Source organism: Talpa europaea (genome assembly GCF_964194135.1).
Source record: "Talpa europaea genome assembly, chromosome: 10".
In the NCBI taxonomy this organism is placed as follows: Eukaryota; Metazoa; Chordata; class Mammalia; order Eulipotyphla; family Talpidae; genus Talpa; species Talpa europaea.
The window spans coordinates 117955504-118223229 of record NC_140077.1 but is presented as its reverse complement, the minus strand read 5'-3'; the positions used below and the strand labels follow the sequence as shown (position 1 = coordinate 118223229).

Below are 267726 nucleotides of genomic sequence, written 5' to 3'. Positions count from 1 at the left end.
GGTACCACCTGCCCCGCCCCCAGCCCCGCCCCGGGGTCCAGCCCGCCCCGCCCCCGCCCCGCCCCGCCCCGCCCCCGCCCCAACCCTCCCCGCGGCCCGGCCCGCCCCCCGGCCTCCACCGCGCCCCCGCCCCCGCCCCGGCTCCCCGCCCCGCGCGCCGCCCGAACCCACCTGGACGTAGTCCGCGCGGTGCAGGCTCAGGTCCATGACGGCCGCAGTGCGCCTCAGCCCCGCGCCGCGCCCGGTGAGCAGCGCCGGCACCCGCGGCCTGCGCGCCCGGCGGCGGCCCGTTCTCGCGAGAGCGCCGAGGCCCCGCCCCCGCCGGCCGCCAATCGCCGCGGGGAGGGCGGGCGGCGCCGCCGGTTTCCGGGGCGACCGGGGACGCCGCGCCCGGCGCGAGCGGGGAGCCGGTGCCCCGGCCGCTGACGGGGAGGCCGCAGCGAGCGTCCCCCCGGCTCGCACCCCGGCCCCGCCGGCGCGCCGGCCGCGCCAGGCACCCCCGCCCTGGCTGCGCGCGGCGTCCCCGGCCCGGGCGTCCCGGCGAGCGCCCGCGGCCCCCGCGCCCCGCGCCCGCGTCCGACCGCCGGCCGGCAGGGGGCGCCCGCGTCCGCGCCCGCCCGTGGGAGCCGCGCCCGGGTCCCCCCGCGCCGGCCCAGAGCGCGGGCGCGCCCGCGGGGCCAGGGAGAGACGGCGCCGGGCCCGCGGCCCTCGCCCCGCGCAGGGGACGCGCGCTCTGCAGGCGGGGCCCGCGCGAGCCGGGCTGGCTGGGCCGCCGCCGTCGCCGGGCGCGGGGAGGTCGATGCTGGCGGCGGCCTCCGCGCTGCCCACCCGGGGCGGGCGGGGGCGGGCGGGGGCGGGCGGGCCGGGGCAGCAGGCAGGAGCGGGACGAGGACGCTACGGCGCCCCCTGCCGGGCTGCGGGACCCCAGCGCCTCCGAACGCCCCCAACGGCCAACGGGCCAGAACCAAAACCAAGGGCTGGAGTCCAGCAAAGGACAGTGCCCGAGGCGAGGACCGGGCAGCCCCCGGGTCTCGCCCGCACGCGCCATTGCAGGGGACCCTGGGCTCCAGGAACAACCTCTGGGGTTTACTCTACAAACAGGGGAGACAAAGCGCTCACGGTGGCCGAGCGTGGCGGCTGCCTCGCCCAGAGAACGTCAGTCATGGAAACTCCGTGTCTTTGTTATTCGTATCAAGTGCAGTAGCAGAGCCAAGGAATCCAGTACTTCAGTCAGGTCTGAGGTAGAACATGAAATATATAAAGTGAGAAAAACGTCTGAGACAAAACACCAGTAGCATAGCAGTTAGTGAATCGACAACGGCAGCAAAAGTGTATAAAGTTCTTTTAATTCAACTCCCAAAAGCAGGAGTAAATAAATAATATCTAAAGAGCTTTACGTAGTCCCCTGTAAGGTCCGCTTTGTCTCCATGTCTAGAAAACCTTCCTGGAGTCAGCCTCGAGCACTCAAGCACCACGCAGAGATAGGAATTTAGAGCCTGTGACAGGGCCTTTGAGCTCTGATCACCACTCGCGTGCCTGCAAGACTTGACAGAAACACGACGGAGAGAGCTGAGATGTGAACAGGCCCCTAAGAGTGGCTTAGCCCTAGCTGGATACAAAAAAAATACTTGGGGATAAAAACCCCCAAATGTCCTAGGGCCTGTGAGAACAAGCATAGGCATGGCCTTTGCCCGGCGCAGTCTTAGCTCGGTTCCACAATAAGCCCTTGTAGACACATCACCTATGCTGGGCAGGAACAGAGCTGAGATGCCTTCCTGAGAAAGTGGGTGCCAGGGGCCTCCCTGGTGGCCCAGCGGTTAGTCTCGGAGCTATCAAGCTATCAGCAGCCTCTGTAGCACGAGTTCAGTCCCTGACCAGGGAGCTGACCCACAGGGCGCAGCAGACCTCTCCTGTCTCCCCGCTGCTCCCCTCGGCAGTGAATTTCAGTGGATCCGCCTGTTCTGCTCCCCACTCTGTCTTTGGGGAATCAGTCGTGGTAGGTGATGAAGGCCAGGGGCCCCCACATCCTCAGGGGCTCTGCCCTCTTCCCAGTCTCCCACATGGCACCCTCCAAATCTCAGAATGAGGCTCCTGCAGATTAGGGACTCAGTGGTCAGAAATTGGGCCCACGCAAGACAGCAACACTGGAAAAGCCCAGCTTGGAAACTCTCACCACGCTGCTGACTGATTCACACAACTGAAAGCAAAGAAGGTCACGACAGACGAGCGAGAACACACACTTTAGGGCAATCTTTAATGTGTTGTTTTGAGCAATCCCATAAACTTGACTATGTAGTGCGGTTATATTTCCTAGTAGCCGTTTCAGTATTGAATTCTTCACTCGGAGTTCCATGGTTCTAGGGTTATCAGTGACGCTACAAATTCTAAGAAAACCTCACCCAGCCATAGCTGGTTGTAAAATTTCTTCAGTTATTTTGTTAAAGAAAAACCCCAGCACTGCTTGTGGGGGAGCGCTACAGGGAGGCCGGCCAGGCCCTCCGGTGGTGGTTGTAACGACGTGGGTGGAGCACCTGCGGGCAGCAGGGGTCGCTCTGGGCTCTGGAGACACAGGTGGGCAGACGCGGTCTGTCCGCAAGGAGCGCGCGGCCTCCTGCAGGCCAAGGCCCTCACTCTAACCTGACAAACGCTCCGGTAAGCGGGGCCCTCAGACCAAAGGTGAGTCATCTACAAGGTCAAGGCAGATAAAACAGACCGTTTTTATGTGATAAGACCGTAAACTCGTCAAGACCTGACTGTGGGAGGGCCACACGATAGACGGTTGACGCTAACACGGACACCGGGTTTTCAAGTAGTTCACAGGTGGGACATTATTGCCGCGTGTGCCACAGCCAGGCCCGGCCCACCCCGCTCAGCGGGCGGGGAGCAGCTTCTCGCTGAGCTTGTGGACCAGGACGGCCAGCTCCTCGGTGGCCTGGCTCTTGTCCTCCAGCAGCTCGTAGCGGAGGCTGGAGATGTCTTGCTTGATTTCCTTCAATTCACCTGCGGGGGTGCAGACAGGACAGAGGTGACGTCAGACACACGGACGCGTCTGCTTCCCAGCCTCTCCAAGGGAGTCATTTCAGATTTTTCCTGTACATTTTTTCGGACACATCCATCTCCAGCAACGTGCCGGCCCGGATCTGACCACGGGCTCAGCCCCCGGGCACAGGCGGGGTGTCCCCAGTGCCCACCCGCGGGGCGGCCCCTCGGCCCGGCGCCCCAGGCCCGGCGGGTTGGGGGGATCTCAGGCGAGGAGACGGGACAGGCCCCGGGGCTCGAGATCCTCACGGGGAGAGAACACTCCAAGTCAAGTACGAAGTGGGGGGCGGGAGGCGGACTTGGGGTGCTCCTGGGGAGGGCGGGGCGCACGGCGCGGGGCGCGCGGGTGGGGGAGGCGCGCGGAGGTGCGGGGAGCGGGTGGGGGGCCCTGGGGCGCCCTGTGACCCCGCGGGAGGCGACATCCGAGCCCCGCAGGTCGCAGGTGACACCGGCGTCTCGCGGGGACCGGGCTGGGGGCGGCGGGCGGGAGGGGGGAGGCGCGGGGCGCGGCACCCCGCGCGGCTGTGGCGGGTGACGTCCGCGATCGTCCCCCGCGGTCAGAGGGTCCCGCTCCCCGGAATCCTCGTCCCCCAGACCCCGCGCAAAGCTTTGCCTTCGTGGTTCCGAAAAGGAAAAGCTCTTCTCCCGGGTTCGGGGGTTCGGGCGGGAGCCTCTGGTGGGGCCCGTGGGGGCGGGGCCGCCCGCTTGGAGTGGGGGCGCTTAGGGGGTGGAGCTGCCGGGATCCGGGGTCCGTGGGGGGCATCTCGGTTGGGGGGCTGGGGAGGGGCGTCCGCGTGGCTCCGGGGGGTTGGGGAGGGGGGTCCGCGCGGCTCCGGGGGGCTGGGGAGGGGGGTCCGCGCGGCTCCGGGGGGCTGGGGAGGGGGGTCCGCGCGGTTCCGGGCCGGCTTGGGGCCGCACCCCCTGCTGGACTCGGCCGGGACGCGGCGGGAAGCGACACCCCTGGGCTCGGGCTGTCCCGCGCCCCAGATCTGACCCGCGCGGCCGGGGCTGGGGGCTGGCGGTGTCCAGGGCCCCCCAGCGCGGCCCGTGGGCGCTCCGGAGGCCGCGCCCGCCCGCCCGGCCGCCCCGGCCGCTGCCGCCCGCGGAGCCGGCCCGGCCCGCTCGTCTCTCCGGGTCGGTTCCGTCCCGCTGCGGCCCCTGCGGCGGGCTCCGGCCGGGGGAGACGCAGGCCCGCGCACCCCCGGCCCCCCCGCCCCCCCCCGTGTCCCCCGTGCCCCCCGCCCCCACACCCCCAGCCCCCCGCCCCCCTTGGCCCGAGGGCGGCGCCCACCTTCGTTGACCTCGTCGTTCTCCTTGTCCACCTGCGCCTTCAGCACGTAGCGCTTGATGAGGCGCTTCATGATCTGCTGCGGGGAGAGGCGCGTCCGTCAGCCGAGGCCTCGGGGCGCGACGCGGAGACGCTGCCCGGACAGCCCGGGGTCCCCGCACGCCCGAGGCCCCCGAGGCCCCCCGCCTCCGCGAGACCCCCGCGCCCCGGGCTGGTCACGCTCCGGCGTGGGAGGTTAAGTCGGGGCCTCCCTGGGGCGCGAGGGCTGAGCCGCAGCAGGACGCGCCCGCAGCCTCTGCGCGAGTTCGAGCCCCGGCCAGGGAGCTCCCCACGGGGCGCGGCAGACCCCCCCCCCCCGCCGCCCCCCAGCAGTGGCTCCAGCCAGTCTGCCTGTTCTGCTCCCCTCTGTCTCCGGAGAATCTTCTCACACACACCCCCATCTCTGGCCCGCACCCCAGCTCTTGTTTGCATAAATAAATACATCTTTAGAAATAAAATAAAAAGTTAAGCTGGAAGATTTCAATTCCCGGCTCTTTAACTGCTAACGTGTCTTGTCAGGGGACACGGACGCGTCCTCACCTGCGGCCCCACCTTACCTCTCACCGCAAAAAATGTGAATATACGATCACCACAGACAATTTTGGAAAACACCGAGGAAAACAAAAGAAACAAACAAAAACCCTCCTTTATCCCACTATTCAAATCGCTCACTGTTGCTATTTTGGCCTATGTCTTTCCAAGGTCTTCTCCTTGAATTTTGTCTGCATGTTAGTGACCGTGTGTGTCGTGTTTCATGCTCTCTAAATGCCACACACTCCACGGTGTTTCCTGCCTCCCTCTTGGAGCAGCAGGTGTGTGATTAGGTTTCAGTTGAAATAAATGTACTTAGGATCATTGTTTATCCACATGGGGAAAATTAAATAGGAGCCCCAGTTCATGCCTTGCACACAAAAATCAATCCCACATGCATCTAAACTGAGAAACAAGGAATTCAAATACTTTAAAGAAAGTATAGGAGAATATATTTATAAATTCAGGGGACAGTTGGATACTTTTTAGATAAGATAAAAATTCTTATCATAATACAAAAGATTAATAAATTCCCCTTCATTACAATTTAAAACTTCTGTTTCGAATAAAACTTCTGATACCATAAAGAAAGGGAAAAGCCAAGTCACAAACTGGGAGAAAATATTGGCAATAGTTATAATTGATGAAGAATTTGGGTCTAAAATATCTGAAGAACTTCAATTAAGAAAAACTCAACTAATGCAACAGAAAAAATGGAAAAAAAGACCAACAGGCATTTCACAGAAAAGGAGACATGAGCCGTCAAACACATAAAACAGACTCAAACTCTCCGTAGGGAAATATAAATTGTAATTAAAAGGAGATACAGTTTTATATTTAAAAAGGGGAAAAACAGTTAAGTCTTATAATGCCAACAGCAAAGGGCCCGGGCCAGCACTTGTGACCACTTTGAAAGCCATTTGGGGTGGCCCCTGGCAGAACATCGCCACGGCCGAGAGCGCGGAGAAGCTTCGACGTGTGGCCGGAGAGACATAAACACTGTTTACAGCGGCCTTGTCCAAAACAGCAAAATAACTGGAACGATCTAACAAATATTAATAAGACTAGACAGAAAGACCAGGGTTTGTTGTAGAATGCAATGTCATTGTTTTATAAATAACGAAACTATTGAGATTAATGAACCACCGACACACACAAGAGTGCAAATGAATCTCAGAAGCATAAACATTCAATGAAAATCCAAACTGCAGACTTCACAAAGTATGAATTATTCTTACAAAGCTCAATAACAAGTAAACCTGCACAATGCATTTGTGAACATCTATATCTGCAGCAAGCCTAGGTTGTAAAAGAAAAACAAGACGAAAGGACAAGAAACCCAAACTGGAGGTCAGTGACCACCTCTTAGTGGGGGTGGGGACCCCTCAGCAGATGCCCCCCTGGGGGGCGTGCCAGCAGCCCGGCTTCGTCATTTCCTGTCACAGACTCCTGTGCACACAGCGACCATCAGAGGAAAAGGCGACGTGAAGGGGGAGGTCTGCGCTAAGCATAGGTGACGTGGGGTGGGAGACACATCTCGGCTTTCAGTAGAAATTATGGATGGAAGGGACCCAGTGGACCTCGTGGTCAAGTTGAAGGGGGTCCAGGACAGGACAATCCAAAATGTCGGTCTCAGTAAATAACCACAAACCAAGAGGGGCCCGTGACCGGGAGAGAAAGCCGATTTTACCAACCACGGTCAAATGTAAACCCTCCTGAGCCCCGTGGGACGCAGAGCCAGGCTCACAGGCCTTGGCTCTTGGCCCGGACGGGTCCTCTCCCCCACGAGAGGTCACCAGTCAGGCTGGGGGGAGCTGGGGACAGGCCAGCGCCTGTGGCCCCAGACTCGTCAGCCGCAGAGTGAGTCTGTGGGGCAGCGAAGGCAGCTCCCATGGGGAGAAGACAGAGAAGCTGCACCAGCTCCAAGCAGCTGGAAAGGCAGCGGCACAGCCGGCAGGAAAGAAAAGCGAACCCGCCGCGAGTCCTGAGGCGTCCTAGGGGAAGTCAACACCGGCGTCCACCTGGTGCCGCTGGAGAAAACAGGCCAACGGGATGAAGACTCAAAAATGAAAAGCAAAACTTTGAAGGGAGTAGTTAAATATTTCTTGAAAAAGTTCAAAGAAACGACAAGCCCTAAAGACGGACAAACCTGATGAGGGTCAGACAACCTACACCTGCTACTCCGGCCAGGCTCCCGAGGGCACGGCACCTAGTGTCAGAGGGGATTTTGCTGTTTTCCTGGAATCGCAGACAAAGGTGCCACGTCCCTCATGGCTCGGCTCTCAAAGGCAAGGCGCCGCCTGAAAATCAGCCTCCACCCCTCAGTTCCGTGGAGCCACCGCTGCCGGGAGACGGTGCAGGGAGCGTGCCCAGGCCGGGCTGCCGTGCACAGGGGCTGGCTGCGAGGACGAGGGGCCGGCGTGCTCCGTGGCCGCCGTCTCACAGCGAGCGGCTGGAGCCTCGGGCCTGGTGGGGGACGGAGGCGGCACCCTCTGGCAGAGTCAGGACAGGTAAGTGCCATATGAGCCACCTCATTCATAGGACTAGCACCCTCCCCCCATCAGTTAGCTTCGGCAAAGCAAAGGATCCATCGGTCTCAGTGACGACGGCACTGCAGGCAAGAACTGTCCGCCGCACGGACGGGCCAGCCCGAGTGACGCCCCGCCCCGCCGCCTGTGACCTCGCGCTAGAAGTCAAAGGACCCGAGCATCGATGATGACCAGGCAGATGGGAGATAAGAGACCGCACTCCCGAGGTGGAGACCGGTGCTCGCAGTCGCAGCCAGCATAACACCGCAACGAGGCTCAGGCAAGACTGAGCAAAGGGAGGGCCCAAGGGCCTGCCTGCAAGCGTGTCGCTGGAAGGAAGCCACGGCACGCGACGAGGCTTCACGCTGAGAGCACTGCTGTCCTGACCCCCATGTCCCCGCTTCCCCCCGAGGCGCACGCACCTGCGTGCCGGGACAGCCCCGGCAGCCATGTTTTCAGCCCCACAGAACACCTCTCGCTCCTTGACTGAGAACAAAACGGAGGGCTCGAGCTGATTCTAAAACCCTCCTGAACTGGGCCGCCCCGGTGGCGCGGCGGGTTGAGCACAGCACTGTGGGGCTGTCCGCAGCCTCTGCGTTACGGGTTTGATCCCCCACATGGCACGGCAGACCTCTCCTGTCTCGCCCGCTGTGCCCCTCAGCAGTGTTTTCAGTCTGCCTGTTCTGTTCCCCGCTCTGTCTTTGGTGAATCCTCTCACCCTCCCGCGCCTCTGGTCTGTACCCCAGTTCTTGTATAAAAATAAATAAATCTTTAAAAAATAAAAAAATAAAGCCCTCCCGAACTAAGATGCCAGTTTCTCCAGCCAACCCTCATGGTGCAGAAGAAGGACAAGTCTCTGCACACAGCACACGCAGCACATGCAGCACACGCAGCACATGCACAGGAGCACATGCAACACACACATAGGAACACACACACATGTAACACCCACGCAGCACACGCTCAGGAGCACACACACAGGAGCATGGAGATGGACACGAGCCACATGCAGACAAGGGTGGGCCCAGACCTGCTTACCTGGTAGCGTGTCGGCTGAGTGAGGATACTGTTAAAACTGTGTGATTCAAAAACTCTTGAGTTAGACTGAGTGAAGAGGTTTAACTAGGAAAAAATACAACAATCTAGTAAATTAGAATCCAGCCATTTGGAAACCAAAAGCACAGCCCACTCCATTCCGCGAGCATCCCAGGAGAGAGCACGTCTGGGACGAGCTTGTGGCAGTTGAGTTTCACGGGTGACTTACTGGGTTTCCAAAGTTAAAAACATCCCTGCACAACAGGCTCACGGTCACCCGACGTGGCGAGACATGCAGGGGCAGGGCGGCCCGCGTCTCCTGTCCACGGGCCGTGCCAGGCCCCCCACCCCACAGTGGGGCCCCGAGCCCTGGGACCCTACACAGCTGCCCGGTCACTCATTCCCCAGCATCCAGGCCTTACACTGAGGAAAACATTCACACTTCGGAGGAGAATTGGGTTTAAATGTTAGCTTTCCTTTCTTTTTCTTTTGAAGGCTTAACTTCTGTCAGAACAGGAGCAGCGCAGGGCCGGACCCCTGCGCGCGCGTCAGGCCCAGAGGGCCCCTCAGGCCATGCCTGGACTTGGTGCCCGGCGGGGGTCTGGCCCAGCCCCCACGTGAGCCAGGGCCACCAGAAAAGGCAACTTCGGGTGACTTTCTTAAAAGAAAGACAGAATTTCTCCAAGTTTTACTACATTCGGGACACAGAAAATATCTGTGAATATGAATAAGATTAGAGAGATTTAAAACCCCTCCAGGGGCAATTGAAAATAACCCCCAAGGCAGTTTGTGGGGGGGGGCGCTGGCTACTCCCCTCCTCTGTGGCCAGGGTGGGCTTGGGTGGGGCCATTGGTTGCTGCCCCAGGGGCCTGTGGAGGAAGCTGTGAGGTCAGAGGGCACCGTGAGGCTGTGGTGGGCAGCAGCTCCTCCAGCCAGTATGTGTCCACTGAACCCCGCGCCCTGATGAGCTCCCGAGAGGTACAGCAGCCTCCCAGCTGTACCTCCCAGCAGCCTCCCGAGGGTGGCGCCCAGGTCTCTGGGACACCAGTTGCCCCAGGCAGCCTGCCTCGCCCGGCCGCCTGGGGCTGCGGAGTCTGATGGGCAAAGTGGAAGAGGAGTCACACCTACCTCGCAGCGTTGCAAGAGGCCCCAGTGCACAGCAAAGCACTCTGTAAACTGCAGGTGAGGAAGGCACTCGTGTTTGCAGAGGCTGGAGCTTTCCGCGCTTCGCATCAAACTCACAGTTTCCCTCTCAGATGGGGGGATCGTGGGGGGCTTGGTCGGGCAACGCCTCCCCAGCACAGAGGACCAGGTGGGGGGCACGGCCAAGCCCAGTTCGCGACCCGACAGCCTCAGGGGCCACAGCAGGTCAAAGGCTGGTCTCCATGGAATGCTCACTGTCCACCTGCCTCCTCCACAGGCCCGGAGGCCCCACGGCCTGGCCGCCTGCACTGGTTGTGTTAAAAATCCACCCCATGGTAACAGTGCTCTCGGGCAGCTGGGCGGGCAGCCCCAGCGCGTCCCCCCAAGTCCCCACAGGCGGACGCTGGCCTGTGGCTGGAGGGGCCTGTACGGCTCCACCCGAGGAGGCTCTCAGGCCACATGGGGTCGCGGCAGCAGTGGAAACGTAAAGGGTTTCCACAAGCAAGAAGAATGTGCAGGGAGCCCTACGCCAGCGGAGGAGGGTGCGGCTGAAACCGAGCAGGATAAGGCCGACAAGTCAGGGATACGGAGAAACAGGGGGTCTTCACACCGCAGCTTTGCTGTTTGCTTTAACACAGCAGTTGCTCTCAACATCTCCCAAGGTCACACAGATTTTTGAACAAACGCAAAAGACAAGGAGGAAGAGACAAACCCCGTGGTGAGGTCGAGCGGGTCCCGGGCACTCACCCTGGACTTGGAGCCGCCTGGGCCCATCTCCACGTCCCTCTGCAGCCGCCCCCGCCGGCACCTGCAGAAGCTGCTGAGCCGCAGGATCAAGTAGACAAATGACTTCGGGCTGGGAACGAGACTGAAGGGTGGAGGTAAGGTTTTCCCGTCATCAAAATAAGATAACCAGAGTTTTGAACGCGCAAACTTCCACTCCACATCACTGTCGTCCTGCGTCACAGAAACACAAAAGAAAGAACTCGCTTAAAAGCCGAACAGTCTAGCGATTGCCCTGGTGATTCGGATCATCGGAGGGCAAGGCCTGCGGAACAGACGCGACTTGGCGCACTTGTCTGCCCGTTACCCTACCGGTCTACGTGATAGCTGGAGCTTTTTTCTTCCACATGCCTCCGTTTGTGACTACAAAAATGTAACCAGAATTTCCCGTCCCCACCCAAAACCAAAGAAAGCACAAGGAAAATCCACGCCAGGGAAGGCTGAGAGATGAGCCCTTTCTCCCCTCAGGTTCTGCTGATGTAACGGCTGACCCCCCGGGTCGCCTATCTGGGCGGGCCACGGGTGCAGGCGAGGCCGGGCCGGCCGCACACCCCGAGGTGTGCTCGGAGCTCCCCGCGGGCGGGGTGCGGCTCTCTCTGCCACGGGAGCTCGGTCCCGGGCCACCCGCGGGGTTCTGAAGTGCAGACTCCGCGGCTGACAACCAAGCACCGGGGGAGACTGAGGCCCTGCTGGAGGCAGCCACACGAGGGTGAAGGAAGAAGCCGTGGTGCACCCAACGCAACGCTGAGCACAGCGGCTTCGAAGACACAAGGACACGGCGGCTCTGCCTGCCCCGAGCCTCTGGCGCACCCCGCCCGGCCCCGGAGCGCCCACCTCGATCTCCTGGTAGGAGCTGTTGATCATGGCAATCAGCATGTTGAGCAGCACGACCACCATGGTGACGTTGTAGATGCCGTACAGCACGTAGCCAATGTTCTCGATGAACTTGTGGTCGTACTTGAGCACGACGGACGTCACTTCAGACAGCCCGAATATGGACCAGAACAAAGTCTTGAAGCTCTCTTCCACGCTGTCGAGAGAATGGGACACACGGCAGAGACGTTGGCTGCTCTCGGCTTTGAAAAGCAGAAACTCGAAGCAAGTGAGGTGTAATTAGCAGCCGGCCAGCAGGCTGTTCCCCTGCGCCATGGCGGGGACCCTGCCCGGCCTCAGAGCCCGTGCGCCGGGGCCGGACTCGGCCGAGCGACCATCAGGAGCGCCTGGCCACTGCCCCCACCTGCTCGCGACTTTGCCCTAGAAGGACGGAAGCCTGGGGTTTGATTGTGTATGTGGTTTAGAAGCTTAAATTGGGTTTTCTGCAGTGGAACAAAGTTCAGAAAAACGACATGGCCACTTCGAAAAGCAGTTCATAGAGACTCTCCTCTTCGTGCTGTGGTGAGGCGCCTCGAGCACCCGGCTCCTGGCCCTGTGCTCTGCGTCTGCTGAGCCGCCCGCGCCCTGCGCCTCCCACCCACGCCCTCCCCGCGGCCTACTCACGTGGTGAAGGCGGCGTTCACCTTGGCCCCCAGGTAGTAGGAGTAGAGGATGAACATGCCGATCATGAAGGCCAGGAACACCATGATGAAGAGGACCATGAACTTGAAGATGTCCTTGACCGTCCTACCCAGCGAGATCTGCAGGGGCCCGAAGCTCTCGTTGGCCGGGAGGATGTAGGCCACGCGGGAGAAGCTGAGCACCACGGCGATGGCGTACAGCCCCTCAGAGATGAGCTGCGGGTCCGACGGCAGCCACTTGTCTCTGGCTGGAAAACAGGGGGTGACGCATGCTGCCCAGCCTGCCTGGGCACAGAGCGGGCATGGGGGGCGGAGGCTGGGCACACCCGCCTCTTTATCGAGGCTGACTTGACCTGGGGCAGAAACAGAACAAAACCCCCAGGACAGGGTGTGGCGGGCACCACTGCTGCCGTCACCTTCTAACAGACGCAGAACCCAAGAGTGGACCGTCTGGAAGCTTGCTCGGGGCCACACGCGTGATAAACACGCAGCGAATTCACAAACTTCCCTCCTGGTGGCAGTTTCTGACTACGCTGGAATAAATCTAAATAAACAGGTCACTGAGACAGTCAAGATACACATCAGGCAAGACACACCCTGATGAAGTACTGGGAGTGGACCAGTGGCACCGGTTTTGGGGTCCAGCGCAGCCCCCCGGCTGCTGAGGCCGAAGCCCTGAGGGGCGGCCCCGCCCCGTCTCACCGGCCAAGCTGCGAAGGCTGCCCCACAGCCGAGCCCAGACAAGCTCTGCTCTGTGCCACGAAAGCCAGACAGTAACTTCCAGATTCTTTTCCAAATTTAGTGTCTGCAAGTAAATGAAAACCCGCAGAGGCAGCCTCCGTCCGGCCCAGGGAGGGAGGCTGGCGCCTCCTGCGGGGGTGCTGCTGAGGCTGCAGCTGCTCCCCAGGAGAGGATCCGTGAGCTGCGACCCGGCCACCCCCCCCCCCCACCAGGCACTGAAGCCTCATTCTCATCACCTCAACCGCCCAGCCCTCGGGCTCTCAGCTTCCACCTCTGGCAGTTTTCAAGCTCTTTCCCCCTAATGAGGATGGTTTCACGCCCTACGCAGGCGTAAGAGCCACTGTGGTCAGACTTAGAGGTGATCTGAGCCTGCATCGCCTCCTTGGTGCCCACGGGAAGACGGAGGCAGAGAACACTGGACAGTCACACACGGGGGCTCCAGCCTGACGCGCGTTCTCCCACAGGCCCTGACGCCGCTGCCACTGAACCTCCCTTTCCTGGCCTTTCTTCCAGGGGGGCCCAGCACCCCAGACACAGGCCCTGCTGCTCACTCACCGTACGTGAAGTACCGGACCTCCGGCGGGAGGGCGGCCTGGCTCAGGTCGCTCTCCTGCACGTGGCTGTCCACATACTGCTGTGCCCTCGTGGCCTGCAGGAAAGCCAGGAACCTGGCGGTGAAGGCGGCGATGAAGATGGAGAGCATCCCAAAGTCCAGCACGTTCCACAGCTGCAGGACATACTCACGTGGCCCCTCCAGCCAGAGCTCCTTGCACTCGGACCACATCATCCCTGCGCACGGCAGGGGTGTCAGCTGGCAGGGAACTACCACCCCATCCCGGCTCCGACACCCCGTCCTGGCCCCGACACCACGCGGGTCTAGGTCAGTGGCCGACGGGGCTGGTTGTGCCTATCTCCCCATGCTGCGCTGTCCAGCACAGCCACTCGAGGGGCTGCGGTGGGCAGGTAACAAACCGAGCATGGAAAGTGCCTAGAGCCTTGAACCACACGCGACTCTCTAGTCGCCAGTCACAGCACGGTGCCACCAAGTGCGGCCGACAGGACGGAGCCCACCGTGTGGAGGCCACACTTGCAGCCCGAGCTCTTGGGCTCATGACTCACTGGGCCAAGGGCGGCCTTTGGGGAGACCAGGCAGCCCAGTCATCCCCCATCTGTCACTGCCTGCCCGGCAATGGCAACGTGGACACCCAGCACATTCGGGGGGACAGAGACTGGATGGAGACACCACTCTGGGCGGAAGCCGGCGGTTCGGGGAGGCTGAGGACTCACCGAGGACCCAGACCATGATGAGCATCTCGGTCCACGTGAAGCGGGTGGTCTTCACCCTGAAGACCTGCCTGGGGTGGTCGGTCACGGTGACATTGGGCAGCGTGCTGACGCCTTCAAACCTGTCGGAGGCATTGAACACCAGGAGGCCCAGGAAGATGATGAAGGAGGCGGCGTGGGCCACAAACTTCATGAAGGGGCTCCGCAGGGTCCTCCCCAGCTGCACGGAGACAGACGGACGGACAGACAGGCGGGGCGCCCTGGCATGAGCGCTCAGCGGAACGCGGCAGCGCTGCCTGTGTGGGACGCCTGTGCCCTGCGGCGGAGGGGCCACTGGGGCCACCGCACAGATGTGCTTCCGGGGCTCGCGGGGGCGCTGGTCACCACCACGTGTCCATGAGAGGCTGTGAATGGTGTGGGGCCCCCAGCCCCCTTGTTCTCAGGGTTCTGCTTGGTACCCAAAGTTTCTGCTGGTCAAGCTAAATGTAGGGGCAGCAGGGGCCTTTCACCAGGACGAAAGTCTGGTATGAGGACATCTGCTGAAAACAGCAGGCAGACATCGTGGCCAAGTTAGCGTGACCAGCGAGACCACCCTGGCAGGACATCACGTGTAAACAGAGACTAGAGACGGGGTGTTTGATCAGCAGCAGCAAGGGCGCCCCCCAGGCAACAGCCCTACGCACTCCCCTGAGCCTGTGCCACACATGTATGCACCCCCATCCTCATCCCACCATGCACACCCTCCTCACATCCCTCCACGGCCTCACCCACCTCCCCGGAACCTGACCCCCAATAACTGAGGCTGGGGGGTGCTGTATCGCCACAAGTGTGAGCCCCTCAAGGTCTCTTTACTTGGGCTTTGAATTGTCTTTCCTCCCGGCCATGTCGCTCCCAACGCTGCCACCCCAGCAGGGGAAAGAACAGCAAGAATTTTAGGGTTCAGGAGTAGACTGAAATTTGTGGCTGTCACTTTATAATGAGAATGCCATCATGCTTCTGCAGCACGAACTAATTTGAAGTCGCCCCTGACTTTAGAAAATCATGTACTAGTAAAGACCACTTCCAAAGCTCAGCCTATACTATTTCAAGGTAAGTCTTTAAAGTCCCCCCTGACAGGGCGCTCTTCGGGGCCCGTGGCCTAGAAATAGCAAACAAGGCCCTGTGCAGGGGCGTCCAGGCCCCGCAGGCTGCTCTGGGGCTCAGCGGTCTCTGGGCAGCTCTGGGGGGAGCTGCCCCCGACAAGCCCTCTGCCCCACAGGCCAGGCCCCTAGCAGTGGCCGAGACCGTGCACTGCTGGGCTGTCATGGTGCGCGTCCCTCCCCTGTGGGACATAGCAAAATGGCCACGTCTGCCTGCAACTGGGCTGCCCTATGGCTGCCAGGCCTCACCCACCCTTCCCCACCCACGAGTCGCCAGCGCAGGGCTCCTCCAGATGCTCGCCCCTTGCCTGGCCTGGTGGGTCATGCCGCCCAAAGGGAAACTGGCCAGGCTGCCCTCTGGCTGGCTCCCGGGAGGGACGTCCTGGGCAGATGGATCCTGCCCCGGTGCCCCTCACGGCTCTGGTCTGCAGCGCTGGCCTTTGGGGAATCCTCAGGTGCTTTCCATGACGCGTCACAAAGGAACGGGGTCAGTCACCAAAACTGATCGAAGTGACGACTCTCTGCCTCAAGCCCAGAGGTGCCTGCGGCCGGCCTGAGTGGGCCCCACGTGGCAGGGCCCTGGGGAGCCGAGCCAGGATGGCGAATTTCAGGGTCATCTGTAAGGGCCCAGCCTCATGTCCCCAAAACTGCCCGTGATCCCAGCAAAGTCAGAGCTGGAACCCAGAAGTGGCCGGGAGTGCAGGCCAGCAGCCCCTGGGTAGAGAGAGCGGATGGACCAGCAATAGCCCTTAAGCTGGAAGAAATCCCCTGCCGCCCTCTGGGGTCTCGCCAGCCCCTCCCGTCCTGGGCCTCTCCTGCACCTGCGGCTGCATCTACTCAGCCATCAAGACTTCTTTGCGGGGCAGCCGCCTCCTGCCTCCCGAGGTGTTATCCTAAGAAGCCAGTGTCACATGAGCTCCACAGCCCCGAGGCCCTCCTCACCCCTCCTCACCCCTCACTTGAATCGATGTAGTCATCAAAAGGCAGGGTTCCTGTTCCTGAGTCAAGGAGCATTCAGGGTGAAGTGGCTAAAAGCCCCCCTGGGGCGGGGCGGGGGGAGGGTGCCAAGATGCTTACCCGGCTGCAGGGCGCGATCCAGTAGCCTATGGCCAGGAACGGGAGGCCCAGGGCCACCACCAGCACCACCAGACACTTGACGGCCACCGTCTGCTCCCGCAGGCCCGAGAGGTTCTCGTACCAGATGGTCAGGAGCTGCTGCTGGCAGTTGGGGTGAGCCACGAACTGCGGGCAGAGAGAGAGTGGGTGCTGGGCAGCCCGTGTCGGCCTGATGACTAAGGACCCGACTCCTGGGGTCGCCACCACCAGGACGAGCTTCCAGACGGAGCTGATAAGCAGCCCCTGTCCAGCAGCCGGCTCGCTGGGTTACGCAGATGCCTGGCGCCCCCACGGCCTGCCCCACGGGGTTCTGGGGATGGTGCCTGCAGATGTGGACAGAGGGAGGGCCGCCCTGAAAGGACCGGAAGGCTGCGCCTCTTTGCACCGCCGTGTTACTGCTGCTTCTTCCCCCTCGCAAACCTTGGGCCACGGGAGAGCAGCGGTCCTGGCCCTGTCCAGACCCGGCCGCCAGCCCCGGGGAAGCCAGGATAGAGCCTGGCAGTGGGCTGCGGGGCCGCCCTCCTCGTCCAGGCCAAGCTGCGGGGGAGGCCAGCGAGCAGACCAGCTGGCCCGCGAGACAGGGCCGTTCCGCCGCCCGTCACTGCTCTGTGGCAGCTGAGACCCGTCACAGCGACCGTCATCGCGGGCCTGCGAGCAGCGAGTCCCCGCACGTGCATGTCTGCAGGGGCGTCTCCACGGGGACAGCGAGAGGCAGCTGTTTCCACCTCCGGCAGCCGCGTGATCTGCTCTGTAACCTGAGACTTAAACTCCGCTGGCTTAGGGGCCCCAGTTTCTTTGTAAACCCGAACTCTCACCCTTCACCCCATGTCGCCGGGGACATGGACACCAACGCAGGCTTGTTTCAAGGGTCACTTGAGAGTCTATGTACAAAAGTGGATGCGTTTCTAGTAACGATTACGACGAGTAAACAACTTACAACGTTCTTTTCCGCAACCTAATGCATCGCCATCCCACCACAGCCCCAGGCAAGGGACACTTGCCCCACTTTCGTGTCACAGATCTGAGATTTAAGACTCAGCCGAGCCTCGGCCCACGGAGGGGAGAGGAGGGGCCGGGGGCTGGGCCTGTGGCCCCAGCTTCCCCTCGCTTCTCCTTCCCACGAAAGGAAACCTCTCACTAACGGCTTCGCCCGTTGTTCTAGTGATGCCCGGGGTCCGGCGCGCGCGATGCCCGTCTGCACACCCAGCATGTCTCGGGGAGGGGGCACCCACCTTCTTCACCTCGTACTTGATGGCCAGCTTGACGCGGCTCAGCGAGGCCTTGCGCCTGTGCAGCTCCGGAGGGGTGGGCTCTGCTGCCTCCAGGTCCCCGTTGAGAATGGCGTCCACCTCCTCCGAGTCCCGGCATAGGTCCAGCACGCCCACCACAAAGTCCTTGCACTGCATGGAGAGCTTCCGGTAGTCGTTCTGAGAACAGAAGGAGTTTCCCACAGGGAGTCTGCTTCGGTTCAAGGCTGCGTAACTAGGGCAGGCTTGCCGGGCTACGCAGACGCCTCGCACCCCCATGGCCCGCCCCACGGGGCTCTGGGAATTGTGCCACAGATGTGGACAGAGGGAGGGCTGCCCTGAAAGGACCGGAAGGCTGCGCCTCTTTGCACCAACAAGTAATAGTTCTCCTGAGTCAAAGCAATACTTTCCATGAGGAAAATTTTCCTCAAATGGTAATTCTTTTAAGGTGGCAATTTGAGCTGGGGGGTCAAGGACAGGTGGACACCACCGGTCCAGGGCATGCACCTGGCCTTGCTGGACTCACTGCTGCCCTAGCCAGATCCAGCACCTGCCGTGCCAGAAAGGCATGGCTGGACCCCAGCTCGGGCCGGGTGGGGCACCCCAGCAGGGCTGCTGCTTGAGTTGAGTTTGAGAACGGCTGTTTGCAGGGAAAGTGGACAGTGCCCGCAGGGACTCTCCCGCCCAGAGCGACTCTGGTCAGAGTCACTGAACCCTCAGGGGTGCAGGACATCATGCTTGAGAGAAGAGCTTCAGGTCATTGGAGGTAACACCCTGCTGAGAATAATCTGCATCTCCCTTCACTAGCACAGAGCCTGCAGGGGGCAGTCAGCCAGTCGCAGGCCCCACCCAGCTGGGGCTGCAGTCCTGCCCACGAGAGCCTCCTGGGGTCTCGCTTCCAGAAACCCCAGCTCCGCTCGAGGACTCTTGCCGAATCCTAGCCCCCTAAGCAAGTTAACCAGGTGACACTCTAATTCGGTGCTGGAAGCACACGGATTCCTCACTGCAGCGTGTCCCCAGACGCTGCGTGGATACGGTCAGTGACACTCGGGGCAGCGGGACTTCCGGACTTTCAAAATCACACACAAAAAAGGACACGAGTAATCTCAGCTTTCCCCATAAATAATTTACATGATGGGCAAAATCCCAGAACCAGCCAAAATAAGAGGAGAGATTTAAGACTACCCCAAGCAGGGCCGAGTCCATTTCAGAGACAGGCGTCCAGGCAAGAGCCACTAGTTAGCCCTGCCCCGCGCCAGCAGACAGAATGAACAAAAGCTTCAGTCTTCGGTTTCCACGCAGAATGCCGACCACACATCCATCTGCCCTCCGTTCCTGGGAGACCCCGGAGAGCTTCATCACAACACCCAGAAAGACCATCCAAGCCGTGTCTGATTCCACGTGAAGCTCCGGTGAAACGGCCTCAAGGTTCTCAGCGCAACCTGTTCTGTAAGCTGGTGGCGGGGGCGGGGGGGGGGCATTTCTCCAGAGCAGATAGGGGAGGCTGGTCTCCACCCTCAGCCTCAGCAGCCACTTACCAGCAACCCTGGACAACCCTGACTTTAAAGACTGACTGTCCCATCCTAAAGGCATCTGGCCACTGGCCTTTCCACAGCCACAGAAAGCCAGGCAGGGAGCAGGACGGAAAACCAGCCCAGACAGGCTAACGTGCTGCTTTTACCACTCTCAGCCCTCGCAGCTGGAGGGAGCGCAGCCGGGAGGAAGCACTGTGCTGAGGTGGCAGCTCTGGCGGGCGGCGCGGCCCTCGCTGCACCACAGGCTGCCCGCACCCTTCACCGCTGCCCGGCCTGACAGGCTGCCCTGCCCCACCCTTCACTGCCATCTGGGCTGTGCGCTGACCAGCGTCTGCTCCTTCAGCTCTGCCGACTGCTGTGTGTTCCCTGCCTGGCCTCACAGGCTTCCCGAGCAAGAACCCCGGCCGGTGCCGCATCACCGCGCAGCACCACTGCCCCATATGCTCGCGTGTGGATGAGGCCATGACCTGAGGCTGTTTCTCAGACGGGCCCAGAGCACTGGCAGGTCCAATGGGCATCGAGGGGCTGCACCTAGCCGTGCCGCAGACCTTCCCCGAGCCTGCGCTGGGTCTTCAGCCCAGGGTCATGACCTTCAGCCCGAGGGGGACCATGGAGAGGACCTGCTGGCCTTGCTGGCCACCCTCTGGGCTCAGCCGCAAACATCACCACTGGCAGCAAACGGCTGACTCGGCCCTGGGGATGTCCCTCTGTCTAGAGTCTCCTTTAGAGACCTCGATGGAGGACAAGTAAAACGCCGAGTCAAGGTTTGAATGACATTTAAAATAGCGGCAAGTGAACCTGCTCAGAATTAATTCTTCCATTATCATGTCCAAGTAAAGAAGTGACGTTTGCAGCTGTTTCCCGCGATCGCTCTGCCTCTCTCTGCCCTTTAATATTTCACATTGGGCTCAAGGAAAGAAGCCTTTCCGGACACCACACAACGCACCTCTGCAGAGGGTGAGGGAGAAAGTAACGTCCACTTTGTTCTTTACACGCACTCACATTTTCCAAAAAAAAAAATTCAAGAAATACAATTTTTACGGCAGAACAAATACAGTTATACTAAGTCTGTGTTTCTGCCCGGACAAGATGCTGGCCGTGGACTCTCCACGGAACTGGGTGTGCGGAGGGGGCAAAGCCACGGAATGTTCCACCGCTTCTCGTGGCAGCCCCTGGCCTGGGCTCGCCGCTGGCAGCATCTGAATGCTCGCTCGTTGCTCTGACCCCACGGCGCTGAGCCGAGACCAGCCCGGCATCAAGAGGGGCTGTGGGGCTGGCCTTGGGGGAGCCGGAGGGGAGACCAGAGCCACAGGGAGCCTGACCCAGGGGGCCCCAAAGCCTGCCCAGACCGAGGGGTCGCACGCCAGGCACAGGGGGTGTATTGTGTATTCATGGAAATACCGTCTCACCAGAGATGATGTCTGAAAAGCGGGCATCAGAACAAGCCCCTCAGGGGGCCGCCTGCCCCCTCACGCTGAGCTCCCGGGTATGGGCTTGGGAGGAGCCACTTGTCACATCAGCCCCGCGGCTTTAGAAATCCGCCATGCGGCCTTTGATGTCCACGTGATGGGCGAGAAACGTGTGCCCAACACACAGCCCTTCACAGCCAAGGCGGGGTGCCCTCGGGAGGCGCGGGGGAGGCCCTCAAGCTCACACCACAGCACCCCTAACCAAAGCGCTGCCACATCTGCTAGTGGTCACCAGAGTGGGCGCCGGGTGGCATGGGGTCCCTGCAGCAGCCCCGCACGGCACCCGGGGCCGGGGGCTGCCCACCACCCTCCTGGCTCCCGTGGCCAAACCCACGCCGGGGCGCCGGGCCTGCCGTGGGCGCCGGGCCTGCCGTGGGCGCCGGGCCTGCCGTGGGCACGCGGCCGCCGCGCAGGGCCTACCTTGAACTCCTTCTCGATGTTGGCCAGCTTGGCCAGCTCGTTGCTGAGCTCCAGGGCGGTGAGCACGGGGTCCTCGCTGGACAGCGACAGGTAGGCCGGGCTGGCCAGGCCCTTGTAGGCGTTGATCCTGGAGCGCGAGTGGCTGAAGGAGTCGAGGCGCTGCCGGTCGCCGCAGTCGGCGCAGCGGCAGAAGTAGTCGTGCGGCCGCTCGATGCGCGCGCCCTTGAGCAGCAGCATGTGCACCACCTCGTACTTCTGGCAGTGCGCGGCCAGGATGATGGGCGTGATGTCGGGCGAGAAGCGCGTGCCGTCCTCGTCGTAGGCGTAGAAGTCGTCGTCCTGCAGCTCCTGCTCGCAGGGGCTCAGCGTCAGGCGCCCGCTGGCCGCGAAGCCGGGGTGGTTGAGGATGGCCTCCACGATGCGCACGTAGCCCTTGCTGATGGCCAGCAGCAGCGCGTCGCCGATGCGCGCCAGGTTCTCCCGCTTGAGCAGCAGCTCGGTGACCTCCAGGTGCTCGTTGCCCACGGCCAGCTGCAGCGCGTTCTGGCCCATGTAGTCCACGCAGTTGACGTTCAGCGAGCGCGACTCCTCCAGCATCTTGCGCACCACCGGGATGTTGCCGTACTCGGCGGCGTCGAGGAAGCGCTCCTCCTCGGCCGTCAGGCTGCAGCCGCGCGCCGTGAACATGAAGGCCGGGCCGCGCACCGCCTGCCGCCGGCCCTTCTCGCGCGCCCCCGCCGCGCGCCCCCGCGGGCCCGGGCTGCCCTCCATGGACCTGCGGGGAGAGGAGGGCGGTGGGTGGCCGCGGGCCCTGGCCCGAGCCCGGACGCGCCCCGCGGAGCTGGAGACCCGGCCCCGGGGCAAGGCCGGGCGGCGGGGCGCTGGGCGGGGCGCCGGCTCCGCAGGCCAAGGACGGGATCCCCCAGGACGGGGCCAGAACCGTCCCCGTCACCGCGCGTTTCAACCCAGTGAAACCCCTGACCGGGTGAGGCCAGCGTGGGGCCACGCGCCGTCCTCCAGGCCTCACCTCTGCCTTTCAGGGTGTCTCTGCACCCCCGCGCCCCGCCCCCCGCCTGCACCCAACCTCACGGAGCCTCCGCCGGGGACGGCCGGGCCGCGCGGGGTGGGGGGGACCGCGGGGAGCGGCCTCGGGAGCCGTGACCTCCGCAGCGCCAGGCGGTGCCGCCTCCCCCGAAAGCTCGCGGCGCGGCGCGGGCTCGACGGTCAGGGCGCCCGAGGCCCCGCAGCCCCGCCCCGGCCTCCGCCCGCGCGTGGAAACGCGCTCAGCTCCCGGTTCCCTCGCGAGTCCAGAGGCGCCCAGGAGACAGTGTCCACGCCGGACCTGTCAGCCTCGCAAGCCCCGCACTGTGCCGCCCTGACGTCTCCCGGGCGAAACCCTCAGTCACGTCCTTTGTCAGTGTCCGGTGTTCGCTGGTGCCACGCGCGGCACGAAGGCGGCAGGGAAAGGCCGCGCCGCGCTCCGTTCAAAGCCACTCAGAGTGACAAGCTCGTGCGAGCTCCGGGAAACGCTCCTCTCCCTGCGCGCTGCAGGCGCCTCCGGCACTGACGGCGGGGTTCCCGGGGCAGTGGGCCCGGCGAGCACCCCGGAGACCCCCGAGGCGAGCAGCCCCACTTTCTCCTCAGCTGCGAGGCCCAGGCTCCAGGCGAGGGGTCCCCAGATGGAGACCAGGAGCCGCCAGGTCACGGCCGAGAGGCCCAGGGGAGCTTGCTGAGCTGCCCGAGGGCAGACGGCCTGGCCGCCCCCTTCCAGCTGACAGGTGTCAGCTGATCTGCTTCCAAAGGTCAAAGGTGCATTATGTACACACACGTGCGCACACTTATGTGCTGCACCCCCCCCTGCAGTGACCCTCAGGGCTAATGGCTGTTGCCATGGTCCCTGAGGTCCGGCGTGGGCAAGGAACCATGCGCGCAGGGGGAGAACAGCAAACTCCCTAAGATGCAGAGAAGCCGAATGCCTGCCAATAAATAATGACCACCAGAAGCTGCCACAAAGATGATTAAAAGAAATGCTGACCACCTGGAACCTTATCTCGCTTTCTCAAGGCCCACAAACTTTATTCTGCTACAACTGTCTTTCTAAAATCTTTCCTTTTTCTGGTCATTGATTGCTAATTAAAAAAACATACATAATTTAATAATTAGGCTAATGCAAATGAAACATTACTAAACACTGTGTTATAATAGAATTGTTAGTTTAATAATCTTTCTATTATGTGCTTAACTTTAGTACCTTTGATATTAACTGCATTATAAAATAAATTCACCCATGACAATTAATTATGAGTAAAAATGATAGTTAGTGCAACTAGAAAATAATTATATAAAACAGTAGAAAGAATTTATAGCCTGTCCAATTAGGAATGAGGCTAGGTCCAGATGTAACTTCGGACATAAATCACTGCCCTGTCAATTAAGCTAAGCCTATGAGCAAACTGATCTCTTTGATGTTCACTGTTCCTATGCTTTTAGAAAAACATATATATACTGACCACTAGCTTAATAAAGACGCACTCAGATTTTCACTCTCTTGAAGTGTGTCTGTGTGTCATTTATTCATCGAATCCCTGACCACCCTGCGCAGTCTCTCAACCCTGAGACGGCCTCATCGTCCATCGCTGTGCTGGTCCGCGGCAGGTGGCGCCCAAACGTGGGGCCCGACCTTCATTTCATTGTTTTCACCCAAAGGAGAGGTAAGTAACGAAGAGGTTGCGTTGGGTAAGCTATCTCCTTCTTGTGTGAGTGTGTGAGTGAATTTCTCCTAAAATACCCTTCTTTTTTAGACAGTCAGGGATAGAATCCTCACTGGGGCGTCCGGAGCTCGCTGATAAAGGGTGATCAGTTTGAGACAGTGAGAAGTTTTTCTAAACTTGAAAACATACTCGTGGTGCTGAGTGTGTGTGGGAGTGCATGAATACGGCTCCACGGCCTTAGGGCTACGGAGTCTGAGTGGGCTGCACCCGCGGTTCCCGTGGAGGACGTCATAAGGCATAACGGTCATCTGCTCCTTGGAGCAGCCTGGTCCGGGGTTTATACGGACAGACCTTAGCTAAGACGCCTCCGCAAGTTCCCGCGAGGGACACGGGCCGGACAGCACAGTTGAAATAAAGATCTTGTGTGAGTGAACAAAGCACCACGAGGTCATGGGTCAACAACAGACCAAAAACAGAGATCTTTTCCTTTCTATACTGAAAAATATGATTGAAACACGTGGTATTAAAGTAAATAAAAAAGCTTTGTTGCAACTTTATGAATTTATAATATGGGTATGCCCATGGTTTCCAGAAGAAGACAGTTTATCACTAGAAACCTGGAAAAAAGTAGGAAAAGAAGTACAAGAATTCTATGCCCTTCATGGCCCATTACTAATTCCTCATCTACTTTAATTGGTTTAGGCATGGCAGACAATGTAGCTCAAAGCTCTCAGCTTTTACATTGGCAAATGAATGAGCATTCTGGTTTCTTTCAGCCATATGTGATTCCTTCCTCACCCTTTTCGTTATGGGGGCGTGATGTGATGGAATCTATGGGGTTAACTCTCACCGCTCCTGATTTAATTGATGAACAGGCTTTTTCTTAGGGGCCATTGCGGAAAATTTATTTGCTGATAAAATTGCTTGGAAAAACAATGATCCTGTCTGGATACCTCAATGGCCCCTTACATCTGACAAAATCCAGGTTATACATGACATTGTCTCTGACCAATTACAAAAAGGGCATTTAGAGCCCTCTAACAGTCCGTGGAATACTCCTGTCTTTGTAATTAAAAAGAAGTCAGAAAAATGGAGGCTACTTCAGGACCTCCGCTCAATTAATGACACTATGCATGACATGGGAGCCCTTCAACCAGGCCTCCCCTCCCCTGTAGCTGTTCCAAAACAAAATCATATTGTAATTATTGATCTGCAGGACTGTTTTTTCACTATTAAACTTCACCCTGATGATTCTCCTCGGTTTGCCTTCAGTGTTCCCTCTGCAAATTTTCACCAATCCTGGCAACGCTTTCAATGGAAAGTCCTGCCTCAAGGCATGAAAAATTCTCCTACCTTATGTCAAAAATTTGTTGATCAGGCTTTACAAGCTACCAGACATAAATTTCCTGATGCATATATCATTCATTACATGGATGACATTCTCCTGAGCCACTCCTCTAAGGAAGGTGTGGAAACGCTTTTACAATGTTTAATTACTGACCTAACCTCCTTTGGTCTTGTCATTGCTCCTGACAAAATTCAGTGTGAGAGACCACTTAACTATCTGGGAAAAACCATTCATGATGATTTCATCATGACTCAAAATCTTCAAATCCGCCTTGATAAACTTTCCACATTAAATGATTTTCAGAAATTGCTTGGAAACATTAATTGGATTCGTCCTTATCTTAAAATTACTACAGGTGATTTACACCCTCTTTTCCAGATTTTACAAGGAGATCCTAACCCTAAATCACCTCGGTCCTTGACGCCCGAGGCCATTTCAAAACTGCATTTGGTTGAACAAAAACTTTCTGAAGCTAGAGTTTCTCAAATTGATTATTCATCACCATGGGAATTACTTATTTGGCACACAATCAAACAAAAATGGTCACATCTTATACATCTATGTGTGCATTTCTCATAATGAAAGGGCTGACATGTTCTAAAGAATTGTTTGCCAGGCTTCCTGCCACTATTACTGTCCCATATACTAAAACACAGTTTGAATTTCTGCTTCAAAATGACGATGACTGGGGCATAGCCTTGCTCAATTTTCCTGGTCAGGTCAAATTCCACCTGCCACAGCACCCTATTTTAAAATTTGCGACGGAAACTGCTTTTACTTTTCCAAGAATTATTTCCTCACAGCCTCTGCATGGAGCTGCCGTTGTTTTTACTGACGGTTCCTCCTCTGGAATTTCGGCAATATATCATCCTGATCAACCTTCTATACAGCGTTTCTCTAAAGGAATTTCTGCTCTCCCGCCCAGCCACCACTCTTTTCCCAGTCGTTACTAAACCTACAACTGCATCACATAAAAATCTTGTTCATGAAAGTTCCCTTAAATGCTTCCCCCGTGGCACTAGATCAAGGGTCTGAATTAGAGAAAATAAATAAAAAACTCAAAAACTTATGGCTGTCTGTATCCCTAAATAACATCAAAGAGGACTCAGCTGACAGCCCCATATTAATAAAACAATTGCCTGAACAAATAGGTCGTTTTTGCCTGGCTGGAGGCAAAAATGAAACATGCAAAACAAAAGGTAAAAGAAAAAATAGCCTGCAGTATTAGAAAAAGTGATCAGGATTATTGGGATAGTGAAACTGTTTTTCAAAAGCCAAAAGTTAATTCTAGAGCCAATACTGACCTCTTTGCAGAGGCATCGGCTCCCAATTATGAGACCATTCCAAAATCCAGCCCAAATTTCCAGCTCAAACTTGGCTAAAATTGTTGAAATAAAAATAAAAACTCAAAAACAAATAAGAAATAATGTGTCATAATCTTAAATAAAACAAACAAACAAACAAACAAAAAAATGCTCCAATCTTTTCCTGTTAATTATTTGGGGAGGAGGCTAGGTTCCCCCTGGTGGAGTTTTGCCATTTGTTTCTTTAAAAATAAATAAATAGATAAATAAGGCATTTATAAATTCAAAGTTCATTCACAATTGTTAAAGTGATAAAAAATGGTTAAATATGAGTGTATGAGACTATATGACTATAATATGAATAAAAAGTTTTTATTAAAATAGTATAAACCCACTGCAGTGGGCTGGTGGGGGCTGCCCTTGATCTCAACAAGCAGCTGCCTGGACTTTTTCTCCAGTGTTGGGATCACTGACAGGTCTCTACTACCTTCCTGCTGTGGAGGACTGAACTTTTCTATTATCCACCTTAAATAACTATTTTGGTTCATTCTACCAGAAAGTTCCATTTCCCTGTGTTTCTCTGATTTTAAAATCTACATTGTCTTAGGCAAAAACTGCTGAGTTACTTTTGACCTGCTAACAAGCTATACAGAATGCTTATTGGTTGAATAAAAGCTTTTAATTTTACTTATGGGACCTGTAAAACATTAAGTTTCTTGTTAAAACAAACTAACCTGGTAAAACATAAAGTAATAATACAAACATTTTTGAGCTAAATTCTAAACCTCAAATTTTACAGGCAGACTGTAAAAATTTACCTCTTCTGTTATCAAAATTAGTGTTCTTTTATGTTTTAATATATGGCCGTTCCCAGTGACATAAATGTGTTAACAACCTAAAGCCAAAAAATCATTTCTTAAAAATGTAAACTCCAAAAATATTTTCTTATCAAAAAAGTTAGTAAAAACTGCCATGACTGCTGTGGTCTCGAGCCCAAGGTCTTTGGTAATAATTAAGATTAGACACTTATTCTGTGTACAGATTTTAGCTGTTAACTCATTAAAAACCTCAGTATCTTCACACATATTGATAAAATAACTATGTTTCAAAATATATGCACATGGCCAAAATTTTAAATGTATATCAAGAGATCTCTGTTTCTGTTTGTCTTTCTTTGTGTTTGTTTTGTTTTTTACCTCCGGAGGACTAATTATAGATGGCGCCTTTATAAATTATCACAAAACAAATCTTGACATCTTGATCAAACAATTTTTTAATAAACAAAAACTAGTTTAAATTTTATAATATAATTCAAAGCATATATGCCTTACAGTTATGTTAAGTATTAATACTTTGTTTAAATGTGTTTATTTCAAAAGAAATTTCTGGTATAAAAGGTACTTTTGTCTTTCCTACTGAGTCACATGTATGTGAAAAATGTACATAGTATCTATATGGTGCTCTGATTTTTTTTGTTTTTATTGATTTGCCTAATTGCTTCTTTATTAGCCAGCCTGTAAAAACCTAGGTATGTGCCGTTATGTTATTAACAGCCATGCAAAATGGAATTCCAGTCATAACAGAAACTAAAACTACAACTAAACTTTCAGGTTTACTTTTTGCACCTATTTGTAAAAGCTAAAAATTCTAATGTCATATTACCTTGTGTGTTCACATTTAAGTCATCTAGTTCAAAGAGATGACAGTATTATATTATAATGCCTTACTGCTAATGAAAGATGTGACAATCCTAAATCAATGTAATGTGAAATGTGTGTTTAAAAAAAAAAAACATGTATTAAAAATAGATATTTTAATGGTCTTAAAAGTAAAGTGATAAGTGTTAAAACAAATATTAAAAGGTCTAAAGGAATTAAAAGTAACAAAGCTAAGTAAAGTGTTGAACATCTGAAAAAGGAATTTTAGGAAAACAAATTTTGTATACTCAAATGATTTATATTATTTTAGTGTTTTGGGAACACATTAGCTGAAATAATTTTTGGTTAATAGTAACTGAGTTATAATCTAATGGGTTGTTTCAAAACATGTACTTATACACTAGCATTGGGTATAATCTTGGCCCTTGTCTAGGTTAATAATGTTGGGTACATAATGTCTTTTAGTGTCTAAAGAACTAAGGTTTTTGAGATGACAATTAAAGGTTATGATTTAATTGTCAATATTATCACTTAGGGCTAGAATTTTTATAGAGATTAAATATGGTTGTTTTTGCTGTTTTCTAGTATTTATGACACAGCTTCCCAAACATTTAATTAAAGTAAAATTTGGTAGCCTGTCATTTAATCAATTAAAGGAAATTTTGTGGAACCTCAGCAAAGCTTTAGAGACACTCCACAAACTTTCTCCCTTTCCTCCTGGGAAGGACATTAGATAAATTTATCCTATCTGGTTTACCTGGTAAAGTTACACTACAAGGAAAGCACTGTTACTTGGGAAAATGGAAAAACTCTAATATGTACAAAAATGTTAACATTGGTTTTCTTAAACAAAATCTTTCAATACCTGATATGTATGTAAATTGTCAATGATTATTGTTGCCTTGCAATATTATATACTTCAATGGTTTAATGTCTGCAGGACTTGTTTCTACACACACACACACACACACACACACACACACACAAAAGGCCTCAATTGATTCAAAATGATAAACTTTTGAGAGTAAAAATCTTTCTACAAAGGACTGTATAGACTGTTGGAAATACACCTGATTTTTACTGTTTTGTTTGGCATAACATTGAAAATGTTTTTTTACATTTTTCCTTGATTCAACAAAGTTTTCTTGTTTTGACTGACCAGACTCTACAACAATGTTATAGATATATATTTTTTTTTTCTTTTTCTAGCAGAGCTAACCTTTTGTGTGGCTTTGAGTACAATTCTTCCAGGAAGTTGACATAGAGCTAAACTAAAATGTGGAGAAACTGCTGCTTTGTTCGTAGGGTTCCAGAAATCTCTGAAAATGATGAGAAAGCTTGCCTCCATTGACAGGACTGAATAACCCGGTTCCCTGAACAGAAAGCTCTGTCATAAAGCCTAAACTTTTTCGTCTTTTCACTGCCATTAATGATGTACACTTCAAACAACCTGGACAGGACACCGATAAGATCCCAGTGCGTGCCTACGTTGGATACCCCTTCGTTATACTTCTGGGGAACGCCTCAGCTACACGCATTCAATTGCGTGGGACTTCTTACTCCATTCATTGTTCTGGCTGCATTGTTACTAATTGTATTATCCCCTCTCTTGTTCGTTTGTATCCTGTTGTAGTCTTACTTAAAAGACCCCCCTATTTTATGTTACCTGTTGATTTACATGATATGCCTTGGTATGATAATACTGCCATGCAAGTTTTAGATGAAGTACATGTTCTTCTCCGTCCTAAATGTTTTATTGCCACCCTTATTCTAGGAATTGCTGCTCTAATTTCCCTGGTTACCTCCTTAGCTACTTCCTCTGTTGCTTTAATTCAGGAAGCTAAGACAGCTTCTTTTGTAAATGACCTTACCAAAAATGTGACCATGGCACTCTCTGTGCAGCGGGACATTGACTACAAGTTAGAAAGAAAGATAAATGCCCTGAAAGAAATTGTTATTGCCATTGGAGATGAAGTTCAGCTGCTTAAGCAGCAATTATCCACTCGCTGCCACGTTCAGTTTCGTTTCATTTGTGTTACACCTTTGCGTTATAATTCCTCTCTACATTGCAATCTTACTAAACATCACCTATTGGGCATCTGGCATGACAATGACCTCTCTCATGACCTTGCATCTCTTCAGTCTGAAACCTCTGCTGTCAGTAAATCTCACCTAGATACTTCAGTCTCTTCCTTTGCCCATTCTCTGGCTTCCACTCTCCAATCTTTAACTCCTACTCACTGGTATCATCTTGTTCTCTCCTTCCTTGTTCTTTCCCTACTTGTCCTGCTTCTCTGTTTGTTTATTCCCTTCTGTGTCCGTTCACTTCACAGGTCCATCTACCGCATCCAGTGTGACATGTATTCTTACCAACTTCGTTCTAAAAAGAAAGGGGGACCTGCTGCACCCCCCCCTGCAGTGACCCTCAGGGCTAATGGCTGTTGCCATGGTCCCTGAGGTCCGGCGTGGGCAAGGAACCATGCGCGCAGGGGGAGAACAGCAAACTCCCTAAGATGCAGAGAAGCCGAATGCCTGCCAATAAATAATGACCACCAGAAGCTGCCACAAAGATGATTAAAAGAAATGCTGACCACCTGGAACCTTATCTCGCTTTCTCAAGGCCCACAAACTTTATTCTGCTACAACTGTCTTTCTAAAATCTTTCCTTTTTCTGGTCATTGATTGCTAATTAAAAAAACATACATAATTTAATAATTAGGCTAATGCAAATGAAACATTACTAAACACTGTGTTATAATAGAATTGTTAGTTTAATAATCTTTCTATTATGTGCTTAACTTTAGTACCTTTGATATTAACTGCATTATAAAATAAATTCACCCATGACAATTAATTATGAGTAAAAATGATAGTTAGTGCAACTAGAAAATAATTATATAAAACAGTAGAAAGAATTTATAGCCTGTCCAATTAGGAATGAGGCTAGGTCCAGATGTAACTTCGGACATAAATCACTGCCCTGTCAATTAAGCTAAGCCTATGAGCAAACTGATCTCTTTGATGTTCACTGTTCCTATGCTTTTAGAAAAACATATATATACTGACCACTAGCTTAATAAAGACGCACTCAGATTTTCACTCTCTTGAAGTGTGTCTGTGTGTCATTTATTCATCGAATCCCTGACCACCCTGCGCAGTCTCTCAACCCTGAGACGGCCTCATCGTCCATCGCTGTGCTGGTCCGCGGCACTTATGCACACACATCATTTGTGCTCACACATATTCTTGCAGCAAAGTCCAGGAGCAAGGCGCGCTGTCACTGTGCCGGGCATCAGCTCTGGAGAGGGGGGCCGTGCGGGGGCCGCGCAGGGGGGCCGCTGAGCGCTGCTTGCCGGCGACTCCCCCTGCATATCCCGAATACTTTCAAGTATTTTGAGTGTTTTATTAAGATTTATGTTTTGAACTGCTTTGCTTTTTATCCCTTCGTGGCGCCCACTAGCCGCCACTGCGAGGGTGTGCGCTGGCACGACGACGATTTCTAGGGGGACAAGACCGGAAAGAGACGGCGCCCCGAGCTGCACAGACGAGGCCCCGGCTTCCAGACCGAGCTGCGAGACGACGGCTTCGGGGAGCCCGAGGGCGCGGCCATGGCTCAACTGTGCTGCCCCTGCAGCGGCGGAGCCGCCCACCCGGCGTTTCTCTAAGGCCCACGCGGGCGCTTCCCGTGGCCTGCAGCTCTCTGGGCGCCAGGGGAGGCCAGTGTCAGCGGCGGGTGTCCATGTTCTCTGACGGCAGGGGTGGGGCGGGCGGGGCGGGGGACACCGGGGCGGGGCCCAGGTCTCTGCAATCCCAGCCGGGGGCTCCGCGCACCGAGGACAGTCACCTCTCGGGAAGGGCTTTTCAGCCAACGGTCACAACCTGCACAGAAAACCACTTAGGAAAACCTTTTCTCCCAAAAGAGCCATTTGACAATATCAAGAAATAATTCTTTCATGCATTTTCTTTGAATTTTTTAGCATTTTGAGGTTCTTCCTTGGTGTTTCCTCTTCGGGACGTGGAGCGCGCGCCTGAGCTCAGGCGAGGCTGACACCCCGGAGACCGACACCCCGGGAGGCCGACCCCCTGCCGCGATTCCGACCCCCCAGGAGGCTGACGCCCTGGCAAGGCCGACACCCCGGCACCCGCGGGTCTTCCGGCGCTGGAGGCGCCCGGGTCAGATCCACCCCGCGGCCCCGGCCCCCGGCACTGACCCCGGCCCTGCCGCCCGCCCGGGAAGCGTGTCCCCTGACCCGCGGGGCGCTGGTTGTGCGCCCGGCGGAGGAGGGGTCCGCGCTGGGCTCCCCACCCCTGCGGGCCGGGGCTGGAAGGACCCGCGGAGCTGCGCGGCTCCCGTGGCCTGGGCCAGCCCCTCGGGGTGCTGGGCGCGGGGTCCGGCTGCCAGCGCTGTGGCCCCCCGCGCGGCGGGAGCTGGAGCTGGGGCTCCGCGGGGTGACGGGGCAGGTGGGCCTCGTGGGGACCCCCTCCCTCCCTCGCTGCCGGCGCCCCCCGTGGGACAGCCTGGCGGCCCGCCCGGCGCTCAAGATGGGGCGCGGGGACAGGCCACGGGCCGAGGGCCTCACCCTGGGCCCAGGCGCCCTTCACCAGACAAGCGCCGCCCGCGCTCGAGGGCGTTCTGGGCCGGGCCCAGACCCGCGGCCTTTCTCCACGGTCGGTCGGTCGGGGTGAGGGCGCCTGCTCGGGGCTCTTGGGGCGTCCCCTGGCCCCGCCGGAGGAGCCCCGCAGCAGCTGGCGGGCCTGGAACGTGCCTGAACGGCCCGCGGCCCAGGGGCGCTGCCCGTGCTGAGCCCACCGCCTGCTCTCCGGGCTGCCCTCGCTCGCCTGGGTCCGCCGCGCCGCCCTGAGAGCTGCCGCCTCGCCCAGCGCCCGGAGGCGGAGGGCCACGCCCGCAACCACCGACTCCACGCCGGGGGTTTGCTCCAGAAAGGAGGCGTGACCGCCACGGCCTCTGCCTCGCCACCGCGTCTTCCCGCCACAGTGAGGCTCACGCTGCCTGGAAGCTGCTTCCCGCCGGGGTTCGTTTTAATCCTGTTTGTGCAGTGGGGGGCCCCGCTGGGGGACCCCCAGGGAGCCGGCTTTGGCTGGTGTCCACTCATCAGAGGTCCCTCCCACAGGACCCGGCATCACAAGCACAACTTCGCCCTCAGGTCACTCAAACGGGCCCAAGCACCTCCTCCCCAGACCAGCTCTCCCCCGAAACACCCACACCTGGGGCCAGCCACGCAGATGGGGCGACTGCGGGTTACCTGGGCCTCCCGGTGGACCTGCCGCAGTTCTGACCTTCTCCTGCGGCCTATCACAGCCCCCACCCGGGGACACCACCATGCAGCTGCCCAGCAGCTTGGGGCCTCACATCCCCTCCTGGCACCCCCTCCTCGCCCTGCGATGGCGCACTCACTGAGGCAAGGTGGTGGGGGCGGGTCACGGGGGTCTGGTCACAGGGCACACTGAGGGCAGGGCCCTTCCTGACACCTTCCAGAAGCTTCTGAAGGGAAGGACGGACATTTTAAGCCACATGCAAAAGAAATCCAGGAGGGTGCCTTCCGGAAGAGCTTCCATGAGGCGGCAGGGGTGGGGCACGGGAGGTCCCAAGAGCAAGGGGTTGGCGGGGCGCGGGGGTGTCCTGGGTGGTGGGTGCTGGGTGCTGCTCCGACAGTTTGCAAACATAATGAACCCCACGAAAATGACGGTCAGCGCCGCACAGGGAAGCCGCTCCCCGGGGCAGCTAATAATAGAAAGCTTCCGACTGCTGACTTCTGGTGTCCCTGCTGTTCCGGACCTGGCCTGGAGCAGGACGGCTGCCCAGCAACGCCACCAGCCTGTTCCTGGCGTGGCCCAACGGAGGTCTCGCTTCGCCTTTCGCGCCCGTGGGTAGAGAACCTTCTTCCACTGAGGCTTTATCTTTTGATTTTCGGATTAAAGCCACATGCTTAAGGGCCACATGTGATGAGGTGCCACGGAGAAGAAGCCAGTCGGGCGGCCCCTGGCTTGGTCCCACAGCTGAAGTCTGTCCTCTCAGCGCAGAGCGACCAGGTGGGGCAGCTCGGGACAGCCTTGCTCCTGCAGGACGGGCAGAGAGGCCAGGGGTGGGAGGGCCTATAATGGGAGGGCCTGGGGGCACCACGGGCCAGACTGGCCAGATGGAAAAGCGAGCAGGACCTGCGCCAGGCTGACCTGGTGGAGAGCAGGGAGGAGGCTGGGGCAGGGAGGTGAGGGCAGAGGTGGCCTGGCGTGGACAGGCCACGGGTCCAGAGGGCCCTGGAGGCCGCAGGGCAGCAGCAGGTCAGACGCTCCGGCCTGGGTTTATCGAGTGACTTAGAGAGTGACTGCACATCACCATTTCCTCACCTGCCAACTCCCCCTCAGGAGACGTGCACCCACGGTGGGGTCCCAGCCAGCCTGAGGGACGGCGTGGTTGCCTGCGGCCCAGGCAGCAACCACGCTTCGTCCTCATTCATTTGGGCCACGTTTCCTTGGAAGAAAAACTAAATGGAACTCTCTTTCCTGGACGTGTCTCTGCTAAGGATAAGCGGCTGCGGGAGCCGGGCGCCCCCCCCAGGAGGAGGCCCAGGTGTCCCTGCTGACTGACTGGCTGCGGCCAGCGCCCCTGCTCAGGGAAGACTTGCTGGGCGCCTGCTCCAGCACCGGCCCTCCCTGCCGGCTCCCTCCGCCTGCTCTCTAAACAGAGCCGCTCTCCCGGGGAGCAGCCCGCAGGCTCCAGGCTCCTTCTTTGGGTAACAGGCGCACTCCCCACTTGCCGTCCGCCAGTCAGCTGACTGTGGGGCTCTCCCCAGCTGAAACCGCCTTCCCATCTCCTGCTGGACGCCCCATCAGAATCATCTGAAAGGCCAGAGCCTCCTCTTGTCGGATTCTTTCCAACCACCTCAAAATGACCAAGTCATCTCTGGCCCGACTTTCTCTTTAAAACCCTCCTTGGCAATTAGCTGCCAAACCCCAGATGTTCCTGTCTTCTCTCTTCCAGCCTCTCTACTCCACTCCGGCCGGTGGGCGAGGCTCGGCCTGCTGCCTACACCCTGCGCTGTGGGACAAGGCCTTCCCCCCCGCGGCTCTGATCCACCCCGCGGCTCTGATCCACCCCGCGGCTCTGATCCACCCCACACCGCCCTGAAGCAAACTCTGCTCCCTGCTGCCTCCTCCTGCACACGCGGCCCTCCAGCAGGACGCTCCCAAACAGCACACCCAGCAAAGCACCCCTGGTGCCACCCAGATGTGTGTACCCGGAAGGGAGTGGCAGGCCTGGTGGGGTGGGGCGCCAGTCACCCACTCTGCCCCTGCCTCTTTCTGTCTGTATTTCCAGGCCCATTAGGTTGGTGCCTCTGCAACCGTTCGTGGTCTGTCTCCACGTTGCGCTCGGCCCGCGGTAGCTCCAGCGCCAGGTGGTTTGTGGTTTCCATTTCTCTAATTTACAGCGTGACTGCCACGTCCAGTTTATGTCCAAGTCCTCATGAGATTTTAGATCCCGAGTGCAGGAAGATGGCCGACTCGCCGAGGCGCTCGCAGTGTGCACAGGAAGGTGCTTAAGAAATGTCTCCAGGGCCTCCCCGGTGGCGCAGCGGTTGAGCGCTGGGTTGCGAGGCTGCCCGCGGCCCCTGCGGCGCCGGTTCGATCCCCAGCTGCTCCCCGGCCACCGGAGGAGGGTCCCACATGGCGTGCAGACCTCTCCTGCCGCCCGCTGCTCCCCTCAGCAGTGTACTTCGGTCCTTCTGCCTGCTCTGCTCCCCACTCTGGCTCTGGTGAATTCTCTCACCCTCCCGCGCTTCTGACTGTACCCAGTGCATATATAAACAAAACAAACAAACAAGCAGACAAATAAATAAATGGAACATGCCTCTATTAAAAAAAAAAAAAATAAAATAAAAAAAAAAAAAAAAAAAAAAAAGAAATGTCTCCAGATGGAGATGCCCGAGAACCACCTTCACGGGCCCTTGGAGCTCATCAGATGTAACAACCAGAAGCCCCAAGAACGAGGCAGCCCCACAACTGGCACAAAGAACATCTTGGTTTGCATCAGCGCTGAGAGTTTTGTGAAAGGACAGTCTCATCATGGAGACAGCAGATGACGCTCTTCCTTCCGCGTCAGTCTAGTCCCAAACGGAATCCTAGGAACCGGAGCAGGGTCCCCAGCAACGGGGCCACCTGAGGAGCCTGCCTGCTGCCCGGGACTCCAGCCTCAGCACCCCGGCCTTTCTCCACGGCTGCTGAGAGGGACCCGGCTGGGACCCACCTGCCCAGAGCCCCGGCTCCACCCAGGGGGGAGCTGCTCCCTCTGAGCTGCTGGACAGTGGCCGAGTCCACCAGGCAGTGAGGACCCAGGCTCTGCTGCCCACCGGCCCACCCAGCGCCCCACCCGGCGCCCCGCCGCCCCTCCCGCCCCTGGCGCCTCCCAGAGCCCTACTCCAGCCGGCCGGCCGGGCCTCGCAAACAAGCAGGGAAGGCGCAGTCAGCCGCCGAGGGAAGGCCCGGCCGCCGCCGCAGGGCGCAGTGGGGTCTGCCCCAGGCTCTGGCGCCCGCCCCAGACTTCAAAGGCAGGAGGAGCCCCCGCCCGCCCTACTTTCTGCCACAGGAGTGCTCTGGTGTCCCAGTTAATTGGGTTTAAGGTAATAGAAAAAAACGCAAGAATCAAGGCACGGAGCTGGGTTATAAAAAGCATCTGGAAGAGCAGAAATGGACAACGTGTCAAAGCCCCAGGGAGGGAGGCGCGCCGGCGGCTGAAGCCCGAGGGGAAGCGCCTCGTCGCGCCCCGCCGGCTCCTCTCCGGCCGCAGCGCCAGACCCGCGCGGGACCGGCCCGCGCCCGCAGCGACCCCGCCGGGGCGGGGCCGGGGCCAGGGCCGGCGGGGCGGGGGCGCGGGGTCCGGCCCGGCCCGGGACGCCTGCACCCCGCCCCGGCGCCCCTCGGAGCGGCCTCCCCCCGCGCCCGCGCGCCGGGAGCCGGCGGACGGAAAGTTGCTGGTCCTGCTCCCGCGCCCCCGGGTCCCCCCCGCGGGGCGCGCGGCTCCGGCCCCAGCCGCGAAGGGCCCCGGCAGCGGCGCCTCGCCCCGCGCCCCGCGCCCGCCCGTCCCGCGCCCCGCGCCCGCCCGTCCCGCGCCCCGCGCCCCGCGCCCGCCCGTCCCGCGCCCCGCGCCCGCCCGTCCCGCGCCCGCCCCGCGCCCCGCGCCCCGCGCCCGCCCGTCCCGCGCCCGCCCCGCCGGCCCGCAGCGTCGAGGGCGCCGGGCGCGCAGGGGGCGCCGAGCCCGAGCCGGGCCCTGGGCTCGCGCGTGGCCGGGCCCGGGCGCCGCCCTCCTCGGCCCGCCCCAGCCGCGGCGCCGGGTCCGTCTTCCGAGGGGACCCGCGCCTGGGCCGGCGCGTCCTGGGCCGGGGAGCAGCGCCCGGCGCCCGCCCGCGGGGAGGCGCGTCCCGCGCCGGGTGGGGGGGCGGGGGGCCCGGGGGGCCGGACCCCGCGGCGGGCGGCGCCCCCAGCCCCTCCGCGCCGGACCGCACCGCGGGGCGCGCCCCCCGCGGCCGCCCGTGCCCACCCCGCGCCGCGCGGCTACTCACAGGCCGGGCTCCGGGGCGCGGGGCGGCGGGCCCGGGGCGGGCGCGGGCCGCTGCGGGGGCGCCGGGCGCGGCTCCAGACCCCCGTTGACGCCCCTCCAGCCCCGCCGGCCGCGCCGCGCCTCCGCGCCCCCGTCCTCGTCCGCGCCCCGCGGCTCCTCCTCCGGCGCCGGGAAGGTCACCCCCGCCCGCTCCGCGCCCCTCCTGCCCTTGGTGGACATCGCGCCGGGCCCGGCCGGGTGGGGTGCTGGCCCGGCAGCGCCCGGCTCCCCCGCGGCCCTTCCCGGGCGGCGGCTCGCGCGGCTCGGCTCCGGCTCCACAGCCCGCGCGCCCGCGCCGGGACGGCCGCGCTGACCGCGGGCGGGTGGGGGCGTCCGCCGGGCGCGGGCGCGGGCGCGGGGGCGGGCCCGGGAGGGAGGGAGCCGCGCCGCTCCCCAGGCCGCCCCGCCCCACCGCCGTCCCGCGCCCTCCGTCTGGAGCGGGGCGCGGGGCGCGCAGGGCGCGCGGCTGCCCGGAGGGGCCTCCGCAGACCCGGGGCCCGCGATTCACCAGAAGCAGCACTTTCCAGTCAAGGGCAGCCGTCCTGGGAGGGGCCTGGAGACGCGGACTCGAGGGGTCCCGGGATTTGCCCCTCGCCGCAGCCCTAAGGACAGCCGGGAAGCCGCGCTGCAGGCCGCCGGGCAGCTGCCCCCGCCGGGCCGAGCCCGAACCCCGAGCCCCGAGCCCCGAGCCCCAGGCAGGCTGCCGGGCAGGGGCGCCTCGCAGCCGACTGTCCGCGTGCGCCGTGCTCCTCGGGAGCAGCGCTCCAAGACTTAAACAGAAGACGAGAAGTTAATTAGTGAAAAGCAAATGAACCTGGGAGTCGCGCGTGGGTAACAAGCTGCACGTGCGGGGGGCGTGAGCCTGGCCCAGCCGCCCCCACCCGCCCCCCGCAGGCCTCCCCGGCCCAGGACACGGTCAGATCCACTCACCCAGCCCAGGCGGTCAGTCTCTGGCTCGGCCTCCCCTGCGCACCTCAGAGGCACGGCTCCGCCCCCCTTGGGAGGCCCCTCCCGCTGGCTCCTGGCTCCTTCACCTGCCACCCTTGCCCCTGCAGGCCTCGCCAGACACCTGCCTCCAAGGGCCTCTGCGGCCTGTTCTCATCCCGGCTGGCATCCCAGGCACATCCGTGCCCTACACCCGCGCCCCTTGGCACAGAGAATCCTCACGGCCAGGTCTTGCCTGCAGCGCTGGGGCTCGGCTGTCCGGCGTCTGGGCCTGTCATGCAGGGAGCTTTGCGGCGTGGCCGACCGGCTGGGGAAGGCACAAACCCTGGCGCGTGCACACAGCCGGGCTGGCCCGAGGCTCTGCGCAGACGCTCAGGGCAGGCTGGCCAGGGGTTGGGGGGGGCTCTAGAGGCCAGCGGCCAAGGCCGGGGTCAGCGGGCTTGCTCTCCCTCAAGCCTATTTCCTGGGCGTGTGCTGGCCCCGGGACTGGGGGGCACCCAGAGAAGACGGCAAAATAAGTGCCTCTCCAGTCTCCACCCCTTCGCCCTGACTTGCAGTCCTGCCACCTCCCAGGCTGAGCCCACGTCCCCTGCCTCCCCTGCCCGAAGTCTCATGTCTTGATACCCCGTGATCTGCGCAGCAGGCACCCTCTCGCCCACTGAAGGGCGTCTGAAAAATCCCAACTTTCCGCAACCATGAATAAAACTGTAGGGGACGCCCCTGGCCCCTGTGCTGCGCTTCCCGCTCCGCTGGGCGGGCACCATGGCACACTCTAGACCTGGCCCCTGGGGGCAGGGGTGGTCCTCGGGCTTCCCTGCTGACACCACAGGGCCTCTTTTCACAGGTGCTGGCCTGCACAGCCTCACCGGCCAGGCATGGGTGGGGTGACAGCCCCTTTCACTGCGCTGTTTTCCTGGCGTCTGGGGGAGGTCCCGGCCAGGGTGCTCTCTGCAGACACCTCCCCAGTCTGCTGCTGGCGTCCCGCGCTCTGGATTCCTGGTTTTCTGCGCTGTCCTCTTCCAAGCGGCACAGCGGGCAGGGCAGGTGCTGCGGGTCAGCGGGCGGACCTGGGGGGTGGAGACCCAGCAGCCAGACCGTTTTGGGCCGGGCCTGCCGCCGCCGTGGGCGAGATTCACCCTGGTCCCTGTGCTGCCGCCTGCCCCTTCCAAGACCTATTTAAGGCACGTTCCTCACAGTTATATTTGTCCTTCCGGGAGGGAGGACGCACAGCACTCACGCGTGGGAACCGCCGGGCGTGCCTGTACGCGCCCCTCAGACGGGAGTTTGCAGACACAGGGCGGGTCCATCCAGCCATGTTTCACCTGCAGAGAATGAGCTAAAATCGCTGCTTCTTTACCCTGTTTCTGCGCAGGCAGCATTCGGGGGCCACAAGCACAGCAGTGGGGCCAGCTCTCGTGTCTCTCAGAAGGCCCCTGGCAGCTGGCATGCGGGCGCCAGGCCTCAGGGCCACCCACGCTCAGCCAGACGCTTCGGGCAAAGTCGTGTCTTGGCACCCCCAGGTGCCAGGGGCGTTGCCCACTCTGGGGCCCTGGGGACACAGGCCCTCGGCTGTCCCTGCACACCAGGTCCTTCTCCTGCGGCAGTGACCGAGGGAGGGGTGTACAGAGCAAGCGCAGGGAGAGAGCTTGAGGAGAAGGGAGCGCCTTGGGAGCGCCTCTTCTCCCTGTGTCCACCTGGAATAAACAATCTTGAAAATGTCTGAAATGTCCACTAAGCGCAAGGCCCAGGGGTCTCATTTCAATGCAAAATTTGATTAAGAATAGAAATCACAAAATATTACCCAGCCATATCACTCACGAGTAGGTATGATATAAGATAAGCGCTGCCTCTGGAAGGACTTGAGGCTCCGCCTGCCCACAGGACAGGAGCCATCGGGCTGAACCGGCCGAGGGGGAAAGAAGGCAGGTCGTAGATTTTGATCACAACCGATTGAGGTTTAACGACAAAGCTGGAGAAGGGTTGTGATGAGATCTGAAAGCAGAAGCCTCAGTCTTGGCATCCGCTCGTCTCCCAGAGGGCTCCTGCGGGGCGCCTGCTGCAGGGCCTGGGCACGGCGAGAGCGGCCCCCCCAACGCATTTCTCAGACGCTGCACGCTGGTCTTAGACACCGAGCAACTGAAAGGAGGCAGCTTTTCAACGCTTTGTGTGTTTCTTGAGAACCTATCCCCCCATCCGACTATTTAGCCAGAGGCTTAAGACTCTGAAATCCCAAAGGGAGAGAGGAAGATGGTCAGCTCCCACAGCGTGGATGGTTTCCATCTTTACGTAAAGTCAGCCCAGTGTATCCCAGGTAGAGCCTTACCAAAAATGCATGGGGAGGGGAGGGGAGGGGAGGGGAGGCGTGCCACCAACAATACTTTCTTTTAAAATAATCAGTTCGTTCTTGGCTAGAAATACGGTGTGTACTGTAGCCAAATACATCAGAACGTCAGCAGCGACCCCTCTGCAGATAATTCAGCAAAGCCCGGTGTCCACAAAGGAAGGTTTCAGGAGGAATAACAATCTCGGAAGGCGCAGGAGAGCAGGCTGAGGATCTACACCTCAGTGCAGTGCTGTTGGGGGAACAGCCTGAGCAGAGTGACTTTTGGGGAGACATAGAAGATCTTATTCTGCATTTAGAGCAGCTTTCAGAACCTATTTTTATATAAATGTAAAACAGAATTGAGTACAAAGCAGGAAAAAAGCCACTAGTACCTAAGGAAGTTAAAAACCCCAGGACATCAGCGTGGCCATGATGGCCATGAATGAAGTGACCTTAACTACAGGCACTGGGTGGAGCAGCGCACCCGTGCCCCGGGGCCAAGTCGTCACGGCTGTCCCTGCCACCCTTTCCTACTCATCCTCACGGCCTCGTTGGCCTGAGCCTCTGCAGGATGATGCTCTGGGAAATCCACTAGACCCAGATACACGGGATGGTGAGGTCTCCCCTCTTGGAGCCTGTCAAAGTCTCTTCACTGCCGCCAGATGATGTCCTTTACTCAACATGGACGACCTCTGGTGATCTGGCCCCTGCCTACCCTCTGGCCCCAACTCCTGTCCCTGTGAGACTTTGTCCAGGTGTCCCTCCACCTCCCACGGACCTGCTCTCCCTGCCTCTCCCGCAGGGCCTGTGCGACCTGCTGCCCCAACACAGACTCACCAGGGCCGAGGGGCGCAGGCCGACAGGTAAGGCGTAGAGGCAGCAGGGGGACGAACTGGGAGAGCAGGCCTCCGCTGGGGAAGGACGCGCCCCTCAGGTTCCCGGCCAACTCCTCATGGCCTGCTTTCCCGCCAACACATTGCTGGGACAGGCATGAGGGCACGCTTGCTAGGGCTTGGGCACCCACCGGTCTCGGTGATGGTGTGGCCCATGCGGGCTGCCACAGGGAGGGAGGCGCCGCCGGGCGGGCGGGCACTGGAGTCCAGACCTGCCCTCTGCACGGCGACGGGGCAGCCTCCAGGCTGGATGCAGAGCTGAGTGTGGCGGCGGGTCCTCAGAGCACGAGTCCCGGATCCCCGAGGGCCTCTCTGTCCCACGGGCCCTGCCCCCTGCCGCTGGCTGTGGTCGCTTCCGATGTTGGGCGTGTCGGCAGCGCCGGGTGACTCTGGGCAGAGGGCTCTGATTGGGCAGGAGTGCTCCTTTCCTCAAAAACGAGTTTATTAGTCTGATGTTTTATGCCTCTGAACATTTTTGGATTTAAAAACAAAACAAACAAAAAGCTTGCTAGTTGCCAGGATACCTAGCTAACGAGAGAAAGGCAGGAATCAGCAGCCGGCTTTAAACGGCCCAGTCTGGGGTATTTTTGTGACTTTCCACCCCTGGTGCTGGCGGGTTACCACGAGATTTTGGCCCGTGGCGGTGGGCTCGGGCTCGCCCTTTGCGCACTCGAGTCTCAGAACTACAGGCTTCCTGGGCCACGTGGATGTCCACGAGCGACGCAGCCAGGCCGCCTCTGCAGGGACCTGTGTCCGGGCACCAAACCTTTGCTTGGTTTCTCGAGAGCCGCCCGTCTTCAGACTTTCCTGATTTAGCACGAATTCCTCCCCACGCTGCCCTGAGTGACTAGATAAACGCGCAGCCTTTTGCTTGCTCTGTTGGTCAATGAGTCAAGACTTTATAACTATTTTACATTAAAAAAAGAAGTTGCTTCTTCAAGGCATCATTTTTTTTTTTAATTTTTTTTTAATTTTTTTTTTTTATAGAGGCATGTTATTTATTTATTTGTTTGTTTGTTTATACAAGCACTGGGTACAGTCAGAAGCGCGGGAGGGTGAGAGAATTCACCAGAGCCAGAGCGGGGAGCAGAGCAGGCAGAAGGACCGAAGGACACTGCTGAGGGGAGCAGCGGGCGGCAGGAGAGGTCTGCGCGCCATGTGGGACCCTCCTGCGGTGGCCGGGGAGCAGCCGGGGATCGAACCGGCACCGCAGAGATCGCGGGCAGCTTCGCAACCCAGCGCTCAACTGCTGCGCCACCGGGGAGGCCCTTCAAGGCATCATTTTTTCTGTAAAATCTTAGTATCATTTTTAGCCACACTTCAGAACTTAAGCGATTAGTAATTTTTTCTATGTGAAAATGTAAAATAAGCCAATACCTGTTTTCATAAACACATTTATCACCATTCTCTTGGTAGTCAGGCACCTTCCCTTATCAGAGCTCAATTATTTGATTACTTATCCATTGCTCTGTGACTTCGGTAGGCTAGGAACGAGGATATTCATGACAAAATAATTTTTAGGGCAAAGAGAAACAAGAGAACCTGGTGGAACAACTGTGGCCAGAGTCCGGGGGGCAGGAGCGGCCGGTGAGCCGCGTAGAAGCTGCGGCTGCGGGCTCCTGCCTGGCTTCCTGCCGCAGTCCCCACAACTAACCAAGCGAAAACACCATGAAGAGGATGTATTTCTGAAGACAGAGGAGAGTGGAGAAAGGTTTTTAGGATTTGTGTTGACTTTACCAGTTTCCCAGCTTTTCTATGTTATTTTCCATTTCCTCCACTGACCGTGTATTGCTTAAGTAAAGAGAAAAAAAATCCAGCCTTATTGCTCCAATTAGAAACACTTTGTTTAATCACATTATCCAAATCGAGCAATATTTGTCGAGCACTAACCGAATGCAGGTATAATAGGAAGATATTTTTAAAAGTCACTTTTTCCTGCAGTCAAGGAGCTTCCAGCCATGTTTTGGAAGAATTAGATGTGAAAATAGAAAATGCTAAAATTGACTGAGGTCTAAATAACAGGTCAAGCCAAGAATAGAAAGGTGAGGGCCTGTGTCGGCGGCTGGGTGCGGGGGGCCTCCATCCGGGCTGGGCTGGGAAGCCCCGCAGGTGCGTTGGTTCATTTCCTTGGGCTTAGCTGGGTTGGGGGGAGCCTGGGGCCCTCCAGCTCCCTGGCCAGAGCCCCCAGAGGCACTAAGGGCCTCTGAAAATGGCTGTCCCTCCAGTCTCTGCTCTTGTCCATCTCAGTGTTGAAAACCCAATTCCCGAGTTGCACTAGGAGCTGGCGGAGAGCAAAAGGAGATGCCGACGCCCCTCAGCGCGGGCGGGAGAGGCCAGCAGTGGGGGCGTCTCTCCGAAGTGAGGTGAGAGGGCCGGGCTCAGCCCCCAGAGTCACGCAAGACCCCCAGTGGCTGCCTTTCCCTGTTTCCATGTAAATCCTTCCCGTGGGAAAGACTGGGAAGGAAGTGCGACAGCAGAGGGTGATTCCGCTGCCCGTGCCGGGCGGAGCGGCTGCGGGCCAGGCCCTGGCGTCCGAGTCACAGGGTGCGGGTTTTCCCAGGTTTCCCTCCAGAGCCATTTTTAAGCCCCGGTTTGAGCATGTGAGTTGCTCCCACGGGAACCAGAGCCCGGAGCTGTCACCAGCCGGGCAGTGATGGGGTGACATTTCTTCCTAGTGACAAGGACGCAGGGACAAATGTCTCCCCATCACACTTGTGCACCGTGTGTGTCTAGTGAGCGTGCCAGTGCCGGCCCCCCAGGGCTGACGCCCAGCTCCCCCCAGGACTGATCGCCCAGTCCCCCTCATTGCTCCTGCCCGTCGGATCCACCAGCTGCTCCCAGCCAGCGCCTGGGCAAGGTCCATGCCTGAACTGCCTGGATGTCCTGGCAGTCCCCCAACTCTGGGCTCCCCCAGACACTCTGTCCGGCCATGAACTGTCCTGTGCCCCGCGGGCCTGGCCTGGGCTCCACGCTAGCCAGGAGGGCTTCAGAGCTAGACGGGTGGTCTCCTCACAACCTGTAAGGCCTGCATGACAGCTCACAGCGCCTGCAGCAGGATGTACAATCCCTGGTGCAGGGCGGTGCCTCGCGGGCATCACCCCAGGGCTCAGCTTCGCCCGGCCCAGCCCCCACCCCTCACACACAGCGGCCAGGGTGGGGGGCTGGGCAGGAGCCCCTTGGGAGCCGAATCTGGGCTGCTTGGGGCAGAGGCTCTGAGAACCAACCACCTGAGGGGCTGAAGGGGGCAGCTGTGTGAGTCCCTGGAGCCCTCCCGCCGGCCCGACCCTCTGCGCTGTCCACCCCACACAGTGGCCGCAGGGCCTGCAGCTCGTGAGGCCCAGTTCCCAGGCCCTGGGCTCGGGTCCCCTGGCCAGTGTGTCCATTTTCTAAGCAGGAGAACCGAACCTGGAACTTGCACACAAGGCACGGCCCTCTTTGTGGGCAGCGGGGGACCTGGCCTGCACAGCCGGCCTCCTGACCGCCTCCCGGCACATGCCTTTCGAAGCCGCATTTGGAAGCATAACATCCTCCCTGTCACGAGGGAGCCATGGACCCCATCCCAGGGCCTGCTCACGGCCACATCAGTGCCCCACACGTGCCCTGGGGCAGGCAGGAGGACCCTGCGACAGGGGCCCTGGCTGGGAGGAGCCGTCACACCAGCAGCCGGAGGAGACGCATTGCCCAGGGCAGGCGTCACAGGGGAGTCTGCGCCAGGGCTGCTCGGTCCGCGGGCTCGGCTGCGCGCGAGAGGAAGGCTTGAGGGGACTGTCCACCCTGGAGAGTCCAGCTTTTGGGTCACTCAGCCCTTTGGGCCTTGCTGTGTTCGAGGGCGTCCTCCCGGACAGGGGCAGGGCTGACGTGTCCAGCAGGCAGTTTATCCACCCGGATTTTCTCCACGTAAGCCGAGCGAGGGGTCCGACGTTCACGGCGCGCTAGAACTAGCCAAAGCCCAGAGAACAGCCCGGACCGCGTCCTCTTTTACTCTACAGCAAACGTGCACGGCACCAGCAGGGGGACGGCGGGGAGAAGCGCACGGAGCACGGCAATTAGTCACGTGTGGGAAAGGCCCGGAGAGGCACGAAGGGGGGACGAGAATGCGCCCCACTCCACCGCCCGGCACATTATCTGCTGGAAATCCTCCAAAAGGAAATGGAGGCTTGAGGATCCCATTTCAGTAGCTGGGTAAGGGGAGCCGTCCAAAGAGCCTGCTGCAGGCAGATGGACGTGGGCCCGAAAGATGGAGGCTGCCGTGCCCCGGAAGGTCCGGGCCTCCACTCTGGCTTAAGTGCTGCAGCTAATGGGGGCGCCCAGCAAGCCAATAAGCTTAGCAGCCATCACGCCCTGTATTTCAAGAGGGTGGTGAGGATAAAAGGCATGAGCCTAAATTCCCACCTAAACCGATGGTCCCCGAATGCGCCGGGACACCCGGATGTGAGGAGGCCGCAGGGCCGCTGCCCGCCCCGAGCTGGCCTGGGCAGGGAGGCCGCCATGGGGCAAGCTCTGTCCCCGGCTCCCGTTGTCCTGTTCAGGGTGTAAAAGCGCCAGGCGGGAGGCGCAGGCTCTGCTGCCCCGGGGAGACCCCGACCGCAGGCCCCGCTTGGGGCACAGCCGTGCTTTGCGGGCTCGATTCCGAGGTCCCGGAGCAGGGGCGGCAGCCCCGAGGCCCTGTCGGGCAGTGTCCCCGCATGGGGGTTAGCTGCAGCGTGAGGACTGACGCGGGGTGCGGTGGGAACACCCTGCCGCCCGGTGGGCTCTGTCGTGACACCTGAACTCATGACCGGGGCTGACGGGCCTGGAGTCTGGTGCAGCGGAGCCGTCACACAGGCACCTGCCCGGCCCCTGGGGAGCCCCTTTGCCTTGAGAGGCCTGCCCGGTGGCCACTGGCCCGGCTGAGTGCCAAGGACGCAAGGCTCGCGTGGAGACGGGGCAGACGCAGGCGCCTCCTTACTGTCGTGCGGTGAACTCAAGGGGCAATTTCAAGCTTTTTAATAGCGGGTGCGGAGGCGCTGAGCGCCTGGCCGCGGGGGGCTCTCCGGAAAGGCCCGGGTCACACTTGCACGGCCCGAGCGCGAGCCGGAGCCGCCCTGTCAGGGCCAGCGCTCAGGAGCCGCGTGGGCAGCGGCGCTGGGCCCGGAATAGCAAGACATCCGTCACTGCGAGTGGAGGTAACTTGAACACGTCTCGGTGACTTATGGGCGCAGCGGACGGGGAAGACATGTTTTTCCAAGGGTAAAGAAAAATGAGTCACGTCAGAGGTGGCTGATCTGAGTCACACTCACGGCACCGCTCTGGGGAGCTCGCTGCCTCGCAGACCCAGCTCCTTTCAAGTCACCGCCCGTGCAGGGCCTGGGCCGGGGTCTGCCCAGCAGGCCAAGGGGCCCAGGTATCCAGCACCCCCTCTCTGTCTCGTGAGTGGCAGCAGCCTCTGGGGCGATGTGCAGCCACCCGCTTGCCAGAGGCGCATGTCCAGGAGGCGGAGGGCACATGGCTGCTCCCCTGGCAAGGAGGGGGTGGCAGGAAAACACCCGGCTCCGTGGAGGCCAGGCCTGGGGTGGGCGCCCACTGGGGCTGGGGGCGGGGGTAGCAGGACACAGCCACGCCTTGTCCCTCAGCTGGAATTTGGGGAGCGGCCTGAGCCCCCACCCGGGGTCCTGCGGCCTCCCTGGGACCAGAGCTGAGCAGAGCAGAGCCAGGGCCACAGGGGCAGGCGGAGAGGGGGGGCAGCGGCTGGGGGCCTCTGCACCCCGGGGCTGGCCTCACCACCTCCCTCTTCGGGCAGAGCCTCGGCCGGAGGGTTTCCCGGCGGGTCCCAGCGGGAACAGACGCTGAGCAGAGCCGGCCCAGGACGCCCCTCCCCCTCCCCCCTTCCAGGGCCCCGCCTCGCAGCCCCCCGCCCCCCCAGTCCCCCACCGCGCAGGCTGAGCGCGAAGACACCCCGGCCTCGTTGGGGGGCACACACCGCCCCCAGCCGCGAGGGGGGTCAGGGACGCCCGGCGCGGTAACGGCCACGTCCAGACCGCGGCGAGGAGGGCGGCGCGCGGCCCCGGCGGGCTCGGGCTCCGCTCACCCGGCCTCCGAGAGACGCGAGGGACACGGACCCGCCCGGGCCGCGGGGCGAGGCCGACGTGCGCCGGCCCAGGCCGTGGACCAACAGGGCGGCTGCCGCCTCCCCTGCCCCGGGCCGGCAGAGGCAAGGAGGGGACCCGGCCGGCAGCCCCGCCCCGCCCCGCCCCTCACACCCCCGCGGCCCCCACGGCCCCCCGCGGCCCCCCGCGTCCCCCCGCGGCCCTCACGGCCCCTCACGGCCCCCCGCGGCCCCCCGCGGCCCTCACGGCCCCTCACGGCCCCCCACGGCCCCCCGCGGCCCCCCGCGTCCCCCCGCGGCCCCCACGGCCCCCACGGCCCCCCGCGGCCGCCACGGCCCCCCACGGCCCCTCACGGCCCCTCACGGCCCCTCACGGCCCCCCGCGGCCCTCACGGCCCCCATGGCCCCCCGCGGCCCCTCACGGCCCCTCACGGCCCCCCGCGGCCCCCACGGCCCCTCACGGCCCCCCGCGGCCCCCCGCGGCCCTCACGGCCCCTCACGGCCCCTCACAGCCCCCCGCGGCCCCCACGGCCCCTCACGGCCCCTCACGGCCCCCCGCGGCCCTCACGGCCCCTCACGGCCCCTCACGGCCCCCCGCGACCCTCACGGCCCCTCACGGCCCCTCACGGCCCCCCGCGGCCCTCACGGCCCCTCACGGCCCCTCACAGCCCCCCGCGGCCCCCACGGCCCCTCACGGCCCCCGCGGCCCCCCGCGGCCCCCCGCGGCCCCTCACGACCCTCACGGCTCCTCACGGCCCCTCACGGGCCCCCACAGCTCTCATGGCCCCCCACGGCCCTCACGGCCCCTCACGGCCCCCCGCGGCCCCTCACGACCCCTCATGGCTCTCACGGCCCCTCACGACCCCCCGAGGCCCCCCACGGCCCTCACGGCCCCTCACGGCCCCCACGGCCCCTCACGACCCTCATGGCCCCTCACGGCTCTCACGGCCCCTCACGGCTCCCCACGGCCCTCACGGCCCCGCACGACCCCCGCGGCCCCTCACGGCCCCCCGCGGCCCCCCACGGCCCCCCACGGCCCCCACGGCCCCCCACGGCCCCCCACGGCCCTCACGGCCCCTCATGTCCCGTCACGGCCCCCGCGGCCCCCACGGCCCGGCACCCCCCCACCCCCCCAGGGCGAGTCTGGGGCTCCTCTGACTGACGCCTGCGCGGGCCTCGGAGACGCCCCACGTGGGGCCGCCACGCTCCGTCCCCCGCGCGACCCCCGCGCTCCGCTCCCGGCCCTCCGGGCCGCAGCCCCGGGCCCGCCCGGCGGGTCAGGCCGCGAGGGCCGAGGCCGCAGGGACGCCCCACCCGCCGCGGCGTCCTCCTGTCCTGCCGGGCCGCCCCCTCCCCGAGCCGGCCCCAGCGCGGCCCCGCGCGGCCTGTGCTGCCGGCCGCAGGCCTCGCCCGCGGGCTGTGGGGGCGTCGGCCGCGCCAGCGCCCGCTCCCAGGGCGCCGCCCCCCGACCCGGCCGCCCCCCCCGCCCCCCCCCGCGTCCACGCTGCGCCCCGCAGCACCGGGTTTCAGAGGACCCGCCCGTTCTGCTCCCCACTCTGTCTCTGGGGCGTCCTCTCCCCCACCTCTGGCCTGCACCCCGGTTCTTGCATGCATAAGTAAATAAAAATAGATTAAAAATAGATAAAATATAAGCCGTGTCCCCCCTTTTCGGGCTCCCCCTCCTCCGCAGAGCAGTGCGCCAAGGGGCCGCCTGCCCCCAGCCTCTGCTCCAGCCCACTGAGGTCTCCCCAGGGCCCTGGAGGGGGGAGCGCGCTGGGCCGCAGGCCCTCAGGAGGGGCGCAGCCCAGGCGACCTCCAGCTCCCCAGCTCCTGCTGTTGTGCCACAGCCCGCGGTGAGCCTCTCCTCAGGACTCAGCGCGTCCCAGCAGCGCCCTGGCCATGGCCAGTGCGCGCCCAGGACTCTCACTGTCTTCTGGGGAGGTGCTGTTCAGCCCACAATGCCCCCAGGAGATGAGGGCCCCAGCCCGAGCCGCCACACTCCAGTGCCGGAAGAGTGGAGCCGCAGGGCCCGGCCGGAGGGAGGCTGGCCTGGAGGGAGGCTGGGCCGCAGGGAGGGAGGCTGGCCTGGAGGGAGGCTGGCCGCAGGGAGGGAGGCTGGGCCGCAGGGAGGGAGGCTGGCCGCAGGGAGGGAGGGCTGCCTCACAGGCCACCAGCTGTCAGATGGCCGCAGGGAGGGAGGGCTGCCTCACAGGCCACCAGCTGTCAGAGCCGGGGTCTCCCAGTGGGCGGGGCTGCAGCTCCCGGAGTACGGACCGGGTGGCATGGCCTGAAGTGACACCCAGGTCTGGCCACCTGCTCAGCCTCCGGACGAACCGCCCCCAGGACGAGCAGCCGCCCGCTTCCAGGTACCACCCGCCTCCTGTTACCCCTCGTTTCAGGAGCTCCAGAAGCAAGGGCGTGAGGGTGTTTCATAGGGTTTGCTATCGTCATCCTGTTACCCTTGTTCCTGGACGTCTCCTTGGCGCCCAGCGGGTCAGGCTGCAGTTTTGCCGGCGTCCCCTCTTCCGGGCAAAAGTGGGGCCGGCGCTGGCGGGCAGCAGCGGGGCTGGCTCCCCAGCACCGAGGCCGGGGCCAGCCAGCACGCGCCTTTGCAAAATGAGGTCAGCACTGGAGTCCAAGGTGGAGCGTGGCATCTCTCGTCGTGGCGTGTCTCAGCTTCCAGAGCAGCGAGACCACGTGTGTCGCCGGCGGCAGTCGCTGTCTCTGTGAGAGGCTTCCTGAAACCTATTTTAGGAAAAACAGTTGATGCTATTTTGGTTTTCAGAATCCAGAGGTTTTGGTTGTAGACCTTGCAGGTGACTGAGACCCCCAGGACCAGTAACCCCGAGGGCCCGGTAGCCCCGAGGGCCCAGTGACCCCAGGGCCCAGTGACCCCGGGGCCTGGAGACCCCGAGGGCCCTGCCTGAGACCCAGCACTGTGGGTGGACATACCAGCCGATCATGATTTACTGGAATGCACTTCTGGGCCTCGAGTCCTTGATATTTTGATGTTTATAACATTACCTCACGGGGAGAGGGAAAGCAATTAGCCATCAGAGTAATTTCAAATCACAGCATTTAAAATTCAGCATAACAAAACAAGGCAAAGTGGTGTCGTTAATGAGCCGCTCTCGTGAGGGAAACAGCAGGCTCCGTGGTCACCATGTCTGTGCAGTGCCTGCTGTTTGCCCACTGCCGAGGCGAAGGGGTCGGAGGACAGGCCCAGCCCCAGCAGGCTGCGGGTGCCCAGGTGGCCCATCCGCCGGGGTGTGTGTCAAGCAGGCGATGCTGGGAGCAGCACCCCAGACACGAGTCTGCCCCCTCCTGGGCGTGGATCCATCATGCCCCGTCCTAGCCAGCACCCCACAGCGTCAGACACCCCAGGATGCCTTGGGGGGTGAGGGAGGGGCTCGGGCATTGGCCCCATACCCCACGGCCTCTCTTTTTGCAGAACCCCCTGAGCAGATGCTTGTCCAATAATAGAAACAAAGGGCTACACTTTTTTCTTAAAGACATGATCAGAGCTGCAGCCAGCAAGGCAAAGTGGGGCCAAGCTGGGGGCCCCCACCCGGCAGCCTCGGCCCCCCATCTGGCTGCCTCCTTCCGCAGATCGGAGAACGGCAGTGAGATGGCTGAGTTTTAAAAAGCTGAGAGGGAAAGGGAATTATGTGAGCAAAGGCAGAAGCAGGCTGCTCACACCTGGGGGGCCGTGGCGGCTGGCTCTGGGGCGCCTGGGGGGCTGGTAGGGGTCCTGAGAATAGTCTGGTCACACTTCTTACACAGCGCCAAAGTGAGCAGCCTCTCCCTTCTCAGAATTACAATTCATTTGTCAGTCTTTAAATTTTTCTATTTGTAGAGGAAGTTATGAACATCAGTCAAAATGAGGGTTGGGGGGGTGCTGGCCTATGAGCCGGGTCGGAGCCGGGGTGCCAGGGAGCCGCGCCACCCATGCTTGCCGGCTGGTGCTCCCCACTGTGTGCGGCCCCTCCTGCTCACAGGGCAGACCTGCATCTGGAGTCCTCTGAGGTGAGACAGTAACCACGGCAAGCTGGGCCTGGAGTTGCTGAAAAGAGGCAGGGAGCCGCCCGAGCCTGACTGACCGGGCCTCGCAGTAGAGTAGCCCCTGGAAGGGGCAGCAGTAGCTCCCCAGGGGTGCCCTCCACACGTGCTGATGCCCCTCAGAAGACAGGAAAACAGCAGTGAAGCTTCAGAAGCAGGACTTCCGGGCCTGAGCAGAGCCTATGGCAGGCTAGGGACCTATGCTGAGATAGAGGCTTAGGGGTCCCCAGGATCTCCAGGAGCCTTGCGGGTAACAAATCCACACTCAGAAACCACCCCTGGCCATGGAGCCCGCAGACCTGAGCTCCAGCCTCAGCCTGGGCTGTGGAGGAAGTCTCAGGCTGCCTGGGGTTCCCAGGGGGCAGCCCCCCAAAATAAACCAGGAGCACAGAGGAGGCTCTTGTCCTCTTACTCTCTGACCAGGGACTCCTGTGCCCCTCCCCCTGCTGCCCCCTTCACAGAGGCACAGCAAGGCCCAGCGTCCCGGGGCTGACGTGTTCCTCGGTCACCTCCACAGGGTTTAGACCCAGAGTCGTTCAAGTGGCTCCTGTGCTTTCCTCTGAACTTCCATCTTTGTCTGACTTTCTGGCACCTGCGTTTCATAGCATAATGGAACATATCTTTCAGGACAATTTTGGACTGAGTGTCTAAATATATCTTCCAGAAATGTGGTTTTTAGTGCAGAATTCCAGATGTGGCCCAGCCGGCCACATGACAGCACCAGCCTCCTGAGTGCAAAAGCAGCACTCCTGTCCCTACCCCCCAGAGCTCCCCAGCTCCCTCGGGGGCTCGGCCCCTGATCCCAGGCCCTTCAGCCTCCCTGCCCCTCCTGTCTTTGGGGCTCTAGGCCGCTGAGCCCTGGCCACAGCCCCGAGGCCTCCAAGAGCCCCAACTCTGAGGTGAGCTGGGCAGCACCAGTGCCACCAGAGACCTGGGTCAGCCCCTCTGCCCCACAGTGCCCCTGATCAGGGCATCCAGCTGCCCCCGGGGGCAGATGGGGCAGAGCCGGAGAGTCCTGGGGGTACCAGCTGCCGTGTTCTCCTGGAGCCGGGTCCATCCGAGCTCCACCAGTCCACTGATCACCAGCAAGTCCACACGGAGCGTGGATTTTTAAGATGAGAAAGTAGCATCAAAAAATCAAAAAAAAAAAAAAAAAGGTTTTCAGAACTTTCCAATTAGCTGCTTTATAGAGGGCGAGTTTGGGACCAGAGTCCTAGAAAGGCCTGGGCAGAGAGTCTGACCACCTGCACTCAAGACCCGCAGCCCCACAGCACCTGCCTCCTGCAGCCACTGACTGAAGGTGCCTGCAGCAAACGTGGGCGCAGAGCCGCTGGTTGCCCGGTGGGGGCCACCCTGCCATTGTCTTTCCTGTTTTCAGGAAACTGTCAACCTTTGCTGGTTTCTCATCTCGGAGCCACCTTCAGGCTGTGGTGGGACGTAGTCCTGAGTCAGCCACAGATTTCTACCTCACCCCCTTTAAGTTCCCACCTAATAGCCACGGCCTTTCTCCGAAAGAACAGAGAGGGGCCTCCCTGGGCCACAGGCCTGAGCAGCTCACACAAGTCTCCTTGTGGGTTCGGAGTCAGACAAAAGCAAGAAACACCTCCCATTTCTCAGACGTTTCAGGCAAGGATGAATTTTCAGATTCCAAATGCATGTGCCCGCGAAGTGAGGAGGCCGGTCTCTCTGAGTGTGATTTACCGAAAAGCTTTTCATAGACACAGTTCAGTACGCCTTTACTGTTCACCATGAACAAACCGCACAGTCGTCGAGGGTCCTCATCCTAATAACGGTTTTTAGGCTTTGTTAGATTTCTAAATCACCCTGAAAGCCACACGAGCAGCTTCTGGAAAGGGCCACGCTCCCTGCACAGCATGCAGGTCAGCATCCCTGGGCTTGGTCTTCCCGCCTTCTCTTGTTCACTCGACGGCAACAAGAACACCCGCAGGAGCTCTGTCCCCTACTACCTCATCTGCGGGGACTGCCCCGGTAGCACGGCAGCCCTCGCAGCTGCCTCTGCTGGGGGCTCCTGGCCTTTGGCGGTGTCAGATGCTCCCGCCACAGCAGCTGCACACAGAACACTGAGAAGAGTGGACTCTGCGGCCTGGGGCGTGGGGCTGGCACGAGTCCCAGTGTCCTTGCTCGCCCACCGTGGGGCTGAGGAAATTCGGGAGACACCGCTCATGAAGACAGATCCGCCCTCAGGTACCGTGAGGGTGAAATCTCATTACTCGCTGTCGGGACGCTGTTAATGTCATTACAGCAACACAGGCCCCAGGGGCTCAGACCAGTCGCCCAGCGCTGGCTCCTGGCAGCCCCGCCGACCACCTCCATCAGCCGCCCGCCCAGGCATAGTCTGCTCCCCTCCAGTCGAGGCGGCACTTGAAGTTCATCAAGTTAAAGAGGAAATTTGCTCTTTTGCTCATTTGGGTTCAGATGGCAGCGAGGTGGCGTCCGCCCTTGGTGCAGGAAGAGTGCTGGGGACGCAGACGGCGGCACCAGCGGGCGGACGGCGCAGCCAGGTCTGTCTGTGAGGTGCTCACCGGCTCTGAAGCTGGCAGTTGTTTCAAGGGTAACGTCTGTCTTCTAAAGCTCAGTCCCTACGTCCTGAAGGGCGCACAGCAGACACGCTGTGTGTCCTCACTCAGCGTTGAAAGAGGGGTGGACAGGGCTGCAAGGCAGGAGGCCAGATGGCGGACAGAACGGCCGCCCACCTGCCCAGGCTCCGAGACCAGAGCCTCCAAAAAGTCCCCAAAGGCCGAAAGGCCAAAAACCAAAACCGAGGGCTGCAGCTGTGCAGACCCCACAGCTCTCTGAGCCGCCAGGCCCGGCCTCTGGGGCTCCCTTCAGGGGATGGAGGGACAGGATGGGGGCCCGGGACTGCAAAGGCTCAGCTTCTCTCCCTCCTTGGAGGGCGGCTGCTGGATGTGCTTTTCCGCTTTCTTGGGAGGCTGGAACTGTCTTCTTTCTGGCAGGGGCTGGGGTTTCTTCTCCCGTCGGTTTCCTCAGGGCCGGCGGGTTCCCTCTCAGCGCCCCGCAGACCCCGGCTTATAGCCGGTTTCAAAGTGCCCCGCCCACGCGTCTGATTGGACCATTTTCAATCCTGTGGCTGAGTGGACCATTTAGCACCAATCAGCTCATAGCTCACACCTGATTGGTCCATTCCACAATGCGGGAAGTTACATGAAACGGCCTGTTACGTACACTGGCTCTAAGAGCAACGGCCACAACTGGCTTGTGTGGAGCCGCGGGAAAGACCCGGTGCTGCCGCTGCCGCTCCCCCCACGCAGGCGGCGGTTCCCTAACAGCGTGAGATGTCGAGGGGCGCGGGTGACGGAGGGGCCAGCGGCTTGAGCACACGCTCCTCGCCTTTGGAAACGGTCATTACGATTTTGCTGTATTTGTTTCCTAAATGTAAAGTACCAAACCAATAAGTGATGGACTCCATGGCATTTCAGCCCTAAACACTCCAGTGAGCGTCCCTGAAACACCAGAATATTTTCCGAAAATCCACAATTTCACTCGTACACCTTGCAAAAGGAACAGTCGTTTCATGGAAACATTTAGTCCCCAGGTGAAACCAAACCGCCCTCCCTGTCTCACAGTGGTTGCAGCGGTTTGTCCAAACTGGGATGCAGCTCGAGTCTTCCTTTTGCTTAGGTACGTCCCTGGTGTCCCTGCCAGTGTCCAGGGCGCTCACAACCCTGGGTCTACACAGACTGGGCCAGAGAAAGAATCATCTCGTTATGCTCCAGGCACTCTCACTGGCTTTATCAAATGCACCTGGTGTAACCCAAACCCTCTTGTTTTGAAACAGGGGTAGAGAGGGCCTTCCAGTAATAGCTTTACTTTCCAGAGGCCACTTAAAGCCCCAGCAGGCAGGAGTGGACTGGGCCAGTGGGCGGCCATGAGGAGGCTGGCTTGGCTCCGCTCTGCTGACCGTGGGCCTGGGGCCAGCACGGTGGGCAGTCGCAGGAGGATGGAGCATTTAGCCAGAATCCAACCATGTTTTGCTTCAGTCAGACTTACCTTTATAGGGACTAGGGTACCAATGGCAGGTGACTGTCTATTTATGACAAAACTTCAACTTTCTTAGTACAGAGGTTTAATTTAAAGTAAAATGACTCAGGAAAAGTCATTTACTCAGGAACAAGTGTTGTGCCAAGGTCAGCGTAGGGGCCTGGCATGGAGCTATGGTGAAGATACATCTGGGCGCAGAGGGCTAGGCCCCTGGGCTCACGGGTGGCGTCCAGGAAAGACATTTGCTGGGATCGCACATATTTCACCTCAGATGGACCTTCCAAGACGAACCAGTTCTGTGCGGCCTCCCCAAGGAGCCCACTGGCTTCCCGCCATATCCTGGTCTCACTGGACACCTGCTCCCGGGTTTTGGTGTCCTTTTGCTGGGCTTGACCTGTCTTTCCTGCCCCATCCCTCTGCCCACAGCCTGTGTGTCAATCCCAGGTCTTTATCAACCCCCACCCCCTTCAGCGGCCAGCGCAGGGGCCAGGTTCTTTGTGAAAATGCTCCAATCTCACAGCAGAGGACAAGCCTCCTCACCCGCTGTCCTCCCCTCACCGGCTGGTCTCAGGCTCCAGCCCAGCACAGGTGTTGGGGGGGCAGTACTCTTTGAGAAGTGGGGTTTGTCTCCACCCCCTTCAGCTTCTTGGCAAATATTGATACCCTAAGTAGTCTATTAAATGTCATTGATCCAGAATCAAATAAATCATAGATTTAAAACAGTTTGAAACTATCTTGTAATTATTTTTATTTTAGAATTCTATTTTGTCATTTTTGCAATAATACATACTTTCCAGCTTTTGTCCTCTCCAAAAATAGGTCAAAGGATTTTAGCTGTCTAAGGAGTCTTGGAGCGTATGTCACGATGAAAGGCCGTCGCTCTAACTAGCAAGGGCAGACTGGCCCCATTTTGGAAGATACCCTGCAAATGCACGTCCTCTCCCAGAGAGGCCCCCTCCAATGTTGAGTCTTTCACTTGCAGGAAGCTTTTCCTCATGTTGAACCTAAAAACTGCAACTTCCGCTTCACCCGCGCCCCACTGTCCTAGTCTCCACAGGAAGCAGCTGGTCGCCTCACCACGATCAGATGCCAGTGTGTCTGAGAGCCTTCGGGAGCCAGTGCGCCCTCCACCCCTTGGTGGGCTGGGGGTGGGGTGGGCGGTGAGTCTTAAAGCTTCCTTTCATGGTGAGCGAGGCAGGCTCCTTAGACACAGAGAAGACGTGTCTGAGGGGAGATTCATCGAGTTAGTTTGTAGCAAAAGAACGAGGGAAATCAAGGAGTTCAAAGGGACATTCATAGGAACCCAATGCCTGGTAACGCAGAGTGTGGACACGATTGAACCAAGAGGGAGGCTGGGGTCAGGCCTGTGTCCCCCGCAACCACCCACCCCCCTGCCCGCATTGCCTGCTGCCTGGGCACACCCTCCTGGAGAGAGCGCGGGGCAGAAGGTGGCTGGTCAGTCAGCAAGGCCACGCGCAGGATGAGAGGCGATGAGGACCCAGCATCCATCCACAGTCGTGAAGCTGAACGTACTTTGTGGACTCGGCCTCCTGACTTGCTCCAGATTTTACCCCAACTTTGTAGGTAAGTAGTTCCCCTGCCAGGGCCTCTTGTTTGCACATTTAGGTGGGACGCCAGCACTCCCAGGCCCACTGGTGGGGACGTTGGCGGCTTGATCTTAGGCAGCGTCCCCAGGGGCCCTGGGGGGCAAGTGCCTCCCTCAGGCTGCACCGCCAGTGGGTGGGCGTTGTGTGAGCGGGCCTGGCCCTGCTCCTGCTCCTGGTGGGTGCTGTCTACACTGGGTGAGCATTTAAAGGAGTTCATTTAAAAAGAAACTGTTTCGAGACTATACAGGTAGGAAAAAATCAAAGCACGTGCTGCGGGTATAATCCTCAGCCACAAGACCTTTGTGTTTACTGTCAGTTCATCAGCTCACCCCATCTTTACTCTGAACTCCCCTAGGATCGTCCATTACCCTGGTCAGGGGCTGTTCCTCCACAGTCCTCACAGCGGGGTGTCTGCGGGGGCTTCACCCGCTCCACTTGAGAAGGCCCAGACAGCAGTCGCGTGCTTTCGGGCGGGAGTGGCAGCAGCTGGGGCTCCAGAATGCAGCCGCCTCCCCTGCTGTGCTGCCCCGGCTGCCCCTCTGACCTCCTGGCCTCATCCGGCCCAGGCCTCGCGGGGACCCTGGGCTCTGCCCAGGAGCCGGAAGGTGTTTGGCCAGTGTCTATTCCGCGGCCTCCCAGCCCCTCCCACCCCCATACCTCACACTCTGGTAAAGGGAGACTATCTCAAAGGGCAACTCTCCCGTGACTGGGGTGCGCCCGTGCGGTGCCACCGCTGCAGGGTTCTCGTGAGCGGAATGCTTCTGAGCAGGCGCAGGCGGCAATCGGGGCGTGCAACCGGAACACGAAGACACTCAGTGGACAGCACCCCGGCACCCGCCCTCTGCCTCTCAGAAACACCTGGAGAGGCTCATCCCGAGGACCTGAATGTCCCCGAAGAACCAGCGTCAAGGACGTTTCGAAACAGCAAGGCTCCAGAACAAAGCGAAAAATCCCCGCCCACCCATAAACAACTCTCCAACAAAAACAAGACAAAGCGCAGAAATGTGAATATTGACAAATGTGAATATTAACGGGAGGCAGGAGAGGATGCCCTAGGAGGCGAGCCCTCTGCCGTGGCCTCCTCCACGCCCTGGCGCCGGGCCTTCTTGGGGCCAGGAAGGCCTTCACGGGATTCTGAACATCCAAACGCAGAAGCAGAATCGTTCTAAAAATGGCCTCTCCCCAGAGAAAGGCGCCTCGGGGCTCTTTTTAGGCGCTCCAGCCTCATCCCACAAAAGCCAACTCAGGTGCCCGCGGGAGGCAGGGCTGGGCTCCGGAGCCATGCCAGAGCCTGACCCACTTTCTTCTGGGCCCCCCCCCAAAGGCTTGTGGGCTCTGCACTCCTGCCGCCACGCGCCACCAACCCAGCAAGCACCCCACTGGCTCAGGGCCCCGCTGGCCCGCCAGGGTCCACCTGACAGTCTGGGGTGTGTCCCGCCGGCTCAGGGCCATGCTGGCCCACTGGGGCCCACCGGACAGTCCGGGGTGCACCACATGGGTGCAGAAGGCTGCGGGCCTGCCAGTGGCAGCCAGGGGCTCAGTTCCTTCCATCCACCAGTGCTGCAGGCTCACTAGGGCAGCTGTGGGGGTGCCCCTGTGGGCAGCGCCAGCACCGGGTGCCGGGCAGTGAGCATGTGAGCGGGGCTGTCCTGGGTCTCTCCCCTTGGGAATAACTCCCCACCCTCTTGGTTCTTCAATACTGGATTCTTGGAGGAGTCCAGGCCGACTTTACGGGAAATTGTGCCACTTTCTAGATACTTCTACTTCTTTACCAAACTTTCCTGGTCCCCAGACATCCCGCTGGGGGGTCCTGCTGGCCGTACTTTTCTTTACAAAGACACATTTTTCCCTTGGCAACCAGTGAGCAGTTTGTTGGGTGAGCGTTTGCGGTCACGTCAACAGCAGCCTCGGTGAAATCTGTGCCCCAAGGCTCCCTGGCCCTTGGTAACCCGTGATGCAGTATCACCCGGCGGTTCTCTGCTCCTGTCATCCCTCTGCCTGGACTAGCTGTCACCTGCTGCGGGGAGGCCTCCATGTCATGTACATCCGTATCCTGATGTGCCACTTTCTTTTCCAGGCCCAGGCTCGCTCGGGGGCACTTGGTCCTGGCCCCCAGCCCTTTGACGTGGCTCTCCGTCCGTCTGTATGGGATGTCACATCCTGGCGCCAGGAGCCCCGGCCACACCTGGTTCTAGTTCTTTCCCTGCCTCATTCCTTCTGTTTCTTCGAGGAGGCTTGATTGCTTTTAATGGGAATTAGAAGTCAGGTGTGGACTATGGGCACAATCGCAGCAGGATATGTTCTAGGCTCTTACGTTGAAAACGAATCACACATCCTGAAGCGATACCTCCGTGGTGACACGTGCGATGGGAATCAGCACGACCGTGTTCTCATCCTTTATCCTCCTCCGTGTGTCCCCTTTTCGTGGAAATCAGCCGAGGTTTACCCGGCGTTGAGTGTTCACACGTCAGCCCCAACACACAGGCGCACCAGTGCCAGAAGCAGCCCTGGTAGAGGCATGATGGCAGAGCTAGTGCGTGAAACTGCAGCTATTGCAGTGCTCTGAGATGTCCCACAGAGGCACTAGAAAGTTACTTGAATTCCTTTTCTTCTGGATGGTTGTGTTATTTCACATACCGCTGAAATCATTTGTTTCTCATCATCTTCCACGGTAGAGCGAGTCGAAGCTGTAGAAAGTACGGCCTCTCACCACATCTCTGCAAGCTGCTCTCCCCAGGTAGCTGGCAGGCGCTGGGTGGGTGGGTGGGCAGCGGGCTGGACTTAGACGGTGTGTGGGGACCTGCGCCGGGGACAGTGGGCGGGCATGGTGGGGAGAGCCGATCGTAGGGAAACAGTCTCGCGTGCCCTCGACTCACCTTCTCTCTCGCACAAGATCTAACACGTCATGCACAGTATCTTGTCTCTTGCTTTTTTCACTTAATATTATGTCCTGGAAATGATCCCATAGCAGTTATAAACATCCTTTTCATTCTTTTCATAGTTACCACCACTCCATTATTCATCTAATCAGTCTTCCATGGATGCACGTTTAGACTGTCACAATATTTTGCTGATGTAAATAGCAGTGCGAGGAATAAACCACTGCATGTATTGCTTTGGTTTTGTGCAGGTTATAGGCCTCGGAGCAGAGGCCACAGCAGACAGATCTCCAGATGTGGCCCGACTCTCCTTCCCAGGGTTAGAACATCTGTGTTCCACTGCCGGAAGAGGCTTTTTCTCCCTCGCGACTGGCCTCTGGGGTGTGGTGGCAACTCGCCAATCTTGCAAGTCAGAAGATAAATGTGAATGTTTGAGACTCAGCTGTGTAATCGTGAACAAGTCACCCAGCCCCTGAGCTTTAGCTTCCAGTTAAGATGAAAACGCCCAAGTTAAAAGACTGAGGTGACAGAATGGACAGCTCAGCTTATGGGTAGTTGTGGATCTATGACTCGTCACACAAATGCCACGTATGTGGCATTTATTACTGATATTCTTTTGTGTTTACAAGGGACACATTTCAAATAACTTACTTATCTTAACAACCGGAGAGTTTAACCTTTTTAAATATATAATTAAATGTATTTCTTTCTTTTCTTACATTGCTGTTCATTTTTGGACAGTTTTGGCTTCTCCCCCAGGTGCAGTCCCTGCAGCTCTCCCGTGACCACAGCCTGTGACCACCACCACCACTGTCCCTGTGCATGTCGCTCCCCTCTCTTGCACCCCCTGCACCCCACCCTGACCCCGCTGCGGCCTCAAACTTAAAGGCAAATAACTTTGCCCTTAAGTTTGAGGCCTGCGGTGGACTTCCCGGAACTAACAACAACAATCACCAGGCGGGGGAAGCTTGTGGTGATGACGAGTTACGCCCCAGCCCTCGCTGCCAGGCTCTCACCTCTGCAGCACGGCCCTAAAGCTGCCTCCTCAGAGCAAGGGTCTGACAGGAGCCTCTCCAGGTCCTCAAGACACGTGCCAGGGTGGAAGCCCCTCCTTCTTCTTGGGTGGGGGCAGGGCAGTGGCCAGAGCCGAGTCCCCCTGGTGGGACCTCGGCTGCCTGTGGAGACCAGGCCAGAGGGGCGGCCAGGGGCCGAGCTGGACCAGAGGGGCCACTGAGCAGGAGTCCAGGCCAGAGGCAGGTGCCTGGCTGGGGGGGGAGCAGCCTCACCAGGCCTGAGCTTGGCCTCCTTGGAGGTGGGCGGGGTCACCTGGAGTCAGGTGGGAACCGCGGGAGAGAAGGACAGGCAGCTTCCTGCCAGGCAGGCTGACCGGCCTCTGGAAGGCAGGTGGGAGCTGCTTTCCAGAGAGGGTGCCCTGGAGTAAGGAAAAGTTAATTTATAGTCCATAGACTTGATCATAAAAGGCCGAACAAACAGGTGACATCGTTACAGAAAATTCACCTTTAGAAAACATTTAAGACACCAAGCGAGAAGGAACGCTCTGGCGTCCTCGACAGTTTGTCCTTGTGTGGAGCCTCCCTCAGAAAGCAGAATGAAGGTGCTTTCACTTCCCAGAGCCGAGGACACGGTGCGGGGAGACACGGGTTTAGCACCGGAGGCCTCCCGAGGACGAGCTCCGCCCGGAGGGGGACCCGGAGCAGGGGATGGCTCTCAGGCCTGCAGGGACTAGAGCCGGGAGGGGAGCTGGGCTTCAGTGGCATCTTGCAGGGAGCGGGGTGTGTGTGTGTTGCATGGAGTACGTGTGGTGTGTGTGGTGTTAGTGGTGTGCGTGTGGTGTGGTGTTTATGCTGTGTGGTGTCTGTGTGGCGTGGCATGGTCTGGTGTGTGGTGTTTGCGGTGTGTGGTGTGTGGTGTGCACGAGTCGTGTGTGTGTTGTGAAGGGGGCAAGAGCAGACAGGAGCCCTTAGGGCCGCTTTCCCGCCTGCCTGCGCTGAGGCCTGAGGCCGCCTCTCCAGGGTGCCTGTGGGGCTTGGGCCTGCGCCTCCCGGGCGACTGTCCAGACGCTGGTAACGGCGGCTCCTCACCTCCAGGGAGGCGGCGGGAGGAAGGGGGTTCGGCGAACAGCCCCGCCCGCCTGTCATGACACCTCAGGGGAGGCGCAGGACAACCCGCCCGGGCTTCACCTTCTGGACCGTTTCGTGCCCCTCGCCAAGCCGCGCCGGGCGGCTGAGGCAGAAGCGAGGCCTCGGGCACAGCCCCCGGCCAGCGCCCCCTCGAGCCGAGACACCCGCTCCGCTGGGCCGGCCTGCGAGGACCCGGTCGAGCGCCCTGGGGACCGGGTGGAGCAGCCCGCGGGGCGCCCCCCTCCCCGGCCGGGCCCTGCCGCGCCGGGAGCGCCCAGGCCGCGACGGGAGCTCGGGAAGGAGGCCCCGCGGGTGCCCCGCGAGCAGGTGCCGCCCTGGCGCCCCGGGAAGCCCCCGGGAGGCGGGCGCAGCCCCCGAAACCCGCGCGTCACCAGGCTCCGAGGCGTCGGGTGCGGCCGACTCGCCCCGCATCCCAGCAGGGCCTGGACCTGGAGCCGCAGCCCTGACCGCGGCCCCGCCGCCCGCCAGGCGCCCGCCCAGGGCGCTGTGAAGACGCCGCCGCCCCAGCTCGGCCCCGCCGCCCGCCAGGCGCCCGCCCAGGCGCCCCGAGCCGACGCGCGCACGGCCTGAGCCGGGCACAGAGTGCGCGCGCGCACGCCACACCCCGCACACACCACACACACCACACACACCCCCACACACACACACCACACACCGCACACACCCCCCCACCCACACACCACACACACACACACCCCCCCACCCACCACACACACATACACACCCCCACACACACACCACACACACACACACACCCCCACACACACACCGCACACACCCCCCACACACACTCCCACCCCCCCCCCACACACCACCCACACACACCACACACACCACGCACACACCCCCACACACACACACCACACACACACACACACACACACCGCACACACCCCCACACACACCACACACACACACCCACCCACACACACCGCACACACCCCCACACACACACACCACACACACACCACACACACACACACCCCCACACACACACCGCACACACCCCCACACACACCACACACACACACCCACCCACACACACCACACACACCACGCACACACACCCCCACACACACACCACACACACACACACACCCACACACACCACACACACCCCCACACACACCACACACACCACGCACACACCCCACCCACACACACCACACACACCCCCACCCCCCACACACACACCACACACACCACGCACACCACACACACCACACACACCCCCACCCCCCACACACACCACACACACCACACACACCCCCACACACACACCCCCACCCACACACACCACACACACATACACCCCCACACACACACCCACCCCCACACCCCCACCCTCACCCCCCCACCCACACACACCACACACACACACACCCCCACACACACCCCCACCCCCCCACACACACCACACACACCGCACACACATACACCCCCACCCCCACACATACACCCCTCATCCCCACACACACCCCCACACATACACCCCTCATCCCCACACACACCACACACACACCCCCATCCCCCCACCCACACACACCACACACACATACACCCCAACACCCCCACACCCCCCCACACCGCACACACATACACCCCCATACACACCCCCACACATACACCCCTCATCCTCACACACACCACACATACACCCCATCCCCCCCCCACACAGAGCACACATCCCCCCACACACCCCCATCCCCCCACCCACACACACCACACACACATACACCCCCACACACACCCCCACACATACACCCCCCACACCCCCCCACATACACCCCTCATCCCCACACACACCACACATACACCCCCACTCCCCCACCCTCTCACACCCCCATGTACACCCACACACCACACATAGTCCCCCACCCCCCACACCCCACACACACACCCACAGCACACATACACCCCAACCCCCATCCCCCCACACACCACACATACACCACACATACTCCCCCACCCCCCACACCCTTCCCACCACACATACCCTCCCACTCCCCACCCCCTACACACCACACACACCACATACACCCCCCCACCACACACACACCCCCATACACCACACATAACACACACAACACATACACCCCAGACAACACATATACCCCCCACCCTCCCCACATCACACGCACCATACCCCCCGTGCACACACACCCCACAATATCCCCCCACCACACACACCCCACACATCACACACCCCCACACCACACCCCCCCCACACACCCCACACACCCCCCACGCACGCCACACCCCCCCCACACACACACACTGATATTTACAGAAGTGGGTGGGATTAAGTGATTTGTTTCCTCAGAGATTGACTGTGACATCCTAGGAACGCTGTTTGCATTCCTGCCCATCACAAAGTGTAGGTGTTTCCGCACCAGGACCTCTAAACGCCCCTGGCCAGGCCTCCTACAAGACAACAGCTGTGGCCACGTCACGCCTGAGTTAGGACGAGGCACTGGCGCTGATTCATGTGCTCCCTTTATGGGGCTGCGAACATTCCTGGGAAGCACGCGGGGATGCGAAAACTTCCAGAATGTAAATTCTGAGTTCGTAGTAATAAAAGTCGCTCTGAGCAGGAAGGCACAGCTGGAGGGTGTGCCCGCAGGTGGCATAGTGCAGGGTGCCCTCGCCCCATCCCGGGACGGGGGCCTGTCAGGCTCCCTGCAGAGGGGACTGGAGCCACAGATATGGGCAAGGACCCTGGTGGCCGGGGCCCGATGTGACCACAGGGCCCTGATGGGTGGCTGCAGAGTGGAAACCGGGAGGTACACACCAGGAGGGCTTGGGGATGGAGGGGCCAGGTGCCCAGCATGCAGGAGCCTCTGGAGGCCAGCAGGGGCCAGGATTCCCCCTGGAGCCCCGGGGGAACGAGCCACACCCCCTTCTGCTGGGCTGAGCTGTTTGTGAGCACAGGGGCAGCTGGAGACACCTGGCAAAGGTGGGGTCGGCCTTTTTTCTGGGAGGGCCCTAGGGAGGGCTCCGGAGGTGCTCCAGGCCCTCCTCTCCCATCACTGGCAGAAACTCCTCCTTCAGGACCAGCTGAGGGTCAAGTTGGACTGAGGGTGAGAGGAGCTGCAGGGGTGGCCAGGGGCAGGCTCGAGGCGCCAGAGCTCTGAGAGTCGCTGGGTTCTAAAGAGGGAGGACTGGCTTTTCTGCACCATTTCACTCTGCTTGAAAGGCCTGGATTTTCCACACTAAATTCTGAGTTTGGCGTGTAATTCCTCGACCTCGGGCAGAATCGCAACCTCGAGCAGGCAGGGTGGAAGCGGGGTGGAAGCGGCACAAGGTTATGCCGCTGGGATGGCCCTGCCCCACGTGCCTCTGCTGTGATGGAGGGAGGCAGGACTTCCTGCCGTGTCCCCTCCCAGCTGTGCGCCCATGGGGGGGGGTAGCGGGGGGCTGCCTTTGACCCCCAAATACCCCGATTACTTTCCCCTTCCCTGACTGCCTATCAGACAGAAGGAAAAGGTGTCTTTTGGGAAAAACCTAAATGTTGCTTTGACTAATATCATTCTCATGCTAATAATACTGACGATTCTCCCTCAGGGTCTTAAATCTAAAACACTGTAACACTTCCAGGGAACAGTCAGGATTGAAAAAATTATCTACCAGGAAAAGCGAATTTCTGCATGAGACTGAATTGTAGCGCACAAGCCCCAGGCCTGGCCTCCCTCCCCTCCTGGTGACTCATTCTCCACTGTCAGCCCTTCACACCATTACCCCCTCCCTGCGCAGCGATTGGCGGAGTGTCCCGAGTCTTCCTTCTGGTCTTTGTCAGGGTGAGGTGAGACTGGCCGTCTCCGATGTGCTGGCTAATACCGTAAAGCCTGAGTTAATTAAGTTCTCTAATTTTATTCCCCCCCCACCGTGTGAAACTATTATTATATCAGAGATTGACCTTGATGGATAAGCGCATACTAATGAGAGAAGGAGGCAGAGAGCTGGTTTTCTGATCTTAACTACTAGAATATTTCTTTTCCCAAAGAAATTAGGAATTTTTGGTTTTCACATACACATAACACATTTCAGTAGAATATAAATCATCACCGAAGACGCCACGACACTGCGTGTGAACAGCAGCTCTCAGGCCCGCGCCAGACCCTTGGGCCCTCCCCCGTCTTACGCCAGGAAGGCCTCGGCCACTTTTTCCTGTTCTGAAGATGACAGCCACGTTGGGAGAAATCAGTTTCCTACCAGCCATTTCCCAGGATGCTGGAATATTACCCAGGAAATAAACGTGATTGAGTCTGTTTCCTACAACCATGAGAAAAATGTGAACTGCTGGGACGTTGCACCCAGGGGAGCAGGCGCAGGCCGAGGTCACTGTGCTGTGAACGTGTCCAGCTCCTTTTCCCAAAGCCCTTCCCTCCCAGGCGGGAAGCCTGCAGCCTCCTGGCCAGGCCCGCGGCTCCTGCTTGCGGTGCCCAGCTCCGCCTGGGCCTGCGGTCAGCCGCCTGCAGGGCGCGGATCTGAGAGCTGAGGCATCAGTTAGTCTCAGACGCCTCCACCGAACCAAAGTTCCAGGCCAGATGTCCCCTCCGGCCCCGGGCCAGCTCCTCCCGCCCACCCGTGTGAGCCTGAGCCGGCCAGGCCTCTGAGTCCAGCGAGGCCCTGGTCAGCAGAGCGGGGAGGGCGCGGCCTGCCGCGCACAGCGTGGGGGCGCCGGGCGTCTGAGGGGTGTCCGGGAGCCCTGCAGGCCGGCGGGGTCGCGGCGCAGGGATGCGTCTGCAGAAAGAGCCCCTCGACCGGAGGTGGCGGCCCGGGGGAGCCTGCGGGGGGCTGGGCGCCGAGGCCGCAGCGGCCCCCCCCCCACGCGGCGGCCCGCGCAGGGCACGGGGTTGGGGCCGCAACGCGGACGCCCCCGCCCCGGCGTCGGCGGGTCGCTCGGCGGCGAGCGGGAGCCTGGACGTGAGGGGCCGGCACGGGCGGAGGCCGGGCGGGCGGCGCGGACCCGCTGCCCGTCTTCGTCCGGCGGGCGGGACCAGCTGGACGGCCCCGTCCGCGGCCCCGGCCAGGGTCAGCGGCCCGCGCGCCGGGCCCAGGCTCAGGGCGGGCGCCCCGCACCTGTCACGCGACCTGCGGGAAAACGCCCCGGGGGGCGGCGCTGCTCCGGGCGGCCGCGGGCTTCTGACCTCCAAGCCCCGGGGGCGGGGCTGTCCGGGGCGGGGCTGTCCGGGGCGGGGCAGGCCGGGGCGGGGCTGGCCAGGGGCGGGGCTGTCCGGGGGCGGGGCTGTCCGGGGCGGGGCTGTCCGGGGCGGGGCTGTCCGGGGGCGGGGCTGTCCGGGGCGGGGCTGTCCGGGGGCGGGGCTGTCCGGGGCGGGGCTGTCCGGGGCGGGGCTGTCCGGGGCGGGGCTGTCCGGGGCGGGGCTGTCCGGGGCGGGGCTGTCCGGGGTGGGGCTGTCCGGGGCGGGGCTGTCCGGGGCGGGGCTGTCCGGGACGGGGCTGTTCGGGGGCGGGGCTGTCCGGGGCGGGGCTGTCCGGGGCGGGGCTGTCCGGGGGCGGGGCTGTCCGGGGCGGGGCTGTCCGGGGGCGGGGCTGGCCAGGGGCGGGGCTGTCCGGGGCGGGGCTGTCCGGGGCGGGGCTGTCCGGGGCGGGGCTGTCCGGGGCGGGGCAGGCCGGGGCGGGGCTGGCCAGGGGCGGGGCTGTCCGGGGCGGGGCTGGCCAGGGGCGGGGCTGTCCGGGGCGGGGCTGTCCGGGGCGGGGCTGTCCGGGGCGGGGCTGTCCGGGGCGGGGCTGTCCGGGGCGGGGCTGTCCGGGACGGGGCTGTCCGGGGCGGGGCTGTCCGGGGCGGGGCTGTCCGGGACGGGGCTGTCCGGGGGCGGGGCTGTCCGGGGCGGGGCTGTCCGGGGCGGGGCTGTCCGGGGCGGGGCTGGCCAGGGGCGGGGCTGCCCGGGGCGGGGCTGGCCAGGGGCGGGGCTGTCCGGGGCGGGGCTGTCCGGGGGCGGGGCTGTCCGGGGCGGGGCTGTCCGGGGCGGGGCTGTCTGGGGCGGGGCTGTCCGGGGGCGGGGCTGGCCAGGGGCGGGGCTGTCCGGGGCGGGGCTGTCCGGGGCGGGGCTGTCCGGGCGGGGCTGTCCGGGCGGGGTGGCCGGGGACGCTGCTGACCGCGGGTGGGGCTGGCCAGGGCGGGGCTGGCCGGGGCAGGCAGAAGGCGGAAGGGCGGGGCGGCCCGCGGGGGCTCTCGGGTCCCTGCTGAGCCCACCTAGACCAAGCGAGTGGCGCGGAGCCAGTGGGCTGGGCCTCCGGGTCCGGGGAGCCCCGGTTCCGAGCGCGGGTCACGGTCCGCTGCCGCGCGGCCCGCCGTCCCGGGCCAGCTCACGCCCGCGGTGCCCTGGGCCGCGCGTCCAGGCGCCGCGGAGACCCTGAAGGGCCGGCCGAGGACGCCGGGCCCGTCCGGACCCGGACCCGCGCCTGGAGCAGCTCGGAGCGCCGGCCGCGCCCGGGCGGCCCAGGAGGGCGCGACCCGGCAGCCGCTGGAGTTCTGAAACCGCGAGTCCGTGGCTCTTCGCAAACCAGTGACAGCTCAGCATGCAGACAGGACGGGGCGGGTCCTCGGGCTCCGGTGCAGGAGAGCGGCTGAAAGTGGAGCCCACAGCCGGGGACGTGGCCTGGGCACTCCCGCCAGTCCGTGTCCCGCCGCTCGGTCTCCCGCCCCTCGGTCTCCCGCTGGGCAGCCACGTGGACGCCGCCCCGGCCACCGGCACCTTCCTGCTGGGACGCACCCAGCGGGGCTGCGACAGTCAGCGCACCTTGGGGGTCCTTTTCCTCTGGGCCCACTGGCTGCACAGGGAGCACAGGCTGAGGTGGGGGTGCCCAGCCCATGGCAGAGGGGCTGACCAGCAGCGGGGGGCCTTCCTGTGACACAGAGACCCTGGAGGGGCCTGTCCCCAGGCCTGAGGGCAGCCAGGCACCCAGCGAGAAGGCCCAGGCCCAGTGGGGGGTCGGTTTAATGGGATCGAGGTGAGCCTCAGCACCAAGGACGGGGGAGATGGACCCCAAGATAGTGCAGGTGGGCTGCAGTGAAAAGCCAGAGCCAGGGACAGCCCTGGTGGGCACCATGACCGCTGACTGGGCTGTGCCAGTGGGGCCAGGAAGGGGCGACCCTGGGGCTCGAGGGCAGGGCCAGAGGGAGGCCGCCCAAGCCTTGAGTCCAGCCCTCCGCCCAGCTGCTTGGCTCTGCCTGTGGCCACCTCTTGCAACATCCAGGAAGGTATGAGAACGTAAAACAAGAGCAATAAAATGTGTTGTTTTTCCTCACCACAAACAAGCCACAATTGGGATAAAGAGTTGTTTTCAGGATGGGGGGAAAAAGATTCATCACTTTTGTCATGTGCATTAGCTACTGTTTTAGCCAAGTGGTTCTTGCTGTCTAGAGTGTCTGACGTTAAGAAATGCATTTTGATTTCACTCAGAAAAAGCTTCCGGCTGGATTGTGCCTTCTTAAGCCGCTGTTTTCTCCCCAGAGCGCAGCAGTGTCCTGCAGGCGGTAACTCATAGGAGGAGAGCAGGCCCGTAGGGTGCGGGGCCGACTTGGTGGTCCTGGCCAGTGCTTAAGGCGGGGAACCCCCTCAGCCCCAACTACAGGGTTACACAGCATGACTTGCAAATGGGCTAATTTACAAGTCAGATTTGGAAATCACTTTCAAAATGGAATGCAAGGCATCTCCTCTGTGCTTTGCTCTCAGCCCTGGAGCTGTTGAAGCTTCTGAGTTTCATGGGAGAGGAGCTGACTTTCTAGACAGGAGCTAGGGCTGTGCCTGAGCCTGCCTCTCACAGCAGCTGTCTGTTGTGCAGTGAATTGTGTCCCCCCCAAATTCATGTCTCCATCCCAGCCCCAAAATGAACCTCAGCAGAGGCTTCAGAGAGGTAATGAGGGCTAAGGAGGTCACCCTGGTGAATCCAAATCCGGGTGGCTGGTTGGAGACGTGGTCAGTTCCCGAAGGCAGGGGTGGGGCAGCTGGCGTCCTGGAGAGAGGGGCCAGGACCTGCAGGCGGCACAGCCCACAGGGGCTGGGGGCCTCTGGCCCCCACAGAGGAGTCTGTGGCTGTGCCCGTTTATCTGAGTGGGCCGCCACGGGCAGAGTGGTGGGGTCACTTCAGGGCTCAGGGAGCCGTGTGTGCCCTCCTGTGCCCTCTTAGCTCCTGGCACGAAAGACACCACAGGACGGACCTCACCTGTGTGTGTGTCTGGCTAAGACGTGGGCGCCAGAGGCCATCGGCGTGGCAGGGCCTCTCCTGCTCCTGAAAGTCAGGATCCTGAGTTTGGCCCCCTAGCTGGTGGCTCCTCCACCCCTGCTGCTCCGGCCTCCCCAGCTGCCAGCGCGGCTCCCACCGAGCCAGCGCCTTGGAAGACCCAAGGAAGCTCCCCTGAGGGCGGCAGGCAGGCCCCGGGAGGCGCTGGCTGGGCTCAAGCCCGCTGGCCGCGCCCTTCCCTGTCTATCGGCAACCACGGCTCTCAGGGTCCCCGGCAGGCACCGGCCTGCTGTCCCGACGCCGCCCTTCTCCGCTCGCGGCGAATCCCACTTCGCTTCTACTGCTTTGCATTGCTTTTCACATTAGCAATCGGTGGGTTTTCAATACTGAAAATATCTTTTCTTCCTCAGTCACGTGTCTACTAATGTCACCTGTGGTGTCTTATTTACCTTGAAAAGAAATTGTTAGTTAGAAAAAATCTGACATAGTCAACTTCCATTTTCATCTGACTTTTTTGCTTTAGACCCATGTTGGGAGCCTGGCCCGGGCCGTGTGACAGGATCGTTTTCTTCCAGGCCCGCCGAGGTTCCATGCTCTTCTCTCTGCGGGTGAGGGCGCAGGTCAGGCCCAGGTGTGCAGTCCAGGCCCCGCGAAACTCAAGCCTCACGAGCACACCGTCTCCCCACTCACTCCAGCCTTGCATATGCCCCCGAGAGTTCTGTTCATGAAGGATTGTGCATTAAAGACTACTTCTCACTGATGTTGTTCATGGTGCCCTGTTTCCTATTGTATTGCTAGTTGGAATTGGTTAGTAAAGTATACTGTAGTATTTATACACTGTAAAAACCAATACCGCCAGTCTTTTTTTTTTTTTTTATAGAGGCATGTTTCATTTATTTGTTTGTTTGTTTGTTTGTTTTGTTTATACAAGCACTGGGTACAGTCAGAAGCGCGGGAGGCTGAGAGAATTCACCAGAGCCAGAGCGGGGAGCAGAGCAGGCAGAGGGACCGAAGGACACTGCTGAGGGGAGCAGCGGGCGGGCGGCAGGAGAGGTCTGCGCGCCATGTGGGACCCTCCTCCGGTGGCCGGGGAGCAGCCGGGGATCGAACCGGCGCCGCAGAGGCCGCGGGCAGCCTCGCAACCCAGCGCCCAACCGCTGCGCCACCGGGGAGGCCCAATACCGCCAGTCTTGAAAGGAATCTCATTTCTGTAGGTGTTCACGTCTGTAAAATGAAGGCATGTTACACCACTGTGTATGTGTGTGTGTGGGGGGGTGTCCTCCTGTGGGAAACCCTACACCCAGTTGCATGTCTGTTTAGGGTCGCCGCTCAGCTTTCCTCTCTTCAGTATTAAAAACTTGCCATTTAACTAAACAAGAAGAACACCAAGTCTGCTATGATCCCCATACTTCCGGACATTTAACATTTTTCTTTCATTCAGATTCTTCTCAAATTCTTCTCAGACATTTCTTAGCCCAAAAGGGAGACTTTGAAAGTGTTTTCAGACCCAAAAGCATTCAACCCGACTTCAGTATCTGCCAACATCCTAGGGAGACAATTAGTTTATATAAGTTGAGCTGAATCACATTGTAATTTGTTGGTTTTTAAAAGAATTACCTTAATAGTTTAGGGAAAGTGACAGTGGGCTGTTTTTGATAGCTATGTGGATGGGGCAATAATCCAGTTACTCGTTATTGAAATGGAAGTTTGTGGAAGAGAAAACACGATTAGAGTTTAATAGATGTGTACATTAGAGAGTTATATCCTTGATGTACAGTAACAAATAAAAAAATTACGATATTTTGTTCTAACGAAAATGCTGACACTGTGATTTGTGACCCTGACAGTGCTTAGAATGAGCCATAAAAGTTGCTATTCAAAATTGCAGCTATTGCTGGAAGTTTTAGTAACTTCAGAACAATAATTCAACGGCAGGATGACCAATATTTACACTTGATTGAAACAGAGAAAAAATTGAATTCCAGAATAATAAAATTACCTATATGTGCACTAACTGAAATTTATTTGTCCTGCGCTGTTTATAAAGTGAAGCTTTATAGCCAGGAACCTTTTGCTGTTACTCAGAATTTAGATTCCACCAAAGAGAAAGGATACACAACTTGCCGAGTTTAGGGAGTTTGTAATTTTAGTTTGCATATTATTAACCTATCAAAACAGAATCAATGCAATACGCTTTCTGTTTAGGTAAACTTTCTCTTAGTTCTGTCTCTGAAACGCGCGTCTTCCCGTTATCTCACACTCTCTCACCAGTAAATCCTACTCGAGTGTCTCCTGCCGCAGATTGTTCAGATGGAAAAGTTCATTTTCCAGCCGTTCCTGCATCTCTAGTGCGTGGACCGTCTTCCTCCGGAGCCACCAGCTCTTCCAGGCCCCTCCCCGACTCTCAGGCCGCTCCCTGGCGGCCCGCTGCCCCGGGCTGCCCCTTGCCCGGCGCCACGGGAGCTGCCCCGACGCCCGCCCTGCGCCCGGGCCCGGCCGCGCCCCCGTCCCCGCGGGCCGCCCGCGCCTCGGCCCCTCGCGCCCCGCCACGACGCTGCTGCGAGGACTGCGGTGTCCCCGGTGAGCGGCGCAGCGTCGTCTCTGCACGTGCAGGCGGACGAGGACACAAACCCGCTTCTGGGGGAGTCCGCGGGGGAGGGGGGGGGCGGCGGGCGGGCGGCGAGCCCCGAGGCTGCGGAGGGCGGAGGAGCCCGTCCTGCCCCGCCTCTGCGGGTCGGGGGACCCTGCCAATGCTCAAAACTCACTGTTTGAAAATCGCTTCACTGCGATGCAAACTGGGGTGCGTGTGCGCGACCACCCACGCATCCCACAACCATGTCGGGGTTTTTTTGTTTTTTTGGGTTTTTTTGGTGGGACCCTCGCCGGCGGCCGGGATCGAACCGGCGCTGCAGAGGCCGCGGGCAGCCCCGCCACCCAGCGCCCCACCGCTGCGCCCCGGGAGGCCTCGTGTCGTTTTTTAAAAACACCAGCGCACGCGGAAAGGCACCCAGGGCGGGGGGGGGACGGGGAGCCGGCGGCCGCGGTCTGCGCCTGGACCGGGAGGGACCGGGACGTCGGGCCCGGGGCTGGGAGGCCTGGCCCGGGGCTCTCGCCGCCGCCCGCCCCGCACGCGAGGCCCGAGCGCCCTGCCGGCCCGCGGCCGTTTCCCGCGTCCCCCGCCCGCCCGCCCGCGCGACGGCTGCGCGGGGCCCGCGTGCGCCTCGCTGGCGCCCAGGCCTGGGGCGGGGCCCGACGGCCGCGACGCGCCGGCTCAGGGACAGCGCTCGGCCCGCCCGGCCGCCCCGGCCCCGCCCCGCCCCGCCCGCCTGGCCCGGCCCCGCCACGCCACGCCCACCTGGCCCGGCCCCGCCCACCTGGCCCGGCCCCGGCCCGGCCCGGCCCCAAATCCCGCCCCGCCCTCATCCCGGATCCCGCCCCCCGCGTCTCGGCTCTGGCCCCGCCCCTCGTCACTGGTCAGGCTCCGCCCCGCGTCCCGGCTCCGGCCCCGCCCCGCCCCGGCCCCGCCCCGCGTCTCGGCTCCGCCCCCGCCCCGCGTCGCGGGCCGGGACCGGAAGGGGCGGGGCCGGGGACGTGCCCGCGGCGCCGCGCCGGGGGGGGCGCGTTGGCGCAGCCGCAGAGCCGCCCGCCGCCGCCCCTCGCCCGTCAGCTCGCCGGGCGGACGCGGGGCGCGGGCGAGGTCCGGGCCCCCGCGCAGTCGTGCGGCGTCACCGCGCGCCCCGGGCTCGGCCGGACGGTTGGGCCGCCGCGGCGCCTGCCGGCAGGTGAGGCCGTCGCCCCTCGCGCCGCCCCGGTGCGGCCGGCCGGGCGGGTTCTGCGGGCGGCGGGCGCCCCGGCCTGGGTTCGGGGGGGCCTGGGCCGGCCGGGCGGGTCGGGGTGCGCGGAGCGTTCTGGGCCGGGGGTCGGCCCGCCGTCGGGAGGGGCCTGGGCCGGGCCGGGCCGGGCCGGGCGGGGTGCGGGGAGGGGCCTGGGCCGGGCCGGGCCGGGTCGGGGTGCGGGCAGGGGCCTGGGCCGGGCCGGGCCGGGTCGGGGTGCGGGCAGGGGCCGGGCCGGGCCGGGCCGGGCGGGGTGCGGGGTCGTGCGCGCCCCCCGGACGGGCCCCCGCCCGCGCCCGTCTCCCGCGTGGGTCGCGGACGGCGGGTTCCACGGCCTCCCGTGGGCGGGGGAGGTGCGGGCAGCGGGGGCTCCGCGGGGCGGGGCGGCGCGGGGCGGGCCGCGGGGAGGCCGGGACCTCGGGAGGCCTGTCCAGTCGCCTCGGGGCCGCGGTTGTCGCCGCGTTTGCGGCCGCCCGGCCGGCGCTGCAGCCGGCGTCCCGCGCGGCCGGGGCCTGGCGCGGAGTCGGAGCCGGAGCCCTCGCGGGACGCGCGTCTGGGCGAGGCCGGGCGCGGTGGAGACGCCGTCGGCTCAGAGCTGCGGGGGAGCCACGGCCGGGCTGGCGCCGCGCACCCTCCGCCGCCCGCGCCCGTAGTTTGCGGGCGACGCCCCGTTGCTGGCAGGCCCGGGTGCCGGGCCAGGAAGGAAGACAGGCAGCAGCAGTTGGGGAGAACGACTTTCTCAAGACCATGTTTGCGTATTTTGCAGGTGGGTTCGCCGTCTGGAGCCCTCCGGCCGCCAGAATCTCGCGTTTCCATAAGTGCAGCGGTTTCGAGGCCTGGGAAGGGCGCAGGAGCCGAGGCCGAACTCCGGGCCTGGCTCGCCCGCCCGCGCTGGGGAGGGGCGCGCGCTGGAGGCTCCCTGCCCACATCCACGCCCGACCGGCCAGCTGGGGCGGGGGGCTGCTGCCGGTGACAGCTTGGGTAACGGGTTCCACCGCTGTGCTTCTCAGGTCCGTTAAGACGGAACACTCGGAACAGGCCTTGTGAAGACAAGAAGGAAAGAGAACATTGCACACTCAGGAAAAAAGTGGGTATATATTTTGTCTGAATTAAAAAAAATCTGATTACCACTGGATATTCAGATAAGGAAATCTGCTTCGCTTGTGGTTTGATCTGCTGTGGTGGTAAAGGAACGGGTGTGAGCGGTGGTGGCACGCACCGTGACCGTGTTGCCTGCCTGACCGCTGAGCCGTAGCTGTCTGAGGTTGTGTGTTGTCAGGAGAAAGCCGAGGGAAGCTCTTACTTGATTGTCTATCACGCGTCAACATTCTTTTCTCTTTTTCCCTTGCTCATTAAGCTGCCTGTATTATAAAGTGTTTTAAAATGAATTTTGGTGACATTTAAATTAGCTCCTAAGCTAGAGGTTAGAGCTGGCAGGAAAACTCGTCTTTTGCAGTGAACGGAGGACTGATTTCTGTGACCACAGAGGCCAGGAGAAGCCCTGGGGCGGACTCCAAAGCCAGTGGAGGTCCTGGCCCGCCTGGCACGTCCTGCCTTGTCATGTCAACAGTGGGTTCTGGGGTGGCCGTTATAGGAGCCGACAGCTCTGTAGGGGCCAAGCTTGGGCCGCCAGCCTGGTTGTGCTCGGCTACTCTTTATGCTTATGGAGAGATTTCTGGTCCATTCCATGCCCATGTAAAGGCCCTGGCAGATGTCTAGGATCGTGTGGGTCATGTCCCCATGGAACTCCCTGAAGCTGAACTTCTGTGTAAGCCACTGTCCGCAGCTTGCGACCTGGCTGTGGAGATCCACTCTGCAGCCCGGTGCTGACGCCCTCTGTGGGCACCCCCGCACTGCAGTCCCGTCATGCCGGACTTGCTCCTTTGACTGTCACCCACTTCCTCCGTGGCCCACCCCTATATCCTACCGCCACCGGTCTGTTAGATGTGTGAGCATTTTACTCGCCTCCAGGGTGAGGGTTCATAAAGGCATTTAAACTTTTGCTCTGCAACCTCACCCTTCGGCTTCCCGGTCACTGTTTATGGTTAGCCTTTGCCAGTAAGCTCTCCCTGCTTTAGAGCAGCCTGCTGCGGTCACAGCGCATTCAGCATTGCGGGGGTGTGGACGTGGCCACTGCTGTGGAGGCCGTGGGCAGTGTGTCCTCACCCCGTTTTTAAACTAGTGATCTCTGAACATAGGCCTTGTGGTTAATAAACAGAGAACATTTTAGGAAGTTGACAAATCAAGTGAATTTCCTCGCATACTGTTCCTGTTTTTAAATCTGCTTTTCTAGTTTTTTTTCAAAATGTTGCCTCTGCCATTTGGCCTCGAAGGGCTTCTTCCCCACCTCCGTCCCTTGTGTCCCCAACGCCCTCCCTTCCCTGGCTTGCCTCAAGTCCTTGGGAGGCTTAGTGACGGCCCAGGTCTTTTGGAAAGTGTCTTACGTTCTTAAAAGTATTTTATCTTTATGTCTACATGTAAATACCCAGTATTTGTTTTTATTCTGACTTTGCTGAACACGATTCTTTCACTCTCCCTCCCTTTTGCTGGAAGTGGCCGCCCTGCATCCTTTCTCATGGCCGCACGGTACCCCGAAGTGTGGGCGCCCTGCCTCTCGATCAGGGCCTCTGATGGGCATTGCGTCCCTCCGCGTCCTGGCTGTTGTGAGCGATAGGGCTCACGCTCACTGGAGAGATGCCCGAGCTGGGCTGTGTGTTTCCACTTTCAGTTGTTAAGGTAAGTTGAGGTTGCTTCCTGCTGAGGTGGCCCTGGAGCGTGACCAGCCCCTCTTTCCCCACAGCCTCTCCGGCAAGGGTCTTGGGGCCCGCTCGGTAGGCACCCTTCTCACAGGTGCGCGGTGCCGTCTCCTGTGCTCTCAACTGGCCTCTGTCCCTGGGCGCGACACAGCTCTTCTCCCCGTGTCTGTGGCTTCTGGGCAGCCTCTTGGGTGGGTCATCTGTTCCTATCTGCCGCCCATTTACTAAGAGGTGATTTGTTTTTTAATTGTTGAATTGTATGAGTTTCTGTCTGTTTTTATGTTGGCCCCTTGTCAGTTATGTTCTTTGCAGCTGTCTTGCCCCATTCAGCCGGGATCTGCCTGACTTGTGTTTTCTTTTGCTGCTTGGAAGCTGTCTAACTTGAGGGCATCCCAGTTGTTTATTCTTGTTTTTAATTCCCTTGCTAGAGGGGTCCAGTCACCCAGATCTCTCCACTGTTGACGTCACACATTGCATCACCAGCTTTCGTCTATGCATTTTATTGTTGCAGGTTTTACATCTAAATTTTTAATCAATTTGGAGTTTGTTTTTGTGTATGGGGCGAGTGAGTGATCTGACTTCATTCTCTCATGTGTTGTCTTGAATGATTATTAACTGTATAGCTCTTTTTATGAAGGGTAATTTTCCTTTTTCTCATTTGCCACAGATAGTTGTGTTATAGGGACTTTATGTTAATACCGTATAATCAAGCATGACTTTCTTGTTTCTTAGATCATAAAATAAGAACTTTCATTCCTCACCTTTTACTCATTCTCAGTGCATCTGAGTATTCACACTCGTGCTAACACACACACCTCACACAGTGCATTGTGGTGTAGCCAAGCATCTGGTAGCAGGAGATCTGCCTGCCCTAGGGAGGTGCTTCCCCAGGGCACACGAGGAGGACACCCTGATGGAGGCGAGGAGGCTTGCTGGGACGCGACACGCACACACTGCCGGTGGCCGCTCTGGGTTATCTGTGAATTTATGTAACTACGTGGTTAATGCTCCCTTCTCATTGTGGGGTAAACGTGTGAACAGATCTAAGGACAGTCACGCCCCTGTCACGTTGAGCCAGAGCACAGTAGCTGAGCCCGAGTGTCTGCTGGGGTGGTGAAGTCAGGACATTGGAAATAGGATACGTTGTCTTACATTTTGCTTGTTTTTCTTTTTGTCATGGGGGAGAATGGGTATAGACTGGGGGTGCGGGGTGTGAAAGAATTCACCAGAGACAGAGCAGAAAAGGTGGATCCACTGAGATCCATTGCTGAGGGGAGCAGCCGGGAGACAGGAGAGGCCTGCTGCTCCTGTCTTACATTTTATGTGGAGATATGGAAATGTCCTGTCGTTGTGATGCTGAGTTCTCATCAGTGAAGGAGCAGGATGTGATTTAATGCACTTTCATGTGTATTCGACCCCCCCCCCGCCCCGCCCACATGATTTCCCTCACAGTTTAGTCTTCTACACATTTGCATTCTTTCAGGCCTTTTGGGGCGGTTCAGGAAAAACGTCTGTAATGGATCAAAGGAAGAATGAGAGCATCGTCCCCAGTTTGACTCAGCTGGAGGATTTCCTCACGGAACACAATTCCAACGTTGTGTGGCTCCTCGTCGGTGAGTGGCTTGTCTCCTTGTACTTGGTTGTTTTTGGTTGATGGACCAGCGGCTGCCAGGCTTCAAGCAGTGGTGGTTGGAGCCGAGTGTTTACAGCCCCGTTTATTTATTTTCTGCCAGGGAGGGAGACTGGAACCCCTGTTTCTGTGACAGTTGGCTCTGGAAGCTTTATCTTTATCTTTTTTTTTTTTTTAAAGATTTATTTATGCATACAAGAACTGGGGTACAGGCCAGAGATGTGGGGGGGCGAGAGGATTCACCAGAGACAGAGCGGGGATCAGAATAGGCAGACCGAGTACACTGCTGAGGGGAGCAGCACGGAGACAGGAAAGGTCTGCCCCATCATGTGGGTCACCTCCCTGGCAGGCCGGGGAATCAAACTCATGCTGCAGTGGCTGCAGACAGCTTCATAGGTTAGGTCTTCACCCCTTGCACCACCAGGGAGACCCCCCTGGAAGCTTTTTCTTAGGCTGCTCCTGCTCTTACTGGGGCCTGGGTGGGGGAGGTGGGTGCAGAGAGACTCGGCCCTTCGCTGTCTCTGCTGCTGCAGGTCCCCTCTTCACCCCACCTGACACAGACATGAACGTCCTTATGACAAACATAGTAAAGTCCTCTGGGTAAATATGTCTTTGCTAATCAGTTTTCTCGTCTCTCCTCACTCTGTATGGCTATGGAATTTGCCAATAATAACTTTTTTGTCTAATATTCCAGAAGCTTTCTAGGTTTATAGAAATCATAAACAGTATACCATTAAATGGCAGAGAGAGGGAGGGCGTGTGAGTGACTGGAGTGAACAGATGCCAGGGGCAGTTACAGAATGTGGCGGAGCCGGGGAGGAGGGCTGTAGGCTCCTGGTGCCCTGGGCGGGCCGCACTCGGTTTGCACAGGGATCTGGGTAGGGGGAAGCCAGGGCCAGCCTGAGTGGGTGTTTACTGACCGCCTTCCAGTGCTGTGTGGACAGGCAGCCTACGTTGACTCCTATCAAGTTTTGAATCATTTGGTTTATATTATAAGTTTGTATTTTACAAGAGAGTCAACTATAAACAAACAGCAGCTATAGCAATTTAGGATTATTTGCTTGATTGTAAACTTGTCAGACAATGAAATAACTAACACCAGTGGTCCTCCAGGGGCGGGGAGTGTGGGGAAGCTGCCTGGGGCCGTGGCCTGGGCCGCCACTGACCCTGCCTGTGCCGCCTCCAGGATCTCTGCCAGCTGCCTCTTGAGAGCAGGAGAAAGTGGGTAAAGGTGGCTATAGTGAGAAAATCATTAGTGATTGTTAAATCCCGCTGTTTTACGAGTGATCTTATCACAGAAACGGGTGGGGGCTTGATGTGGTGAAAACACTGCAGTCTGGGCGTCACTGCCAGGCCCAGACTTTCCCAGCAATCCTGTTGTGTCTCTGAAGCACCCCAGCAGCCTGCTGCTGACAGAGCTTCTGTGATAAAAGTCCATACGCAATACACGAGACGTAAAACATAAAGGCTTCTAGTCAGAAAGTCTCAATAGAATCGTGGAAATAATTTCCATGGAGAATTCATAGCACTTGCTTGTAGAGCTGCGGGGTGGCCTGCCTTCCCTGCTGTGCTGTAGTCAGACTCTAGGACTTAGTTTTATCTCTATTAAATAATTAAATGCATTGAGAAGTTAATATTGCTAGATGCTCACACATGTTAATTTGCTTAACATTTTTGTCCTAATTTAGGAAATAGTTATACTTTTAAGTGGATAAGTAAAAGAAAATTTATTGTCAAAATGCTTTCTTTTGTTTTGATTTTTGCGTATTCATGAACTAGGTTATTTGCGGACTACCATGTTTTATGCATGATTAACTTTTCATATGAAATGGTCAAATGTCAGGCCTCCCCGGTGGCGCAGTGGTTGAACGCTGGGTTGCAAAGCTGCCCGCAGCCTCTGCAGCGCCGGTTCGATCCCCGGCTGCTCCCCGGCCACCGGAGGAGGGTCCCACATGGCACGCAGACCTCTTCTGCCACGCCCGCTGCTCCCCTCAGCAGTGTACTTCGTCAGTCTGCCTGCTCTGCTCTCCCCTGTGGCTCTGGTGAATTCTCTCACCCTCCCGCGCTTCTGACTGTACCCAGTGCATGTACAAATAAATCTTTAAAAAAAAAAAAAAAAAACTGTGCTGAAGGATATTTAAAAAAAAAGAAAGAAAGAAATGGTCAAATGTCAAATAACATTTACTATAGCATATTCGGTGGCATTCTTTAAGAGTAGGTTGTTGTTCTACCAGTTACAGCAAGCCAGTGTAAGTGCACTGCCTTTCATAGACCTGCCTTAAGCGTGCTAAAATTCCTACTCATTTCCATTAATTTTTAAAAAGCAATTTAAAGTTACTTTTCTCTGAATTAATAACTCATCAGTTTTCTTATTTTTGAAGTGATTGTGTCCTTGAGGCATAGATTGAGATGAGCTTTTAGCCTAGTAAGGGGGATTGTTTTCCAGAATATTCAGAATATGGACTTTCTCTTCCCAGGATGTCTTTACACGCGTATAATCACTAAAACAGTAGAAAGCATTGAGAAAAGAAGTAGAAAGAAAGGGAAGCGGTGTTCTTGAAACATCTCTTTTAATTCACTGATTGGAATCTCTGCATTTCTAGCTAGTGACTAAGGAGAATGAGGAAGTAGAATCAACTTCTGGTTTTCAGTTTCAAATATTAAATTATAAGATGATATTCTATCAAGGGAATGAATCCTGAATGTTATGTGTGATCACCTTACTACCATTTTTATTAAAATATTGTGATGATCAAAAGAAAACTTAATGTGAGATCCTTTTGAATTTTCCTTCTCCCAACAGCTACCATTTTGTCCTGCGGGTGGATTATTTATCTCACCTACTATAATTCTCGGAATGTTGGCTTGATCCTGACGCTAGTTCTGAACAGATTGCACAAGCGCGGCTACATCCACATCGGTGAGTTGGAGCCCACCCTGCTGTGGTGCCTGCTGGGTGGGCAGGCCGCAGCCCCGCCCAGCGGTCGTCTTCAGGTGTTCCTGGGGCAGCTGGTAGATTCTGTCGCTGCTTGTGAAAGATGCTCATTAAAATAATTAGAAAAATCTAGACATAAAATAGGGAGGTAGAAATTTCTCAAGAATTCACCATCCAAAGAAAATGTCTAATGCTGGGTGAAAACTTTGCTGTTTTTATTTCAAAGTAATTTTTATATGCTTAGAAATCTCTAAGTCGCTATCGCCTTGTGTATTTTATCTTGATGTGCCGCATTTGCTTCATCTCCGATGTGCTCCAGCAGAGGCCTTGCAGACAGACGGGGGTGTCTCAGAGGCCCCATGCTTTGGGAAGTCCTCACCTGGCTGCGGCTGTGAGGGGTTCTGAGCAGAGCACTCGACCTTCCTGAGAGTTGACTCCCTCTTAGTGCATGTACATAACACTTCTCCCAGACGTAACTCTTCTCCGTTGATTAGAGACAGTGACTGGTCCCAAGTCACCCACGCCAATGGAGAAGGATATTGAATTAGTTGCTGCTTTGGTTTACTTAGTAGTGGTGCATAAGGGAGGGGATTATCCCCAGGAAGCAGCCTTTTAAACTGTCCTCATGGCTGTTTGCTAACTCAGTCCTTACTGATGACACCTGTGTTGTTTTTTGTTCTGGCTGAGGCAAGGTGATGGGAAACGCCTGGGTCTGTAGGCACGGGGCAGGGAGGCGAGAGCCTGCAGCCGTTGGGTGCCGTTTGTGCTGAGGTGGTTTCAGACTTTCAGGGCTCTGTTCTCTGTCACAGCGATTATATTCATCAGTTGGTTTTTTTTCCCATTTCAGGCTCTTTCTCTTTTTCGGTTCTTTCTGGAAAAGTCATGGTCCGTGAAATCTATTACATTACGGAAGACATGTCTATTAGGTAAGAAATAATACAAAGAAGAGCGCATTAGACAAGCTGGAAATGTTAAAACTTTTTGATTGTGACACTTTATTTAGTATCACTTGCTTTTCCATGTAAAACCTACATCAAAAATCATTTACTCGGGCCTCCCCGGTGGCGCAGCGGCTGAGCGCTGGGTTGCGAAGCTGCCCGCGGCCTCTGCGGCGCCAGTTCGTCCCCGGCTGCTCCCCGGCCACCGGAGGAGGGTCCCACATGGCGCGCAGACCTCTCCTGCCGCCCGCTGCTCCCCTCAGCAGTGTCCTTCGGTCCTTCTGCCTGCTCTGCTCCCCGCTCTGGCTCTGGTGAATTCTCTCACCCTCCCTCGCTTCTGACTGTACCCAGTGCTTGTATAAACAAACAAACGAACAAACAAATAAATAAATAAAAAAAACATGCCTCTATAAAAAAAAAATTAAAAAAAAAATCATTTACTCAGTAAATCCTTTTTGGTGTATTGATGTAAAATGTTTCAGTGGATTTATTTAGTTTGACAGAAAGTTGATTTAGCAACTTATAGAAATGAATCATTTCATTCCTAGATGAAAAATCGAGTTATTAAAATCTCTGAATATTTTTGTTGTAGAATTTGTGATGGTCATATGTTATATAAAATAAGGACCAAGAGTGTTAATAACTCATCCATTGGATCCTTATTATAGGTAGTAAGTTTTTAGAATTGTTTAGCACCTGCTGTAGCTCTAATTTTACTCTAAAAAGGAAATGCAAATCTGAATGATAGTAGATGATAATTAAAATTATGAGATAGTCTTTCTCATGTAAGCCTGGAAAGAAAAGCTTTATTTTTGTTATTTCCTTAAAATGTATCACTTAAATAGAACTTGATCAGTTTGAATTATTTGGGAGGTGCTCTTTGGCATCACCCATATCTCACTTAATTCAGAGGCAACTTCTTTGTGAGTCTAAAATAATTTCCAAATTAAAAGTAAAAGGTAGCAAGGGAAGAGGCTGTGAATACACACTCTGGCGCCTGAGGGAACCCATCATTACAGACTTTCCAAGTCTCCCCTCAGTGTGCTGACACCCCTTTTAACAGCTGACCTAATTTCTACAACATTTAGAAAAGAAAACATTTTGTTACACTTAGGTTTACTGTTCAGTGTAATCTGGTATATTTTACCAAAATCGAGAAATCTAATTGAGAACTTGGCAAGTCCTCTTTTCCTTTTATCACTGGAATATTAGGGAACAATTAGGGATGCCAGTGTCTTGTTGAAAATTTTCTGTATTTCCTCATTTTTTATTTATTGCTTGTATTTTATAAAATCTAATGAAGAAATGAGTTACGTAAATCGTTACATTTTTATCTTTAACTTTTTCTTGTGTAGAATTCAAGATGGATTTGTAATCTTTCGGTGGTGGAAAATGTATAACCCAAAGCAGAAACAGCACGGTGAGTTTCCATGTACTTGAAATCTGCAGTCGTATCCTTAGAGTTTTCATTTATAAATATTGAAATGTTTTGCATTTTATAATAGATTAAAATATTTTTATAAAGCTTTGACGTTTACAAATTGATTTTTTTACCCCTGGGCTAAAAACCCTCCGTTGGCTTTCTGCTTGTGTGGTTGATTTGTGCCTTTAGCCGATTGATTATTCATTCAGCTCGTCCTCAACACGGGCTGCCGTTCCCAGCCCACTTGGCTGTGGGGGCCGCAGCGCTCCCTCTTTAATCCTCCCCTATGCCGCTTTCCTACTCTTGTCATCCTCCTGGCACTGCCCAAGTTCTCATTTACCTCCCAGGGTGAGGAGGAGCTTTTATCCCCAGATTCTCTGCCCTCCCGGCTCAGCAGGTGCTGTCTGTGCCTCCTGGGCCCACAGTTGCCCGCACCAGTGACACCCCCGGGAGGGGCTTCATGCGCCAGGGCTGGGCGCTCGGGGCGCTCCTCTCAGACACCCTTTCCAGTGTTCTAGGTTGTCGGCCCCAGAGAGATTTTGATTATCCAAGTTACATCATTTATGTTTACTGTATTTAAAATTAAGCTTGGTATTATATAAACATTTAATTAAAACATTTCTAATAAATCTATTACATAATGGGCAAATACCATGCCCTTTGAAAAATAACTTTTCCAGGTGAAACATGCAGTGATAAGAGGGACACTGTCAGAACAGCAGTGAGCTGCTGGAGCCATGGCCGCATCTAGGGTGTGAGGGAAGGAGCAGCTCACGGGTGGATCTGCCGTGGATATGACAGGGCTCCGGAGTGGCTCTGTGGGAAGAGGGTGTGCAGCTGAGAGGCCTGCTGACCTGGGAGGGGGCATGGGTAATGACTAAAGAAAGACAAACCTAATGTGAGCCTCATTGCCATCAAATTCTAGGCACCTCAAGTGTGCTTTTATTTTAAGAATTTAACCCACAGCAAGAAGAGAAGTGAAATATCTGCTATACTAGTGGAGGGGGTTGTCAAGAGCTGTTAAAAAATTCCAGAAAAGTTACAACTCCTAAATATTAGTTTCTTGGTGAAGGATTATTGGGTTTATCTTTTTTTTCCCAACTATCTTAGGAACTACTGAGGAAAAGAACCTAGACTGGAATAGAACTATGAGTATTACTGTGTGAAAGAAAAATTTGTGTTTTTCTTTTTTTAAAGATTTATTTATTCATGCATATAAGAATCGGGGTATAGGCCAGAAAGATGTGCAGGAGGGTGAGAGGATTCACCAGAGACAGAGTGGGGAGCAGAACTGGCAGACTGACGAAGTACACTGCTGAGGGGCGCAGCAGGCAAGACAGGAGAGTCTGCTGTGCCCTGTGGGTATCTCCGGCCGGGATCAAACCCACGCTGCAGAGGCTGCAGACAACTTCACAGCGCTGTGCTCAACTGCCTGTGCCACTAGGGAGGCCCAAAAATTTTGTTTTTGCTAATAACTAGAGAAGAAATTAATGTTGAAATTGTATATGCCTCACTAATTCACAGCTAAAGCCACTAATATTAAAGTTAATACCAATTCTCTTTGCCCATTAAAAAAAATAAACTCTTTTTAATTGATCAGATATAATTGAATTTGCTTAGGGATAAAAATACATAACGGTCAAAAAAGGTCTCAAAAAGACAGGTCTGGGCCTCCCTGGTGGCGCAGGCGGTTGAGCGCTGGGCTGTGAAGCTGCCTGCAGCCTCTGCAGCGCCGGTTCGATCCCCAGCCACTGGCAAGGGTCCCACATGGCGCGAGGGACCCACATGGCGCGCAGACCTCTCCTGCCGCCCGCTGCTCCCCTCAGCTGTGTGTTTCGTCAGTCTGCCTGTTCTGCTCCCCGCTCTGGCTTTGGCGGATCCTCTCACCCTCCCATGCTTTTGACTGTACCCAGTGCTTGTATAAATAAATTAATTAATTAAAAAAAAAAGACCGGTCTAATTCCTTCCCTGTAAAGAGCAGGCCGCCCCTTTGCCACTTCAGTGTGGGCTTACTAAGTTCGAAGTCCAGCGCTCATGGAATCTTTAGTATCGTGTAGCTTTAAAACACAGATGAGTTATTCACGGAAAGCCCTACCTAGTCTGTGATGCAAAGATTCAAATAATGGTGTGCCTTTTAAATACTTTGTACTTTGAGTACTTTGCTATTTATAATTTAGTACAAATTCGTGACTATCTTAGGGTAAAGTTTTATTTTTACTCTGTAAATGTGAGTTTGCTGTGATTAGCATAAATTCTGTAAATTTTGTTGTTCAATAATTGGATACAGAAATATAGGGTGTTTTAGCATACTAAATTAAAGTATTGTAAGAACATCAGCTTTTTTTTCTTTTGCCAATGTTTTATATATTTTTAAAATATGCTTTTTATTTTATTATAGAATTCTAAAAGAAATCATTTGAATTAGTTAACTGTGAACGAAGATTTGGCTAAAATATTTAAAGTTTTAAAAAGTTGACTAAAATGTTTTTTTTGTAATTGATGTCTTTAGATCCAAAGGCAGAAACCAGGTTATATATCACAGTCAATGACTTTGAATTCCATGTTTATAATCGTTCGGATCTTTATGGACGTCTTCAGGAATTGTTTGGTTTGGAGCCCACTATAATACCGCCCAAGAAGGAGGATGATAAAACCCAGGATGATGGAAGAACTAGAACCCAGTCCAAAATTGAAAGGTTCATTTCACACTTGAATTTTATTGATAGCCAACATTTGGACATTCGCTTTTATTAGATATTATTGTTGCTTTTCACCCAAACAAAACCTGTATTTCTTTGTAGATTAACTCAACTTTTATTCATATAAATAATTTTATGATTCTTTTAAAAGTTTAAATAATGTGGAATTATTTAAATTCCACAGTATCTGCTTTTACTCCTTTCTCTATTTTTTTCCCCAAAGATTTATTTATTCATGCATACAAGAACTGGGGTACAGGCCAGATGCGCGGGAGGGTGAGAGGATTCACCAGAGACAGAATGGGGAACAGAGCAGGCAGACTGACTGAAATACACTGCTGAGGGGAGCAGCGGGCGAGACAGGAGAGGTCTGCCGCGCCATGTGGGAATCTCTCTGGCCGGCCGGGGATCGAATCCACGCTGCAGAGGCTGTGGACAGCTTCACAGCACTGCGCTCAACCCACTGCGCCACCGGGGGAGGCCCAACCCTCCCTCTATATTGATAACTACTCTTAACAATTAAAAATGATACTATTGTTTTTGACCCCTTTGAATGCATGTACAAAATACATAAATAGAGATATTTAAGGGGCATCTAAAATGCATGCTTTGATTGTCTGTTTCTGGGCTTTCCATTTGTCTTTTCCCAGCCCCACACTGTTTGACTCCTGTAACTTCAGAGTAAATCTGCAGTTGCGGAGTGTCCGGCCTTCAGCTTTATTCTCCTTCAGTATTTAGGTCTTTTGCCTCTTGTTAAACTTTCAAAGCAGTTTGTCAATGTCCACAAAAGAACTTGCTGGGACTGGCCGTGACCGCCTTGGGTCTGCGGGCCGGTGGGCAGGGCTGGCACCTGGCAGTACCGATCGGGGCTCACGCCCTTCTCCCGTTGCGGCCCAGTCGGCCCTCGCGGAGGGTGCTCAGTGCGTGGCTGCGTAGTTACTTGTTGGTGGAGCTGATGTAAATGGTATTGTTTTTATTTTCGCATTTCACTTGTTCATTGCTAGTTTATGGGAAAGTGGCTCATCATATCTTAATAGCCTGTATCTAGCAATCTTGCCGTAATTACTAGTTCTGAGAGTTTGGTCAGTTTTTTCAGATTTTCTGCAGTTCTACAAACAAAATCCTTTTGATAAATATTCCTTTTTACTTCCTCTCTTAGTGTGTCAGGTAGACTTCAGCGTGAAGCTGCAGAGCAGCGGGGAGAGGGGCTCTTTCCCGTCGTCCTCATCTCTGTGGGAGAGCTTCTGGCTTCTTGCCTTTTAAGTACGACGTCCCCTGTCGGTTTCGGGGGGATGTTCTCTATCGGGCTGAGGAGCCCCCTTCGTTCCTAGCTCACCGAGGGATGGAATCATGAATGGATGTTGGACTTTGCCAGCTGCTTTTCCTGTAGCTATTGATATGATCAAGCGGTTTTTCATTTTTGGGTTGTTTTCAGTTGGGTTTGAGTGTCGAGCCAGCCTTACATACCTAATATTTGTTGTTCCTTAAAAGTAGATGACAAGGACATTTGTTCTCTGTTCAAAATTCAGTGGGAACTGCACATCTCTTGGCTAACCAGTGGAGGTACTGGGACTGTGACGATGCTGAGTCTTGAGGAAATTCACAGCCTGATATGGGAATTAGAATGCTGAGAAGCCATTTCAGTGCCAGGAGTTTTACCACAGGGACAAGAATGGGAGGACCAGGGAGGGCTAGGGCCTGAGGGAGGACAGAGGCAGAGGAGATGAGCAGTTTCTGTAGAGGAGAAACAGCGAACGTGGGAGCGGCGTGAGTGGGAGGCTCAGAGCAACCTGGCGAGCAGGCCCCGGAGGGAGAAACTTGACTTTGCCCCGGTCACATTGCTGGGCTATCTTTGAAGGGAAATGAAGCTGGAGGCAGGGACAGCACATCGAAGGACGCTGTGACGGGGCGGGGAGAGGGGGAAAGGGAGGGGCAGAGCGGACGGTCTCACGGGGCAGAAGGTCCCTTCAGACGAGGTGGGCTGGCTGCAGGGCGCCCGCTCAAGGGTGGGTGGGCAGGGAGTCCCAGTTTCTGGCTTAAGGACCCCCAAAACAAGGCCAGGGACCCCCAAAACAAGGTGTTTGGGGAGGGGAAGGTCAGTTTTGAGTGCAGTTTTAGGCACCCAAGCCACCTTTGTGGAGATGGTCTCAAGGGTGACTGCGGGATTAACTGGTTAGCCAAGAGATGTGCTTTGGGCTTTCATCTGAACTCGAGTGGATTGCCGTGAAATATTTCATTTCTCCAATTCTGTGTCCTTTGTGGCAAATTTCTTATTCTTGTTCATTTTCATTTCATTGAGAGGCGCTTGTTCTGGCGTGTGGTAGTGGTTGTGAGGAAGGAAAAGGTCAGCTGCTTAGCAGAGCACTTGAAACACCAGACGACGCCTGAGTGACTCCTGCCTCAGTGGTCTGTCGCGGTTTTGGTTGTTTTATAAAGTGGGGTGCTGTGTTGAAGTGTCCATGATGGTATGTGGTGACCCCATATCAGGATTTATGCCGTCATGTTGACAACCTCGCCATTAAAGTGCATCACCCTGAAAATCTTGTCAGGAACTTCCCATCCAGGAGATGGCAGCCTGTGTCCAGAGGGCCCGGGTGCTTCCCAGGAGAGGGCAGTGGGGCCGTGCTTCCAGGGGGCCCTGGGGCCGTCCGCATCATGGGGGATGTGTTGGAAGCTGCAGCTGGCATTAGTGATGGGCGTGCCCACCCCCGGGCATTTAAATTTTTCGTTTTATATCAATTTTTATTGTTTTTTTTCTCAGAGTTAAAGTGAAAACAGAGTCCCAGGACCCCACGTCTTCGTGGAGATCTCTCATCCCGGTGGTCAAGGTCAACGTGAGCACGGTGGGTGACTTGCCGCAGTTGGCGCTGTGGCTTAGCTCATGAACTTTGTGTGTTTTGCAAATAGAATCTTAAGAAAATTCTTTTAGTTTTTTGGTCCCAACTTTCATAAAGTGTGTAAGAATTAGCCCCTCATGCTATTCCGGCACACATTTCTGAGACTGTCTTCTCAAGTGCCTGGTCCCTCAGGTACTGGCGTCATTGGCCGGCGTGGCGGGTCATGTGGCGCCGCCCAAGTGGCCTCACCCTGTTGTTGCCTGAGGTGCTGGGAGTCAGACCCGGTCTGGAGAGGAGGAGGAGGAGGCAGGCCTGGGCAGCGCGTCCTCTCTCCCCCTGCAGGGGCGTTTGGCCTTTGGGAACCACTACCAGCCTCAGACCCTGTGCGTCAGCTTCGACGACGCCTTCCTGACCTACACCACCAAGCCCCCCTCCAGCCACCTGGACCAGTTCATGCACATCGTGAAGGGGAAGCTGGAGAACGTGCGGGTGATGCTCGTGCCCAGCCCCCGCTACGTGGGTCTGCAGAATGACGAGTAAGGGGCCCTTCTCCCAGGGAGGGGAGGTGCCTGGGTGCCCGGTCCTTCCTGGCCAAAGTGGGAGCCACGCTCACGTCTCCGCTGCACTGCCACAGGGCAGTGCTGTCCACGGGTAAACCAGACTTTGCACACCTTCCTGTGAGAGGAAAATGAAATTTTTTTTTTCCCTTTTCTCTCACTATGTTTGGGAAATACATTTTGGGCGATTAGGCCTGGGTGTTTGGAGTTAGAGCACACACGTCTTGCGTGCATCCAGGGGCAGGTTTCCATTTCTGGCGTGGGTGGGTGAACAGCACGTGCAGCGAATGCACAGCAGTAACGGCTGTTTGAGTTGGGGAAAGCCGGAAGCTGAATCCAGAGCACTCTTAGGGGGCTGGCGCGGTTGGGGGTACAGTTCTGGAGTCTGCCACATGACCAAGCGATTCCACTCCTAAGAATCTACCCAAAAGCACAAAAACACTAATTCCAAAGGAAACCTGCACCCCTGTGTTTACTGCAGTTCTATTTCCAATACCCGAGATAGGGAAACAACCCAAACGCCCCCAAACAGATGAGTAGGTGAAAGAGTTGTGGCATCTCGACACAACAGAATGCTGCTCAGCGATGGAGAAGCATAAACTTGTGCCATTTGTGCCTAGTCAGAAGGAAAAAGATAAATACTGGGATGTTTCACTTACACGCAGAGCATAGAGAAAACAAACAAAAGGTCAAGAAAAAGCCAAAACTGGCAACTGACCTGGGGTGGGGAGGGGTCTGGGCAGGGACGCGCACAGGGACAATGATGGCGGTCAAGGCTGTGGTGGCGGGAGAGCTGCGGGGCTGCACGGTGGGGGTGGGGGGGTGAGGGGGGCGGGGGGTCGGATGGGGTGGGGGGGTGGGCAGCAAACACTATAAACATGAACAGTGATGTGAGAAAATTAAAAAAAAAAAGAGAATTCTGTCCTCTCCATTACTACACTGGTCTAAGCAGGGACACAAATTCATTAAAAAAAATAAGATGTTTAAATTTATTTCATACAATCAACTAAATATGCTTAGAAATAGGTAATATAAAATCGTTAAAAAAAATGGCATTTTTATGTTTCTGAAAGATACTTTATGGGTCTGAAAATGAGAGCCCGACTGAAAGCTCTTCAGTCTGATGTAGAGCGCAGCAACGGTCGCTTTACTGTCTGAGGAAGAGGTTTTCCCTTTTCATGGCACTAGATTTGTTTGCTTTATAGTTTTATCTTGTTCTCACCTGTTGAAACTAATCAGAGCACTGAACACTTCTGTTCGGGGATGCACCTGACGGGTCCCGCCTCCTTGCAGGCCTCCGAGGCTGATGGGGGAGGGGTTCGTGGTGATGCACTCCAACGACGTGGACGTCTACTACTACATGGATGAGCCAGGTACGCTTTGGGGGGCGCGGCTGGTGCCGGCGCCCTCCGCCTCTCTGTGGGGTTGGTCAGTGTGGCGAAGGGGCACCCACCACGGGGGGCTGCTGTGCTGCTGTCAGAGGTCCAGCGGTCGTTTGCGTTTGATATAAAAAGAACAATGCTGTGAATTTCTCCCCAATTCCCACTTTTACAAATAGAGCCCAAAAAACGGTGAATGCGAATGGGCACATGGAGTCTGGAATGGCGGCCCTGGCGGCTCCAGGTAGCTGGGAGGAGAGTCCAGGCTGTTAGATTTGAGACTTGAGTCTCACTGAGGTTTGAGGGTCGAATTCAGCTAGTTCCGAGGCTTCGTGGGTGGCGTTGGTTTTTAAAATCAGCCAAGTATTGGCTTTTTAGTCCTTTTTTCCTTCCTGCCTACCTCGACACACCTTTCAGGTGGGTTGTGAGGTTCGAAATGTTTTCAGAAAAAGACCAGGCAGTTGTGTGCCTTTGCCCTAATGGCAGAGTGGTGGGGGTGGGGTTGCTGGAGCTGGGGTGAAGAGGGTGGGGTGCTGGGGCGGGGGTGAAAGGGGTGGGGGTGCTGGGGGTGGGTACAGATCCTCCTGTGCCTGGCGGTCCTGGAGGCACATTCATAGGAACGGCTGACACCGAGTCCCTGTGATGGCTTTGGCCACCCAGCCCGGGTCAGTATAGTCAGTGGCCGCCCCGTGTCGAGAGCTCCTGGCAGAGCTCTCTGTCCTGAAGACAAGTGCTCATGCGACTGAGTTCCCAGCCAGTTCTGTTTGAAGGAGCATCAGGAGACAAGCTGTGATTTTAGTTTTTATGTGACAGAATTTTGGAAAGTTTGGGTCGGCACCATGAGCCACCGACACTAATGACTGTTTTTTTTAAATGTTTAATAATAAGATTTGTCAGGGTTTGGGGAAGATGCCTATCTCTGCAAAACACTGTTTTCCGGATGAGCACTGTGTGAAGTCAGAGCCTCCCGAGTGCGGGGGCCAGTGGGGGGCAGGGGCCAGCACGGGCCTCTGTGGGGATGCAGCACTTCAGGCCCAGCTGTGCCAGCCTCTGAGAACCCCGCAAGCCGCCTGTGGCGTGGGTTGAAGACGCTCCTACGACCCCCTCCTTGTTCTAGTTGCCATATTGGGTGAGGCAGGTTTTTCTTCTGATCCTTGAATTAAATGCAGAAGCCACTGGGAGAATTTACCTGATTTGTTAAGTTGGACATTAAAGAGATTTGCCAAAATCAAAACAATGCCAGCACTTCTCACTGAATTATTTTGTTTTGGAAAATGTGGTTACTTTACATTAAAAGTTACTTTTCATTTCATATTTGTATTAAATTTGCTTAAATATTTCATGTCAATATGTAATAAGTATTTTTAAATTAACATTTTCAAATTTGCACAACTTAAATTTTGAATACAGTGAACTTGGTAGCTGTAGTACAAAATCCCACTTCGGTGCCCTCAGTAATCGAAAAGTGTAAAGGGTTCCTGAGGTAAAAACATTTCCAGAACTGCTGACTAAGGAAATATTTGAAAGATGATTGTAAGCGTCTGCATTGTGTGTACTGCCATACAGGGCTTGTTCCAGAAGAAACAGAAGAAAATGTGGACGGAGAAACCAGCAGTGAGGATTGTAAATTACAGGACTTGCCTCCATGCTGGGGGCTGGACATAGTGTGTGGCAAAGGGACGGACTTCAATTATGGGCCGTGGGCCGACAGGCAGAGGTGTGTGCGGGTCACCCCCCCCCCACCGGGCCGCACTGTCCCCAGACCCCCCAGCTCAGTGTTTCCACCGTCCCATCGGCAGGACGGGCTGGGCTGATGGTGCCCCCTGCGCGTGCTGCTCAGAGCTTGGCCTGCCCTCCCATCTGGCTGCGGCCGCAGCTTGCAGGGCTTCCTTGCTGTTGTCTCCTGCTCTCCGTGGCTGAGCGTGTTCAGCGCCCCGGGCCGGAGCTTCCTGCTGAGGGAAGGGAGAGACAGGAGCATTTCACATGCCTGGGGCGGTGGGGGTGTGTGTGGGGTGTGGCACAGACCACGTGGCCCCAGCGATGGACCCATTTTCCTGAGTTTGGGGCTAGGAACTCCTGCAGGTGGCCGGGTACCTGCCAGGGCTGTGGGGGAGGTGCGCCTGGGGCTTGCCCCTTGATGCCCGCATCGGGAACCCAGGGCGGAGCAGCAGTGGCAGTCTGAGTCCCAGCCCCTAGGCCAGCAGGGAGGCCTCTGTTGCTCTTAAGTCTTCCTGAGGGGACACTGATTAGAAATGGTTACAGGGCTCCCTGGGTGGTGCTGTCTAGTCCTTGGGTTTGGCCCCAGACTGAGGCTCGTGGTCCTTCCCGGCTGTGGGAGCGCCTCGGGCTGCCCCTGAGGGGCGGCGGGGTGGGTCTTTGCCCCAGGCCTTTCCTGCTGTTCTGTCTTTGCTCTTTGATCCCTACCCGTCCGTCTTTGGCAAGTGTGTCTTTATCTGCTCAGGGTTCGCTGACCTCTGGGATAATAAAAACTGGGCAAAAGTCTTTCATTTTACTGAAAGGCAGGGGACCAGAGGGGCTGCTTTCAGTAGGTGTTTTGGGATTTCGGTGGCAGTGACAGTGTGCAGTGAGAATACTGACTTCTTGCCAGAGATGCTTTCACTTGGATAACATCATCATTCTCTCTGCCTCCTGTAGAGATTGTTTATGGAAATTTTTCTTCCCACCTGATTACCAAGTTCTGAAAGTTTCCGAAATCGCTCAGCCCGGAAGACCCCGGCAGGTTCTTGCTTTTGAACTCCGAATGAATATCATTGCAGATGCTACAGTTGACTTGCTGTTTACCAAAAATAGGGTAATTATTGAAATCCGAGAGGAGAAAACTGTGCGACTTGAACGTTCTCCACTAGGGCACTTCCCGGCGAGAGGCCCACTCCCGGCTCATTTCTCCCTGGGCACCCGCCCGCATTGTGCTGTTCCCTCCTGGCCGGTCACCAGTCCGCGCCGGATGGGCGGGGGGACGGCACTGCCTGCGGGCCCTTTACGACTGGCCACATGCATGAGTGTGTTTCTAAGGTTGCACTTTTGTTCTTAGGAGCTTTAATGCCTATTTCATCTCTCTGATGATTGTGGTTTGTGAGAATAACTGAAAAGCAAAGGTGGATGTGTATTTGTATGTTTCACGTCAGTTGTGTTTTCTTGCAGGAGACAAACGCTGTCCATGTGAATGTGGGCGCCGGCTCCTATTTGGAGATCAACATCCCGGTGACGGTCGAGGAAGGCGGTGAGCTGCAGGGGCCCTTCTGTCTCGGGTGGTTGTAGAGAAGCGACATAGAAACCGTAGCTTGCAAATCCATGTAGACTGACATTAATGGAATTTTCTCTTTCAGCTCTCTTGATGTATTATAGGTACTAACAGTGAATATGACATAATTAAATTGTGCTAGAGAGAGGGAGACATTTTAAAATCCACTTCAGTTGTGGACTTAGTGCTTTGGCACCACCTGCACCCTCTGCTGTGAGCCCATGTGACCTGCCTCATGCATGTTTCCTGCCCCTTGCGGCCCCTCGTGGCTGGCGGGGTGCCAGGCTGAGCCAGGTGCCAGTGCGGCTGCGGGGTTGGCCAAGTGGCCAATCGGCGCTGGTTTAAACTAAGCTGTTAGTGGGTTTTGTCAGGGAGCACGCCGGGCACCTTGCGCGGCATAGCACTGAGAAAGTCAGTCATTTCTCACTTAAAATGTTATTAAGTAACACCCTAGGGGTGCGAGTTTCCTCAGAGCTGAGATGACCTCCAGGCTCACCGGGTGTCTGAAATTCGGGCTGTGACGCAGACGTCAGTGACGCGCTCACAGTGTGAGATTTGTCAGTGTGGTGTGGCTATCTTCATTTCCCCCCCACTCCACCTCCCACCCCCGCCGCAGCCTCCTGCTGCATTCCTGGCTCTGCTTTGCTTAGACCTGCCCCTGCCGGCAGCACGGGGCGCGTGGCTCTCCTGAGGGTCACTGAAGAGTGCCCACAGCAGCAGGCTGTTTTCCCTGCAACTTGGCCTGTTTTGTGAAGAACCAGCCTTAGCGCCTTAGCCCAGCCCCTGAGGCCCGAGACAGTGGTGGGGGTTTTCTCACATGGAGGGCAACTTCCCTGCGCTGCCCGAGGGGAGGCCGGTCCAGGAGCTGTGCTGCCTTCCAGTGGCGGCAGGATGCGGGTTTGCACACTTCCCGTGCACCTCACTGGGGCGCTGGGGCGGGGGACCGAGGAGGCCCCTTGGGCCCAGCTGAGCCAGGCGGGCCTGAGCGGCTCCTAAGATGACTGCCCTGCGGGGAGAAACAGACGTGGCTCTTCAACGTTAGCAAAATATAATTCAAATAAATTTAAGCTATTTTCAGGGATTTTGATGTTGGAAAAACAAAAGCCCAGAGCAGGGTGAGCGTTGCCATCTTGGTGGCCTCAGAGCGGGGAAGCCGGCTGAGAGAGGACAGGGCTTCTCCGCTGGCTCCGGGTAGGCCGTGCTGTCTGGGGCTGGCTCCTTCGAGGAGAGGCTGAGGTGGTGAGACCGCACCCCTCGGGCCAGGAGGCTGACAGGGAGCTGCCTTGGCTGGTGGTGGCCGCCCCAGGGCGGCAGGAGGGACCCTCCCAGAGGTGGGGTGACATCTGGTTAGAAACACCCCGTCACGGGGCGTTTAAATGGTGACTGGTCCCTGCTTTTAGGGACCCCTCAGTGGGCAGCTGGGAGTTTGTTCTAGTCCTACCTTTTAGGCTCTTAATGTTTGTTCTTACCAGGCTACACCCCTGCAATTAAGGGGCAGCTGCTACACGTGGATGCCACGACCAGCATGCAGTACCGCGCGCTGCTGGAGGCGGAGATGCTGGCGGTAGGTGGGCGGCTGCTGGGCACTTGGGGCTAACTGGTACGCACGGTGCCCATGTGGTTTTCAGTGTCCAGTGTTGGTGACCAGCAAGGCATTCAGCGTCCATCTTCTGGCACCCAAGCCCTGGCACTCCTGGCCCATGTGGGAGCTGGAGCCTGCACTGTGCCCCCTGCTGGCGGCCTGGCGAGAGGCCAGTAGCCTGCGAGGTCTGGTCTTCAGAAAGGGAAAAGCTGTTAGGACATTGTTTTTACACTGTGTGGTGTGGCTAATCCTCTCCTTTATAAAGACTTTTTGCCTGCTTTCTGGCCCCAGTGGATTTTTCTCTGTGATTAATAATTCACTGTGTTTTTCACTTGATGAAGGCATAAAAGGAGGAAAATCTTATTGCTTCCCTGAAGTGCTCCTCATTAGAAGAAGAGAAAATAAGGGTGTGCTCCTGATTAAAATTGCATGTTGAGGCCTCCTTAGTCAGCCCCAGCAGGAGCAGGGACAGTCGCTTTGTATAATAATGGCCGATGCTTGAAGAGCGGCCTTTGGTGTTAGACTAGACCGTGAGGTCCTCGGTGGCTTATCCAACGAGGACACTCGGGTGATGTGCTGACGAGATGAAGCTTGTGCTGTTGCAGAGCTTCTGCTGAACTCCGAAAACTCACGCACAGGCTGGGATGCCCCGGCTATGCAGCTCCTGGAGGCTGCTCCCGGCTGGCAGGCGCATGCCCGAGTGGCCTGTTGCCACCGGTGCTGCCACCCGTTCTGGTGGGAACTGGAGGTTCTGGGCCATTGGCTGCACCGTGCAGCCGGCCCTCCTGACCGGGCTCTCACGGGCAGGTGAGGTTCGCGGGAACACGGGCTGCTGCCCTGGCTCAGCACCAAACTGTAGTGTGGGTGTTTGACCTCTCAGGGCTTAGCGCTCTGAGGAGCCCATGGTCACCACACATGCTGGCCTCAGCTGCGGCGACAGTGACACCTCACGGGCCCGAGCTGGCTCAGCTCAGCACCAGCTGGCCCTGCGCTCTGGGCGAGCCTCGTGTCTGATGCCGCCCCCTTTGGTTTGCAGTTCCACATCAACGCCAGCTATCCCCGGGTGTGGAACATGCCCCAGACGTGGCAGTGCGAGCTTGAGGTCTACAAGGCCACCTACCACTTCATCTTCGCACAGAAGCACTTCTTCACAGGTGCGGGCTCGGCACGCGGGCTCGGGCGTGGGCGGCCAGCCAGCGGGCCTGTGCAGCCGATGCGGGCATTTGGCCACACCACCCATACTTCACCTCCTTTTGGGCTGAGCATGTCAATGGGAAATGTAGCCAGAGATGTTTCGTGCCCTCCTAACCCACGAGCCCTGAGCTGAGCCTTGGCTAGTCAAACTGTTTACCGTCCGGTCATTTACACCTTAATCACCTTTTCACGTTCCAGTATAAGGTCCTTTCTAGTAACAAGAAAAATTTCCTTTTGTCTGGTATCAGAATTTTATAGTTTGTTTTCTGAATTTCAATTCCTTTTGCTTTCTGCCCCCACCCATAATATTTCAGACTTAATCCAGGACTGGTCTAGCGATAGTGCCCCCGACATGTTCTCCTTTGTGCCCTACACGTGGAATTTCAAAGTCATGTTCCACCAGTTTGAAATGATTTGGGCTGCTAATCAGCACAACTGGATTGACTGTTCCACTAAACAGCAGGAAAATGGTAAGAACTTTAAAAACAGTAGGGTCAGGGGGCCTCCCCGGTGGCGCAGTGGTTTGGCGCTGGGTTGCGAAGCTGCCCGCAGCCTCTGCAGTGCCGGTTCGACACTGAAAGTGGCTCTCCCCCTGCCCTGTCCGTGCAGTGTACCTGGCAGCCTGCGGGGAGACGCTGACCCTGGACTTCTCCCTGCCTTTCACGGACTTCGTTCCTGCCACATGCAGCACCAAGTTTTCGCTCCGGGTAGGTGTCGCCGCGCCTGGTTTCCGCCCCAGCTCAACAGGCTGTGTGGCCCTCCCTGCCCCCTCTCCCTAGGTGGCTGCCATGGCCTTTGCAGTGTCTGCGCCCCAAGAAGCTGGGTTCTAGAAACGTGCCTCGAGCTGGTTGCTCCTGGTGTTCCCCTGGGCTCTCGGCCTAGCCCATGTCTTGCCATCTGCCTTGTCTGTGACCTTGGGCCCACACCCTTGGTTCATTCCTGTTTCACCAGGGACTCAAGGCAGCCAGCAGAGAGGTCTCTCTCAGGCATCCTGGCTGGCAGGTAGCGCCACCAGGAGGTCCGGTGGTCAGAACAGCAGCAGTGTCAGCAGGAGCAGCTTAAACCCACAGCGCCGTCTGTGGCTGCTGCACCTGCTGATGGTGGTGGGTCCCGCCCAGCAGCCCCAGGGCCTGCTGCTGTTGCATCCTGGAGCTTGTCCGGTTAAGGGGTGAGCGTTGAGTGAACACAGGCAGTGAGTCAGGCCCGTTCTCTTGGTCTCTCTGCCGCCTGCTGTGAGGAAGCAGACAGCAGAGCTTGGCCGACTGACGGGTAATGTGGCCGCAGCGATGGTACTTCAGTAGCCCATGCAGGGCCCCTAGAAGCCAGTTGAAGACCCAAGACTTACTGGACTCCGAAGACCTAATGATTCTGAAAAGCAATAAAATCCAGAACATGCCCCCCCCCCCCCCCCGAGCTCACAGAGTGAAGTGATGTTTCCGTTCTTCAAACTTGCTTCCCGCCTAGTAAGGATCCTAGCCCGGACTCCTGCCACTCTCCCTCTCACCCCATCTGGCCACCCAGCAGCAGCCCAGCGCACGGTCAAGGCTGTGAGGGGTGAGAGGTGGCTTTGCCTCTGAGACGTCTGCAGGCTGGAAAGACAGTGTGCGCCGCCAGTTCCGGCTTCCCCTGATGTTGCCATCAGTTGTCCTCGTCTGGGTAAAGTCACAGTATTCCTGTGACTTCACTGTAAAATCTGCCCCTTGAAATTTCTGTCCGTTCAGCTCTCAAGGGTTTGTGTGTGGCTTTGGCTGTAAATGGCGCCTGCTTTATTGCATTGGCTGTTGTCAATTCCCTTTCTAGGGAGAAGATGTTGATCTTCACTTGTTCCTGCCAGATTGCCACCCCAGTAAGTACTCGCTGTTCATGCTGGTGAAGAACTGCCGCCCAAACAGAGCGGCCCCCGACACCGGCCTTCCTGCAGAGTGCCAGAGCGGCCAGAAAGCCGCGAAGCCCAAGTGGCGCAACATTACGCAGGAACGGTGAGCGCCCCACCCCTGCCCCGCGCTCCCCTCCCGCCCCCCACCCCGCCCCGTTTCTGCAGAGCCTCGCTCCATGATTCTTCCAGAGAACGACGAAGCAGATTGTCAGTAACTGGTGTTTGCAGATGATTAAGTGACTAGAAACTCTGTTTACTCTTCAAAGGGCCGGCTGGGTCGAGTGCTGGACTGTCCCGAGTGTTGTCCTTACCATTGACTACACTTGGCACCCGATTTATCCACAGAAAGCAGATGAACAGCTGAAGCAATCATGTAAGTGTTCCTGTGTGAGCTGTACTTGGAAACATCTGGTTTTATGATTGAAGTCACCAAAAACAAGAGGAAGACCAAAAACTTTGGAATGCACCTGTTCTCATGACATAGTTGCCACTTAGGACTATGTTGCCCTAGTTGTTGACCATGGCAGACACCAGCTGGTGTCCCTCGCTCATGTTGCCTGGCCTGACCCTTGCAAGGGTTCTGTGTGACAGATGTTGTAGCAGCTGTGCGCAGAGCAGGCAGGTAATTTTCTCAGGCCTGCCAAGCTAGAAGTAGCAGGGCTGGGTTGGGAACAAGGTGTATTTGGATCTAACCACAGAAAGCACTTGGCACGGTGAGAGTTAGTTTCTTTCTGCCATTCTCATAACCACGGAGTCAAAGCTGATGAGTCTCGTCGGTCTCGTTGCAAGAGTCCAGAAGGAAGCTGGAGTCTGGGTGGTTCCTCTGCGTTTCTTAGTGAGCTGCGTTTTAAGAACTTTTCGTAGTTGCCAGTCTGTGTGGGATGTGAAGAGGTTACGCAGCGCTTGGACAGCCTTGCTTTCATGCCCAGACGTGGTTGGGTCTGACGTGGCCGGACACACCCCAGGGCCCCATGGCCGTGGCCCGCTTGCTTGCCAGGGGCTTGCCTCGGGCCCTTTGGGGTGTCAGTGCAGTGACACCCCATACTCAGAGGCCACTTGTTTCCATGCCGGCAAGGTAGGATTTCTTAGTGAACGGCTCCTCGAAGAACATCGAAGAAGTACCTCTCTTCTCCCCCCACCTTTTTTCCCTCCGTTCGCTCCAGTGTCTGAGATGGAGGAGACCCTGCTGTCCGTGCTGAGGCCGGCCCAGCGAGTGCCCGCCAGAGCCGCCCCTCCGCCCTCCGCCCCACGCCCGCCTGTCGACCCCTCGGAGCTGCCGCCTGATAAGCTGCACGTGGAGATGGAGCTGTCCCCAGACTCGCAGATGACTCTCTATGGGCCGCTCTTGAACGCCTTCCTGTGTATAAAGGTGTGCTTTCCAAAGGGACGGCAGAGTCTTAGAGCACAGACAGAGCAGTTGGCTCCTGGCTGACGTCAGGACCGTTGAGTGGTGCTGGCTGAGTTCCAGATCGCGGGTGCACTGGGTGCACTGGGTGCGCGGGCCCGGGCTGGCTGCCCGGTGGGGCCACACACCGTATCAACAGTTGAAACGCTTTACCTAAGAAGCCAGGGAGGTCTGTGGAGAGCACATTTTGGCAGCTGTTTATAACACGTTGTGTTATTAGTAACCAAAATGGAATGTTCCTGCTGAGGCCGTCTGGCCACTCGGGCACTCCTGGCAAGCACTGTGCGTCCTGGTGTTTCGCTGGCTGGATTGAGCCCAGGGGGCTGTCTGGGGACATGCCTGCTTCCCCTAAAGGACAACTCGGCGCTTTGGCCTGGGTCACAGACCAAGAGCCAGTGGGTCTTCAGCGCAAGGGCTTCCCTGCAGGACTGGCTGCGAGTCCTGCTGTCGAGGTAGTGCTGCCCCCAGTGGGTCTCTAGATGCTGTGCTTTTGTAGCTACAGGATGCCTGGCCAGCCGCCAAGGAAGTGTCTGTCCTACCTAGACGTGCCTCCCTCCTTCTGTGCCCGGGCGCCCACTGCTGGCCGCTGTCCTGACTGAGCCGTTGGGTGGCGTCTCTCCTGACGCAGCTTGCGCTTCCCTCCAGGAGAACTACTTCGGCGAGGATGATGTGTACATGGACTTCGAGGAGGTGGTGTCCAGCCCCGTTGTGTCGCTGTCAAGCTCGTCCAGCTCAGGGTGGACGGCTGCAGGGGCGGAGAGCGACAGGCAGGACAGCGAGAGCTCGGCCAGGTCGCTTCACCCGCTGTCCCTGCGGCCGTGGGACATCACCGTCCTCGTCAACCTATACAAGGTCCACGGGCGCCTTCCTGTTGTGAGTGTTTACTGGGAGAGAAGTCGGCGCCCATGCGTGCCTCTGGGCCCCGCTCAGAGCTCAGGGGTCCTTCTGGCTTCTGAAGTGAATGATTTTCTTTGTCATCATAGAAAACCTGTTTTCCTTTTGGCCATTCTGTCTTACCTTGGAGCATGCGTCTGGCTTGGTGGCCAGCCCGCTGGATGCTCTGGACTTGGTGTTTCTTGGCCTTTGTGTCCAGTGCCATAGCAGCACTGGCCTTTGCGACAGACCCGGTGCACAGTCAGGACTGAGACCGAGCCCTGCAGGCAGCTGTGTCCACGCTGGGCCAGCACAGACGCCTGGTGCCCCTTGCTGGGTGGGGGGACGCCAGGCCGCAGCTGGTGCCACACCCTCTGCGGGCTGGGGCTCTGGAGAGGCCTCTGGCGTGGGCCAGCCCGGCCCCCTGTGGGCATGAGGCGGCTTGTTGGGTGTTCTGAGCACTGTTTCTCCTTTGAGAAGCACTTTGCGGCTGCGCTGTGCAGGCCGCGTGTGCCCCACCCCCGTAACTCTGCCTTGTTGGTTCTAGCATGGAACGGCCGACGGGCCCGAGTGCCCCACGGCTTTCCTGGAGAGACTGTGCTTTGAGATGAAGAAGGGCTTTCGGGAGACCATGCTGCAGCTTGTGCTGTCGCCCCTGAACGTGTTCGTCAGCGACAACTACCAGGTGCATGACCGTGGTGCGCGCGGGGGGGGGGGGGGGGGGGGGCGGCTCTGCACGGCTGGACAGGGCAGGCCGGGCCTCACAGCCTCCCTGAAGCTGGAGCTCAGCACTGTCCCTTACTGTGCTCACTCCCTCTGGGGAAGCCTGCTGTCCACCCCCACTGGGGCCGGTGTCCCTCGAGGGGCATGCTGCGCCCTTGGTGCAGGTGGGCAGGGCGAGAAGAGATGGGACCCTGCGGTGGGGAGGTGCCCCACAGCGGGGGGAGGGAGTTCTGCGCCCCGCAGCCTTCCTGGGCACGTGCTTGCCACAGATACTCAATTTGGAGACATGGGCCTTCAGCACTGAGTAGTCCTAGAAACCCTGTCTTTGAACTGGACTGTGTATTAGTAGCAGGCGCATGGGCTGTTCCCTGTGAGCCGCTCTGCCCGGCTTCCGCCGCCCCTCCCAGCCCCTCCTCTTCCCCGTTCCTCGTCCACGTCCCCTCCTGAGGCCCAGCCTGGGAAGCGACGGCAGCGCCCACTTCAGGCCCGCGGCCCCAGGGCTGGGTTCGCTGGGCAGGCAGGTGCGTGTTGGCCGCTGTGTCTGACTGAGGTGCTCCCACAGCGACCCGCCACGGACGAGAGTCTCCGGGAGGGCCACATCAGCTTGTCTGGCCTGCAGCTGCGCGCCCACGCCATGTTCTCCGCGGAGGGCCTTCCACTGGGCAGCGACTCCTTGGAATACGCGTGGCTCATCGATGTGCAGGCGGGAAGCTTGACAGCGAAGGTCACTGCTCCACAGGTACCCACCCCCCGCGTCAGGCCGGTGCATGCGCCTGCCTGTCACTCCCTGGGCTCGGTGTGGCCAACTCGCTGCTTTCTGGCTGAGGCGATTCTGGCCTTTGCAGATTTTCTTAGCAGCGGCTGCATCAGAGACCAGCTTTACTTCTGAGGCACACCCATGTTGGGAGTAGCGTTACGTGGTTCTCTGGGGGCAGCTCAGGAGGGGGACTGTCTGGAAAGCGGGTGACAGTTGTTAAGATTCCATCAGTTGGAGCTCCGCTGCTGAAACAATCTGCGTATAGAGTATAGAGAGTAATTTTTGGAAATACTCCTTACATGGGATCACCAGTAGCACTGAAGATGACAGGGATTAGGCGGCACAGAGCCTTCCTTGCCGTGCGCTGAAGCGAGAGCCGGACCTGCAGCCGGCACCGTGGGCATTGGTTTGGGCCAGTAGCCTGGTCTGGAGGCTAGGTCTGACCCTTGGGCTGAGCTCACGCTCCTCCACCTCCTGAGGTCCTGAGGCCCTGAGGTCCTGTAGGTCCTAGCTGTGGGGCACTGAGGCCCAGCGGAGGAGCCACATGGCATTGCCTCTCTACTACATCTTCGATGATGGGCTTGCCGGGCTCCTGGAGCAGCAGGCACCGGGAAGAGGCCAGGGAGGGCCTGAGAGGCGGGACATAGGGTAGAGCGTGGCCATGAGCGTGAGGGGGCCAGGCCCTCATGTCCCAGAGGACACGTCAGGGTAGGCTCGATGACAGGCCCGAAGCAGCGGGAGCGTGGGTAGTTCACGGACAAGCGGGTGACCAGAACCGTGTAGGGGACACGTACGGCGGCACCCTCCCGGCCACCGCCCCCCGGGACACATGTAGCCACGAAGCTCTGGTGTGGAGCAGGCCCATGGGCCTGGCACCACCACTGCCTGCCTGGCTCTGAACCCCTCAGGGCTCTGACGGCGCTGTGCCCTTGTGGGGGTTGAAAAGTGAGATTCCTACTTCTGGGAGTTTAAGCCCCTGGTCCACTGTGCTTGGCGACAGCGTGAATACGTGTGGGGTGGCGAGTGTTCATGCTGACCAAGTGTAGCATTCAGGTTTCACACCATTCGCGGTGACCTGGATAGAGCTGGGGGGGCGACACTGGCCGAAATGACTCAGAAGGAAACAGACAAATACGGGAGGGTCTCACGTCTGTGTGGAATAGAGAGAAACCCAACCAAGGTCAAGAAAAGACAAAACTGACAGCCGAGGCCTCCAGCAAGGGGCCGTGGGGGTTGGAACGGAAGGAAGAGCCCGAGGGCCTGCGTTGTGGTTCCCGGCCGTTGGCGGCAGGAGAGCGCTGGGGACCACGGTGACGTAAGAAAAAAATTTAGTAAAAAAATCAAATGAAGGTTTTTTAAAGTTAAGATTTGATGGAAACTTAATAGAGGCTTACGCTTACTTGCATGCTGGCCCCTTCAGGACGGCTGATTTCTCACACTCGGGCTTCAGCGCCACCAGATGCGGCTCAGTCAGAGCCCGGGGCTTGCTGGGGCATCACAGATGGCCCCGGGAGACAGGCAGGGCCTTGCGGAGAAGCCTGAGGCAGGAGCTGCTCACGCAGGTTTTCCGCAGAGGAGTTTTCGTCCTGGTGTTGCTTGGCCCCTCAGGGCAATGGTGGCCCAGCTGGTGAGCTGACGGCAGCCGGCCAGTGCTGATGCCGGCCCTCTTCGTCCCTTCCAGCTGGCGTCTCTCCTGGAGTGGGCACAGACCTTTGCGTTCCACGTGGTGTGTCGGGAGTATGAGCTGGAAAGGCCCAAGTCGGTAGTGCTGTGTCAGCATGGGATTGATCGCCGCTTCTGCGAGGCCAAGGTATGTGGCGGGTCTGGCGTGCGTCCGCAGTGAGGGTGCAGACGCTGCCTCTCTGCCTCAGTGTTCCTCTGCCTGCCACCAGTGTCTGTTCCTGTGCAAGGGCCAGACGTGGGCATGCTCCCCAGGGCTGAGTTTGCTGGCGTGTGCCTGCTGCCCTGTGGCATGGTCAGCTGGGCGTCGTCCACGCCACCGCCCCGACCTGCGCTCGCCTGGGGTGTCAGGGCCCCCAGGGATCCAGAGCAAAGGCACCCACCCCTGAAGCCGTGGGCGGCGGAGGATGCGGGATGGACACGGGCACAGGCCCCCGTGAGGCCAGGCCCAGGGCTGTCACCGGGAAGCAGCCTTGCCCGCTGGCACTGAGGCCCCGCCTCTTCCCACCCGCTGTGCCCTCCCCGCCCGCGCCCCCAGCTGCTGTTGCTATGGCTGGGGGTGGCTCCTGCCTTCAGTCTCGTGTCCCACGAGGGCCGTGGCCACGCTGAGTTACTGGCAGCGAGGAAGCTGCTCTCATTGGCCATGGAACTGTGTTCTTGTTGAAGGCCCTTCTCCAGGTTGCAGAGAACCCGCTCCCGCTCGCGCGTGTCGCGGGTTGATTCTTCCGGGGAGTTCTCACACATGTGGGCTGCTCCTCCCTCCTTTTCTGGGCCCAAAGTTGTGTTGATTTTTAGTAAACAAGTCTATTCAGGGAGACTTGCATCCGGCAAGTCCGCAGAGCCCGAGTGGCGTCGGCTGCAGGCCTGCGGGTCCCTTCGTTGCAGCCCCTGCTCCTGCGGCCAGCCGCGGGGCCGTGAGCAGAGCGGATGGGCTCGCGGGCACCCACCCTCGGTCCGGGCAGAGCCCGTGAGCTGGGTTCCTCGGGCCCCGGTCCCGGGATGCGCCCAGACAGGCCTGACTCCTGACAGGCCTGTTGGAGCCGAGCACGGCGGGTCTGCGTGGCTCGTCCCAGACGCAGGCACACAGTCTCGTCTCCCAGGTGTGTTCAGGCGTGCCCATGCGGGCTGTGGGGCACGTGCCATGTTATTTGTTGTCAGGAGGTGGGAGACGCCCCTGGCGGTTTCAGTGCGGCGTCACCGGGTGCCGTCAGGGCCACGGAGGGGCTGATGTGGGGGCCAGTACCGGGCTGGGAGTCTGACGCCGCCCTCTCATTCCAGCTGAGCTGCGTCCCCGGGCCCTGCCCCCGCTCCGAGGAGCTCAAGTACACCATGACCCGCGTGGCGCTGGCCGGGGCCGACCTGCACGTGGTGGAGCAGGGCTGCGCCACGAACCTGAAGGTGCGCCCACCCCCCCCCCCACCTGCCCCCAGCACCTGTTTAGGGCTGCCGCTGCCTCACCCCACAGGGCCTCCCTGTGAGGGGCCGCCTCGCCCCACGGGCGCTTTGCATGGGTCTGGGTCAGTGGCTGTTTCCATGGGGGTGCAAACTGTGGTGTCCTTGGAAAGAGGGTTTGAGCCCCTCAAGCCTTCAGGTGTCTCGCCTCAGTGTTTCCCGCCTGCTCAGAGCTCCGCCGCCTGCTCTGAGGGCGGCCTGCACGGCCCCTCGGTCTCGGCCCACCCCCACCCCGGCCGAAGCTCTTTTCCTTCCCTCCTCTTCTTTTCCCATGGAATGTTCTCTTTATCCTGTTGCATTTGCGCTTTATTTCCCGTGCTCCCGCCCCTTTTTTTAATCTTTTGTGCAAATTGCAGTAACACCTCTTGGTAGTTGACCCTGTCACCTAAGCCACAGAGGATGCAGCTCTGTCTCGTTTCTGCCCCTCAGATGGGGGCGGTCCGGGTGGCCAACTGCAACCTGCACAGCCCGGTGGTCGGGGAGGGCGTCAGCGCGGCCGTGCAGGACCTGCACGTGCGCCAGTTCGTGGAGCAGCCGAGCAGCCCCCGGGCTGGACTGCAGCCCGCCGTGCTCCGCAGGGCCTGCTGGCTGGAGGCCGGGTCAGCCAGCCTTGGGCTCATCACCGTGGACGTTGCCCTGGCTGCTGACCACCCATCCAAGCACGAAGCTCAGCGGCATTTCCTGGAGACGCATGATGCCAGGACCAAGAGGTGAGTGGGGCCTCTCCAGCGGAGATGGGGGGGGGGCAGCTGCATAGAGGTAGGAGACCCAGAGCTGAGCAGGCCCTGGCGTGTCTCCCCGGCCACGGCGCCGTGGCCAGGTATCCTGCCTGCGGGGCTCTCGGTGCGCTGTTCAGCAGCAGGATGGGGGTAAATGCTCATTCCTAGGGGCATGCTCGCCAGCCTCGAGGCCCCACACCCGCCTGGCAGCTCCCCAGGCTCGACTCTCCGTCTCCACTGGCCCTGCAGGGTGACGACGCCTCTGCCCACCTCCCGTGGTGTGAGGGAGCATGGAAAGGGGGCACAGAGGAGAGGAAAAAGGCTGTAACCACCACAGCCAATCTCACTCTCCCTGCTTCAGTGCTTTCTTGTTCCTGAAATCGTCCATTAACATGTCAAGTGCTGTACATTTGTGCTGCACTTTCCTAAATGCCTGCCCACGTGCCGGGGGTTGCGGGGAGCTCCTGTCCCACAGGGCTGGCCAGGGCTCGCCTGGCGGGGGCACCCGTGAGTGGTGCCCCTGGAGACCCCACCACGCAGTGGCCGGAGAGCACCTGCAGCGAGACCGCTGGCACCTGCCACACCCTGGGAAGCCAGGCCCGTGCCGCTCCAGTGACTTGGCAGGACAGCGCAGCAGCCTCGTTGCCCATGCTCACGCGCCCGCCCGCCTGGCCCCGTCGCTCATAGCTGCGGCCGGGAACGCGGCTGGAGCTAGATGTAGCCGGGCGCCAGGGATCGCCCCGAGGGCTCGCGGCGGCGGCAGGCACCGGCAGGCTTGTGTGGGTCCTTGAGGGCCCAAGCGCGTGTTTCTCCCGTCGTCTTGTTTTTGTTGGACTTGCGTGGTTTCAGCTGCCGCTCAGAGAAAAAGCGCTTACCTCAGGAGGCCACAAGATGGGCCGTTTCTGCTAAACGGCGATCAGGTAGAGAAGCCAGTTTTGATTGTCTCGATTCTTAATGGCTCCTCCTAGAGCCCTTGTTGGAAAGGCATTCCAGTTCTTCCCTGCGGTAGGGCGGCACCCCGTGTCGGAGTCGTGGCGCCGTCACCCCTGCCTCGCCCTCGTGCTTGGGTGGGTTAAATTTGCCACGTGAGCAGACGCTGAAACATTAGTGGTGATGGAGTCAGCGTAACGGAAATGTTTTAGGCTTTCCGGGAACAGCTACTTTTTTTTTTTTTTTTTTTGGTGGGACCCTCGCTGGCGGCCGGGGAACGAACCGGCGCTGCAGAGGCTGCGGGCAGCTTCTCAGCCCAGCGCTCAACCGCTGCGCCCCCAGGGGAGGCCCTTTGCTTTTTATAAATGCTTCATTTTTATATTTATATCACAACTTTTTATGTCTTGTGTGAGTTCTCCAGTTCTTTTTACGGTGTGTCTCCATCATCGTTGCTCCTGCTTATTTCCCTGTCACCAGGGCGGGCACCCTGGTTTTTTCTAGAAAGGCCAAATGGTTGAGGAGATTTACTACTGCAAAAATAAATCTCTGTTTGTATTTACCTGAGCTTTTAGAACTACAAACAATTAAGAGGTCTAGTCACCTGCCTTTCCTCCCCCCGAGCTCTGCTGTGCCACTGTCCGCTTTGTCCAGGCTGTGGTTCCTGTGGCCCGAGGACAACCTGACCAACAGGCGGTGCAGGAACAAGTGCGGCTGCCTTGGAGGCTGCAGGTTCTTTGGCGGCACGGCCACCGGCCTCGACTTCTTCCGGCTGGAGGAGCTCACCCCATCCAGCAGCTCCGCCTTCTCCAGCACAAGCACTGAGTCTGACCTGTGCTACGGGCAGTCCCTGCTGCAGCCCGGGGAGTGGATCGTCACCAGGGGCGTCCCCAAGATGGCGGACGGTATGGCGGGCCTGTCTGTGCCCCCGCCCTGTGCTCTCTGGGCCCTGGCGGTGTGGCTGGGGGTGGCTGGGGTGGCTGGGGTGACCTGCCTCTGCTGTGGGCGGGTGCCCTGAGGCAGAAGGACGCGTGTCTCATGGTGAGCACGGCAGGTGCAGTTCCGGCGCCTGCCCACGTGGGCCCCTCTCACTTCCCCGAGGGCCACTTGCGGGCCTGGCCCCTGGGTCCGCTGCAGCACCCTGGGCTCACACGCATCCCGGGGCTTCGTGCATGGTGCCCGCGTCTGCTGTGGCCGGGCTGCCAGCTCCTGTGCGACACAGTCTTGACTGTTAGAGCCGGTCCCGGGAGCTGGGGGTGCTGCCACGTAGGAGCCATGAGGGGCCTGCGCCTCCCAGTCTCCTGCGGCTTTTCCCCAAGCTGTGTGGAGCAGGTTCCTGGCTCCTTGGCTGGTGGCAAGAGCGGTGCTGGCTGCGGCCCATCATGGGCTGCCGGACACCCTCCCAGCTTGGTCTTTCCTGACCGGGTCAGAGATGTCCTCTGGGGCTGCGCTCTGCCTTTGGACGTGGCAGGAGAAAAGTGGTTGCGACTCTGGGCCACTGCCTAGCGTGGACGGCAGTCTGAGTGGGAGGGTCCAGTCTGGCCCTGTGCAGGCGTGCAGGCCACAGGCCAGCTTAGCAGTCTTGTTTTTTTAAAGATTTATTTATTTATTTATTTATTGATACAAGCAGTGGGTACAGTCAGAAGCGCGGGAGGGTGAGAGGATTCACCAGAGCGGGGAGCAGAGCAGGCAGACAGACGGAGGACACTGCTGAGGGGAGCAGCGGGCGGCAGGAGAGGTCTGCGCGCCATGTGGGACCCTCGTTGGTGGCCGGGGATGGAACCGGCGCTGCAGAGGCTGCGGGCAGCTTTGCAGGCTGCTCAACCGCTGCGCCACCAGGGGAGGCCCAGGCTCAGCAATCTTGCTCGCAGGAGCAGGTTGTCCTGTAGACACCAGCAAGCAGCAGAGCTTCTTGACACTTCAGGAGAGAAAAGTAAACGTAGCCTAGCGCCTTCCCGTGAAGTCACTTTCCAGCCCTGAAACGCCTGTTTCTGATGGTCTCAGTCCACGGTGGGGAGGTGGGGGGTTGGCTCCCATGGGGCCTCACTGGCTGCAGGAGGCTGTGGGCGTGTCCTCTGTCTGCTCCTTGGTGGCCCCTGTGCTGTATCACTGTATCTAGGGTAGACAGTGGCCGCCCCCACCCCATGGCCTCAGCGCGCGCAGCGTCCATGCAGGCCGCGCCAAGGACACGGCTCTGCACGGGCCCTGCGAGGTTTCTGTTCCAGTCTGAGAACTGTCCAGGAGGAGGCTCCGGCGGGGCAGGGACACCGAGCTCAGGCCCACTGGCGTCTCGGGGCTGTGCTGTGCACCCCCGCACCGGCCCTTTCAGGTGGCCAACCTCAAAAACAAGTTTTCAGGGGTTGCTTTTGAGACGATGACGCTCACGGGCACTGCTTTAGTTTGTCTAGGTCACGTGAATGGTGTGAGGGGGCAGGAGTGGGAGAGCAAGGCGGCGGGTGCTGAGGCGGAGCGGCGGGCCCAGCACCTCAGCCTGCAGGTGCCCCTGCGCCCCCACAGCGCGTCCTCGTCCTCGGGGGAGAGCAGCAGCTCGGGCGCTGCGCAGCCCCTGCTGGCCGGGGAGACCGAGAGCCCTGTGTCCGCAGCCGAGGACCCCGCGGCTCAGAGGGGCTTCCCGCCTGCCGCGAGGAGAGACGAGGCCCCCGCCAGGTCAGTGCCACGGGGCCGGGGCTGGTGCGAGGACGCCCTCAGCCCCACCAGGGACGTGCCTCCTCCCAAACCCCTCCGCCTCTGCTCCTTCTCCCTGAACGGACCTTGCACGTGTTTGCTGTCGACTGTCTTCTCCAAAGGACGGCAGATGGTCCCCACACCCCAGCCTGCCGGCCGCCTTGCCCTGCTCTCAGGCCCGAGTTGGCCGCTTCCTTCTTGTCACACTTGCCCCTCAACTGAGCACACTTGGCTTTTCTTCCTGTTCCCCCCACGCGCGCCCCCTGCCCCCGGCTGTCGGCGCAGGACCCTTGTCCTCCTCCTCCACGCTCTGCCCGACCGTTTCCCTCCCTGTCTCAGACTCTCTGGCTTCACTTACGCTCTGCAGCTGCCCCTAGTCCTTGCATGTGGCCCTTAGTCCTCCAGCCCCAGCCACTCCCCCACCCCCCACTACTCATGTGGCTCCAGGGCCAGCGCCTCATCCCAGCACCAGGCCAGACTGCAGGCAGCGCCATGCGGCCCCGCCTGTTGAGCCAGAGGCCCCTGGTGCATTTTGTTGGACACACTTTATAGGATGTGAAAAGCCTTTGAACTTAAGTAGTGTCAGTGGAGCTTGGCAGGGGTGGTGGGCGCTGGATTGCTTTAAGCCACCTCACTCCGGGGTTCGGTCGGCTGCGGGCACGTGTCGTGCCATTCAGTGCCTTTGCAAGGGCCCCGCACAGTCCAGGGCTTCCTCCCCTCACAAAGCGAGTGACCAGAACTGCTGTGGGTCTGGGAAGGACTCGCGTTGGTGCTGAGAGCGAGTTGCTCGGTGTGGGGCCGTGCTGACCGCCGGCCCTCCCTTCCAGCGCTCCGGCAGACGTCTCAGGGGGCAGCCCCGTGTCCCCGCATGCCGCAGAGAAGTCCGTGGGCCAGTCCCCTCTCCGCTCCCCCCTGAAACGCCAGGCCTCTGTGTGCTCCGCCCGGCTGGGCAGCACCAAGAGCCTCACTGCCGCCTTCTATGGGGACAAGCAGCCAGTGGCCGTGGGCGTCCAGTTCAGCAGCGACGTCTCCCGGAGCGATGAGAACGTGCTAGACTCGCCCAAGCAGCGGCGGAGCTTCGGCTCCTTCCCATACACACCGTCGGCCGACTCAAGCTCCTTCCACCAGTACCGCTCCATGGACTCCAGCATGTCCGTGGCTGACAGCGAGGCCTACTTCTCCGCCGCTGAGGAGTTTGAGCCCATCAGCAGCGATGAGGGCCCTGGCACTTACCCGGGGAGGAAGCGGAAGAAGCGGCAGGCCCAGCAGGTAGACTACAGCCGGGGCTCAGTCTACCACAGTGTGGAGGGGCCCCTGACCGGCCACGGGGAGAGCATCCAGGACGGCAGGACGCTGCCCTTCAGGGCACACCCCTCCCAGGCCTCCTTCGTGTCTGCACTGGGGGCCGAGGATGACCTGGCCGAGCGCCTGCACGTGGCAGAGGCTGAGCGGCCGGAGGCCGAGCAGGTGCCGCCCCAGCAGCCGGCCCGGAGCTGCTACCAGACCTACCTCAGCCAGTTCCAGGTGGTGAACTGGGCAGCGAGGCACCCGGCCAACAAGCGGACCTCCAAGTCCTCACTGCACCGGCCCCTGGACCTGGACACGCCAACCAGCGAGGAGAGTACCTCGTCCTGCGAGCAGCTCTCCATCCCCAGCTTTAAGGTAAGTGCCGGGCCGTGGACTCCCGATGTTTCTCTAGAAAACGGGAGCTTTTAAGATGCCTTCAGAACTGCTTTTCTCAGCGGCCAGCTACCTGCCGTGGCCAGTGGCGGCCATTGGCAGGTGTCAGCGTCTTGAGTTGGGGAGGTTTCAGGCCGGGTGTCCCGGTGTCAGCACTTAGTATGGGAGCTGGGGCCCATTTCTGTAATGTATTCTGTGATTTGCTTTGCTGAGAACACTAAAACCCGGTCAGTAAATTTAGTGATTGTAGGCAACACGGAAGTCATATTTATAGAGCCATAATTTTTTTAAAGAAATTTTCATGATTATTTAAAGTGTGTAACTGTGACCGTCTCAGGTATTCATAGAGCACCACGGGGGTGTGCTGCTTAATGCACGGAGCTGCTCCTTGAGGGCAGGAGGCAGATGGTAGGCGGACAGGTGCTTCTGTGACTGTGAGTTGAGGGGAGTCTCAAGGCACGTCAGAGGGGTCGAGAGTAACGGGGCTGCTGGGGCCTGCAAGGCCCGTCTGAGAAGGCGTGTTCCCCGAGACACGAGGGCCAGGAGCAGCGGTGGTGGGAGGCAGCGTCTCGCCCAGCCGCGGCCTTAGGAGCGGAGCGCGTGTACTGGGCCCTGGCGAGGGGGAGGCCCGTGGGGCCTGGTCGCCAGGGCTGGTAGACCAGGTGTCTGCATGAAATACTCAATTTCCAGGTGAGTATTTTCCGTCTTTCTAATTGTTAAGGCCTCATGTCTTGTAGATCAGTCACATTAGCAAGACAGTCTGGAGAGTCGCACATACTGGTCGACAGCATAAAATTAGAGGTTAGTTTAATATCAAAACTGGGCTGTAAGTGATGTTTTTGTGTTCCAGGTCATCAAGCAGGGGCTCACAGCTAACTCCTTGCTGGACAGAGGGCTGCGGTTCTCGGGACCCACGCCCACGTGAGTGGACAGGCCTGCCAGCGTCCCTCAGGCCGCGCATGTGGGGGATGTGGTTGGTTTGAGGGTGGCCGTCTTTCCCGTGGGCTTTGCCTTGTGAGCACATCGTCCCCAACACACCATCTGGTCAGAGTGAATAGCCGGCCTGGGTCTTGAGCGTTTACAGCCCCTCTGTGAGACACGCTGACCAGGCCACAGCCCTGCATGTCAAGGTCGGGGAAATAACAAGGCGTGAGCGTCGTGGCCACCAGAGAGGACAAGCACCACCGAGTTAGCACGTCCAAGGACATGTTCTCCCTTCACTGGATTCCCTTCTCGACAGATGTACATTTTAGCACCTCCTTGTCCTGTCTTTGAAAATTTGGGGGGTGTCTAAAAACACCTAGTCTAAGCCATGACATTTCGGCAGAGATAAATGTGGCTGTATGTGGCTGTGGGATGGCAGGCCCCCGCCCGCCCCCAATTTGGCAACTCTCAGACACCAGCAGGGAGTCTGAGAACTCGCTGGCTCAGTCCTAACTCTGACTCCCCCGGGTGGACGCGGCTTCCAACTCCGTGGGCCGCTGATACCATCTCCTCTCCAGAAGCTGCCCGCCCAGGTCCTTCCCTGCGCGTGGGACCAGCTGGCTAGAAACCAGGGAAACATCTCCCCTGCTGTGTTGCCAGTTTACATGAAGGGCGTGACAGGGCCCAGATGAGCGTCAGTGTGGGAAACGCACTGCCCGGGCCCGCACTCCCCAGCTGCCTCTGCTCACAGCCCGGAGCTTCGTGGGCCCTGCCTTGTGGGCGCCTGTGTACGCGCCCGCCACTGGGGCGCGCCTGATGAGCCCTTGGTCCCCCAGCCGTCTCCTCTGGGGGCAGGGCAGTGAGTTTCAGCCCACTATTGGCAAGGTTGGTTGGCAGCCAGCCCCTGCTCCCAGGCGCTTCCACAGGCCCCTCATTCGCAGCACAAGACTCTTCCCTCACACTCTGCGCTTAGGAAATGCGAAGGGTCTAGAGTCTTTGCCAGGAGAGGGACAGAGGCCAAGGGGGTGTGGGCCCCATGTCGCAGGTCCTCCTCGGGGCCTCCAGCCTTGGCATGCCGTTTGGACCATGTCCTTTTCTTGTGAAATTGTCCAGGACGCCATATACTCCTCTGGAAACGAAAGCTGTCGATGACACGGAAGACGAGGCGCTGGCGGGAGAGTGGGGCCTGGGGCAGCCGGCGGCCCAGGCCAGGACGGCAGCCGTCGTGGAGGTCAGGGGTGCCGTGGACGTCGTCCTCACTCCCCTGGTGGCGGAAGCTCTGGACAGGTATCAATTTTGTCTAAAAATATAAGCAGTGATTTATAACGCAAAAAGTACATGTGATATGAGAGTGTCAGGAAGGGAAAGTTTCCCCTTCTCTCAGGCCTTCGGCTGGTCTGATAACCAACATGAGACAGGTTAGCGGTCAAGAGTGTGGAGGTCTCTTGAGCGTGGGGCCCACGAAATGACCAAAGCCGTCTGTCCATACACTTCCAGGCGGAGGAACAATGCATTTGCAGGAACTGCGGGGAGGGAAAGCCTGCAGACTCGAGTGCAAAGGAGCCGGGGGGCCCACCTCAAGGAGAGAGTCTGTTAGATGAGTCAGTTTATTAGAATTTATCCTGGGACATTGCTCCTTAGAGTGCTCTGTGGGCACTGTCCGGTCGGAATGTCCTTTATTCAGCCAGAAGCGCACCCTTGCCCAGGAATGCAGCTGCCCGCACTGTCCCCTGCAGGCGCAGGTGTTGGGCCCAGGCCGGCGCTTGGCACAGATTCTGACGCTGGACGCGCGGTTGCTCCATCCTTACTCGAGCGACGTCCTCAGGCTTTCTGTGCACAGGAGGGCCGTCCACTCCAGACCAGTTGGGGCCCCAGATGCCGTCACCTGAAGAGGCCCCTTGGATTCTCTGTCCGCGGGGAGCCTCATGTGTCTGGGGGGAAAGGTAGAGCCAGTTAGGCCCAAGTTTGGAACTCACAGCCAGAGCACTTAGCCTGGCACCTGGCGCTGCCCGCCACTCACCCCACTGTTGTGCAGGTACATTGAGGCCATGGCTCACTGTGCCAGCGCCCGGCACCCGGCCGCCATCGTGGACGACCTGCACGCCAGAGTCCTCAGGGAGGCCCTCCAGAACAGCACCTTCTCGGAACACGTAAGCCCCGGGAGCCAGCAGGGAGGCAGGTTGAGCGCCCTCCCTAGTAGCAGAACCTGAGCATTCCCGACTGTCGCCTTTCGTCCACACGTAAATTGGAGTCACAGCACATTCTTGATGGTCTTTGCATGTTGCTGGTGCCAGAAGTCTCCACGTGTGCAGCCAGGCTGAGTCAGCAGCATCGAGGTCCTGACCGGCGTCCTCTCTGTTTTGGAAGTGGCTCCAGGCCTTTCCTAGAGCTTCCTCCCAGTGGGCGGCACAGTTGCGCCCCAAGAAACCACGTTGTCATTCTGTGGCATGTCCTGGGGTTCCGTTCACAGCCCGTGAGGGTCTCGCCCCTTGCCGTGCAGCCAACTTCTCACATATCGCCTGCCTGGCTCTGTGCTCTGAGCCTGGCTTCCCCACGTGCTGGTAGCGTTGGAACTAGGGGAAGGTGACAGTGAAGCTGACTGTTCCTAGTGAGACAGTTACTCAAAGCAGGCGGGTCCCTCCTGTGACAGGTGGTCAGGGAGGAGTGGGCAGCGAGAACGTGGAGCCTTCCAGCCAGCACGGGGTGGATGGCCAGAGCCGGGTAGGCCCCAGAGCTCCGATCTGTTTTGGAAGTGGCTTTAAGCCCTAGCGCCCTTGCTCTGGCTTCTGTCTCCACAGCTCACCTCACTGCACTTCCTGCCACTGCTGTCGGCCCGCAGCTGCCAGTGTGCTGCTGTCTCCGCGAGGCCTGGCAGCACGGGCTGGGCAGAAAGGGCCCCCGGCTCAGCGCCTGCCGCCCTGGTGGTGTGAATGTCACGAGGGAAGTGATCATTCTGTGTCCCATCTCTTTAGTTGTCTTCCAAGCAAGATATTAGAGGAACAAAAACCGAGCACCCCACCCCCCTGGGAACAACTACCCAAGGACCAGCGCAGACCCCACTCTCAAGGAAGCAGGACAGCGTGACCATCAGAGGCCTCCAGGCCAACGTCAGCATACCAAAGGTGACCGTGCGTCGCTAACTGTTTATGCCAAAGGTGACGGCGTTTCTTGAATTATTTTTCTTACACTGGTATTCATTTTTGTGTATTGAATGACAAAATCCCCATAAATCTCCCACCACTTCATCACCCTGAGCCATCACCATGGTCCCTTGTGCTGCTGCCTCCCCTCCCCTGCTGGATGCCTCGGGTCCAGAATTTGCCTGCCAGCTTGTCTTTTTTCACCTGACCCTTGTTTGGTTTCCGTATATTACTCCTGTGAGTGAACCATCTGATATTTTTTTTCCTTCTGACTGAACATCATCACGAGCATTATCCCTTCCAGCGCCACCCGTGCAGCTGCCAGTGGCCCGAGTTTCTCCCTGGTGAGGGCTGAGTGGTGCCCGCATGTGTATAGCCCGTGTCTTCCTGGCCCACTTGCCTGTTTGCTGTTGTGAACAGTGCTGCTGTGAACTCAAGAGTGGAGGTTTCCACTTGAATGAGTGCCTCAAAGGCAGCAGTTTAAAGCATTTTACTGGAAGAGGAGGGATTCTGGTGGCTCTTGTCCTTATATTCTCTGTGCTGACTGCTGGTGGAGTAGATCATGACAGCACAGGTGGTATTTGATTTGCCAGTGAGCCCACATGAGGGTTACCGTCGTGTGGTTTACTTCAGCAGAAGTTTGTTAAACTCCTCCATACCCATCACTAGGCGCTTAGTCACGACCATCTGCATGGCTGGTAGACACGAGGCGGCTTCTTAGCGGCGGTCTTCTGACGGAGTGACACTCCGCTCTCCCCTCTCACACCTCTGATGTGTTGTGTGTCAGGTGAACTTGTGTTTGCTGCAAGCCTCTGTGGAAGAGCCTCCAGGTGCAGCCCCTGGCCGGGCCGTGGCTCACGTGTCCCTCGTGGCCCTGTGTTTCGACAGAATCACTACGCAAGTCCGTATGAACAGGTATGAAGTGTTGCTGCCCTGAGCCATGTGTCTCTCTGGCTGTGAAAGCAAGCCACCTTCTTGTGCGTGCTTTTCTGCAAATGCTAATGTTAAAACTCGTAGGTGGCATTGGACGTGTGAATCTAACTTTACGTATGGAGTCGCAAAGTAGGTTCTTTAAAACTTTGTACTGTTTTTATTCACACAGTTTTCAGGAAACATTGCAGAATCTGTCATTAATGTTGGTTTGAATTAAGCAGTGAAATGGCTTTTGCAGCACGTATTAGTGAAGTGTCTTCACTGTGATTTAGGTGACACAGCTAGCACTGCACAGCGAGGCTTGGTGGGCGTTTAGATGCTAAGGGCCGGCACACTCTCTCCACAGCGGCGTGGTGGAGGAGGCTCCGGCCAGTGCCGACCCTGCTAGGACGTCCGAGTTTGGAGGGTATGTCCACGCCACCAAGATGCAGCCTCAGTCCTCCGGGTCACTCAGGTCAAATGCTGGAGCAGAGAAAGGCATGGAAATCGCAGCCAAGCTGAACATCCACCGCGTCCACGGGCAGCTCCGGGGGCTGGACACCACAGGTAGGGGCCCACAGAGGAGACCGTGACATGTTTCAATATAAGAGGATTTTGCCAAAGGAAACATGATTTTCCCTTTGAAAATTGGTGTAACTTGCTGTGTGGGCAGGAAGCGCTGTGCATGTGTTGAGCACAGCCCTTAAGTGCGCGGCTCCCAGTCGGCACAGGCGGGTTGTCCCGCTCGCAGCGCTTCCTCCTGTCTGCATGCCTCTTCTGCCTGTTCCTTACGGAACCAGACAAGGTCTCTGCTGGCATTAAATGCCTTCTCCTGGCACAGCTGCATCAGAGAGTTGTGCCCCCAACACAGATGCGGCGGGGCGGGCGTGCTCTGTCATGCGTCGCCCTCTGCTTGGGGCTTGTGTCAGCTGTCCTGAGAGCATCTCACGGTCAGGGCTTGGGGCTGGAGGCCTGGTTTTCTCCAAGGTGTTTGCTGTGCTGCTGCTGCACCAGGCGGGCAGCCCTGTGCCTTCCCAGCTCGGCTCACTGCCGGGGTCTCCCCAGCACTGCCACCCACCCACCCGATGACTCCGTTGTGGCCCAGGGTCGGCGCTGGGAAGGCTGCTCGGCACTGCAGTGGCCGCTGTGAGTGGTGGTGAGGTGTGACTTTGAAATGCACATTATCCAGAAAAAGCTCCTCAAAGACACAGCTTCCAGTGAAATTCCAAGGTGGATGTTTGTATAAAAATTCAGAACAGGGCCTCCCCGGTGGCGCAGTGGTTGAGCGCTGGGCTGCAAAGCTACCCGCAGCCTCTGCAGCGCCGGTTCCATCCCCGGCCACCGGCGAGGGTCCCACATGGGCATAGACCTCTCCTGCCACACCCACTGCTCCCCTCAGCAGTGTACTTCGTCCGTCTGCCTGTTCTGTTCCCCGCTCTGGCTCTGGTGAATTCTCTCACCGTCTGTGTTTCTGACTGTACCCCGGTTCTTGTATAAATAAATAAAAATAAATCTTTAACAAAAAAAATTCAGAACAAATAGAAACCAATTGAATAATGAGGAAATCATAGAAAAACATAGGTAATCATTTACCCTTTGGGGAAGACTTTATGCTAATAAATGCAAAGTGTGATATTTTCATACTCTGGGCTGTCACATCACTCTTAATGTCTTCGAAGAATTTTTAAAGATGGAAGAAATTTCTGTTGTGGCAACCAAAGCTGGGTTGGTGAAATCATCTCTGAGGAGCTAGAAGGAAATGTGCCTCCAGTGCAAACACGTCATCTCCAGGTGGCAAATTACACAGGGTCAGAAAGCCCTGCTTCTGTGTACGCGTGGGCGCCAGAGGGAGCCAAGGCGCCAGAGGCGAGGCCCTGCAGGCCCTGCATGCTGTCCCGCTGCGCGTGCTGCGGCTGCTGGGGGGGGGGGTTGCGGGGGGCGCCAGGATTGTGGCAGACGTTGGCATAAAGTGATCTTTCAGAAAAGGCTGTGATTGTCTTGGAGAGTCATGTTTTTCTTAAGGCTGGGTAACTAGTATTTCATTTTGTAAAACAGTGAAGTATTTGAAAATAGTTTGCTGTGAAGCTGAATTAGCTTTTGAATTGTGCAGCCTTAGCCTCTCCTGTCGTCTTTCAGAAACGAATTCACGCTGCCTTATGAACAATTGTTGTTAACTGCGGAATCTTCTCTCCCTCTTAATGCGACCTGAGTAAGACGTTGCCAGCACTCTGGAGTGGCACAGCCACGGCAGCATCGCGGAGGCTCTCCTGCAGACACTCAGGCTGCGTGTCCCGGCAGGCCCCAGCCCAGGGCCCTCGGGGTCTGTGGCTGGCATCTGTCGCAGGGGGGCCTTCTCTCTCTCTCCTGGTGCAGGCGCCGGCACCTGTGCCATCACCGCGATTCCCTTTGAGAAGTCCAAGGTCTTGTTCACGCTTGAGGAGCTGGATGAGTTCGCGTTTGTGGATGAGACAGACCAGCAGGCTCTTCCCGACGTCGCTCGGATAGGCCCCAGTCAGGAGAGGTGGGGCTGGATCATGTTCGAGTGTGGGCTGGAAAACTTAACCATAAAAGGTAAGTGCTTTAAAAATTCTGCTCAAGTGGGAGACAGATTGCCCTGACCGCTGACATGTTTCCAACAGTCCCATCTGCAAGCAGGAAGCGAGGGGCCTGGAATCGGGGCCGGGCCAGGCGCCCCTGTGCAGGCTCCTCCAGCGCGCCCTCAGTGGGGTTCAGGATGTGCCCAGTAGAGGGTTGAGCCATCAGCTCTGGAATGAACCGTTGCTTAGCAAACCATCAGGCTTCACCACCCCAGGCAGATGCTGCTCCCGCTGCCCCCCTGGGGATGGCCGTCACGCTGGCCACCTCTGTGTCGGGGGCGTGTCACACAGGCCGCCTGTGCTGCAGCTCCTCACCCAACAGCCGGCTGATACCACTTTCAGAGCTCAGGGCTGAATCTTGGCAGGAGAAAGACTTTTTTTTTTTTTTTTCCAATTTATACAAGAGCTGGGGTATAGGCCAGAGGTACCGGAGGGCAAGAGAATTCACCAGAGACAGAGCGGGGAGCAGAACAGGCAGATGGATGGAAGACACTGCTGAGGGGAGCAGCAGGCGAGACAGGAGAGGTCTGCTGCGCCATATGGGAATCTCCGTCACTGGCCGGGAATTGAACCTGTGCTACAGAGTCTGCGGACAGCTTCACAGCACTGCGCTCAACCCGTGCACCACTGGGGAGGCCCAGGAGACAGACTTATGAGATTTTTATCTTGACGGATATCGTGCAGTGTTGAGGCACCCGCCGTTTTCAATAAATACATTCTCCGTTTTTGCAGGAGGAAGACAGTCGGGCGCTGTTCTGTACAATGCTTTTGGCGTCATGGGCCAGGCCAGCGTCGCTGAGAGGGGCGGCGCTCCGACACCCAGCGGCTCCTCTGACTCGCCCACGGGCAGTGGCTACAACACCGACGTGTCTGAGGACGCTCCTCCCCGCGGCCGTGCCAGCCCCCCGTCCGGCCCGGACGGGGACTCTGCTTCAGACGAGCAAGTTGGTGAATTTCTAGTAATAATGATGCTTTGGAAAAGCAATGTAAGACACCATGTGCCCACTCCAGCGAACGTCTGGAGGATGTCTGTCTGCCTGTAGCTTGGGCTTTGTTCTAACAGTAGCCAGAGCGTTTGGGCGACTCTAATGCGTGTAGAGCGCGGCTGCTGGCCTGCGGGCGCTGCGCCCCAGACCTGCTCACCTGCTGAGAGCCTCACGTGAGGCCTGCTCGTGCTGCAGGAGCTTAATTGTCTTTGTCAGATAATCAATTATTAGAATTTAGGAAAATCAGGCTTTGTTTTTATGTTCTTTGAAGGATTTTAGCAGAATCAGTCTTTAAATGGCTTCCTCACATGCATGCTCCAAATATTTTGTCGCTGCCTCCTCGTGCTGGAGGAGCTGGTGCCAGCGCATTGCTCTCACTGGAGGCGCTTTATGGTGGTGACCTGGGAGCAGCAGTTGTGGCCACAGAGCAGGTGTAGCTCTCAGAGGGGGCTTGGGCGGGTCCGCAACCCTCTCCTGGGTCTCCTCATCTCGGGCAGGAGTTCTATTCTGACCTCGCCTCCTGGCGCTGTGGGGGTGAGGGAGACCAGGCAGCGTGCCTGAGACGGGGTTCAGTAGTGAGGCCTGGTGGTAGGCCGGAGCTCTAAGACGGGAGCCGCCAAGAAGCCCTGAAAGGCCAAAAACCAAAACCAAGGGCTGCGGCAGAACAACACCCGCACAGGAGGGGCTTGTGGGCTGTAGCCGAACAGAGGGCAGGGACTGGTAGAGGACAGGTCAGTCCATGGGTCTCACCTACGCACCCGCACAAGAGGCCTCGGGCCCCAAGAACAACCACACGGGGTTTATTTTACAAAGGGGAGACAGCGAGCTCATTGTGGCCGCCTGTAGTGGCTGCCTCACTCAGAGTTTCCACCAGCGGCACCAGCAGAGTGCTGGTCACCTGTCAACACAGCTGGCCAGCGCCGGCCAGTAGAGATGGTCACTGCTGGTCCCCCAGAGGTGGTGTCAGAGACACCCAGTGTTCACAGCTCTGTGTGAGCTGTCGGGCGACACCAGCAACAAACAGCTCTTGGGACGCCGGGTTGGGGCCTCTGAGGCTCCCTTCAGGGGGTGGAGAGACAGGACGAGGCCCCGGCCCTGCAGTCAGCTTTTCCCCCTCCTCGGAGGGCGGCTGCTTGATGTGTCTTTCCTTCGTTCTTCGGAGGCCAGGAGCGGAGTCTGGCCTCCGCTCCTCCCCCCTTGGAGGCAGGAGCCATCTGTGCCCTTCAGAGGCTGGCGGCACCTCCTCCCCCACAGTTCTGGTCCCTGGCTTATATCCTCTGGCAGGGCGCCCCTCCAAACGTCTGATTGGACCATTTTTTAATCCTGTGGCTGGACCGTGTAGTTCCGTCAGCCGACTGTTCACACCTGATCGGTCCATTTCACGTCCAGGAAGTGAAGGGGCGGTTGCTGGGCTCCGGGAAGCCGCAGCCAGAGTGGCCTGTGGGGGAGCCACGGGAGCGAGGCCTGCACTGCCGCTCCCGCCGCGGAGCCGCCCGCTTCCAGGAATGTGCACAAAAGTGTGCGCCGAGGCGCGCATACCTGCCCGCCCACCTGTGCCCCGACCAGCGGAGGGGAGCCCACCTTGCAGGGCCGGGGCGCGTGGGCCAGCGCCGGGCGTCCCCTCCGAGCCCAGCGGCTGGGGCTTGTTTCTGGAACATTTGCTGTGATTTGACAGTTCAAGAGACTTTGCTCACGAAGTCTGTGGAGATGTTTGGGGGCCAGGCAGGGAGCTACCCTCCCTGTGGTTGCTCTGCCTCTTGCTCTGGGTGAAGGTCCTCCGTCCAAGGCCTTGTGTGTGCCCATTTTTGGCCAGCATCCCTCGGCCTCTGTCCCGCCCCAGCGTGTCCTCTCCTGTGCCAGGCCAGCTCATGGCTGGCGAGTGCCCCTCCTGCTGTGTCCTTGCCGCGCTGGCACAGACACCCGCATCTGCCCAAAGCCGCGGGGGATGGTGCTCCCTGCCCACCCCTCTCGGGGACATGGGCTATCCCCCCATCTCTGCGAGGGGCCCCACTGTCCAAAAGTGGGCTGGCCTAGTTGGTAGGTGATTTGGGGGGTCTGGGAATGCTGGAAAAAAAAGTCCGTGTAAGTTAATGGATGGTGATGGTGTTTTTTTCCTTGAAGATTATGTTTCTTAGCTTTCTGTATTTCAAAGAACCGCAGATGCCTAAAATATTCTTGCTTCTAACAACAGATTCAAATTACTAGTACTTGACCAGGAATGTTTTCCTTTAATTTATTTGAACAAGGCCTTGGGTAGAATTCCTTATGGCACTTTATTTGGAAGTATAAGATATTCTTTTAAAATGAAATGCAAACTGGGTTGCAGGGGAGGTGGGGCCTTAGCTCTCGAGCTTGCTCCCTGTTCTCCTTCCTCTCCTCTTCGCTGGGAAGCCAGCACTGGACACCCTCAGCAGCAGAGACTGACGGAGTGGTCGGGAAGCCGTCGGCTGCTGGGGTCTCAGGCGAGTGACTCGACAGCGCAGCAGCTTTCCAGACCGTGCCTTGGAACCTCAGAGCTCTGTGGCTGTTTCTCAGCGTGAGGAGAGGCCTGGGCCAGGCCCGGCCACACGGCCTGCAAAGCTTCTGCCTGTGGAGCTTGACTTGCTTGGGCGGTTTTGTGTCTGAGAGGGCAGTTCTCGTCTGTGCTGGAGGCACCAGGGCCACACACCAACACGTGCCGTCGCTGTGTCTGGTGTAGGACGAAGGAGTAGAGTCTGACGACTTGAAGAAGGATCTGCCCTTGATGCCGCCGCCCCCCGACTCCTGCAGCATGAAGCTGGCCATCCGGGAGATCTGGTTCAGCTTCGCGGCCCCCACCAACGTGCGCGCCCCGGCCCACGCCTTCTCCAGGTGAGGCGCCGGGGGTCCTCCTTCCGCCTGCCGCGCCTGCCTCCTGCGGCCTTGGTGCCGCCTCCTAGGGCCCAGCCGGCTGCCCCGCCTGCCCCACCCTGCAGACTCCTGCGCGGGTTCAGCTTCTCTGCTCCAGCTTCGCTCTCGCCAGCCACCCCGGTGGGCCCTTTGCCCTCTCGCCTCTGGTGGGCTTGTGCATTTCTTGTCCCTGTCCCCGCGTGTCCCGATCACAGGTCGCCAGTCAGTTTGTGGTCAGAAGGAGCCATGAGCTTGTGTAAATGGAAGAGCCACTAAGTACAGTAGGAGAAGGTGATGGGAATGGGAGCTTGATGCTTGTTTCGGTGATTCTTTTCTTTCAAAAGGCAGCTAAACCTCCTAAGTACGGCGACACCGGCCGTCGGGGCTTGGCTTGTCCCCATCGACCAGCTCAAGTCGTCGCTGCACAGGCTGGAGACGGAGGGCACCCTGCGGGTCTGCGCCGTCATGGGCTGCATCATGACTGAGGCGCTGGAGGTGCGTCTGTCACGGCATCACCCTCACAGCTGGGCTCTGCCCTGGCAGGAGCCGGGGGGAGGGGCGGCTCTGCGCCCTTCGCTCTGCACCGTTCTGAGTGTTGTCTTGCCTTGTTTCAGAATAAAAGCGTGCATTTCCCCCTGAGAAGTAAGTACAACAGGCTCACGAACGTCGCCCGCTCTCTCCAGGAGAACCCCTCATGCCTGCTGTGCAGCATCCTGCACCACTACCTGCACCAGGCCCGCCACTCAGTCATCGAGGACGCCACCACGGTGAGCCCCGGCGGGATGGGCGGCCGGCCCTGGGAGGCTCTGCAGGGGCAGCACCAGCTTTGTTCTTCCGCCATCACGCTGTGAGGCTTTGGGCAGAGGCAGCCAAGTGGGTGGAACGCGCCTGCCCGTGCCCCACTGTCCCGAGCAGAAAGGCGCGGTCGGGGGCGTCTGGGCCTTGGGGGTGCTGCTGTCGGACCTCAGCGGTCGCTTTGCAGTTTGTGGCCTGGTGCCTCCGGGCGGGCGCCAGCGGGTCGGGGCCACATCCTGCACAGCGACAGTGGTGGCCTCACGTGGCCACTCCTGGCGTTGCAGAGCGACGGGCTGCCTGCCTTGGTCACGCTCAAGAAGGGCCTGGTGGCCCTAGCCCGGCAGTGGATGAAGTTCATCGTGGTGACCCCAGCCTTCAAAGGCGTCAGCCTGCACCGGCCAGCCCAGCCCCCGAAGCCGTGCTCCGGCGGGGACCGGGAGCCCGAGGATGGGCTTGGGCTGGACAGTGGGGGCGGCCTCCAGAGCGACACCAGCGCCGACGGGGCGGAGTTCGAATTTGATGCAGGTGATTCTGAGAACACCCGTGCCAGACACGCAGCTGGCAGCACAGCGCCTGCGGCCACGTCACCACTCTGTGGCCCAAATTAGAAATACTGACCCCTGAAGTTCTGCAAGAACGATGGGGCTCAATCCGAATGCGTGTTGCTCCCACTTGTGCCAACCTGTCACGCAGCTCTGATGCGGGAGTGCGGGACCCGGCAGCCCGAGTGCTTGGGGCCACTGGCCATGCGTCCCTGTACCTGTGCACGTGTGTGTGTGTATGCGTGTGTGCATATGCACGCATTTGGGGGTGTGTGAATGCGGGTGTGCACATGTGTGAGGCTATGCATGTGGGTGTGCATGTGTGGGGTTGTGCACGTGCGTGTGCAGGTGTGAACACGTGTGGGGTGTGCGTTTGCAGGTGTACACACGTGTGCATGTGCAGATGTGGGCGCACGTGTATGGGTGCAGGTGTGCATGTGTGTGTGGGGGTTGTGCACGTGTGCCTGGATGTGCGCACAGCTCCCCAGGCCAGCCTTCTCCAGGAGCCCCTGTGTGTCCTGGGCCGCGCGGCCCTGCCCGGTGCTGGACCCTGTGCTTGGGCCACGATTCGTGGCGCAGACCCAGAGAGGCGCGAGAACACGCTCGGAGCCCACCAGCTTCAGTGCTTTCCAACAGTCAGTTTTATTATCTGATGCATCTTCGATGTAAATTTTTCTTGTGGTATTTTGAGAAAAATTGAAAGTACCCTGGGGGAAAAGGTGGTACTCTTGAGATGAGAGCGAACAGATGGCTGCGTCACGACCCCGGGGCTGGGTTTTATTATTTATGTTGAAAATGTCCAGTCTACACACTGCCCGCCGCGCAGTCAGCCTGCTTTCTAGTGCTGTCCACTGGAGCCCGCGGGAAGGCCTGAGCACAGTGGCCGGGCTTTGCACTCCCCGCTTGGGTGGGAAGGACCTGGGGCACGTCCTCCAGTAATACCCGCTGGTTCGGTGTGGTCTTGTCACACCTGTGAGGAGAGCACAGGCGGGTTGCTCCAGCACAGGCTGCAGCGTGGGCAGCCCCACGTCTGTGGTGGCTCCAGCCTTGCTGTCCGGTGGAGGGAGTGTGGTGAGTGTGCTCCCTGTGAGGGGCCATCTGCCCACCCAGAGCCCGGCCGGGGCGGGGGTGACGCTGCTGTGACCAGACCCCCTGCAGGGTCGGTAGGCCTGCGAGGCCGGCTCCAGCTCAGTCGTTTGCTTCAAGTCGCTGTTCCCGAGCCCCAGGGCCACGCCGGTGGCTGGGACTGCCTTTGCCTGAACTGAGCGGATGGAGGGCAGGAAGGGAGTGAGCCGGCAGATGCCGTGGGCCCCGGTGCGGGGTGGAGCCCCGGCCCCAGCCAACGCGCCCCTCTGACCATTGCAGCCACGGTCAGCGAGCACACCATGCTGCTGGAGGGCCCGGCCGGCCGGCCGCCGCCCGGAACCTCTGGGCCCGTGAGCGGGGCCGAGATCATGAGGAAGCTTTCCAAGACGCACACCCACAGCGACTCTGCGCTGCGGATCAAGGTACTGCCCAGCGCAGCGTGTGGGCGCGGGGTGGGGGCCCCCCCCCATCGTCTCAGCTTGGAGTGCCGCATGTCTGCCCTGGGCTCCAGAGGGCGTTTCTGTGTCCCGGTCTCCGTGAGCGCCTAGCTCTGGCCGCTGTCATCAGCCATGACTTTAGGGCCCTTTTGCTGTCAGTCTGTAGCATGTCTGTTCGCTGGAAGACAGCGTTGAAAACGTCGATCTCTCTGTGATTGTTACTTTCAATGAGAGGCCTTTTAGGAGGAGCAAGATCCAGGTACAGTTGAGTTTCTGACTTTGTTCAGAAGCGTAGCTAGTGACTAGCGAGCACCTGGGAGCAAGCAGCAGAGCAAGCAGTGGGGCTGGCGGGCGTCTCCTGGCCGTGGCCAGCTGTGCTTGGAGCCGGCTGTTCCAGGCACTGTCCGGAGCCAGCCCCCTGCCCAGCTCCTGGGCTCGTGAGGGTGACAGGTGCCATGCGCAGCCCTGCCCGGCGCCCCCACGAGCCTGCTCCTTCCGCAGGGCACCCACCCCTACCACTCGCTGAGCTACACCAGCGGGGAGACCGCCACGGACTCACCGGCGCATGGCGGGCGCACCGGGGCGCCAGCGAGGGAGAGCCCCAGGAAGGAGAGCCTGCTCAGCTACCTCACGGGCAGCTTCCCTAGCCTGCACAACCTCCTGGAGGGGACACCCCAGAGGGGGGGCACAGCTGGCCGGAGTGGCTCGCTCACCAGGACAGGTGCGTACAGGGCAGCCCGTTCAGGCCACACGTGCTGGTCCTGCCCCATCTTGGAGGTGGGGCCTGGGAAGCTTTGCGTCTCGTTTGCGTTGTAGAGTCTCCGCATCTACAGAGCTGCCCCCGGGCGCCGAGGGTGGGTGCAGCCCGGCCAGCAGCGGGTCCTGTCTCAGTGAGGACGGGTGGTCACGGCTGCCGTGACACACGAGCACCGAGTCATTGTGTCTGGAAACGTCCGCGGGGGTGGCCGTCTTAGCCCGGCTTTTCAGAAGTAGCGGCAGAAATCACATTTCCTGCTCTTAGCTCCCAAGTCCCAGCCCTGCTCAGCCCAGCTGTGTTTCCAGGAACCACCCTGGCCACGGACATGCTGTCTGAGCACCCGCTGCTGTCCGAGCCGTCATCCGTGAGCTTCTACAACTGGATGTCCAACGCCGTGGGTGGCCGAGCGGGCCCTGCGCAGGAGTCCCCCGCCCCCAGGCCCGGGCACAGCAGCCTCCCCACAGGTGCTGACCAGCGCGGCGTCTGCCGGGTGTCTGACCACGCGTGCCGTAGTGGCACGGCCTGTTTTCCAGAGCCGCAGGCCGGGCGGGGCCCGTGTGGGGCCCGCCCTGGGTCTTGGCTCAGGCTGTGCGTGACAGGTTCGCCTGGCCCGCAGTGGGGGCAGGGGCGGGGGTGGGCAGTACAACCCTGGCGGTTTCCGGATGCAGACTCCGGTGCACTCAGGGTGTGGGCAGCGGCTCTCATGACCTGCTCCAGCCCGCGGCCTGGCGGGCACCAGCCGGGCTCCCAAAGAGCTCGGCCTATGGGCGCTGACAGTTGAGCTTGGTGCCGCTTGTCCCTGTGGTGGTATCTGGCCACCCTCCTGCCGCACGGTGCCTGGGATGCCGAGCCGGGCCTCCTGCCGCAGCGGGCAGGTCCCATGCCATCCCCACAGCGTGAACGAACCTCCAACATTGCCTCCGTCAGGTGTGGCGCCCAATCTGCCCACAATACCCTCGGCCTCGGATTTCAACACCGTGTTGTCCAGTGACCAGAACACTCTGGACGGGACCCAGTCTCAGCACAGCACGAGCCAGGACGACGTGGCGGGGGTGGAGGAGGCCCACCCCGGCTTCCCCGCGGTCCAGCTTGCCGATGCCCAGGTGAGCCAGTCCCATCGCCCTGACCAGGCTCGCACATGGGAAGCCCCTGGGCTGAGGGCTGCACACCCAGCAGCAGTGATCCTGTCACTGGGGGTGGACTGGCCGCCGCGGTGCGGGGTCCCTGTGTCTGCAGAACCGTGCGGGGGCAGTGGTGGTGGCTGGAGAGGTCTTGAGCAGAGCAGTGAAGCCTGAGGACGCTGCGTGCAGGGCGGGGGGAGCGCGTGGAGGTCGAGGGCAGTGAGGTGCTGAGGGGGGCCCCACCCCGTGGCTGCAGAGATGGGGGGCGGCACTCAGCCTCTGTGGAGGCACCTTGAGGCCCAGCCAGAAGGCACGTGGAGGGCAGGGCTGGGTGAGGGTGTTGCTTTTTCAGCACAAGGGGAGAGCGTGTCGCCTGTTTGTGAGGAGCGGGGAGCGTGCTGGCCGGGAGGAGGAGCAAGAAGGGAGAAAAGGGTGCCTCGTGCAATGGCCAGATCTCCTTGACGTTCCGTGAAGTGTTTTCATGTTAACGTGGGACATTGGGCTGCTTTGTTGACCTAGTTCATCAGACGGGCATGGAAACACCGGGGGCGCCCGTGCCTGTGTGGGCGCGGGACGCAGGATGCCCTGCAGTGCAGGCTCTCGGGCAGGGTGAGGGCCTTTGCCCTTCTGGCAGACCTGAAGTGGCACAGAGCTGCCAGGTGTACTGTTTAGTTCACGTAAAATCAGAGCTGTTGGTTCTGCGAGACCTTGTGTCCCTCCCACTTGAGCAGGACAGGATGCTCGGGGGTGACGCGGTGCCCTCCTGTCTCCAGGTGGTCTTCAGGCCCCTGCTGAGCCACACGGGGATCCAGGCACAAGACGCCGCACCGCTCTGCTGCCGCGTGCACTTTGGGGAGCACCTGTCCTTCTCGGGGGCGCTGGACTGCCTGCGGGCGGACATCGTGGACTCGGACACAGCCAAGGAGAGGAGGGGCCGGAGAGCCCGCAGGTGTGTGCCCGCGGCTGTGCTGGCTCTGGGCAGGGCTCTGGATGCCCACAGGGACGGTGCCCTCCCTTGGCAGAGCAGGGGCCGTGTTTTCTCGTCCTGGGTCGAGTCACGTCTTGCAGTTCGTGGGCGTCAGCCCACTCACACATACGTGCGGGCTCCCTCAGGAGGGTGTGGGCATCACCTGTCCCCCTGCAGCCAGCACATCCCACCGCAGAGTCTCCTGCACGGTAATGGGCATCGCGTCCCTGGAGAAGGCGGTAAAGCCTGTCCTTCCCCCCCTCCCCACGCGTAGGCCCGGCCACGTGAACCTCCCCCCGCTGGAGTTCAAGCCGGCCCTGATGCTGGAGACCTTCAGCCTCAGCGCCATGGTGATGGAGAAGTCCGTGTGCGCCCCCCGGCCCTCCGCCCACGCCCTGACTTTCCACGACCTCAGCAAGCGCCACCACAGCACCTTCCACTGCAACTTCACCGTCTCCTGCCAGTCCATCAGCCAGCACGTGGACATGGCGCTGGTGCGCCTCGTGCACCAGTTCAGCACCATGGTGGACGGCATCAAGGCCACGCAGACGGACATCAAGCTCAGCAGGTACACCGCGGGGTCGGCCTCCCCGACGCCGACCTTCCGGACCAGGAAGCACCGGGACTTTCGCTCCTCAGACTTCAGCCGCAGCTCCCGGGGCAGCCTGAACGGCGGCAACAGGGCGGGCAACGCCAAGGGCAAGCGGGCCCCCGCGGAGAGCAGCAGGAAGGAGCCGCGGGGCAAGAACTCCCTGGGGAGACCCGAGCGGAGAACTTCCAAGGTGTCCAGGAAGGGCTCCAAGGACGTGGTGGACCACATGGCCATCCACATGGACGACTCGGACTCCATCACCGTGTCGGAGCAGAGCGAGCCCTCGGCCGAGTGCTGGCAGAACATGTACAAGCTGCTCAACTTCTACTCGCTCATCTCGGACCCCACGGGGATCCTGGAGACGTCCTCGGAGGCGTTTGGGCCCGCGGGTAAGGGGGAGCTTCGTGGCTTCGCGCTTCCGTTGGAAGGGGCAGCGACAGCAGAACCGCCAGCTGCGCGCAGGCGACTGACGCCAGGGGGCGCAGAGGGGCTGGGGCCGCTGGTGGGAGGAGGTGGGAGAGGGGGCGGGTGGGGGGGCCACCCATCCCCCTCAGGGCCCCGCCCCGCGTGCGGCTTCTCAGGCGTCCGCAGCCCCACGGAGCCGCCGTGCAGAGTGGTGTTTGAGGACGAGCAGGACGACGGCAGCCTGGCGCGGGCCCAGCGGAAGCGCAGCGCGGCCTCGGCGGAGCCCCAGCACGTGACGCTGGTGGTGTTCGGCATCGGCATGGTGACCCGCACCCACCTGGAGGCCGACATCGGGGGGCTGACCATGGAGTCGGAGCTGAAGCGCATCCATGGCAGCTTCACGCTGAAGGAGAAGATGAAAGGTGGGTGGGCCCTGCGGGCGCCCGGTCATGGCTGGCTGAGCACGGCCGGCGCGGCCACCAGAGCGGCTCGGCCGGCCCCTTCATCTGAGAACGGCCCCCGTCTGCACGCCTGCTGCGGCCCCGCTCACAGCCCCTCTCCCCCGTCAGACGTCTTGCACCAGAAGATGACGGAGACCTGCGCCACCGCGCACATCGGCGGGGTCAACATCGTGCTGCTGGAGGGCGTCACGCCCAACATTCAGTGAGTGGCCTTTCGGGGCTCGTGGTCCCTGCCCCGCACCCTTGGGGCTTCCAGACCGACGTCGTGGTCCAGGTCTCGGGGTTCTGCCCTTCCGAATGTCGCCCAAGAAATGTTTACAGGAGAGCCATCGTTCTTGCTCAGATTGGTTCGCTAATTGCCTCCCGTCCCCCACACACCATAAGCTCCGTGGGGGGGAAATTAAGGACAGTGCAGACCCAGTGGGATGCCCAGGCTCGGGGAACAGCGGAGGTGCCCGGGGCTGCTCGTTCCGGGCGCCCATGTTCTCGTCGGCATCGGGGTTTCTGATGCCGTTTTGCATTAGAGAACTGACCGGTGCCCGGGGGACCCCGCAGTGGGCCGGCCCCGTGGCGTCTGCCTTCCCTGCTCTGCCTGTGCTCGCCCTGGCAGCCACGCCTGTGCCCGCCTGACTGCCGGTCTGCCCCCGGAGTCTGCGCCCTCCTCGCCGGGCCCCCACCCTGCGCCCCACGCCTTCAGGCCGCGACTTTATGTGTGGCCCCCAAGCCCGTTTTGATAATTCAGGTTTTGACCATTTGCTCTCTTAATACTACCGACTAGTTATGGCTCGCTGATTACCGGTAGTTAATTACAACTAGTTAATCTGTAAAAACTAGTTAGAAGTAGGCAGTTTACTGGTAGATTTAGACTAGTGGCTAGTTAGTTGCGACTAGCTGGTTACGAGTAATTACGCAAGCGATCTTTCCCGGAAAGACCAGGAAGCCCCGGGGGTTGAGAGAGGCGGCTCTGCTGTTCCCAGGAGGCACCTGCAGCCTCGCCTGGAGGGCGTCCTTCCCCGCAGCTTGAGGCCCCCACGGAACCGCGGACTGAGGGCCGGCGGTCAGAGCCAGGGCCGCCTCGCCTCGTCGGGAGGCGGTGGGGGGTGGCGGGGGGTGGCAGGGCCCGGCCCTTGGGAAGGCGTCCCCCTCGCTGTACTTCAGGTAGATTCTAAACGTGCAGAACGATGTTTATAAAACATTCTTCAAAAAGTGCTATTTGGTTGATCTTTCTTGCTTTGTCATAGCAAAACTCAAGCAAAGATCCCTTGTTTCACTTGAAAAGTCGAATCACGCCCTGCTGAGCGCTAGTCATGTCAAGACTTTCTGGATTTATCCTCTGGCTTTTTACTTCCAGTTTCAGTTAAAAGGCAATGGGACTAGCACAGTAGCCAAAGAGGGCCTTTGAGGGAAATTCCAAATGTGGGAGTGAGAGAAGCTTCTCGGGTGGTGGGTCTCGTAAGCGCTGACTCACGGATGCTGCCTGCTTCCCTTTTGTCTCCCTGCTTTCTCTGGAACCCTCATCCGTAGACTGGAGGACTTTCCTACGTCTCCCACGAGCACAGCCAAGCAGGAGTTTCTGTACGTCACGTCCCACTCTCTCGTGCTCTGTGGTCAGCGCGGGTCCCGGTGGTCTCGGGCGTGGGCCCTGCGTGGCTGTGGGTGTGCGTGGCTGTTGTGTGTGGTTCTGGCATAGACCTCTGTGCACTGAGGGTTGCTGGCATTCAAGGAAATCACAGGTAAGGGCACCTTTTTGGTTGTTTGCCCCTTGCTTTGCTGTTGAAAGACCGCGATGGGTAGGTCGATGGGCTCGTGCCGGTAGGAGTTGAATGTCACAGTCCCCGCAGATCCGCTAGTGTTGGGTGTGTAATAGGGGCAAAGCGGTTTCACTGATTGCCAAAAAAAAAAAAATCAGTGACCTCTGCTGTTTGCATGCCCACCCTCACTGTGCAGGGGCGTGTTGCCCGCCTAGTTCCCGGGGCGTTTCCTATGACCTGCGACGTGCTGGCTGAAGGCGAGTCTCGCCGTTGCTCTGCCGGGGAGGGGCTCGCTCGCGCGTGCCGCGTGGCCGGGGGAGGTGGCGCCAGCGTCAGGTCGGTGATTGGGAGTCTTTGCGGGTTGGGTGTGAGCACTTCGTCCGCCGGCAGGGACACTGTATTTCATTGGGGAATGTTTTCTGGAAACCTCTTCCACATCAGTGTCGTCTTAACAGGTATAGAAAGGAGCCGGTTCTGCTTGGATGCGCATGTTGCTACATTTATCGTTTCCATCCGTGTTATTACTGAGGTCTCTGGACAGATAACCCAAAAAAACAGTAACCTCAGAGGGGGAGCTGTTCAGTGGCTGAACACCACACCCTCGTCCCCTCCACGCCGGCCGAGTCCGTGTCCTGCCCCTCTCTGCATGGGCAGCACTCGGCGCCCTCCCCGAGGGGGTCCTCTGCCAGGCGGGGAGACTCGGCTTGTAGGGCTGGTCGGTGTCATGGGACTGCCCCTGCGCGGTGGGCGGGTCTCCCCCAGCTGCTCGCTGTCCAAGTGGGCAGGGCCACGCAGAGCCCCGAGCCACCCCCTGCTGCGGTGGACGGCGGCCTGCCTCAGGCTCTGTCGTGGGGACCCAGGATGCAGAAGCCAGGGGAGCTGATGCCGCTGGGCCCAGGAGCCTGGACCGCCAGCGAACCGTCCCTCAGCGGTGCCGTCTGGCTCCGGGCATAGCTGGCAGGTGCCCACAGTCAGGTCCCGCCCACTCTCTCTGCAGCAGTCCTTTCTGCAGGCTCTGGGCCGGGGCCGGGTTCAGTGCTCTCTTAGGCACTGAGCGACCATCGGGAGCCTCTCAAGGGGCTGTCCCTGCTCGGCCTGGGGCTCCTCACACCCTGCCGGGCAGTCTCCTGGGAGCACTGGGTAGTTGGCATGGGCTCGCGGCTGTGGTGGCATCTCTGGCGCTTACAGCGGGGGCTCGGGCCACCCAGCTGTAGTGAGTCGGTGCCCTGTGTAGCCTCCTATCGAGAGAGTCTGAGATGAAACCTCACAGATGACAGCAGCTTCACTTACTACAGTGACTTAGCAGAGACGAACATTTCAGTGGCCAGCGCAGCCTCGCTCGCATGCGTGGGAGCAGGGAGCAGCCCTTGGGGCTGTGCCGTGCTTGGGGCCCATTTTCAGGGCTGTGGAGGGCCTGGGTGTCACCGTCTGCACACAGGCCTCTGCGGGAGCCATGTTTTGCTTCTTGGGGTTTTTTCTGATAGAAGTTTAAGGTGAAGGATCGATTCTTCAGACCTGTGAGCCTCAGCCCTCTGTGCCCGGGTAGAGACAGGTGTCTGGGAATGGACAGGCCGCTGGGACGACATGTGCATTTTGAGTGTTTTGCTGAGTCTGTTGTCAAGAGTCTCTTGCCCGTCTGGACCTCAGTGTGTGGGTCGAAAGGCGGCGTCTGCTGCACTTTCTGCCACTTGCTCCACACACATCAGTGTCCCCTGTGCTCCAGCCTGTGTGAGGCCCTGGAGGAGGGTCAGGAAATTGGGGGATGTGTCTGCTGTGCTTCTCTGGGAAGCGCCGACCTCGGTCGGGCAGTGCTGGCTGCTGGGCGCTGGGCGCCAGGCCCGCCACGGCGGGAAGCGGTCGTGGAGAGCAGCTGATCTCCCTTCCTGCTGACTTCTTGTGACATGCTGGCTGCTGGTCGGGTTAGTTTCTTTGATCGGGTCCTGAGGTGTGTAGTGAGGGCTGCTTGTCCGCTGCGTCTCCTGCGAGTGGGCGGCAGGCCCGCGGGGGGAGCAGAGGCGATGCCCAGGCAGCTGTGTGGTGTGTGCTGCCGTGGCGGGGCCCCCGCTCCTCCCCGCGCTTTCTCGCTGGGCTCCTTGCAACAGAGAAGGAGACGGACGCTCGGTGTGGAAGGTGGAAGGTTAACGTGTTTCGGTGCTTTTGTAAAACTCCCCTTCGCTGTGTGATCCACGTGTGTGAGGCGTCTTTTGAGCCCCGACTGCGCCCGGGTCTGAGCGCACTGCGGGCCCCCGCGTGGGCGCTCACGCCTGTGTCTCCGCAGGACCGTGGTGAAGTGCAGCGTCGCCAAGTCCCAGGCCCTCTACAGCGCGCAGCGGGGGCTGCGCACCAGCAACGCGGCGGTGGCCAAGGTGGGGGCGGTCAGCGTCAGCATCCCGCAGCACCCCGCCACGCTGCACGGCATGATGGTGCGCAGCTCCCACCAGCTGTCCCAGCAGATCTCCGACCTGCTCCGGCCGCCCTCCGCCGCGTAAGTCCTGCCCATGGGGTGGGGGTTGTGGGGACCCTGGGGGGGGGCACTTCCCGCACCAGGCTGGACCCATCCGCGGATGCATGACCAGGGCCCCGGCCCCACCTGGTGTCCCGCGGTGCCGCTGCCCTGTGGGCGTCCCATGCGCGCGGCCGTGGTGGCCTCTGCTCCCCGCGTCTGCACCGCCCAGTCCTGCTTTCAGAGCGGCTACTGCTCGAGCCGCAGGCACAGTGACCGGGGAGCGTTGTCTCCCCAGGCCCCCTTTCCTGGCTGGGGTGGAGGGCGGTGCCCGGACCAGCGGCTTCCCAGCTCTCTCTGGACCTCCTGGTCCGAGGTCACCTTCATCCAAGTCTGAAGCTAACGCGTGGGGATGATTCGAATATGGCTCTCCTGTCGCGGGGCGGGGGATCCCGTGGGCACAGGAGCCGGCTGTACAGCGTGCTCGAGAGCTCTTCTCAGCGTTGCAGGCGGGCGGTGGGCGCAGCCGTGAGAGGCTGCCTGGGCCCAGCATACGGCACCGTGTGGCGGGCTCTGGGCTGGGTGGGACGGGCCGCCTCGCGTGCTGGGCTGCCGCTGGCCCTGCGCGTCTCGGAGTCTCCCTGAGCGGGGGTCAGCCAGAACACGTCTCTGCTTGCTCGCTGCGTTTGCACTGAGGACGCAGCAGCTTTAGCTGACAGTGGGGTTGCTGATCTAACCGTGTCCTTTTCTTGCTCTGTAGCCCCCCGCCTGTCAGAGATGACATCACAGCCCCCCTGCCTTCGGAAAAGACCCCAACGAGCATCAATCAAACCCCCATAGAAACAAATGAGTTTCCTCAGCTCCCGGAAGGCCTGGAGAAGAAGCCCATCGTCCTCAAGTTCAGTGCCATGCTAGACGGGATCGCCATCGGGGCGGCCCTGCTGCCCTCCCTGAAGGCCGAATACAAGATGGGGCGGATGCGCAGCCATGGGGTGACAGGTAGCCACGGGGTGACGGGCAGCCACAGGTGACAAGCAGCCACGGGGTGATGGGCATCACGGGGTGACAAGCAGCCACAGGTGATGGGTAGCCACAGGGTGACAGGCGCTTCCCTGCTGGCCTGCCCACCGTGCCGTGGGCTGGTGCGAGCATCCCTCTGGCCGCTGCCCCTGCCCATCAGCTTTGCGTGGCGGAGGCTATGGCCCGCGTGGTCTCTTGGAGGACTCCTGTCATCCACAGCTGGAAAAAGTGTTTCTGGCGCAGCTGAGAACCCTGGCAACGTGATCCCGGAAGCTCTGTGCATGGAAAGTACTAAATGGCCATTCTGGGCCTGCTCTGCCCACCTCATCTGGGTCTGGGACACCACAAGGTCATGTGCGAAATCTTTGAGCACATGAGGCCCCAGATAACGTGGAAATTCTGCCAAGCAGCACTGTCAGAAGCGTCTTAAAAAGGAAGGAAAGAAGCGTCTGCTTTTGGAGGGTGGGGGAGCCTGGTCCATGGCGGTTCAGGGATCGCCATGCCTGCCTGTGGGAAGCGCTCGCCGGGCACCCCCCACCTGGGACCAGGGCGGCACCTAGCCCTGAGCCGATGTCGGAGCCCTGAGCATTAGGGGAGCGGCCCCACAGTCCAGGGGTCGGGAGCATCCAGACCGTGCGAGCCATGGTGCCTGCGTCCACGGTGGATGAAGTTGGCGTTGTCGGCGGCGAGTGGCCCCCTGGGCTGTGTTTCCGCCAACTGGTGGGTCATGGCCTCCGTCCTCCTGGAAATGGGGCCAGGGTGGGCGCCTTTGCCCAGCTGGTTCCTGTCGACCCCTGTGGGTGGGCGCAGGTGCGGACTGGATGCCGCTGCCAGCCCCGGTCATCCTCAGGTGATGTGAACTTAAAGACAGGATGTTTCTTAAGCCGACCTGACTCCCGTTCTGGTGTCTGAGGCTCCGTGTGGGGGCAGCAGGGCCCTTCCGGCCGAGGGCGCGCCACGCACCGCGCCTCTGAGCAGACGGAGACTTTCTTGGTCTCCTGCAGGTGCCCAGACCAGGTTCACGTTCGAGCTGCCGAACCACAGGCTGCGCTTCACTTCAAAAGTTTCTGCCACAGACCTGTCGACCATCCCGCCTTCCGCCAGCCTCAACCTGCCGCCCGTCACCATGTCGGGCAAGTACGTCATGGAGGAGCATGACGGCCCCTCCGACCCGGCCTGGAGTCTGGACGAGCTGCCGCCCAAGCAGGGCCACTACCTGCAGGGCAACTACCTGCGCTGCGTGGCCGAGGTGCGCCCCCCTCCCCATGGGCCTTGCCCCGCCTCTCCCTGGGGGCTCCGTGGCTTCCTGTGGGTGGGGGTGGGGGGGGGCTGCGGAAACGTGCTCTGTCCCTTTCGTCCATGTGTTCTGGCTTGGAAATGAGCACGTCACGTGGCCTGGTGTGATTTCCGGTTCCTTTCCCGGTTCCTCACACTTGCCGACTGCTGCCCTGTGCCCAGGCTGGTGAGGGGCTGGCGCACCTCGGCAACACAGCGCAGGTAGTTGCCCTGCAGGTAGTGGCCGGGATCAGAGGCGCTGGCTGGAGCAGACACCGTCCGGGCCGCACGCGGCTTACGGGGCTCCCTTGTGTCTGCAGGTGGGTTCCTTCGAGCACAACCTGACGACGGACCTGCTGAACCACCTGGTGTTTGTGCAGAAGGTGTTCATGAAGGAGGTGAATGAAGTGATCCAGAAGGTGTCAGGTAGGATGTCCGGCGCCCCCAGAGTGAGGCTCTCTGCCCCTACCTGCCCGCCCACCCCTGCCACAGCCCCACACAGGCTGGGCAGAGCACAGCACCGACGCAGGTCAGCGTTCAGGTCCCGCGTCTCCAGCAGGTCCTGGCTCAGCTCTTCCCTTTCGCCTTGAGAGGAGGCTTCAAACGAGCTTCTTAGTCACAGCTTTACATTTAACAGGAAACGTGTTGACTTAAATGTGTTGACTTAGCGCATGAGGTAGCATTCTCGGGCCTGTGGGATGCAGAGGCCTCCTGCAGCCTGTCCGGCGGGGGTGGGGACACCAGCGGGGAGGCGGCGCTGTATCTGCCAGAGGAGCAAGCGGCCTCCTGGCGTCCCTGCCATGCCTGGACACATGGCCTGTGAGGGCAGCTGGCCTGTCTGGGCATTGGGGCTGAGCGCTCCTGCGGCCTCTGGGTAAGGAGCTGCCCAGCAGGCCTCGGGCTCCTCCAGGCAGGGAGGGCCACGCCAGCCGCAGCCTCGGCACTTCTCCGAAACGGTCGCTGAGAGAGACGCATGTGCCCTGGGGTGGCCGTCGCCTGCTGGGATCGTCTCCCTGTGACAGTCGCTGCCCTGCAAGCTGCTGGGCTATGAGCTCAGGAGACTGTTTTCAGGACTGCCACTGCTTGAAATAATAATTCAGTAATTTCAGAGCTGAGACGGCCATGCAGCTCTTGCGGTGAAGAGCTGGTACTGCAGAGCGCTCAGGCCGTGGCCTGTCCCGTCCCCCGCATGACCAGCGGCGTCTCTGACACTCTGTGGAGTCACTGTGGGATGCATCTTGCCGGAGGCTGAGCTCTTTCTTTTAAATTTTAAGACTTTCTTTTCCTGAAACTGGATAAAAGAAGCTCGGGCATCTGTAGGGATGGAGCAACACGCAGCAAACAGGCTCTGAGCAGAGGGTCCTGTGGAGGTGGGGGTGCGCTCCTGTGTCATGACACAGGAGGGTCTGACGCGTGCCACCGTGCTGGGCCCACGCCACCGCTGGTGTCGGCTCCGTCCTTGCTGACGGCTGCTGTGGGTCCGTCCAAGCTGATGAGGGTGTGGACATCTCTATTTCTCCCTGTGTTTCTGGCAGTTTGGTCTCATGTGTTTTAATGCTCTCTTAGTGCCCACAGACCAGGGGGTTGCATCTCGCTGAGGTAGTGGCGTTTTCCCCCGTCCACGCCCCCTGAGCCCACGGACCTTCCTCCCACCAGGTGGCCTGTCCAGACCCCTCCAGCCGGCTCGTGGCTGCCGTGAGTTCGGGCCCCGTCCCGGCCTCGCCGCCTGCCTGGTGATGGCTTATGGTTAATGTGGGCTCTGCGTGTAGTCGCTCCTGGGTTCCAGCCGCTCTGCGGGCTCTGACTGGTGAGGCGACCAGGACACCGAGGTCGCAGCCCACAGCCACACCAGCCTCGTGCTCTCGGCAGCTCCGTGCTGCTGGCTTCATGGTTTTATCAGAGCATTTTATATGTGACCCCCTTTCTCCTTCCCAGCATGTCAGTTATGCTTGTTTTTCGTCTCAGCAGCCAGCTGAGGGGCGCAGCACACGCCTTTCAGCCAGTCCACACTCGCCTGCAGATGCACTGTGCCCGGCATGTGCCCAGGTGGCCTCTCCGGCTGTGTCGCTGCTGTGCCCACACCAGGGGCATCTCTCCTGGCTTGATGATGATGCTTTGAAATAATCCTTAGAAAATATTCTTGGCAAATACTTACCTATACACAGGATTATCCTGTTGTAAGCACCTGCGTCGGTGAAATGTAACTTGGCCTCAGTTCCCTGGTTAAGACTGGGTTCATGGTCAGTAAAGAGAAAAAACTGCTTCATGGTTCTTTTGAGTGTGCAAAAATGCTATTTCCCTTTCAAAGGAATTGCCCCAACCCCTCAATTATTTTACCTCCTTTAGGTGGGGAGCAGCCTATTCCTCTTTGGAATGAGCCTGATGGGACAGCAGATGGAGAAAAGCCAAAAATTCTACTCTATTCTCTGAACTTGCAGTTTAAGGTAACAGAAGTAATGATGCTTCTGGAATTATTTTTCTAATTCATTAATGTATGCTTGTTGTAGAAAATTCATGTAATACACAAAAGAATGCCAAATTGAAAATCAAAACGAGGCCTAACCCCATCCAAACAGTTGTTTGAATAACCTTTTGATTTTTTCCTATTTGTATTTTCATATGCGCATGCATGAAACCGAGCATACCTTTCCATGTCAGAACGTCCAGGTCGTTACCTTCCTGAGACGTAGTGTACCGGCTCCTTTCTGATAAGTGTTTTGCCTTTTTTGTAATTATTAACATTACAAATCACCCTGCAAGGAATAGTTTGTACACCTGTCCAATTAACAGTAGTGCCTTAACATAAATCCTAATATTTCCATTATTTAAGATATCGGTGTTCTTAAAGGTGAAGATCATTCTTTCAAAGGTTATTTACTTGTAATATTCAACCCATGAGTGTTCTAGACTTTGAACGTAAAACACTGACATGAAATTTAATGACTAAAAATGTCCTCAGTGATGTGAGAGTTTGAGACTTCGCCGTCAGTTTAGCAGCTCAGACCTGCCCTGAGGGTGTGGAGGGCGTTGCTGACCGAGGTGTCCTTTCTGCACCCTCCAGGGCATCCAGGTCACGGCTACCACACCCTCCATGCGAGCCGTGAGGCTTGAGACTGGGCTGATTGAACTGGAGCTCTCAAACCGACTTCAAACCAAAGCTTCCCCGGGGAGTAGCAGCTACCTCAAACTCTTCGGCAAATGCCAAGTGGATTTAAACCTGGCACTCGGGCAGATTGTCAAGCACCAGGTGAGTGCAGGAAATGTCGTCACTGCCACACTGATCTGGGCTGAAGCTTGCACTGATCAGCCGCACTGGGCTGACACGCCGGGGTCGGGGGACGCTTTGTCACCGTCAGGGGCACTCGTAGCTGCAGACTCTCCAGCTGCTCGTCCTTTCTCCTGCTCTTGCTCAACATTTTTTATTTCAATGCTTTGTGCTAACATTGGCCAGTTTTTCAAATGTTCCAACTTTCTTAGCTGCCCTCTTTAATATTGGCAAGTTTGGCATACCATAAGGTCAGACATGTGAAGTCACCAAAATAATACCTAGGTAACGGTTCATCAGATTCTGTTTTATAAAAATCAATTCTCACATATTGGGGATTTTGTTTTCATTCTACTTAGAATTACTGCATAGATGTTAATTAACCTTTTTTTCTTCTTTAATTTGAGGAATAGAATAAAACGATACCAGTCACTTTCAAAATTGAGTGACTGTGACAGAGGTTATGTGCGGGAATAAATGACCATTTCTTGTCATCGCTAGAAAAACTAACTTTTCCAAATGGGAGCACCTTTGAGAGGACAGCAGTTCTGCTTCCAACATGGAACCGCTTTGTAGCCCCCGGCGCTAGGCTCCCGGGACCCCATGCTTGTGGCTCATGCCCGTGAGCACCTCCGGTGACCCGTGCTCCTGGCGGTGTGACGCCGACAGCACACGCGCAGGACGGCGGGCAGTGCTCTGGGTGGACGGTGCTGTCACTGGTGCGGGAACGTGTAGCTTTCTTACTAACACATTTTCCATTGCTTGACTTTATTGAGGCTTTAATTTCATTTTAGGTTTATGAGGAAGCCGGTTCTGATTTTCATCAAGTTGCCTATTTTAAGACCAGAATTGGGCTGAGAAATGCCCTCCGAGAGGAAATCAGTGGCTCCTCAGACAGGGAGGCTGTGCTCATCACCCTGAACAGGCCGATTGTATACGCACAGCCCGTTGCCTTTGACCGAGGTGAGCGCCCGAGGGGCTGCGCGGGTGCTGGCGAGGCGCCCGAGCGTGGCCAGCATGAGCGCCTAGCAGTTGAGCCGCTAAATCTGGGTGGCCAGTCTCTTGCTTTCGCCTCCAGTTGTTTTGCTCTTCCCACTTCTCTGCTTGGGCCTGGGGCGCAGTGACGTCCGGTTCAGAATCTAACCGGCACTGTCCCGGGCTTGGGTACTGCGGTGCCATCGGTCCACTCATCCCATGGCACGCAGCGTGTCAGGAAGCGTCAGATGTGCAACGGGGTCCTCGGGGACCCTCGCTGGCGGGCGGGAGCAGAGGCGGCTGGGGGACCTGGGGACCGAGTCTCAGGGGCTGGGGCCTCTGGCCTGTGGGACCACCTCCGGCGTGGGCTCATTCTTGGGGAACAGGACGCGGGAGCTGGTCTCCCCTTCCGTGTGCCAGGATCCAGGCGGTGCTGCGCGTGGTCTAAGCCAACTGCGGAGGGAGTGCGCGTGCCCAGCCCCCAGGCGCTCAGAGGCTACTGCCAGCGCACCTCCCCATCAGCCTCAACAGCCTGCCAAGCCCTGCCACTCTCGCCCCTCCCGGTCAGTGGCCTGAGGCTTCTTGAGCTCGCGTGCCCTTGACCCTGGTGCAGGCCCAGCAGGTGGCGCCTCCCTCAGGAGCTTCAGGGCAGCGCAGTAAGCCCGGAGGGCCCACGTGTCTTCCTGTGGCCCAAGTGGGCATCTCAGGGACGACTCGGTGCAGACACGGGCCTGTGCTTCCTCCTCCTCCTCCAGGCTGCCAGCTGCCACAGTGGCTGCTGTTTCTCATCCACTGGGTGGGTGTGGCCTGTTCACTCACCAGTCGCCTTTCGCCATGGTTGAGATTCTCTCGCTGACCAGCTTTGGTTTCGGTTTTTGCTTTCTTCCTGCCAATCGCCAAAAGCGGTGCTATTCTGGCTGAACTACAAGGCTGCCTACGACAACTGGAACGAGCAGCGGATGGCCTTGCACAGGGACATCCACGTGGCCACCAAGGAGGTGGTGGACATGCTCCCCGGCATCCAGCAGACGTCCGCCCAGGCGCTCGGGACACTCTTCCTGCAGCTCACGGTGAACGACCTGGGCATCTGCCTGCCCATCAGCAGTGCCGCGCAGGTGTGTGTGGGTGGGGGTGGTCCCTGGGCGCCGGGCGGGGCGGGCTCAGTGTGCGGCGGCCTCCTCCAATGGCTTGGCTTTCACAGACAAGCAGCTTCTTTCCCTAGTTTCTTTAGTTTCATAGCAGAGAAATTGCTGGCATGTGCTTACCGGTAGGCTACAGGGGACTTGTAAGAAGCCATTTCCCAGTGGTTAATAGAGCGTCTGGAATACGAAGGGGTTTCCAGAAGCTTTTCAGCTGCGGTGGTGACGAGTGAGTGGGTGTGTACACGGTTTCCTCTCAGACTCGGGGCAGACCTGTGTCTGCGCACCTGAGCCTGGGGGCGAAGGGGCGGTTGCCCGCTGGGCCCGAGCAGCCGATGTCAGCCCAGTTGAGCAACTGTGTTGTCTGGCTCGGGCCTGGTCGGGGCGGCGGGTGTGCATGCTTGTGTCCGGGACTTGTCCGTGACGCTCAGTGCAGGTGGCTGGCCTGGGAGCTGTGGGCGCCATGTGGCCACGGGAAGCGGACCGCCAGGCTGGGCAGGAAAGCTGCCGGCACTTTGCCAGTCTTTAGTTGAAAGGCAGCAGATGCGTGTCACGTGAGCAGTGTGGTCTCTGAAAGCATCCTCTGAGCCTCGGGCTGCAGCCTGTCCCCACTGTCTGCAGTCCACGCACCCCGGGGACCTGGACACGGGCTCAGCACTGGTGCTGACCATCGAGAGCACGCTCATCACCGCCTGCTCCTCCGAGTCTCTGGTCAGCAAGGGGCACTTCAAGAATTTCTGCATCCGCTTTGCCGACGGCTTCGAGACGTCCTGGGATGACTGGAAGCCAGAAGTTCGGGGGGACCTGGTGATGAACGCCTGTGAGTGTCTCCTCCTCTCCGTGGGGCGGGCCCCTGGGCAGGCGGTGACTGCACGCCGTGGGCTGGCCCCTTTCTAGTCAAAGACACAAATACGTGGACATGCGCCTCTCAGGGCTGGGAGTGGCCAGCCGGCCTGTGCCTGGCAGGCTGATCCCCGTCCGCTCGGGCCCTGACCCTGGTCGACCCCCGGGGCTGTGAGAGGACGTGGTAGGCACGAGAGACTCCGTCTTGCCACGGCCACAGGCCGTGACCGGGGCCAGGATCCAGCCTCGGCTACCAGTTGGGGGACCCACATGCCCGCCTGGTAGGTAGCATGTTCCCTTGTGAGTCCTCTGACTCTGTCGCTGCCAAGCTCAGGAGTTTATTTGGATCCATTTTCACATTATAAACATTATGTCAAAGTTGGTAGTGCCTCGTTGATCTTACTGATGAAGGAAGATTGTATGTGAGGAATTGGGAAAGGTTGAGAAACAAAGTTCCTCAGCCCAAGTTGGTGGATTTTCAGAAGCCATGTGCTGTTCGTGCTGGCTTCTCCCCTCTCCCTGCAAGAAGACCTTCCTTCCAGTTTTGGGTTTTCTTTGAGGAATGGGAAACTTCCCATTGACCCTGTGTCCCAAAATTAACAGAGGTGTTTCTGCAGCCCAGGTCCCAGTGATGCCGGGGCCTGGGGGTTGGGAAAGAACACCTTGTTTAAGACGTGCGCACTGCCGGGTCAGACTGAGACTTGGCATTAGTTAAGGGCTACTAAGGCAGGCCTCGATCCTACTTTCTGTGCTTAAAGACCATTCCAGGGCTGAGGGCGCCCCCTGTCTCCAAGCGCTCATCTGGTCAGCTGCCCCGAGGTCTCCTGGGGGCCCTGCCTTGTGGCTCCATCCAGCCACCAGTCTCCTCTCAGCTCCTCAGCAGAGGAGGAGATAAACCCCCTGAGTCTAGCCCGCGGCCCCTGAGGCCACGTCAGTCACCAGACTCTGGCCTTCGGAATCTGACCAGCAGGTGCCGCAGCAGAACGGGAAGCTCGAACTGCAGTTAAACCCTTGGCCGTGGGGTGGAGTCGGTGCGGGAAGGCTCTGGGGTCTCGTCACTGTGCCGGGCGAGCATTGGGGGGGCAGCTGTGTCTGGTTTGGGGACAAGTACTGGGGATACTGACCGGAGCCCCCAGCCCTCACTGAGGCCCACTGTCCAAGCAGGTGTGGTTCCAGATGGCACCTACGAGGTCTGCTCCAGGACAGCGGGACAGGCGGCCGCCGGTGAGTATGCGGTGGATGGGGGGGTGCCTGCTGACCTTCTGGGGCTGCCCAGCTTAGGTGTGGCGCAGTGACCGTGCACGAGCACTTACTAGGCCATGACTGACCAGCTGTGGCCGAGCTGCAGTGCAGGGCTGCGGGCAGGGGCGTGAGCATGTCTCTGTCCACGCTGTCCACTTCCATGAGGCTCAGCCGGGTGACCACTTGTAGTGAGCCATGAGGACAATTGAATACGAAACTCTGGTTGTATTGAAAGTTGTAGGAGGAAAGAAAAAGACCAGACTGAAGGATTCTAGGAGGGCAGGGGGAGCCTTGAGGAAGGGCAGGCCTTGGACAGGGACTCAGCCCCTGGGTGGCATCAGGGCAAAACGGCGGGTCAGACCTGAGGCAGCCCTGTGAGCCTGGGCACAGAGTCCAGCCGGGTGCGTCCCCCTTGGCCCGAGCAGGCTTGTGGAACAAGATGGGAGTCTTCCGCCCCATGCCGAGGGCTTGGACCTGGCTTGGTGGCGGTGGGAAGGGCATAGAGTGTCCTTGGACAGCTGGGGACAGGCTGGGCATCGGTTCAGCCAGGGAAAGCCAGTGGGGGCGGCGCCGGGCTCAGGACCTGGAGGACGGTGGCAGCGATTGTGTTGCAGATCCTGCTGCTCACGTGCTCCCCGTGGCAGCCTCCGTGCACCCTCAGGGGAGTGGCTCTCTGGGCAAGGGCCAGGCCCCTAGGTTTCTAGGGCCCCTCACCAGGACTGGCACCTTCGGGTCCTGCTCCTGAGCTGGCCCAGCCTGTCCTGCGTGGCCAGGAAGGGGTGGGTTTGCGCCCAGTGGGCGGCCCCCCATGGTGGACAGAGGGTGGTGCAGCGCCCGTCTGCCGGGCCGGCCCGAGCCCCCGCGCTCCGTGCAGAGAGCAGCAGCGCCGGCACCTGGACGCTCAACGTGCTCTGGAAGATGTGCGGCATTGACGTGCACATGGACCCCAACATCGGCAAGCGGCTCAGCGCCCTGGGCAACACGCTGACCACGCTGACGGGCGAGGAGGACGCCGACGACATCGCCGACCTCGCCTCGGTGAACATGGCTGACCTGTCGGATGAGGACGAGGTGGACGCCGCGTCCCCCACCACCCACGCGGTGAGTCGCTGTGGGCGGCCCTCGCCCCCCTGCCACGTGCCTCTCGGCCGCGACGCTGCTCAACATGTCTGCCCCCGACTGGCCCACGGTGACCGCAGGTGCCTGCGGACAGCAGGGGTGGGGTGGGGGCGGCCCCAGTGGAGGCACGGACAGGGTCCTCGCGCCTCAGCACCAAGGAGGTTGTCACGCTTCCGCTGCGATTGGCGGAGACGCCTTGCCTGCCGTGGGCAGTTCCGTGGGGGAGGCCTGGAGGGGAGTAACGGGACTGTTCATGCAGCGCACAGAGGGAGGCCCGGCCAGTGGAGACGGCCACAAGCTCACCTTCGGGCAGCGTCTGGTGAACCACCTTCTGGGCCTGCGGCCCCCGCAGCAGCGCCTTTCTGTTCCTGCAGAGCTTCTGTGTGGCCCCGAGGCACGGGGCCCCCCTGAGGGGGGCCAGACCCACGAGAGAGCATGCAGAGCCCACTCCTGGGGAAATGTAGGTGGCGGCACGGGGCTGTGCCCCAGCTCACCGGCTACCAATCACTGGCGATCACCCCGGGCACTCGGCCTGATTCTCGCATGCTGCTCTGATTGCGGCGCCCTCCGGGCGGTGCAGCGGCCGGCTGAGGGCGGCGGTGAGCATCTGCTCTTGCTCTTTCAGGAAGCCGCAGAGTACCGCCGACCAGGGGCTCCTGGCAGCCAGGCGGGCGAGCTGCGGGGGAGGAAGGCCGTGAAGCGTGTGGTGGACATCAGGGAGCTGAATGAGCAGGCCAAGGTCATAGATGACCTCAAGTGCGTGCGGTGATGGGGCGTCGCTGGCGGGGCTGTGGGTGGGTGGTGCTTGAGACCAGACGTTCCTCTAGGCAGCTCCTCTGAAACCCACGTGTGGTTTCTGCGGGGCCGCCTGTCACCAGCAGATGCTGCATCTGCTGGTGCACAGCGCACATCTGGCTCCTGCGAGGCTCATGTTTGTGGGGTGATGGCTTTTAAGTGGGGAATGGACTATGCACGTGTTGAGCGCCAACCGCGGGCCTGGGTGCGGCCTCGGCTAGGCCCTCAGGACATGGGCAGCGCTGTCCACACTTGGGAGAGCAGCCGAGAACCTGCGGGTGGGTTGGGACTGAGCCTGTCCTCCGGGCGCGGGGCTGCTGGTCCTCTTCTTGCCCGCGGCGGCTCCCGCCGCCTGCCTGGTCTTCGACACCTGACTTTTGTATGCCATGTTGGTATCAAGGGGAGAGAAAATGTGACAAGTTAGCTTTGCTGGGAAAAAAATTGCAACCTTTCTGCAGATCCTGGTTACTCAAAACAAAACAAAACAAAAACTTCGTGGATTCAGGACAGAATGCATAAAAAAAATTTCCAGTATTATGTCAAAGAAACCTTAGTAAATGTCAGGTGTATTTCCAGGTCTTTTCAGTCCTTTGTAGGAAAGTTTTTTACTCTCAACAGCTCCATCAATAGGAATCTGTTGAGACCTTTTCTCCCTATGTTTCCAGAAACAATTTCTGTAGGTGTGAAACAATTGAATTATACAATATTACAAGGTGACAATCACCCTTGACAATTTACATACATACCAGATACTACTGTTAACATCTTGTACATACCAAAGTTTTACCATTTTCCCAAGTGGCAATGCTTCCCTTCCAGTTTTACTTCATTAGGTAAAAGCCAAATAGAACAAATTCATGTAATGCCTTCCCAGGAGGAAAAGGAGAAACTTCGTGGAGTGTCTCAGGAGCTCTACTGAGGTTCCACAAAATTTCCTTGCATCAGCCAAATGACAGGCTACCAAATTTGTACTTGAATTTAGATTTCTGGGAAGCTTTGCCATAAATATCAGAAAATTAACAGAAACAACAATATTTTAATCTCTATGAAGGCACCGGCTTAGTTCAGGAGCACAATGTTGACAATCAAACCATAACCTTTAGTTTTTCTCATAACTGGAGACTCTTTTTTTTTCAACGTCTATGGGCACCACGTATAACAATATTTCAACCTCTCTAGGCCAAGACAGACACAAGGACATACAGACATACAACATATAGACAAAGACAGTTTTTTTTTTTTAGTTATGCCACGTAGAATATGTTATGTTAACTGCAGTTTTACTCCATAGGCTCAGAAAAAAATGTCCAAGTCCAAAAAAAATGTGGAGTGTTGCTGGCAGAAAAATTTCCGGTTGTCATCCTACAAACCTAAGACTTTGGAAATAGGAAGGAAAAGTTTTATTAATCACAAGAGTTACATGACCTTGTTTATCACCTTAGGGTTTTCAGTGTTGAAGACTTTTTGTTAGAAGTCAATCCTGGGGTATTCTGTACAGCAACTGAAAGAATAAAAGTAACAGTTAACTTTTAAGCACAAGGAGTCATCTCTTGTTAGCCACCAAGCAGGCACTCCTTGGGTTTCCTGGAATAGAACCTGAAAAAGCAAAATCAAATTATCAGTAATTAACTTTCAATTAAAAGGAGTCATCTCCTTACTTCTGTTAGCCACTCTGGGACAGAAGCTGAAAGAGCAGATTCAACATCTAAGCACAGATTACTCCTCCCCCACACTAGGGAGGGACAACAACAACACAGGTATGAAAACCTGGTACAGTTACATGATGCACCCTAAAGAGTGCTTTCCACAACAGACCCTCCTCAGTAGGAAGCAGAAACTTAGAATCTTGTCTTACACCAGCAAGTGAACAAATCCAGGATTCAAAATGGCAAACATGCCCAAAACAAATTGTGTAGACAAAATTCACAGTAGCAAATTCTTTCAGACTCAGACAAAATCTTGTTAATTTTTCTGATCCAGACTTTGCAAAAATTCAAGTTATCTCCAAGAATCCATCAAGGCTACCAGCAATTACCAGTTACTGCTTAAGGCTACCCAGGCATACATTTTGGTTCTTTTGCTCTCAAGGACTTTACATGAATATGTGCATTTTGTACCTTGATGGGGGCTTGCCTCAGAGCTTGTCTGTGGGTTCACTGTGATGCAGTACCCCACGTTCCTGTGAACTGACATTACAGTTCAAGCTTTGTTCTTAGGAAAAAATGACGTGAGGCATCTCGTAAAGCCTCGCCTTAGGCGTCAATTCTATGTAGAATTTTCCTACAGAAATTGTTGGAGGATCTGGGTGTGGCAGGGGCGCGGGACCCGGTGCCATGGCTGTCTCAGGCTGCAGGGCCAGCCCAGGGCTTCGCCGGTCGGGGCGGAGCTCCCTGAAGGGACAGGCAGAGCCACTCCATGCGGCTGCGCATCACTGCGACGCCTTTGCTTTCCCCCAGGAAACTGGGCGCCAGCGAGGGCACCATCAACCAGGAGATCCAGCGCTACCAGCAGCTGGAGTCCGTTGCCGTGAACGACATCCGGAGAGACGTCCGCAAGAAGCTGCGTCGATCCAGCATGCGGGTGAGCGGGCCGGCCCTTGCTCGAGGCGACCATGGGGGCTGTGGTGGCCTCATCTCCGCCGGGTGCCTGCACCCGCGGGCCTCGCCCCATAGCCTGTGGGTCCCACACATCCCTGAAAGCAGCTTGTGTCAATGTCCCCATTTTAAAGGGGGGAAACTGAGTCACAGAGACATCAAGTAATTTGACCAAGGCTGTAAGTCCCGAGGGCCCAAGACGGAAGCCTGCGAGGTGGAGGCTCCCGTCTGCCCCGCCTACCACCTTCCTGCAGGCGCCTTCCTGTCGACCTCCGACCCCGCTCATGGGGAGGTCACGCCACACCGCCTCTGCCCGCCAGGGCTCCGTACCCGGGCCTGTCTGAGCTGCCTCAGGCTGCTCGTCCTCACCAGACTTCGAGTTTCTCAAAGAACAAATGATATCCCTACCCCTTGTCCAGTCTCTGAGCACTTGAGGTGAACGCACAGATGCGTACTATGAGGTGTAGTAGAGTCATTCTAGAACTTCTCCAGACAGTGGTGGGGTACACTGGGATTAAGACGTTGACCCCGCACTGTTTGGAAGGTGCTTTACACCGATAGGAGGCTTAAAAGTATCACTCAGGAGGGCGGGCTGGCAAGTCGCTGCAGTGCATCTGACTTCTGGACATTCGCTTCTCTCCCACTTTCCCTCTGCCTCCCGTCTAGCCCCTTCCATCCCACTGGGTCTTACTGGGGGTTTTTTGCTGCCAAGACCTTGGCTGCCAGCTGAGGAGGCGGCGACCCCTTGGTTCTATCCCTGCGCCCCTGCGGCCTCCTCGCGCTCTCCAGGGGCTTCTCCCACCCCTCCCGTCCCCCTGGCTCTCCGGGACCCTCCTCCTAAGTCGTCATGGCCCTTCCTTCTTCAGTCTTCATGGCTGTACCCCCTCCCCGCCCCCCGATGCCGTGAGGACAGGGCATCCCCACCCCTGCCCTGCTCTGATGTTCCCTGGGGAAATACTCAGCCGCGGCTGTGAGCCGCCTGCCCCGACCTGGGGGGCTTGTCCTGCGAGCTAATAATACCACCGCTTTTCCTCTCCCGGCTCCCTAGGCCGCTTCCCTAAAGGACAAGTGGGGTCTGAGCTACAAACCAAGTTACAGTCGATCGAAAAGCATTTCCGCGTCTGGAAGGCCCCCCCTCAAACGGATGGAAAGGACAAGGTAGTACTTGTTTCAGCCAGAGACGGGAGAGCAAACCATCTCCACGGGACACTTGCTCACGAGGCCAAGGCGCGGCGGCTGTCCCCTGCGGGCCGCCCCGAGCGCTGCTGCCGAGCGGGGCCTCCCCAGCGCGGCTCCGACTGGCCTCCGAGGGAAGGCGAGTTGCACTGCCTTTAGCACCTGGAGGAAGGGGGACAAATGTGTCGTTGATGTCAGGGCCATCCCCACCCGGCAGCCGCCCTGGGGGGTGAGAGATGTCAGTTCTGTCTCACATGCCTGGTTTTCACACACTTGTGTCAAACAAAAGTCCGACTCTTTTGTGGGATGCTGTGGCTTTGAAGTGGAAAACCAGAAGCTTGGTCCTTGGATGAGAGAGATTTTGGACATGGAATGTTGATTCATGGACCAGATGTTCGTGAGCCCAGGCCCTTCTGAAATGGGTGTCATTGCTCCTTGTGTCACAGCTCTCGGGCGGGAGAGACAGAGGAGCTCCCTGAGATCCGTGTGGACGCTGCTTCTCCCGGGCCCAGGGTCACTTTCAACATCCAGGACACGGTAAGAGGGTGCCCTGGGCACGTGGACCTTGGCAGCCACCGGGGCCTGAAGGGTCGCCCAGGGTCCTGGCCCCTGGCCGTGCAGCTGCCTTCAGGCGGGAGAGTGTCCTGGGTGATTTTTCTTTTTGTCAAGTGCAAACCCACGTAAGTGTGCGATGTTTACGCTCTGCCGCTCGGCGTTCTCGCGCAGAAAGGAGAGGGCGTGGCAGAGCTGGGGTGGAAGGTCAGCTTCAAGGCGGCGTGTTAAAAGTTGCTAAAATGTTTGTCTTTTGTATATTTACTTTCAAGCCATGTTTTTTACTTTTATAAGTTTTCAATTTTTTTTTTTATTTTAATTAAGTTGAAAAAAACAGTATGGGAAAGCACGCCACAATCCAGCGTTTCCGGGGAAGGGTATCCTCAGGTATTTAAGATCAGCCTACGTTTCGCTTTGACGCTAACTAACCGCCCTAAACCTGCTTTCAAGCTGTCACTCCTTCCGCGCTAAACCCCGGCCTCAGGAGTCGTTTTATAAAGGGCTAATCTTTTTCATCATGCGTAGTTCACAGACTTGCACAGATACGTTTTAATTCTACTCTTCTGTGTAATTTAGTGTTTCTTTCCAAAATTAAAAAAGACTGTTAGCCGAGTCATGGAGCTAAAACTTTTGTTGCTAATCCCCCAATGAACCCTTTTCCCTACATCCAACTGCACCATGAATCTTTCCTTTACAAAGGGGGGGAGGGCTGGGTAACTCTTGGAAACTGGCGTCTCGAGTACCTCGGAATAACAGACCCTCACACGCATCTCTTGAGTCTCTGGCGTCAGAGGCCCATGTGCGCGTCCCTGACAGCTGCCTCCAGCTCGGCCGCGCGGAGCCGCCGCCTCCCTGTTCAAGAGTCGGCTTAACGCTCGGGAGCAGATGCTTTTCCTAAATGTAATTTTGCTTCATAAAAGTAAAATTGAATTTTTAAAATATATCCTTATACCATGTACATAAATCTTTGTCTAGAAATTTCCTGTCAAGTCACAATTAAAAACTGTCCTTATTCCACCTACATTCCCGTGCCTCCTCCCCGCTCTTTGAAGCTGGGGACCAGCGTGTATCCCAGAGGGATTCCGTGAACTGATGTGGTTCAGAGCTGTTAAATTTTCGCTTGCTGAGCTTAGTGAGCATGTCCTTAAAAAAAAAAAGCACACTTGGCAATAAATCGTTCATAGTTAATTTAACGGCTTCTACTAATTAGGCGGAGAAAACACGTCCAACGGTCTCCCGACTGAGACATGACGTGGTGGTGCCAGCTGTTCGGCCGTGACTCGGCGCTGCTCGCCGCGAAGTGACTGGGTCATTCTTAAGGGCTGGGCGCTTGGTCACGGCCTGTCGGCTTGCAGGGCTCATCCCAGAGGGCAGACCCGCAGCCAGCGCCTCCCTCACCTCCCCCAGCACCCGCTCCGCTCCAGCCACCTGCTGAGGGTGTGGGGCGCGCCGGGCTTCCTCCAGCCACTCCCAGGGTCAGGCCTTGCTTCCTGCCTCGCTGTCCCAGCCACATGCCCGCAGTCGGGCCTTCCCTCGGCAGAGCGAGGACTCCCAGCTCTGACAGGGTCTGACCATGTCTAAGCCTCTGTTTTTCTTTCTTAAAATGAGAAGAGATTTCTGAGATGAGCTGATCGATGCTGTCTCTCTCTGCGGTCAGTTTCCAGAGGAGACAGAGCTGGACCTTCTGTCCGTGACCGTGGACGGGCCCCCCCACTACTCGTCCCACAGCGAAGGGTCGTGCTCCGTGTTCAGCTCCCCGAGGACCCCAGGGGGCTTTTCCCCAGGCCTTGCCTTCCAGGCTGAAGAGGGCCGGCGGGACGACAGCCTGTCCTCCAGCAGCGAGGACTCCGAGCGGGACGAGGGCCACGAGCGGGAGCGGCGCTGCATTTACAGGAAGCCCTCGTGAGTGGCCTGAAGACCCTCGGGTGGTCGTTCAGGAGTGCGAGCTGCAGCTGGGGTGACTGCGCATTTGGAGAAATGAATCCCAGGCTGTCGCGGCCAGCCCACGTCCTGCCCCTCCCCATCCTCGTGCGTTTTAACAAAGTCCAGAAACTGGCATTTGACTGTATCACTAACAAAAATGAAATCACGATGTCAGCGGGGGCAGACATCGCCCTGCACACGCTCGGCGCCCCGTCCTGGCCGTCTCTGACGTAGGCGGAGCCTCAGCACCTGTGGAGGCCGCGGGGCGTGTGGGTCCTCAGAGCTGCGGCCATTCGGCCCATCGCGCCCTCCCTCAACATCGGCTCTCTCCCGCAGGCACGCGATGCGCAAGAAAGCAACGGGCTTCGCTGCCGTCCACCAGCTCTTGACGGAGCGCTGGCCCACGGCCCCCGCCAGCCGCAGCCTCGGCGGCGCAGCCACAGAGAGGAACATCGACTTTGAGCTGGACATCCGGGTGGAGATCGACAGCGGGAAGTGCGTGCTGCACCCCAGCACCCTGCTGCAGGAGCACGACGACATCAGCCTGCGCAGGTGGGCCCCCCATCCTGTCAACAGGGCCCCCGCGATGACCCCCCCCCCCCGGTGTCAGAGCCCCCAACCCCACACTGACCCCCTACCTCCCCAAGACACGGATTTAAAGCCAAGGTGTGACCACAGCTGTAGTGTTTGTAGAACATGCTGTTCTTTCCACATGGGTGTGACATTCTCTGGCAGTCAGAAGGGGATGCTGATTTAGGTTCTGGCGAGTGTGTTCACTGAGGTGGTGGCATCTTGGGAACTCTCCTTTAAACAAGCAGAAGTTTCTATGTTGACCTCTGCCCTGGTGTTGTGCACATTTCTGGTTTATTTTGAGGGGGGCCCACCCCCACTTCTGTTTCAAAGGGCCATGCAGTCCTCGGGGCCATCCTGCTCATCAGGGGTCTCGCCGAGTCCGTAACCAGGGACTGGGAGCAGAATGCGCCAGGGGCGGGCGAGGGCAGTCTGTGGGTCAGCGCTGCGGCATGGGCGGCTGCCCAGCGGTCAGCCCAGCAGAAGGCTGGCGCCGGGTCTGACGGCCTGGCCGGAGGGCTGGGCACACGCTGTTGCAGGGACTGCACTTGGCCTTACAGTGTATCAGTGTGAGTGGTTTCCTGCTGACGATCCGTTGCTTTTTACTTCGAATTTCATTTTGCTTTTCTTTCCTAATCTGAGAAAGAATGATGAGAAATGGGGAGAACTGAGTGGGCAGGTGGGCAGGAGGGGTGGAAAGTGGCAAAAGCAGGCAGGACGGGCCTTGTGACCCATCCCAGGTCCCGTTTGCGTCTGTAGGTCTGGGGTTTGCCAGCATGGGCCGTTGCCCGGCGGGGCTCCTGGCGCCCCTCATTTCCTTGAGCCCCAGAGAGCGGCGGGTGTTGTGGTTCCTGCCGCGCCAGGGGCCTTACTGCTCCCTGGGACACGGTCGTGAGGGTTAAGCCAATGTATGAGTGAAAGAGAAAAATGTACTTTTTTTCTGAAAGTGAAAACAGCGTTTGTATCTACAGGAGTTATGACAGAAGTTCCAGGAGTTTAGATCAAGATTCTCCCTCAAAAAAGAAGAAGTTTCAAACTAATTATGCATCCACCACCCACTTAATGGCTGGCAAGAAAGTGCCATCCTCACTGCAGACAAAACCTGGTGACCAGGAGACCACGGTGTTCTACATCCCGGGGGTGGACGTGAAGGTACCAGCATGCTGCCCGCCGCGGCCCGTGCGGCCTCGGGCTCCCCTTCGGCCGGCCTGCTCTGGCTGCAGGGACGCTGGCGTGCCGGCTGCCGCGTGCCTGATGCAGCTTTTCCATGAAATTTTGCAAGAAAGAAAGAAGTTAATTTCCTTCTTGAAAATATGGTGGTATTCATAACATACCCGCTGGGACTTGCTAGTGCAAATTTACTAAACGCTTATTTTTTTAGATTCTGGAATTACAGAGTGCGAGGATGTGGCGCTAGTTAGAACCTTGAGCGTGGTCTGGGCGACCGTGTTAGTTGTGACCACAGGTGAAGCTCAGGAGCTGCTGGGACCACAGCTTGTAGGCCTGGCCGGGCCTGGGCTCCTGGGCCGGCCTTCCTGCCTCACTTCTCTGCATTCCTTGGCTCTCCTCACTTGCGTGGTTTTAACTTTGAAAGTGTGTTTGTTTCACTACAGTTGCATTATAACTCCAAGACTCTAAAGACCGAGTCACCCAACACCTCCAGAGGATCTTCCCTGCCAAGAACGCTCTCCAAAGAGTCCAAGCTGTCCGGTATGAGAGACACTGGCGCGCCTCCTCCTCCTCCTCTGCCCTGCACTGTCCAGAGCAAGACTCACACCTTACTTCCTCCCCCACCCCCACCTCTTCCCGCAGGTATTTAAGGAAAATGAATTTTTTTTTTTCATGACTTGATTTTTTGATCGTCACCTACTTGCTCGACTGTGACTTTCAAATTCACCTTGAGAGCAAGGACAGGGCTGTCCTGGTGGCCGCTGGGCCCACAGGGAGAGGTGTGCGCCGGGCAGGTGGCTGCTCTCAGGCCGCTCTCTTAGACCGTCGGTTGTTGAACTTTATGTCCTACCTCCTGAACTTTCTAGACACGTATGTCTGGAAAAGGTTTCATGTAGTTCAAATTTGGGAGCTTATTACGCTCCAGCTGGACACCAGCTTCCACACTTCAGACAGAGCCTCTGGGCCTCACCCCTTTCCCTCCCTCATCGTCTTTCCTCACACGGTAGGTCCTCCCATACGTACTGGCCGTGCACACATGCTGCTGTGGGTCTGCCGCAGGCAGCTGCGGTCAGGGTGTTGCTTTGATTGTGCAACCACCTCAAGGGCCCCTGCCACGCCCAGCGAGCAGGCCTCAGCGCCGCCCACTCGGGTCACTCACAGGATGGGGCACCTGGCTCCCTCAGGAGGAGGGGCCTAAGGAGAGCATGGCCGAGGTGAAGTCCCACCCCAAGCCCCACATCCCCTCCAGCATGGTGGCCGTGCCTAGGGACAGACGCAGCTGCCCCAGGCTGTGCCACCAGGAGGCCAGCTGCCCCAGCGCAGGGGGAAGGGCAGGAGCTGCTGCAGGGCCCTTACGTGGGAGGTAGAATTAGAGGGTGTCAGGCTTTCGAGTGACCCGGCCCAGTCACATCCCCTGGGTGCGGGACGGATGCTGTTTCCCCCACTGTACAGATGAGGAAGGGTTAGGCTCAGAGAAGCTGAATTTCTTTGCAAGATTTACAAAGTTTAAACTTCTGGGTAGAAAAATAGCCAGAGTCCGTTTGCTCCACACTCTGATCCGGTCCCTGGGCTGAGGAATAGCGGACCAGCCCCAGCACAGGGGGCATCCCAAGCTGGACTGGCCACTGGCACAGGGAGCGTACGAGCTGGACCGGCCACTGGCACAGTTTGCATATGAGCTGGACAGCTGAGAGCGGCCAGCAGGAAGGCAGTCAGCCTACAGTCTGCAGCTCGCACAGAAGCTCTTGGTTAAAGTTCTCTGTCCCCTTTCTGGTGGGCAAATAATGCTGAGACGCAAAACGCTCAAGTCATGCTAACAAGACACTTAGCAAAGGATGAACCTGAAAACTTGAACCTGAACTAGACTGAGAGCAAGTAGGAATGACCGTGCTGTCCTCTGCCAGTGAGCGTTGTTCACGCTTGACGCTCCTGTGCCACCGCCTTCCCGTGTGGTTTGGCGTGTCAGGTGCTCCCCAGATGAAATGGTTATACTCTGATTCCTCACAAAGTGCTGCGTTTCGTGGGAACTGCACTGAGCGTACCTCACCTTTGTAAATGTTCCAGCCAAAGGAAAAGGGGGTGCAGGGGTGAAGACAGCCAAGCTGTATGCCTGGGTGGCCCTGCAGTCATTGCCAGAGGAGATGGTCATCAGCCCCTGCCTGCTGGACTTCCTGGAGAAGGCTCTGGAGACCATCCCCATCACGCCCGTCGAGAGGAACTTCACGAGTGAGTGCATCTTGGACCCTTACACCCCGTCACGTTTCTCTTGGCGTCCTCCAGAGCATCTCAGCGCCAGCTGGGTTACGTGGTGTGTCGGTGACAAATACTGAAGCTTGTGGGGCTTGGGAGAAACAGTGTCCTGGTGAGGGTATAAGGGTTTCCTGTGGCCACAACTAGCTGGGGGCGCACGAGCCTCCTGAGGCCTCCCGCCCCTGTGTGGGGGCTGGAGGCTCGCGGGCTTGGGGAGAGCGACAGGCTGGGCCTGGATTCCCACGCCTGGCCTCAGCACGCGCACAAGAGGAAAGGGTCTTTTCACAAACATTCTTTCCTGGCCCTAATAATCAAACTTCGAACCCCACATTTCTACAGCAGTCAGCTCACAAGATGAGGACATGGGGCACTTTGAGATCCCGGACCCCATGGAAGAGTCCGCGACCTCGCTGGTGTCCTCGTCCACGTCCGCATACGCCTCCTTCCCCGTGGACGTGGTGGTGTACGTTCGCGTCCAGGTACGCTCCTCGGCGGCTGCTTTTGTTGTGCAGAGACGCCCATGGGTGTGTTCCCGTCCCAGGAGGGCAGGCTGGGCTCTGTGCTGCTTCTGTTTTGCTGAGGAGATGGACAGTGTCTGGGCTTCCAAAACTGAGGTCTCATACTTCTGTGGCAAAAGGAAATATGCAAGTTAGCGCTGGTTGAGTCCTGCAAGCTTACTGCTGTGGCGCCTGTGCCCCAGGTGGCGGGCGGGCGGGAGCGGCCCAGGCCGAGTCCGGGGGCAACCGTGCAGGGCTCTGCCGAGTTACGTAGTTTATGGCCAGGGCCCTGGAACCGCCATCCTGCTGCCCACCCCAGGTGTCTGGGTCACCATCGGGCTGGGCTCATTTCATACGGGTTTGAACCCTCCTCCTGTCCAAATTCAGGCCCGGTTTACCCTCAGTTAGGACTTTCGCTCAACCTCAGGAACAAGAGCGGCTCTAATGCTCTCCGGGCCGGGGTGTTCATGCAACTGCCGTTGGGCCAGACGTGCTTCAGCCTGGTTTTCATGCTGGCTCTTTTGAAGAGCTGATAAAACGGTGGCTGAGGACCTGAGAATTTATAGAACTTTTTTGTTATTAATATAACAAACAGCCTTTTAAAATTTTGGTATAAGGGACATAATAAGCATCTTTCGTGTCCTGAATTATCTAAATTTCTAAATATTTACTGCTTAGAAATAGTTCCTCGAATATTTAAATTTTTTGAAATGAACCATTTGGGAAAGCTTGAACATCAAACTCAAAGTCCTCCTGCGCATCAGGTAATACATTTGGTGTCTGTGGACTGAAGTGAAAATCACAGGTGCTGGGAAGCCAGTGGCAGAGCTTGGAGCCGTCCAGGCCTGAGCCCGCCTGAGCCGTCCTGTGCCCGCCCAGCCTTCACAGATCAAGTTCAGCTGCTTGCCCGTGTCGCGCGTGGAGTGCATGCTGAAGCTGCCGTCCCTGGACCTGGTCTTCTCTTCAAACCGCGGGGAGCTAGAGACCCTGGGCGCTGTGCACCCCGCGGAGGCGTCGTCCCCGGCAGGCGCCGCAGCTCAGAGCGGGGCCAAGCCGTGTGCCAGCAAGAGTGGGACGCCAGGTATGGGCTGCCTTCTGGTGTGCGCGGGATGATCGTGTAGATCCCGAGTGAGCGTGGAAACGGTGTTTGCGGCTGAGAGTGTGTGTTGTTGGGGCACGCGGCGGCCGGCAGTGCCTGCCTGCGGTGTTGGCGCGAGCGGCCGCCGGTTCCCTTCGGAGTGTGTTTATGCTCTCATAGAAGATGAGGTGGGCGTTGCCTTGTGAGGAGATTCCTTATTGCACTGGATTAAAAGCTCATCGAGGACCGCATCTGCTTTTCGGCAGTAAATTCTGTTACCTGAGCAAGTGTCCTTTTTGTGAAAGGTTTTGTTTTTAAAACAACTGAGCATTTCCTGATGAGTTAGTCACGCTTACCTACGTTGGCGTTCGCTGTGATTTCTGCCTTGAAAATCATACAGCAAATCTCTAAGGCAAGTAGGATTTTATCGAATACCTTTAGCGATACCAGAAAAGGGAAAATTATCACGAAAACTGGAGCGGGGTGTGAGGGGCGCTGCGTGGCGCCCACGCTTTCCAAGTCTTTAGAAAGTGAAGGCTGGGAGGCGCTCCTGCGGTGCGGCCTGGGGGCGCAAGGGCAAGTTCAGGCTACCTGACGCCCCGCCCTCTGGGGGTCCCCCGCTCACGGGCGCCTCAGGGCTTGGTTGGGGGGACCCTGCTATGGGCAACTTAACTGAATTTGGAGACTTAGTGGGAACGAAGCATGTGGGTGAGTCGGCCACGCAGGGCTGGGGAGACACAGGGCTGGGGAGGCGCTGGGGCAGGAAACGCGGCCCCGGGCCGGAGCCCCTCACCTGGAGTGGAGGAGCGGGTGTGGGGAGAGCAGCCCCCGCAGGGCGGGCCGAGACGGGCACGTGGCGCCCGCGGAGGCCAGCGGGTGGGGGCTGGAGCAGGGCCCGGGCTCACTGCCCACCGCCCAGAGTGGCCCTGCTGAGGCCGGAGAGGCGGTGAGGGGCAGACGTGGGGGTGGAAGGTGATAAGCTCGGGATAGGGAGCGAGAGGTGGGGTGGGGGTAGGGTGGACCCGAGTTTCCAGCTGAGCAGTGTGCATGGAGGCATCGCCTGTGAGATCTGGAAACACGGGGAGAGCAAGGGTCCCCCAGACACAGTCGGGAGCCCGCAAGGCCCAGAATTGGGGGGGGGGGGGCGTCACAAGTTGTGAGGCCAGAGGGTGTCTGGGCATGCATTTTGGAACCAGGTGGCCTCACGCTGGCCTCTCCGCTGTTGGGTGTTTCTGGGGTGCCCACCACATCGAGCTGGGGGCTGTGACCGCTGCCCCCCCCCCCCCCCCCGCATGCACTCCGGCGCCAGGGCTTGGGTTCCACAGTTCTCGCTCCCTTTGCTTCAACCCAACTCTTGTTCCTGCCCATGGCCACTTCCTGCGGGGCAGAGGGGAAGGGGAGCAAGAAACCTTGGCCTTGGCCAAGCAGCAGTGATTGTTTCAAAGACCGGGGCGGCCACCCGGCCGCCGTGTCCCGTGTGTCCACGCCTGTGTGGCCGGCATTACGCTGCGGAGTTGCTGAGGTCCCGCGTCTTGTGCCCTGCAGGCTCCTCGGGACCGGGCAGCCCCCTGGGCAGGAGCCGGCACAGCAGCAGCCAGTCAGACCTGAGCAGCGCCAGCAGCAGCTCCTCGGGGCTCAGCTTCACGGCCTGCATGTCGGACTTCTCCCTCTACGTCTTCCACCCCTACGGGGCCGGGAAGCAGAAAACGGCCGTCTCTGGCCTCACAGCTGGCTCCGGAGGCCTAGGTACGCGTGGCACGTCTGTCCCCCATCTGATTAACTGCGTCCTTCCAGAAACACGACGCCTTACATGAAGGATACCAGACAAGACCAGAAACGTCCGTTTTTCGTTTTGATAATTGCTTCTCCCTCCACAGGTGGAAATGGGAAGTAAATGACTCAGGTGTATCACGTAAGAGTTTAAGAACTCAGAATATTGACGTCATCTAAAGCACAGTAATCTCGGGATCTAAAGGTTACTTGTGTTTCCCCCAATCACTGCCCTAAGGGGTTCTATAAATAGTGAATTTTTAGAGTGTCCATCACATTTGTTGTATTGAAACGAGACTCGTTCCATAATTTCAGTGAACCTGCATTTCACTGAGCTCTCACAGCGCAGGCGGAGGCAGACACCCCCAAGTCTGGTTTCGCTGGAAGAGGCTCGTAAAGACCTGCGCTGGGGCCACCCCTGCCCACCAGCCCTTCTGCTCCCGCACTGACCGGCCCGATGCCCCGCGGGGCCCGTCCCCGTCCCGTCTGACTGGCTGGCGTGTGTGTTTCTGCTCCAGGGAATGTGGATGAAGAGCCCACTTCGGTCACTGGCCGGAAAGACTCTCTCAGCATCAACCTTGAGTTTGTGAAAGTGAGTCTGTCCCGCATCAGGCGGTCCGGAGGCGCCGCGTTCTCAGAGGGTCAGCCCTCGGGCAAGTCTGCAGGCAAGGTGGACACCACGCTGATAAATATATCTGGTATTTGCATTTTGAAACTACTTTTCAGAAATAAGGGTCCCCTTAGGCCGTCACCCGTAATGTGTAAACTGCTGACCTCGAGAAGCCGATGTGGAGGAAAGGCCTCCGGGTGTGTCTCCACGCAGGAAGGACTTCTGGGTGGCCTGGAGACCTCTCCATGGGCCACGACGCCTGGCGAGACTTAGCCCTCCCTCCTTCCCTACCAGGAGTGGTGGAATTTCTGATTTGTTTGGTTTTTATAATCGTAAATTCTCAGAGCACTGAAGAGGGTTGGGTATATTGTTGTGTCACCTGCACCGTGGCCGTGGCATGAACCACGGCAGTGAGGGGGAGCTCCAGGGGAAGTTTAGAGCACTCAGATGCTGGGGGGCAGGTCTGGGAGCAGCAGAGGAGACCAGCGTGAGCCTCTGGCGCAGGCAGCAGGCGGGCAGGGAGCCGGGCCGTGGCGGAGTGAGGAGGGAGGCCAGAGCAGCCTGGAGGCCCCGGATTTGGGGAGGCTGTGGAAGCAGCCTGGCCGCCTGGGCCTTCCTGAGAGCCCCGGCTGGGGCCCTGTCGGGATGTACAGCCTTCGTAGCGCGTGGACAGTGCCGCGCCGCGGGGCTGCCCTGACACGCTGTCCTGCAGCTGTCTGCGACATCGGGTCCGCCTCCTTCAAGTATGACATGCGCCGGCTCAGCGAGATCCTGGCCTTCCCCCGGGCCTGGTACCGGCGCAGCATTGCACGGCGCCTCTTCCTCGGGGACCAGACTGTCAACCTGCCAGGTGAGCATCACGGGGCCCAGCCTGCCACGGGGTCTGGACATGCAGCATGGCGGCATCCACGGGGCACTCGGGCGGGGCTCCCCTGCTTCCTGGCCGTCCCTCTGGGTTAGATGTGGGTGTCGGGAGAGGAGCGGAGACTGAGGGGCACCAGGGAGCAGCAGGCACCGGTCTGGCCTGTGCCTCCTGTCCGCCCTCCCATCAGTGGTTTGGCCAGGCCGCGTCCAGTACAGGCAGGCCAGGGGACAGGCAGCCTCTTTCACAGGGGTGGCACAGTGAATGGTCTTGCATGTCCCCCCCCTCCTTTGTTGCCAGCGTCAGGCCCGGGGACGCCCGACTCCGTCGAGGGGGTGAGCCAGCACCTTTCCCCAGAGTCGTCGAGGAAAGCCTACTGTAGGGCCTGGGAGCAGCCCAGCCAGTCGGCCTCCTTCAGCCACACGCCTCAGTCGCCCAGCGTGTTCGGCGAGCACGTGGCCAGCAGCACCATGTCGCCGGGGACTGCGGCGCAGAGCCTCAAGTCCCCCGCACCCACACGATCCCGGAGCGTGTCCGACTCCTCAGTTCCCCGCAGAGGTAACTGCTCCCGTTGCCAGGAGCCCTCAGGGCCCGACTCCTGCCCCAAAGGCAGGGAGACACATTCTTGCCGGACCCTCCCCCAGTCCAAACACTTGCAGCTGCAGCCTGCGGCTACGGCCTGCGGCGGGAGGCAGCAGGGGGCCGTGAGCAGGGGAGGACAGGGCAAGGAGCGCGCCATCTCAAGCAGAACAAGTAGAACAGACGGAGGCGTCGGCCAGTCTTCATGTTCACCCAGCTCCCAGTTCAGTCCAGCCCTGTCCCTTATGCCCCTGGGCTCTTTTATGTATTGAGGAAAACAGAAGTGAGTGACGCAGTGGGCACCACAGGCGAGGCGGGAGGGTCATAAGCTGGTGCGGGGCCTCCTCAGAGACCCCAGGTGGGCCCGGAGACGGAGGCCGTGCGGACGCTGCCAGGGCGGGCAGAGCAGCTCTCGTGGGGGCTGATGTGAGCGCTGCTGGGCGCAGGTCTCAGCCCAGGCGTGTGTTCTGGGGGCTGCAGCGTGAGGCTGGGTTTGCCCCGAGCATCCGTGTGAGTAAGCGTTTGCTCAATCTTTGTCTTTAGATTCGCTTTCAAAAACATCAACTCCTTTCAACAAGTCAAGCAAAGCAGCGAGCCAGCAAGGGGCCCCGTGGGAGACACTGGTGGTGTTTGCTATCAATCTGAAGCAACTAAACGTCCAGATGAACATGAGCAACGTGATGGGGAACACGACGTAAGCTGCTTGACACAAAGAAAATGCCTTCAGTCATTGCGGTGTTTCTCATAAGATAACTCAAAACTCTTTAACACTTAAATGTTTGAGATGGTAAAGACAGATGAACGAAATTGTTTAATCCTGACGATGACTATTAAACAGCATGAAATACTACCCTAAAAAATTACGTGGAAAATTGTGTAATTTTCTAGCTAAGAGGCATCATCAGCACTCGAACATTCACCACAGTTTTTTTGTTGTGGGACCCTCGCCGGTGGCCGGGGATCGATCTGGCACTGCAGAGGCTGTGGGCAGCCTCGCAACCCAGCGCTCAGCCGCTGCGCCACCAGGGGAGGCCCATTCACCAGTTTTTATAAAACGTATTTTTCAGTATCAAACATTTTGGAAAGCATCTGACTGAATTGCTGTTTTAAATGACAACATGGAAGCCTGTGCGATTTTCTGTTTCAGCTGGACGACCAGTGGTTTGAAGAGCCAGGGCCGCCTGTCAGTAGGAAGTAACCGGGACCGCGAGATCAGCATGTCAGTGGGCCTGGGACGGTCACAGTTAGATTCCAAAGGTGGGGTTGTCGGAGGGACCATCGACGTGAACGCTCTGGAGATGGTCGGTAAGTCCCACTTGGCAACTGGAAGATGCACCGAGAAACGATTCTGAAATGGATTTTGGTGAGTTTTTCCCAGGAGGCTTTCCTGAGAGAAGTGACCGTGGTCTCTGTCTGCCGCAGCGCACATATCCGAGCATCCAAACCAGCAGCCCAGTCACAAGATCCAGATCACCATGGGCTCCACCGAGGCGCGTGTGGACTACATGGGCTCCAGCATCCTCATGGGGATCTTCAGCAACGCCGACCTGAAGCTCCAGGACGAGTGGAAAGTGAATCTGTGCAACACGCTGGACTCGAGCATGACCGACAAAAGGTACGAGAGCCACTAGCACCCTGCTGCCCAGGAGGCGTTTGCTCCGGTCCCTGGACTTGTGTTGTGCGATGCGAACACGAACGAGAGCAGGTGGGGGAGAATTGTTCTTGTATCTTAACTATGTCCTACTGATGATATTGTTTCATGTCCAGTGAAATTTTTGTCCATGGAGATTTGAAGTGGGATATTTTTCAAGTGATGATATCAAGATCAACTACACCAGACCTGATAAAGATAGGAATGAAGCTCCAGGAGTTTTTCACACAGCAGTTCGACACCAGCAAACGAGCCCTGTCTACCTGGGGACCGGTCCCTTACCTCCCCCCCAAGACAACGGCCACCAGCCTGGAGAGGAGTTCTCAGGAGCAGTGTAAGCATCAGAGCTGAGTGTTGTGGGCCTGCTCTCCTGTGGCTGCTGGAAGTAGGCAGGGCCATGATTCAGGGGGTCCTCGGGTCCCCCCCCAGCTTCTGAACCCTGGTAACTAGGCGAGGAGCATCTCCTGGTTCAGGGCGTGGAGTCAGAGTCTCAGGCCGGGCTACTCCAGACCATCATTCTTTTCACTCACCGTCTCAGCCAACAGGTGCTTGGGAAGCTCTGCCATGGGCACAGGAGTGTGTCCGGCGGACTGGGCTGCCGAGCTCCTGCCGCTGTGGCTCTCCTGGCGTTGTGGTAGTTCAGGGAGAGACGTGCTCAGAGCAGGGGGACACGGGGGAGAGGCACGCGATGGTGTGAGGTACTTTAGAAGGGTGGTCAGAAAGCCTGCGCTGAAGGGAGGAGGGTTTGGGGGTGGGGGTGAGAGACCCATCATGGTGCCCCCCGTAGTGGGGCAGAGCAGGCAAGTGGGGGATGGGCTTGCACTCAGAGAGGCAGGCCCACGGCTCTGAAGGCGATGGCCAGCAGTCAGAGAGTTTTGAAACATCTTATTTTTTTGTCAAAACACACCTTTTTAATAACCTCACTCTGGCCCTCTGGCTGCTCCAGGTAGTTAATGGTGGAAGCAGAGGCCACAGCGGTAGTTACGACAGAACCCAGGCCGCACACGGTGGCGGCTTCACCTGGAGTGACAGAGACATAAACACGGTAGAAATCAGGGCACTTTTAATGACTTTTTATCACAGAAACAAAAAATTATTAAAATGGCATATCCGTCTGCAAATCACGCAGACGCTGTGGCGCGCTCAGGCCCTCCCTGGCGCCTCCTACGCCTGTGCTCGGTGCCAACACGCTGCTCTCGCTGGTGTGGCCTCCTCCGTGGTCTCTGGCTTTCTCTTTGCTGACCATCTGCTCCAGCCGTGGGCCCACATTCCACAACTGACCTAAAACTGCCTTCACAACTGGTTGGTCCGAACCAGCACATCCGGTTCAATCCCAGGCGGAACCTGGGAGTGTCTCCCACGCTCTTTTAACTTGGCGCAGCCCTTTCGTGACCTGACCTGCTGAGGGGACACAGCCCACTGGCTCCCCCTTCTGGTTTCCTTCAGTTGCTTCCTTGTGGCCTGTCTCGTCCCCACGGGCCCTTTAAACACAAGTTGGCTTTGGGCACAAATAAAAGGGTCGTCTCCAGAAAGCCCTCACTACAAAGGCAGACAGGCTTAGGGGGTATCATGGAGTTAAGGAGACAGAAGAGACCACTAGGCACCACATGTGCTGCCTGGCTGGACCCTGGATGACGTGTGGACACCAGCTGAAAAGACATTATTGGCACAAGGACTATGAACGGGGGTGTGGTGAGTGCTTCCCAAACTGTGGCTGGAATGGCCCCTGGAGCCCACCGGCCTGGCAGGGCCTGCTGCTGCTGCTGCTGCTTGGACCCCACCCTCAGGCAGCTGGGCTCGGAAAGGGTGAAGGAAACCAGCCCTTAGGGTCAGGGGTCCTGCCAGTGATTTCTCAGCCTCCCACTCAGTGGCTCCCCAACACCCTCTTCCCCCTCACTCGGAGAGTTTGGGTGAAATACCCGAGTTGCACAGTTAGGGGAGAACTTACAAAACTTCATGCAAGCACCTTGCAAGTCCTGGACCTTTCCAGAAGAGTTAGTCACTGCTGGCAAACGACTGCTCTCCCTTGGTTCTGTCCAAGACAGTGTCAGGCACTGTCTTCTGCGAGGCTCTCTGTAGCTCAGCCTCAGCTCACAGCCGACAGGTGCTCGGCCCCTGCCTGAATCACCTCTGCTGTAGTAAGTGCCCACTCCCATGTGCACGGGCTCTCCTGGATAAGCGTTCTGGTTTCCTTGCAGTGCTGGACGCAGCTCACCATCGACACTGGCCAGGAGTCCTGAAGGTGGTGTCGGGATGCCACATCTCCCTATTCCAGATCCCGCTCCCCGAAGATGGGATGCAGTTTGGAGGCTCCATGAGCTTACATGGGAATCACATGACACTGGCTTGTTTTCATGGTCCAAATTTCCGTTCAAAGTCCTGGGCCCTTTTTCATTTAGAAGAACCAAATATTGCTTTTTGGACCGAAGCTCAGAAAATCTGGGAAGATGGTAAATTGATATATTTCTAGCTTTTACTTTTCCCTATCCTTGCGTGATGCTTATAAATGGCGTAGTTTTCCTCCCCCGAATCATGTTTCCTCTCTGTGTTTTACCATGCACCTGGCATGTCAAGGAGTTTGCGGCTGAAGGACCAGCCTGGGATTTGTCGAAGGACCTGTTTTCTGAACTTGCCATCTTTCTTCTCACTGCCTCCTTCTGCCGTGGCTGGCCATGGTCACGTTAATAGTTACTGCCAATATTCTGTATAAAAACCTGAAGACACACAGAGTTAGTGTGAGGAGCCTGTCAGGGAAGACTGCACCATAAACTTGGTGGGAGGCTGTTTCTGCCTCTGTCTACCTTGATAAACCCAACTCCTTTTAGCTTTCCTCTCTTACTCAGTGGGTTAATGATGAAGATAAAGGTTGATGCACTTTATCTTACTGGGGATAAACCAGTGACAACTAAAATAAAAAAGTCATTTGTGATTATGACTTTTATAAATAAATCTGTTGCTTTAGGGACATACCTTTCTGCATCTAAATATAAACTTTTCTCCTCTAGGCTCCAGCGATCATTCCACGTATATTGTGCAGACACTGGACTTCCATCTAGGCCACAATACCATGGTCACCAAACCTTGTGGTGCTTTGGAAAGCCCTATGGCCACAATAACCAAGATAACCAGGCGCCGTCACGAAAACCCACCCCATGGAGTGGCGAGTGTGAAAGAGTGGTTCAATTATGTCACAGCCACGAGGAATGAAGGTTGGGAGTTGATTTTTTTTTTTTTTTTTCAGATTGATTTATGCATACAAGACAGGGGTATAGGCCAGAGGTATCACCAGAGACAGAGCAAGGAGCAGAACAGGCGGAATGCACTGCTGAAGGGAGCAGCAGGGAGACAGGAGAGGTCTGCTGTGCCCTGTGGGTCAGCTCCCTGGCGGGGGATCAAACTTGTGCTGCAGTGGCTGCTGATAGCTTGATAGCGCTGAGACTTAACCCCTTGTGCCACCAGGGAGGCCCAGTTGGGAGTTGATTTTTAGAGGGACACTTCTCGTTACTTTAACCAATAGACAAGTGCATTTTACTCCTGCTGACATGACTTGTCATGTGGATGTGTCACACACACCCCCCTACCCCAGTGGTGTAGCAGCTCTTAAAATACTGGTTTCAATAAATCAAAAATATTGGGGAAAAAATTTTTTTTAAGATTTATTTATTTATACAAGAACCGGGGTACAGGCCAGAGGCGCGGGAGGGTGAGTGGATTCACCAGAGCCAGAGTGTGGAACACAACAGGCAGACTGACGAAATGCAGTGCTGAGGGGAGCAGTGGGCGCGACAGGAGAGGTCTGCAAGCCGTGTGGGCTGCTCCCTGGCTGGCGGGGGATGGAACTCTCGCTGCAGAGGCTGTGGACAGCTTCACAGCGCTGTGCTCAACCCACTGCGCCACCTGGGAGGCCCTGGAATAATATTTTTGAAGTGACTTTAAACATTGGCAGTTTGGGAAAGTTACTACAAAACTAAGTAACACAGTACAGTAAACTTAAGGTTGCAATAAAATGAAACTACTATTCCTGTGAAGCCTTAAGTTTAAAAAGAGTGCTTTTGAAGAGTGTTTTCATGTGATCAGGTCTGCATTTGCAGGTCTGCGTTTGCAGCGCTGCCCACCAGTTGCTGCATGTGTGGGGAGCTGGTGAGACGTGCTGGGGGCGACATATGCCCTCGACAGCACTCATGTGAGCGGCAGCCTCAGGGTGAGGGCAGGAAGTGAGTCAGAGGGTTTTGCATAAATCATTGATACAAGATTTATTCTACTTCTCAATTAGAGACTTTGGGGGAGAAGGGTCTTTTTGGCTGAGTTACTCTGCAGGAGCTTTTAGCCTATTAAACTGCTATCTGTACCTAGTTAAAAGTGTGTATACAGGGCCTTCCCGGTGGTGCAGCGGTTGAGCCTTGCGAAGCTGCCCGTGGCCTCTGTGGCGCGGGTTCGATCCCCGGCTGCTCCCCGGCCACCGGAGGAGGGTCCCACATGGCGCGCAGACCTCTCCTGCCGCCCGCTGCTCCCCTCAGCGGTGTCCTTCGGTCCTTCTGCCTGCTCTGCTCCCTGCTCTGGCTCTGGTGGGTTCTCTCACCCTCCCGCGCTTCTGACTGTACCCAGTGCTGGTATGTATGTATGTATGTATGTATGTATGTATGTATGTATGTATAAATAAATAAATAAATCTTTAAAAAAAAAAAATGTGTGTGTACATAGAACCACCATAGTGTAACCATAGCACATATGTGAGGGAAGAGAAGGATGTCCACCTGATTTCAAGGTCAGTGTATTTAGTCACAAGTTCTGCAACAGTGAGGTAGTCAATATATGGAGAACTTTGAGCTTAATGGAGAACTTTGAGCTTAATGAAATGTTTAAATTCAGTTAAGAATAATATTCATTTTAAAGTTTGAGAAACCAAAGTCACTGTTATTAAAACCTAATCTTTGTAATCTTATTTTAAATTGAGTCTCTATCTTCTAGATTTTTTTTTTTAAGATTGATTTATTTATGCATACAGGGGTACAGGCCAGAGGTGTGGGGGGTGAGAGAGAGGATTCACCAGAGACAGAGCGGGGAACAGAACAGGCAGACTGACTGAAATACACTGCTGAGGGGAGCAGCGGGCGAGACAGGAGAGGTCTGCCGTGCTGTGTGGGTTGCTCCTTGACCAGCCGGGGATCAAACTCGTGCTACAGAGGCTGCGGACAGCTTCATAGGTTGCGTCTTAACCCTTCTAGATTTTGAAATGACTTGTCTCAAGTGTCATGAAAACTATAGGCTCACTAGTGCCTATTGGTTAACTGGATTTTTGTTGTTATTGTGCACGTAGAGCTAAACCTACTTCGTAATGTTGATGCTAATAACACGGAGAGCAGCACTGCTGTGAAGAATTCTAGTTTGCTGAGTGGATTCCGAGGAGGTTCTAGCTACAATCACGAGACAGAGACTATCTTTGCGTTACCACGGATGCAGCTTGACTTCAAATCCATCCACGTTCAAGAGCCACAGGAGCCTTCGCTACAGGGTGTGTAGAAACCAACCTTTGTGTCCAGTTTCAACTGCTTTTTCCCCAAGAGAGTCAGTTGATTGCTTTCCTAGTTAGATAACTTTTGACAAACAATTTAATCTATTTGTGCCTTTCTCCTCAATGAGATGGGAGCGGATAACAGAAGTTCCTTCATAGGGCTTTGTGGGGCGCAAATGGCATGCACTTTCCTCCTTGTTCTGTGACTCACACAGAAACTACTCAGCTCTCCGGCGCTGCAGTTAAGTGGGTTCAGTAGCGGGAAGAAAAAGGGACGTATCCCATGAAATCTTTCGCTCCAAGTAAGAGCACTTCCCCCTGCAGACGCCACCCAGAAGCCCAAGGTGGAATGCAGCGTGGTGACGGAGTTCACTGACCACATTTGCGTCACCATGGACGCCGAGCTCATCATGTTCCTTCATGACTTGGTGTCTGCCTACCTGAAGGAGAAAGAGAAAGGTGGGTGTGCGTCGGGCCCCGCTGGAGGGTAGGGTCTGAGGACACACGAGGGGGTGTCGTCTCCCCCCACGATTCCCGAGGCCACGCGACTCCGCAGGCCTCCGTCCAACCGCACCTCTCACCAAACGGCATCTCGTGGTTCTGGGCCTTGTAAGAGACCCTGTAAGGCAAGGGAAGAAAACCCGAGGAAGCACTGCCAGGAACGACTAGGTAGTAAAGGATGTGGCTTAGGAGCATAATGGCGAACAGTGAATTAGGTACATCCATAGAACGCAGATAAATTTTCTTTTTATAAATTCTCTACACCACAGCGGTGTTTTATCTCTTTGAGCTACATCGGTTAACTCGCTGAAAACTGCAAATTAAGGAACAGAGTGACCCCCCCATATGTTGTGTCCTGCAACGGAAGGCAATACTCTGTAGCTGCTTAAATGATGAGTCTGTGCAAAATGCAATGATACGGACAGATCCCCAGTACACGGCCCCTTACTCCAGAAACATTCACTCATGATGTAAGACAACAGGTGCAACTGTCCTTACAAATTGCTTGTAATTTGTAATATATGTAATTTTTTCAGTTCATATTACAATAATGCTTAATTTTTTTCACAAAGAAAGAAATGTAGGACTTGTCTCCAGATATTTCAGAGTAGCCTCGTGGTGAGTGCGGGAAGCTGGTGCTGAAAGAGATGTGGCAGAGACTGACCGGCTTCCAATACTGTCCACTCCAGATGCACGTGCAGTCAGTAACGGTGGTAGAAATACACTGAAGCCTGGAAGGCCTTAAGTGGAATTTCCAAGGCAGCGCTGTATCAGCTTTCACACGCCACACCAGCCTATGCTAGTCACTGGCGACCCTCTTATTTCTCTCTAATGTGGAGAAAAGATTCTAGGGAAAAATCAGAATCCTGTTCTTATCTACTTAGCTAGGTAGGAAAGCCAGCTGGATTTCTCTCTCTCAGGTACTATGTGAAACTTCTGCCATGAATTGCATTTTTTTAAAAAAAGCAAGTCTTTTTTAGAGCTATAAGTACAAAATGAAAAGCAATTAGTTTAGGCCCAAACAAGCATAAAATGCCCTGAAAAATCTTAATTCTGGTCTAGTCTCACATGCTATTAACGTGGTTCCAAATTGAGGTTGATTATAGCACCACAAGCACCACCAATAATGCACAGAAAGCTCTGTGGTCTCAGGAGTGACCGCGCCATCTCACGCCTGAGCTCCTTCCCAGTCCGTGCACATATTTGTAGCTTCAAAATTTGTGCCTAAGAGCAATGCTGTTTATTGAAGATCGCGTGGAAGCTGCCTTTGTCTCAGCTTTGATTTCGTACTTATTTTTAATGATTGCCAAAGACAGGCTTTCATTTTGAGTATTTACTGTAAAGAGTAAAAAGGTTAAGGTAGAATCAATATTCAATTATATGTAGACATTATCCTACTAAAATTATCACATTTCACATTTAAAGTATAAAATTTATCTCAGGAAAGCTGTGAAAAAGGAAAAGTCATCCACTTCCACTACAGCCCATTGAAAACCTACCGCCATCCATTTCAGGGCCCCATGTCTGCAATCGAGTAAATTCAGTGTCCTTTACCATTAGTTTGAGGCAGACAGATATATGTAAAGCATGTGTTTATTCAAAAAAAAGATGTCATTTTGAATTGTAAGAGAAAAAAATAACTTTGGTACTGTCTTTTTCCAGGAAATACTGGTACTTATTTATGGTTGATAGTATTTTAGGAAATGCAGTTAAATGTGGCTTTGCCAGTTTGTAAATAAAATTCCTCTGTTCATACAGTAATTCTAAATATGTCTGTAAGGTACATATTTGCAATATTAATCTATCATTTCCATTACAGCCATTTTCCCACCACGGATTTTATCCATGCGACCAGGACAAAAAAGTCCTATTATTCTACATGACGACGGTTCCTCTGAGAAAGACAGGGAAGATGGGATCACCTACACCACTGTGGACTGGAGAGATTTTATGTGCAACACGTGGCATCTGGAACCCACACTCAGGTGAGGAGAAGCTGAACTTCACTTACATCCTATTGTACTATGAGAAAGAGGTAATGAAATTATAGAAAAGGCTAAATACGGCTTATCAAAACATGTCTAGAAGTTAGCCTTCTGTAATCTCAACAGCTTCTGACAGCTGTTCTCACTGCTCCCTTTGAAACTGCGTCTAGGGAAGTCACAAGAAGCACAAACGCTGAGCATAGCTCTGCCCTGACTAGCCATCCACTAAAGTTGCAGAACGACACCCCTCCCGCTGTCACCAGGACTTATTTTCAGGTGTCTGAGTGGCTACAGTAACCTCTTTTGCTTGGTCTGGGAAAGTTCAGAAGTCGTGAGTCATCATTCAGGAGCCACGAGTTCTCACCTACATCAGGACTGGGTGAAGACCCGGCAGCATCCTAGTGCCCTCGGCCTGCCCGCCCTGACGGCTGCACGCTGCAGAGCCTGCTTCCTGTGCTGCAGTCGTCCTGTGCAGTCATGGGGGTTGCTGGGCAATCCTTGTCTGTCGTTCACACACAGCGACATAACTAAGTCGTGAATAATATACGTATACAAGGTGAAAAGCTTCCCCCTGTTGATATAGTTAACCTCTTTGAGAATAGATGTTAAGTATCTCAGATGGCTGAGCCTAAATAGACGATGGCCTAAAATCACTGACATTCACTGCTGTGCATGGCTCAGGGATTTTACAATCACACAATGAGTTTCTGAACACTATCATACTGATTCTCGGAGTTGTAGGTTAGGTTTTTTAAAGCACTTATTGTAATATTTTGCGTTGAACAGATCATGAAGGCTTGGTGTTGTTCTTTTTTTAAATATTTATTTTTGCATACAAGAACTGGGGTATAGGCCAGAGGCGTGGGGGGCAAGAGGACTTCCCCAGAGACAGAGTGGGGAGCAGAACAGGCGGATCCACTGAAATCCACTGCTGAGGGGAGCAGCGGGGAGACAGGAGAGGTCTGCTGCGCCCTGTGGGTCTGCTCCCTGACCGGGGAGCAAACTCAGGTCGTGGCAGTGACAGCCTGAGACTGACCCCCAGGCCACAGGGGAGGCCCCAGCTTGGTGATGTTCTTGAACAACCTTTAGAACTGTGCTAGGGCACTGTACTCCTTAACAATTACTCATAATTATTTTAGATTAATTTCTTGGACTGGAAGAAAGATCGATCCAGTAGGTGTTGATTATATTCTTCAAAAACTGGGCTTCCACCATGCCAGGACTACTATTCCTAAATGGCTTCAGAGAGGCGTCATGGACCCACTGGACAAGGTTCTGTCAGTTCTCATAAAAAAGCTCGGTGCTGCACTACAGGATGAAAAGGAAAAGAAAGGAAGAGACAAAGAAGAACACTAAAAAGCGACTTGATCTGTGAACAAATTATGATTTTGTCCGTTAAGTTTTATTACACTAGTGTTTTTTCTTTGTACAGTAATTTTAAATGTAACTTAATTCTGATTTTGTGGCCAGTACATTACAAAGTTTATAAGGCAACTCATTCGAGCCCCGCCATGAAGTATTGCATGATAACGTGCGCTTGTGAATGACTAGAGTGAACCCTATAAATCTGGTGGGTTTCTAACCGTATTATGTGCAATATGATTCCTGCATCTTTACAATATTTTCAGAATAACTGTGAATTTCCTGTTATTGGCTATAACTTTTAGGAAGAAATCCTGTTGATAATCATCTTTCGTTGCTTTTTTTTAAGTGTAGACTTGTATAAACACCTGCCTGTACATAGTTTGAGTAATTGTAATTGTGATACGATTAAATATCACTGTTGTTTGTAATAAAGCCACAACAATTGGTTTCAGTCTATAGTTGAATTTTTCCTTTGACAGTTTATTTCTATAATGAACGGATGTTCACGGCGGCGGCTCCCGAGGCCCCTGAAGCCATCACACATTCTCTGGGCGCCCGCGTGTTCGGGCGTTAATTCCAGGGGCCGAAGAAACGCGCAGCCGAGAACACGCGCGGCTCAGCGGCGGCGCGGAGGCGGGCGGGGCTGGTCCCGGCACCCGGGAATCCCCGTTCTCGGGCGTCTCCCCGCACCCCGGGCGGTCGGCAAGGGCGCCCCTTTGCAGGCGCGAGGCCGGCCCTGCGGCCCGAGGAGAAGCCAGCCCGGCCGCGCGGCGGCGCGTGAGACTCGGTGCCGCAGCCGCCGTGGGTCTGCGGGGCCGGCTGCGAGAGGGAGCCCGCGCGCCGCCCCCCGCGCCCCCCGCGCGCCGCCCCCCGCGCCCCCCGCGCGCCGCCCCCCGCGCGCCGCCCCCCGCGCGCCGCCCCCCGCGCGCCGCCCCCCGCGCGCCGCCCCCCGCGCGCCGCCCCCCGCGCCCCGGCCCTTCCCCGCGAGCTTCAGCTCCCCCGCCCGGGCCTCCCCCTGCCCCGCCCGCGGCGCGCTTCTGGCAACACCCGGGCCCGGCTCCCCGTGGGCAAGGCCGGCTGCTGAGAACGTTCTGGAAGGGGCCGCTATTGTGACACTGACGGGCGCGACATGCGAGGGCGCCCAGGCGGCCGGAAGACACTCGCGTGAGAAGCCGCCGCGTGCCCGCGCCGCCCGCCTGGTCCTTAGGCCGCCGCGAGCGCGAGGCCGGCGCCCGGCCCGGAGGAGGAGGCCCCCGAGGTGAGAGGGGGGCGCCTGAGGTGAGGGGGGGGGGCCTGGGGTGAGGAGGCCCCTGAGGTGAGAGGGGGGCGCCTGAGGTGAGGAGGGGGGCCCTGGGGTGAGGAGGCCCCTGAGGTGAGGAGGGGGTGCTCAGCGTTGAGGAGGCACCTGGGGCGCGGAGGAGGACCCCGAAGTGAGATGGGGCGCCTGGGGTGAGAAGGGGGTGCTCGGCGCCTGGGGTGAGGAGGAGGACCCTGAAGTGAGATCGGGGCGCTTGGGGTGAGAAGGGGGTGCTTGGCGCTGAGGAGGCGCCTGAGGTGAGGAGGCGGTGCCTGGGGTGAGGAGGAGGTGCCTGAGGTGAGATGGGGGCGCCTGAAGTGTGGAGGCGCCTGGGGTGAGGAGCGGGCACCCGGCCCTGAGGTGGTGCCTGAGGTGAGGAGGCGCCTGGGGTGAGGAGCGGGCACCCGGCCCTGGGGAGGCGCCTGGGGTGAGGAGGCGGTGCCTGGGGTGAGGAGGAGGCGCCTGGGGTGAGGAGCGGGCACCCGGCCCTGAGCGGGCGCCTGAGGTGACGGGCGCCTGAGGTGACGGGCGCCCCTCGCTGAGGCGACGCGCGGGGCGCCGATTGCGAGGCTCCGCGCAGGCGCGGGGCGGGGCTGCGAGCGTGGAGCCTGGCGATTGGCCGGCGCGGCGGCGGCGGCGGCGCTGGAGGCCGCGCGTGGGGCCCTCGCAGGCGGCGCGGCCAGCGGTCGAGGCAACGGCGGTGGCGGGGTGGCCGGAGCCCCGCCTGGCCGCCGGAGCCGGGGACGCCCGCGCTGGTGGGGGGCGGGCCCGGCGCGGGCTGCCTTCTCTCCCTGGAGGTGAGGCGGGCGCGGGGCGTGCGGTGTCGGCCGCGGTGGGGTGGGGCGCGGGGCCGGGGCGGCTGTGGGGCGCGGGGCGTGCGGGTGTCGGGGCCCCGGGGTGGGGGTAGGGTGGGGGCGCGGGGGCGGCTGTGGGGCGCGGGGCGTGCGGGTGTCGGGGCCCCGGGGTGGGGGTAGGGTGGGGGCGCGGGGCCGGGGCGGCTGTGGGGCGCGGGGCGTGCGGGTGTCGGGGCCCCGGGGTGGGGGTAGGGTGGGGGCGCGGGGGCGGCTGTGGGGCGCGGGGCGTGCGGGTGTCGGGGCCCCGGGGTGGGGGTAGGGTGGGGGCGCGGGGCGTGCGGGTGTCGGGGCCCCGGGGTGGGGGTAGGGTGGGGGCGCGGGGGCGGCTGTGGGGCGCGGGGCGTGCGGGTGTCGGGGCCCCGGGGTGGGGGTAGGGTGGGGGCGCGGGGGCGGGTGTGGGGCGCGGGGCGTGCGGGTGTCGGGGCCCCGGAGTGGGGGTAGGGTGGGGGCGCGGGGCATGCGGGTGTCGGTGCCCCGGGGTGGGGGTAGGGTGGGGGCGCGGGGGCGGCTGTGGGGCGCGGGGCGTGCGGGTGTCGGGGCCCCGGGGTGGGGGTAGGGTGTGGGGCGCGGGGGCGGGTGTGGGGCGCGGGGGCGGGTGTGGGGCGCGGGGCGTGCGGGTGTCGGGGCCCCGGGGTGGGGGTAGGGTGGGGGCGCGGGGGCGGCTGTGGGGCGCGGGGCGTGCGGGTGTCGGGGCCCCGGGGTGGGGGTAGGGTGGGGGCGCGGGGGCGGCTGTGGGGCGCGGGGCGTGCGGGTGTCGGGGCCCCGGGGTGGGGGTAGGGTGTGGGGCGCGGGGGCGGGTGTGGGGCGCGGGGGCGGGTGTGGGGCGCGGGGCGTGCGGGTGTCGGGGCCCCGGGGTGGGGGTAGGGTGGGGGCGCGGGGGCGGGTGTGGGGCGCGGGGGCGGGTGTGGGGCGCGGGGCGTGCGGGTGTCGGGCCCCCGGGGTGGGGGTAGGGTGGGGGCGCGGGGGGCGGGTGTGGGGCGCGGGGCGTGCGGGTGTCGGGGCCCCGGGGTGGGGGTAGGGTGGGGGCGCGGGGGCGGGTGTGGGGCGCGGGGCGTGCGGGTGTCGGGGCCCCGGGGTGGGGGTAGGGTGTGGGGCGCGGGGGCGGGTGTGGGGCGCGGGGGCGGGTGTGGGGCGCGGGGCGTGCGGGTGTCGGGGCCCCGGGGTGGGGGTAGGGTGGGGGCGTGGGGGCGGGTGTGGGGCGCGGGGCGTGCGGGTGTCGGGGCCCCGGGGTGGGGGTAGGGTGGGGGCGCGGGGGCGGCTGTGGGGCGCGGGGCGTGCGGGTGTCGGGGCCCCGGGGTGGGGGTAGGGTGGGGGCGCGGGGGCGGCTGTGGGGCGCGGGGCGTGCGGGTGTCGGGGCCCCGGGGTGGGGGTAGGGTGGGGGCGCGGGGGCGGCTGTGGGGCGCGGGGCGTGCGGGTGTCGGGGCCCCGGGGTGGGGGTAGGGTGGGGGCGCGGGGGCGGGTGTGGGGCGCGGGGGCGGGTGTGGGGCGCGGGGCGTGCGGGTGTCGGGCCCCCGGGGTGGGGGTAGGGTGGGGGCGCGGGGGGCGGGTGTGGGGCGCGGGGCGTGCGGGTGTCGGGGCCCCGGGGTGGGGGTAGGGTGGGGGCGCGGGGGCGGGTGTGGGGCGCGGGGCGTGCGGGTGTCGGGGCCCCGGGGTGGGGGTAGGGTGTGGGGCGCGGGGGCGGGTGTGGGGCGCGGGGGCGGGTGTGGGGCGCGGGGCGTGCGGGTGTCGGGGCCCCGGGGTGGGGGCAGGGTGGGGGCGCGGGGGCGGGTGTGGGGCGCGGGGCGTGCGGGTGTCGGGGCCCCGGGGTGGGGGTAGGGTGGGGGCGCGGGGCCGGGGCGGCTGTGGGGCGCGGGGCGTGCGGGTGTCGGGCCCCGGGGTGGGGGTAGGGTGGGGGCGCGGGGGCGCGCCGGGCCCGCCTCTGGCCAACTCGCTGTGACCCGCAGGTGAGAAAATGTCCGGCAGCAACGACTGGTTCCCGAGCCCGCGGGCCCCCAGCTTCGCCCAGATGCTGAAGAAGAACCTGCCCGAGCAGCCGCCTCCGCAGACGGCGGCCGCCCCCGCGGGCTTCCCCGCCGAGAGCCGCGGCCTGGCGGGCATGGCCTCCAAGCTCACGCCAGTGACGGGTGCGGCTGCCTGGCGGGGCGCCCCCGCCCGCGGCCCAGGGCGCCCCTCTGCCGGCCCAGCCGCTCTCCCCGGCCGGCGGGCGGGCGGGCGGGCGGGCGGGCGGGAGGCGCGCCCCGAGGCGCTGGGGCCGCGTGCAGGCGAGGACGGGCCTCCGGAGCCCCTGGAGTCCGGGAAACGTGGTGCGGGGCCGGGGGCAGGGGCGGTTCCCGTCCCAGGCGTGCTTCTTGCCCGCCCCGCCCCAAGGCCGCTTGACCTCCGAAAGCCCGAAAGCCCTCGGCGTCGCCCAAATTCAGGGCCTGCGAGGGCGCCGCGTGACGCGCATCTTTGTGCCACACCCTTGCTGGAAACTTGCGATGAGAATATATGACGAGTGTGTGTGTGTGTGTGTGTGTGTGTGTGTGTGTGTGTGTGGCGCTTGGCGGGGGGAGGGTTAAATGCGTTTGTTCTGCTCGTTTTTATTTTACCGAATTGACAACCATAAGCATTTATTTTTAGGTAATTTTCCAGAACCATTGCTTTCCAAAAGTCTTTCATCTATTTCAAATCCTGTCCTTCCTCCAAAAAAAATACCCAAGGAGTTTATAATGAAATACAAGCGTGGAGAGATAAATCCCGTGTCAGCATTGCACCAGTTTGCACAAATGCAGCGGGTCCAACTTGACCTTAAGGAAACAGTAACAACAGGCAGGTGCAACAATTGTCTGATGATAATAGTGCTGGAATGATTCCCTGTTACAAGTGGTGCTAAACTTTCTTCCACATACGTGAAATGTTGGGGCTACTAAACGCTACTAGTGTGTTTTGAGGCGTGTATTTCAGAAATTTAAATATTCAGACACTTTTTGAGCCTCTTGAAACAGCTCACAGTCGCTGAACTTTAAATTTCTCATGTGTGGCTAGTTGAACTGAAATTTCATCAGCCTCGTGCATTGCTTGGGGGTATAAATTTATTGTAAAATAAACTTGTGGGGATGTTAAATATTTGAACTGTTTATCAGAAGGGTTCTGTGATGACTGCTGAGCAAATTGATGGTCAAATCTGGTATCTGAAATTCAAGGACAAGAGGTGAAAGTAGTACTTAGATGATTGATGCTTTGTGTGTGGACTTGTCTGTGACTTTTCTCTCTTAAATGGCCCTTTGAGACCCACCTGAGGGCTGCCTGGGGAAGGCCAGGGGAGTTCCACAGATCAGAAAAGTCCAGAAAGCAGCTTCTGATTTTTTTGCCTTATGATTGGTAGTTAGGAAGAACTTTAAGAAAGTGGATAAGAGGATCGGTGGTTTAAGAGTCATGAACAGACAAGAGAAATAATTAGTCTCTTTTTTTAAGTATATGCTCAGGCACTGTCAGCTTGTTTGGTTTCTTTAGTTTTCCTGGTGCTATTGCCATATGATCTCAAGGTTAGCATCTTTTCAAAAGAACTTTAAGTTTTTGAGATTATAGTAAAGATTATCATGATGAAGTCAAGTTTCTAATCTGTTCTAGATGAAATAACAGGCTCAGAAATAGGGTCTCACTGTGGAAAGTGGGGTTTCCAGGTCCTGTCACTCTAGGTTGCATCAGTCTGTGAGCAATACTGTGGGCTTCATTTCTGGGTAAGGGAAGAAAAAAAAAAAACCATGTTCAGGACAAATAATCACTGACCTGAGTGGAAACTACTCAAAACCACACTCCATTGATTATTAATGATGTTTATCTTGCATGCTAGTTAATCTGGATGGGTTTGGTAGTGAGACCAGAGGGTTGGTATCTTTAACAAGCACTTCAGGTGGGTTAGATCTGCTCTAAAGTTTGAGATCCTGGGGGTATAAAGAGGGTGAAGCTCAATGTTCCACACTAATGCAAGGTACTTGTTAACAAATTAGATGTGTAATATCTCAAAGAATCATCTCAGCTACTTGTTGAATATATAAACTCTGGTTTGTAAATTTGGATTGGTGCCCAGGTGATAGTGAAGGAAGGAACTTGAGAAATGCCGTCTGCTCAAGTGGAACCACAAGTTGCTCGTAAAACCAAGCTCTAGCAGCTAATGTTATATGTGATGAGGAAACAGTGCTAATGACGTCCCTGCGGAGTGACTGTGTACCCAGCCATTGACAACCAGAGCGTCCAGGAGACCTACTGGAATCTGAATACCAACAAGCAAAGCTTGAAATGCAGTTTTTTGTCCTATAAATTTAGGAATTGATTCCAGTTCATTTCTCATTAGAGAAGCATGAAAATAAGTTAAAAGTAGTTGTGTAAAAGTAATTCCTTTAGGAATCTTGGGCAACTGGTCATTAAGTTAAATTCTTTACACTTTTTTTAAAAAATTATTATTTCTGCCTCGGTTTTCTTGGTGAACTCCCCTCCCCACCTGCCCTGAAGCAGTGACTTGCTCACCACGTTGCTTACCATGACTGTTGTGTGCCTGGGATATCTTCAAAGGGTCCCTTCTCTTATAAGACAATTGGGCCCTGCAAGGGTGGGAGCAGTGCAGCTTTGTTGGTATTGAAAGTTAGAAGGAGAGAGATATTACCAGACACTGCACTTTCTACCTCCCGTCACTCACTTGATAGATAACTTGCCTGCTTACCCTTGCCAGATAGTACTCGGGACGCTGTCATCCCATGTTCTTTAAAGCTGGCCTTGCTGCTTGCCCTGATCTGCAGCCACGCCAACTGCTGGATGGGTTTATCAGCACTAGTTCCGGGCCCACTGAGCTATTGCCCTGCATCTGCCCTGCAGAAAGACCGATAGGCCAAGACGGTTTTCGAGAAGTTTTGCACTGGGTGGTTTTCCCTTATAAGACATCATTTGCCAGATCATGCTGTGATGTATTGTAGCATTCATTCTGAGTTCTTTTTCAAGGTAATGTTATGGGACCATACTTTGCTTTTTGTGCCGTGGTGGATGGTATTCAATACAAGACTGGACTGGGACAAAATAAAAAGGAGTCTAGATCCAATGCAGCAAAGTTAGCTCTTGATGAGCTGCTACAGTTGGAGGAGCCTGAACCAAGGACCTCAGAAACATCAGGTAAATACCCTTTGATTATAAAGTATTAGTAAAGTGTATTCTTTTCCAGAAGGAATCACCTGGAAATTTTGTTATTGAAGAGCTACTTGACAACATTAGGAGAATGGAAGTAGCAGGATTTGCATAACTTCTTCCCTTGATGCTTTGATTGCTCAGGTACTTAGTGGTAAATATTTCAGCAATAAGAGATACAGTTGTGTTGCTGAACTGTCTGGTGACTTGTCAGATTGTGGTGACTTGCAATCCTGACCTGATTTTTCCGTAGCCTCCTGGTATTTGCACCTAATGCCGTATATTTATTACTTGGAGGTTTCTGATGCAGTTTTGTGATATTTGCCTGTGTTAAACTCAGTGAAGTTCGAATTATTTTGAGAAAATAATGGCCTAAAGTGTAGTAAAGCATGTCGGTTAATAAAAACTCCAGAATTAGATTGCTTGGATCAAAGGAACAGTGATACTGGACACACAAGTTAGTTGCCCTCTGAATCTCACTTAGGCTTTTGAAAAGGAGGGTGGGGCTCAGATGATTGCTGTAAGGGCTACTAGCAGTGCATGCAAGCCCTTCACCCGCGTTGGAAAGGACACATAGGAGTCATCCTCTACAGCCATCAGCCTGAGGGCTACATTAGCACAGTACACAGTTGTTGTCAATAATTATTTGATGGTCGATTACATTTTGACTTAACTGGAAACAAAGCAACTTTTTTTTTTAAAGATCTGTTTTTGCATGCAAGAACTGGGGTGTAGGCTAGTGGTGCAGGGGGTGAGAAGACTCACCAGAGACAGAGTGGGGAGCAGAACTGATGGATCCACTGAGATACACTGCTGAAGGGAGCAGTGGGGAGACAGGAAAGGTCTGCTGCACCCTGTGGGTAGCTCCCTGGCCGGGGATCCACCTCATTCTCTGGTGGCTGCCGATAGCTTGATAGTGCTGTCTTTAACCCCTGCATCTCTAGGGAGGCTCAAAACAAAGCAACTTTTAAAAACATTTAAATTTGACTAAAGCAATGACAGTAAATTCATTCTTTTAAAGTTCAGAGCAACACTATTTTATTTCTTCTACTGGGCTTTTTGTTTTTGGTTTATTAATTTCAGTTTTTCTTTTGTAATATTCTCCTTTTTGTTCTTTCAGTTGAATTCTTCATATAGTAATGAAAAACGATTTATTCAGCTCGATCTCATAAGTCTCAGTGTGCTTTCTCATCGTTCTCAAGTAGCTTGTCATACTTCGGATTTAATAAGTATTTAGTGTTTCGTTCATTTTCCTGTTGTTTTCTGTTTGGTGGGGCCTGTCCCCACCCACCAAGCCCAATACCAGAGCTGCACCAAAGCCCTCTTGCAAGCTAGATGCCTGTGCAGGGTGTCAGAGACAGAGGAGGCCAGCAGGGGGCAGGACTTTCACCCCTACCCTGCGATAATGAGCCCCTCCAACCAGCCTGAGGGGGGGTTTTAAAAAAATCATCAAAGAAGGTTACATTCTTAACCTGTGGGCAATATACACTGTAGGCCATTGTTTTCTCAAATAATTCTACCACCACTGAATTTAACATAGGCACTGTGTCTGTCTTGGGCTGAGATATGGTGGTGATGGTAAATGTCTTGTAAGTGCTGGTGCTAGAAACTTCTTTTTGTTCTTTTTAGTAAAACACTTTTTTTTCTGAAGAGGTAACTCAGATGTCCCATTTTTATTCAAAATCTAAGCTCAAAAATTGGACTACAGAAGTGAAACTTGAATATCAACGCCCTTCACCAAATTTTTTGCTCTCAAATTCATTGTCATTTCTCAGGATTTTTTAGTAAAATACTTTGACTTATTTTGTACATGTTATTTGACCTATAAATGCAATGATTTATTTTTTTATGGATAGCTTTTTAATTCAATATGAAATTACTCCTTATGTTTATATATATTTATGCATCATATGATTTGCATTTTTACTGTTATTAATGGCTATTAATGGTATTAAAGTTCAGTTTGTCTATTTTTTCTTTTGTTGTCTATACTTTTGGAGTCTTCTCCAATAAATCATGACCAGACCCAGGGTCAGGAAGCTCCCGAGTGTTTTCTTCTGCGTTTGCGAGGTCTAGCACTGATGCTTGGGTCTTTGATCCACAGCCCGTTCGTTTTGTACTTACTGTTTGGTGAGGCCCCCATTTTGTCTTCTTGCCTGTGGATATGCAGTTTTTCCAGCCTCCTTTGTTACGTTGCCCACTGCGTGGTGTGGTACCTTGTCAAGAATCATTTGACCATAACACAGATTTAATTATGGGTGCTCTGGTCTGTGTGCCTGTATTTATGTTATTACCACAGTGCGTTGGTTATTGTCACTTGTATTAAGTTTTGAAATAAACGCATGTATTCTTCAACTCTGTTCTTCCTTTTCAATGTTATTTTGCCTCTTTGTACGTGGTGTTTTAAAAGTTGAGACCAACTTGTACAGTCACTTTATTTTAATTATTTGTAAGCTGGATTTAATATCTTTAGTATTTTTCATTCCACTTGAGCCCTACTCACGCGAGTAAAGGGAAAAAACCATCTTTGAGTTTTTGAAGTTGTGCTTATCGAAAGGCCAGCTGGTATGACTGGTTGGCATTGTTGACTGTGTGCCCCCCAGGATGGCGTTGTCAGGCTTGCCTTGCTAGCTGCTGTGTGTTGAACCATTTCTCATCTTAATTCAAAATTGAGTCCTGGCCAGCAGCTCTCGCTTTCTCCGTGAGTGAGACTCAAGACGTGCTGACTCTGCTCCTGGAGCCTCTTCAGTCCCGCTGTCCTTGCCTTTTTTGTCCTTCGGTTTATTGTCCTGCTCTTGTTTGTTTCAGATTCTCTAAGTTGGGAACCAAACTGGAAGAGCCACTTGCAAAAAATGGAATTGAAAAGCTTTGAAAACTTTGTGGTATTTCCCTAGAAAAACTGTCTGGTGAAATAACATTAAAATTGATACTTTTGTTAGGATGTTAATTTAAAATGTTTTGGGCAGTATTACTGTTCATAGGAAATTGCTCATAAAGCATTTGAAACAGGGTTCCATTGTAGCTGCTTTTCACAATGTTGCATGTATTTTAAAGTATGATAGTAGTAACATGAGGTCATTTTTTGGGGGGGCCGACCTGAATGGCTATTTGGTGGCCTAGAGCTGGCAGAAGTATACAGGAAAAGACCACGCTTCTCTGGTTGCTCACTGCAGAGAGGGAGCCTGCTCTTGGGGGCACTGACCTTTCCTATGTCTTGCTTCTTTCCAGGCCCCCCTCCTATCCCTGCAGAGCCTGTTGTCTCCCCGGAACCAGCTTATGTCTCCAAAGTGCATTATGGTATGAAAGTCCTTTTTGTTCTTTTTTTAAGAAAAGCAAACCCATTAAAAAGTGTAGCAATGTAATTAAAACGTGCAGGTATGAAAATAGGCATTAGAATTTATCATTTAAAACTGTCACACTGGTACAAAATGGGGAGTTTCTCTCCATTCTCTGAAAGAAAGATGAGGAGTGGGGAGGAAAGCTGAGAGAAGTGACTCATTTCTGATGAACCAAAGGAGATGGTTGACGAGTTGCCCATGACTGCTCTTGTGAGACTACTGTGACCGCGAGTCTGACCCCACAGTGCACGGCTCAGGGCGGCGCGTTCCCTGTGCTGCCCTTGAGGGGGCGCTGGCGGCACTGAGGTCTGCTCCCCAGTGGGGCCCAAGACCAAGCAAAAGTCAGTTCCATCGGTGGGTTTGTTATTCACAGTGATTCAGGTTCGCAGATTTTCTCAAAATGTCCAAGAAACCCGTAGTAGTAGTTACATTTAGAGAGGAGACTTCTGAATGTGTATTGCTGGCTGTCTCAGTTAAAAAAAAAAGTTAACTTTAAAAAATGTTAAATGAACAGTCCTTTTCCTGTGTCATGAGTTTCTGATGATAATGTAGGGCTGAGTTGTTGAGTACCTCTTTTCCATATTTTACTACCTAAGAATCAAAAAGCAGTTTGTACACCTTAAGTGAAAATTAAGCTAACATTCAATTATAATGTGCACCTCCACGTTGTATGCTTGTGGTTAGATGAAAGAATAGACCCAGTAGTTAATTCTTTTTCCCCTCAGCACTTCATTTTGTGGTTAGCGTTGTGATTGTTCTTTTGCTCTTTGATGATGACTTTATCTGTTTCTGCCAAGAAGAGAGCATTCACAGTATTAACATAGAAAAATTCAGTGTTAACAAATATAAACAGGAACGTGTACGAGGGCTAGCTAAAACGAATTTAACACAGTTAGCAGAGTATGCTTTTAACCTCTTTTCTCCCATTTCACCCAACCCCTTGCCCCCACCTTTGGTGAGCACCAATCTGTTTGAACGTGTCCATGAGCTCAGATTTTTGGTTTGTTTATGGGTGGGGGGGGGGTGTTGTTTGGTGGGTTTTTTTAGATTTCACATATATGTGAGATCATGTGGCATTTGTCTTTTGCTGCCTGACTTAGCATAATGCCCTCAAGGTCCATCCATGTCGCAAATGACAGGATTTTCTTGCAGAATAATATTCCATTGTGTAGGTATGCCACATCTCTGTCCACTCATCCATGGAGGGACATTTAAGTTCCAGCACTTGATGCTTGTAAACGGTGCTGCCATGAACATGGGGCTGCAGCTATCTTTTAAAGTTAGTGGTTTGTTTTTTTTTTTTTTTTGATAAGTACCTGAAATAGAATTGCAGAATCATATGGAAGTTCTATTTTTAATATTTTGAGGAAATTGCCTATTTTTCCCATACTGTCTGCAGCAGAAAGGAGCATGTTTTGTCTGTCACAGAGCTTGGGGAGACTGCTGCTGGCCTTCAGTGAGCTCTAGCTGTATGGTCTGTGCAGACTGCCCTGTAACAGAGCTGTTTCATGTACTCAATTGCACATTATGAGCCTCTTATTGTAAGAAGGCAGCTTGTTCTGTTAAAATTGAATGCCTTAAAATCTCAATCAAGACACAAATGATAACTTTTCCTAGATACCTATGAATTCTTAGCTCATCTAATTGTAATGTCATAATTGGATTCATAGTCGCACTGTGGAAAAAGCATCATGCTCTTCAAATTAATAGTGTGTTTTTTTTCCTAGAAGGGAGACACATTCAGTATGCAAAGATTTCGCTGATTGTTAAAGAAACATTTAATCAACTAATTTTTAATAATTCAGAATATCTAAAATGTAGTAATTCATTGGCTGCTTTTATAATTGAGAGAGGTAAGTCCAAACTTTTGGCTTGTATTGCTTTGTAGAAGGATCCCTAAATACCTAATGGCCTGAACGTATTTCGGTAGTACCTTCACTGTCTTTGCTCCTGTTGACAGAGGTGCTGCATTGGTCTGAAGTGGGCTTTCCCAGTGGGTGTGGGTCATAGTGTTCTAAGGTTCTCAGAGGTGGGGATCGTTACTGAGCGGGAGCCAGCAGAGCCCCGCAGCATGGTGAGGGGCCTGTGGGCCAATGCCAGCCCCGCACCCCGCCCCGCCGTGATGTGGAGAAGGGAAGGGCGCCGCAAAGCTGACGCGTTTCCCAGCAGGACAGGATGTAAGGTGCAGAGTCATCTTTATTCTTCTGGATGTGCGATGATTGCAGCTACATTTTACCTTTTATTTACCTGCTAGTGGTCTGGCTTGATCATTAATGAAAATGTTTCCATTTTTTATTGATCCCTGGATAAGATACATTGATTTCTGAGTAGATGATACAGCAGCAGTTTGAGATTTGCTTCTTAAGGAGTTTTTATGAGCTCGTTGAAAGTCTCTGATGATGACAATTGGAAATTGTAAGAAAAAGAGGCATGAGAGCTCCTGGATCAGTGAACAGACGGGGTTAAATCTCTGGGGATGGGTGGGAGGTCAGCTGAAACTTGAAGGGTGGTAGGAGTTGGCATTCTTAGAGAAGGGTGTGGAGGAAGAGTGTGGGAGTGAGACAGCTGCTAGGCCTCGAGATGGGCGTGACCGCTGCTGGCGTTTGGGGTGCATGGGGCAGCACAGGCGGGCCGGGCCCGGGCGGCACCAGGTTAGGGAGGGGCTTAAAAGCCCACCGAGAGCTGTATTTGGTGAGACGGGTGGTGGCGCGAGGGCCTCAGCAGAGGTCATGGCAGTCGCTGCCCGGGCTCCAGCATCAGAGCCAGCGCCCTGCTGGGGCGGGGCGGGGTTGTCGCGGTATCTCTGCTTCAGTTTTCCTGTTTCCAAGAATGGAAATAGTGGCCGCCACTGCTGGAGTTGTTAGAGTTGATGATGATGATAGAAATGAAATCTTTAGCACAGTACTTGGCATTTGGGTAAAAACTATAAAGTTCCATTTGTGATGAATAAGAGGAATTGATGGGCCATAAGTGACCACAACCAACTTCTTTAAGAAGAGATGAGAGGACTGAACCTGACTTAAGAGTTACGACTTAGGCACTTGTGGCGGTGCGCCGACCTCCGCGTGGCAAGAGGCATGACTGGGAAGAGAGGAAATAGATTTTCAAGAAGTGCGATGGGATGGAGGTCACAGCAAATGAAACAGGATGAATAAAAAACAATGTTTTACGTTTATGAGGATGAACCCTCCACACGTAGGCTGATTGGATGCCCAGTGCAGTTGTGTGGAGCAAGCAAGCAGGGGTTCAGAAATGTGAACAGGGGGCTGTGTGGAGCCCGGCGCCGAGCCTGGAGCGCCTGCCCCACACGGCCACCTGCAGTCACAGTGCTCGCTTCCCCTGATGGTCCTGTGCTCCTCCCCTCGTCCTCAGCAGTAGGGCTGGTACCCCGCAAGCTCCTCGAGGGAGCAGCTGTGCACCATCTGGACGCACAGAGCCAGGCCACGTGGGCTTGGCCACACACAGCAGAGCATGGCTGCAGGAGAAAGCAGGAGGCTCTTGTTGCCTTAAAAAAAGTTTCTTAGAGGGCCTCCCCAGGGGCGCAGCGGTTGAGCGCTGGGTTGCGAAGCTGCCCGCGGCCTCTGCGGCGCCGGTTCAATCCCCGGCTGCTCCCCGGCCACCGGAGGAGGGTCCCCCATGGCGCGCAGACCTCTCCTGCCGCCCGCCCGCTGCTCCCCTCAGCAGTGTCCTTCGGTCCTTCTGCCTGTTCTGCTCCCCGCTCTGGCTCTGGTGAATTCTCTCACCCTCCCGCGCTTCTGACTGTACCCCGTGCTTGTATAAACAAAAAAACAAACAAAAAAACAAATAAATAAATAAAACATGCCTCTATAAAAAAATATATATATATAAAAAAATAAAACAAAAAGTTTCTTAGAGCAGGGAAACTGCAGTTTGCTTTGTTGAGAGTTTAAGTGGATTCAGAACAATTGCAGGGTTGTGTGTGATCTGTTTCAAACAAACTCTCAGCCAGCTAGATGATCCAGGGTGGAGGCAGCGCAGCCGAGGCCACGGCAGCACCGCGCTGCGGCAGAGCAGGGGGCGTGGAACGAGGGCTCCCTGGTGCGTGTCTAGCATCTGCGTCCTGGAAGACGCTCCTTCTCTCATCTGGGATGGCTCCTCCTCTTTTTGGTCACTGTATTTTACTCTGAAGTGTAGAGTGAAAGTGGGGGTCGGGCTGACATTCCACCCCCTTCCTTCCAGCTGGACAGCACGAGGTGGTGGCGGTGGGCACCGGCGAGTACAACTACAGCCAGTGCATCAGGCCCAACGGCCGCGTGCTGCATGACACGCATGCCGTTGTCACCGCCAGGAGGTCCCTGCTGAGGTAGGCCTTGGGGACCTGTCAGGGCCCACAGCTGGCGTGGAGGGAGACGGTGCCCCTCGAGAGACAGCAGGTCAAGTCCATTGCTCCATCAAACCGTAATAATTTATTTTAGGTACTTCTATCGGCAGCTTCTGCTCTTCTACAGTAAAAATCCTGCTATGATGGAAAAGTCAATATTTTGTACCGAACCAGGTTCTGACCTACTCACTCTCAAGCAGAATATCAACATTTACCTCTACATGAACCAGCTGCCTAAAGGATCAGCCCAGATAAAATCACAGTTGTGAGTATGGTGGAGCTTGTTTTTTTTAAAGTGGCTAGAACACTCGCATCGTACTTCTGACTCCCTGTGGCAGTCCAAACCCATGTGCCCCTCCTGTCTTGAGGCTGCAGCGCCAGCCCCCCACCCCCCCACCCCACCCCTCATTCGGTCTGATCCGAGACCACTGTTAACACCGAGGCACTCAGTTGGCACTGTCCCCTGTGCTTTTGAAAATCTCAGTTCTGGCTTTAAGACCTTTGTGAACTTCAGGAAAATAAGGACTTAGACTGTTCAAACTCTAACACGGGGGCGAGCAACATGGTTTGCTTTTCAGGTCACTCTTTGGCCAAAACACTACCCTGATAACTGAACATCAGTCATCTTGAAATTTAACGAGACAGTCAAGCACAAGGAAGAAAAAAACTCAGTCCAGGTCTCACCGTTAGAGAGAAAACCCTGGTTAGGATTTTGTTGAAATAATCTCCTAAAATAAGAGCAGTGAGTGTCCCTGGAGATAAACTTTAAGAAAATTAATTTGAGATTTTATCATTTTAACATACTTTGTTTGGACTGACTCTTGAATGAAATTTTTTTTCATTCCCTGCTTTCGTAGTTTAAAAATTTCCTAGAGAGCAACAGATGGTGGTGGGCACAAAGTAGTCTTTCCCTTGTTCATGAGGCCCAGGGGTAACAATAACATAAAGTTTGTCTCTGCCGGACACTCTCCAGGGGGAGGATTTCTGTCTGGCGTTAGTTTTCTGGGCCAAGTCCCTGTGGACGCCTCCCTTGCCTGGCCTGTCCCCTCTGGTGCTGGACTGAAAGCACATGGGCAAGGTCGTGTGTGAGAAAAATGCTTAACTGTAGATTCTTTGTCAGCATTGTTGAAGTGGGGCTTTCTCTCTCTCTAGGCGTCTCAATCCACATTCCATATCCGCATTTGAAGCCAACGAAGAACTGAGTCTTCACGTGGCCGTTGAAGGCAAAGTCTACCTGACCGTTTACTGCCCTGCTGACGTTGTGAACCGGGTCAGCAGCATGTCGTCCAGTGACAAGCTAACGCGGTGGGAGGTGCTGGGGGTGCAGGGCGCCCTGCTGAGCCACTTCATCCAGCCCGTGTACATCAACAGCATCCTCGTGGGTGAGTGGCCCAGCCCTCGGCGCCCGGCGTCGCGTGTCCGGCGGGGTGCAGGGCAGAAGCACAAGCCCACTATTTTGTTGCGCTTCTTCCCTTTTGGGGTGACTTGTCTCAAACTCAGGTCTTGTGGCATCTTACTGGAAAGCCAAGAGTTAGCATTTTTAGTTAGCCAATTAGATGTGTTTTCTCTTACATACTTTTGTTGCACAATATTTGATTGTCCCCCACATGGTTTTGAAGGGGATGCTGCTTTGAACTTCCCAGGTTTAAAAACTCCTACTCGGTTATCACTGAAATGAGAAAACTGTCAAACGCCCGCTTGGTCCCCTCACGCCCTCGCAGTTAGGGCCTGGCCCTTTGGCTCCACCGGGCAAGTCGGAAGCAGCGCAGGCGAGTGGGGGTGTCCCAGGCACCATATTCCTATCGGGGTGGTTCTCCTGACGTCATCGCACTGGGAAACAACTTTGGGGCTCGCTTATGTAGCTGGTTTAGTCTGACTGCCTGTGTGGGCACCGTCGTCGTGGGTTTCTCCTCTGCCTGCTGTGCAGATTGGGTAACAGCTGTGTGCCAGCTTCGCATCCCCTGGGCGCTGTTCTTGGTCCAGCTTTCTAGTTTTTAGGGGTGGTTCTGTACATCTTCGTTCTTTGGGAATTTCTTTATACATAGTGTTTCAAGTCCATGTGTATATAAAATTACAGTTTTTATTGGTTTGTCGGCATTGTTGAAGTGGAGGCATTGTTGTAGAGGAAAATGGCTATCACTGCTTTCTAATATTAAATTTGTTTTCATCGTATGTGAAATACGTTACTTGATTTACAATTCAGAAGGTTCAAAGGCATATTTAGTGGAAAGGCTCCCCCATCCTCGCACCGCGCTAGGTTCCATCTCACTGCGGTGGCAGCCTCTCTCACTCTTTGCTGTCTGTGGAGAAGCCTGGCGCCCTCCATACACAGCGTCTGGGCTGTGAGCTGTGGGCACCTTCAGGGTGCTTGCCATCATCGACGTGCTTGTGGCCTCTGCCCTCTGCTGCGTGATGTCTTTCAGCCTGTGCAGATTTGCTCTCGTCCTCGGCTCGCCTCCCGGCTCTAGGCCAGGCCTTCTTGAAGAAGGCCAGTGAGGACTCCGTGATGCCCATGCGCTCCGTAGTCCACAGCTTTGGTGCGGGGCTTGCGCTGGCTTCTGTGGGCAAGAGACTGCAGGATGCCGTTTGTGCGATCTAAGTCCTCACAGTGTTTAGTTTCTTGAAAAAGGTGGATAGTGTTTCTCTTTAAATTATTTAGTATTTCATTAATGGTTTGGGACAAGTTGTGTTAGCGGTCATCTGGCACCTGGCAGTGGGGCACGCCAGGTAGCAGTGGAAGAACACGAGGCTTCATGCAGCCGCTCTGCGCGCTCCTGTGGCCCATCCGCGGCAGACTCTCTGGCTCTGTCTGTGGCAGATGAGTGACTCAGGTGCACCTCAGTCATCTGGGAAATGCAGGTTTTGGAGGAAATGGTGATCACTACTGGTCTGGGGGGGGGCGGGGGTTGAGACTCAGGGCTCTGCATTTTGCAGAGCACCACCAGGTGACTCTGGTACAAATGGTGTGAGTGACTCACTTTGAAAGATGCTCATTTAAACACCCACTGAAAAAGACTGATGTGTGCAGCCGACAGAATCTGAGTCCACTGGACGTTCCCAGTCAGCGAGCACCGGTCTCACTGCAACACTCTATGCCAGGCCTGGCCGGGGATCCCCGAGCCCCATGTGAAAGCATCCAGGAATGAGGAGTGGGGGAGAGAGGCCACCAGTTCCAGTACCTATGAGTAGGGCTCAACGGTCAGAAATTCTGGTTTAGAATTGAAATTTGCTTCCCTTTAATTCTGTACTAAGTGACGGTATGGCTGAAGTCTAATCCTTATCATGGCCTTGTTCGCTTTTCTCTAAGGCTTACAAAATCTTCCGCAATTCTTTATTTTGGTTCTTAAAATGCTAATTTAATGCATCAGTTACAAATAGAGTGCTGATATTTTAAGGCTTCATTTAACTTTTCCAAAAGTTTGTAGACACAAACTTTATGCTGTAGGTGATCATTTTATGATCGTATTTTTCTTTTTGAAGAAAAGTGTCTATGAACTGCTTTTGCAGAGCTGTTTACTGTTTGAATAGAAAACAATCCAGAGTTGCCTGGAAGACAGTGCACTTTGCTTAGATATTTACAAACAGCTGGAGTTAAGGTATAGACTTTGAGCTTGGGAAGGTGTGTCTGCAGACGTGGCGTCCTGTTAAAGAGACAGTGCAGGTGTGACGCATGCTATTGGGCTGTAGACAGCCAAGGGTCGGTCCCTCGAGTGAGGAATCTGAGCGTCCTTCCAGCCCCGTCTGCCCCTCGGCAATACCTCTCCCTCTGCCCGGGTCTGCTTTGTGCTCTGAGGGCTTCAGTTTCACGAGTAAGTGCTCTGAGTGGAAATTTTTAGTTTTTGAAAATTCTTTTAATTTTCTACTAGGTAAACTCTGCTGCCTGGAATGTTTGAAGATAATTTTATCCTTTTATTTTTTTTAATACAAGCACTGGGTACAGTCAGAAGCACGGCAGGGTGAGAGAATTCACCAGAGCCAGAGCGGGGAGCAGAACAGGCAGACTGACAAAATACACTGCTGAGGGGAGCAGCGGGTGGCAGGAGAGGTCTGCGCGCCATGTGGGACCCTCGCCGGTGGCTGGGGATCGAACCGGCGCTGCAGAGGCCGTGGGCAGCTTCTTAGCCCAGCGCTCAACCGCTGCGCCGCCCGGGGAGGCCCTATCCTTTTATTCTTATTACACTTCAGGCTTATCTGGGAAGCTTTTAAGATACTGTGGGAATGGCATCAGTGTTAATCTGTCTGCATCCAGGATCAAGGGTTCTGACTTGATAATCTCTCACACTCCTTTTCCTGTATGCTGGGTGCTGGGCACTGCTGCGTCACACTCAGGGCACAGGTCACATAAAGTACAGTGAGTGGCGGGGGCACAAGAGTCAAACTGCATCTGGCCTGTGTCTCCTGTCCAGCGCCGGCTGCACAGTGACATGGTGCATTCCCAGCAGGTGTCCTGTGGCACTGTCACTCCTGACCTTGGGCGTTGGCTCCGTGTCTCTGGATGCAGTCCCATGTGCGCGTCTAGCTGGCCCTCGTGCACCCCCATGCAAGCTCCTCCAGGTGGACAGGGCAGGCCTGTCTTTGACTAGGTGTCACCTTTCAGGTTCATGTTACTTCAGATCACTTCAAATGGAATCAAATACGATTCCCAATAATACGACATGATTTTAGAGAGAAATTTTTCTAGGAACAAGATTTAACCTAAAGATGTGATGAAATCATACCTCAGGTATATTGTCAGAGCCTGCGTGTGGAAAGGAGAAAGTAAAATTTTTAATACTGGGCCTCCCCTGGTGGCGCAGCGGTTGAGCGCCGGGCTGCAAAGCTGCCCGCGGCCTCTGCAGCGCCGGTTTGATCCCCAGCCGCCAGCAAGGGTCCCACATGGCGCGCAGACCTCTCCTGCCGCCCGCTGCTCCCCTCAGCAGTGTCCTTCGGTCCTTCTGCCTGCTCTGCTCCCCGCTCTGGCTCTGGTGAATTCTCTCACCCTCCCGCGCTTCTGACTGTACCCAGGGCTTGTATAAATAAATAAATAAATCTTAAAAAAATTTTTTTAAAGAATTTGAAATACTGATGTACTTCATCTTTGGAGGAATCTCACGCAGCGTTTGACTTGCAGAGATTCTTTTTCTTTCCAAATGTGTCTTGCTCAGTCAGACGCAGCGGCATTCGTCACCTTGCTGCCGTCTTGTCTGCGCGTGTCCAGGAACCCCATGTCCTGGGTGGTCTGAGCATGTCACTCCTCCTAACTCTGGAGGCTGCTGTGGTGACGTTACGGCCAGCAGACTCCAGCTCACAGACCACTGTGTTTTAGGCCAAAGGGGTGAGGGAGCTCTTGGGCCTCCATTACAAGGGCACCGACCCGACCCACTTGTGAAGCTGCGTCCAAGTGACAAGCTCACACTGGCTTAGCCCCTTGCAAGGACCGTCACCCCGGGGTCAGCCTCCAGCACACGAAATCCAGAACGCTGGCATGGCCTCTAGAAACCCACCTGTTCCCAGCATTGTAGGCAAAGTGACTTTGCACAGACCTCATTTCTTCCCAACCCTTTCTGTGCCCAGTCCAGCTTTAGCCTCCATTTCTCGGTACTTGCTGATGTGGAACATTCAACGATGAATTTAGAAAAGGGGTGTAAGAAGCCGCCGATGTTCTTTTCACATCATTTTCCTGTTGCCAGATCCATGAAGTGCGTTGCCCAGCAGCAGTTTCTGAGGGAGCCTCTGACCCTGGGGAGACTGGTCTGCTTTAAAGCGTTTCTCGCTTCTCAATAGGCGTAAACTTAATTTTTAAACAGAAGTTCCTGTTCCTCAACCTTTTTTACATTTTTTAAAAAAAATTTTTAATTATTTTTTTTATTTTTTACATCATTGTTCATTTTTAAACAATATTTGCTTCCCCTCACCTCCCCAGGTGTAGTCCCCATAGAGTTTCCTTCACCCGTGCACCTGTGCACCATCACCTCAGTCCCCTGTGCTCCGCCCTCCCTCCCTCTGATCCCTCTCCCGCCGCCTCCCCTGCAGGATGTCTCTGGTTTGTAATTGTCTGTTTTTGCTTTGTTTTGATTTGTACTGTTACTATTTTTTTACACTGGTGTTTTATTTGGTTCCCTTGTATACCTGCTATAAGTGAAACTTTTAAGTCCGATGCAGCCCATTATTCTGTGTTGATGATCTGCCTCATTTTGAGCCCTTTTCCAGCAATCATCTTCACTGAAGTCTCAAAGCTTATAGTGTTGGCCATAGTTTTAACCAGAAATGGCAATTCTTTAAATTACTTTGTTGTGAAACTGGCACATTGTGGTACTGGAACAGTGACGGTTTGTGGCCCTCAAATGTGGAAAAATAACTTTCACCGACTGCTGCTCAGCCGTGTTTGCCTGCTGGTTTCATGCTGCATCAAAGAACTGCAGACAAGTCAGCTCCTTCTTCAGAACCCTGCAAAAAGCACCAGTTTCTTTCTGGGTCAACTCAGGTTCTTGGCTTTTGTTCTCTGGATTGTCATTATTTTCTGTAGATTTTGTTTTGAATGGAAATTCTGACTGTCGCTTACTGTCTGATAAGAAACGTAGGAGCTAAGAGAGCAGAGTCGGGAAGGGACGGGAGTAGTATCCAGGGTACAGAATGGACATCAGGCTATTCCAGTGACTCGTTCCTGCTCTTTTCTTCTGGACTGGACCCCTGTGTGCCCATGCCTGCCTCCCAGGTGACAGCAGCTGCCTGTGCCTGCTTCCTAGGTGACGGGAGCTGCCAGGACACCAGGGGCCTGGAGATTGCCATAAAGCAGCGCGTGGACGATGCACTCACCTCCAAGCTCCCGATGTTCTACCTGGTCAGCAGGCCTCATATCAGCCTGGTCCCTTCTGCATGTTCTCTGCAAGCAGCCTCAGAGTGCAGATCCCTGAGTCTGAACTGGGCGCAAGGGGACATTTCTCTGGAGATTGTGGATGGTCTGAGTGGGAAGATCACTGAAAGGTCAGCATTGCTAATTTCTTTAAAAATCACACTAAGCAAATAAGAAAGACACCTTAATACAGTTTATTTGAACATTTTCTGGACTAAGTTATCATTAATTGATTATTACTGTGTTGCAGGTATTCTTCTAATTTTTTAAATATATCTTTGATGAGAAGACAGGCCTGAGGAAGTTACATTAAGATACTGAAGCCGCGTGGGAGGTGGTGGAGCCAGCGGCTCATCTTCAGGGCCCTACACTCGCCCACTCGCCCATTCGTCCTGCCGGGCCTGAATTTCTGCAGCTAGGGGTCAGGAATCTGCATTTCTGACGTGCTGCCCCAAAGTTACTTAGCATACTCTTAAGTATGAGAAATACTATACTGTCACATGTCCTTCTTACAGTATCCCCGCAGGCTGTGGTATATAGTGTGGACACAGCCGGGTTCCAGTTTGGACATGTTTCCATTTTACTTCTTAGTCACCGCACACTGCACCTTTTAAGTGCTTCTGGGTGACACTCCTGCTGCTGATGATCATGTTAAACTAGACCCTTTTAGTGTGAACGTTACTACGTTGGTCATGAAGAACCTTAAAAGTTGAATGTGAGGTTCAATCGTTTTCTTTGGGAAAACGGATTCTGTGAGCCCATGTCCTGCCCATGCCCGGGCATGAGCTGGGTCAGTGCAGGGCCAGCTGCTCGGCCAGAACGCACCACATACGTCATGCTTTATATCAGCATAAAGAGTATAGATTGACTGCACATGTGCAATCAGAGCAGCTCTGTTATGAAGGACACTATGGAGCTGCTTACTGAAAACATGAAATGATAGTGTAACTGCTTTGATGAAATTAATACGGCTAAAATGAATGTGGCTTATTTATGAAGGCTGAATGCTTGCCAGAGGTGTTTATAAGCACAAGGAAAGCAGATGAAAAATAAATATCAGACAGAGCAGCACAGGACACAAAGCAATAGAAAGTGTAACTCACCAGAGAAACAGACAGGAATATTTGTGCTACAAAGACCATGGTAGCAGAGTTCGTGAGGAAACAGGAAGACAGCGGCACTGCTAGTGACAGTGATTCACCTCTCAGGTCGTGGTGGCTAGGTGGGACAATGACACAGATAATGGCATTTTTCAGTAACAATAGTGTAGAATTTATTAATGTATTTAAAACTCTGCATCATAAAAATATAAAATGCACCTGCTTCCTGTGAACCTCTAGAACACTGAGAAAAATGGGCTGCAAGTAAGGCTACGAAGTCTTCAGTTCTGGAAAGTAAAAGCGGTAAGGCCACATCCTCTGAATGTGATGCAGTAAGCCAATAAATGACGTAATCAGAATACCGGGGACGCCTTTTCCTGGGGAAAAAGTTCTCCCCATTTTGGTTCAAAGGGGAAATGTGAAATTAAACTACAGAATGTCTAGAAAACAAGGATTTGTAGGCCTAACATCAGAACTTGCAGGGCATATACAGTGGGAGCAAAGTTGAGTGACAGTCATGGACCTAAAGTATCTGTATCGCCAATAGCAGAGCTACAGTAAACAAATATAAATTTAAGTGCTAGAAAAATAGAGAAAGAACCACAAAACATGGATTTTCTGGATGTGTGATTTGGCTGATCTCATATAAGATAACAAGGAAGTAACTAAGAGAAAAGTAAAAGAATCTTAAGATGCTGCTTTGTTCAACCATGCAAATATAATTGAAAACTTGGATGAAAGTCATCAATTCCTAGAAAAGGAATTATTTCTAAAACTCTACAGAAGAGGGAAAAATCTGAACAGGTTATTTTCATAAGAAAGTTACCAAGAAGGTACCTACTTTTTCCCCAAAGAAAGCACCATTCTGAGGTGGCTCAGGAAATTTTATAAACCTTGAATCTTCCATTGTTATCCCAAATGGTGAAAGCACGCTGATGCTTTATCAAGAGTGTTGTTGAAACTTGAATCTGAAAACTGCTGCCCCTCTTCAAAGTTGTAGACTTTTGTATTCAAGGAAAATTCCTGAGTAAAACTTGAGGAAGCAGGAGCAGGGTGATGAGGTGCTAGCTTCATACAGCTCCCCCACCCCCCAGGAATGTGACGGAAGCACCACAGTAGAATTAATACCAGATTAGAAATTCTTACTAGTGTTATTTGTCGTCATAATTTAGGAAATAAAACATCTTCATCTGTATAAACTCTGAGAAGGCATCTAATACAGCTCTACAACTGTTCTAGATAAAGATACTCAAGAAAAAAGCAATAGCCAAAGTCTGTGTTATTTATGAAGATATGTCCAGAGATGTCCCTGAGGCCGGTGGCAGAGCCTTGTCCCCGGACATGATGTGGTCCTCACTGCTGCTCACCATTTGCTTGTGCATTTGGACAGGAGGAGTGAGAGATGCAGCTTACTGAAAGGTGGAGGTGAAAATACCACTCTTTGCTTATGAGCTCTTTTCGTACCCAAAAACGCCCAAAAGAATCGTTTGAAAAGTTCCCACAACAGAAGATTCTGCCCAGGGAGCCGAGGAAACGAGAATGGCGGCTCTGGGTGCAGGAGTGCCCCCATGCCGGCTGGGCTGGACCTGGTGGGGGCCGGGGTGGCGCTGTTGGTGGAGACCAGCGGGTTCCACGAGGTGTGAGCATCAGGTCTCTTGCGGCTGAGGCTCGGGGCGGGCACGACGTCTGTTCTGTTCATCACGGTCGTGAAACCTGCCCAGACCCCAGGGATGGTGCTCAGCCGCAGTCACGGCGGAGGGCTGGGGCATCCCGGCATGACGAATGTGAAGACAGGAACAGAGGGCCTGGGGGCGGGGGGGGGGGTTTGTGGCCTGGGGCGGTCGCAGTGTGAAGGGGCCCATGACCGCGGACCCTGCTGACCGGACAGTGAATGCCTGAGTACCCGGGGCGACGGCTCATGTGTCTCACTGTTCTAGTTAGAATGTGCGCGCGGCAGCGGCCCCTCCATTCCACGAGCCTTGACAGTTGTTTCTGCCTGTGTGAAGGTGACCTCGGTCACTTCACCTCCCAGAAAATGTTTCCAGTCCCTGGTGGAACCACTCCCTTATTTGAGATCACCAAAGATAATTTTGCTCGAAACGATACAATTGTTCCAAATGTCCATAGCCTGCTCTAGTTAATGTGATATTTAGTAAGTTAATAATTTCATAGAAAAAGTTACTTTTAATGAGTTACTAACTTAATTTCATTAAAGAAATTAGCTTCAGAAAGTAAACATTCAGAATTATTTTTTATGTATATTTCACTATGTGCATCGCCCATAATTCACAAGTATTTGTAGATTGTGGGTTGAAGGTAAGCCCACAGTTGGCAGCGTGAGCCCTTCTGCTGTGACAGGTCATCTGTGACGTCGCTTTCCTTTTTGCTTTAGCTCCCCGTTCAAGAGCGGCGTGTCCATGGCAAGTCGACTTTGTAAGGCTGCGATGTTAAGTCGCTTTAATCTGCTCGCCAAAGAGGCCAAAAGGGAAGATTTACTCCAAGCCAGTACATACCATGCAGCTAAGGTAAGTCTTCACGGGAATGCTGCTGGCCAGAGAGAGAAAAGTTGAGACAACAGTGTAATTCTATGCTACGTAGCACAAGTGTTTGGAAAGCGGCCCAAGCAGACAGTGCTGTCGTGTCGGGTCACGTGGGTGTGTAAGTGGCTGTGAAAGTAGCTGCATTGCTTCATTTACTTATTTCGACAAGCAAAACAGGCTTTGTAGGGCAAGCAAAGAGGTAATAAAATTTCTTGTCCCCACCCGCTGCGCTAACTGCGGAGTGTTGAGTGATCTAGCAATACATGTGAGAGCCCCGCGGGAAGTGTGTGATTTAGGCTGGATTAAGTAGGTAATGTAGATAATTTTTTTCTCTTTAAAAACATTTTTTCTGTGCTCGCTTCGGCAGCACATATACTAAAGACATTTTTTCTTGTTAGTATTACAAGCATACTGCTTGTTAAAGAATTTGACAATTTTTAAAAATTACTTGAAATTTCACCTACTATTCAGATATACTCTTAATCTTATAAGTATTTTATTTCCATTTCTTGGCATTATATTTTTCTGTGTAGTCATATATTTTAAAGTACTAACATACTGGAGATGTTTTCTAGTTCACTTTTTTTTTTTTTTCACTCAGAACAGTATAACTTGAATATTACCATCATGTGACACATCCATATTATCAAAAACCAGTTGTTTCTGATAGCTGAATTTTACTAAGGATGTATAGATATAGATAATGGTGCGTGAAAAGCCTGTGAAGCATGTATGTACAGAAACAACTAAGTACAAAAGGTCACTTAGACAGTTTCTGGTTTGGGTGGACTAAAGGTCATCAGAACAATAACAACATCACATCATAACAAAAACTGGATAAAACTTTCAGAAACCAAACTTTTCACAACTTTGGAAATTGACTAAAGGCAGAACACATTCAAAAGTGGTAGTTCTAGAGAAACTGCTCCAACTTGGCCCAAGGCGGCTGCTTTGGGCACTCCGGTCCCTCCTTGCTGAGGGCACTGCCAGAGCAGGGGGCGGGGGGCAGCGAGGCTGCACCTCCACAGGGGTTCCACTAGGGGCCCTGGGGCATTTTCGGCTTTGTCAGCTGAAAGTGCCACACCTTGCCAGGAGAACATTGTGCCCGGGTTTACAGTCCTGCTGGAGCAGGTGGTGGCAGTTCGAGGTATCCCTGCATCTCCCTCAGGGTTAATGCAAGGCAGTGGTGTGGAAGGTACGTGTGAGGCCTTCCCGCCGCCATCCAAACCGTGGAGCGTGTCTCCAGCTTAAAAGGCTAAAATCATACAGAATATGTTCTAAACACTGGGGAGTTAAATTGGAAATTGGTGACAGTGACATCTGGGAATTACACATTTGGAGATTAAACAGCTTCAGCTCTGCTGAGTCAGGAAGAAATTGTAAGGGAAATTCAGAAATACTTTGAACTGAATAAAAATTTAAAATAGAGCACATTACACAGTTCCGAATATAACCAATGTGCTTAGAAGTTTATAACTTTAAGTGCCTATGTTAGAAAGGCAGAGAACCCTAAAATCAGCTATTTGAGTTTCCAAGAAGTTACAAGAGCAAGTGGAAGCGAGTGGCAGGAAGGAACTCGTGGGGCAAGATGGAAATCAATGAAATAGAAAACAAGCAGCAAAACTGAAAGTTTGGTTCACTGAGAACAGCCAGAGAGTTGATAATCCTCTGGTGGTTAAACTGAGAGAAAAAGGAGAACAAAGATGATCCAAACCTGGATGTGACTCCCAGAATGCGGAAGTGACCGTCGGGAGCATCGGGAACGAGTCTCGTTGACGGACCAGGTGAGTCAGGCGAAGGGGTGAGTGTCTGCGTCGCGCTGGGGGGAAGAAGTGGAGCTGTGCTCTTGGTCGTGTTTACTGGGGTGCAGTAGGGCTCGGTCTCTATCTGCTGACAGCAGCCCACACTCAGGCCTGCCACCTCCAGGTCCGGCGCCCTCCAAGGGCCTCCCTCCCCTCCCCTCAGTTTTCAGTCAGATGCTGAGAGTTAATTTTGGCTTGGTTCCGGCAGACCTTTTGTTGTTCTCTGTGTTGCACATGGAAGTGACTGTCTGGCATGTGTCTTTCTCCTTGGGATTTTCTTTCCTCAGCAGCTTCCCCTGCAGCTCTTTGTAGTCACAGGAGCTCTTTTTTTTTTTTTTTTCATTTTATTTTCTGTAATTCTTACATCATTTTTCATCTTTGTACAATGTGTGCATTTTCATTATGGTTATATTCCCCATACAATTCCCACCCCCTCTTATTTTGACCCTAATCCCTCCTCTCCCCCACTCCCACTAGTGTGTCTCTGGTCTACAGTTGCTTGTTGATTTTTGATTTTTTCCTTATTATAATTAGTCTCTTTACTGGTCTCTTATTTAGGTTTTCTAAATTCCTGCTATGAGTGAGAACATCCGGTATTTTTCTTTTTCTTTCTAACTTATTTCGCTGAGCATGATCCCTTCCAGCTCCATCCATGTTGCTGCAAATGGCATGAGTTTATCTTTTTTGATGGCTGAGTAATATTCCATGGTGTATGAGCACCACATCTTCTTGATCCAGTCATCTGTTTTTGGGCATTTGGGTTGTTTCCAAAGCTTAGCTATTGTAAACAGTGCTGCTATAAACATAGAGGTGCAGGTGCCCTTTTGAATTAATGATTCTGTGTCCTTTGGGTAAATACCTAGGAGTGGAGTTGCTGGATCATACGGAAACTCCATCTTTAACAGGTTGAGGAATCTCCACACAGCTCTCCATAGTGGTTGGACCAGTGTGCACTCCCACCAGCAGTGCAGGAAGTTCCTTTTTCTCCACACCCTCACCAGCATTTGTTGTTGCTAGTTTTTTTAATATGTGCCATTCTCATTGGTATGAGATGGTATCTTACCGTAATTTTGATTTTCATTTCCCTGACTACAAGTGATGTTGTACATTTTTTCATATGTCTGTTGGCTATTTGCATTTCCTCTTTGGAGAAGTCTCTTTTCAGCTCTTCTGCCCATTTTTGACTGGATTATTTACTTTGTTTCTGTTGGGTCTCAGCAGCTCTTTGTAGATTTTTGTGATCAGTCACACAGGAGCTCATTCTTGTTTGTTGCTGGGTTGTGCTCCGTCAGGTGGGTACTTTGTCCTTGGGTGCTGAGGCTGTTACTATAACTTAGCAATTGCAAATAGGACTGCAGTGGGCATAGGAAAATTCTTTCCTAAAGAAAATCTGCGAGTACAGATGAATTCTATCAAATATATTAACAAAATACAAATCCCACAAAAGTTTCTTTCAAAATAGAAAACTTTCCAACTCATTTTATGAGGCCAGTATAACCTGGTATCAAAAGCGGACAAAAGCATCACAGGAAATGAAAACTACAAACCAATTACCACTGAGGAACATAAATTCAGACCTTACCAGGATAACTGGCAAACGAAGACCAGTGACACATGAATGGGGTTACCTGCCATGACCAAGGAATTTTGTCCCAGGAGTGCAGGAAGGCATAACATCAAACATCATTTGATAATACAGAATATGAATAGATTCAGGTTCAAAACCTACATCATCTCAATAGAGGCACAGAATCCAAAATCAAAACAACCTAGCAGAAATTCAGAATCTATTGACAATAAAAATGCTGAACAAAGGAGAAGGAACGGCGGCCTTCTGGACGAGCAGGAGGCTGAGGGGCCCTGCCGCGGGCATGTGGCGAGGCTTGTCTCAGGGAGGCTTGTCTCAGGGAGGCTTGTCTCTCCTTAGTCCTCAGCTCCACTCTGTGGACAGACACAGGCTGTGCTGACTTCTGGAAGGTGCAACCTTGATTGTAAATACCTGGTAGAATCTACCAAAAACAAACAATTGTCATGTGCGAATTCACCACAGGTTATAAGAGCAACACCAAAAAACACGCCAGGAACGAACCTTCAAATATAAAACCAGGAAACAGCTTCCTCCACAACAGCATAAAGCAAGTGCTGGCAGGCACCTTCACTGCGAGGCTGAAGATGGTGCAAAGGGCAGATTGCCAGGGGAGCTGGCGATGCTGGGTTGAAGAGCTGGTGTGAAACCAGACGCCGTGAAAGCCTGTGTGTAAAGCAGTGTGTAAAGGAGAAACAGGCTGGTTCCAGAGCTTATGGCGCGCCGGGCGGGCCTCCGGGTGGCGCCTGCACAGCAGAGCCAGGTAACCCCATTCTGTGGGCCTTGGCTTTTGTACAACGGCTCCAAGGAAACCTAAGAGAAAAAAAATAATCTGACCTCCCTGGTGGCGCAAGGGGTGCAGCACCGTGCTATGAAGCAATCTGCAGCCTCTGCAGCACAAGTTCCATCCCCCGTCGGCCAGGGAGCAGCCCACAGGGCGCAGCAGACCTCTCCTGTCTCCCCGCTGCCCCCCTCAGCAGCGTACTTCAGTCTGCCTGTTCTGTTCCCCGCTTTGTCTCTGGTGAATCCTCTCACCCCCCACACCTCTGGCCTGTACCCCAGCTCTTGTATGCATAAAAAAATAAATCTTAAAAAAAAAAAAGTCTTCCAACCAGTGGCTGGATTTTTCTGGGCAAAACAAAAAAAAAAAATAAGAACTTTTATTAATTATGAGAAATTTAGCTCTAAAATGGGTCACAGACCTGCAAAAACTAAAACTATGAACTTCTAGAGAAAAGATGTATATTCATTACGACACCGGGAGCACAAGCTATAGAAGACGAAAACATTTGGACTTAAAAGTTTTGAACTAGGTTTTCAGAAATCATTAAGAAAATGAAAAAACAATCGGACAGCAAGAAAGCGCCGCAGCCATGCGTCTGACGAGAGACTCGGGCCTGGGGCTCTGGGGCCCTGCTGCTGGGCGCCGGGGCGGAGAGACTGGTGAGCGCAGGGGCGTGTCGCCAAGGCCTCCTCGGTCCCGTCCCAGGAGGCCGCAGCCACACCCAGAGGGGCTCGGAGGGGGGCACTGGACGCAGTCAGTCCCCATGGGCCTACCTCGGTGGGGCTGCAGGAGCGGGCGGGAGCGCAAGGCTGCCCGAGGGGGCTCTGTGCATCCGTGTCTGAAAGCGCAACCCTGGAGATGGGGAATCCAGGCTGCCGGGGGCTGGGCCCGGAAGCACAGATGCTGCAGGGGTGGCTGCACTGGGGAGTCCACTGAACACAGACCCGAGCTGCGTGAGGGGACTCGGGGCGCAGTCCCCCCAGAGCAGCTGGGTGTTCAGCTGTTCACGTGAAAGGACGGATGGTGGCTGGGTGCGGTTTGGGGCTACAGGTGGCTTTTCTCTCCTCTGCACTCCCTCCTCAGGCGTGTCTGGCGAGGACCATGCCCCTTCCACTTCAAATACTAAAAAAGGAAAATTGCCCCGTAGGGGTCCTGGCAAGAGAAATGCCTCAGATTGGAGAAGTTGAGCGCAAGTAGGAATTCAAAAGAATTTTCATTAACGCGTGGGTGCCAGACTGGAGCAGCAGCCGGCTGCTTTCCTGCGCCGCCCGTGACGCGCTAACGCCATCTCTCCCTTCCAGGGCATGTCGGGCCCCTACCAAGAAGCGAAGGCCCTGCTGAGGTCCTACCTGCGGCAGCACGGCTACGGCTCCTGGATCGTGAAGTCTCCCTGCATAGAGCAGTTCAGCGTGTGACCGGGCAGCCACTGTCGTATTAAAAATCTTTTATTTTTTGGTGTGTTTTGACTGCTAAACATATTTTTAAAAAATTGCTTTTCAGCTTTCAGAATCGGTTTTGCAAAAGCAGTGTCCGAAGATCACTGAAGATGTGTAAATATTCATGCCCGTTTACATCGAAACACCAGGGCTTACTTGATGTGGCACATGACCGTTTCATGTTGTGTTTGCAGACGGTATAAAACCTGTATTTTAGAGAATTTATCTTAAGTTTGTGCTTTAAAGCTTTCCAGACAGGAGATGCTCAGCGCCGTGTTCTGGTGTCGCTGCTTCACGTCTTTTTTTTTTTTTTTTTTAAATCTTAGAATCCAACAGTGGAAATGGTTGGTTCTGGGTCACTTGTTGGCTCAGTGGAGTCGCCACATGCGTGAGAGTCAGACAGGAACCGTCAGAGCAGCGTGGCCGGTCGGGGCGTGCGGGTGGGTTCTGGCCAGCGGAGAATCATGAACTTTGCCTTAAATAAGACCCCCTCGGCCCTTCACATGCCGGCTAGCGGGGCGCGCTCGCGACGGGGCAGGGCGAGGGGTCTCGCCGGAGCAGGCGTTGGTGCTGCCCTGGAGCCTGGCGCGGCCTCGTGGCCACTCGGTCACCCTGGAGAGCCGCCCCTCAGTCCAGCAGCACCAGGGCCGTGGGTGCGCCTGAGATGCAGCTCTGGGAGCTTGGCGGGGCCGGGTGCGGACACCTGGGTCAGCACGCGCGCACACGCAGTCCCGCTGCCGCCGCCGCCGGAGGACGGTTCTCCCGTCCCTTTCCCCACCTCCTGGGCGGTTTTCCTTTCCTGGCAAAGCCAGTTTTCTGTTTTGTTTTTTTTTTTACTTCTCTCCGATTAAAACTCACTTTTGAAAATACAAGGTCTTTCACCCTCTCTTGGTTCTTCACATCTGGGGAATTTCACTTTTGGCTGATGTGGGTGTGGCAGGGTGTGGGCTGAGGGGATCTGGGGCGGTGTCTAGGACTTGCACGTTTGCAGTGTTCATCTAGATCTCTCCTCTCCTCTTTAGTGCTTGAAAAACGTGGGTCCCGTGTCTGAAGTTTTCCGTGGGCTCTTGCAGCTGCTTCCACCTGCGCGGGGTCCCCTGGCCTGTCGCATCCTGAGCCAGGAGCTGCGTCTGCGGCCCTCAGGCCCATGCCAGCTGCGGCCTGGGGTCATCTTCAGGCTGTTCCGTGCTCTCATCAGGAGACGCGGTCTGAGGTGTCTCCTTGCCAGCCTTTCTCAAAGCCGCTGGGCGCGGGGACGCTGGGCTTCCCGCCCGGCTGCTGCTGGCGGGCGTCTGGTGGCTGCGTGGGCCGGCGCTGAAAGCCTGGGTGGCTTCTCTGTTTCTGAAATGATGGGTTGGTTCCCGACCGTCCCTCACAGCTGACCAGTGAGGGCTTCGTGGCGTCGTGGACCTCGGCGCGTCTGCACAACCCTTGCGGCGGGTGGTCACAGTGTCTTCCCCGCGGGCGTGGGCCCCTGGCGTTCCTTTCGCGTGGATGTTTCTGATGCTGTTTCACGTGTCACTGTCACTGGGGCTTGTGTCTGTCGCTGGCCGGCATGGAGCTGGCCGGCCTGTGGCTCTTGGCCGTGGCCTCGGGTGGTTCTAGTCACCGGTGGTGCCGTGTCCCCCGTGCCTGGCGCCGCCCCCTCTGCATCCCGGTGCCTCCCTTGCCGGCGAGTGTCGTGTGCTGCTTTCTTCCACCTCTTTGTCAGGAATTTCATTTTTCCTGAAGCCGTTGTAAATGGGCTCTTTCCTCGACTGCTTTTTGCTGGTTTTCATTTCTGTGTTAAAGAGCCATGGGGTCTGCGCATCGGTTCTGGGGCCGCCGCGTCAGTGTGCTCGTTGACTGCTTTACCCTCGGTGTGCGTGTCTGGAGGGGGCAGGCAGCCACCTTCAAGGCTTAATTGTCACACAAAACTGGAAACTGGTCCGTGGTTCCTGGAGGGAGTTCAGCCTTTGTCTCCGTCCCTCCTGAGGGCCTGTGTGAGCTTGGTCGTGGCCCCGGAGGAGGACACGGCTGCACGTGTGCGGCAACCTCGCCCTCCCATCACTGTCAGTGCAGACACGGAGGCGGCACAGGTCCCGGCAGGAGCAGTGTCCAGGCCTGAGCAGGGCCTGCCCGGGTGGCTCGCAGCAGGCACCTTCCCACGCTCTAAGGTGGCAGCGAGCTTGTTGGGTGCCAACGGTCACCAGTGGGGAGGGGGCAGTCATGGGCGAGGTGGAGGGGTGCCTGCCCGACCAGGGCCTGAGGGGGCCGGGTGCTTGGGGTGCAGAGGCCCAAGGTTGGGGGGGCGGACAAAGCATCTATGCACCGCCTTGGGATGGGGCCATCAGAAGAGGAACTAAGGGGGACAGGGTGATGCTGAGTCCTGCAGCAGCAGCAGTGACGGGGCCATGACTGGGGCTATCACTGAGGTTCTGCTGGGGTCCTTGAAGGGATAGTGCGGCCACTGCCATGACTGGTGTGAGTGACCATCGGGGCGTCAGCGGGTGTTAGCCCCCAAGGCTGGGGCACACCGCTGAGACTGCTCAAACGGGAGGGTGGAGCAGCCCCTACCAGCCCAGGTGAGGCCACAGTGTGAGTGCCTGGAGCAGGGTGCAGCAGGGGGTAGCCGCTGCTGTCCTGAGTCCCGGAGGAGATGCCCAAGGCCCCCGCACCTGCAGGCCACACTGGCTGGTGACTCACCTCCAAGAGCAACTTCAGAGTGTGTGGTTGGAGGAATTTTTAAGCGTCTTTCACTTGGCACGTGAGGTGAAGTGACGTGGCTTTTTAAAGGAAGCTCTAGGTAACGTGAAAAATTGAGGCTGATTTGTGCATAGTGTGTGCAAATAATCAGAAAATGTTGATGGGGCCGTGTGCGGACAGTGTCTCCATCACAGCTATGGGAGAGCCCCCGACCCCGCATCAGGCCCAGGGTCCCCCACAAGCTCCCCAGGGCGTCCGGCCAGTTCCCTCTGCTCTCCCAGCGACAACACCTTGACTTGAGCTGTCCACTTTATTAAATAATCTTAGCGGCTGATCCCTGTACAAATTATACTCAATGATTCCGTACAAAAATAAATACTTTGGCATAAATAAGTGAATTTTCAGAGCCCCTGGGGCTTACAGAAGAATCTTAAAAGATCCACACGTATCACTGGAGACTAAGAAGAACAGTCACAAAAGATAGTAAACCATGCATCAAAAAAATAAATATACTCTTAAATATTTAAATAAATAAGAAGCCACCCAGATTCCAAGGGGAGAGGTGGACTCAGGCCGCCGTCAGGAATAGGCGCTGGCAGAAGCCGACCCACGTGCTCAGGAACTCGGTCACGTTGACCACCTCGGCGCCGTAGGCACACTTGAAGCTCGGCGCGGCCCCCTGGGGAAAGCGAGGCGGGTTAGTGCCGTGTCATCCTCCAAATGTGGTGGTTTTCTGCTCAAGTTGTAGAGGCTCGCGGCTTTTATTTTCAGTCACGCTAGCAAGTCCACCGTCCGCACTCCGCGCCCCAGCGGCGTGAGGCGGGGCGGCCCGAGGCCACCTGCCGGCCCAGTCCGCCCAGTGAGGGTCTGAATGCCAGTCGCGACGGGACTTCACAGAAGGCCGCGAAGCGCGGTCCCGGCCGCGGGCTGTGCTCAGGGAGCAGACGGCAGCCCGGCCGGGGGGGGGGGGGGGGGGGCTCAGGGCGTTTCTGTAAGAGCCCCCCCCGCCCCCCCGCCCGCACGCCCGCACGCCCTCGGCTTCTGGAGGCCCACGCTGACAGCTTTGGTCCTGTGGACTTGAGAAGTGAGCCGAGCTCCCCTCTGGCGGCCTGAGCGGGGCCTGGGCCGGCAGTGGCTTAGATGCCTCAGCCTCTCGGAGGTGGGTAGGTTTTTGTTTTTTTTGACATCTGACTTTCCCAACGTGGCTTGGACCCTCACGTAATTCTGTTTTAATTTTGCACGAAGACTTTAGTTTGCTTTCATTTTAAAGGACTGAGTGTTAGGAAAAGGAGAAAGAGAAAGAGACGCCCGCGCAGTCACGGGGGCATCTTGGGCGAGAGCTGCCGGAGCACGTGGTGGATGGGGGGATGCTAGAAGCAAACCTTGACATGGAGGAACTGAGCCAGTGTTGAGATGTTACTAGTTCAAAACGGGAAACCGCCTCCAAGCAGGTGCTGGTGTGGAGGCCGCCAGCCCCCGGCCCCCCCGCAGCCAAGCCCTGCTCGCGGGGGCGGTGCCCGCGGTGGCTTCATCCCCGGCTCCTGTGTGCTTCCTGCTTCCTGTGTGCAAAACCTCCAGCTCCTGACACTGAGTTTACCTGAAATGAGCTAGTTGTCTAGTCTTTTGGTCATTTTAAGTCTGGCCTTTTTTTTGGGAACACTTTAGTCCTACCAAACGCCAGGGAAACCCCATTTAAAAGCCTCTCAGTCATCAGCCCTGGCGGTTGTGGGGAAGCCGCAGGACGTCACGAAACGCAGTCTGGCTCCTGTGAAACACCCTCCAGCGCCTGCCCCCCAGCCCGTGCTGCTCTGCCCCCGTCCTGTGTCACTGTGACCCCAGCCGCGTGCCTCACCTTCAGCGCCTGGGCGGTGACGTTGATGTTGTCCATCAGCTCCTTGAGGGCTCCCGCGCCGTCCTCCACAAAGCGCAGCGCCTCCTCCAGATGCACCAGCTCCTCCCCGAGGCACTGAAGGTGTCTCCATTCTGTGACCTGCGGCGGGAACGCCGGCAGGTCAGCTTCCCTGACCCAGGCTGGCGCAGAGGCTGCCCCACTGCCAGTGGCCGAGCTGGTCGGCGCCGGCCCCCACCCGCCCGGTGGGCCTCTGAGCAGCACGTTCCTGCGCCTGGACATGCGCCCCAGAGCCAGGCCCGGGCCTCGGGGAGTGGATGCTGCGTCACCGTGGCGGTTCCGCCGAGTCAGAGCCGTGGGGCTGGGGAGAAGCCGTCCCGTTCCAGACAGGTGACCCTCACCGGCCCTAAGCGTCTCCTTCGCTACGAGCCCGTTAAGGCGTGCGAGAGACAACGACTCGCCCCAGCCAAGCGGAAGGGGCACCGTTGGGCTCCCGGGGGCCCCGCGGAGACTCGCGGCCCTCGTGTGCGGTGCGGCGTGTGTGACGCGTCTCCCAGGAGTAACCCTCCAAACCGAGGCGTTTCCCACGGCTACGTGGCTTTAGAATCGTCTCTCTAGCATCGGCATAGCCTCCTTTGAGGTCACCGGTTCCATGGTTTTCTAAAAGCCTTGACAAGCGCGGGGCTGGTGGCAGCGGGAGCACGGGGACGGGAGCGTGACTCAGAGCAGACTGGCCTGGCCCTAGAGACGGCTGGATCTCCAAGACCCCGAGCCCGCCCTGAGCCGCCTTCCCTCGTGAGGCCGCTCCGCCCTGCTGCCTGCCCGTCCACAGCCACGCCCAGCCTCGTCCCGGGAGCGGACTGCTGGAGCGGTCCCTCCTCGTCCCCCAGAGCTCGGCTTGAAGCGTGATCTTGGAACGGTGGGGCGTGGGGGGGGGGGCGTCTGCGGCCCCTGAGGCTCCCTCCCCGCTGGGCTGCATCCTCCCTGGGCCCTTCCTGCGCCGAGGGGGTCTCTGCTCTGTTGACGGCCCCCTTCCAGGAGAGGACACTCCTGACCCGGCTCTCCAGGCAGGTGGCCGCTGCCTCAGTCTGAGGCCCAGAGCCCCCTTACGCCTTGGGGGGGCGTCAGAGCCTCCTGTGGCTCCAGCCTTGGCCCAAAGCTGCCCCCAGTGCTGGGGGGCGGGGCGCAGGCCGCGAGCTGGGTGCTGCCCCATGGGACTCCCCACAGCCGCAAAGGGCTGCCCGCAGCTTTGAGCATGTGGACGGCGGCGTGACCGGGTGACGCAAAGGCGAGCATTCCGTGGTGAAGCAGCGCGACGTTTGAGAACCGCCCGAGCCGTGAAGGGAAGGGACCGGTCTCTGCCCTCCCTGCACACGGACGCACGCCAGGCACAGGCCGTCCTCGGGCCTGAGGCTCGGCTTCCCCGACGCCCCCGGGTGCGCGCCCTGCGGCTTGGCGCCGCGCTGCCCGGCCACTTACCTCCTGGGGCACGTAGAACGGCAGCGTGAGCATCCTGCGGAGCTTGGGGTTCTTGGGATTCTAAGAAAGCAGAAGAAGAAGAAGGGTTAGTGCCGGCGCCTCCCAGAGGCCCCGCCGCCCCGGCCACCGGCTTACGCTCAGGCCTTTCTGCAGGAGCTCCAGGTCCTGCCGCAGCTGCTGCAGCTGCGTCCCCCGGGGGGTCGGGGGAGCAGGGGCGCCCCGCGCCAGCAGGGCGAGCGTCAGGGCCAGGCAGGCCAGCAGCGGTGCCCTGTGCATTGTGGCGGCCGGGTCCGGGTTCCATGCGGCCCAGAGCCCGGCCGGGGGCATTTATATGCTGCATCCTGGAAAAATCGCCCGGGGGTGTCATGTGTTTTACATATTACACATATTTTCAAGAGCCTACCTGTGTGGCAAAAGCATTACCTTTGTTTTTCCTCTTCTGATGACTCTTTGGAATTTCTTTAAACCCCCCAGAACTGACTGGATGGACGTAGGTAAAATCCCTCTGGTCGCGCCGCGGGCTCTTCACGCAGCTCACGCCTTCGGGTGAAGCAGTTTTTCCTCCCTTTCGGCAAGGGGGCGGGACGGGGTGCATGAAAGTTTTCTCTTTGTCATAGAAGGCGCTGGCTGTGGTGCTCGGGCTGTGGACACCGCTTCAGGCTCCGCGACCAAACAGGAAGAGCGCTGGTTTCCTGCTGGGGGGGCGGTGCTCCCCGTGCAGTGGCTGAGCTGATGCAGCCCCCCCACCCCGCGTGGCTCAGCCTGTGTCCTGCCCGGAGTGGCTCAGCCTGTCTTCTCCCCCCCCCCCAGTGGCTGAGCCTGTGTGCCCCCCCCCCGAGTGGCTGAGCCTGTGTTCCCGCGCCCCCCCCCCCAGAGTGGTTGAGCCTGTGTCTCCCCCCTCCAGAGTCGCTCAGTCTGTGTCCGGCCCCCAGAGTGGCTGAGCCTGTGTTCCCGCCCCCCCCCCCAGGGTGGCTGAGCCTGTCTCTCCCCCATGTTGCTGATCCCCCTGCGCGGCTGATCCCTCTCCCGCACCCCGGCTGCTGTGGCCGCACTAAGGGCCTCAGCTCAGGCCTGCGGGGGCCCCGCTCGTCTTCCGGGGCAGGGGTGTGACAGATGGCTCGGGAAAGGGTCAGCGTCCAAGGCACGGGTGTGCGTCCCTGACAGACTGGCCGTTCCTCGCCCCATGGCACCGGCCGGACGGCTGCGGGTCCAGCCTCTGAGCCCCCCGCACTGGGCAGCAGCCGGGAGGCCACCTCCAGGGAAGGGCTGCCGCCAGTGTGTGCCACGGAGCGCCGGCCCTGCGCAGAGGGGCAGCAGGGGAGACGGGCGCCACAGGGGCCGCCGTGCCCCACGGGACAGAGCCGCGGGCCAGGGGACAGGCCGCGCTCGGGCATGGGAGCCGGAGGGCGATGCCTCGGCAGGAGCACGCGAAGGGGAAGCCACCGTGGTGACAAGCCTCAGGAACTTTTCCTTGTGTCACTACAAAATGCAAATGTGCCTGCGCGCGAGGCAACCACAGACCAGCAGGCTGCACCGCCCCCGCCCGCCATGGGCCCGCCCTGGCCCTGCTGCCCTTCAGTCAGGACACCTGGGAGTCCCGTCCACGCGCAGCCCCGCCTGGACGCTGCCGCTCCCTCTGGCAGCTGTGGGGGCTGTGGGGAGCTCTGCAGGGGGCTCCTCGGGTTCCCTGACGGCGCCTGGGGACAGGAGGAGCCCCGGCCTGGCGGCGTCTCCACGGGGTGGCCCCCGGGGACTGGCCGCGGCTGCAGAGGTGCGGCCGCCCCCACCCCGCCGGCTGCGAAGAGCCAGGGCTGCTGTGCCAGCACACGGGGCCCGGGCCCGGGGCCGGCGGAACCCGCAGACAGCAGGGGCGCTTTGGGCCAGGCCCGTGCCGGCCGGGCTGAGAGCTGAGAGTAGGAGGCGGCTGCCGCCTGCCCCCGTTTATTGTTCCGTGCAGCTGACCGACCCGACGGACGTCTCCAGGCTGTCGTGCTGCTTCTGTGGCTGAAGAATGCGCAAGGCGCGGTGCTGGAACCTGAGGGCAGCCCCGTCTGCGCGTTGTTTTTCGGCAGGAAGAGCCGAGGTGGGCCCCAGGGACGCCCAGAGACCAAGCCTCCCTTCCGCGGGCGCCCCGTCTCTGCCTGGATGGTTGGCTCTGCCCGCGGCCGGCTCGGACACGGACCCGCTCGCGCCCTCGGGAGACGCCACTCCGGCAACGCGTGGGAGGCGTTCTCGCCTTGGGGCTGGGCGCGGCTTCTTGGATGTGTCGCTAAAGCGAGAGCAGTAAGCGACTGAGCACTGAGCGGGGCGAGGAGTTCACGCTGAGAGAGACAAAAGCCTCCCGGGAGGGCGGAGGACGCCGCGGGTCGCCTGCCACACGCTGAGCACCAGGAACTCCTGCAGCTCCATGCTCTGAAGACAGATAACCCGATTCAGAAACAGCCCAATGAGCGGCATAGATTTTCTCCAAAAGAGAGAGGCAGCGGGAAAGCGCCTGGAAAGCGGCTGACCGTGGCCGGGCCAGGAGGCCCAGCTGCCCCCCAGATGTCAGGGTGAACCATCGGAGACGCGCGGGGGTGGGGAGAAGGCGCCGCAGCTGCTGGGAGGCAGCTTCCAGGTGCCTGGTTGGGGCGTGGGCGCCGCTGCCAGGAAGGAACCCTGGATGTTGCTAGATGGACAGCGATGCCTCCTCTCCCCAGGCAGCCTTCGCGGGCATGAGCCTTGTGCCAGCCGAGGCCGCCCTCGTGGGGTCTGTGCACATGAGTCCGGGAAAGGCGGGTCCTGGGTGGACGGCGGGTCTGGCTTGCAGGCTGCAGCCTGGCCCAGCCTTGGCAGGGCGGGCACTCGGGGGACCCAGAAGTGCGAGGGCACTCGCCCCGTGTCCGACCCGGCGGGGCAGGGCCGGCTTCAGCCTGCGGCTGGGACCCCGCCCCCTGGTCTGAGCCCAAGTGGCCCCAGCGCTGTGCAGCGCTAGTGGACATGGGGCTGCCCCTCCGGCCGCACCTGCTGGGCGCCATCCCCAGCCCGGGCAGAGATGTTCATCCTTGTGGTCATAGCACTGACCCGAGACCCCATCCACATGGGCTCCGACACCCTCACCCTGTGCAGGTGAGCCCTGCAGCCTGAGCACCCCGTTTCCGAGGCCCTTAGGTGGGTGTGCAGGGCGCCTCCTGGCTAGAGGCTGAAGGACAGCCCCTGTGTGGATGCCCCGTCACTTGATCTGCTGGTTTCGTAGGGGCTGGGTCAGTGGGTGGGGGTGCAGAGGCCTCTCCCGGACCCCACGGTGGGGTCCCCGTCAGCAGGTGAATCCCCATGGTGGCCGCGTGGCCTCCCTGCTGCCGGCTGTGGTGGCCGAGGCGGAGGCCTGGGGCTGCCCGCAGCGTGTTGGTGCTTCCGGGGCAGTGCCGGCTGGCGCTGCTGTGGGCTGACGGGCACATCCCTGTGCGTTCATGCCCACCTGCGCCGGGCGGCTGTGGGTGCCCCCGCCGTGCTGCGGGGGCTGCCGTCCTGCCTGCTGCCGTTTCTCATGTGGAAACACTGCTGGGGTCGCTCCTGCTGTGCTGGGGGTCGCCCACTCGGACTCCCTGCCCAGCAGGGCTGCAGGAGGAGGCAGCCCGGCCGCCCCACCCAGCACTGGCACGCCCGTGCGCCGGGCACTGGAAGGGCGGCTGCTCGTGGTCTCTTTCCTCCGCCAGACGCTCGGCCACCTGCTCACTGGAGCGGCCCTGGTCTTCTGGATCCTTCCAGGGCTGCTGCTGGGCCCTTGCTATGGGAGGAGGGGTGGCCGTGGCCCACATCCAGCCTGACCCCCGAGTAGGGCGCCAGCTGCTCACAGTGGGGAGGGAAGGAAGCCTTGTGGTCAGGGCGCTGACCTCAGTTTGTCCAGAAAGGGCCGGTCCAGGGCTTCTCACCAGGGGCCTGGACCCGGGCCCAGCCCTTGACCGGCAGCGAGGCCACAGCTTGGTTTCTGGGTGACATGGGCTGGTCCCGCCTGGGCCTTGGCCCGCACCCAGCAGGCCACAGGTGGGGGCCGGAGACTTGGAGGCCGCACTGTGGCGGCGGGAAGCCCTGAGGGTCCGGGAGCCTCTTCTCAGCCCACTGCTGCCGCCACACTTGACCGTGGCTCCTCCAGGGCCTCCGGTGGGGCACGGTCGTCCAGAGGACAAGGCTGAGGCCTCGCGGCTCCAGGGCAGCCTCCAGATGCCACGGGCGGGCAGACGGGCGGACAGAGGGGCGGACAGACGGACAGCCAGCGCTCTCCCAGCACCTGGTGTGGCAACCTGGCTGGGCCCTGGACACAGCCTTTGCCTGCAGGACCCCACCATGCCAGAGTTCCGGGGGTCCCCAGGCTGGGGTCTTGGGGCCCCTGCTGGCGGCTCCCCCCGCTGGGCCGGGTCGGGGCTGGCTGCGCCTCGCCTGAGGGACGGGCGCCCAGGGGCTGCTCTGTGCTCCGGGCGCCGCCGAGGCTGCAGGGGGGAGACCCCGTGGCCCCCGTTAGCCTCGGGGTGGCTGTCCCGCGGCGTGGGGCCCCGTGGGGCCGCGGGGTGTACTTTGACCTTGACTCAGACGTGGGGCAGCGCCCGGGCTCGGACGTGGACGCTGGCCCGGCTGCCCGCCGAGGGCGTGGGGTCCGGGAGGCCCCGGGCGCGCATCTCCCCGCCGCGGGGCCGGCGGCGGGCGGGCGGGCGAAACCCCAAAGTCCTTCCCCTGCCGCGCCCCACGCCCGCTTTCCACGGAGCGCGGTGATCCCCGCGGGCTTCCTGCCCGGGCGGGCGCCCCCCGTGCGCGTCAGTTTCCAGCCACTTTCCACCCGGGGCGGCACCGCCTCCCGGGCCTTCCCGCGGGGGCGGCGGGAGCCCCGGGCCGGGCCGGGCCGGGCCGGGCCGGCGCGGGGGCGGCAGGACTTTCTAGGTCCCGACCCCGAGATGCGCCCCGAGCCGGGGGCGCGCCCGCGCCTCGTCCAGCATCAGGGAGCGCGGGGGGTGCCCGGGGCCCCCACCCCGCAGAGGCCCCGCCCCCGCCCCAGGCACCCCCACCGCAGAGCCCCCCCTGACGCGCGAGCGCAGCCCCGGGGCGCCCCCCGGCCGAGTAGGGCTGGAGGAAGCCGCGGGGGGCCGCGGGGGGCCGCGGGGGGGCGGCGGACCCCCCAGAGCCCCCCGGCCACGGCCCCCGCGGCCGTTGTGGAGGGGACGGGGGCGCGGGGGGCGCCTCCCTGGAGGAGCCCCGCACACGGAGACGCCGCCCAGGGTCGAGCCCCGGGACGGCCCGGCGGGGGGTCACCCGGCGCCCCGGGACTCGGGCTCCGCGCCCCGAACCCTCTGGGGTCCCGTCCGGGGGTGTCGGCCGCCTCGCGGGCCCAGGCCGGGCGCGGGGTCCAGGCGTCCCGGGAGGGGCCGACCCGGCGGCGGCGCTGGCGACCCCCCGGCCCTCGCGGTGGACGGTCAGCTGCCCGCCCGGGCGTCTGGGGGGAGCCCCCCGCCCCCCGCCCCCGCCCCCCGCCCCGCCGCGCCCTCGGGACGAGGCCGAGCTGGACCCGGAGCGGCCGGGGTGCGGGGGACTCGCCCTCCCCGCGGCCAGGCCCCCCGGGCCCCGGGGCACAGAGCGGGGGGAGCGGCCGCCCGTCCGGGCTGCGTGGGCACCTGCCCCCCGGGGCGCCGGCAGGGCCGAGGCTGGGGGACCCCCCCCCCCCCCGCCCGCGCCTCGGGCCACCGCGGCCGAAAGCCCCGTCCACAAACAGCCCCGGGCGCGCTGGGACTTTCGGGGCTTTTCTCTGGCCTCGGACAACGCCGGGGCTGTCCCGGGGCGCGGCCCTTCCCGGGCCGGGGACCTCGGGGCGGGCGGGGTGGCGAGGCCGCGGGGGGGGGGACCCCGCCGCTGAGACCCCTCGCGGCCCGGGGGTTCTGCCGGGAGCAGCAGCGCCGGCTCGGGACAGCGGGCGGCCGGGGGGCCGCGGGGCCTCTGCGGGGGGGCCGGGGGGGCCGGGGGGGGCCTGGCCGAGACCCGGAGCATCAGCCGCTTGGGGGTCAGAGGCGCAGCGCAGCGCGGCGGCGGCCGGTCCATGGCGCTGCCCGGAGCTGGACGGCGGCGGGAACCGCGGGTCTCGCCCCGGGGTCCTCAGTTTCCTCCTGGACGGGGGGTGGGGGGGGGCTGGGGGGTGAGGGGGGCTGGGGGACGGGGGGCAGCGCCGGCCGGACGCGGCCACCCGAGAGGGCCGGAGCCAGGCCCTGGCAGCCCTCAGGGCCCGTCACACCCTCCCGGGGGCGCAGGGGGGGCGCAGGGGGGGAGGGGTGGGGCGGGAGGGGGCTGGGGGTGGGTGGGGGCGGGGGCAGGAGCGGCCTCTGGGCTCCCGGGGCGGGACCTGTGTGCGGGCTGGGGGGCCACCCGAGCTCTTCCTCTGCGCGAGGACGGGCGCCCAGCAGGGCTGGGCGCTGCCTGCAGAACCTTCTGGAAGCCGGGCTCCGAGTCAGCTCGGGAATGGCGGCCTCGGGGCAGGACGGGGCCGGGACCTTGTGCCGAAAGGGCAGGGCCGGCCCCTGTGCCCGCGGGCCCAGCCCCTGCTGCCCCTGCGTGCGGGAGTCAGAACCGGGTCAGGAGGCGCCCGCGGCTTCCTGCCTCGCGGCGGGGGGAAGCGCCCCGGGTGCAGCCGCCGCGGCACCGGCTCCCCCAGCGGACACGCCGGCGCCCGCGGACCCTTCGCTCCAGATCCCGACGCTGACCGGACCCGCCCGCGGCTCGTCCTGGGCCTGCAGGCCCGCGGGAGGCCGGGCGGGGCGCGGGGCGGGCAGGTGGGCCGGGGCCTGCGGCGACAGCGGCTGCCCGTGGGGGGCCAGGCCGCGCCCCTCGCCCGCCGGCCGGGAGGCGCTGGTGCGGGGGTTTCTGACGGCCTGTGGGGACCTGGGAGGGCCTGAGGCCTCTGGGGGCGTGCACGCCCGCACGTGTGTGCACATGCGTGTGTGCTGGTGTTCAGGTGCACGTGTGCACTGGTGTGTGCTGCATGTGCGGTGTGCAGCACTTTCCGCATGTGTGCACGTGTGCTGGGCGTGCGCTGGCGTGTGCGGACGTTCGCGTGCACGCGTGTGCCGGTGCGCGCACCTGCCGGCGCGTGCTGCTGCGTGTGCCCCGAGGGCACTTGTGCCGCACGTGGTGGGACTGAGCCGGGGAGGCGCCCATCACGCCAGGAGCCCAGTGCCCCGGCCTCGGCGAAGTCCCCGTCACAGGCGGGTCCCGCTTCCGCACTTGGGGGTCCCTGGCTGCCCAGGACGGGTAGACGCGGCCCACCCCTGAGCCCCCCCCCAGCGAGGGCGGCCGGGCCCAGGTGGCCGGAGGGAGCAGGAGCGTCCAGCGGCCACGGGAGCGCGGGCAGTGGGGCGGGACAGGCACAGCGGGCGGGGTGGGGGGTCTGGCGCAGGAGGGCCTGGAAGGCCGTCAGGGCCCCCCTCAAGCAGGAAGGGGGTCTGGGGGAGATGCGTGTGGTGCTGCCCTCTCCGCAGTCCCGGGAGGCCCTCACACCACCTGGCGGGGCAGCGGGCACCTGGGGGCGCGCAGGGGTCAAGTCTAGTCCTCCCGGCCGGGGAGCGGCCACTGTGGGGGGAGGGGAGGGGCGGGCGAGGTTGGGGGGCGGGGGCTGCGGGGGCGGGGTGGGGGCGTGGGTGGAGCTGGGCTATGGGGGGCTGGGGGGCCGCCTGGGGGTGCTGGGGCCACACCTGCTGCCGGCTGGGGGGCCGCTTGCCTGAATCTCGAGGCTCCGAATCAGGCCCAGGACCCCCATCCTGGACCTTTGTTCTGCTGTGACTTTATTTCCCCCAATGGGGTCGTTTTCTTTTCACTCCCGATTGGTTTTCTTTGGGAGCGAGAAGGACGCCTTCCTGGGGGCTCCTCTGCGAGGGCCGGTGGGGCTCCCGGGAAGACCCCGCCTGCTCCCCACAGGCACCTGCCCCGGGAGGCGGGTCCGGCCGCCCGGCCGCGGGTCCTCGGGAGGAGGTCGGGCCGCCCCGCTGGCCCCCGGGAGGGCGCTCCCCGCGGCCCGGCAGACGCAGCCGGAGGGAGGCCCGGCCCGCCTGCTCCCGGGGCTCGCGGGGCGGCCGCCGAGGGGGCGGCTCAGGAGGCGGGTGGCCCGCGCGGCCCCGGCTGGGGCGCCCAGAGCCCGGCTCGAGCCCGTGTGGAGCCGCGTCCCCGCCGGCCGCGCGCTGCGCCCGCGTGTCCCTGCGGCGGCTGCACCGGACACGGGCGCGGGCGGGCCGGGCAGCGCGGCCTGGGCGGGCGGCGTGCGGGGGAGACTGTGCGTCACCCCGCCACCCCGTGAAGCCCTGACCCGCCGCGGGCGCCCCGCTGAGGCCCCGGCAGGGTGCGGTGTTGCCCGCTCCGGGGGGTCGGGCCCGGAAGCGCTGCAGAGACGCGGCCCCTCCGCGGTCAGCCGGGCCGGCCGCACCCCCCACCCCCCACCCCGCTCCGGGGACGCCCCCGCCCCGCGCCTGGAGGGAAGTCGGGGCGCGGTTCCCACCGGGAGCGGGACGTTCGCCGGCCGAGCCCGCGAGGCGCCTCCCCAGGGAAGAGGGCGCGGGCCGCGGAGAGGCTCAGCCTCGGGGGCGCGGGCTGCCGTCCCCTCTCAAAAGGGGCTCTTGTCTCTCGTAAGCGGGGCTGGGGGCTCGGGGGGGGACGGGCTCCCCGGGCTCCCCGGCTGCCCCAGGGCACACATGGGCGCACCCCCGTCGGCGCCGCGCGCCCCTGGGTCACCGCTGTCCTCCCTGCCCGCGGTGGGGTCCCCCCAGGGCCTCCCCCGGGCCCGCCTGGCTTCCCGGCGTGTGGTTTCCCGCCGCGGGGTGACTCACGCGGCCGCAGCGGGAGGCGGTTCCTGGAAACGCCGCGGCTCCAGAAAGGGGCTCCGGGGCCGCGAACCGCCCCCCCCGCTGCCCCCGCGCGGCCCGGGCCGGGGGAGCCGCTGACCCGCGCGGGGACGCTGACTCGCTTCAGAGCTGGGAATGGGGCGCCGGGCCCGCCGCGCACGGCCCAGACACGCCGCTTCCCGCGGGCGCCGCCCAGCCCGGGTCAGGCCGGGGAGGGTCCGGCAGCAGCACCCGGGCCGGGAGGCACCGACCCCGGGCTGGACGCGCCTGCGGGACGCTGGGGCCGGGCGAGCCCGCTGGGCAGGGCGAGGACCCAGGGGAAGGCAGGTGGGCCGGGCCACGGCCGTCGGGGCTCGCCGGCCTGGTGCCGGGGACGGGCCCTGGACAGCGGGCGGGCGCGGCTGGGCCGCAGGGAGGGGAGACCGCGCGGCCCCCCCGGGCAGGGGAGGGGGACGGCGCCCCCGGCCATGCGGCGCCCCTCCCGGGACTGGCCGCCTCGGGCCCTGCCCCCCGGCGCCCAGCGCTCCGCGGGCTCGGGCCAGGCTGGGCAGCGGCTGAGCGGCCACGAGCTGCGCGGACGCCCTGGGCCCCGCCTCGGCGCGCAGCCGGCCCGGCCAAGGACAGCTGGGGGGCACCGGGGGCGCCCAGACCCGGCTGGGGGCGGCTCCCCCTCCCTCCCTCGCACCCCTCGGGGCTGAAGCCTGCTGCCCTCAGGAAGGGCTCCCCGCGCCTCCGAGGCTCGCGGACGCAGGAACCCCGGCGCTGGAGGGGTCGCGAGGAAGGGGCGCGCGAGGAGAGAAGAGGCAGCGGCCCCCAAGTCCGCGGGGGCTCCGTGCGGTGCGCGACACTCGCTCGCCCCGCGGCGCTTCCTGAGCTCCCTGCGGCTCGTGCCCGGCGGCCAGGGGGACACCAGCGGGGCCCAGCGCACCGGGGTTCGGGCCAGGGGGACACCAGCGGGGCCCAGCGCACCGGGGTTCGGGCCAGGGGGACACCAGCGGGGCCCAGCGCACCGGGGTTCGGGCCAGGGGGACACCAGCGGGGCCCAGCGCACCGGGGTTCGGGCCAGGGGGACACCAGCGGGGCCCAGCGCACCGGGGTTCGGGCCAGGGGGACACCAGCGGGGCCCAGCGCACCGGGGTTCGGGCCAGGGGGACACCAGCGGGGCCCAGCGCACCGGGGTTCGGGCCAGGGGGACACCAGCGGGGCCCAGCGCACCGGGGTTCGGGCCAGGGGGACACCAGCGGGGCCCAGCGCACCGGGGTTCGGGCCAGGGGGACACCAGCGGGGCCCAGCGCACCGGGGTTCGGGCCAGGGGGACACCAGCGGGGCCCAGCGCACCGGGGTTCGGGCCAGGGGGACACCAGCGGGGCCCAGCGCACCGGGGTTCGGGCCAGGGGGACACCAGCGGGGCCCAGCGCACCGGGGTTCGGGCCAGGGGGACACCAGCGGGGCCCAGCGCACCGGGGTTCGGGCCAGGGGGACACCAGCGGGGCCCAGCGCACCGGGGTTCGGGCCAGGGGGACACCAGCGGGGCCCAGCGCACCGGGGTTCGGGCCAGGGGGACACCAGCGGGGCCCAGCGCATCGGGGTTCGGGCCAGGGGGACACCAGCGGGGCCCAGCGCACCGGGGTTCGGGCCAGGGGGACACCAGCGGGGCCCAGCGCACCGGGGTTCGGGCCAGGGGGACACCAGCGGGGCCCAGCGCACCGGGGTTCGGGCCAGGGGGACACCAGCGGGGCCCAGCGCATCGGGGTTCGGGCCAGGGGGACACCAGCGGGGCCCAGCGCACCGGGGTTCGGGCCAGGGGGACACCAGCGGGGCCCAGCGCATCGGGGTTCGGGCCAGGGGGACACCAGCGGGGCCCAGCGCACCGGGGTTCGGGCCAGGGGGACACCAGCGGGGCCCAGCGCACCGGGGTTCGGGCTCACTCGGCAGGAAGCTGTTTCTCTGGAGAAGAGAGAACCGGCGACCTCCCGCGGCCGCCCTCGGGGGAGCCGCGCGGGCCGGGCTGTGGCGGGGCGGGGTCGGCGCCCCGCGGGGCCCAGGGGGACGGCCGGCCGGAATCCCCCGCAGATCCCCGCGCTCCCCTTGGAAATGTCCCGGCCCGCGGGCAGCCCCCCAAGAGGCCGCGCCTGGCGGGGCGCGCTCCTGCCGCCTGGGCCTTGCGGGGCGCGCGGGCCAGGGGCGCCCCGCGGAGCGGCCGCTGCTTGGGGTGACGGGCCAGCCGGGCGCGGGCGGAGCTGCGGGGCGCCAGGCGCGAGGGAGGCGCCCCGGCCCCGCGGCCAGGCCCGGCCTGTGCTGCCCCCTGGCGGGGCGCGCGGCGCTGCTGGGGCCGGGCCGGGGACCGTCGCCCCCCGGGGGCCTGCGCGGCGCTGCTTGGGGGGGCGCCCGGCGCTGCTGGGGGGGCGCCCGGCGCTGCTGGGGGGGGCGCCCGGCGCTGCTGGGGGGCGCCCGGCGCTGCTGGGGGGCGCGGGCCGCAGAGGGGCCAGGGCAGGCGCAGCCCCCCCGCCCCAGGCGCCACCCTTGGGGGCTGCCGTCGAGCCTCACCCCAGGACCGGGGCGCAGCCCTCGGTGCCCAGACTCTGGGGGCGCCGAGGAGAGGCTGCCGCGGCCCGTCCCAGCCAGCGGCCCCAGCCCGCGGGGCTCCGCGCCCGACGCCCCCGGAGTCTCGGGGCTCCCCCCACCCCGGCCCGGCTGCGCCCTCTTGTGTGGGGCCCTGGAGGGAGGAGCAGGGGGCGGGGCCGCGGCGCGGGTGGGCGGGGCTGCGGGGCGGGGCACGGCATGGGCGGGCTGCGGGGCGGGACCACGGCGTGGGTGGGCGGGGCTGAGGGCGGGGTCACGGCCTGGAAGGGCGGGGCTACGGCGTGGGTGGGCGAGGCTACGGCGGGGCGGGGCCACGGTGTGGGTGGGAGGGGCTGCGTGGCGGGCGGGGCTACGGGACGGTTGGGGCGGGGCTTCGTGGCGGGGCGGGGCTTCGTGGCGGGGCGGGGCTTCGTGGCGGGGCTGTGGGCGTGCCTGTGGACCGGGCTGCGGGGCGGGGCCGCGGGGCGGGGCGTGGCTGCGGGCGGGGCGTGGCTGTGGGCGGGGCGTGGCTGTGGGCAGGGCGTGGCTGCAGGCGGGGCGTGGCTGCGGGGCGGGGCTGTGGGCGTGGCGTGGCTGCGGGGCGGGGCTGTGGGCGTGGCGGGGCTGCGGGGCGGGGCTGCGGGCGGGGCGGGGCTGCGGGCGGGGCTGCCCTGGGGCGCCCGGCGCGGCGGCTCTGTGGTCCCCGAGGTCGCGCGGCGGCTTCTGGCCCTGCGGGGTCTCGGCGCCCCGGGGCGCCAGCGGTGGGGCCCCGCGGGGGGCGCGCGGCTCCCGGCCCCTGCGCGGTCACCCGGCCCGGCCGCGGCGGCCGTGGGCAGCGAGCCGGCCCAGCGCCTCGGGCGTCCCCCCGGAGGCCTCGCGGGGTCCCCGCCCGGCTCCCGCCGCCCGCGCCCCTCAGGCGCCCCGGGCCGAGACCGGGCGGGCGCGCGGCCGGGTCAGGGGGGCAGCCGGCCCGGCCCGCGCCCAGCAGCGGCTCCGGGGTCCCGGCCGGCCTAGGCGAGGGCGACGGGCGGCCGCGCCGTGGCAGGTCCCGGCCCGCCGGGGGCGCCGTCCTGGGCTGCGGGCCGGGCCGCGTGAGCACCGCCGGCTGGGGTCCTGGGGTCCTGGGGTCCTGGGGTCCTGGGGTCCAAGCGCCGGCAGCTCCTGCGGCCCTGGGGTGACAGCCAGCCGGGCCGGGGTGGCCTCACGCTGGCGTCCTGTGGCAGCAGGTGGCGGCAGAGGCCAGGCTCGGGGAACAGCCCTGTGGGGTTCTGAGGTGACCGGCTGCTCCCCGCGCCCGCCGGGCAGCCTCGTGGCCCCAGGAGGGACTTCAGCTCAAGCTGCGGCCAGCGCCAGCCCCTGGGGACCGCCCTGCCCCCCCGGGAAGTCCTGCTCACCTGCCCCCCCCCCCGAAGTCCTGCTCACCTGCCCCCCGGGAAGTCCTGCTCACCTGCCCCCCGGGAAGTCCTGCTCACCCGCCCCCCGGGAAGTCCTGCTCACCTGCCCCCCCCCCGAAGTCCTGCTCACCTGCCCCCCGGGAAGTCCTGCTCACCCGCCCCCCGGGAAGTCCTGCTCACCTGCCCCCCCCCCCGAAGTCCTGCTCACCTGCCCCCCCGGAAGTCCTGCTCACCTGCCCCCCGGGAAGTCCTGCTCACCTGCCCCTCCGCCTCAGATGGCGGCCGAAGGAAGGACGTTCCCTTCTGGGCCCGCATCCTCCCGGCTCCGGCGCGAGTGAGAACAAAGCCAGCCCGCCTGGCGGCCATCCCTCGGCCAGGCCCGGCCACAGGAGACCCCCTAAGTGCGGCTGGGGCTGGGCTGCGGGCGCCGTGAGGCGGGTGGGCTGTGGAGCCCGTCTCCGGGGGAGCCTCTCCTGCCGCTGACCTGCTCCTGTGGCCGAGGTGGGTTCCTCCCCGCCCGGGGGCTGGAGAGCGGTGAGCTGCGGCTCCAGGGGAAGCGCCTGTGAGCGTGTCAGCGTGCACCTGTGAGCGTGTCAGCGTGCACCTGTGAGCGTGTCAGCGTGCACCCGTGCGGAGCCCCATGGTCGCAAACCGGCGAACCCCGACTCCTGGAAGTGCCTGTTTGGATAATAAAATGGATCTTTGCCCTAAGTCATCTTCTTATTTTAAATTTAAAATTAAAGTTTAAAGACATGGAAAGGTCACTGCTGCGCAGTGGACACAGCTGTGCGGTGCAGATGCCAGCGGGTCTGTTCCCTCCGACGGCTCCTGCTCCCTGTGTACTGGGGGCGCTCAGAGGTCAGGCCGGGGCTGGGGGCTCGGGGGACAGAGGACCGGCTGGGGGGTAGGAGCTGAGCTGGGGCAGGGGGCCTGGGGGCTGAGCTGGGGGTACAGGGGCTGGGGGTACAGGGGCTGGGGCACTGGGGATTCTCCTGGATGGGGTGGCGGGGAATGCACAGCATGAAGGGCGTTTCTACAGGGGGGCTGCATCGCGTCCAGTCCTGCTGTGCCCCCCCTTTTCTATTTTCTCTTGAGTTCGATTGAGAATTGCTTGAGTTGGGGTCGCAGGAGAATGTTCCGCCTCCCAGCCCCCGCCGGGGCAGGTGCCAATGCCACCGGACCCCGACGCGCCCGAAGGTCCGCCCCTGAGCTCACCGCCCTGGCGCTCCTCAGAGACTCATTAAGCCCGAGTTCCCCACCCTCGGGGCTGGGCCTCGGGCTCTGGCGGGGCCTCGCAAGGTCAGGGCCTCCAGGCCGCCCAGGACTGAGGGGAAGGGACGCCAAGAAGGGCCGATGAGTCTGTGGCGGGAGGAGGCGTCTGGGATGAGCTCAGCCTCGCTGTCACCAAGGTGGAAAATCGTCTTTGGGGTCCGGGGGTGGAGGGGGCGCGCCCTCCGTGGACGAGCCTTTGAGCAGCTCAGCCATGAGGACCAAGCTTCCATGTTCACCTTCTGCGTTCCGGGGGCAGGAGGAGGCTGCCTCCGGGCGTGCGGGCAGGGGCCTGATGGGGGCGGGGGTGGGGGGTGTCCAGTGGGGCAGGGGGCGGGGTGCAGGAGGTCCTGGAGAGCGGGGGGCGGGGGGGCTGAGCCAAGCCAGCAGGCGGCATCAGGTCTCCCCCTCGGAGTCCAGGTGGGTCCGGGCCAGCGCCCACCCTGGGCACCGCAGGAGTAGGCGGGACGCCCCAGGGTGTGGTGTCCCTGAGGGAGTGCTGGGTCCTGGCCCCGGCGTGGCCCTGGAGCCACAGCCTGGGCCAGCTGACTTCTTAAAGGCTCACTGGCCTCTGCTGAGCAGCGGGCGGGCGCTGGCTTGGGGCACTTTGTGGGCGCTGCATGGCCCGGCCTGAGGACCCGGACTCGCGTGGGCAGCGTCCTGCCCTTTGCGTTGGGTTCAGCTAAGTTTGCGGACGCTTGTCGGCTGGGACTCGGGGTGCAGGCCACAGGGGTCTCCTGGCCCAGGAGCGCTGCCTCCTGCTGCCCAGGGCCGCGGGTCGTGGGAGGAGGCCACTGGGGCTGAGTTACTGGACAGGCTCGCTGGACTTCGGTGTCATTAAGCCTCTCTGGCGGCCAGGCGGGAAGGATGCAGAGGACAGGCTGAGAGGACGCGTCTCCCTGCGAGGGTCAGCGAGGGGGCATTCACCCGGCAGCGACTCACTGGGGTGCGGAGGGAATAGGGTTCACGTGAGAGGAGCGGCCGGGCCTAGGAGGGACATGGGGGGCGCGTGGGGGGTGGGGTGAGGGGCCGTGCTGGTGCCCTGGGGGGGTAGAACCAGAACAGTGGGCGCCGGGTCAGGGGCAGCTGCTCGCGGGCGTGCGCGCGGGACCCAGCTCCGGGGGGGCTTCCACACCTCCCGCACCCATGGGTGGGGCGCAGCTGGGGCAAAGTCCAGCCCACCAGAGGAGATCACCTCGACTCTCAGATGTGAAACTCTGGGCTCCCAGAAAGCAAGACGCGACTTCTGTTTTCTGATAAAACAGAAGGTTTCCAGGGAATCACAAGACACTGGTACTGACGGGTGGTGTTTAATATGGTTAGGTCTTAAATAAGAAGCCATGAATATAAACATTTAAAACCAAATATATAATAAATAATCATTAAGTTAAAAAGTTACATAATTCATATTAAAACTAAGTTCTCGGGTGCAAATGTAAATACAACACAGGAATAACAGGATAATAATGCTATGACTTTTCAAGACGACACTTTCAGCTAAAACACTAAAACTCATGATTAATTTTGCTTGAACCCTGGTGACCTGGGCCGTGTCCCCCTCCGCCCCCCTCCACTACCCTTGTCCCGGCGGGGCGCCGTGCAGGGAGTGAGGAGTAACTGAGGGCTGGCTGTCAGGACGGTGCTCAGCTCTGAGAGCGCCAAGAACACTCGGGGCTCGTGCACAAAACCGCCTGAGAGGAGGGAGGGCGGCTCCAGAGACAGCGCCGGACGCCCTGGGTCTACCGGCAGGGGCCGGGCCCGAGGGCGCGTCCCAGGCCCCGCACCGCCGCCCGCAGCAGAGGACCTGGGCTCCAGCCGGGCGGGAGCCCCAGCCCCAGCCTCCCCTCCCGGCCCCTCGGTCTTCGCCGCCCCGGCAGGGCCTGCCGGGCTGTAAACTCAGTAGTGAAGGCTCTTAGCGCGCCGGCGAGTCATTTTTACTTCCAAGTCATTTTTACTTCCAGAGACTTCCAGAAGTCTCTGGTCAAACGGACTAGAACAGAGATTTTAACAGCAGGCGCAGAAATAAATACCTTGTTTTAAATATAAAATCACAGTGTCAGAGACGTCAAGGCCCAGAGGCCAGGGCCGAGCCGGGCGGCGTCTCTCACGCCTGCTCCCGGGTGGGCCGGCGCCCCCTTGCTGATGCCGTCGTGCCTCAGGGCCATTTGGTGAGTCACGGACCCCTCGCAGAACTTCCCGAGCCGTGGATTCATCTGTTCTTGCTTTTAAAATACTTTTCAGTGGATTATTGTTCTCAGATCAGAAAGTACACTCTGGCCACCGCCATTTTCACAAGTTTCAAGTAGCTTATGATGTTCTAGAGAACATTTTTCTGGAGTTTTTAGCTTCATGGTTGAAGAAACTGCTGGGTGGAGCCGCGCTGGCGGTGAGAGAAAGCGCCCGTGTCCTCAGGAGGGGGCTCGCGTCCGAGTCTGCCTCCGGCCAGCGGGCACCCCGGCCTCGCCTCTGTCCCCGGCCGCTGACCTGCGCCGGGGCCAGGGCCGGGTCTGCGGCAGCTCCCAGAGAGGAGAGGAGGGGGGCGAGGACCCCAGGCGCCCCGCCGTCCTCCCGGCTGCAGAGGAGCCGCCGGAGACGCCACCCCGTCTCCACGGCCGGAGCGGTCAGCGCGGGGCGAGCGGAAGGAAGCGTGGGGGCCGCGCCACACACACACCCGTGGCTCCGATGTTAAAACCGTGGCCGGACGCCAGTAAGGGGCGAGTCCTCCGTGGCGGCCGGGTGGCCCGGCGGGCCCGGTCAGAGGCTGACACCCTCGGCATCCTACGTTCCCACAGAAAAGGGGACTTTGGGATGAATGTTTCAAACACTCGGTTTTCATTTCCTCGAGAGAATCAAGATCTCAGCTTCTCTCTGGGCCTCCGGCTCTGCGTGAGCTCGGGGGCCTCGCAGGGGCCCCGGCTGGCCGCGCGTGGGGCTCGCGGGCGTGGGAGAACAGCACGATCACAAGTAAGGGAAGTAGCCACGCAGCGGCCGTGGACTCCGTGGGAAGCGGACACCGGGCGGGCGGGACGTCCCCCCGCAGCCCACACGGCACCGCGGCAGGCGCTGGGCCCGGAGCGCCCGCCCGGAACACCCGCTGAGCGCCGCGCCGCTCCCGGCGACCTCTGTGGAGTCCGGGGGTCCCGCCCGGGCCGGAGCCTGGTGTCCAGCTGCGGGGCACCGCGAAGCCCGCGACGGCTAGGAGAGGTGCTGCCCGATCATCTGCGGGGAGAGGGCCCGTGAGGGTGGCGCGGGGGCGAGCGGGCGGGGCGGCGGGCACGCGAGGGCACCTTACCCTTTGCAGGAGCGCCTTCAGCCGCCGCAGGAACTCCTCGAGCGGCTGCTTCTCGTAAGAGTCGCACGGCGGGCATGTCTGGAAATCAGCGGGAAAGGGACACTCTTGCAAGCGCTCCCTGCTTAGCCGGATGTTGCCTGAGGTTGGCTTCCATGCAGACGAGGTCGCGCTCGCGGAACAGCCTCGGGGAGGCCCCGCCACGCCACGCAGCGTCCCGCAGCCCCAGAGCCGCCCGGGGCCTGGCGGCATCTCCTCGCCCTGTGACTTACACTGCTCGGTCGTTTTGCTGCTGTTTACAAACCGAAACACCTGAACATCTCAGAATCACCTCTCTGTGTCCAGCGCGCTTCGAGGAGCTGGCGGGGGGTGGCCGCCCGGCTGCGGCCCGCCGCGGTGCTGTGCTTCGGGAAACAGAACTGCTCTAGCGCAGGGATGAGCTTTGCTGGGGGTTTGCTGTACATCGTGGAAAGGCGTCTGGCTTCTGCCGTGCCCGGCACGTGCCGTCACCAGCTGCTGCCGGACTGTCCCGGCCGGGAGAGACCGGCTGCCCCTCGCGTCTGGGTTGTCCGGCTACGGCTGGGGCTCTGCCCGCCGCTGCACTTATGTTCCCAGATTCACGTCCCTGCTTTGTCCCGCCCCTGGGCTCAGGCCTGGGAGGCCAGCGGGGGGCTGGGGCAGAGCCTTGTCCGGCTAGGGGGGAGGGGGCCGTCCTGCCCTTGGCCTCTGGCCTCCCTTTCTGTCTGTCAGGGAACTGGGCAGTTCCGCCTCCAAGGTCCACACTGACTTTCACGAGCCTTTGGTGCCGGGCTTCAGAAACACGCTCACCGGCTCCCTGTCTGAGGGACGCCCAGAGGAGCGAAGCCTCCCGGGGACAGGCCGGCCGGGCAGCCGCGGGGGCAGGAGGCGGATGCTGACATGACTGCGATTTTACTTCCATCACAGGCGAAGCTCCGTGCAGGAGGGAAAACTAGCCACAAAGCGACCGCCTGCGTGTTCACGCACCGGCTAGAGGCCGCCTGAATTACTCGACAGTGCCAGGCGTGCAAGGGGCCTCGGACTGCCGGGCTGCCCGCGGGCCTGGACACGCCCCTCGCTGTCCTCGGGAGGCGCAGGTCAGAACCATGGGGGCCGCGCCTCACCCCTGTGAGCTGGCCCAGGCAGAGACCAGACCAGGGAGCACTGGCGAGCGGGAGGGGGAGTCTCGGGCTGGGGCGCAGGGCCAGGAGCCTTCGTGGAGGGCGTGGGGTGGCCACTGCCCCGCGAGTGAGGCCAGTGTGCCTGAACCAGCTCAGCGCGGGAGACGGCATCTAGACGCAGCCCGCGGGTCTGAGGTCACAAACACTTGAGCCCAGATGTAGGAGAAACTAAAACAGAAGCAGCGCTGGGCTGGGGCCGGCTTATTGAAATGTCACACCGTGTGTGGAGGGCTGGTCCCCACAGGCCCCTGAACTGGCCGAGGCCTGTCCTGACGGGCAGTCACCGCTGGCCGCTCTGGTCAGGCCTGGCCTGGGGCCGCCGGCTTCTGGGCCTTTGGGGTGTGTGGCTCACAGTGGCGCGGGAGGCCGGGGCTGCGGGCGAGCGCGATAAGGAGGGCGCGGACGCTGTACTCACAGGCATGTGCATCTGCTGCCCGCCGGTCTTTGCCTTCGAGGGGGGCAGCTTCCTCTTCAGCTGCTTGACCAGCCGGACGACCCGTGCCTCGTCCCTTCCCGCCTGCACGGGCTGCAGCCGGGCGCTCTGGAAGCAGGAGAAAGCAGCCCGCTCGCAGTGCTTCTGCAAAAGACGGGGTGCAGGTCAGGGACGGGGTGACTGGCCCGCCCAGGGAAGGGCCGGTCACTGCCCCTGGCACAGCCCGGCAGGGACAGCGAGCATCGCCCGGGCCCGGCCCGGGGGCCGTTCCTCGTGGGGACACACTTTCTGAGTTTAAGGCTCTGAAAGTGGCAGCAAGGGGGCAGCCGTGGGGAGCCCTACTTGGCCGGCAAGGGGCGTCCTCCCTCTCCGCCAGGCCCCGGGCCTGGGAGCTGTGGCTGCCCCTGCCCTTCTCTGGGGGCTGCTGGGCACCCGCTCCCGGCAGCGCAGCAGCACAGCGACCCCCGGCGGAAGCCCCGGGGCCCCAGGGCCCCGCGTCCTCTGGCCGCTGAGGGAGGAAGCTTGGCTTGGGGCGCCGGGAGCAGGTGCAGCCCCTGCCGGCAGCGTCGCTGGAGAGGAGGGAGCCTGAGGCGGCCCCTTGTCCCGGCCACTGGCCCCCCGTGGTGGCTGCGTCTGGGGGTCCCGGCTCCGGGGGCGCCGGCTCAGCATTTTCCAGGCACGCCCCAGGCCGGCTGCTTTGCATGCGCAGCCGGAGGGAGGCCCTTCCTGCTGCCAAAACGCTTATTTAATAGGAACTAATTGTGAATGTTGCCTATAGCACTTTTTTCCTTGAAAACCACACGCTCATGTGTTTGTTGAAGCTTTTTCTTTTCTCTTCTTTTTGACCACAACCGGCCTAACTTACTGGAAAAAAATACTGCTCGTGTTTAAAGAGGTGAATTTTCCAGCTGAAACTGAAAACAGCGACTGCTCCATCGCGCGGATCCGAGAGCCGCGTTCTCACAGCCGTTCTGCTGAGTGAGCACTTCCACGGCGTGTTGAAAGGAAAGCAGGTTTCAGGGCATCGGGGCCAGCGCCCAGACCACACCCCGGGGGCGCGGGGCTGCGCCCCAGCCGCCTGCAGTGGCGGCCGCTCTCTCCGGGGCCCTGCGGCTGCTGTCTGCGCGCGGCTCTCTGCAGAGCAGGTCTGTCCCGGCAAAGTCGGGGTTCCCTCAGGCAGTGTCACAGGCGCTCTCCGGGCGCGGCAGCCGGCCCTGCACGGCTGTGTCCGGAAGGGAGGACACTGGGCCTGGCAGCCACCAGCCCTGCCTGTCTGGCACCTCCTTCTGGGGACACAGCCGCTGCGGGCCAGCTCCTGCCCACAGTGCTCCCGGATGACCGCCTTCAGGGCTTTGCAGAGGGGACAGTGAGCAAGGCCAGGGCGTGAGCCCCGGAGCAAGGCGGCGCTGAGGGCTGCTTGGAAGCACCGACCCCCTCGTAGCTCACCTGCCACCGGCCGCCTCTCCACCGGGCCTTGCTCTGCCGGCCCCTCTGGCCCCACAGCCCGGACCACGGCTTCTCCCGGTGGCCGCAGGGAGCCCAGCCGGGTCCTTCTCAGCTGTCAGGGCTGTGCTGGGCATTCTAGAAAGTTCCTCCCTACTCCCTAGCCTCTACCTGCTCCAGGGAACCCCCACCCCCGCTCACAGCTGTGACAACCCAGCACCCCCACAGATGGCGAGAAGGCCCCCAGGAGCCCCCTGGCCGGCCCGGCTGCAGCACGGGACTCGCTCGCTGCGCATGGCTCTGAAACGGACCTATCTCCACTCAACTGGCCGACCGTTGAACTGTCCCGCTGGCCCTGCCGCGACATGGGGCGCTGAAGTGACCTGCGGTGGAGCCGCCTCCTGCCCCGCCCGCGGACCCCCGGCTGGAGACGCCCGCGCCCACCCGCCCTGCCCGAGGCCGAAGCGGACAAGCCCACCCCCCCCACACGCCCCTGCGCGGCTCTGGCGAGAAACCGGGCGTCCGGCGCGCGCCCCCTGGCACGTTCCAGCTGAGCTGCAGAAGGACACGCCCGCAGGGCCCTGGGACCCCTCGCCAGGAGACGGACGGGGACGCTCTGGCTGGAAGGGGGCTCCATGCGCTGAGCCGCCGAGCTGCGGCGGGAGAGACGTGCACCCCGCGGCCCCACAGCCCGAGTGCCGAGAAAGGCGCCGCTGTGACTCACTCACTTTCTAGACTTTCACAGTCACTCGCCCTCGCTGTCTGCTGCTGGGCCTCCCTCCGCAGCCCGTCACCGCCTCAGGACCCCAGACTCCAGGGCCGTAGCCCCCAGACAGCTCGCCGCCGAGCGCACCCCGCCTCCCGGCCTCCGCAGAGGGCTGGCACCAACGGTGAGTCGTCTCGGGCCGAGACCAGGCTGAGGGGGCCGAGGACCGTGCCCCCCCCAGCGGGGTCTCCACCGCCCCAGGCCCCGGCCCCCCGCACCTCTTGGGCCCTCCCCTCTCCCCCCGCCGCCCCCTCTTCCCTTCTCTCAGTTCTGGAGAGGTGGGTTGTGCGTGTGGGTGCAGCTGCACTTCTCGCGTGTGCAGAGAGCTGCAGACGCCCGTGTGCGGGCGGCGCCGTGGGCCCTGGCGGCCGAGAGGGAGCGGCCGTGCCGACCTGCCCCGGCCTCCTGCCACGCGCTGCCCGGGCATCTGGAGAAAGCGCCTGTGTGGCCGGGGCCGCGAGGCCGTGGCGGGCCGTGAGCAATGAGTACCTGCCCCAAATGAAAAGAAGCATCTCCCCAGTTGAGAAGCCCCCCGCCCCTGAAGCCGGGCGTCCTAAGCCTCGCGAGTCGCTTCTTGGTTGGATTCACCAACCTCGTGTCAAAAACATGTTAACACACTCCCGCGGCGGGTCTTACCTTCACGTCTTCTGGCGCGGGCGGGAGCTCGGGTTCCTGGAGCAAAGGAAAGTCAGCTCTGGTTACCTGTGCTCGTGCGAAAGCCCCTCTGTCCTAGCCGAGGCCGCCGGGAGCCGCGGCGGGGAGACTTACCAAGTCTCGGGCGGACTCCTGCAGCTGGCCCACGATGTCCAGGAGCTGCCGCAGCCTGACCAGCAGGAGGCCGGGCCCGTGGGCGCTCGGCTTGGGCGCCGCCGTCCCCAGGAGGATGAGCAGCAGGCAGACCGCGGCCCGCCCCATGTCCGCGGCCGGCGTCGCCCTGCCCTGCCGCGCCCGTCCCCGCTCGGCTGACAGCGACGGGCCCTCAGCGACGCCCCTATTTATCCGCGGGGGGGAAGGAAGCCTGGAAACCTTGTACGGTGGACGGGTGTGAGTAACCCTTTTCTTTTCCACTGGCGTGCGTGCGGGGAGGGGGCGGGGGCCAGGGACGGACCCGCGGCAAAATGCGCCCCGTCGGCATCTTCGACAGGAAGGAGCGGAGAGGGTGAATTCCAGCGCGCGGCCCGAGGCAGGACGTGCGCAGCCAGCGTAAACAGTAGGTGCCACAGGCTTCAAAGTTGTAAACAAAGCGCTTTGATCTCCCCTGCCCCCCCATCTCACCTGCCCCCACAGTCATAAGGGCACTTCGAGAATGAGTAAGGGGGCGCGGCCCCTCGCAGAGGACTTTTTCTTCTGGTAACGACTCTGCTTCTGACTGGAAGCGCCCAGTATTCCATCCCAGAGGTGGAGGAGAGCCCACCTTTTAGGAAATTTTAAATCGTGTGGGATTTTCCGAATTAGCAAGAATATTTTAGGTTCTTAATCAGGCTAAAGGATTTAGGATAGAACGTGCTTCCGCCTCTTCCCGAGGGCGGCCCGGGGGCCTCTGCAGAACGCCCACCTGCCGCGGTCCAGGCCTCTTGGCGCGTCGCCAGGAGCCCCGCGTCCCTCTGCTCTCTGGGAGGCCCCAGCTCAGCGCATGGCAGCCCCACGACTCGCTCCTGTGAAACCAAAGAATGCCCTCAAACAGCCAAACCACAGAGAGCCGTTGCTGGCTGTGTGGCGGTTCCTGGCCAGGGCTGGCACAGCAGGCACCCGGCCAGCCGGGCATGGGGTGCAGCTCCCCGAGGGCCTTGCAGCGACTGCTCGGCGCCTGGGGCAGACTGGCCATGATCCTGGCCGCTCGGCCAGGCCTCGCACCTATCCTGGCCGCCTGCAGCTGGCCGCCGCGGCCGAGGGGGATAAACTGGAGTCGGGACCCGGTTTGCTGCCAGACACCTTGGGCAGCGTGTCCGCTGGAGCATGTTGGGGTCTGGGCTCTCAGCGAGCTTGCTCTCGGCACAGTGGCCCCGGATGAGGGTGGACAGGAGCCGGGGAGCCAGAGAGGCCGCAGGACCCAGCCAGACTCTCCTGCAAGCTGGGCCAACTGCTGAGGGTGGGCATCCCTGCCCCGTCCTCCTCCCGGGAACTGGCCATCCCCTTCTGTCACGCAGGCAGATGGAAGGGTCTGCAGTGGGCATTCAGCCTGGATTACCAGCGTCCTTCATAGGAGACCAGGGCCGAGAGGGGCCAGGGGCCCAGGAGGCCAGGCAGCTCCCAGCCCCCAGCCCTGCTGCCCCTCTGGGACCCCCATCTACCTCGTCAAATCCTTGATCACCTTGAAACCATGGGCTTGCGTTGCCTTGGCCATGGGGCTTGTGGGGGTTTGGGGAACGGAGGCTCTTTGGCTGGGGCTCCGGGTAGGGGTGCCCGCTCCCACAGGGCCCCGGCTTTTTGTGATGGTCACTTTTATCGTCTCCATTCAGTCAGCCCTACCCCCGGCATGCGTCTGACATGGCCACCACAGCAGGGAGCCCTCAGGACACCAGGATGCTGCATGCCCGGGGTGGAGACCCGGCGAGCCCACCCAGACCCCAGCGGGCTGCAGGGATGCTGCACCCCCACATGCTGGTGCCAGTCGGGCCCCCATCCCTGTGAGAAACTTGGCCTCTCCCAGGTCTGGTCACGCCCCAGGGAGCAGACGAGCAGAGTGGGAGGACCCGCCTGACCACGTCCTCCCCCCAAGATGCCCGGTGTAGAGGGTGAGGATCGAGCTGCGAGACGCTCTGTCCAGCCAGGTTGGGGCCCCAAATGCCCCCAGAGTCCCGCCTGCCGTCCAGCACCAGCGCCAGCCCTGTCCCTCCTGGGGCTGCAAGCACCTGCCTGGCCAAGCACCCTGGAGAGGCAGGAAGGGGCTTGGCCAGCAGGTGTGGCAGGACCTGAGGCCAGAGGAGGCCCCGCAACTGCTCAGCAACTGAACTGTGATAACGGTGGAGACTGCCTGAGGGGCAGCTTCTCGTCCCTGCAGCACGTGGAACTCGGCTTGTACGAGAGTATGGCCAGATCACACATCTGGGGAAAGCGGCTCTAGAAAAGCTCATCCAAAAACATTTTTTCATCAGCCTGTTGCCAACACTTTGTAAGTCAGTTAGTGAACGATGTGTAACTTGTGCCAGAAATACTGCTGAACAGGCACCTCACCCCGCCACCCCGCGGGGTTCCGAGAAGAAGAACCGCCCCCTTTGAGGACTTGGAAGCAGACTTTACTGACGTCCCTCGAGCAGGGGGTACAGATGTCTCCTGGCATTGGTGAGCGCTGGGGGTCTGGGTGGGCAGAGGCTTACCCCACGCACACGAATAAGAGCCGAGAGGTGGCTGAGGCACTCCTGAGAGATTACACTGAGACTCGGCCTCTTCAGGCCATACACAGTGGCAGTGGACCAGCTTTTGTGGCTGACGTCATCCAGTCAGTGGCTAAAGCCCTGAATGTATCCTGGAAGGTGCACACAGCACATTGGCCTCAGAGTTCAGGGAGAGTTGAACGAATGAACCGTACCATTAAAAGTACTTTGGCTAAGGATTCTCCCCTTTTGAGCTATTATATAGAAGACCCCCACCTTGCTCAGGAAGAATCCCCCGGGACTTACATCAGACAGGTGTGAAGAGCCTAAGAGAACAGCTCCAGGCTCTGGGCACTCCCCTCCAAGAGCTCCCGCGGTCTACAACAGAGAGAGCACCCTGCCCCTGGGCTCCCCCGAGCGTCCACACCAGCCAGGTCATGGGGTCTGGGTGAAGGATTGGAAAAGGAACCCCTGAAACCCACATGGGTTGGTCCCTCCACTGTTACTCTAAGCACCCCCACGGCTGTAAAGGTTTCAGGCGTCACCCCTTGGGTGCATCACTCTAGAGGCAAACGAGCCTGCAAGCCAGAAGAAGACGCTCCGGCCAGCAGATGGACGGCGGCCCCTGACCCAAAAAATCCTCTCTGCTTGAGACGGCGAAAGGATCAGCCCTCCAGAGCAGCGGTGGACGACAGCCCTGCTCCGGCCACACTCGGGAAGCTGGTCAGTCCACGCACGGCGGAAGCCTGAGGATCTTCTACATGTGTGACCTCTGGGTTGCTATACCGGCTGGACTCGTAGCGGCCCTCCTGGCAGTCGGTCTGGCCACAGTTGCCCCCCACGACTGGGATTGGAAGGAACGCTTTCTCCTTGCCCTGAGTTACCCAACACTGTGTGGGGCACAGCTGTATTCAAACGTCTGGTAGAATGAGCTTGTGTGTGGGTATCTCCACGCACCTGCTCCTCACAGCCGCCCTTCCCCCTGGCTGCAAGGGCTTCTCTCCTGAGCCCGGGTGACTGTGGCTGGGAGGTGGGAGCTCCAAGTCCTTCCTCAAGATCCCGCTACTGATACCCCTGTAGTCCTTGCCGTCTGGAAAAGGGGGCGTCCCGGATCCGGCTAGGGTTTGATGGCTGTGAGCTCTTTGACACACAAGATTGGGTTCGAAGGTGTTCAGATTATGGAAAACACTCAGAATTAATGAGCAGGGATATCTACATATGGGGGGGGCCCACCCTGGAGAAACCTGATGTGTGTAGAGACTTCTGTTCCTTGGGATGGGGCTGTGAATCCTGCTCACCCAGTCAATAGAGAGAGAAAGAAATTCTGCTCACCGCCGGGCACTAAAACCCAGGTCAGACATTGCCATGAGCCTGGCACGGGGGTCCCCTGACAGAACCTGCCCTAACAACCACTGTGTTCCCCTCTACCTCACAGTTCATAACCCGAACTCTAACATCTGGACAGCTGGTGTTGTTCTCCAGCTGGGTTTAATGCATCCTCCTGAGTTCAGGAACACTCAGGTCAGATTCACGTCAGGCTAGTCTTTGTGCCCCGGCTGACGACAGGCCCGCGAGGGTCACCTTCATCTCGAGCACCTCAGATTTATCCCAACAAATGACTGAGTCTGCCCGACTAGGCATGATTAATGCTTCGTACTCAGCTCTCAACCCCTCAAATGCAGTCGTTGCTTCAGCTGGCTGGATCCGTGTGAAGCCAGGCCCCGTCAAGCACACTGGGATTGTGCTCAGCCCAGACCTGTTCCCTCCAAAGATTTCACCTGACTCCTCCAACCAGATCTCGGGGCCTGTGTCTCTGTGGGGAAATGCCTCCGGTCCTTTGTCTCACACCTCTTAGGTCTGTGCAACAAATGACACATACCTAGCTTGTATTCGAGGAGTTTATGAATGTTTTGTTCCACACAACCAGTCATGCTTCATTGTCACACTAGTGCCTAAGTTGTGTGTCTTCACTGGAAGGGATGCGCTTTCAGCCTGGAAGCCCCCTCATCGTAAAAAGAGGGTTCCTATGGCCATCCCACCGGTAGTGGGCCTGCTGGCTGCATCTGGGGCAGCTATGGGTGCGGCTGGAATAGGAGAGTCTCAGGTCCGTTGTAACGAGTGCAGGGACCAGCTCAAGTCAGAGTCTGATGCTTTCACAAGGTCAGCCTTCGCCCCACTACGCCAGCTTGACTCTGGCAGCTGTGGTGCTCCAAAACCGGCGCGGGCTAGCTCTCCTTGCGGCTGCCACGGAGGTATCTGCCTGTTCTTGCAAGAAGATGGCTGCTTCTATGCAGGTGAGCCTGGGGTGGTCCAGGAAACACTCACCCAGCTCCAGGGTCGAATGGACCGCAGATGGGACGCCCACACCAGTCAGCCGGTGGGATTCCTTCTCTTCACGGCTGCCACGGCTGGCCCCTTGAGAGGGCCCTGCCGATCCTCTTCCTGATGCTGGGCTTGGGCCCCTGTCTGCTTAACATGCTTACAAATTTTATATCTACACGGGTGTCAAAAATTAAGCTTCAGCTGCTTCTCACCCCCTACCGGCCAGCTAGTAGTGAGGGGGACACCTTAGAGGATGACGCCTTCTGAGAAAACAACTCACAAAGGCATCGAAGGGGGGAGATGAAGGGGAACCGCTAAGTAAATAAATCTTTGCAGCTCCTTGCTAGAGGGAGCTGGTGCAGTTAACAATCCAGTGCAACTGTAATCAGCAAGTTTGCTCACTTAACAAACCTTTCCTTAGCAGACTAACAAAGTTACAAGGTCAGGCTGCCGGCCAAGTTAGTCTATCTTTTTTTTTTTTTTTAACGATTTATTTATTTATTTATACAAGCACTGGGTACAGTCGGAAGCGCGGGAGGGTGAGAGAATTCACCAGAGCCAGAGCGGGGAGCAGAGCAGGCAGACTGAAGAAACACACTGCTGAGGGGAGCAGCGGGCGGCAGGAGGGGTCTGCGCGCCATGCGGGACCCTCCTCCCGTGGCCGGGGATCGAACCGGCGCTGCAGAGGCTGCGGACAGCTTCGCAGCCCAGCGCTCAACCGCTGCGCCAGTGGGGAGGCCCTTGTCTTCTTTTCAAGGACATCCCGAGATGCCTGTGTTCTTGCTTTTCCCCAGCCCCTTGTTTAGGAACTTTGCAGCAAATGATGTAATCATGGAGGACAGTTGTGTATCAAGGAAATTCTTTGTCTGTAAACCAGTGCTCAGACCTTACGGGGCTCCCCAGGTCGGGGACCTCATGCATGAGTACTACAGCTTCTCCTGCCCTCACCGTTCCTGAAGTCCCGCTGGTTCTTCCTCTGCCTGGGGAAAAGTAGAATTATTTCTACAGCGATAACATCTCTTGTGGAACAGGAGGCTGAAGGCGGCGCCTGTATAACGTGAGGGGCCAGATTCCCTCCCGGGGCTCTGCGGGTCACGCTGACCCGGCCCGTGTGCACAGGACAACACAGAGGAGGGATGGGCGGGGGACACGCGTGAGCACGCACAGGTGGCCGTGGGGCGGCGGCTTCCTGGGCAGGGCGGGGCCGGGCCCAGGCTGTATTGGGGCCGTGGGGGGATATAGGGGGTTGCACCTGCGGGGTTGGTCCCCTGGGAGGACGCGCCCGGCGCCCAGGTCACATGTCCAGCTCTCCCTCACCTGCCAGATATGATGTGACTGCCGGAGAGAGAAAGCGGCCGGCCGGCCCTCTCCCCCGCGGTGCGGCGGTCATGAGAGGCGGTCAGGTCGGGGCTCTCAGCTCCTCGGGACCCGGAGGTGGGGGTCAAGGAGAAGACCTGGCACAGCCCTCGAGAGCAGACGGGCCCTGAGTCCTGCGTCCGGGGCCCAGCGGGCCGCCAGGAGGGGCTGTCCGAGGGCGAAGGCCGGATAAGGTGCGTGGCCCGGAGGTGGGGGCAGAGGGTCCAGGGTGATTGGTCAGCAAACGCCGGCAGGAGCTGGGGCTTGGGGCCCGGTTGTCTCCTGTGGCCACGGGGGAGAGCTGAGTGCTCGGACCCCTGGGGGCCGCCCCAGGAGAAGGGGAGGTGGGGTGGGAAGCCTCCACCCGTCCACCTGCCCTGCACTCCAGATGCCGCGTGCCCAGGTGAGGAACAGACAGAGAAACGCTTGAATGTGCCTGACTGCCCTGGGGGTGTCCAAGCAGGTGTGTGCCCCCAGGTGTGTGTGCCCCCAGGTGAGTGTGCCCCCAGGTGAGTGTTCCCCCCAGATGTGTGTGCCCCTCAGGAGGGCCCGCGGCCGCCTGTCACCCAGAGCCCTGGCCCATGCCGGCTCCACTCAGGTTTGTGTCTGTCTGGGCGGTTCCTGCGTCCCGGCTGCTCTCCAGCCGCAACCTCCGGCGTCCAGGGCGCCTGGAGCCGGGCAGGAGCCCGCAGCTGGGAGGCGCTGAGGGGAGCGTGAGCTGGGTCTCCCCGCAGGCCCTGGGCCCAGGCGCGGGATGGCGGGACCCGAGGGGCCGCGGTCACTTCTGGAGGTTTCCGTCAGGGCTCCTGAACAACAGCCTTCACAAGGAAAACCATCATTTTAACGGAAAGACAACAGCCCTGAGCCTGGCGCTGCGTCTGTGCAGAGGTCTCTGCGCAGGCGCCTGGGCCTCAGCCCCTTCGCCCAGGGGCCCTCGGTGTGGTCATGAAGCTGCCGCCTCTGGGCGCTCGGGTGCTCGACGGCAGGTGTCGTGGGGTATCCTGGCCCCAGCCCTTGGGGCCCACTGGTCCCAAGAGGGGCAGAAGACGTAAAACAGCCCCGTGTCCTGGAGGCCGGGAGCAGCGGAGGCGACTTCCGTCCGGGCTGTGTCCAGGCTGGATGAGAGCAGGAGAGCCCGCGCCCGGGGTTCCGCCCCCGCGAGGGGAAAACACGCCTCCCGAGAGCACATGGGCGGGCGGTGAGCCGGGCAGACGTCACCGGACAGGTCTGTGGCTAGGAACACGCTGAGTCAGCCCGCGACTGGAGAATCCATGCCGCCCGGAGAGTGGACTTCCCCTGAGGCGGGATTCTGAGCCCCTCTCCCCCCCGCCGTGCCCCCACTCCCCCCCCAGGCGGGGCGCGTCCCTACGCAAGCTACCGCGGGCCAGGCCAGGCGGTGGAGCTGCTTTCAAGGAACTTTTTTCATTCCGAGCTGAGGATTCTTGAATCCAGGATTCAGCATTTACGTGAACAGGCTCCGGCCAAGGTCAGGAGAGGCTCTTGACCCACTGCAGGAGGTGACCCCTGTACGCTGGGGCAGTGGGCACAGCCGAGGGCAAGTGAGCACCTGTGGGCACAGGCCAGTGAGCCCCGGGCACAGGTCAGCAAGCCCCGGGGGACAGGCCAGCAAGCCCCAGGGGGACAGGCCAGTGAGCCCCAGGGGGACAGGCCAGCGAGCCCCAGGGGGACAGGCCAGCGAGCTGCTCCCCCAGTGGCACATGGATGCTCTGGCCCCTCCTGCTGTGCAGACCTGCGTCTGGCGGGAGGGGCTGCAGGTGCCGTCTTGCTCCCAGCACTGTCGAAGCAGCTCATGATGCAGCAACACATCCTCTCTGGCATCTGCAAACCCCTGGGGAGGGCTGGGCAAGGCATGGGGCTCCCCTTGGTGGGACACTCAGAGATGCCGGGATCCACCTACGGGGGTGACAGAAGAGGACTGTCTGGGCCGGTGCCAGGCCCTCTGGGCAGCATAGCATGGCACATGGCGGGGGCCCTGCCCGCCACTGGCTGCTGTCTCCTGGCCCACAGGTGCCTGCACAGAGCTTGCCTCTGGACACAACAGCGCACACAGAGGGCACGCCCAGCGCCTGTGGCCCGGCTCACACTACCAGGACGATACTGCGGCAGGCACCCAGCAGGCGGCTGCCTGCCTGTCCCTGGCATGTGAGGACACTCGGCGCAGGGCTCAGCAACAGCGGCTCCCCCTGCAGCTCCGGCCGCACGCGGGGCCCTGGGTGTGCGCAGGAGGCCACACAGAGGCCGCTGGCAGCACGGGAGCCCGTGTTCATGGCACAGCAGGCACCGGCCGCGGCAGTTAAGAAAATCCTGCAGAAAAGCATTTCTTTTGATGATAATTTTAACAAATAATTTGTGTAGTTTCTTTTTTGGTAACTGCTGGGTCCCCACGGCCACTGTTAGCATCTGTGGGGCAGGAGGTGAGGAATTACTCAGAGGCGGGGGCAGATGCCTGCGCTGGGCGCCTGAGAGGTGGCGGGGCCTGCAGGTCCGCACAGTCAGCGCCCGCTGGCCTCGTCCCCGAGAGCGGGGCCTCTGGGGACAGGATGGGAGCGACTCAGCAAGGGCTGGGGGCGTCAGGTCAGACTCCATGAGAAGCTCACGTGGCTGAGTGCCCAGTAGCCCTTCTGGCCTCGCCCGCAGGCATGCCAGGTGTGGCTCCATCTCGAGCCGTGCGGCCCCTGAGTGGGTGATGCTGGCAGCGTGGCCCACAGGCGCAAGGAGCCCCTGGTGTGTGTGGGGGGTACCCGATGGCCCCTGAGCTGGGGCATCTGCAGGGGTCCCGGCACGGGGCGCTTGCAGAGACTGGACGACCCAACCCCTCTCTGCTGGGCACCCCACTGGCCCACGGGCAGGTCTGCGCCAGCTGTGGGGTTTGGACCGAGAACGGGTAGCGGTGCCCACTGGGACCCGGGCTGGATGGCGCCATGCAGGGCTAGGGGTGCTGACCACTCTGCTGTGGACCAGGCCGGGCTGGTCGGTCTTCACCGCGGGCAGAGCTGCCTGGGTGATGGGAGCACGGCCGGCTCCTGGCTGACAAATGGCCCCGCAGGCCTGTGACTCACCGCAGCACGGGCTGGGCCCCCAGGAGCGGAGGGTGGGCTGGGTGCAGCGTGCGGTCAGTGGCCAGGGCTGGCCAGGACCCACACCGCCCTTCTCCTGCCAGCACCTCTGGCCCTGGCTGGCGGCTCGGCCTGAGGGACATTCTGGCCAGCAGGTCTCCTGCCCGGCCAGCCTCACCGGGGCCTCTTGCCAAAGAGAGTCAGCTCCAAGCTGGCCTAGGAGGCGGGCGAGGCGGGGCTCGGCCCCTTGTCCCATGCCCAGCGTGGTGGCCACTGTCTATGCCTGTGCAGATGTGGGGGTCACAGCCACAGGGGTCCCGGCTGCTTTAGCCACAGCGGGGCCTTCACCCGCAGCCCAGCGCCCAGAAGCCAGCCTCCACAGCGCGGCCACCCAGCGCCTCCGAGCCCTGCACACAGCTCCGTGGAGCCCTGCTCGTCCCTGGCCCGGGCAGTGAGGGCCCTGGGGCCCCCGAAAGCCTGTGAACTCTGTGCATGGACACGTCAGGTGGAGCAGGAGAGAGGGAGGCGGCCGCTGTCCCCGAGAGCAGGAGCCGTCTCGTGAGTGCCCAGCCAGAAAGTGGCTAATGTCCTCAGGCGGGTGGTGAATGACCCGGGTGAGCCCTGAGCTCACGATGCAGGACAGCACAGCCTCCAACGTCACAGGCGCTGGCCCCATGCAGGCCCCCAAATGCAGACCCCCCATACAGGGCCCCCCGTGCAGGCCCTGGTGCAGGTGGCGGGGCAGCCGGTCCAGGCGGGGCAAGGCTGCTGACACAGCATTCAGGCCCAGCTTGGGAGCTGCGCGGCCCCTCAGTTCTGGCGACTAGACCTTCACGCCCCCAACTCTCTCCCGGCAGAGCAGGCCCCCTCCCCCGACGCTGACTTGGCGCCTCTGTGGGACGTTCCAGCCGCCGGGGGCCCGTCCTGCTCTCTCTAGCACATGCAGCTGTTTCCACATCTGCACCGTCAATGTGCTGACGGTGCCGCCCGGGCTGTGATGGGGACGTTTCCCAGCCTCGCCTCGTCCCCCCACATCACAGGGACAGGTGGCCGGGAAATGACTCAGGAGGAGCGGCAGGAGGCTCCAGCAGGGCCTGGGGCTTCACCTGCATTAGCGGGCGGGCGGTCTGCACCCCAGATCTCAGGGCCCCTCCCCTGCCGAGGCTGACCCCGGCCCTGCGGGCAGAAGGTGCCCCCCTGGCCGCACCGCCGGGCCGTGGCGGGTCTGACACGACTCCAGGTGTGTGGAAAAGACGAGCGGACCTGCCGCTCCAAGCACACGGCCTGCGGAGTCTGCGGCTCCCGGGCTGGGCTAGGGCGGCGGCCTCTCCCGTCTCCCTCCCTTTCCACGGCTGCTCAAACCTCAGCGCTTTGTTGGAAAAGGGGTCGAGGCGTGCTGGGCGCATGGGAGGAGGTCGCCGCCCTGTACCCCGACCCGTCCTTGGCTGAGGCTGAGGCTGCGAGTGCTGCGAGTGGACAGGAGGCGCGTCCGCGGGCTCCCTCCATGGCGGGCACAGGGCAGCGGAGCCGGGTCCTCCCTCAGGCTTCCCCCCGCAACCCCGTGCGCCCGCAGATGCCCTGAGGGGCCGGCGGGGACCCTCCCCGCAGCCCAAGCCCAGCTCCTGTGCCTGGCAGGGGGAGGGGGCCGTTCGTCCCGCGCCCAGCTCCTCCGGAGCGGCCTCACCGGCAAGGGAGGGCGTGGCGGGGCCCACAGTCCTGGCTCCGGCATTTTAGTGCCTTCCGTCAGCAAACGCAGCCAGATGCTGCCGCAGCGGCCACGGGGCCACAGCGGCCTGCAGACCCCCCCCAGGAGGACGCCCTGACATGACACGCCAAGTGCACAGGCAGGGCCCTCCCGCGGGCAGGCAGGCCGGGCCAGGGCAGCGCTCGGCAGGCGGCGGGGCTGGTTGTGGCCAGCAGATGCAGGGAGGAGGCGGCTGAGTATCTGGCCTCCAGGCTAGAGGCCAACTTTGGGGTGAGAAGGAAGCATGGGGGAGGAAGCTGCCAGGGAGAGGAGCCAGGGCCCGAGAGGGGGGACAGCCCAGCCCCTCACCCCGGGGCGGGCGTGGCTGCGGGCACCGGCTGTCCCAAGCCTGATGGCTTAGAGCGGATGAGAGCTGAGCTGGAGGGGGACGGGGCGGTGACAACTGGGCACAGCGGCGGGAGACGGTTGCAGTTTGCTGTCAAGGGAAACAACGAGGGGAAGAAGTGGGGAGAAGGGGGCTTCCAAGACGGTGCTCAAGACGGGCGGAATCGTGGCCTGTTTTGCACTGGGGGTGCCATTGGCACGACGATGGCACGGTGGTGCCAGGGCGAGCCTTGCTGCCACCTGAGTGGGGCGGCAAGGGCTGAGCCGGGAGGGGCAGGCTTGCTGCCGACCAGAGGCACCTGGAGGCACAGGTGCGACCAGGCGTCAGCATGGGGCTGCCCTCCTCAGGAGGCGGACACGGGGCGAGGGCTTCTGAGGAGGGGCGGGGTGGCGTGGGGACGGGGGAGGCTCGAGACGCCCGGGCAGGAGTGGGGCAGCTGGAGGGCTCAGGCCTGTGCTTCTGCGTGGGGCGGGCTGTGAGGACGGCGGGGAGGGAGGGTGTGGCTGTGAGGGCAGGAAAGGACCCCCTCAGAGGCGAGTGGTCAGAGCCGTGAGCACTGCAGGGAGGTGCTGGGGCTGGACCCTGGGGCGCCGGGAAGGGGCTTGGAATGAAGGCAACAAGGAGCTCAGGGCTGGACGCGGACGGGAGCCGGGAGGTGTGGCCGGCAGCATGTGCCGAGGAGCCGCGTGGACAGGCCCCCCAGCGGCGAGGTCAGGGAGCTGGGGGCAGAGGACCGGGAGGAGGGCCCCTGCAGACAGCTGGGTCACCGCGTGCCAGCGGCCAAGGCGGAGGGAAGGACACGTGACGTTGGTGGTGGGAGCGACCGGACAAGAGGCCACGGGCGCCTGGGCCTGGAGCTGCCTCGGCAGGGCCTGACCCTCAAGAGGGAGGACGTGACTGGATGCGGCTGCGCGTCCCTGCGGCCCCTGAGGGGCAGCTGTGCCTTCCCCTTCTCCCAAGCTCTGCCCGCGCCTCCCGCCGGCTCTCAGGCCTGGGATTCCCTCCGAGCCTGGCGTCCTCAGCCAGTCGGCCTGTCGCTCCATCCCTGCTCGGGGCCTGATGGCCGCCCACTACTGTGGTCTGCGAGGCATCTGCAGCCCCCGGTCTGCCCTCACCCCGTCTGGATCCGCAGCCCCACAAACGCCCACTCATGCGCCTGGCCCCTGCTCCCGCAGGCTGCTCTGCAGCAACCCTGTTCAGGCTCAGAGGCGAGAAGGAGGCTGCCTCAGACCCGGAGCCCACCCCACGCCCTGCCCCACCCCACTGCCCAAGCCTTACCCCCAAGGCCCACCCCAGCCCTACCCCATGGTCCATGCCCCACCCAAAGGCCCATGCCCCACCCCCACGGCCCAGAGCCCACGCCACGCCTGGCCCAGGCTGGAGGGGCAGGTGGCCGTGGCCGCAGGCGCGTGGACCGGGCTCCTCTGGTTCATGAGCTTGTTCTCGTGGGTTTTCCCCGCCGTCCACAGGCCCGGCCACACCGCATGTGACCCGGCCGAGCCCCAGGGCATCTCACAGACTGCAAGGCGCCGGAGGGCCACCAGCCGGCCTGGGATGGCAGACGCCGTGCTGGGCGCGGCCCTGGACGCCGCCGGGGTCTAGTGCTGGGCGCGGCCCCCCTCCACCCCCGACGCCTGCCCACGGCTCCAATGCCTGCGCTCAGGGCCACCATGCCGCTGCCCGCACAGGGTGGTGCGGCCTGTGGGCTGGGCCCTGGGTCCAAGCGGCCGAGTGGCTCCTTCTTGGGGCGGTAAAGCCACCCATGGGTCGCGGGGAAGGGACCCCAGAAACCACGCCCTGGAGTCCACCTCCAGGCCAGCCAGAGGCCGCTACCGCCACCTGCTGGCCGCTGACAGGGTGATCCTGTCCAGGAGGGGCTGGACTCAGAGGATGCTCTTCACCAAGAGGCGGGTGGCCAAGGGGTTGAGATGCATCCTGTGAAGCTGTCTGCAGCCTCCGCAGCACGAGTTCCATCCCCTGCCAGGGAGCTACCCACACGGCGCAGCAGACCTCTCCTGGCTCCCGCTGCCCCCCTCAGCAGTGGATCTCAGTAAATCTGCCTGTTCTGCTCCCTGCTCTGTCTCTCACCCCTCACATCTCTGGCCTGAACCCCAGCTCTTGTATGCATAAATAAAGAAAACTTAAAAAAAAAAAGGGCCTCCCCTGGTGGCGCAAGTGGTTGAGCACTTTGCAGTCAAGCTGCCCACAGTCTCTGCAGCGCAGGTTCCATCCCCAGCTGCTGGCAAGGGTCCCGCATGGTGCGCAGACCTCTCCTGCCGCCTGCTGCTCCCCTCAGCAGTGTCCTTCGTCAGTCTGCCAGTTCTGTTCCCTGCTCTGGCTCTGGTGAATCCTCTCACCCTCCCACGCATCTGACTGTACCCCAGTTCTTGTACAAATAAATCTTTAAAGAAAAAAAAAAAGGAAGCGACCCTGCACTCCCTGGCCTGAGCCTCGCCTGCGGGAGCCGGTGGAGGGGAGGGTGGCAGCGGCCGGCGTGGGGAGGGGCCTAGCCCACAGTGCCAGTAGCGGGGGCCGGCCACCAGCCCCCTCCCTCCGGGTGGCCACACAGTCTGGCCTCCTCGCGTCGGCTCTTCCCCAGAGCCCAGGTTGCAGGGGCCACAGAGCAGGACAAGGAGCGGAGCAGACAGGGTCCCTGCAGGCTGGCCAGGACAGCCCAGGGGCCACTCACTCTGCAGATGCAAGTGGCCGTGGCAGCGTCAGCCAGTGTGGCCCTGCTGTGGGGGGGCACGGGAGCACCAGCGGGTCGCGGGCCAGGGGGTGGGGTTTCTGGCCCCCTGTAGTTGGACCTCTCTGTCCATCTAGACAATGGAGGGTGGTGCCCCATCCACCCCCAGAGCTCACGGGCAGCAGCCAACAGGGGGCCAGGGCTGGCTGGGACATGGAAGGGAAGCAGCTCAGCCGGGCCTTGGAGGAGTGGAGGGCCTCCTGGAGCATGGACAGCAGGACCAGACACTCGGGTGGGGGCCATAAGGGCTGGAACCTACGGTGGGGACCCCAAGTGTGGCTGGGGGAGGGGACACCGGAGCTGGGCCTGGGGCTCCAGCGCGACCCCCAGTCTGAAGCTCAGCTGGGCGCGTGGAGTCGCTGAGACGGGCCGGTTAGTGACCGCCAAGGTCAGTCATCTCCATTCTGCACCCTCTCAAGGAAAAGGCATTTCATGTGGTCACGGGGGATGAGGATGTGGGAGCATCAGAGGCTGAGCTGATGCTCTTCTCCCTGCTCTGTTTCAGCCTCTGAGAGCTGAGGGTGAAGTTGCAGGTGAGATGACTCACTGCTCAGAAAGCACCGAGGAGCCTCCGCGGGGCCTGCTGGGGCTCGGGGGAGCTGGGTTTTCAGGAAGAGGCTCCGAAAACAGCCTGTTTGTTTAGGAGGAACATCTCCGGGGACAATGCCCCCTCCCTGCGGGTGCTGCCCTGGCCTGAGGCACTGGGGAGGCTCCTACAGGTCGGGAAGGGACTGGCCCCGGGCCCCCCAGAGCCCCACGTCCTGCCCCTCAGTTGCAAAGTCCTTCAGAGGGAGTTTCAGACGGAGGCTGTGGGGCCCTGACTCCTCTCCAGGACGGCGGGCTTCTGCGCGCACCTATTGTCTGGGTTATGTAACTCCAGGCCCAAGCAAGTCACTCAAACGACTTCCTCTTTCTGGGGCGAGGCCTGGGCGCCTTGCCTGCACTGACAGCGGCTTGAAGGCGCAGGATGCTCAGGCCGGGGCTCGCGTCCAAGGCACGCGCCGACCAGGGGCCCAGGACACACCAGGCCCTGCCGGCGCGTGTGGTCTTGAGCCGCGGGCCGTGTCCATTTTGCCCACCGTCCTTCCTCGAACTCCGAAGGCCAGTCTCTCCAAAGCCAGCACCCCCCAGGCGAGCCGCTTCGGACACAAACCCAGGGTTCAGACAGGACGCGGGGGGCTGGATGGGGCGGGCCCCAGATCCCCAGAGCTGCCCCCAGCCTCCCGCCAGCGCCTGACACGGAACCAGAGGTTCTGGTCCTGTTACAGGGCAGCCCCGATATAGAACGGGGTTCCTGGCTGTGGGTCCTCACCCGTGCGCTTCCAAGGGACTTATGAATACTCCACTGCAGGACACACAGAAGGTTCACAAAAGGTTTATTTACAAGGGAAAGGGAATTAAGGAAATGTACAACTCAGGGAGAAAATAGGGAAATAAAGTCTTTCACGCGTGCGACCCGATCCGCTGACCTGGAAACCCAGCAGCACCTGAGAGTGGCCGAGAGCCGCGAGCTGGCGCAGAGCCAGAAGGGGACCCCCCAAGGCCCACGTGTCTGGCTTTATCCCAACCTGGCCGCTGAACCCCACCCTCAGGCCCCAGCCACCTTCCCTCTGGTGGGGACGGGATTTGTCTCTCCCAGTGTCCTGACGGCTTTGGTCTGGAGTGGGGTGGGGACCCCAAAGCCTGCATGGGGTTAGCTCGGCACATCCTTTCCCCCAACCGTCCCGCCGCCATGGCTGGCTGCGGGCTGAGGCCGGGGACGCGGCGCACCGACCAGACGCGGACCGCCCGTCCCGCCGCTCCAGGGAACCGAGTTCTAAGACGCCCTGGAGCTGGGGCTGTGACGCCTTCCACCGGGCGGCCCTGCTGCCGGGACCGACGCCCTTGCCACCCCCTGAGCGGCCATCAGCTTGGGCGACTCTCCCTTGGCCGGGTGTGCGCTGCTCCCCACACAGGACGCCTCTGCCCGCAACTGCCCCCGGCGCGGAACGGCCTGTGCTCGTCACCCGCGGCAGGACTGCTCGGCCCGGCCCCCTCCACGCGCTCCGACCAGGCTCTCGGTGGCTTCCTCACCGGCAACGTGGCTGCGCCCTGGTTAGACCAGTGCGTCAGAGGTGGCCCCAGCGCCGCGGCCTCCCGCGGCTCCCAGGGACGCGTGCGTGTGACTGACGAGTGTGAGCCGGCGAGTGTGAGCTGACCTGGCAGCGAGGGTGGCGCCCTCGCTCACGTGGGGGCAGGGGCGGGGCCCGGGGCGGGTCCCCCTGCCTGTGTCCGGGAAGGGCCACGGGCTACGGGGCCCAGGTCCAGGCCTGGCTCCGGAGCCCTGGCCGAGGCGTCTTCCCAGCTGGGGCTGGGACGCTCCTGGAGAGGGAGATGAGCACAGCACCCCCAGGAGAGCGCTGTGGGCAGAGCAGAAGTCGGTCAGCGAGGGGGGCAGTTCCACCAGGGGCCGCCCCGAGCCGCCGACGCCCTGAGCTCCAGGGAGGCTGCCAGGCCTGCTCCATGCACGGTGCGGTGGCCTCCGGCGGAGCCCGGGTGGCCACTCTCCGTGGCAAAGAGGACTCACCGCCCAGTGTCCCCGAGCGGTTCAGGAGTCAGCTCGGTCTCACGACATTGAAATGGTTTCCGCGTTCCTGTTGCCCGATTAACGCAGGTCCCTGCTCTGGGAGCCTGGGCTGGAGCCCAGGAAGGTGTGGAAGGTGGGTCTGGGCTGGCCTGAGCTGCCCCGGGCAATGCAGAGGGGGCAGGAGCTGCTGAAACAGGCCGTGGTGTTGGCCTCGTGGCCGACGCCCCCCAGGCCAGCGGGACTCAGCCAGCTCTGGGGTGGAGTCACAGGGAGAAGTGGCCTCAGCTCCACGCGGTCACAGCCCCCCAGGCAGGCGCCACACCTCACAGGCCGGCCCGCAGGCCAGCAGCCGTCCATCGGGAGGCCAGCAGGGCAGCCCAGCCCGCGTCAGGCCTGTCCTTCCAGCTGGGCTCCGTGGGGCACCGGCGCAGGCATCGGCTGTGTCGCGCCTGCAGTTCCCCGCCGGAGGGGGTGCCGGGCAGGGCAGCCGTGCCAGTGTCCTCCTGCCGCCCGGTGGCCCAGACCCGGCGCTGTCCCAGTGGGAGGCTGCTGAGAAGGGAGGGGAAGGCCGGCCCTCGGCCGGAGCTGGGTGGGCGCCTCGCTGCTGGAGCCCCCCTGTGCGTGAGTGTGCTTGCACGCGCGTGTGGCAATGCCTCTCCAGCGTGTTTCCTGTGGCTGGGCAGAGTGATGCAATGGGTCACAAGACAGCCAGGAAGGAAGTCTCAGGTACAGGCCTTGACTCCGGGTTTCGGTTTGATTAACAGATGGAATTCCACGCAGCGGAAAGTTGTGGGGGCGGCCCCCTGGCGAGGGCCCCTCCCCACCGTGTGGAGCCCCTCGCCCCGCTGCCAGGCTCCTCCCAAGCCGCCGTGGGGGGGCCACCCGCTCCCCGTATCTCTCTCAAAGGAATTCTCCTCTGAGGACAGCGAGTGTGGGTTCTTCCTGAAGAGAAACCACTGAGATTCACCTCAGCGCGGGCTGATCCTTGTGCGTATGGCCGTGACGGGGACGTCGGATCCGCTGCCCTCGTAAGCGCAGTATTTTGGAAAGTTCTGCGTGACCTAATTTTGGTTAACTGGAAAGAGATCTCAGGCAGGCGGTGTTTGAAGTGGCCGAAAGCTCGCAGGGCACTTTCTTTCCAGCTAACCCTGAAACGTTGAAACAAGAGTTAGTGAAAAACAAGAAGACGTACATCCAACTTTCTTCTTCACTTCCAGAACAGCCATAAACCCCGCAGCTCAGCTGCGAGCCCCTTTCTGCCTCGCTGGTTTTGTGCTCAGAGCACCAGCTGGTGCGCACCGCGCCGTCCGCTCACACACGTCATTCCACACGCCCAGTGGCCCCGGGGGGTGGGCGTGTGGGCCAGGCTCCGCAGGGGAGTGGGCCCGGGGACACGCCGGCCCCGTCCAGGTGCCTGCCCGCCCGGGGGCTGCGGTGCCGGCTTCAGGGCGGCCACCTGTGCCTCGAGGAGTTTCCGGGGAATGTGCCAAAACAGGGAACACACCCACCCTGTGGGCTGGACATGGCTCAGAGGAGCTTCACTCAGCAGCATGGGGCGTCCCGCCCGGGGCTCCGTCCCTCCTGTCAGGGGTGGTCCTGATGAGACACAGATGTCGGCCACGGTGCGGGGGGGGGGGGGGGGCACACCCAGCTGGCCCGCCGAGGACCCTCCTGTCATGGGGGCTCGCCCTCAGCCCAGAGCCTCAGTGGCCCCCGCAGCCCCTGCCAGCCCCCTGGGCGGCCCTTCTGTTGGGGCGGGCTCCGAGGGGCTGCCCGACGCCGCGCCGGGCACCCGCCTGCGTGCCTCGGGAGCCACCTGCGCCGTCACGTCCCCTGAGTGTGACACGCTCGCGCGTTCAGCCTGACACACCGCGCTCGCCGTCGGGGAGGCCGGCCGCGGTGGGGTCGCCCCAGACAGCTGAGTGAGCGCGGGGGCCTCGGGCCCGGACGCTTTGCCAGAGTGATTCAGGAAGCCGTTGCTAAGAAAGCGTGATTCACCGTAGAAAGTTAAGTGGGGACTCAACTTGAAATATGACGTGCAAACCATAAATTAAAAGTTTAACAAAAAAGAAAAGTCCCTTGTGGTTGCTTTTCTTGCAGCTGAGCCTCACCTTACTAGAAACGGGCGGGCGCCCCGGTCCCCGGGCGGCTCCGCGGCGCGGGCTTTCTAGAAGCCCCGCGATTCATTTCCATACTCCATTTCTCCTTTTCCTCCCGTCCCCACCTGCGCCTCCCTCCCTCCCCCGCGCCTCCTCCATGTTTTCACCTGGGCGCTGCTGACACGCGTTCAGGGAAGTCCAGGTTTGTGTGTGGCACGAGTCAGCGTCTGTGGCACGGGGCTCGCGCTGGCTTTCGGGGCCTCGCCTGCGTGCGGGGCGCCCACACGGGGTGGGGGGCCGCGTCGGGGCCCAGGTGGCAGGGCCGGCCCAGCCTCCTGCCGCATGGGTGCCGGGTTCCCAGAGTGACGGCCAGCGGGTGCTGCTTGCGCTCTGCATGCGTGTGCGGGGCACGTGTGCACGGTGCATTGTGTGTGCTGTGTGTACATGTGTGCGGTCTGTACATGTGTGCTCTGTGTGTGTACATGTGTGTTGCAGTACTGTATGCGCGTGTCGTGTTTCGTGCATGTGTGTGCTGTGTGCGTGCATGCGTGCGCGGCATGTACATGCGTGCTGCATGTCTGAGGGCTGGGACAGCAGCTGGCAGAGGGGCTGCGGCGGAGGAGCAGCTAGAAGCTGCCAGCTTTTCAGGTCACTGTCCCTAAATTCTTAATCAGGCGGAGGCTGTGCGGGGCCTTCGCGGTGCGGCTGGGGCCCAGCCTTTCTCCATCAGCCGCTGTGCTGGTGCGGGCACTCAGGCTGGTGTGGAGAGGGAGGCTTCTGGCCACTTTTGGGGGGTCTCGGGACCTGGGGGTGGTGACGCTCTGGGGGTTGTGCTGAGGAGAGGGAGCTGAGTGGAGCTGCCGCGGGAGGGGCCCCAGCGCTGCCTTTTCCGGGACGCGGAGGAAGGGCCGGGCCAGGGTGGGACCGGGTCCGAGCCCAGCCCCGGGCCCAGCTTGTGTGCACAGTCAGGCCAGAGGGGCCTGGCCAGGCGCTGCCACCCTCCTGGCGCCCTAGGGCATGCGGAGGGCGCTGGGCCAGGTTGGGCCAGGGAACGCTGGAGAGTGCTCAGAGGGAGACATTTCGCAGGACCCAGCCACCGCTGAGGAGGCTCATTTAGCTTTTAAGAATTTAAGGACACCCTAAAGGGGTCTTGCAGCCCCTCGTTGTCTAAAGTAAATGCGCTAGGAAATGGGGGGCGCCTGCCTTTCTGGACTGGAGGGGAGTTTCCTATGTTTGATCTGTGCCCCCAACACCCGGCAGCTGGCCTTCCCGGCCCCCGCTTGAACTCCACGTGGGTCGGCAGTGGCTGGGCTCCTGGGGCCTCCCTGGTTTGGGGGCGCCTGCGTGCGGAACCCCAGGGCCGGGGGAGCTGCAGGGAGCCACCTGTCCCGCTGCGTCCCCACAGCTCTGCTGCGTGAGCGCTCCCAGACATGGCAGGGCCCGGCCCCGGCCCTCCGGCCTCGGCCCTCTGGCCTCAGAGGGGTCACGAAACAGTCAAGGCGCTTTTGTTCTGACCCCACCGGGAGCCCCCCTCACTCTTGAGACCTGGGCACGTGCTCGGCCGTCAGAGGGGGGTCCACGCTCCTGCGTGATGCCGGGCGTCTGAGGCAGTCGGGACCCTGAGAGCCTGCAGGCACCCCTCGCCTCTCAGGTCTCAGGGTGCCTCTGGACAGGGCCTTCCACCCCGCGGGCAGCGGCTCCTGCTTAAAGGCTGCGTGGCAGGACGATTCTAACAAGACCCCGATCTTTGGTGCTGGATTTATGTTTTGGTCACTGATGTTGGGATCGGTCCCTGCCTCCCGGCCCTTTCTTCCCCACAGTCGTCTGTGGATGCATAAGCCAGCTCCTGTTTGTGTGGACCCCCAACAGTGAGAGCCTGGGGTCCACTAGGCCACGTCTGCCCCTTGGCATGCTAACTGGAAGCTCAGGGGCACAGTGAGGGTGAGGGACGGGGTTAGAAGTGGGTCCCAAAGAACGGGGCATGGCACGCAGGGGAGAGGCAGGTGGGAAGTGCCCCGAGGAGCGCGGGTGACGGCGTGGAGAGCCAGTCCTGCTCGGCGGCCTGGGCACCTGATGTCCCTGCGGCCAACGAGGAGTGTGGGCTGGCGGCCCCTGAGACCTCCAGCGGGTATCTTGCTCCTCTGGTTCCAGGGTCACCGCCGCGTGTGTGGCTGCGCCCCAGGGACCCTGAGTCTCCGGCTGGGCCTCGGGGTCCGTTCTGCCGGGTGCTGGGACTCCGACTCCTGAGTCATCTGTACTTGTCACAATCGGCCCAAACCACGAGTGCGCCTCAGGCAACCTGCGCCTGAAATTAAACCCCAGGCGAGTTCTGGGCGTCCGGGCTGCGTGGGCGAGCACAGCCCCAGCAGCCGCTCCAGCGCGGCGGCCACACAGCCCCGCAGGCACGAGAGCCGGCTCCGGAGCCCAGCGCGCCCGGCAGTGGTCGTTCTCGGCCCAGTGGACTCAGGAAGGGCGTCCACCTGCCTGCAGGGGATGCTGAGGACTGCCAGGGCCGTCCACGGAGGCTGCACGCCCTGGGGTCTGGCCCCTTCACCCCGGCTGGGGCGGTTCGTGCACCCCATTGCTGACTGACTTCGGGGCGCCTCTTTGGGGCTCCCCTATGCACAAAATCCACTTTTCTCCTGTTGATCTGTCATATGTCAACTTAATTACTAGGCCGGCCAAAGAACCTAGGAGGAAGGGAAGGAAACCGTTCCCTGCAGCCCGAGAGTGTTTCCTGACTTCCTCCCCCCGCGCGGCCGTGGACGACGTGCTGAGGTCACGCCCGGCTCAGCGCGAGTGTCTGTCGAATGAATGACCGAACGGTCTTTCCCTTCTCTGCACACAGAGTCTGGCGTCCTAAAAAGCCTCCACCTGTTGTTATTTTCCTCGGCCATGTTTCGGGTGTGCACGCTGAGTAATGATGATGTGTCGCTGATGCTTTTTGAGGATAAACATTCTGCTTTGTAGATTTTATCAGGTAAAACCCCACTGAGTTTAGAAATCAGCACCGAAACTTTTTTATTTAAATTTGTTTATTCTCACTTGGATGGTCTCCGTCTACCTAGAACGATGTTGAGGGTAAAACATAGAAACAATCGCATTTCTTTGTTTCAGTCTCTCTTTCCTTTCATCCTAGTCATTTCTGTAGAGCCGGCGAGATGCCGGGGAGGCTCTGGGGGCCGCACCTACACCCCGACCTGCCCAGGAAGCCGCGCACCTGGCCCGGTGAGTGGGGGCGGCCGGGGGCACTTCCTGCCCCGCGCAGGGTGCGGCCCAGGGGCCCAGGGGCGGCGCCGAGGGGTCCAGGCCCGAGGGGTCCATGCGGGCGCAGGGGCTCGCGCTGTAACTGGCGTGGACAGCCCCGGGCGGCTCCGCAGGGCCCTTCCCAGGCAGAAGGTGTGACTCAGGGGCCGGCAGTGGCCAAGCTGGACCCCGCCCCGAGGCTGAAAGGACGCGAGTTCAAGACCCCCGCGAGGGCCGCGCTGCCCCTTGAGTTAGAGGCCACCAGGGCGGGCCCGGCCCCCCCAGGTCCCCCCTCCGGGGACAGTCCCGGTGAGACGGGGCTCCGCAGACCTGCTCCCTCCCCGGGGCCCAGCCCCGCCCGGGGTGGGGGGCTCCCAGGGGAAGGGGGCGCTCCCAGCGCTCAGAGAAGCCCCAGCTTGGCTCCCGGCCAGGAGGGGCGCGCCCGGGCAGGGGGAGCAGCAAGGGGGGCGCCTGCGGGCGGGGGTCAGCCGGGCGCGTCTTCAAGGGAAATTAAACGCGGGACCTGCGGGGGGGGGGGGGGGACCGGCTCTGCGCCGTCCAGCCCCGTCCAGCCCCGAGAGGGACAGCGCCGCGGGCTCCCCGCTCCCCGCAGGCGCCGCGGGGAGGACGCGCGGCCCGCTCAGGTCTGTGGGGTCCGCGGCCGGGGCGCCGCGCCCGGTGAGCTGGGGGGCCCGGCCGGCACCGCCCCCCGCCCCGTCCAGTCTCAGAGCCGGGCGGCCGCGCCTCCCGCCTCCCAGCCACGCGCCCCGCCGGCCTGGCCTCTCCCCGCCGGCCCCCCCCCCCCGCCGGGCTCCCCCCCCCCCGCCGGGCTCCCCCCCCCGCCCCCCCCCCTGCCGGCCTCGCTCCCGGGCGCGGTCGACAGACGCTTCTCCCGAGGCCCGGCCCGCGCCCCCCGGGGCCCCCCCAGACCTCCCCAGGCCGGGGGCGGGCGCGGCCCAGGCCCCTCCCGACTCGGGCAGCGTCGGCTGAGGTGAGAGACGCGCGCGGGGTGACGCCCCAGGCCCCCCGGGCCGCGTTCGGACCCCCCAGGCCGCACCTCGGCGGCCGCGCGCGCCCCCTGGTGGGAGCCGCCCAGGGCCCGGGCCTCGCCGCCCCGACCCTCGGGCTCCGGGGCCCCCGGGGCGGGGCCGCCGCGCTGGACCGTGGCCGTCCCGCGCCCCCCGGGGCTGCTCTGAGCGGGCCTCGGCGACGCCCCGACTGTCCCGACGCCCCCGTCCGCGGCCGGCCGCAGGGGCGCGTCCAGTCCTTCCCCCCCGCAGGCGTGTCCGGTCCTGTCCCCCCCCCGCGGGCGTGTCCGGTCCTGTCCCCCCCCGCGGGCGTGTCCGGTCCTGTCCCCCCCGCGGGCGTGTCCGGTCCTGTCCCCCCCGCGGGCGTGTCCGGTCCTGTCCCCCCCCCGCGGGCGTGTCCGGTCCTGTCCCCCCCCGCAGGCGTGTCCGGTCCTGTCCCCCCCGCGGGCGTGTCCGGTCCTGTCCCCCCCGCGGGCGTGTCCGGTCCTGTCCCCCCCCGCGGGCGTGTCCGGTCCTGTCCCCCCCGCGGGCGTGTCCGGTCCTGTCCCCCCCGCGGGCGTGTCCGGTCCTGTCCCCCCCCGCGGGCGTGTCCGGTCCTGTCCCCCCCCCGCGGGCGTGTCCGGTCCTGTCCCCCCCGCGGGCGTGTCCGGTCCTGTCCCCCCCGCGGGCGTGTCCGGTCCTGTCCCCCCCCCGCGGGCGTGTCCGGTCCTGTCCCCCCCCCGCGGGCGTGTCCGGTCCTGTCCCCCCCGCGGGCGTGTCCGGTCCTGTCCCCCCCGCGGGCGTGTCCGGTCCTGTCCCCCCCGCGGGCGTGTCCGGTCCTGTCCCCCCCCCCGCGGGCGTGTCCTGTCCCCCCCCCGCGGGCGTGTCCGGTCCTGTCCCCCCCCGCGGGCGTGTCCGGTCCTGTCCCCCCCCGCGGGCGTGTCCGGTCCTGTCCCCCCCCGCGGGCGTGTCCGGTCCTGTCCCCCCCCGCGGGCGTGTCGGGCCGCCCCACTCCCGAGCCGGGGCGCTGCGCCCCACCAAGAACCTGGCCGCGGCCGGACGCCGGTTCCCTCTGACCTTCCAGAAGGTTCGGCCCGGCCCCCGCCCGCGGCGCCCTCCTGACTGGCGGGCCGGGCCAGCCTCGGGGTCCCCGCAGCTCGGGCCTCCCGCCCCGCCGCCCCGGCTGCCCGCCAGCGCCGTCTCGCGGGGGGGCTCGTCCCGGGCGCCGGGCCCCGAAGAGCCTCTCCCCGCGCCGCCCCGTCCCGAGGCCCAGGGCCCACCCCGGGCCCGCGCCCCCCGCCCCCACCCCCGCGCCCCGACCCCCGCGCCCCCCGCCCCCCGCGCACCCCGGCCCCTGATCCCCGCGCCCCTGACCCTCGCCCCTCGACACGCGCCCCCGACCCCCGAACCCCCGCGCCCCGAACCCGCCCCCCGACCCCCCGACCCGCGCGCCCCGGACCCTCGCCCCTCGCCCCCCAACCCGCGCTCCCGGACACGCGCGCCCGGACCCCCGCGCCCCCCGACCCCCGCGCCCTGACTGACCCTCGCCCCCCGACACGCGCCCCCCGGGGCCCGCCGCAGCGTCGCGGCTCGCAGGCCGTTGCTAGGGCCGCCGCAGCTCGCCCCGCGGCCGTTGCTAGGGCCGCTCTCGGCCTCCGCCGATGGCGTCACGCCCGCCTTTCCCGCCCTCCGTGAGGCGGAACTTCCGGCCGGTTTCCAGCGCCCGGGCGCGCACCGAGCGGGGGCGGCGCGGGGGGCGGAGGCCAGGTTGGTGCCGGGGGGCGCGGGGGCGCGGTGCTCGCGACCGCGATGTGGGGAGACGCGCGGGGACGGCCGCCCTCGGGCCCCCTGCTCGGTCGCGCGGAGCCCGGCACGGGGGCGGGGCCAGGGCCGGGGGGGGGCCGGGGCGCGGCCCAAAGCCGGCGGGGGCGGGGCCTGAGGGGCGGGACAGGGGCGGGGCCAGAGGACTGGGGGCGGGGCCGGGGAGGGGGCGCGGCCCAAAGCCGGGCTGGGGGCGGGACGGGAGGGGCGGGGCCAGAGGACTGGGGGAGGGGGCGCGGCCCAAAGCCGGGCTGGGGCGGGGGCTGAGGGGGCGGGTCGGGGGCGGAGCCAGAGGACTGGGGGTGGGACCGGGGCCTGAGGGGGCGGGTCGGGGGCGGTGCCAGAGGACTGGGGTGGGGCCGGGGCCGGGCGGGGCGGGGCCTGAGGCGGGCGGGGCGGGGCCTGAGGCGGGCGGGGCGGGGCGGGCCCAGTACTCCCGCCTCCTCGCTGAGCCGGCCCCGCCTCTGGTCCAGCCTCAGCCCGGAGCGCTCCAGTCCGGGGCTCCCAGCCCGGAGCCGAGCTGCCCGCCCTCCTGCTGGCCACTCGGCGGGCCTGGGCCTGGCTTGGGCCTGCTTCCTGGAAGCACCTGGTCGCCGGCCCCTGGTCGCGGGGCTCGGGGGTCGGTGTCTCCAGCATCCTCCCGTGCCGGCCGGGCTGCCTGAGGCAGGCGGGGTCCACCGTGGCTCGCAGCCCGGACAACCCATCTCGTATCCCCGCAGGTGATGATCCGAGGTGAGGGCCAGGGGGTGGCCAACAGGACGCGGCACGTGGGACTTCAGCAGCTTTCGTCCTTTGCAGAGGCAGGAAGAACTTTCCTGGGCCCGGTGAAGTCTCCCAAATTCATCACAGATGGGGAGGGGCAGGAGAGCGTGCTGGTCACCTCTGCGGCCAGGCTCCTGGAGGGACTGGACCTGAGCGGCGCAGCCGGGCAGCTTCTCCGGGAAGCCATCCTGGCACACAGGGACATCTACGGGACTGGGGTCAGCACCCTGCTGTTCCTCGTGGGCGCCTGGAGCGCCGCGGCTGAGGAGTGTCTGAACCTGGGCGTGCCCGCCCCTGTCATCGCCACGGTGATGGAGGAGGGCTTGAATGTCTGCATGGACGCAGCCATCTCCCTCCAGGCCCCTCTCCACCAGGTCTCCGCCCACCTGGACAGCACATGGACGCTCTCTGCTCCGGAGACTTGCGGTGTCAGCCTGTGCCCATGTCCCCCCATGGCGCCCAGTCCCGGCCAGCTGCAGGGAGAGCCTGCTGTGGGCCACCTCGCCGCGCGGTCACCGGCCCTCCCCCGTCTCCCTGGCACTCATGTCCAGTCTCCTACACTCCACAGAAGGCAGACTGAGACCAAGAGAAGTGCGTCTGGAACCCCGAGAGACAGTCTGCCCGTGGGGGCCCGCTCCAGAGAGCCAGCCCTGACCCGCAGCCGGCACTTCTGGGGGGCAGGTGGCGGTGAGCGGGCCAGCCAGCCCCAGGGTGCAGGGGTCTGCAGCGCGGCCATGGAACTGGGCCTGAGCCACGGAGACCCCAGCAGCATGCGGCTGGCAGGAGCTGCAGCCCGGCTGCAGGGCCAGAGTGCCCCAGCGCCCCGGGACGGCACCCCGGCCTGTGCATTCGACCTCGCTCGGGTGGTCACGTGCTGCTTGCCAGGCCTGCCCGAAGCTGCTTCTCACGTCTGCCCGGGCTATGTAGCTGTCGTGCCGGTCGCCAGTGCCACTGTGGCCCAGGAGCTGCAGGGCCGGCCCTTGCAGGTCGTTCTCCTCGAAGGCGATCTCACAGAAAGCTACCGCCACCCGGGGTTCAACCCATCTGCGAATATCAGGACTGTGCTGGGCGGCACACGGGGGTTGCAGGACAGCACCGAGGAGCCCTGGGTAGATTGTATCTTGCGGGTGCTGGCCCAGTTCCACGTGGACGTGGTGCTGGCACGGGGGCACGTGCCCGAGCCACTTGCTGAGAGGTGCGCTCACAGCGGGCGGCTGGCGGTGGGGGCAGTGGGCGGCCGCGTGCTGCAGGCTTTCGCAGAGGCTTCGGGAGCCACGCAGGTGGCCTACCTCACGCAGGTGGACGGAGGCTGTGTGGGCAGTGGTGTGCGCGTGGCCCCCTGGTGCAGCGGTGCTGTGGGAGCTGCGGCTGGGGTGGCGGTCACGCTGCACGCGGAAGGGATGCGCCTGGTCACGGCTGTACTGACCAGCCCCATGGCTGTACAGATGCAGAGCAGGGCCGACCGCTTCTGGGCCTGTGCCTGCCGCCTGTACCACGCGCTGCGGGAGCAGAAGGTCTTCCTGGGCGGGGGCGCCCTGGAGCTTTGGTGTCTTCGCCAACTCCAGACCCTGGCAGAGCAGGCAGGCGAGGGCAGGCCTGCCTGCTGTGGGGGCCTCCCAAGTGCCGCCTCCTGGCTGGCATCCTCACTGGCGCAGTACAGGCCCGCCGTGCTGGGCGGCCTGGCCCACGGCTGGCACCGCTATCTGTGCGCCCTCCTCTGCAACACCGCCCGCTGCTCGTCAGAGCTGGAAGCCAGTTCGCTCGTCCAGCGCCAGCTGCAGAGGGTCACGCGCTCCTGCTCACCTCCTGCCGGCGTGTTTAGTGAAAGCAACGAGCCCAGTGCTGGGAGAATGGATGCAGGCGCCTGTGCCCTGGGGGAGGCGCCAGGGGTCTTTGACGCCATCACACCCAAGCTGGAGGCCTGGCGCCGTGCTCTGGACGTGGTGCTGCTGGTGCTGCAGACAGACAGTGAGGTGGTCACTGGGCCTGGGCGCACGCAGCTCAGTCCCCAGGGCCCAGAGGGCCTGTTGTTCCTGTAGCATTGCTGCCTGAGTCTTTGCAAGGTCGTCCGGGGTAGCGCGGCTGCTGACAGACTCCCTGATGGCCGCGTCGAAGCCCCTGGATTCCAGCTGTCCCCAAGAGGAAAACAGCGGAGTCTGAGACTTTGGCTGCTTCATGCTGACCACTGAGCCCGCGCTGGCCCTCAGGCACCCGGGAACACATGATGCAGGGAGAGCGGCTGTGCCGCCCCAGGGGCTTGGGCGGCCAATTCCGCGAGGCCCTGCCAGGCAGGATGAGGGAGTGGCCGGGAGTGGCCGCTTCCACGGGGAGTGAAGACGCGCCTCATCCAAGGCTCAAGGCTGTGAAGTCTGCACGCGGCCAGACAGCGGGCTGGGCCCAGAGAGCCAGGTCCTGCATCCGACACCCCAGAAAGTGCACAGGAACCCTCAGCTCCCGACACCCCCTGTTCCACCGGTGCTGGCTGGCTCGTGTGTCCCTGGGGCAGCCCCCTGGCAACTCAGGTCGTGTGGAAGGAGGTTGTCCAGTCAGCACCACACGGCGCCACTCCTGGCAGTTAATAATTAAGGCTCTTGTCAGCCTCTGGGTCATCCAGTCCGCGCTTGGGACCGCAGTCTGGCCCTGTTCTGAGCCCAGTGGCCACCGGCCCTGAGGAGCTGGGGTCTATCTACCGGCCGTGTGAGAAGAGGGCGGCCGTGGGCCTGGCGGCGGGACCGTGGGCCGGGCGCGGGCTCTTCGTGTGGCCACGTGGGCCACGTCGACAGGAGAGGCCGCGCGTGAGGGCACACGAAGGGATGGTGGGCCGGGGGCTGTGTCCCCGTGTCCAGGAGACCCTGCCCACTGCTGCTGGGCGGTGTCTGTGGCCTCCGGCTATTTAAGACAGTCCAGCTCTAAGACTCTCCTTAGTTTACGTCCACGTTTTATCCAGGGAGTTAAGAAGTTAGACAAAATAAAAAGAAAACTAAGAGGACCTTGAGTTCCACCACAGAGCACGTGCAGAGTTTTGCTTTCCCCGGGCTTCACTGTAATCCGTTTCGGCCGTCGCCCGCCAGCCCTCCCTGAGCCAGCGCGCTTCTCGCCCGGCTGCCGCGGCTTGCCCTGCGGCCGTGTGCGCGCCTCACGCACGGCCCCTCAGGAGCTGGGGGTTTGTCCCGCCTTTCGTCACTTCATGGCCCCTTTCGTGTGTCCTTAGCTCTGCGCATTTGTGAGACTGTGGTTTCCAGAAGCGACTACGCTCCTGGGGTTCTGCAAAGTGTCCACGAGCTTTGCAAGGACGTGTGCGGGCCCGGCCGAGCCCGTGGGGTGGGGCCAGGCTTGGCCTGTGCCCCGTGAGCTGCTCGCATGCGGTGTCTCCAGACGGCCTTGTCCCTCAGGGGCGCCCAGACCGCGCGTCGGTGTTCTTTCGCCGGGGGGTCTAGCTTACAAAGAAGGCAGGCATTTAGAATCTGCCTGTGCGTGTCCAGTGGCCACGGCTACGGCCACGTCCACCAGCTCAGGTGCTTCTCTCGTGTGTCCAGCGATCTCGTCCGTGGCGCGGCATGCCCCTCTCTGGGTGGCCAGCTTTTTCTGACAGGCGGTGATGTGGAGAGGAGCCTGCTCTGCGGGTGGTGGGAGGCGGGAGGCAGGCCCCTCCCTGGCGAGCCCCGCCCCCAGGCTGTGGGAGGGGAGGTGCCCAGGCCTGGTCCTTGGCTGTTTCCTCACAGTCCTTGCTGCTGCACTTAATTTGCACCTTTTTTCTGAGCCCCTTTCGGGGTGTGGCTTCTGCTCTGTTTAACGTTGACGCTCGCAGCCTCCGGCCAGGCCCTCCCCGTGGGTGTTTGCGGTGCTCACCCCCCAGCGCTGACTTTACAGACCCCCCTCCTGCCTGGAAAGTGGCTCTGCTGCCGAGGCGCCCGCCCGCCGCAGTGCCTGAGTGCCCTTTGGCACAAAAGAGAAACCCCACTTCTACCCTGCTCCTCAGTCCACCCTCACCTGCTGCCTGAACCTGCTGCGCCCCTCTGCTCTGCACTGCCCACCGGGGAGGCCCCCCTGGGATGCCCCCTGACGCCCCAGCAGGTCGAAGGGGGTCTGGAAGTACTGCCTCCCCGCTCCCCTGCAGAGAAGTCCCTCCCCGCGCCACTGCCCCCACCTGCTGCAGGGCCCCAGCTCCTCAGAGGCCCCTCAGATCTCCCAGGCCAGTCGCGAGGGCCCTGCCAGCTGTGAAGGGCCGAGAACGCGAAGCCAGCAGAGTATCTTCCTGGTGTCCCTGCCCCAGCCTCCTCGCGACAAGGGGCCTCCTGGCTGGGGCCAAGTGTGGTGTTCGGTTGCTTTAGGTCGTCACTAGATGCTGGGAACAGTGAAAATGGGACATCCAGAAACCTGGAGGAAGGCTGGGTGGAATATAAACGAAGGTTAAAAAGGGTTAAGTCAGCGTTGTCAGTGGCACAGAAATAGCGCAGCCCCCCTGCTCACCCTGTGCCCCCTGGGGTCCACCGGCCCTCCACAGGCGCGTCCTCAGTGCCCTCTGCGCCGGCCTGTCGGGTGTCCGGGAGCCCCGGGTGGCCCGCGAGACCCACGAGCAGCAGCTGAAGTCAGAGGCGCCGTGTAGGGGGACGGTCACCGGTGTGGGCTGGGCCTGGGGGCCTGCAGGGGCCACTGCCCTGGGGCACAGGGGCGCCCCAGGAAGGCAGCGTGGGAGCCCCAGGTCTGGGAGGCCAGGCTGCGGGGCCCAGGGGGGAGCTGCTGGGGCAGCGCGTGAAGGCCAGAAAGGGCGGCAGAGGCGGGCGGGAGGCGGGCGGGAGGCGCGGCTGCTGACAGTGAAGAGGGTGAAGAGCCTCGGAAGGCGGCTGGGACGCCAGCTCCTGAGCGGACGGGAGGGTGGCAAGAACCTCGTCAATCTGGGGAAAGTAAGGAGCAGAAGAAAAATAGAAAAATACACAGTAAGCATGGAGAAACACGACCAAGCGTGTAGATTTTCCTACCAACGTGAACTATCAAAAGCCAAAAACTCACAGTTTAAACATCGAAATCAGTGACACTCGGCCCCAGACTGAGCCCCCACGGGATCCGCCTTGCCCTCTGAGCAATGGCGGGCGGGGGCGGGTGGGCAGGCGGGGCAGGGCGGTCACCCTCTCTCGGGGCCCCGGGCGGCCTGCACCGCGAGCAGCCGTGACCTCCGGGTGACAGCCACAGAGGTGACGTCGCGGGGAAGAGCCGGGCCTGGCCCTCACCCTCCTCCCTGTTTAGCTGGAGAGTGGGCGGCGCCGGCTCCGGGGTGCCCACCCCACCCACCGCACCTCCCCAAGGGGCTCCCACAGCCTCTCCCTTTGCCTCCGCCCCTGGACCTCACGAGGCGGGGCCTGCGGAGGCACTAGCCTCCCCCTCCTGCTTAGAAATGGGGGCGGGTGGGGGGGGGAGTCCTGTGGTCGGGGAGGCAGACCCGCCACGGCCAGCCGTCCCGGGCTCCCTGCCGCTGTGGGCTGCTGACCATCGTGGCCAGCGTGGACGGGCCCCCAAACGGCGGATGGGAGACCAGCTGCACCACGTGAGTTCGTGGAAATCACACTTGGTGTGACTGGCTCGACATTCAGGTCTCAAAATACGGATGCAGCCCTGGCCGTGACTGAGCAGAGCGGCTGGACGCCGGCTCCTGCGGGCGGGAGGGCTGGCTCTGCTCGGGTTCCTGTGGGCCACCTGCTCAAGCGACACGCGGCCAAGGCTTCAAAGGGAGAAGCACGAGGGTGGGGTGAGGAGGCCCAGGGGCAGGGGCCGGGGACGCCCGAGGGCGCTGCTGGGAGGGCCAGGCCGCACAGGGCCAGGCCGCACCTCGGCAAGCAGGTTGGCCCGGCTGCCCTGTCCTGCGCTCTGGGCCCGCGTGGGCCCCACACATAGCGGGTTGCTGGGGCCGTTTAAGTGGACGGGCGCGTTCCTGCAGGAGACAGGCCCTGAGAAAGCAGCCGAACCCTCGACTCTCGCCAGGGCCGCGGCTTCCGCTGACCACGGCTCGTCCCGCCTCGTGGCCCAAGAAGGGCCCCAGCTGCACAAGGCTGGTGCCAGCCGCGGGCTCGCTGGGGACGATCTCTGTGGCCAGCCTGGAGGCCGCTGGCCAGGGCTGCAGACATAGTTTGGGCTGTGGGCGCAATAAACTTGGACCAGGGACAAAGCGAAATGTCCTCGGTATGAAAGAGAAAAGCACTCAGCCCTCGCACAGACAACCCCGGCCAGCCCGCGGGCTGGCGTTTATGACGTTCCCAGATCCGGGAGGACGGCCGCGTGACCATGTGTGGTCAGCAAAAGCCAGTGGAGCTTAAGAACACTTCTGGGAACACAGAAGTCTTTCCAGGGAAAGAGGAAGGCCTCGGCGCTGGGCGGCCCGTGGGGGAGGCGGAGGCCCGGGGAGCTGCGGGCCGCCCTGCGTGGGAGTCTGTGCCTGGGGGTCTGTCCTGCTGGGCCCTCCAGGGTAGGTGTCCAGGTGCTGGAGGGAGCCCAGTCTGCCGGGGTTTGGGGCAGTTACTGACCCCCCTGCTTTCTGCTGACCGTGTGGGTCTTTCCTGCGGTGCAGCACAAGCCGGGGCTGCGTGCCCAGGCCGTGAGCGACGGGGTGGGGAGGGGGCGCGCGTTCGTGGGTCTGGGCCCGGAAGTCACGTCACTTTTGTGCAAAGTCTCTTCTCTCCCTGCCAAGCTGTGTCCATCACGCCTCCCGGGGCCAGCGTGGAACTCCGCTGTGTCCACATCGCTCCTGACTTTGTCTTAACCCCTGCCTCTTGCAGAAAGGCGCGTGCTCAGCCTCACGCCACAAACTCTCAGGAGTGGGCTCCCGGAGGCGCTGGCAGGGCCAGCTCTGCACAGCCGCTTTGGAGGCAAATCTGCAATGTCTCTTAAAATGGAAAATCTAGGGTCCCCAAAGTGCATTCCTGGGTAGTAGCTCTGGAGAACTGGACTCGCCTGCCCAGGGCAGTGCAGATGGGCTGCAGGGCCGGGGCGGGCGGCCAGGCGGGAGGACGCCACCTCGCCCGCCGGGGGTTGCGTGGACAAGGACACACTAACCGCATGGACAGTCACTGAGAGGCACACCCAGGGAAAATGCAAGTGGCCGAGCAAAAAGGACGGCGGGCAGCACTTGGGAGGCGTGTCCTGCGGGCGGGCGGGGCCCTTGCTGCCCACGGGGCGCGGGAAGGCCCCACAGACACAGCCAGACCGAGGGGCCTCTCAGGCCTCCTTCGCGTTTCCTTGGTAGCGACTTGAGGCTCAGGGCTCCTCGCTGGAGTGAAGGACGCGTCTGCGTCATCGCTGGCGGTGATCCGGGACACGAGGACCCACACCTGTTTCTTCTAAGACTTTCATACTCTGGAATCTCACTTTAGGGGTGATTTTGAGTTAATTTTTTACATCACGTGAGGAAGGAGCCCCTAGTCCTTTCCCACGTGGCCGTCCAGCTTCCCTCGGCTGGCCCCAGCGCCCTGCGGATGCCGGCTGGTGGCAGGCAGCTCCTGCCCTCGCCGCGGCAGCCCGACTCCATGGTGCGGCGTGGGCAGGCTGTGATCGGACCGTCCTGTTCTCTTCCTCTGCAAGGTGGTCTTCGCCGTTCTGGATCTTTCTCATCCACATCAACCCTGAGATCACCGCGCCGGTCCCTTCAAAAACGGCAGTCGGGGGTTTGACGGAGAATGCGTTTCCCCTGTGGGTGAACGTGGGAGAGCATCACCGCCACGGAACAGGACATCTTCCCGCAAGGGCACGCGTCTTCCATTCATTGACATCGTCTTTCAAGCAGGCTTGCGGTTTCCCGTGTACCAGGCGCACGTTTGGGGGCTAAATTTATTCCCCCAAATTAATTTTTTTATGTTACTGCAAACGGAATCTTTAAAATGCGGTGTTTGGGCTATTCCCCAAGCAGTGGGTTTGCTGCTGCGGCCGGTGCCCTGCAGCCCCCCAGCCCCGCGGCACGGCCGTCCCTGAGCGGGAGAGGCGTCCTCCAGGGGAACAGGCCTCCGTGCCCGGCTGCCGCTATCCTCGGCCGCGTCTGGCCGCCGTGCCCGGCTGTGATGTCCACGCATGCGGGGAGGCCGCGGCCGGCGGTGTCAGGCTTTCCCGTGGCAGGTGCCCCTCGGGCTGCTGGTCCCTGCGGGTGGCCGCGTCCCCGTGTTTCTGTCCAGGGGGGCAGGTGCGGCTCCTTGTCCATCCTTTCATCACTTAGGCCCTAAACATTACTAATCCCGCAGCCTTTCTCTTGGCTGTGAGCAAGGTAGTGTCTACACAGCTGTCGCGGGCCCTGGGGCGTTTTCTGAAACTGCTTTTTGTGCTGGCCAGCGGCAAACCCCCGTGGCCAGTCATTCCAGCACGGTCTGCGTGTTCACGCTCTCGGTAAACGGCGTGCACGCTGGTGCAGGCGCCGGGCCTGGGGGCGGGCGGGTCGCGGGTGGGGCGGGGCCATATGCACACCTCCCGGCACACCTGCCCGGCACACCTGCGTGTGTGGGCGGGGCTGGCGCTCACGCCCCTTGTCCGGGAGACCTGGATTCCCGAGCTCTGCCTCCTGTTCCCAGACCCGCTCCAGGACCTGGGCCCCGGCGTGTCCACATGGACTGTTGGAGCCGAGCCTGGTTGAGGGCCTACCCCTTTGCTCCGGGAGCTCGGGCTCAGGGGACACAGAGGCCACTGGGGGGACAGGCTTGGGGCCGGCGGGGTGCGGCTGGCCGGGTGGGGCCGGCGGGTGCCCCAGAGACGGCCTGGAGGGAGTGTTTGTCTTCACAGCTTCCAGGCAGGTGAGAGCAGGCAACTGGGGAGCGAGGCCCCAGCAGGCCCAGCCCAGAGGACGGTGTGCCTGGTCTGAAAGTGCCCAAGAAGTGGACGCCGGCCCCCGGGTAGCCTCCTCGGGCAGCCGGTGAGACCAGAGAGAGGTCTGGGTCGGCCTGAGCCGGGCCTGCCCCCCGCAGCCGTCTCCCGCGCCTGACCCCTGCCTGCGGCGGCATCTGCGCCCGCAGCCCCGAGGTGAGCCCCCCTGGAGCCGCCGGAGGGGCAGGCCCGGCTCTGGGACGGTGCTGGGCGCTGCCTCTGAGCTTCGAGTCCGGGTTTCAGAACCGGCTGCCGCCCTCGATGCGGGGAGCCGGGGGCCCGGAGTCGGATTTCGGGCACCCATGGCGGGGACGGGAGAGGCCGCGGCCATCGGACGCGGGGACGCGGGGACCCCTCCCCGGCCCCCCTCAGGCGGATGAGGGCCCCTCGCTTCCCTGGCCGCGCGTGTCCCGGCGGCGCACCCCGACCCTGCCCGGCCTGGGCCCTGCGCCCCGGAAGGCGCCGCGGGCGGGGGCTGAGCCCGTCCGGACGCCAGGGGGGGGCGCGGGGCGGGGGCCGAGGCGGGGGGGGGGGTGGCCGCGGGGCGGGGGGGGGCGGGATGAGGGCGCGGGCGGCGGGCGGGGCGCGGGGTGGGGCCGGGGCTGGGCGGGGGCGGGGGCGGGGGCGGGGGCGGGCGGGCGGC

The 267726-nt window shown here is 59.6% G+C and overlaps 5 protein-coding genes across 6 annotated transcripts; 3 read left to right on the top strand and 2 right to left on the bottom strand.

Annotated features, from left to right (window-relative positions):
* Positions 1-2869: 2869 nt before the first annotated feature.
* On the bottom strand, positions 2870-37665 carry TRPC3 (transient receptor potential cation channel subfamily C member 3; the record flags this gene model as incomplete). Its single annotated transcript, XM_084245617.1, has 13 exons — positions 2870-3000; positions 4331-4406; positions 8464-8547; positions 9589-9636; positions 10351-10560; positions 11221-11416; positions 11884-12148; positions 13197-13430; positions 13929-14145; positions 16142-16306; positions 17413-17607; positions 20852-21626; positions 37448-37665. The coding sequence occupies 13 exons, from the start codon at positions 37663-37665 to the stop codon at positions 2870-2872; spliced, it is 2814 nt and encodes a 937-aa protein (XP_084101743.1).
* Positions 37666-78771: 41106 nt separating this feature from the next.
* Positions 78772-173561, top strand: BLTP1 (bridge-like lipid transfer protein family member 1; the record flags this gene model as incomplete). 2 transcript variants are annotated; one of them, XM_084245711.1, is made up of 86 exons in its annotated part: positions 78772-78868; positions 81689-81805; positions 82668-82746; positions 84114-84178; positions 86691-86877; positions 89642-89723; positions 90060-90253; positions 91568-91647; positions 93220-93370; positions 94309-94465; positions 94816-94894; positions 96388-96479; positions 97534-97651; positions 98006-98161; positions 98301-98398; positions 99492-99670; positions 99834-99940; positions 100731-100936; positions 101618-101845; positions 102393-102530; positions 103131-103307; positions 105007-105135; positions 106284-106403; positions 106887-107167; positions 108758-109008; positions 110512-110770; positions 111616-112450; positions 113319-113389; positions 114506-114679; positions 115428-115542; positions 116365-116514; positions 117320-117447; positions 117812-118011; positions 119818-120015; positions 120774-120985; positions 123726-123877; positions 124240-124390; positions 124510-124662; positions 124975-125215; positions 126598-126740; positions 127257-127476; positions 127818-127976; positions 128440-128615; positions 129407-129582; positions 129875-130581; positions 130774-131019; positions 131167-131260; positions 132583-132633; positions 135088-135294; positions 136013-136251; positions 137277-137521; positions 137868-137973; positions 139894-139991; positions 140609-140794; positions 141607-141775; positions 142691-142902; positions 143548-143746; positions 144934-144993; positions 145886-146112; positions 146390-146590; positions 146756-146886; positions 149382-149505; positions 150568-150677; positions 151142-151232; positions 151572-151634; positions 152905-153149; positions 153507-153722; positions 154712-154892; positions 155354-155552; positions 156975-157136; positions 157500-157639; positions 158537-158738; positions 160281-160481; positions 161024-161203; positions 161828-161965; positions 162278-162535; positions 163100-163250; positions 163704-163861; positions 163979-164171; positions 164324-164541; positions 166406-166657; positions 167213-167416; positions 169525-169719; positions 170044-170178; positions 172040-172205; positions 173345-173561. In XM_084245711.1, the coding sequence occupies 86 exons, from the start codon at positions 78772-78774 to the stop codon at positions 173559-173561; spliced, it is 15258 nt and encodes a 5085-aa protein (XP_084101837.1). The 2 variants fall into 2 exon arrangements, with proteins under 2 accessions (XP_084101837.1, XP_084101838.1); XM_084245712.1 differs by lacking the exons at positions 146390-146590; positions 151572-151634.
* A 4111-nt stretch (positions 173562-177672) lies between these two features.
* ADAD1 (adenosine deaminase domain containing 1) lies at positions 177673-204613 on the top strand (the record flags this gene model as incomplete). The annotated part of the gene is made up of 11 exons (XM_084245615.1): positions 177673-177844; positions 178341-178529; positions 180696-180863; positions 184104-184172; positions 185941-186066; positions 188414-188537; positions 188650-188820; positions 189708-189937; positions 195281-195518; positions 198880-199012; positions 204500-204613. 11 exons carry the CDS (start codon positions 177673-177675, stop codon positions 204611-204613), a joined length of 1734 nt encoding a protein of 577 aa, XP_084101741.1.
* Positions 204614-227910: 23297 nt separating this feature from the next.
* On the bottom strand, positions 227911-232760 carry IL21 (interleukin 21; the record flags this gene model as incomplete). Its single annotated transcript, XM_084245614.1, has 5 exons — positions 227911-227934; positions 228008-228085; positions 229619-229780; positions 232482-232517; positions 232614-232760. 5 exons carry the CDS (start codon positions 232758-232760, stop codon positions 227911-227913), a joined length of 447 nt encoding a protein of 148 aa, XP_084101740.1.
* A 15722-nt stretch (positions 232761-248482) lies between these two features.
* Positions 248483-260290, top strand: BBS12 (Bardet-Biedl syndrome 12; the record flags this gene model as incomplete). The annotated part of the gene is made up of 2 exons (XM_084244493.1): positions 248483-248938; positions 258209-260290. The coding sequence occupies 2 exons, from the start codon at positions 248483-248485 to the stop codon at positions 260288-260290; spliced, it is 2538 nt and encodes an 845-aa protein (XP_084100619.1).
* Between the last annotated feature and the right edge of the window lie 7436 nt (positions 260291-267726).